Source organism: Andrographis paniculata, unplaced genomic scaffold (genome assembly GCF_009805555.1).
Source record: "Andrographis paniculata isolate CXL003 unplaced genomic scaffold, ASM980555v1 Contig49END, whole genome shotgun sequence".
Taxonomy (NCBI): domain Eukaryota; kingdom Viridiplantae; phylum Streptophyta; class Magnoliopsida; order Lamiales; family Acanthaceae; genus Andrographis; species Andrographis paniculata.
This window is the reverse complement of record NW_026137583.1, coordinates 4,372,023-4,659,240: the sequence shown is the minus strand read 5'-3', so window position 1 is coordinate 4,659,240 and position 287,218 is coordinate 4,372,023. Positions and strand designations below refer to the sequence as shown.

General features: G+C 31.0%; 36 protein-coding genes, 2 long non-coding RNA genes and 3 other non-coding genes across 59 annotated transcripts; 21 read left to right on the top strand and 20 right to left on the bottom strand.

Annotated features, from left to right (window-relative positions):
* Nucleotides 1-11,775: 11,775 nt before the first annotated feature.
* On the bottom strand, nt 11,776-17,623 carry LOC127253072 (uncharacterized). Its single transcript, XR_007839200.1, has 3 exons — nt 17,544-17,623; nt 17,095-17,181; nt 11,776-11,800 (listed from the first exon to the last, which is right to left on the bottom strand). It is a non-coding gene; the product is annotated as an uncharacterized LOC127253072 (long non-coding RNA).
* An 8,007-nt stretch (nt 17,624-25,630) lies between these two features.
* On the bottom strand, nt 25,631-27,568 carry LOC127253104 (myb-related protein 306-like). The gene is made up of 3 exons (XM_051277544.1): nt 27,203-27,568; nt 26,833-26,962; nt 25,631-26,659 (listed from the first exon to the last, which is right to left on the bottom strand). Exons 1-3 carry the CDS (start codon nt 27,333-27,335, stop codon nt 25,963-25,965), a joined length of 960 nt encoding a protein of 319 aa, XP_051133501.1. The 5' UTR covers nt 27,336-27,568; the 3' UTR covers nt 25,631-25,962.
* Nucleotides 27,569-41,320: 13,752 nt separating this feature from the next.
* Nucleotides 41,321-43,486, bottom strand: LOC127253074 (uncharacterized). The gene is made up of 3 exons (XM_051277501.1): nt 42,844-43,486; nt 42,065-42,224; nt 41,321-41,999 (listed from the first exon to the last, which is right to left on the bottom strand). The coding sequence occupies exons 1-3, from the start codon at nt 43,346-43,348 to the stop codon at nt 41,528-41,530; spliced, it is 1,137 nt and encodes a 378-aa protein (XP_051133458.1). The 5' UTR covers nt 43,349-43,486; the 3' UTR covers nt 41,321-41,527.
* LOC127253073 (putative pentatricopeptide repeat-containing protein At3g05240) lies at nt 43,393-45,718 on the bottom strand. Its single transcript, XM_051277500.1, has one exon. The coding sequence runs from the start codon at nt 45,712-45,714 to the stop codon at nt 43,702-43,704; it is 2,013 nt and encodes a 670-aa protein (XP_051133457.1). The 5' UTR covers nt 45,715-45,718; the 3' UTR covers nt 43,393-43,701.
* On the bottom strand, nt 43,496-43,575 carry TRNAL-CAG (transfer RNA leucine (anticodon CAG)). The gene has a single exon. It is a non-coding gene; the product is annotated as a tRNA-Leu (tRNA).
* A 2,477-nt stretch (nt 45,719-48,195) lies between the features above and the next one.
* On the top strand, nt 48,196-49,778 carry LOC127252795 (protein PHYTOCHROME KINASE SUBSTRATE 3-like). The gene has a single exon (XM_051277112.1). It carries the CDS (start codon nt 48,315-48,317, stop codon nt 49,560-49,562), a length of 1,248 nt encoding a protein of 415 aa, XP_051133069.1. The 5' UTR covers nt 48,196-48,314; the 3' UTR covers nt 49,563-49,778.
* A 14,173-nt stretch (nt 49,779-63,951) lies between these two features.
* Nucleotides 63,952-65,660, top strand: LOC127252790 (transcription factor TCP14-like). The gene has a single exon (XM_051277107.1). The coding sequence runs from the start codon at nt 64,039-64,041 to the stop codon at nt 65,266-65,268; it is 1,230 nt and encodes a 409-aa protein (XP_051133064.1). The 5' UTR covers nt 63,952-64,038; the 3' UTR covers nt 65,269-65,660.
* An 8,020-nt stretch (nt 65,661-73,680) lies between these two features.
* Nucleotides 73,681-75,545, top strand: LOC127252767 (transcription factor bHLH47-like). 3 transcript variants are annotated; one of them, XM_051277073.1, is made up of 5 exons: nt 73,681-73,785; nt 74,099-74,178; nt 74,641-74,747; nt 74,852-74,979; nt 75,069-75,545. In XM_051277073.1, exons 2-5 carry the CDS (start codon nt 74,153-74,155, stop codon nt 75,447-75,449), a joined length of 642 nt encoding a protein of 213 aa, XP_051133030.1. In that variant the 5' UTR covers nt 73,681-73,785; nt 74,099-74,152; the 3' UTR covers nt 75,450-75,545. The 3 variants fall into 3 exon arrangements, with proteins under 3 accessions (XP_051133030.1, XP_051133032.1, XP_051133031.1); XM_051277075.1 differs by having other exon boundaries at nt 73,785-73,846; XM_051277074.1 differs by lacking the exon at nt 73,681-73,785 and adding an exon at nt 73,789-73,861.
* A 1,948-nt stretch (nt 75,546-77,493) lies between these two features.
* On the bottom strand, nt 77,494-81,848 carry LOC127253037 (putative leucine-rich repeat receptor-like serine/threonine-protein kinase At2g19230). 2 transcript variants are annotated; one of them, XM_051277447.1, is made up of 8 exons: nt 81,733-81,848; nt 81,546-81,644; nt 80,841-80,967; nt 80,475-80,543; nt 80,290-80,361; nt 78,979-79,050; nt 78,567-78,865; nt 77,494-77,662 (listed from the first exon to the last, which is right to left on the bottom strand). In XM_051277447.1, exons 1-8 carry the CDS (start codon nt 81,791-81,793, stop codon nt 77,592-77,594), a joined length of 870 nt encoding a protein of 289 aa, XP_051133404.1. In that variant the 5' UTR covers nt 81,794-81,848; the 3' UTR covers nt 77,494-77,591. The 2 variants fall into 2 exon arrangements, with proteins under 2 accessions (XP_051133404.1, XP_051133405.1); XM_051277448.1 differs by lacking the exon at nt 78,979-79,050.
* Nucleotides 81,849-88,537: 6,689 nt separating this feature from the next.
* On the bottom strand, nt 88,538-89,687 carry LOC127253047 (transcription factor PRE6-like). Of its 2 annotated transcripts, none has more exons than XM_051277461.1 (2): nt 89,437-89,687; nt 88,538-88,855 (listed from the first exon to the last, which is right to left on the bottom strand). In XM_051277461.1, the coding sequence occupies exons 1-2, from the start codon at nt 89,587-89,589 to the stop codon at nt 88,676-88,678; spliced, it is 333 nt and encodes a 110-aa protein (XP_051133418.1). In that variant the 5' UTR covers nt 89,590-89,687; the 3' UTR covers nt 88,538-88,675. The 2 variants fall into 2 exon arrangements, with proteins under 2 accessions (XP_051133418.1, XP_051133419.1); XM_051277462.1 differs by having other exon boundaries at nt 88,538-88,852.
* A 29,939-nt stretch (nt 89,688-119,626) lies between these two features.
* On the top strand, nt 119,627-121,345 carry LOC127253010 (transcription factor PRE3-like). The gene is made up of 2 exons (XM_051277407.1): nt 119,627-119,954; nt 120,866-121,345. The coding sequence occupies exons 1-2, from the start codon at nt 119,829-119,831 to the stop codon at nt 121,016-121,018; spliced, it is 279 nt and encodes a 92-aa protein (XP_051133364.1). The 5' UTR covers nt 119,627-119,828; the 3' UTR covers nt 121,019-121,345.
* A 1,532-nt stretch (nt 121,346-122,877) lies between these two features.
* Nucleotides 122,878-125,661, bottom strand: LOC127252969 (pectate lyase-like). Its single transcript, XM_051277353.1, has 4 exons — nt 125,459-125,661; nt 124,691-125,372; nt 123,638-123,880; nt 122,878-123,099 (listed from the first exon to the last, which is right to left on the bottom strand). Exons 1-4 carry the CDS (start codon nt 125,659-125,661, stop codon nt 122,878-122,880), a joined length of 1,350 nt encoding a protein of 449 aa, XP_051133310.1.
* A 110-nt stretch (nt 125,662-125,771) lies between these two features.
* LOC127252981 (uncharacterized) lies at nt 125,772-126,655 on the bottom strand. The gene is made up of 2 exons (XM_051277377.1): nt 126,493-126,655; nt 125,772-126,384 (listed from the first exon to the last, which is right to left on the bottom strand). The coding sequence occupies exons 1-2, from the start codon at nt 126,620-126,622 to the stop codon at nt 126,002-126,004; spliced, it is 513 nt and encodes a 170-aa protein (XP_051133334.1). The 5' UTR covers nt 126,623-126,655; the 3' UTR covers nt 125,772-126,001.
* Nucleotides 126,656-126,968: 313 nt separating this feature from the next.
* LOC127253028 (uncharacterized) lies at nt 126,969-128,841 on the top strand. Its single transcript, XM_051277438.1, has 2 exons — nt 126,969-127,203; nt 128,319-128,841. The coding sequence occupies exons 1-2, from the start codon at nt 127,074-127,076 to the stop codon at nt 128,717-128,719; spliced, it is 531 nt and encodes a 176-aa protein (XP_051133395.1). The 5' UTR covers nt 126,969-127,073; the 3' UTR covers nt 128,720-128,841.
* A 1,228-nt stretch (nt 128,842-130,069) lies between these two features.
* LOC127252864 (uncharacterized) lies at nt 130,070-130,943 on the top strand. Its single transcript, XM_051277215.1, has 2 exons — nt 130,070-130,284; nt 130,421-130,943. The coding sequence occupies exons 1-2, from the start codon at nt 130,162-130,164 to the stop codon at nt 130,862-130,864; spliced, it is 567 nt and encodes a 188-aa protein (XP_051133172.1). The 5' UTR covers nt 130,070-130,161; the 3' UTR covers nt 130,865-130,943.
* A 93-nt stretch (nt 130,944-131,036) lies between these two features.
* Nucleotides 131,037-131,109, bottom strand: TRNAA-AGC (transfer RNA alanine (anticodon AGC)). Its single transcript has one exon. It is a non-coding gene; the product is annotated as a tRNA-Ala (tRNA).
* Nucleotides 131,110-131,935: 826 nt separating this feature from the next.
* On the bottom strand, nt 131,936-135,231 carry LOC127252863 (protein NRT1/ PTR FAMILY 4.6-like). Its single transcript, XM_051277214.1, has 5 exons — nt 134,979-135,231; nt 134,794-134,899; nt 134,459-134,676; nt 133,229-133,669; nt 131,936-133,148 (listed from the first exon to the last, which is right to left on the bottom strand). The coding sequence occupies exons 1-5, from the start codon at nt 134,979-134,981 to the stop codon at nt 132,156-132,158; spliced, it is 1,761 nt and encodes a 586-aa protein (XP_051133171.1). The 5' UTR covers nt 134,982-135,231; the 3' UTR covers nt 131,936-132,155.
* A 1,888-nt stretch (nt 135,232-137,119) lies between these two features.
* Nucleotides 137,120-148,681, top strand: LOC127252862 (protein NRT1/ PTR FAMILY 2.9-like). Its single transcript, XM_051277212.1, has 4 exons — nt 137,120-137,144; nt 145,748-145,876; nt 145,974-146,191; nt 146,978-148,681. Exons 1-4 carry the CDS (start codon nt 137,135-137,137, stop codon nt 148,463-148,465), a joined length of 1,845 nt encoding a protein of 614 aa, XP_051133169.1. The 5' UTR covers nt 137,120-137,134; the 3' UTR covers nt 148,466-148,681.
* A 5,411-nt stretch (nt 148,682-154,092) lies between these two features.
* Nucleotides 154,093-159,194, bottom strand: LOC127252903 (plasma membrane ATPase 3). Its single transcript, XM_051277288.1, has 21 exons — nt 158,932-159,194; nt 158,715-158,834; nt 158,466-158,564; nt 158,230-158,367; nt 158,014-158,148; nt 157,753-157,932; nt 157,462-157,668; nt 157,259-157,378; nt 157,064-157,183; nt 156,864-156,986; nt 156,675-156,779; nt 156,451-156,595; nt 156,205-156,369; nt 155,848-156,086; nt 155,742-155,774; nt 155,576-155,657; nt 155,342-155,502; nt 155,077-155,262; nt 154,799-154,981; nt 154,548-154,726; nt 154,093-154,444 (listed from the first exon to the last, which is right to left on the bottom strand). The coding sequence occupies exons 1-21, from the start codon at nt 158,983-158,985 to the stop codon at nt 154,348-154,350; spliced, it is 2,871 nt and encodes a 956-aa protein (XP_051133245.1). The 5' UTR covers nt 158,986-159,194; the 3' UTR covers nt 154,093-154,347.
* A 4,917-nt stretch (nt 159,195-164,111) lies between these two features.
* LOC127252968 (uncharacterized) lies at nt 164,112-165,176 on the bottom strand. Its single transcript, XM_051277352.1, has one exon. It carries the CDS (start codon nt 165,174-165,176, stop codon nt 164,112-164,114), a length of 1,065 nt encoding a protein of 354 aa, XP_051133309.1.
* Nucleotides 165,177-175,007: 9,831 nt separating this feature from the next.
* Nucleotides 175,008-178,309, top strand: LOC127252997 (calcium-dependent protein kinase 10-like). Its single transcript, XM_051277391.1, has 7 exons — nt 175,008-175,805; nt 175,982-176,125; nt 176,217-176,369; nt 176,916-177,031; nt 177,219-177,386; nt 177,479-177,709; nt 177,802-178,309. The coding sequence occupies exons 1-7, from the start codon at nt 175,160-175,162 to the stop codon at nt 177,973-177,975; spliced, it is 1,632 nt and encodes a 543-aa protein (XP_051133348.1). The 5' UTR covers nt 175,008-175,159; the 3' UTR covers nt 177,976-178,309.
* A 364-nt stretch (nt 178,310-178,673) lies between these two features.
* On the bottom strand, nt 178,674-182,762 carry LOC127252852 (uncharacterized). Of its 8 annotated transcripts, none has more exons than XM_051277189.1 (6): nt 182,614-182,759; nt 181,064-181,126; nt 180,747-180,960; nt 179,792-179,935; nt 179,466-179,671; nt 178,674-179,092 (listed from the first exon to the last, which is right to left on the bottom strand). In XM_051277189.1, the coding sequence occupies exons 1-6, from the start codon at nt 182,663-182,665 to the stop codon at nt 178,935-178,937; spliced, it is 837 nt and encodes a 278-aa protein (XP_051133146.1). In that variant the 5' UTR covers nt 182,666-182,759; the 3' UTR covers nt 178,674-178,934. The 8 variants fall into 8 exon arrangements, with proteins under 8 accessions (XP_051133146.1, XP_051133148.1, XP_051133145.1 ...); XM_051277188.1 differs by having other exon boundaries at nt 178,676-179,092; nt 180,747-180,993; XM_051277195.1 differs by lacking the exon at nt 181,064-181,126 and adding an exon at nt 181,417-181,502 and having other exon boundaries at nt 178,676-179,092; nt 180,747-180,993; nt 182,614-182,742.
* A 55-nt stretch (nt 182,763-182,817) lies between these two features.
* Nucleotides 182,818-184,188, top strand: LOC127252851 (LOB domain-containing protein 27-like). Its single transcript, XM_051277187.1, has 2 exons — nt 182,818-183,626; nt 183,740-184,188. The coding sequence occupies exons 1-2, from the start codon at nt 182,818-182,820 to the stop codon at nt 183,840-183,842; spliced, it is 912 nt and encodes a 303-aa protein (XP_051133144.1). The 3' UTR covers nt 183,843-184,188.
* Nucleotides 184,189-184,300: 112 nt separating this feature from the next.
* Nucleotides 184,301-187,309, bottom strand: LOC127252850 (protein NUCLEAR FUSION DEFECTIVE 4-like). The gene is made up of 2 exons (XM_051277185.1): nt 186,771-187,309; nt 184,301-185,593 (listed from the first exon to the last, which is right to left on the bottom strand). The coding sequence occupies exons 1-2, from the start codon at nt 187,236-187,238 to the stop codon at nt 184,430-184,432; spliced, it is 1,632 nt and encodes a 543-aa protein (XP_051133142.1). The 5' UTR covers nt 187,239-187,309; the 3' UTR covers nt 184,301-184,429.
* A 3,497-nt stretch (nt 187,310-190,806) lies between these two features.
* LOC127252986 (protein EARLY FLOWERING 5) lies at nt 190,807-196,611 on the top strand. The gene is made up of 9 exons (XM_051277384.1): nt 190,807-191,074; nt 191,440-191,533; nt 192,328-192,413; nt 193,509-193,558; nt 193,645-193,714; nt 193,797-193,878; nt 194,011-194,420; nt 194,612-195,151; nt 196,054-196,611. The coding sequence occupies exons 1-9, from the start codon at nt 190,991-190,993 to the stop codon at nt 196,270-196,272; spliced, it is 1,635 nt and encodes a 544-aa protein (XP_051133341.1). The 5' UTR covers nt 190,807-190,990; the 3' UTR covers nt 196,273-196,611.
* Nucleotides 196,612-197,313: 702 nt separating this feature from the next.
* On the top strand, nt 197,314-203,034 carry LOC127252907 (DDT domain-containing protein DDR4-like). Of its 2 annotated transcripts, XM_051277296.1 has the most exons (13): nt 197,314-198,331; nt 198,426-198,536; nt 198,818-198,904; nt 198,991-199,028; nt 199,121-199,202; nt 199,868-199,974; nt 200,110-200,266; nt 200,803-200,895; nt 201,076-201,199; nt 201,619-201,661; nt 201,758-201,946; nt 202,022-202,763; nt 202,845-203,034. In XM_051277296.1, the coding sequence occupies exons 1-12, from the start codon at nt 197,738-197,740 to the stop codon at nt 202,746-202,748; spliced, it is 2,352 nt and encodes a 783-aa protein (XP_051133253.1). In that variant the 5' UTR covers nt 197,314-197,737; the 3' UTR covers nt 202,749-202,763; nt 202,845-203,034. The 2 variants fall into 2 exon arrangements, with proteins under 2 accessions (XP_051133253.1, XP_051133252.1); XM_051277295.1 differs by having other exon boundaries at nt 197,315-198,331; nt 202,022-203,034.
* A 4,060-nt stretch (nt 203,035-207,094) lies between these two features.
* On the top strand, nt 207,095-208,998 carry LOC127253016 (transcription factor MYB1R1-like). 2 transcript variants are annotated; one of them, XM_051277415.1, is made up of 3 exons: nt 207,095-207,474; nt 207,710-207,903; nt 208,503-208,998. In XM_051277415.1, the coding sequence occupies exons 1-3, from the start codon at nt 207,180-207,182 to the stop codon at nt 208,761-208,763; spliced, it is 750 nt and encodes a 249-aa protein (XP_051133372.1). In that variant the 5' UTR covers nt 207,095-207,179; the 3' UTR covers nt 208,764-208,998. The 2 variants fall into 2 exon arrangements, with proteins under 2 accessions (XP_051133372.1, XP_051133371.1); XM_051277414.1 differs by having other exon boundaries at nt 207,099-207,474; nt 207,695-207,903.
* A 1,583-nt stretch (nt 208,999-210,581) lies between these two features.
* LOC127253129 (U12 minor spliceosomal RNA) lies at nt 210,582-210,743 on the top strand. Its single transcript, XR_007839222.1, has one exon. It is a non-coding gene; the product is annotated as a U12 minor spliceosomal RNA (small nuclear RNA).
* Nucleotides 210,744-210,899: 156 nt separating this feature from the next.
* LOC127253018 (uncharacterized) lies at nt 210,900-211,650 on the top strand. The gene is made up of 2 exons (XR_007839181.1): nt 210,900-211,022; nt 211,336-211,650. It is a non-coding gene; the product is annotated as an uncharacterized LOC127253018 (long non-coding RNA).
* Nucleotides 211,651-212,660: 1,010 nt separating this feature from the next.
* LOC127252978 (uncharacterized) lies at nt 212,661-219,988 on the bottom strand. 4 transcript variants are annotated; one of them, XM_051277372.1, is made up of 16 exons: nt 219,793-219,988; nt 218,342-218,883; nt 218,181-218,263; nt 217,746-217,900; nt 217,282-217,346; nt 216,963-217,157; nt 216,787-216,841; nt 216,317-216,487; nt 215,799-215,935; nt 215,370-215,559; nt 215,225-215,284; nt 214,898-215,152; nt 214,398-214,656; nt 214,110-214,315; nt 213,968-214,018; nt 212,661-213,315 (listed from the first exon to the last, which is right to left on the bottom strand). In XM_051277372.1, exons 2-16 carry the CDS (start codon nt 218,572-218,574, stop codon nt 213,025-213,027), a joined length of 2,406 nt encoding a protein of 801 aa, XP_051133329.1. In that variant the 5' UTR covers nt 218,575-218,883; nt 219,793-219,988; the 3' UTR covers nt 212,661-213,024. The 4 variants fall into 4 exon arrangements, with proteins under 4 accessions (XP_051133329.1, XP_051133331.1, XP_051133332.1 ...); XM_051277374.1 differs by having other exon boundaries at nt 215,448-215,559; XM_051277373.1 differs by having other exon boundaries at nt 212,663-213,315; nt 215,799-215,932.
* Nucleotides 219,989-221,317: 1,329 nt separating this feature from the next.
* On the top strand, nt 221,318-225,529 carry LOC127253109 (uncharacterized). Its single transcript, XM_051277549.1, has 4 exons — nt 221,318-221,441; nt 222,010-222,186; nt 223,222-224,349; nt 225,185-225,529. The coding sequence occupies exons 1-4, from the start codon at nt 221,427-221,429 to the stop codon at nt 225,218-225,220; spliced, it is 1,356 nt and encodes a 451-aa protein (XP_051133506.1). The 5' UTR covers nt 221,318-221,426; the 3' UTR covers nt 225,221-225,529.
* A 1,613-nt stretch (nt 225,530-227,142) lies between these two features.
* On the bottom strand, nt 227,143-230,228 carry LOC127252778 (TORTIFOLIA1-like protein 4). The gene is made up of 5 exons (XM_051277090.1): nt 229,212-230,228; nt 229,005-229,119; nt 228,096-228,604; nt 227,586-227,997; nt 227,143-227,507 (listed from the first exon to the last, which is right to left on the bottom strand). The coding sequence occupies exons 1-4, from the start codon at nt 230,025-230,027 to the stop codon at nt 227,599-227,601; spliced, it is 1,839 nt and encodes a 612-aa protein (XP_051133047.1). The 5' UTR covers nt 230,028-230,228; the 3' UTR covers nt 227,143-227,507; nt 227,586-227,598.
* A 7,019-nt stretch (nt 230,229-237,247) lies between these two features.
* Nucleotides 237,248-239,292, top strand: LOC127252781 (uncharacterized). The gene is made up of 3 exons (XM_051277094.1): nt 237,248-237,480; nt 237,831-237,897; nt 238,058-239,292. Exons 1-3 carry the CDS (start codon nt 237,403-237,405, stop codon nt 239,002-239,004), a joined length of 1,092 nt encoding a protein of 363 aa, XP_051133051.1. The 5' UTR covers nt 237,248-237,402; the 3' UTR covers nt 239,005-239,292.
* Nucleotides 239,293-242,366: 3,074 nt separating this feature from the next.
* On the bottom strand, nt 242,367-246,532 carry LOC127252780 (aminoaldehyde dehydrogenase 2, peroxisomal-like). Its single transcript, XM_051277093.1, has 15 exons — nt 246,219-246,532; nt 245,672-245,805; nt 245,159-245,239; nt 244,915-245,063; nt 244,681-244,773; nt 244,340-244,463; nt 244,200-244,265; nt 244,051-244,117; nt 243,820-243,896; nt 243,515-243,628; nt 243,314-243,391; nt 243,093-243,244; nt 242,941-243,001; nt 242,760-242,866; nt 242,367-242,668 (listed from the first exon to the last, which is right to left on the bottom strand). The coding sequence occupies exons 1-15, from the start codon at nt 246,325-246,327 to the stop codon at nt 242,578-242,580; spliced, it is 1,503 nt and encodes a 500-aa protein (XP_051133050.1). The 5' UTR covers nt 246,328-246,532; the 3' UTR covers nt 242,367-242,577.
* LOC127252779 (alpha-N-acetylglucosaminidase-like) lies at nt 246,347-254,108 on the bottom strand. 2 transcript variants are annotated; one of them, XM_051277092.1, is made up of 21 exons: nt 253,976-254,108; nt 253,601-253,855; nt 253,359-253,435; nt 252,883-253,094; nt 252,674-252,795; nt 252,336-252,421; nt 251,708-251,802; nt 251,446-251,527; nt 250,976-251,082; nt 250,800-250,830; nt 250,521-250,638; nt 250,184-250,231; nt 249,953-250,062; nt 249,441-249,543; nt 249,228-249,326; nt 249,015-249,125; nt 248,709-248,938; nt 248,250-248,487; nt 248,081-248,159; nt 247,700-247,975; nt 246,347-246,790 (listed from the first exon to the last, which is right to left on the bottom strand). In XM_051277092.1, the coding sequence occupies exons 2-20, from the start codon at nt 253,823-253,825 to the stop codon at nt 247,704-247,706; spliced, it is 2,445 nt and encodes an 814-aa protein (XP_051133049.1). In that variant the 5' UTR covers nt 253,826-253,855; nt 253,976-254,108; the 3' UTR covers nt 246,347-246,790; nt 247,700-247,703. The 2 variants fall into 2 exon arrangements, with proteins under 2 accessions (XP_051133049.1, XP_051133048.1); XM_051277091.1 differs by lacking the exon at nt 246,347-246,790 and adding an exon at nt 246,967-247,618.
* Nucleotides 254,109-257,045: 2,937 nt separating this feature from the next.
* On the top strand, nt 257,046-260,375 carry LOC127252967 (putative late blight resistance protein homolog R1A-4). The gene has a single exon (XM_051277351.1). The coding sequence runs from the start codon at nt 257,046-257,048 to the stop codon at nt 260,373-260,375; it is 3,330 nt and encodes a 1,109-aa protein (XP_051133308.1).
* A 1,728-nt stretch (nt 260,376-262,103) lies between these two features.
* Nucleotides 262,104-264,116, top strand: LOC127253098 (uncharacterized). 2 transcript variants are annotated; one of them, XM_051277535.1, is made up of 2 exons: nt 262,104-263,165; nt 263,283-264,116. In XM_051277535.1, the coding sequence occupies exons 1-2, from the start codon at nt 262,104-262,106 to the stop codon at nt 264,114-264,116; spliced, it is 1,896 nt and encodes a 631-aa protein (XP_051133492.1). The 2 variants fall into 2 exon arrangements, with proteins under 2 accessions (XP_051133492.1, XP_051133491.1); XM_051277534.1 differs by having other exon boundaries at nt 262,104-264,116.
* A 9,071-nt stretch (nt 264,117-273,187) lies between these two features.
* On the top strand, nt 273,188-276,598 carry LOC127252773 (calmodulin-binding protein 60 A). Its single transcript, XM_051277084.1, has 7 exons — nt 273,188-273,829; nt 274,069-274,147; nt 274,372-274,424; nt 274,507-274,997; nt 275,080-275,240; nt 275,313-275,522; nt 275,804-276,598. The coding sequence occupies exons 1-7, from the start codon at nt 273,750-273,752 to the stop codon at nt 276,359-276,361; spliced, it is 1,632 nt and encodes a 543-aa protein (XP_051133041.1). The 5' UTR covers nt 273,188-273,749; the 3' UTR covers nt 276,362-276,598.
* A 404-nt stretch (nt 276,599-277,002) lies between these two features.
* On the bottom strand, nt 277,003-279,122 carry LOC127252772 (uncharacterized protein At5g50100, chloroplastic). Its single transcript, XM_051277083.1, has 8 exons — nt 278,900-279,122; nt 278,567-278,697; nt 278,295-278,402; nt 278,061-278,117; nt 277,785-277,850; nt 277,608-277,668; nt 277,491-277,534; nt 277,003-277,292 (listed from the first exon to the last, which is right to left on the bottom strand). Exons 1-8 carry the CDS (start codon nt 279,042-279,044, stop codon nt 277,254-277,256), a joined length of 651 nt encoding a protein of 216 aa, XP_051133040.1. The 5' UTR covers nt 279,045-279,122; the 3' UTR covers nt 277,003-277,253.
* Nucleotides 279,123-279,560: 438 nt separating this feature from the next.
* Nucleotides 279,561-281,877, top strand: LOC127252771 (succinate dehydrogenase subunit 7A, mitochondrial-like). Its single transcript, XM_051277082.1, has 4 exons — nt 279,561-279,726; nt 279,859-279,927; nt 280,747-280,849; nt 281,530-281,877. Exons 1-4 carry the CDS (start codon nt 279,673-279,675, stop codon nt 281,601-281,603), a joined length of 300 nt encoding a protein of 99 aa, XP_051133039.1. The 5' UTR covers nt 279,561-279,672; the 3' UTR covers nt 281,604-281,877.
* Nucleotides 281,878-282,840: 963 nt separating this feature from the next.
* On the top strand, nt 282,841-286,261 carry LOC127252770 (uncharacterized). Its single transcript, XM_051277081.1, has 2 exons — nt 282,841-283,760; nt 285,929-286,261. The coding sequence occupies exon 1, from the start codon at nt 282,946-282,948 to the stop codon at nt 283,744-283,746; it is 801 nt and encodes a 266-aa protein (XP_051133038.1). The 5' UTR covers nt 282,841-282,945; the 3' UTR covers nt 283,747-283,760; nt 285,929-286,261.
* The last annotated feature ends 957 nt before the right edge of the window (nt 286,262-287,218 follow it).

The following is a 287,218-nucleotide window of genomic DNA, read 5'->3' as shown; positions in this document are numbered from 1 at the left end:
CAACTATTACAAATATAAATTTGTACCATCAACCTTTGGCATAAACAAAATAAAATCTATTATGATTAATTAATTTATTTATTTTTAATATGCCATGTATGTATGTAAGAAACTTAATATATTCTATAAGAGAGTATTTACTTTTAGTAACTAGATTGGATAAAATTATTATATCTCATTTAATATTAATAGTTGATATAATTTATTTTTTTTTTAAAAAAAATTATATATGAATAATACTGAAAAATAAATAGTAAGATTATGTTCTTCTTACAAATATTTAATTTTATTTTTCTTGCAAGGTATTATCAAATTCTTATATTAAAATATAAAATATAAAACACAAATGAAATATATCTCCAATAAAAATATTTGAGATTGAGAGCTTTATTTTATGTTTCTTATTAATTTTTTGGTTATCTTCTTAAACATTATATCAAATATTATTGCTTTATTTTATATCAGATTTAATAAGTATTTTATTTACAAAATAAAAATATATATATACACATCCATATAAACAAATTTAACTGTAAAATAAATAATACACATCCATGCAATTCATTTTAAATTTCTTTATTACGTAATTTATGTGACAAAAATACATTATTTTCTTTAACAAACCAACATATAACCGACTTTTTTTCTTTAAAAAAAAAAAAGGGTGTAAACACACAATAATTATATTAAAACTTAATGGCAATCTCTGAAATTGAGACTTTATATGCACATAATAATGATGTATATAATTGTAACAATAAAATAGCACCAAATTTGAATATTAAAATACCTATATGGTTTTCGCTTGATATATTTGTTGCTACATATATATATATATATATATTTGGCCACGGATATTTGTACTACATTCACGATTTTATTAGACTGAATATGAGTTAGTAGATTCAACTATTTCACATTTAGCTCATGTGTGAGTTATATATATTATATTTGGTCAAGTCGATATTTATTCTAAATCCACGAGTTTATTTTAAATGATTATGTTTGAGCATATTTGAATATTCTAGATTCAATCACGTGTGACTTACATTAACATATAATATAAATTGAATTTTGTGAATTACTCAATAAAATATCATTTTTTTTTTATTGCAATTACCTTTCTTGATTTTTATTTATTTATTTTGTTGTCATTAACTTTGTGTTTGAGAGCTATCAAAAAAAAATTCACAACATATAAATATCCAAAATAGAACAGAAAATAATTGAAATATATATAGGAACACAATTAAAATGAAACAACATACATTATAAAAATATTCGAAGTAAAAACGAAATAAGACTGAAATGCAATACAAAACATGACTGAACTACAAATTCAAATATTACTTCAATAGATTTTAATTGATCTCAGGATTTTCAAGAACTTCACGGATTATACGGAGGTGGAACCTACGCTCGCATCCGCATCCAGCACAAATAAACTCAAGTGTCGTGCCTTGACCACCTGCGGCCACAAACTCCATGCAACCATCGACTATATAGGATTCATTGTTCGGTGCATGATTCAGTAGGCATTCGCCATAACAAACAACGCGTACAATGCGTGGGCTCCAGTTCGCTGGAGGTAAAGCAGCAACCCTTCTTCTCCTCATTTGTTTTTAAATTATTAACTACCTTATAATGATGCAATAAAAATATATATAGATACATATATATATAGGGATGAAAAAGTTGTAGGATGTGTTAATACATGTGTTAAGGAATGATTTACATGCTTCCTCACACATGATAAAGCATTCTCTTTGGAAAATAAGTTAACTAAATTTGTTTTATTAGCAAATTTGTGTTTGTTTGTATGTTAACTGGGATGTGTTCTTCTAGAATATGATTATTATTATTATAATATTTTTATTTTTATTTTTAAAGATAATTTGAATTTAATTCTGTATAAGAAAAAATAATGTATTTTAACAGAGAATCGTAATAGTTGTATACTAAACAAATTGAAACTATCCTCTAAACTAAATAACGTAGCTTCATTTGTTTATTTTTAAAAATATTTTTTTTTATCATCAAATAATATTATATTCTAATACTTTCTTCTTTTAAAAAAAAAAAAAAAAAATCAATACATTATTATTTAAAATTAAATGGATTTTGGATTTTGCTTTTAGATCTGAAAATTTTTTGAATTGAAATTAAAGAAATGTTGTTTGGATGAATTTAGAAATATGAGATAATATATTTAATTAAAATTAATTGAAATTATATACTAAAAATATTGCCCAAATGATAATATATTCAGTATCTAACTCAGTTTAGAAAATTAAATCCTATATAATGCATATAATATATATATGTGCTTATCATACATCAATTTCCTAAAAAAAAATAAAAAATAGAATTATATATATATTATGTAGATCTATATAAAAAAAAAAAAAAAAAAAAAAAACTGTAAACAATCCCTATAAAAAGGAAAATTAAAATAAAATCAAGAAATTTAGGATAAATCTAGGGCAAATTACTTGAATGTCTAATTATTCGAGATTGGTTCCAAAAGGCCAAACAAGCACACTCAAACATTTTAAACTACAACCCGACAATTTTTACCTTTTTCGACTTCAATAAATTAATGTATTTCAACGTATATACAATTATTTGACCTTTTTCGAACTTTGTCATAGCACACGAATGTCTATGCACACCACGTGCCAATCATACTTCACAAGTATTTGTCGCATCCTTAGCTTTATGTTAATTGTTGTTATGTGTTAAGCATGATCTTTCTCAGAAATACATGGTCTTACTTGACGCTACTAACTTCGTTTTGGTCATGATCGGACACTCTCAGTACCATTACATTACAAGAAAAAATTATTTTTGTAACAAAATTTTTTTGTCTCTAAATCTACTTTTTCCGTTACTAATGACATTAGAGACGAAATTAGAAACGGAATTACGTTAGCTACGTGAACACTAGGGACGAAATTTCGTTACAAATATATTATTTTTTTGCAGTGTTAGGTCAAACATATGTTATTATTCTTAACCACTTAATTAATGATATGCAAATTATTCAAAAATAAATAAATTGTCATGATATTTTTTTTGGTTATATGCTATGTATGTATGTAAGAAATTTAAATTGATATATATATATATATATATATAATAAAAGTGTGTTTAGTTTGAGTGATTATATTGGTTAACAATATTATATCCCATCTTATCACTTGTCTACTTTGAGTATTAAAATTTGGGGTAATATAAAGTTGGATACAATAACACTACAATTCAATATAGTTAATGCTCCTTTAATATGGTGGAATTTAGTTATCCTAAGCTAATAATTGTGCTGTATATCTATTTTGGTCTTTATTACTAAGTAGGTTAGGACTAAAATTAAGAATATTTTAGGTAAAATTAGTAATAATGTGTAATAATCCATTGATGTAAACATTGCATTATTTTATCTTGTGATTATATATGTGATTCATTAGAATAATCTCATAGTTTATAATTCTATCATATAAACTAAACACACCTTTTTTTTTCCCGATATCAATAGTTTCACTATTCATCTCGCACTATTTCAAAACAAATATATTATTTATTCGCACAAAATATTATATTAAAATACTATTTAGACCAAAACTCATATCACCAACCCAACTTCGAATAAAAACCAAACAAACTTGACTCCTAGCTAGCATGTGTTGAGGTTTAGTAGATAAAATTTAATTATTTAGATGTGTTGAGGATTCTCATTTGCGAATAAATAATTAATGGTTGTGTTTCTCTAACATTTCGAATTTTTAAGTGAGACAGTCATTCTGCATTCGACAAGTTGATTTATAGTTTTAATTAATTATAAGACATATATTATATATTGTTCTATAAAAAGCAGGTGTGTTTGGATGTGTATTTGGGACTGAACTTTTATTATTCATTATTTTTTATTATTACAAACATCAAATCAAAAATATATTTTTATTTTCATATTAAATATTTTTTTTCTTCAAAACACCATATAAAATATTAATTTATATTACATTACAACTTATATAAAATTTTCTTATTCACAATATTTTCACTATTCACCGATTCCTCCCTCGCCCACACCCAAAAAGACAAAAACAAAAACATAATTTAAACTCATATTTTTACTTTTATATTATATTAAAATTAATTTTATATTCAAAATATCACATCAATATCTATCTATATTACATCAAATTAATCAAAATTGTACTATTGAAAATCTAAACAAAAAAATTTAAACCCTAACCAAACACACCCTTAAAACCTGATCCAAGTTGAGCTTTTTAGATGATTTTCAATTATTTTGTATCTAATTTATAAAAGATTAAATCAAATTTTAGTTTCTAATCCAACAAGAATTAATAAATAGTAAAACATATGTACACATTATAGTGTATATAATTTAAAAATAAAATAACACAAAGTACAATATAATCATATCTATATGGTTTTTTCTTGATCTATTGCCACACATCAAGTTTGAGTTATATCTAAGTTTCATTTGTTTTTTTTTTTTTTTTTTTTTAAGGTATGATATAATTTTATTTTTTATTTTTTATATTTGGCCAAGTCGGATATTTGTACTAAATTCACGACTTAATTTGATTGATAGTATGCGAGTATATTCAAATATTATTCTGAGTGCGTGTGAGTTATATTCCTTTTGATATTTGGCCAAAGTCAGATATTTATTCTAAGTACACGAGTTTATTAATTATATTGATCAGGTGTGAGTAAATTCAAATATTTTACGTTCCGATCACGTGTGACTTATAGTATAATACTCCCAAAAATTGACTTTTATGGATTACTTAATAAATTGACTTTTATGGATGACTTACTAAAGTATCGATTTTGTAATGGATTACTTAATAAAGTATCGATTTTGTAATGCAATTACAATTCATGGTTTTTATTTATTTATTTATGTTGATATCATTAACTTAGTGTTCACGCCGTTAAAAAACACTCACAATATATAAGCATCCAAAATAGAATAGAAAATAACTCAAATACATCAATAAGGAATATGATTGAAATGAAAGAACTTCCCATATAAAGATCTAAAATAAAACGAAACATGATTGAACTACAAATTTAGATATGAAAATATTATTTAAAGAGGTTTTAATTGTTATGATTATTTTCGGGAACTTCACGGATAATAGGCAGGTGGAACCTTCGCTCACAACCACATGCGGCACAAATAAACTCAAGTTCGGTGCCTTCACCCGCAGCCATAAATTCTTGACAGCCATCCACAGTATGAGGTCTATTGCTCGGCGCATGATTTTTTTGGCACTCGCCATAGTAAACTACGTGTACAAGGCGTGTGCCCCTGTCCGTTGGAGGTAAACCGACAACCCTTCTAATCCTCATTTTTCTTTTTTTTTTTTGAATTACGAACTACCTTATGATACAATTAAAAAAATATATATGTATATATAGGCATGAGAAAACCCTAGGTTGTGTTATTACATGTGTTGGGTAATTATTTTTATGCTTAACCAAAGCATGAGTTTCATTGACTCACATGATAAGCACACACCTTGGAAGAATAAGTTAAACTACATCTGTTTTTTTATTAGCAAATTTTTGTGTTTGTTTGTGTTTGATGGGTGTGTTCCTCTAGAATTTGATTTTTTTTTTTTTTTTAACAGTAGTTTTGAATTAGATGATGTTTTAGGAAAGAAAACATTGTATTTTAATAGAGAATCGTGATTAAAAAATACTGAACTCTACAATGAATAACATAGTTTCGTTCGTTTATTCATATTTTTTTAAATACTCAAATAATAATACTAGATTCTAATACATTTTTTATATTTAATACATTGTTATTCAAAATTGGTTGGGTTTTGGATTTTTTTTAAGATTAGAACTTTTTAGAATAGAAATTAATGAAATGTTGTTTGGATGAATTTTGAAATATGGGATAATATATTTCACTACAAAAAAAATTAGTATATTTATAACGGAATTTTGTCAAAAACGTTTTAGTAGTTACCATAATTTCATCCCTAATTTCGTTTTTAATGTCACTAGTAATGGAAAAAATAGATTTAAGGACGAAAAAATTTCGTTACAAAAATGATATTTTCTTGTAGTGTTTAATTATAATAAATTATAATATGTACTGAAGTATTGCCCAAATGAAGATATATTCAATATCTAAGTCATTTTAGAAAACAAAATTCTATATAAATGCATGTATATAAATGCATATGCTTATTATAAATCGATTTACTAAAACTAGTATTATATAAATATTAATGTATTATGTATTATGTAGATATATAAAATAAAAAATTGTAAAAAAAAAAAAAATTAGAGCAAAACTACTTGAATGTATGTTAATTTATTCGGTTTCAAAAAGCAAGACAAACATGCTCAAATATTTCAAAATACTAACTGACAATTTTACCTTTTTCGACTTCAATACATGTATCTTATTTTACAATGATTTGACTTTTTTGAACTTTAAGTCTCGGCCCACGAATTCGTATGTACACCATTTACAGATCATTCTCCACGAGTATTTGATGCATCCTTGACCATGTGTTAATTGTCGTCGTGTGTTGTGCATGATCTAGCTAGGAAATACATGGCGTTACTTGATGCTACTAACTCATTCAGCCCATGATTGGGATTTCTCAATATCAATAGTCAATTAAGCATGTGATATTATTCTCAACTACTTAATGCAAAATTATTCTTGAACAATCTTAAAGAACACTCGTATTTTGTATGAGAATCGTAGATCAACAATTACAAATATAAATTCGTACCATCAGCTTTGGGCTGAAAAAATTAATTCTGTAGTGATAAGTTTTTGTTATATGCAATGTATGTAGGTAAGAAAATTGATATGTATACGATAAGATTGTGTTACTTTGAGTGATTAGATAGAATAAGTTTATTAATTTCCACTTTAACCACTTAATTATTTAATTTAAGGATTAAAATTTGTGATATCTTAAAGTCCGATACTATAATACTATAATAAGTATAATCAATCCTGCTTTAAGAGGTGAGATTAAACTATCTTAAACTAATAATTGTGCTAAATATCTATTTTTTCGTTTATTAGTGAGTAGTTTAGCATTAAAATTAAGGATATACTTTCGATAAAATTAGTAAGGAAAAATTGTAATTTTTTTCTTTTTACGATGGGATTCAATATGAACATTAATTTTTTAGTTCTTTTATTTTTATTTATTTTTTAAATAAGACTATCTTCAAATGAATTGCTGTTATCATTCGATGCTGAAAAGCTTAACGTAAGCTAATGTAGATCTGCCGTTAATTACATGTATATGCACCACGAGGTTAATTTCGTGCGCAAGGGATAGAAATAACAATTTATTTGAAGATCTCTTATTTTCCGAAACTTAGCTTTGAAATTCCTACAAATTTTGAAATTGCAATTTAGTTCAATTTATATATATATATATATTTTTTTTTTTTTTTTATTGTCGGTCTCACTTAAAAATAATTATTTTCAAGTATTTTGGAACGAGTTAGTTGGCTTGCTTTTGTTTTATTTTTTATTTTTGTTTTGTATTATTAAAAATTAAATCAAATATTTATTATTTGTTTAAGTTATTATATAAAAAAATTATTTTTATTCAAAATATCAAAATTAACTTGAATTTTATTCGATTTTTTACAATTATTTAAAATTCAAAATATTTCTAAATCATTAAATGGAATGATAACAAAATAGATTGAGTGTATGAACTTGAGCCGATTAGTTGATCTATTCACGGTGAAGAATTTGAATTCAAGTTATTTCAAATACAATTATTAAATTTCAAAAAATTGTTTGAATAATGAAGGATTAAAAATTCACAAGGTATTTGAAAATCTTTTTTATGTTATTTCAAATCCATTCTAAAAGATTCATTTGAAATCCAACTTTGTTCCACTTCCTAATTTGCTCTTTTTTCATTTTCTTTTTTGTTAATATTGATTTGCTTGTATTGTTTTTCCAGACCATAGTAGAATATATGTTTTCAATATTTTGTAAAAATATAATACGATCCAAAAAATAAAATGAAATCGTAAAACTATATCTCATGATATCTCTCCAAATACAATAAATCCAAACAAGCAATTGGAATTTACAATGAACTTCAAATCTAAATTCTTCTATCCAAATGGGACCATAGATAATTTTCAATTATGTTATGTCTGATTTGTAAAATTTGAAATTAAATTTTTATTTCCGATAATATATGCACATAATTATAATGTATCATTTGAAAAATAAAATAACACCAAAGATTGAATAGTAAAATATCCATATGGTTTTTTCTCAACCCTGATTTCCACACCATTTTTAGTCATATCTAAATTTCATTAAAAAAAAAAAAAAAAAATTGATATATTTAATCAAGTCAGATAGCTGTTTTAAATACATGAACTTATAATTAGATCGATCGTGTGAAAGTAGATTCTAATATTTTAGATTCAGATCATGTTTTATAAATCTTCTTCAATGGATTTCTTATGAACTATCAATTTTGTATTGCAATTACCTTTCTTGATTTTTTACTTATTTATTTTGATCCATATCTTTGTATTACTTCATGTTTGCAAGGGATTAAAAAACTCACAATATATAAATATCCAAAATAGAACAAGAAATAACTGAAATACAATACTGCTCATGATTAAAATAGAACAACTTACATAATATGAATATCCAAACTAGAATGAAACATGACTCAAATGCAAACACACGAAACACAATCGAAATACAAACTTAAACATATAAATGCTATTTTCTAAAAAAAGATCTTAATTGTTATCAATATTTTCATGAACTTCACGGACGGTGCGCCTGTGGAAGCTACGATGACATCCGCAAGCAGTGCAAATAAACTCAAACTCCGTTCCTTCTTGACCATTGGAAATATATTCTTGACACCCATCTATGGTGCGAGTTCCATTTTCCGGGGTGTGATTTCTTTGGCATTCGCCATAATGAATCACGGGAACACGTCGCCTCATGTGCGTTGGAGGTAGCGGGTAGATCCTCATTCTCCTCATTTTGTTTTTTTTTTTTTTCAAATTCCTCACTACCTTATGCTACTATCAAGAGATGAATACACACATATTTATAGGGTTGAGAAAACCCTAAAGATGTGTATTTCATGTGACTAGGTAAATCTTCATGCTTAACCAAAGCATGAATGTGATTTACCATTCACATGACAAATACACACCTTGGAAGAACAATTTAAAGTACATTTGGTTCATTAGGAAGTTTGTGTTTGTTTGTTATAATTTGGATGTATTCTTCTAGAGTTTGATTTTTTATTTTTGATTTTTTTTTAATAGGAGTTTGGATGTGATATTTTATGAGAAGATATAGTGCATTTTACATGTTATTGAATAGTAGAAGAATTGAAACTAGACTATAAAAGTATGCGGCTTTATTATTGTATTCTTAAAACAAAATTTTTAATCCTCAAATAATATCTTAACATAATTTTTTTTTTATTCAATACATTGTTATTTAAAATTGAGAGAGCAAAATTACTTAAATTAATTTATAGTTAGCGGAGATTGCTTCCGAAAAGTCAGACAAATAGAGTCACATAATTCAAAATATAAACCGACAATTTTACCTTTTTCGACTTCAATAAATGTATGTCAACTTATTTCACAATGATTTGACATTTTCAAACTTTGTTTTGGCGCACGCGTATGCATACCATGTGTTGATTATGCTCTATGAGCATTTGACGCATCCTTGGACATATGTTAATTGTCGTCATATGTTGTGCATGATCTAGCTCAAAATTACATAGCCTTACCCGATGCTACTAACTCATTTTGATCAAGATCGAAGTTCTCAGCAACACTAGGTCAAGTGTGTTATTATTTTCAATTACTTAGTTAGTGACATGCAAATTGGTTTTGGACAATTTTAAACAACACTCAAAATTTTGAGAATTGATCAACTATTACAAATATATTTTCGTTCCATCAACCTTGGGCATAAACAAATTAAAATAGAATTTGTTACAATTGATTAATTTTTGCATTATGCAATGTGTGTATGTAAGAAAATTGATATATGCAATAAGGGTGTGTTTCGTATGAGTGATTAGATTTGATAAGATTATTATATCTCATTTAATCACTTATTTATTTACTTTAAAATATTAAATTAAAGTTTGATTATAGAATACTATAATTTATAATAAGTAATCCTCCTTTAACTAGGGGAATTAAACTATTCTAAGCTAATAATTGTGCTAAATACCTCTATTTTCTCATTTATTATTAAATAGTTTAGCACTAAAATTAAGAATATTTTAGGTAAAATTAGTAATCCATTGATGTAAATTATTATTTTATCTTGTAATTATTTAATCCATTAGAATAATCCTATATACTCACTCCTTCCGTGTCTGCTATGCTATACTGTATACATGTATTTTAGGAGGGGTGTAATTAGTAGATAATTAAGAATGTATTAGTGAAAATAATTATTCTATAATATAAATAATTATAAATTAAGATTAAGATAACTAATTAGTTTAATTAAAATTAAAAAAAATTAAAAATTTAAAATGAGATTAAAGTGTGTAATTATTTTCGAAAAAAAGAAAGTGACATGGAATGTGAGACGGATAGAAACGGCAACGTAGACATGGTATGTGGGACGGAGGGAGTATTAAAATTCTATCATATATGTTGAATATTATAAAGCGGGCCGTCGACTATAAAGAATTTTAATCGATCAAATTGAATCGATTTAGGCCAACCCAATATGGTTTTTATTAATGTTGGGTCTAGCCATCGAAATTGGCAAAACTTCCTGGAAGAAGTAGACAATATCTTCGTTCCAAATTATAAATATTGTTTTATAAAGACTATATGATATCTTGTTAATTATATATTTTCCAAATCAATTATAAGCTATATATCGTTACTTATATATGCTTATCAATGATTTTTTTTAGACATATATAAGTTAAGTTAATGATAATTGTTATATATAGTTCTGAAAATTGTTTTTGAACTTAAAGTCCATATGTTATTATTTTATGTGATGAAATTTATGCATATGATATCCATAATGTTTTTGTACAATTAATAGACTATTGCATCATCATTTAAGTATTTGTTCACTTTATGTTTTTTAATGTATTAGTATTTTATATTAGGTAAGTGAAAATATGGTATTAATATAAAATATATATATGTACTTTTGTGTAGAAATTGTTCCTTGTAAATATATTTTCTATGTTTCAAACTCAATATATTGTATGCTAAAATTATGACTATTTTAATATATAATACATTGTTGAGCAAACAAGATTTTATGCATTCTAAGATAAATTTATTTTTTGTTACAATTCTCTCAAAAGAATAAAATTCCGAATCATTACATTGTACAAAGTATAATAACAATACAATGTTGAAATTGCTGCTAAAAAAAAAAAAAAAAATTAAAGATAAAAATTTGTAAAAACTTTCTCCGATCAAAAGATTAATGATCGGAGGCTTGAGGAACCACATGCACTATCCGGCGATGGAAGTTTCGGTGACAACCACATGCTGCGCAAACAAGTCCAACCTCTGTCCCTTCCGGGCCCGAAGCCATAAATTCTCGACACCCATCAACGGCATATCCACCAATATCGGCTGCATGATTCTTTTGGCATTCTGCGTATTGAACCACAGTGACAATGTGCGCACTCGAGCTTGTCCGAGACTCCCCAATCAATCTCACTTTTTTCATTTTTGGTGAGTAATCCTCTCACAAAGCCACCTTATAATACTTTAAGCCATCTTAAAATACTTTTTCAAAAATATATATATATAAAAAATAAAATAAAAAAAAAAATATTACACATGTATGTGTATGTGAGTGTGTGTATTTTGTGTGACCCTAAAAAGGGTATGTTTAATAATACATGTGAAGGAGTGAAAATTTTCAAGTGTTAATCAACATTTGGTCACATGTAATGCCACAACTTATAAAAGGAATTAATTTAGGCATGTTTTACTACTAGAAAGTTTTTTTTGCTTCTATATATCTTTTCCCACTTTTGTAGATTTATTTTTGAAAACATGTCACAAGTATTTTCACCCTTCACTTTTTACTTTTTGTGCAAAACAAAGTACACCAAAAATATGGGCTTAATGAGACAATACAAAAAGGTAAAACAATATGGAAATAGGACAATTGGGTCATGATTTTTTTGTTTCAATTTTTTGTTATGCATATATCACGATTCACTGTAAAAATATATTATTTTTCTTTCAAAATATTACATTCAAACTATTATTCTATCAAAAAATCAAAACCAAAATCCAAGTAAACCCAACATCTATCTATCTTTGATTAAGTTTTTGAACTCATGCATTCGACTTTAGGCATAACAAAAAACATAAACAAAATGAAATAGATTGATATTGATTTTTGCAATAGCTTTCTCGTCTCACTATAAAGAGACGAGACTATTATGTGATCGTTGACTAATCCTAGCGAGAGATTAGATCAAGTGTTTTAAGTGTATTTTCTATTCGTTCGTGCGCATATTAGAATTTTATTTATGACGTCAATCATTCTCAAATTACTATAGAATATACACGCACTTAATTTTTCAAACTTGTTATTGATGCTTTTCCGAGCTAAAAATGTATATGCACATTTAGGGCTTAGTACTATTTTGTCACTTATCGGTCATAGCTCCTTATTCCTATTCTCGACATCACTCAACAACATCCGGACCATGCTCGACCATTCTCGAACATCACATAGGTTTTGTTTCTAAATTTTAAGGAGTCTAGGAAGGGAAAAAAAAAAAGGAAAAAAATCTTATAATTAAATAATCTATATTCTTATTCATAATAAATACGAGAAATACTATGCAAGTTTAACATTGATATTTTATATTGATTAAAATATAATGTTCTTACAAATATCTGAGTTTTTCAATAAATTTAATTTTTAAAATACATTTCAGCAAAATATTATAAGAAAAAAAAAAATTTGTTACATGTGATATTTTAAATGCAAGTAAAAAAAATAGATTAAATAGTAAATAGTATTAACAAAAATAGATTTAAATAAACAAAGGTTGCACATGCTTAAATCTTTTTTTAAAAAAAATAATAGATTAAATAATAAAATTATATACCATTAGTAAAATTATTTTTTTGAAATTAAATTAATATTAAAATAATTTATATAATAATAAAAGATTGTTGGTTCAATATATTAAATAATTTAAAATTTAAATTTATAAATAACTTAAAAATATTAAATATACACATATGTATAAATAATTTTGGTGGTAATGGGCCTCCATTTGACAATAGATCCAACCCCAAGCCTAATATTGTTGGAGTGTTTCATTTTAAGTTGGATTGAACTAAAAGTTTAAAGTTTCTATTAAAATAATATTTGATTTCAGAAAAAATATACTCCCTCTGTCATTTAAATCTATGTTCACTTTTTTTTTTTTAGTTGTCATTGAAAAATATTCTCGTTTCCTTTTTAAGTAAAAGATTATTATATTTTTGTACTTTTTTTACTATAAAAGGAAAAAGTAACTATTACTATTCACTTTTATTAAAACTCGTGCCCGATTAAATGAGTAAACATTTGCATGACGGATGGAGTATATTTTTTGTGTAAAGATATTAAAAAAATTAGGGCGAAAACAGTTTTTAAACAAGTAATATTAACCTCCCTTCAAGTCTCGATCATTTCAGTATATCGAGCAATCCATTTACAACTCCTTGCTAGCTACTCGAACTCAACCAAGCTACACTTCGACTAAGGGCGTGCTTAGGTTTTAGAATTAAATGTTTTATGTATTAATCGATTCATATATATAAATATACAATGATTGAGTAATCAAATCAAATCATCTTTATTGAACACACCCTACATTCAAGCAATACACGCGATGAACTATTTGCCACCAAAAAAAAAAAAAAAAACTACTTTGGCGCCGTGGCTCAGAAAATTCCCGGCCATGCTCGTTGCCCACGTTTAGGGGCCTAACAATCGGCAGCCATGGTTTGATGACATGATTTTATTGAATTTAATTTATGGTTAATAATTCACTATTATTGATTTGAGATGTTGAATTATGTCGGGGTATTATAAATAAATCCAACGTGTGGAAAGAAAATAAGGGCCTACTTGTTTTAAGTGATTCGAAAAATCTAATAAATTTCAAAATATTTCGTTAAATATAAGATGATAATGTTAATCCATCGAAACTAAGCAAATAGTGAATTTGAATTATGAAGCATTTCAAATATCATGTAATAAATTTAAAATTCACTTTCATATATATTCAAATAACTCATTTCTTATGATATCAATAACAAATAATGTTAATCCATCGTTTAGTTTGTTATTTATTTTATTTTATTTTATTCATTTCTTTGAGTTGATTTTTTTTAGAAATTTTTAATGATTAAAATTTTGCCAGCTAACTTAATTAGCAAATCATCTATGTGAATTTCCTTCTTCTAATTTTAATTTTTTTAACTATTGATTTGTTTAATTAATTCAGGTTTATCTTCTTGAAAGAATATAGATTTAAAATATATATATGTGTGTGTTTTCTTTTAGGCTTTGATTTTTTATTTTTTTATTTTTTTTGTATTTTTTAATTTAGTCAATAACTTAAATATAATGTCTTTTGAAAAATCTTTATATTTTGATAAATAATATTATATAATGAGAATTTGAAATTAAACTTAAAAAAAAAAACTATATAATTAAATAAAACAAAAAACAGGATAATAATAATATATATAGAGACTGGAGAGTTGACTTGGAAGAATAATTGGAAATGATTTTCCAACTGCCTTAAAAAGACAGAAAAGATTGTCCATTTCTTAAATAAGCATTTGCAATATTCTAAGTTGATGTGAAAAGCATGTTTTTCTGTCTTTTATTTGGTATTTATATAAAATACAATTATACGATTTCATTCATTAATATATTATTCTACCTGTAAAATGCTTTTTTCGTGTATTAAAATTAAAAAGTATATATGCTCATAAAACCTAAAAGTTAATTTTAATATACATATATAGTATTATATTTTATCGAAATTAGGATTTTGTAGGAAAGTGGATAAGTGTTATGATAAAGATAAGAATTTTTTTAAATATATAAATTGTGTCATTGTGATTGTGATGTATTTATAAATACATATAAGATTCAAGAATGTAAACTTGGAGAAAAAAATATATAAATGGAAATTATATAAGAATTTTTATATATAAATAGAAGGTGTATGTCTTTTTTAATAGATTTTTAAGAAAATGGGGAAAACAAATCACATACTCTTACTTTTTATATTTTTACATTACTTTTCATGGGTAAGATGGGTATTATATTATTTGGTCATACTATATATCTGTTAAAATACTAATTTATTTTTATCCATGTGCAAAAGTCAAATAAAAATTTAAGAATGGGTGGAGGAAGCATATTTTTATTAAAAAATTTCTATTTAAATGAATAATGGTGATTTGTGTTTTGAACTGTAATGAAACAAAACCTAATACAGAAATTAATGATTTTTATGATTTTTAACATAACTAAACATTAACCCCTGCAAATGCACGTTACTTATATTGGATATTTACACGCATTTTTAGGCAATTAGGTTTTTATTATAAAATAACAAATTTGTTCTTAATCTTATGTATAGAAAATGAAAGAGTAAATAAAATAAGGTTGTATTTGGTATAGAGAAATGCGGCCAGAGAAATGGAAATAGTATCATTTCTCTTGTTTGTTTGAGTCAAGAGAAATGGAACTTTGGGAAATAAATCATTTCCATTTCTCTGTTTTCATTTCTCTCCCATACGCAGAGAAATGAAGAGAAATTATGTTGCAGTATATATATTTTAAAATTTTTAAATTTTTTTGTACTATTTAATTTCTATAATTTTTTAAAAATTATATTATTTTAATTTTACAAAAAACAAACTTAATTTATTTTAAAAGTATTTAATTTTTTACGACATTTTAAGAAATTGTACTAAAATATAATCTTAAAAAATATCGTATATAATTTATAATTTTTTTAAAAAAAATTTACCAAAAATATTTTTGATGAATTCTCATTCGTTAAAACTCTCTTTTTATCGTGTTAATCGTTTATTTTTTTTGCTTATTCATATATCTGCATTTTTTTTTTAGATTTCTCAAATCAATTCTCTGTTTTATCAAACAAGAGAATTAATTCTCATTCTCTACTCAAATCCATTTCTCTCCAATTCTATTCTCCACTATCATTTCTCTGCAATTCCATTATCTGTACCAAACGCCCCCTAAGGGTAAAAGAGTAAATTTTGTGTATAAAAATAAAAAAATGACAATAATTGTTGGATATTCCAAATAGGAAAGTAGTACATTAGTTCGTGAACGGAGGGAGTATAATTTATTCAATATATGTCATGTTTTAATATAAATCTATGTACATTTTATAATATTAAATAAGTTTTATGCATGTCCGCAATTTTTATTTTGACAAAAAAAAAAGTTCTAATTGATATATAGATTATGTATAATTTTATTTACATGGTATAATAATCAGTAAAAAATATATGTATTAAATATAAATTATAACCATTAAGTTAAACAATATAACAGTATAAATTATTGATCAAAATACAACTGCATGCATATATTAATAGATTATTGGAGGTTAATTCAAGCAAAAGTTTTAAATTTAGGTCTAGGGTTTGTAAATTAATATTAATTTACTCCTATAAGATATGCTAATCTGATCAAATAAGTGCTGTTAAAAATTTTGGGAAAAAATAATGAGATTAAGCCTATGATCAAATCTAAATATAAATCTACTAAATTTAAAACTAAATATCTAAAATATCTCAACAAGTGCATCTATACAACAATGCATGTGTTAAACAAAAAGCTATGTTTTATATGTATTCAAAGGAAAAAAATTATTATGGTGCCGATTTGCCTCATTCGGTGTATATATATATATATATATATATATATATATTACTACGAAAAGCTTATAAATTATTATAATATAAATATTAACAACATACCTTTTTTTTAATTCAAAATGCTCAGTTCGATCCGCTATAGTCTAGCAGCTTCTTCACGTGCTGTTCTTTTATATAAATCCATGTACTCTAAAATCAATAAAAAATCATGAAATATATGCATACGGTAAGTGAATTTGATTCACAAATCTCAAACAACAAATTTCTTAATTATTTTCATAGAGAAAGCATAAACTGAAGATGAATGTTGTGATTGTGCAGTAACATCAATAATATTCCCATCGAATCAATTTCAGAAGAATGAATCCAAGTAAATATTCCGATCAGACCAATAATAAAATCTCAGCTATGATCGTGCGGAATTAATCATCTCCGAGATCGAATTCGAACAACAAAACATCATAATTCATACACTGTCAAAATTGCTGCAAATGCTTAAACGATTCTCAAACTTTTTGCTATTTTCAAAAGAAGAGAAGAAACGAACTTACATTTTTTTCGCACATTTGCACCGGAGAAGACGAAGCGCTCTGCAGAGAACTTTGGCGGTGTCGCCTGTGAGAGAGGAAACCGCTGAATAAACTAACTGAAGAAGAAGAAGAAGAAGATTAGGGCTGGGTTTTTATTTTGAATTATTATTGGGCTTCCAAAGAGGTGTTTGGCCCATCTCAATTATACAACAATTGTTAATGGATAATTGTTTTGCCATTTAGGTTATTTATTTGGTTTTTTTTTAAATAAAAATAAAAATAAAAATAAAAATAAAAAAATAAGTGAAATAGTAGTTTTATGTGTTGTTACTTGTTATGCATGAAGAAAATATGTAATAAAAAAAATTAAAAAAAAATGAATATGTTAATTTTAGAGATAAAATAAGATAATGAAAACAAAATTAGAAAATAAGAATACAAGAACATGAAGATTTCTATGATTTTCTTTAAAAAAAAAATTTAAGGGTTTGGATTTCGAGTTAGGATTTGAATAGTAAAAATTTTGAATTAGAATAGTTGTACAATGATAAATATGTATTGATATAATGTTTTGAATACAAAATTAATTTTTAGTATAATTTTAAAAATAAAAAATAGATATTCGATTTAATATTTTTTAGAAAAAAAAAATTAATGAACGGTAGGAATCCTACAAACGTCAAACACAAAACAAATTAATTTTAAATCATACATTATTTATAAATAGCACACCCATAATTTTTTTAAAAATTTTAGTATTAATTATTACAAATTATGAAAATATTATAAAACTATTAAATTTCATGAATATTCTAGTGGTGACAAATCTCAATATAGAAAATTCTTCCTTTAAATAAAGTTTGATCAAAGGATGTTCATCATTACTAGACTCCCTCCTTTCAATTTAATATACTATTTTTATTTGTCTCATTTAAAATTATCTAATTGTTATTATAGTAAAAAAAATAAAAAATCAATATACATATATTAAAATACTCCTAAATTTTACAAAAATAAACTTTTTTTTTTTTTTTTTTTTTCTGAAGTGGTTACAAATCAGATCAAGTGATTGAGCTCTCTCTTTATTTCCTACGAGTAGTTTATTTCAATATAATACAATATATATTACATAAATTAATAGCATATAACAATATCCCAAGACAATATATGTCATAATTAATTTTAGCAACGACAATTATATATCGTGTATATTATTACAATGTGCAATTGAAGACTAATGAGCATGATGGTAATAAATTTAAATCAACACTATAATAAATCCAATATACTCCCTCCGTCCTAATATAATAGTCTTGTTTATCATTTTTGTCCGTCTCAAAACAATAGTCTTACTTTCATAAATAATCATATCACTGTAAAACTACCCCTACATTTTCATTTTTATTATACAATTGCCACTATTTTTTACACTAATACATTCACAAGAGTAAAAAAAATCTTTTATTCATACTTTTACTCACTGCCAATATAATATTAATATTTCTTAAATCTCGTGTCCAACTCAATTAAAACTATATTTATGGACGGATAGAGTAAATAAATATATTGGATAATGAGTGTCACTTTTGTATAAATATTTTTACATTTAGATATAATAGTAAAATCACTAGAGTTTTCGGGAAATTCTAAATAAATAAATACAAATTGAAAAAGAAATTATAATGTAAGATATTATTATAATAATAATTATTATTATTATTATTATGCAAAGTCCAATATGATTAAGGATTGTTAAGAAAATAAAAATAAAAAAAATAAAAAACAACAAACAACAAACAAGAGAACAATATAGAGACTGAAGAGTTGACTCGGAAAAAATAATTGGAAATGATTTTTCAACTGCTTTAAAAAGACACAAAAGATTGTCCATTTTTTATAATGTAAATATTAGCAAATTATATATATGGTTTTTATTTATACAAAATTATTACATAATTCTTAACTTGTCCTCTTCGATTATATTTATTCATAAATATGTCATTATTATTTACACATTCAAATTAATTTTTCAAAAATCAAAGCATTTCATTAACCCATCCATATAATTTTCATAATATTCATACATTATATTACAATCATTTAATAGTATATTATATTCCCTCCGTCCAATTTCTACTGTCGTAAAGTGTATATGCACGGTTTTTTAGGTTATTGTCTTTTGTCATGAATTGACAAATTTGTCCTTAATTGTATGGTAGATATTAAAAGTAATAAATGAATGGAAGGTAAAAATGTAAAATTCATATTTAAAAAAAAAATAGAATAATAGTTGTTGGACGTCCTAAATAAAAAAATAGGACAATAATTTATGGACGGAGCGAGTATTTATTAAAATTATTGTTCAATACAACCAATATATATTTGCTTGACAGCTAGAGTACAACGTGTTAGAATGATGTTTTCAAATTTTATTATTATTATTTGGAGATGTAATATATTATGTTGGATTGCACGCATGCTCCAAACAACATACCATAGAATGGATTTTTCAACACAATCCTTGTCGGAATTGTTCATCGTTTTCAATAATATATACTCTCTCCGTTTCAATACAATAGTCTTGTTTATCATTTTTGCTTGTCCCAAAATAGTAGTCTTATTTTCATAAATAACTATATCATTATAAAATTATTTCATTATTATTACACAATTGCCACTACCTTTTACATTAATACACTTATAAAGGCAAAAAAATCTTTTACTCATATTTTTTATACACTACCAATATAATATTAATATTCTTTAAATCTCGTGTCAAACACAACTAAAAACTATAATTTTGAGACAGGAGGAATTATATATAAAGGCCAGTCGAAAATCTAGTAAATTAATCTATTTTAAAACTAAAACATTTTTTAAAATAATAATACTAATAATATATGTAAATAAAAAAATATTATCTCCGATACAACTTAATATATAATTTTTATCATTTTTATAGTCTCACTCAAAATTGGTATTTTTATTATAGTAAAAATAATTTATATACAAATATAAAAAATACCCCTAATTTTTAACCTAATATTTTGAAAGAAAAAAAAAAACATTTGGTGCAATTTTATTTTAGAAAAATTATAGTTCCTCGTCCCAAACACCCTGCAATATTTTTTTTTATTTGTGCCAAATTTACTGCAATATTTTCAAATTTAAAAATATTTAATAATATTTATATACATATATTAATACATATTTCACTTTATCTCATCGCATCTCTCAAATAAAAAAATAAATAATCAGTTCTCTCTCCAATTACATTACTTAATATCCAAATTATCTCAAATCATCATATTTAATACTCTCCACCTAAATTTTTGTGCCAAACACAAATGTTGTACGGTATTTGAGATGGAAGAAGTAATTCATAAATAATGTTGTATTAAAATTTTAAAAATTGTTTATATAGACAAAGCTTAATTAGTATAAATAAGAGAATTAAACACTTAGATTCATAATAATAAAAACAACTCAAAAATAAAGTTTCGTTTAGATAGAAAATTTTAAAATTTTAGAAATAATAAGGGTGTGTTTGTTCAGTTTTTTTGTTTGGATTTTTGAATAGTAATAGTTTAATTTAAATAATTATTTGATGTGATATAAATAAATATTGATCTGATATTTTGAATGTAAAATAAATTTATAGTATAATATAAAAAAAATAATAATTGTTTAATTTGATACTTTTTGAAAAAAAAAATTTAATAGTAAAAACTTTGTCTAAAATCCACAAGACACAACTTAAAAAGTTAATATTTAATAAAATAATATTATGTGAAAAAGAAAAATAATTAAATATTTTTTAAATAATGTAAATAAATATTATAAATTTTTTGAAAATATATATGTAAACAACCAAAAGGTACTTGAGTCAACTTGAATTGATTGACAAGTCCAAAGATAAGATACTTGGGTTGACTCGATGGATCAACAACTCTAACATTGGTTGGAGTTTGATTTTATTTTTTATTTTATTTTTTACTAAAAAAATATTCATTGTTATATATATATATATATATATATATATATTATACAAAACATTATATTTATTTATACTACTGTTCAGATTTAAAAAAATAATAATAAAAAAAATCATAAATCTAAATAAATACACTTGTGTGTATGTTTTTTTAAATTTTTATATTCTAGTAATTTCTATAAAAATACATTTTTTTTTCTTGTACATTTAAATTATTTTTTAAAATACAAAATAAATTCCAAATATATACACTTTGAGCATTTTATTTCGAAGTTTGATTCCAATATTTTTACTTTTCATCTATAGCAATTTTCTATACTGATTTTTTAATAAATTATTACATCTAAATTATTATAATAAAAAAATAGAATAAAATAAAATATATTTTTGTGGGCCTTAGATTGTGTGGTGAGTAATGTGGGCCGACAGCTAGATGAGGAATTCCGTACAAAAGGGCCAACCCATTATTGTCCGAACCCTATTTCTGAAGCCGCCATTTTAGAATAGGTTTTACTTGTACACCAGTAGGGGTGTGTTTAATCTTGTTTCTTATATTTATATACTTTCTTCCGCCCCAAAACTATAGTCTTTGTTTATACAAAATTTAAGAAATATTGATATTATATTGATAATGGATAAAAAGTATGGATAAATGATTTTTTTGCCCTTATGAGTGTAAACAGTAGTGGTAATTGTATAATAATAATTAAAAAATATGAGTACTTTTATAGTAATATAATTATTTATAGAAATAAGACTATTATTTTATGACGGACAAAAATAGTAAATAGGAATAGTGTATTGGGACGGAGGAAGTATTTTCTCTTCCCGTCATAAATTATCATTTTTTTTCTTTTTTCACAAAAATGATATTTTTTATTTTTAATAAATTTATCAATTTTAAATATACTTAATAAATATAATTCAATTTAATTAAATTTTTTAAATATGTAGGACTCGTTCAAATTCTTTTATTTTTTTTTACTTCTCAATTAACAAATATTTTTTATCTATTTCTAAATCTTCTATTTTAATGAAAATAATGTAGGGTAATGATAAATAAATAATTCTTAACTTGTATTAAAACTACCATTAAAAAAAAGAAAAAAAAAATTAGATTGATATTTTTTCGACAGTCATAATCATAAAATTTACAAATTGATTTCAGACGAAGAGTCAATCAAATTTTCAGAAAATTTATCACAATAAACACAGATTTTTCATATAATATATTATCAAAAATAATAATTTTACATTCAATATAATCTCTCCGTCCCAAAACTATAATTTGGTTTGCGTTTGACACGGAATGGGTAAAAAATACATATAAAAAAAAAAAATTCTCTTGTGAATGTATTAGTGTAAAGAATAGTGACAATTGTGTAATAATAATAAAAAAGTAAGGATAATTTTATAGTGATATAATTATTTACGAAAATGAGACTATTATTTTGAGACTTATTTGGACGGGAGAATATTATACTTCTTCGTATCAAATCATTTGGGTCTGAGCAATCAAAGAAGCAAATAGTATTGGGCTCATTAATTAGGGCCTAAGCCCATAAAAATGGGCCTATTCTGTTATGATGTATTACCTCATTTATTTTTTAACATGGCCCATTGTATTATGCCAATTTAACAAAAATTAAAATTTCATAAATAACAACAATAATGACAAATAATATGTTTTTTTTTTTTTTCTCATATTTCTTAAAAAATGTAACATTCAAACCATTTTTTTACTATTTAAAAATAATTTCAAATTCAAAACCACAATACTCATAATTTCGTACTAACACTAATGCGTTGCGTGCAATCCCACAATGCATTCTAGAATTTGAATGCTATAAACCTTTTTTTTAAAAATAAAAAATAAAAAATTATATTTAATAAAATAGGGAAGCTTCCAAAATAAATGTATGTGAAAAATTCGTAGCTTGAGGATTGGGGTTCGTTGACGGGGCGATGAATTAATTAATTGTGAAAACATGTACTTCATGTGATTTTATTACCTATTTTTTGATCGGGTCAAATTTCCACGTATATAAATAATAATAGAATTTTTATGTGAGGCAAATGTAATGCTCTGTCCGCTCGGTTCTAATGGTTATATTTACTTTTTGTATTTACATTTTAATATAATAATTAATATAGTAAATTATATAACAAAAATCCTATTATGTTTGAGTAAAAATGCACAAAATAAATCACCTTGTTTTAATGTAAAATTTATATAAAATACCATATTTCATTAAAACTGATATTTGGTTATAAATAAATACTTAAATTAAGCAAGTTTTATACAAATAAAAAGCGTAAAATATTTTAAATAATTTTTTTGAATAAAATAAATAATTGATTAATCATTTATGTTAATAGTTTTTTATAAAGATCAGATAACAATTTGTCTAAAAATACTTTAAAACGATATATATTGATGTATTCAACATTTAATATTGAAAAGATATATATATATATAATTAAACAAAATATTAATAAGATATTTATTATAATAATTTCTAAGAAAAATAAAATTGGGGTTGAATTGTAAAATTAAAATGACACTTTTTTTTTACTTTTTTTATTAGGTATGTTCTTCATATATATATATATATATATATTTGACATGTTCTTCAATTAATATTACAAAAAAATAAAATATATATGCATATTCATGCAATATATAATATATTTTATTTTTTTACAAAAAATTAGTAATTCAACACATATTATTAAATTGTATACTATCGATATATTTTTTTTAGATCTAACATAAAAATACTTCAAATTAAAATACAAAATAAACATACCTATAGAATGTGTTTCATATTCAAAAAATGTATATAAATGTAATTTCTTAAGTGATACTCTCTCTATCTCAAATCTATTTATTCATTTATTTTTGCACAAAATTTTAGAAATATTAGTATTATATTGGAACGTAATATAAATAAAGGTAAAAAAGACTAAAATACACTTATTAGTATTGTATGATATAAATGTAATGATATTTGTGTAATATATTGTAAATTGAAAAGGTATTTGTAATGTTAGATAAATTATACAGTTATTTAAAAAGAAAATGAATACTTTGTTTGTTATGAGAAGAACAAAATGAAAAAATAAATATATTGTTAAGAGACATAGAGAATATTATTTGATAAAATGGTCAATTTCCATCACTTTAACTCATCTATGTCATTTTTCGAAAGTACGTATGACAAATCACGTAAAAGCACATGATAGTTAGAGTAACGACAAATCAAATATAAAAATCATATCGAAACACAATAATCTATTTAAATTCCCAATTTTTTTTTTTTATGAGCTATTAGAATTTGATCATTAAAATTTAAATTATTCTCAATTTAATTTGGCCAAATTACTGAAAGTTATGATGCTTGAATCATACGAGAAACTATACTAAAATAGTGAACAATTTATATTTGAAAAATGTAAAATCTATTAAACATAAATAATTGGATACGCATATAATAAATAATAAACTTATGGTTAAATTTGAAAATCTCTATTGGAAGTAATAAATAAATATTATTATTATTATTATTATTATTATTATTATTATTATTATTATTATTATTATATACTTTAATTAGTTTGAGAATATGGCCACAAACTTTAATTTAATTAATTAATAGGAAATTAAATGTGCTGAGTTTGATTGATAAATACTATGTGCATTAATATAACAATAACTCGTTTGTAGACGTAGTTGTAATAATAATAATAATAATAATAATAATAAACGTCATAAAAAAATATATAAAAAAATAAAATAAATAATAATAATAATAATAATAATAATAATAATAATAATAATAATAATAATAATCCTGATGATGATGATGCATAAATATATAAATAGCCATTACTGAAGCTAGAAATAGATATGAATTAAATTAAATTAAATGGATAATAGCCACTGAATTAAATATTTTGGATTATAAGTAATAGTATTATTTTGTTTTTTTACATACCCTCATTAATTTGTAGTATTTTTTTTTAAAAAAAACACTTGATTAGGATTTAAATTGTTATATTTTAGAAATTAGTTACAATATAAAAGGGAGTGAAGAAAACCTTAGTACAAATGATTAAAAGTGTAATAAAACCCTAATGATAATTTCTCAGGGATGTACACCAAAAGATGCAGAGAGTACAAACATGAGACCACTCTAAAGTCTATAATTTACACTTAGTTTTTGTACGAAGAGGTAAAGATCGATTGGCTGTCTCTTTCTTGCAGATGGATTGGCGTCATATTAATGGCGGATCAGCGTTCGACAGTCTAAAACGGGAAGAAGAAGAACAAAAAAGAGAACAAAAAAAAAAAAACAGCAGAAAAATTAAAGGAAACGAGAATCGAACTGCCGAGTTGTTCTGAAGAAGAAGCTGAAGCAGACTTCGTCGCCATTAATGGCTTCTTCAGAACAAATCAGCAGTGATCTCTATGAAATCCCCATCTTGCCCCTGCCCAGAGGCTTCTTCCATCAGCCATTTCTCCAGCAAGCTCAGGGGCATTTGCGTCTCAGAATTCGACCTGGTTTCATCCTTACGCCGGAGATGGCCGCCGCCGGAGCTGATCTGATCCTCCGCCGCCGCGGCGGTGGTCGAAACCTCCGAATTCGAGCCGACGAACGCCGCGCTAACAATTGTCCCCTCGCTGGAGCTCTGCGCCGCCGCCGACTGGTTGTTCCGGGAAAAGCTCCGGCGGCTCTCCGACGAGCCGGCGGGGGAAAATTTTGGGGATTTCTTGTTCCAATTCTCTAAGAGGCGCGCGATGTTGTCGGCGCTGGACGCATATTCCGCCGGCGCCGGAATCGGCGCGTTTTCCGGCGGAGATTTCCGGCAGATCGCAGATTCCGACGACGGATTCTCGCCGGGCTTGTAGAGAAAGAGGGCCTCGCAGAGGGCCCGTCGGGCCGTGTGGATGTCCGTCTGCAGTCGTCTCTCCCACTGCCCTTTCGAATTCGAATCAGAAAAGCTTCCATTTTCATGGCAGATTTGTTCGTGCTCGCAGTGACCTTCCATCTTCCCCAGCTTCCTCTTCAGATGAGTGTTCCAGTAGTTCTTGATGTCGTTATCAGTTCTCTGAGGAAGGTACGAAGCTATGGCGGCCCATCTGCAACAATTCACGATTAATCAATCAATTGAATCCAATCATGAACAAATCCCCAAATTTCCAACCCTAATTCCCAAATCACTACCCTAATTAATTTGATTTTCCAAATCCCCAAATTCTCAAACCCTAATTCCCAAATCATTAGCCCTAATTAATTAATTCGATTTGGGTACCGATTGCCGAGAAGAGCCTGAAGGTGGACGATCATCTTCTCCTCGTGTTCGGTGAAGTTCCCGCGCTTGATCCCCGGCCGGAGATAGTTCGTCCACCGGAGCCGGCAGCTCTTGCTGCATCGGAGCAATCCTGCAGAAGGTAAAATAAGAAGCCGGAAAATAATTCCGATGATTAATTCCGGCGAGGAAGAAACAGTTAAGAGAGCAATAAATAGTTAGCAGCAATTAATGAAGGGGTAGCCATTAACGAACCAACAAGAATCCGAACTGAAGAAGACATACAAGTGATGGATGAGGATCGATTAGGGAAATTACAAAATCAGACAAAATCAGGAAGAAAGATGATCAATTGATGTAATGAAATACTTGCCGGTGTTGGTAGGAACAGCCCTCCAATTTCCAGGGCCATGTTCTTGAATGTAAGAGACGAGGATGATGTCTTCTTCGGGAGTCCATGGCCCTTTCTTCACGCCGATCTTGTTGCAGCAAGGAGGCCTTCCCATCGCCAAATCCAAAATAAAAAATCAATGTTTGATTTGATCGATCAATCGATCGAGAATTATTTAAATTAATCGATGATCCTCATGATCGATGAGTTCTTGATTATTAGTATTGGTGAAGATGAACTATAATTAAGGTGGAGGGGGTGGGGGTGAGGGTGAGGGATATATGGAGTGATGATAGAGTGAGAAACTGATATAGAGTGAGAAACCGATATGGAGAAGGGATGGTAATAAAAAGAGAGGCTGTGTGTGTGTATTTGTTAAGTTTTCTTACACCATTAAAGAGTCAAAACTGAACAGCACATTGCATTTACTCTTCTCTCTCAAAAGTCAGCTATCTCTATCTCTCTCATGTCAATATTTTTTTATTATATATATATATATATATGAACGGTGGTTGAGGCATATAGTACCGATTAAGATTTCAGAAAATACTAGGTCGGCTAGTTCACATAGCATATACTTTGTGAAACAAAAAATTATGTGTTATATTTACCCCGTTTGTGAAACTGGGCCTTGTTGGGCCTAGTTTGCAGGTATTAGATTCAAATTGGGATTTACTCAGTATATATTTTCAAATAACGGCTGCGGATTCTCATGTCATAAATAAAATATGTATATTTCAAATTCTTGATCAGTATTTTCTGAACTTTTGAATCTATATTATTTGGAGAAATCATCATGGTGTCATGCGTTCTATAAAAATGTCATGTACTCTTCATTTTTGTGCAATATTTGTATTATATTAATATGAATAATGTATTGTACAGTGCCAAACTAAGATATATAAGAGGTATTGATTTTTATTTTATTTTATGCTTAAAAATGAAGAATAAGAAAAAAAAAGTAAAAAAATACACAATTTTAATTAATACATCGCATATTAAGCTAGTTGAAATTAATTATATACTGAAAACTTATAAGAAGTGTTGTATAAACATATTCCATGTGGTAATATCAATGATAATATATATTGTATGAATTTAAATGTATATTGTTGTCGTTATATCTATTGTATACAATTTGTTATTTACCGATATTCCATGATCATTTTATTGAATTATAAAATTTAATATCGTAACAACCGTCATATATATATATATATATATATATATATGCAAGGTGTCAAATTTTATTTAATGTGATGACGAAGTATTGAATGTGTCACAGTGTGCATGTAGTTCGAAACAGCTCTCACATTTTACGTCATGCATGTATGTAACCACTTATTCATTTATATACAATATTTTTAAAAAAATTTAAATCTGCCCCTACATTTCTCTTAATACTTATCTACAATAATATTTAGCCTTATTTACAAATCCACCAAGCAAGTTCATACATATATATAATTTTGCGCCCGAATTACTTTTCAGTCGTTAATTTATTTACTTCAATATATATATATATATATATATCAAAAAATTCAATGGCATTTATTTATTTATTTATTTTTCTAAATCAAGTTTATTTCCCTCATACAAAAGCTTGTCACTGATTTTGTCTGTATTTAGTTCCAAGAAACGTGGTGCGCCTAAATTGATTTGTCATGTGACTATATATTATTTAATTTATAAAAGTTTTAATGTTGATAGTCACAGTATGTGGACACGTCCATAAATTAATGTCACTAGAATGATCTAATATATATATATATATATAGCTAATTAATTTCTTAAAATATTTTTTGCATGGCAACAGTTTGACAACTAATTCAACATACCCTACACTATTTATTATTATTATTATTATTATTATTATTATTATTATTATTATTATCATGTGTGATTCCACATTTTTTATGTGTACAATAATAAAATAAATTCGGTTTTAGATCCAAATCCAATCAGGCTAAAATAGCTTGCAATGTAATATTTTATTTTAATTTACTCTTTCTTAATTAATATAGATCATGCAATTATGTGTGTAATGGGATGTTCATTTTATTTATTTCATATAATTAAATTGAGATCTCATGAATTTGGACGTTCGAATTTTCAGGTTGGCAATCAACATCATCAATTATAGTGGCTGATGAAAATTTAATTTGATAATTGATTGTATTATAATATGGCTTTCAAATGTGTGCCCCCATGGTTTATTCTAAATTAATTTAGTTAATCATTACCTAATTGGTGTTACATACATACATATATATATATATATCATCAAAGGTTTTATGGACCCTAGAGTATGGAATTTATTTCATTTTATGTACTAGAAATAATTATTGTGTTAATTAGTTCCATAAGGGTTGTTAACCTAGCTACTCGATATGCTCGAAAGTTTTTCGGTAAAAATGATTTTTTTTTTGCCTTTTGTTATTACTATATATATACATATATATAAGATAAAGCTCACGTTCGAGTTTGACAAAAACAAATTTCAAATGAATCGAGTTCAAACTTAAGTTCAAATTTCTAATATATATATTTCAAACTATATAATATAAATATATTTCATTCTATCCATGAAAAATTTAATTTCTAATTTACATATATTAAATTAAATTAAATTTTTATTGCATAATATACTTGTTCTTTTAACATTTGTATAAAATTTTAATATGATAAGTATTTTTCAACTAATCAATGGTGTGTATATAGAATTTAATTTATAATAACAAACCTTATCTGGATTGTCTGAAATGAAATTTTAATTTAATGCTGAATTTCGTAATGTCATTGTAACGAGCGTACAAATAATAAATGAATAAATAGGACCAAATAAAGTCATTGCCAATTTAGGTATAAATTAGGTAATTTATTTAAATTTCTTGGTAAAATATTTTTTTTAACTCTCGACTCGGTCTACGGATTTTGATTTATTTCTTTTTTTTTTAATTTGGAAGAAAATCCCAAACTAAAATTAAAAATACTTATTTCGTATAATTTTTAATAAATATATTTATTACAAAAGATCCTATCAAAATACTGTTAAAAATATATTTTAATAGAATATCCATATATATCATGTAAATATACCGAGTGTTTATATACATATATAGTATTAAATAGTAAATATATATTTGAATTTTGTCGTATCCTAAAAGAAATTAAAATGAATAAAAATCGTGTATGTATATTAAATGCTTAGACATTTTATCGAACAAAAAATCTATTGAATCAACGTGCAATAAAAAATTAAACCACGATATTCATTATCCTAATAGTTCATTTCTCGTGTCACATCTAAAATCAAACAAAATTTCGTGGCTACATACGACATTAGAAGATCATTCTTTTCATATGTAGATGTTTAATTATAGTTAATGAATCCACTTAAAAGCATACGACAAAAGTCAAAAATAAAATGAAATTTATGGGAAATTAGGTCCTAACCAAATTGACAAATTTAATTCCAAAAATTACATATTAATTAGTTATTTAATTATTCTTTTTTTTTTCATATTACAAAATAGACAAGACGGCTAAGGAAAAGTTCGAAACCTCGGAAATATAGCATCTAGATATTTAAATAGTTTCCGTATATATTGGCATGTTTTCGACACTCTACAAAATAGGATAAGTCATCCAAATTATTAGTTATAATTAATAGGTGATTCAATTTTATAAAATAACAATAATTATATAAATACTTCTTCCGCGGTCTATTTCATACTCCCTCCGTCCCGCGAAAGATGGAGTCTTTTGTCAGGGATACGGTATTTTATGTAGTATAGGTTATTAAGTTATTAATAATAAGTTAAGATAATATTTTATTATTTTTTATATGTGTAGTGTTGTTGGTATTTTAAATATGTTTACAATTATATCTCAATAAAATATATGCAATATGGATATCATTTTATAGACAATCAAATTTTATGTAATACAAATGAATAAAAAAATTTATATATTTATTTATTTATCATTATCATAAATTAGTTTTATAAAAACTGAGGATTTTTAAAAGTAGATAAAAATATTTGTTAATTGAGGAGAGATATAGAAATAAAGGGGTTTTGAGGAGGTTCTAAATGTAAGATGGTAGAAGTTTAATTAAATTGATTCATATTTGTAAGTATATTTAAGATTGATAAACTTGTCAAAAATAAAAATGAGTTATCTTTTGTAGGACATACCAAATAAGAAATGAGGTCATCTGTGCGGAACGGAAGAGTATCTTTTTTCTTGTGTAAATTTACCAAAAAAAATAAAATAAAATAGATATAAAATTGACAATTGAAAAAGTACATTAAAATTAATAGTATAATTTAATGTGTATATTATATATATATATATATATAAATATATGTGGGTGTGCACAATTCTTCAATTGTATGCATGTCATCAAATTTACATAGCAATATATTTAAAGGTTGTGATTATTTACTTTCTTTGTCACGCAATTGAATATGATCCTACGAAAATTAAATATTTGTGTGTCCCAACAATTAAGGGCCAGTGGGCAAGGCAAAGAATTGTGGAATTTTCAAGTTATAGTAATTTAAAATGACATTTAGGTATTCCGATTTGAACTAATAAATCATTTAGGTATTCCGATTTGAACTAATAAATTTAGGTATTCAATATTGTTTAGTATGTCTGAAGCAATAATTTTTATTTTATTTATTTATTTATTTATTTTTAATGTGGGAATCTGCAGCTGCTACTCGAAAATACGTACGGAGTAAATCCCCAATCGAACCTAATAACCTGCAAATCAGGTCCGACAAGGCAATTATAATTTTTAATTCTTTATAATGTCTGAAAGTGCCCTTTTGCAAATTGTATAATACGATAGTTTTGTGAATCGAAATCCTTAATTTTTGCAAAAAAGATTTTTCAAAAGACAAAAGATATATTTGAGGAAATGTCAAAATATGGAAACTCAGGTCTTCCATTTCGGTGCAAAGAAAATTTAATGTGAGATTTTTTATTACAAGAATGTGAATGATTTATTTAACCGGATAGGGTTGAAGATTAGTGGTGAATGAGTTTGATAGTATGTTTTAGAAAGAAAAAAATTCAGGGAAGCTCTCATCATCTATCCATATTAATTCTCCTCTATTTGAATGAGTATTCGAAACTAAAATCTGCCGGAGAGTTCGACGGTAAACGAAGTTAAAGGAGTTCCAATCGGAAAGGATGATTAGACTTTGAGCAGCTCGACTATATGGTCGTTGTCAATACTCGTTTCTGACGATGTAAACATGTGGAAGTGTTTTCCAAGGTAAACCGTGATAGAAGTTTGGGGTTGAAGGAGTTGTGATTGTTCATGTTCTATAATCATCACTATTGATTAGTGGAATCTCTCCTGGATTGATATCTCCTAAATGTTGATTGGTTGATAATCGAATCGGATCAACAAATATGTTGTCTCATTTGTTATTTTGAATCGTATATTTTATTTGTTGTCAATATGTTGTTTTAACTGTTAACTTACCACGCTTCGGGAGTTGACCTTTTGTTGGTGTTCGAATTATATTTGCTCGATACATCTCTTCCCAACAGTTTTCCTATGAAATATATATAAATATTTATTTATTGAGTTTTCATAATTTTCTATGAAAATAAACTTATTTTCTAGCAAAAGGTCATATCAAATTCACTACTTTAAAAAAAACAAAAAAAAAAAACAAAAACAAAAGACCACATTTAGACATTATATAATTTTCCCAAGAAGCTATTTCCTTTAATAGAAATTAATTACCATATATATATACACATTATTTTATTATTATTTCTGTAATTATGCTCTAAATCCATTACTTAATAATTAATATTAAATATATTATAAAATGTGTACATTGCTTGTCAAATAAGAACCAACATTAAGAATTTGCCAATATATATATATATATATATATGTAAGAGTTTATTTTTATTTCTTTTTTTTATTTTTTGATAATTACGTAGGTCTTCACTTTATTATTAGTATATACATATATAATTTGGCTGGCATTTATTAGTGTGACAAATTTCTGAGATAATTCATTGTAGATCTAAAGCCTAAAGGTAAGAAAAAAACAAAACAAAAGAAGCAAAGTCAGAGTATAAAACATAAACATGGTGCTGACCAAACAAATCTTTGTTTGGATTCAATTTCTTTACTTAATATATTATCAAATATATATATATATATATATATAGCACATTTTTATTGATTTTGCAGAATATTTTTCTTTTTTAATTACTAATACCATCGATCCTATCTTATATTGAGCATTGCCCATCAAGATATTTTATAAATTCGATTATTTCTTTTATCATTTACAAAACAATTCAACTGATTTAAAATATATAGATACATACTTTCATGTCTAAGTATGTAGATGTTTATTATCTTTTAATTAAAAATATAGTTTTTACAAATTTTATAATTTTTTTTTTTTAAAAAAAAAAAAAACCTTAAATACCTTGTGCATGAGTTATTGATCATGTTCATCACGTATGTATGTCTGCAAATATTTATATATATATATGTTTTGATAGTAAAGAATGAAGAAGGGATGAATCTATGATATACTATAATTATTTCAATTTTTGGCCAAACTGGTCCTTTAATTTAATCATGGGCAAATAATTTTAAAAAAATAAATAAATTAAATTCAGGGCTTATTAATTTATGCAGATCCACAGCAGTAAATTAATTAATTAGTACACATGGAGAAATATATTGAATGTCAATTAATTAAAAGTGTGTGTCTTGTATTTATAGGCTCTTTTATTGTAGTTATGGATACAGAGTAATATATCTTTATTTTTTTTCTTTTTTTTCATTGCTTTAAATTTCAATGATTACAATATTTTACTTAAATAATTGTCTATTGTTCGTGCTTAAATTTGAAAAAACTACACAATCTTTTGTAATTATAATTATATATATTATCTGACTTAACAATTGTATGATACACATTCTCAGATAATATATATATATATATATATTTAAAAGAAAAAAAAAAAAAAAGAGAGAGAAGAGAAGAAGAAGAAAGATTAGGGTTTGTTTGATTTAAATTCTTTAATATTCTATGGTTTTGAAGCAATATTTTAAGTATTCTAATTATTAAATTTATCTTTTGAAAGGTACTTGAGGACCTATTATTAATTATTATAATGTAACATGTATATTATAGTAATTAATTGATTTGTTGAATTTGGTTCTCTCATACTAATAACATCAAATGTCATCCATAATTAAAGTTCGAATTACACTTAACTAAACACAAGGTCTACGTTTTATATATATATATATATATATATATATTGGGTAATTTTACACTATTTATTAATAGAAATATTTAATAATATATATATAGAAATAAATAAATAAACAATTCAATGTATTTGTTTGTGTGATTTGAGAGTTATATTTGTTGTTTTGAATAATAAAATTTTTAATTGAGATAGTTATTTAATTTTAAAAAATATATATTAATTTAATATTTTTAAAAATATAAAATTATTTTATAGTGTAATAAAAAATAAAAATAGTTAATTTGATTATTTAAAGGAAAATAATAATAATAAATAGTAAAATTTAAATTGAAAATCCACAAACAATATATCCTCACACATATATAATTCATTATCAATTTTTATAATTCAATTTTGTTCACAGTCGATCATTTCAATATAATAAATTAAATGTGTAGAAATTTCAAAATTATAGACTTTAACCATGAATTTTAACATATGTATAACAATAGTTGCTAATATATATTTTTAAATATATAAATAATTTATGAATTGTTTTTCATCATTAATGTTGGTGTGACATCAATTAATTAAATTAGGGCCATTTTTCTAAAGTGACACAACAAATTAAAACGAGAATACAAACAATTTTGTGAACGTCATTTAAATTTCTTCATCGCACTTTTTTTTTTTTTTTTCTATAATATATATATATATATATCCCAATAAAATGGATATGAACATTATTTGTTATTATAAATGTAAATAAATGAATAAAATAGTCCTAAATAAAAATTTACATTTTACCATATTGTAATTGCATGTAGGTCCATGGGGACCTTCTAAATTAAGAATTTGAATGTACAACACGGGAAGCATGCAGTACACCGACGTGTATGGGCGCATTGAATTAGATTTTGACAAGTCGGCAAGGAAACTACTTTGTTTATTGGGCCTTATTGGGCTATAAATATGGGCCCATAGTAAAGTATTATTCTATATTGGGCTTGTCTCATTGAAGTCCCAACATACAAGGTAAAATGTTTTAATTCTAATAAATATTAAATGATCATCTTATCTAAAATATAAAATTGGAATACAAGACATTCTGATTCTAATATTATACTAAATGATCATCCTATTTAAATATTTTCAAATTTTAAATGAAAGATCATTGAATAATTTTCATAATTTTTTTTTTCATTTAAATTTCAAAATACAATTTATAAAATAATATTAAACAGAAACTAGAGACAAAAAAATAAAAAAATAAAAAAATTATCCAAATTATACTCCTTCCGTTTTAAACAAGGTGCAACATTTACTTTTTGATACGGGTTTTTAGGTGGGTAGTATTAAGTAGGATAATTTAGAAATTAGGTGATGTGATGGAGAGAGAAACATATATATTTTTTTTATTTGGATGATGTGAGGAGATAAAGTGTGGGGTAGAAATTAAGTATAATTAATTATTTCCTATTTTGAAAATATTGCAGGATGTTTGGGACATGTCAAAAAAATATATATATTGTAGGGTGTTTGAGACGGAGAAAGTACTGTCTAATAAATTGTAAAAAGTAATCGTAAGGGTTAGGTTAGAAGAAGTAGCATATTATTATGGTAATTAAGTAAGAGTGAAAACTTTAAATACAAAATGAGAAATCTATATATAGTTTATTTGTTTACTGTTTTAGTTTAAAATATTTTTTTTATTTAAAGTATAGAAAATTATATTAATAATAAAAATATTGCATATTAAAAATTAATTTTTAATAAAAAATAAATTATACTTCCTCCGTTCCACGTTGCCTGTCCGTCCCACATACTATGTCACTTTTCTTTTTTGGAAAATGATTATACACTTTAATCTCATTTTAAATTTTTTAATTTTTTTTTAAAATTTTAATTAAACTAATTAGTTATCTTAATCTTAATTTATAATTATTTATATTATAGAATAATTATTTTCACTAATACATTCTTAATTATCTATTAATTACACTTCTCCTAAATACTGTATTTACGGTATAGCAGACACGGTACGTGAAACGAAAAGTAAAGAGTATATACTAAATATTAAAAATTGTGTCAGAAATTTTTATTGGGCAAATAAATTCATAATTGTAAAATACTTTTTTTTTTTACTTATTTTCCAGTCAAACATATTTTCATTTTTTTCTTTAAAAAAATATATATATATTTTTTATTATAAAAAAGCTTCTATTTTTATACACTTAATTTTACATTATTGAGAGAGTAAATAAATAACATGAAATGGGACCCACGTGGACAAATGATTGAACGCCGGGGCGGTGTTGACTTCTTCTTACCTCAACGCCACCGTGAAGGTCGTAGTAGTCTTCATCTGTTAGGTGCAAAAAGTCAAACCGTACTGGGGAGGCTGTCTCAACCCTAGAATTTAACGCCCAATCAGAATACGCCACGTGGCAGATCATGTGTGCATCAAATTTAAGGATCCATGCTAGTGTCCTCTTCTCCACGATACCGAGGTGTTTATTTTATTATTTTAATTGAATTATATATATTCTCTTTTATTAGAATAATAAAATACTTAGAACAATAATTGTATAATTTTATTTGCTCCTTAAATTTGTTAATGAAGGCGGTATTTATACCTGTAAAATTATTTTGAATTATTTATAATATTTATAAATACTAATTTTGTAAAAATAGTATTATATTAAATATCTATTTTATCTCAAAATATTATATGAAATATTTAATTTTTACATATTTAAAAAAAGTTTATATAAACAGAGTCTTAAGGTGGATTTGTTTCTTTTATTTAATTCCAAATAAACAATTCGTACTAGTATTATTTTAATCAACATAATTATCAATAAAATTACATTTTTTTTTCCATAAAATATACTATTTAAATAAAAACTTAAATACAAAATCTCACGCTCAAACTAAAACTCAATCTAATTATTATTATTATTATTATTATTGTGTGAAAGAAGAGTTGGAAGTCCAACTTATACAAAGTGCAATAATTGGGGAATGCGTTTATTAAATAAAGGGAAACAATGGATTTGTTCACTTAATTTTTGTAGATTATCAATTTTTCATAAATATTATTAAAAAAACTACTCCCTCGTCTTAATACAATAATCTTATTTATCATTTTTTTCTATTCCAAAATAATAATTTGGTTTCCATAAATAATCATATCATCATAAAACTACCCCTACCTTTTCATTTTTATTACACGATTGCCACTACTTTTTATACTAATACACTCGTAAAGGCAAAAAAGTCTTTTATCCATACTTTTTATCAATTACCAATATAATATCAATATTCTTTAAATCTCGCGTCCAACTCATTTAAGACTATATTTACGAGACATGAAGTATAATATATACATATATTAACTTAATATATAATATATATTTTAGCCACTTATTAAAGTTTCTTATTTAATACAAAACTCTCTGTCCCATAACAAAGTATCCATTTTTCTATTTTAGTCTGTCCTATAACAAAGTATCCATTTCATTTTTTTTAGTAATTGTACTGTCTACCTAACATTACAAATACTCTTACAAGTTATAATATATTAGACAAATGTCATTACCTTTATATCACACATACTAATAATGTTATTTTAGTCATTTCTACTTTATTTCTACTATATCCCAATATAATACTAATATTTCTAAAATTACGTGCAAAAAGCAAATGAATATTTCTTTATGGGACGGAGGGAGTATTATTGTTTATATTATCAACACAATTCTTATATCTAACATAAATATATATATATATACTCTATGCGTTTATGGATTCAAACATGAGACGTCTCTGAATCTTGTCTACTACCGCACATATTCATTTAGTGTGATTTGTCTTATTGGATTTAATTTGCATATTATTAAGTCCAGTCCGAAATTTATCCATAACTCACTCGAAAAATAGTAACAGCAAATTTTCCTATTATAAAAATAAATAAATAAATAAATTATTATTTAATATTATATCAAAGCTGAAAGTCTCATGTTTGAATCTCACCACTTCATTATCATTTAAATATAAGATTCGTATAGTCCAGTAAGACATGACCTAGTGGTGTAGGGGTTGAATTTGTAATCGTGAAGTCATGAATTTAAACCTCTGACATCTCAGGTAACCTGCCACACCTGATTTGCAGGATCTTAGATTCAGCCAAGAATTTTTTAAATAAAAGTCAATAATAACTGCCCATCTTTCACATTCAATAGATTATATTGCTATAAACTAAAATATTGTGTAACAAGAACTACAATATTAGAGAATACAAAATAAATATTTAATAGTATATATATTTGTTAAAAAAAAAAAAAAGAATTTTGTTGACCCAATCAAACTACTAGTCACCACAATAACTATGAACCAAATCTATATAAGAAAGCATGCATACGTGTCAGATTTTAGAATGTTTTAATTCCAAAATTTAAAATTTTTTAGTATAATCTTAAATATAAATATATATATATATACTTTAGATATAATATTCTAACTAGTTAGAAAAATCGATTTTAACGTTGAATAATAATACCTTGTTTAATTTGATTATTAATTAACTTATTATATAATATATATTTGTTCAAAATTAATTTGTATCTATTTTAAATATTTTAAAATACTTAAATAAGGTATATTAAATATAAATACTATTATTTTGTATTGAACAAATGTTATATAATATAAACAGATTTATTTATCTTAAAAAAATGTAAAAAATATATATATATATATTACAAATAATTTTTAGTCTACAAACTTTAATAAGAAATAGTTGAAATGTAAATTATTGAAAACATTATTAACTCTAAATTCTTACATCCGAAATTAAATTAAATTAAATATTGCCTCATCAACCAACAGCAGATTTAGTTGTGTGAGTGTTACATGCAATTATTAAATAAAAAGTCTACCCTAATTAATTAATATTAAATGTCATTTTCTATGAGAGATCGAATTTCTCCGAAACCTTAATTATTGTGTTGGTTAAGGAGTCAGTCAGTCGGATTTTTAGATTAATTAATTAATTAATTAAATGTGGTCACAATATATATATATATATATATATATATTGATATTAAAACCATAAAGTACGTTTGCATATTTCAACACTTAACTTTCAAAAATCAAAATCAAAATTAATTACCCTAATTATAGTACCTATATTTAGTTCTGTTTAAATAGTGATTTTTTTTATTATTATTTATTTCAATTTTTGAAAAATAAAATAATAAAAAGTTAAATTTTTATGTATCTTTTTTTTTTTTTAATAATTACTATAGAGAAAGTATCAATTTATTATTATTATTTTTTTTTTAAAAAAAAAGGACATCACACAATATATAATGAACTAGGTACATATATATAATACAATGTATATTATATATTTTATAATAAAATATTAATTACATTAAATTAATGTGTTAATTTGATCAAATCAAAACTTCCGAAAATAAATAAACTAAAAACAATTGAATATTATTATAATAAATCAAATATTCCCCCGTTTCGTGCAATATTATTCATTCGTATTTTATTTGTTTATTTATTTATTTTGGTCGGGCTCATATTAATGTAATTTTTTTTTTTTAATAACAATATGCGTATGGAATATATTGTAATTTTTTTTTTTATTGCTATATACTGTCATTTAAATTTATTACTCATTCCGTCCAATTTTTATTGTCCTAATATATATTTGTACGATTTTTTAGGTGATTGTCTTTTTGTTATGAATTGACAAATTTGCCATAAATTGTATGATAGAGATTAAAAGTAATAAATGAATAGAGGGTAAAAATGTAAAATTTATGTTTAAAAAATGAAATAGGACAATAGTTGTTGAACGTCCCATATAGAAAAGTAGGACATTAGTTTGTGGACGGAGGGAGTATTACTTTTCTTTTTTTATTGTCATTCAAATTTATTCTTTTTTTTTTTTTTGTAAACAAATACCATTTTTTATTTTTTCTTTACCTAAAAAGTAAAAATTTCTATTTTTACCTATTTCTGTTTGATCAAATGAGCACACAATTGTATGACATAGGAAGTATTATACTCCCTCCGTCCATAAAGTAATATCATATTTTTCTATTTGAGACGTCTAACCATTATTGTCCTATTTCTTTTGTTAAACACAAATTTTATATTTCTATTCTTCATTCATTTATTACTTTTAATCTCTACTATACAATTAAGGACAAATTTGTGAATTCACTACAAAAAGACAATCACCTAAAAAATATACTTTAGAACAATAGAAATTGAACGATGGAGTATTTTTTTTATGTGAATGCTTTCTGGACTGATTGACTATACCTTCTTTATTGGACTCTATTTTTAAAGCCCATTAAAGAAAGCCCATACTATAACAAATTTTTTTAGTATAGTTCAAAATATATATTGTTTAATAGTATTAATTAGTTATGAAATTATGTACTCTAAAATTATGTATAAATCATAATTATCCTATAAATATATTTAACACATATATGTTAAAATAAATTACTAAACATAATAATCAATTCAGGATCAATGCATCTATTTTTATCATTTAAATTATCTACAATCAATATATATTTAGTTCATGTTGATGTCTCTTGGTTGAAATATTACACTATTCACGTACTCCTGTATCCATCCGACTCTAAGGTTTTATTTGTGTCATTATATTTAAGATATCTTTATATTTGTATAATTTTTTGCACAAATATTACTATAATAGTATTGTTATACACTATTAGTATTTTGATCATTTTCTCTTAATTTGCACTACGTTTTCATATAATAATAAATATTCAAATATCAACACGCAGAAAGTATATAAAACTCCTAGAGTGGAACAAAAATAGTATAATATACACTACATATTACAATAAAACGCAGTACAAACATATATTAACACAATATATATATATATCTATAATAGAACAAATAACTTACAATTTATGTGGTGATGGTCTATATTAATACTCAAGCAAATGATCGGAATAGCTGTTCATACTGTATACCGTACCAAAATTTGTCTTAAAAACCTTCCGACCCAAAACATTCCGACAAAAACTTGCGAAGTTCATCGGCGACAACCTTCGGGTACTCTTCCTGCGGCAGGAGAGCGCCCGGCGCGTCGACGAATTTCGACACACCTTTTGCGTCCCTCAGGGCTTCCATTTCTGCTTTCGATCTTTTCGGCGCGCCCGAAGTCGACATCACAAGGACCGGGATTTTGCCGTCAATCCCAGCGAACAGCTCGACGAACTCCTCCCGGGAATTAACGGGATCAAGCAGTCCCGTCAGGAAAGCAGCTGGGGCGTAACGGGCGCCCTTCCGTTTCGTGAGATTGTATCTGCTCTCGACAATGCTGCGCGTCACGTTTGCGGGATCGGCGTAGACGTGGGACCTGTATTGCGATTCGATTGCCTTCTCGTTGCTGACGAGGGCGTTGTACATCATCCACCCCACTGCCGGCGCCCTCAGGGTTCCCCGGAGAATTCCGTACCTGCGAAATCGCTCGATGAGTAGGGTGACATAAGATCGGAGATTTTGAATTGAGTCGAGGTCTACCTGGTCTCCATACCGGAATCTCGACCGAAAACGATGGGGAGCGGACCAGCCCAGGTCGGTGCGACGGCGGCGATGGCCTTTGGTTTCAAAGACCCGGTTGTTGCAGCTCGAATCGCTAGGGTTGCGGCGTGCCCTCCTCCAAAGACGACAAACTCGTTATCTGCGGAACGATCGCCAATTAAAATTAAAATCTACGTCGTCGAGTTAACTATATTGTAACTAACATCCAAATAACGAAAAGCTACAACCTTTCGCGAATCTTAAATTGATTTTGATGTATTTAAAGTGCAAAACGACGCGATTAGCTAAGGAATCTACGATTATTACTAGCTAGCTACTTGTCAATAGATCTTCAAATTAATCACAAGATCAAGACTCTAACATTCATGCATTCGACACATTTGGCGAAACCGATAGCCCCTAAATCCTTATTGCCAAAAAAACAAGCATCAAAACACTACCATGAACTTCCCACACTAGGTCGAAGAATCAAAGTAGCAAAAGCCCTCAAACAGCAATTCGATTTTCGGCATACCCGAAACCCTAAACCCGAACACATATCCTATAAAATTATAAGCCCATAAGTTAAACAAACATCATAGCTACACAGTACAGTGCAAAGATCATATACCAATCTTAACTTTTCTATCCAACAACAAAAACAAATCAGCCAAACTAATACAATCTCCACATGTTCATAATCAAAATCAATCCCAATTCATGTAAAAACCAAAAGATTCAAAAATCAAGAAATCAGAATCAAGAACAGAATCACAAACCTGCAACGAATTCTGAGACAGGGCTATCGGGAGAGGACACAAAGTCGACCAGAAACCTCTCCATAACATCGGCATTGTAGTCGAGCTTGGGCCGGTCCGAGAACCCTAGACCGGGCCAATCCACAATCGTCGCGCTCCAATTGACCCCTCCGCCGTCCTTCCCGACGATCTCCTCCGCCACGACGCGCCACTCCTCGACGGTGCTGACGTCGGAGATCGTCGGAACCATCAGGATGTCCTTGCGCGGACCCACAACCTCGCCGCCCTTCTCCACCCTCTCAAAATGGATATTCACTGAATTTCCATCAAATTTCCATTTCCAGCTGCCGGAATCGGTACGGGTAAGGGGCGCCGATTTGGCCGGGGAAGAATACCCAACCGAGGCAGAAATTGTAGAAATTCGTTTCTTCGTTAAGCAAAAAGGTTGAGGGTGAAATGAACGGCCTGATTTGAAGGGAGCTGAGAAAGTGGACGGTGGGAGATGAAGAAACGCAGCGGACGCCATTGACGGAGAGTAGAGCTTCAATTAGGGCTGCGAGGTTTGACTGATTTAGGGTTACAGTGGAAGCAGGTGGGAAGATCGATCAAATCGTGGATCATTACCTGTCTTTGATTCCCGAAAACCTGAAACACACCAGAATTAAAAAAGAAATGTCAAGAGTGGGATTTGAACCCACGCCCTTTCGGACCAGTACCTGAAACTGGCGCCTTAGACCGCTCGGCCATCTTGACTTTGTTGAACAAAAGCTCCAACATAATTTATTAGTCCAATATTCAATCTTCTTAACTATTCGAACACCATAGATTACGACAGTGTAGACAAGGCAATGCCAGAACTGATCCTTAAGAACATCTTATTCATTCAGGCAATAAAAGGGAACTTTTTCCGGCGGCTTTGTAAGCCCGCCGATCAGCCATGTAGCTTCTCTGATCAAGCACGTCGCCCCATCTTCCAGCTTCGGCATACATATTCGACGAAGCTACAAAATCAGCAGACTCAGACTCAAACTCGCCGGAGGAGAAATCAAGCTCCGATAATCCGGTGACAAGATTCAATCCGCTGTCGACGCGGCCGTGCACCCTACAACCACTGACCAAGATTCGCCAAATCAGCGCATTCGGTGCCACCGGCATGTTCTTAACAAATCTCCGAGCCTCCTCGATTCTTCCGCCTCTCGCAAGCATGTCGACGATGCAACCGCAATGCTCGATCTGTGGCTCGATACGGTACACTTCCGACATAGTTTCGTACAATCTTATGCCTTCATCTATCAGACCGGCGTGATCGCAAGCCAATAGAACACCGACGAAGGTAACGGAATTGGGAGGAAGTTTCTCGGCGCGCATCTGCTCGAAAGTAGCGAGCGATTTCTTTCCTTCTCCGTTTACGGCGTAACCCACAATCATCGACGTCCATGAAACGATGTCTCTCTGGGGCATTCCGTCGAAAACAGCTCTAGCTCTTTCTAAGCTCCCGCATTTCGCATACATGTCGATAAGAGCATTCCCCAAAACTACACTTTTTTTAAAAATCGCATCTTTCTCCACAATAGAATGCGCGATAATACCCCGATGCAGTTGCCCCGTATCGCGACAGGCCATAACCAATCCCAAAAGAGTGACCTCATCGAATTCCAAACCTCGGACTTTCATCTGATCAAGAAGCTCCAATGCTTTCTGCGCAAATCCATGTTCGATATAGACATGTATCATAGCATTCCAATGTTCAATATCTTCCTTCGGTAGTTCGTCAAAAAGCTTCCTCGCAGACTCCACCTCCCTGCATTTCGCATACATATCAATCAATGAAGTTCCGACAGAAACATCAGACTCCATCCCGATAGCTTTTACATAACCGTGGATCATCCTCCCGACAGAAATTTCTTCACAGACGGACACCACACAACTGATCGATACTCTGTCAATCCGAATGCCCTCACCCCTCATTTTTGTAAAAAATGAGAATGTGCAAGAAACATCATTGCTATTCGCATATCCCCAAAGCATTGAATTCCACGAAATCAAATCTTTCTCCGGCATATCTTCCAACACCCTTTCAGCATCATCAATGCGTCGAAGTTTCGCATACAAATCAATAAGGGCATTGCTTACTTCACTATTACAATCCAATCCAGTTTTAAAACAAAAACAATGTAGAGAAATTCCAGTTCTTCCTTCCCTAAATTCAACACAAGCTGATATCAAAACCACAAAAGTAACATAATTAGGCTTCATAATCAAACCAAAAGAACCGTTCAACATTCCCCTAAAAAACTTTAAACTCGCATCAAAATTCCCGCTCCGAAGATGCCCGGATATGATAGTGTTAAAACTCACAACAGTTCTCTCAGGCATTTTATCGAACACCATGACTGCATAACTCAACAAATCCGCAGAGCTCATGTAAAAGCTAACGAGACTGTTTAGAACATTCACATTCCAATCGAGTCCAAACCTAATCACATGACAGTGCACCGATTTACCTTCCCGGATGGCCCGAGCCTTATTACAAGCTTTAATCGAAGAAGCACAAATGAAAGGATCAGTTCCGCCATTAACAGCAGCTCGTATTTCTCTGAACAGAGACAGCGCCTTTAGAGGAGCGTTGGCTGAAGCGTGTCGGATCATGAGATTCCATTTGGCGGGGTCTCGAACTTGGCGGAAAACAGCGGCGGCCTCCTGGGGGAGAGTCGCCGGATTTGAGAGGTAGAGGTTGAGGAGCGAGAGGGCTGCTGAAGGGGCGGCGAATTGGAGGCCCGATGTGATGAGTAGTGAGTGGAGCTGCAACAATTGAAGGCGGGAGAGGAATTTTGATGGAGTTTCATGGAGAAGAAGATCGTTAGCAACTCGAAACGGAAGCGGGGAATTCATTAAGTTCCGTGGTTTGTTTCTGATAGAGAGACTGAAGAACAAGAGTTTGAAGATCAACAAAACGACACCGTATTGAAATCTAGTCAAAATCTCTACTTTTGTTTTGACTACATGTATATTTGTATTTTGAATAATATTTATAAATTTTTTACAAGTTTTGAATTATTTTTAAAAGAGTAAAAATATAAATATTTGATTTCATATCTTATAAAAATATTTTATTTAATAAAAATAAAATATAAAAAATTACAACGGTGATTAGTAACAAAAATTCCATATAGCCTTATAATTAAATATTTTAATTTCTTTTTTATATGTTAATATATTTTAATTTTTTTTAACCGTATAATGTTGCAATTATTTATAAAAAATGTTTTGTTTACTTTATACATTTTTACTCATTTAGCAATATTTATTTTTTTTTTAAAAAATAACATTAAATACATTTTTTTTTTCAATAAAATATGACATAAAATACTAATTTTTTATAATTTTTTTTTCAATTTTCCAAAATACCAAGAACCTCGATCTAAACAAACAAATTTGTTTCCAAAATAAGTAGCATATTTTGTATTTAGATATTTATATTTACAAGAATTTAATATAAATGGGACAATCAATTGTTCCCTACTTTGTGGCCCATGGGCTCACATTGTAAGAATATTGCACTACATCTACATACAATACAATAGCATGTATTGAATAGACTCTACATCCAAGTGTTTTATCACTTCTTTTATTACTTTATCCGTCGACATAATCTGTCCATTCTTTTATTTTTATTGAATAAACTCTACATAATAATATAATTTTGACGGACAAAGAAAATATTGATATTTTTAATTTTAATACTATTATTTATCAATAATAATACTCCTTCCGTCCGTCTTAAGGATCACATTTATCTGTTGTTGAGTAAGGAAAACTAATGCATAGGATTTTCGAGAATGGATTTGCAAATAGGACCAGGGATTGGTTTATGATACGATGGGCCCGTCACTTGTGTTAAGGTTTTTGAAAATAGGCTTGTGTGTAGGCCCAAAGATTAAAGTGTTACCAAGAAATGGGCTTTTTCAAGAGGACTCCCGATCAGGCGGTCGGTTGATACGGAGGTCGGACAAAAGGAAGTCGGACGAAGGAAAAGGAGATGATGGATGTTTAAGACGGTTGATACGGAGGTCGGACAAGGAGAATTCGGGCGAAGGAAAAGGAGACGATGGATGTTTAGGACGGTTGATACGGAGGTCGGACAAGGAAAAGTCGGGCGAAGAAAAAATGAGCTGGCTAGGATTACAAGTCGGTTGATTAAGTGGTGCAGTTGAATCGCAGTTTTAGAGCGGTTAGAAGAAGTTACAACCAACGAGCGGTTGTGTGAGCACGATCTGATAACGACATTAGGGCGGTTGACATAGGTTTATAAGTAGGTCTTTTACGACCTGGACATCTTCAATTGACATCAAATTTAGTGAAATTTCTTTTGGAGATCATCCTTTTACTTTTCTAGTATTTAGTGTTCTTTTCAATTTTCTTATATATCGTACGGTGTCTAGAGATTCTCAATTTCAGACATCTTTTTAATCAAATTCGAAAATAATTCTTTTTCGAATTTTACTTTTTATTGTTGGAAATCTGCAACAACAATTGTATTTAACATTAAAAATATATTTATATTTGTAAAAAAAAAAATATACAAATGTTCTTCTATTAGTATTATAAGACCCTAATAGAAGTATTTTTGTAATTTCTTCTTAATTTATACTACGTTTTGATATAATAATTAATATTAAAAAATTAACACGTAAAAAATAAATAAGACCCTTAGAACCGGACGAAAGTAGTACTTTTTTCCTTCAAAATATTTTATAAGATATCCAATTTTTAGACACTTGATAATTAAACAAGAGTTTTTTATAATTGAAATTAGCCTAGTAAGAAATTGAAGTTTGGTTTGCGAATGACCGAATAGAGATATGGATTGAACTTTTATATTTCCCTCGAATCGTTAAACAATTTATGTGCTCATATTTGATTCGATTTGACTCGTTTAACTTAAAGAATGAATACTTAATGAACTTGAACGAGTTTATTCGAGTTAAGTTTGCAAAATGATTTATGTATTTTATAAATCTACAAGGTTGTATTTTTTCATGGATTTTACTAGACAATAATGATAGTATATTGTGTCTGAACCGACTATTCAATTTTATTTTTATATTATACTATAGCACTATATCAATTTTTATTTATATCAGATTGTATAAGTATTCAAATTCAATTTTTTACTATTTAAAAATAAAAAACCAAAAACAAACCTATTTTCAAAATTATCAAAAGCATAAAAACTTGTAAAATTCCTATTAAAAAGATAATGTAGAAATGTATAGTAGGGCCCACAGTCTTGCTGTTATGTGGGACCAATTGTTTGCTTTACAATTTCCATGGCTATTTATATGACAGCAGCTTCCTATGAATTCCATGTGCAAACTCCTCTTATGGAGTATCTTAATTCCCACAACCAAAACCTTATAATTATTACATATATAAATTAATTCCTTATATATATATATATATTCTTTCTCTGGTGTCGTTTCACTTCCGCCATGGATTCCGACGACTGCGCCACCAGTCTCCGAGTCGCCTCCTTCGCCTGCTACCTCGATACCGCCAAAGACACCACCGTCCAGGACACCCCACCATTCACCATCAAATTCTCCGGCGCCGGCAGCAGCCACCTCCGCGTCGACTCCTTCTCCTACAACCTCGCCGCCGCCGCCGTAGACAACAACTTCGTATTCGAAGTCCCGGGACCCATCCAAGACCCGACCGCCGCCTTCACCTTCTCCCACCACGACATCCCCAAAGACGGCGGCGAGATCAGCGTCTTCGGAGCCCACAAATACTTCAACACCATCCCCGGAAACCACCCCGATCGCGACCACCACCACCGCCGCCGCCGCATGACGGCGGCCAATCCCCTACCCGAAGTCCATCCGGGCAGCCCGAGCCGCCAGTCCGAGGCCAGCAGCTGGAACAGCCGCTCAGCCCTGATTGTCCCCGAAGCCGACGTAATAAAATCACGAAATCAATGTAATACTAATAAGCCGAGAAGAACATTCGGGAGACGAATCTTCACCGGCTTCGGCTGCAAAGGCCCCTGCTTCGCCAAGAAGTCCATCCACGTCAGCGAAGCCGCCGACGGCGCCAAGCCGGCTCAGATTCCCGACGACCCGCGCCAATCAATCGAAGTATTTGGCGGCGCCGCCGCCAAACCTACAAAATCAAAGGGCTTGTCCAAAAACATAGCCGCCAATATGGAGAGACAGTTGTCAATGCTGACGTGGGACGCCATCCCCACCACCACCCCCACCGTCGCCACCGCCGCCGCCGACGACATGGCGAGTGAAGCCAGTTCCGATCTCTTCGAGATCGAAAACATCTCCGGCGCCGCTGCCGCCGGAATTATGAGCCCGGCGTCGCAGTACGCGCCGAGCGAGGCGAGCATTCAGTGGAGCGTGGTGACGGCCAGCGCCGCCGATTACAGCACGGTGGTGTCCGATCACTACAACGGCGAAACTCCGGCGCCGGCGAATCTAATGAATAATAATAAAGAGAAGAATGGAGGAATGGTTGTAAGGAATAGGGGGGCAGAAAGGGGGAGAGGTGGGGGGCTTTTGGGGTGCAAGAATGTGAAATCGGTGGACGAGAAATCGCAAGAAATTAGAACCAAGACAAGTTTGTTGGATTTCGATTTGGATATAAATTTATTTGGGAAATCACATTTGCAGGGCATTAATAGGATGAAAATAGACCATATAGACATAAAGCCACCGTACACTAAACATCCTTAATTAGCTACTTACCACTTTTGGGAATTCGATCGATCATGCATTCTTGGGACCTATATATATATATATATATAGTTTTGTATATATAATCAAATTATATGAGTTTTCGTTCTATAGTTAGAATGTATTTGTTCAGTCTTTATGTTTAGTTTTAGGTGTATATAATGTAATGTACGAAAAATTATGAATATATTATAGAAGATAACATTTTACATGTTTTTATTGATTTTTGTTGTTACATGTCGGACATTATACATTTGGGGGGGGGGAGTAGTAGTATAAGACATTCTATATATATACGTATATACACATTGTAAAAAACCTAATATAATCTTAAATTTTCAAGATGTAAAACACACAAATACAATTTTCTCTTATCAAGCATCAAATTAAAATATATCTAACTTCAAACATTCTTCAAAACATATATAAACAATGCCAATTTTCTAAATATATATGAGTTTGTTCATCTAACAAATTTTTTGTAGCGCAAGCTTGTGGATTTGTTTTTGAACTTCTTCCAAAAGACTTCGTACTAATGAAGTTCACTTGGGACTTATAAGGTGTTGAATTTTCTTCATAACTGCCTATGTGAGACTTGGATTTGCACTCAAATCAGGACCAACAAATGGTCTTCCCTGCGCACCTTATATCGCCTATTACAAAGGGACCCGCTGTCTGACCAAGTACAACTGTCGGGACCAACCCAACGCTGCCAGGAGACTTTCGACATAAAACTCATCCGCAGGTCACGAGGGCGACCCCACCACCGTAGCCAATGCCCAATGTCACCCAGTCCACTTCACCATCTAACTGGGCTCTGATACATTGTTGGGATTGAGTCAATTCAACACTAGTATGATATTGTCCGTTTTGGGTTGAGCCCGCACGAATTTGTTTTTGGATTTTCTCCTAAAGGCTATAGAATTTTCTTCACAATTTCCGTTTGGGATTTGGATTTGCAACCCAACAATAATATATATAGAGAGATGGTTGAGGATGTTGTGGTTATCCTTGTAAGATGCAAGAAAAAGAAGTCCCCTTTTTTCATGCATGTGTGTATGGTGTGTATATAGTTTGTGTCATGCAAAGAGAGAACAAGATCAATAGGAATGTATGTAGAATGGGAATCAAAGAGGATACCCCATGTCTTGTCTCTTTTCTAAGAGATTCTTGTGTAATAGCATCCATCGATAAAAAGGTTTTTTACTACAGAAACTATACCTTGAACTTGGGTGCATATATGACTCAACTACACATGAGCGAAAAGATCAAAACTCGCTGCTCCCAGAAAAAAAAAAAAAAAAAAAAAAAACTCACTTATCATTCTAGGAAAGTTTTTCATATTATGATTATCGGGATTTAATTCTGCTTTGTTATGTGCAATTTGATCATTGAACTATGCTCTGAGCTTGACAAAGAAGGATTTGATGCTCTTTATATTTGGGGCAATTATTATTATTCTTTTTCAAATTTACTCCTTTAGCAAAGTCAATTTTTAACCTTTAACTATTACATTTAATTTAATATTTATTTACTATAATATTCAATATTTTTATTATATTTTTTTCTTAATCATTATTATCTACTAACTAAATTTTCTAAAATATCTTTAACTATATATTTTTTATTTTTTATTTTTGTGCCAAATTTAAATAGCTTATTCTTACCGGACGAAGGAAATATTATTTATTACTCCCTCCGTCCCACATACCATGTCCACGTTGCCGTTTCTGTTCGTCCCACATACCATGTCACTTTCCTTTTTTGGAAAATGATTACACACTTTAATCTTATTTTAAACTTTTTAATTTTTTTTTAAAATTTTAGTTAAACTAATTAGTTATCTTAATCTTAATTTATAATTATTTATATTATAGGATAATTATTTTCACTAATACATTCTTAATTATCTACTAATTACACTCCTTCTAAAATACCGTGTCTACAGTGTAGCAGACACGGTATGTGGGACGGAGGTAGTATTATTTAAGATATATGTATGTATATATAATGCCTTTTATTGTAAAGACATTGGTTTAGTTAAAAACCAACAAATGTTGTTTATCCCATGTTGCTATGTACATGTGTGTCTCTTAAAGTTGAAGGTCCCCCACAAATTTTAGATATTTAAATTCTTCTTTAGATAATGGTGCAAAGAGGTCCTAATCTACACAACAATGAAGTTTTTTGAAAACTAATATTAATATAATTGATTCATTGATTAATTATATATATATATATATTAATTTAAAAGTAAACATTACAAAAATCTATGTTATTGATAGAGATCTTTCTATGATCTTATAGGAATAATTAATTAAATACATAATTTCAAATGATATATATATGTATATAATCATGTAAAGTCACTTTAATTGTCTATGTAATTAATCATCTATATTTTTGTAAAATTAATTAAATTTTGTTTATACGATAGAATTAGCTATTCTATAAATATTGGCGGGAAATATATAAATCACAAGTTAGCATTACATAATTTATAATATAATACATATACAATAAATAAATTAATAGTATACTACTCTCTCCGTCTCACATATCATGTCTACATTGCCGCTTCTGTCCGTCTCACATTCCATGTCACTTTCTTTTTTTTTTTTAAAATGATTACACACTTTAATTTCATTTTAAACTTTTTAATTTATTATTTTTTTAAATTTTAATTAAACTAATTAGCTATCTTAATCTTAATTTATAATTATTTATATTATAGGATAATTATTTTCACTAATACATTCTTAATTATCTACTAATTACACCACTCCTAAAATACTGTGTTTACAGTGTAGCAGACACGATATGTGGAACGGAGGGAGTATAATAGTTCACTTAGCATATATTGTATATCTTCTATGTATTAATTAGTTCTAATTAGCGCTTTAATTCATTCGATTTATAGATTTCTTTAGTTTCTTTTGATAAATAATTATTACACATCGACTAAGATTGCATATCAATTGGAGGATCCATAACAAAGATAGTAGTAGATATATACGAATGGTTCTAAGTGTCGCAAGTTTAGGTTTGCGGCAATTTCACGAGATCTAAAAAGAAAAGATTTTTATTAATATCGTTATTTATTCAAAAATATATTCGTATTATTTATTCAAATTAAATTGAGGAAATGACACATTCATCACATATATTTTTGCATACTCGAATTTTATCGAACATTTGAGAAAAAAAAATAATAAAAATAAAAATTAGAAACTCCCATTATAATATAGTATAAGAAAAAAATGAAGCGTGTTTCATTTAATTTTTTTTAAAAAATTTTTATTATTCAAGTATTTTAATTTTTTATAAAAATATATTATTTCTTATTATTTGTGTAAAATATTTAATAAAATTGATAAATCAAATCGTTTTCACTATAAATGTATATGAGCCTAACCTAGCAATTTGAGTTGTCTGTGAAAATGAAATTAGAAATTTATTTATTCCTCTAGGTATGTCTTAGAGCAAGACAAATTCATTATACAAGATAATTAATTCATATAAATTTATACTATAATATTTAAAAAATTATTATTATTATTATTATTATTATTATTATTAAGTGACAAGTTACATTCACATGGTAAATTAAAATTAAAATTATTTAAATTTATATATGTAAAAATTGAAATATAAAATTGATTTGATTGTGCTTTTTATCAATATCTAATCCTTAAATACAGTTATTTGTCTTTTCATATATCGACCACATTTCATTTTAAATATTATTTTGTATGTTTATTTTTAAAAAAATATATATTGGCTAAAATACCCTTAAAATGTAACGAAGGGTATTGTAAAATCAAATAGTGTTATATTAGCACTTTTAAATGGAACTGGCAAAAACTGACCCGATATGACAACTCGACATAAAATAATTGAATTTGGGTCAAATATTTCAATTCGATTTTGTATACGGATTGACACGAACCCGACACGATAGTAAACGAGTCGGGTTAGGGTTGAGGCTCTCAACTCGAACCCGACACGACAACCCGATTATATTATATTAATATTGATTAATATATTCATTATATATGTAAAATAATTATAATTTAATAATTTTCTCATAAATTAATTTAAACTAAGTTCAATTTTAAATAATTCAACCTAATTTACGATCAAACCAATAAAAACTAATATAACACGACAACACAACAAAAAATTATTTAATTTGAATCAAGAAATTTGACTTAATTATGTATACGGGTCAACACGAGTCAACCCGACACGAATCGGGTTTATTATCGTGTCGGGTTCAGGTTGACTCGTTTAACTCGTTTAATTATGTATAGGGTTGAGTAATTTAACTCGTTTAAAGTATTTAACCCGACACGAATCGACCCATCGTCAGCTCTACTTTTAAATAGAATATAAGAATATTTTATCATTGTGTGAGACAGTATTTATCGAATTAAAAAGATATATTTTGTAAATAACTAATAATAATAAAAATAAAATAAATATAAAATAGTACTCCCTCCGTCTCTGTGCAACATTTGTGTTTGGCACGGAAATTTAGGTGGGGAGTATTAAGTATGGTAATTTGAGATAATTTGGATATTAAGTGATGTGATTGGAGAGAGAAATGATTATTTATTTTTTTATTTGAGTGATGTGATGGGATAAAGTAAAATATATATTAATATATGTATATAAATGTTATTAATTATTTCTAAATTTGAAAATGTTGCTGTGAATTTGTGACAAATAAAAAAAAATATTGCAGAGGTATTTGAGACGGAGGGAGTAGATATTTGTATTTAAATAAAATACCTAATGTAGCATTAATTAAGAATCGGAATGTCCAAATTTTGGTTGGATATCAGCATCATCACAGTGAATTAGTGGTTACATTTTATCAAAATAGGCAAAATATTAAATGAAATTATAAAATAAAATATATATATATATATAAATGGACCACTTTGATTATTGATTCTTCAATCAATTAATGTAGACATGTTGCTACGTGCTTCTTCATATGTCACAAAATTTTCATTTTATTTTTTTAATTGCAAGTAATTACTAAAATTAATATGAAGAAAATTATGTATAATATATCATCATTTCCCAATAAACTATGTATTAGATCAAATATATTATGTTTAATTTTTAATTTTTGGCTAAACTTTTTTTTTTTTTTTTTCCTAATGATTTTTCGATAAGATCAAAATATAGACAAAATTCTACTCAATTTATTTTTGTCAAATTGTTTAAACAACCCTTTAAACCGAAATGTCTATATAACCATTTGTCTATTCATTTGATTTGTTAAACTTATACATACTCTGGAATGTAAAACTATTTAATAATATTTTTTTAAAAAGTAACTTAAATAATAAAATTTTAAATATAAAAATTCAAATAAATTTTGTATACCTACATACATACATACATACATACATATATATATATACTACTCCCTCCGTCCACAAATTAACGTCCTACTTTCTTATTTGAAATGTCTAACAATTATTGTCCTCTTTCTATTTTTATACACAAAATTTACTATTTTATCCTTACTTTATTTACTTTCATTTTTTATACACAAGATTAAGGACAAATTTGTCATTTTATAACAAAAATTCTAATTACCTAAAAATACATATAAATATCAAATATGACATTAGAAAATGAATGGAGAGAATATATCTTAACAAATAGCTCTCCATATCTTAACAAATAAAAGCTATTAATAAAGTAAAAAGAAATGGCCCAAAGAAATATATTTAGAACAGCATAATGTCAGATGTCTGAGTAAAGAAAAACATCACAAAGTTTCATTATTGAAAAGAAGAAAAAGGTAAATAGTGAACATTGTTATCTCAAAATAATAAGATAAGAAAAATCAATCTACTAGAATCTCTTGTGCTTTTAGGCTTTAGAAATTAAAAATAATAATAATAATAATAATGCTCATTTCGTCCGTCCCAAATACCATGTCCACGTTGTCGTTTTTGACCGTCCCACATACTATGTTATTTTTCTTTTTTGAAAAATGATTACACACTTTAATCTCATTTTAAATTTTTTAATTTTATTTTTTTAATTTTAATTAAACTAATTAGTTATCTTAATCTTAATTTATAATTATTTATATTATAGGATAATTATTTTCACTAATACATTCTTAATTATCTATTAATTACACCCCTCCTAAAATACCGTATCTACAGTGTAACAGACACGGTATCTGAAACGAGGGAGTAATAAAATTTAAAATTAAATAATAATAATTATTATTATTTTTTAAAAAAAAAAATAGTAGAAGATGAATATTTGATAGTAGTATAAGATATATATTTTTAAATAATTATACAAATAACAAACAATGTCAAAAGTTCCAAATAAATCAATGTAAATAAAACCTAATATTCAATTCTTTCATAATATTTCTTGTTTGCAGTCACAATTTTATTAATTCAATTAAAATGTTTAGGTATTAATTAGTGTATTATTTATTTTTCAATAATAGTTAGTAAACCGGTTTGTCTCAATATATTTTTTTGTTATAACGTGAGAATCTGCCGCCGCTATCCGAAGTACGTACTGAATAAACCCCCGGTCGCTAATCTAATACCCTGCAAACTAAGTCCGTCAGAAACAAAATGTTCATTTTTATTTTTACTAAGTATGGATATATAATACATTATTTATATATATATATATATATTCAAAATAAAATTTATTTTTATCAATATCACCATTGAATCAAATAATTACACAAGGATATATAGAATTATTTTTACATAAAACAATATCAACAACCATCACTAATTATATATAATGGGTTTGTTCATTTTATATGTTTTTTATAAATATATATTTTTTTGTTAAATACAAAAATTGTGTTAGTGCTTAAAAAAAAAATTATATTATTTTTGTTGAATTATTAAATTTTTTATGAGTAGATAAAATATATATTATCTATTATATTAATGTATGTATATATTGTATTTGTTTTTAATACTCACTCTATCCGTCTTTAAGGTTACATTTAAATTTTGCGTCATTATACTTAAAAATATCCTTATGTTGATATAATTTGTTTGTTAAATGTCATTATATTAACTATAAGATACTAATAGAAGTATTTTTGTATTTTTCCTTAATTTGTATTATATTTTTATATAATAATAATTAATGTTCAAATATTAATACACAAAAAAATAAATATAGCTCTCAGAGCCGGATGAAAATAATAATATATATAAAAAATTATGTCATGCAAAAATATTAAATAAATAAATCCAATATATTAAATTCCACAAGAATTACTTAACAAGGAAAGAATATGAGACATAAAATATATTCCTTTTGTCTCATATCAAAATCTGCATTTGAATTTTTTTAATATATTAAATAATAATAATATTTTATTTATTATTGAAAGTATATAAATGATTTTGACATTTTACTTTATGTATTTTATGCATACATGTAATGTAATTGTATGTTTGATTTTTATGTAAAAGTTAAAAAAATATGTTAATATTGGCCATTTTTTTGGGGGGTTTTGAATTTTGAGTTGGAATTTGAATAATAAAAATTTTGAATTTGAATAGTTGTATGATGTGATATAAATAGGTATCGATGTGATTGTTTTAAATGTAAAATTGATTTTTAGTATAATATAAAAAATAAAAATAGGTGTTTGATTTGATTTTTTTTTGGAAAAATGGGATGAATAGTTTATATAAGGGTGTATTAGTTTGGGAGTTTGGATTTTGAGTTGGGATTTGAATAGTAAAAATCTTGAATTTGAATACTTGTATGATGTGATATAAATAGGCGTTGATGTGATGTTTTGAATGTAAAATTGATTTTTAGTATAATATAAAAAATGAAAAATAAGTGTTTGATTTCATATTTTTGGGGGAAAAAATAAGTTAAATAGTATAAATCCAATCCAATCCCCAAACAAACACACCCATTCTTTTGTTGTCGGATTACTTTTATTATAATAAAAAATTTTATATTTTTAATTTTTAAATGAGATGGAAAATAATAATAATAATAATAAATAATAATAATAATAATAATAATAATAATAATAATAATAATAAGTATTCTTTCAGTTAGTATGTAAGGAGTATAAATCAATTAAAATTATAAAATATTATCAAGATTATACTATTAATGATTAGAGTGTATTCTTTTAATTATGTATGCTTGAAAAAATTTTATTTATAGGCTGATTGAATCATATGGGCTATTTTTTATAATGGTTTTTTTTCCAGCCCATTAAATAAACCCTCTAATACTTTTCAGCCAATAAACTTTTGGGCCACATTATTTACTTCGGGCTTTTTTACATTGGGCCAACATGAGTTTGTTATTTTGGATGATTACAATTTTATACATTGGGCCTCTGTTGTCCAACGAAATAGTAAGTAATTAAGAAGTTTATTGGTGAAAATAATTATAATTTAATAAAAATAATTATAAATTAAAATAATTAAATAATTTAATTAAAATAATAAATTATAAATTATAAATTTTAAAATATGATTAAAGTGTAGAATTATATTTTCTTTTCGCTTTGGATTGAATTAGAAAGTTTAAAAATTTTATTTAAATATTCATTTGGCGTTATTCATTTTTTAATAAATATTACATCAAATACATTTTTTTTTTCTCGCAAAATATCAAATCAAATACTATTTTTTTTTACTTTTTCCAAACTTTTTAATTTTCAAAAACCTCCACAAAGCCCTATCTAAACAAGCACTAAACTTGTAGGAGTAAAGTGTAAATAGTAGATTATAATGAATGAAAATGAAATGTGAAATAAGATTAGGGGGGAGACAGTAATAATAAATGTGGAACAAAAGATGGGTGTTTGGAGCTGTCGCTGTGGTCTGAAAATAAGAAGCATTATTGGATGGGTCCACCTACACCCGTCACATGCTACCCAAACTCTCTTCTCCTAACCGCCGATATTACCTTACCTTTCCTACCTATATATATATATATATATAGTACTACTATTATTTAAAATATATATATTTTTTTAATTTTTAGTGAATGTAAAGTTACAAAAATAACATATATATATATATTAAATTATTTATTTTAATCAATATGGCAAGCATCAACACCGTAACCGTTTACGTAAATAAAAATAAATTTATAGTAGCCTAATACGCTGGATTCTATCAGAACTTCGAAATTAAATGTGTTTAAAAGAAAATAATAGTATATTAGAATGATGGACTTATGGGGAAGTCCTTATTTGCATTAAAGAAAAAAAATTAAAATAAATTGGAAGCTAAAAAAAGATATTTCATCCGTCTCAAAAGTATAGTTTTATTGCGTTGGACACGAAATTTAAAAAATATTGATATTATATTGATGATTGATAAAAAGTATAGATAAATGACTTTTTTGCCCTTGTGAGTATATTAATGTAAAAAGCAGTGACAATTGTGTAATAATAATGAAAAAATAAAGATAATTTTATGGTGATATAATTATTTATGAAATTGAGACTTTGTTTTGGGACCGGACAAAAATAATAAATAAAACTATTATATTTGGACGGAGGGGATATTAAAATGATGTTTTATATATAAAAAAATAATATATTTTTATTGAATAAACGTAAACTAAACATTTGAAATTAAGAACAAAAAAAATCCAAACAAACACTCTAACTAGATAGAAGCTATTTATTATTTTTCTTTAAAAAAAACCCCTAATTTTATTACATAATAGTGTCATTGGACTTAGAAATAATTAATTTTATTTATATTTTTGAAAAATGAAAATAATATTAATAAAAATAAATAGAGAGTAATGCTTGTGTCGGCGGGGCATTTGAAACTTGGGTTCAATAATTGTTAATTCACTCAACTGTCATTTTCCCTTCTGCACACATCGATCATTTCATTGTCATCCGTTACTTCCCACTACTCATTTAATTAAATACAAATATAAATATACTCCTTGAGAATTATGAATATACATTATTTAATCATTTTTAAAATTTAATAAAAATATGTAAATATTTAATAAAATATCAATATAATAAATTATATCGATATTTTATTATTCATAGTATATATATTTAATAATATTCCTCCGTCCAGTTAAAAAGTATATATATTTCTATTTTAGGACGTCCAATTACAAAGTAATTATTTTATTAAATACTCTATTTTTTCTATAAATACCTCTATTTTAAATCACATCATTACTTTTATACCAAAAAAGTAATAGCAAAAATGTCATTTTACTACTTTTACCTACTCCTTAATCTCCGCGCCAAAAATAATTGTATATTTTTAGCTTGGAGGGAGTATTTTTTATTATTATTAATATGATTCTAGATACATAATACTTTTAGTATATTTTATTTTTTTATAATAAAAAAATAATTTTCAATACAAATGAAGTATTTTTAATTTTATTTTTATATTAATGATACGATTACCGTACATTATATCAAAAATATTAATTCAAATTAAAATAGTAAATAAACACACTATTTTACACTATTCAAAATGTATTCTTACAATAAATTCATTATACACATACACTCTTATGGATATACTTTCCCCATTATTTAACAATTTATCCATTTTTTTTTATTTTAGTCTGTCCCATAATAAAATATTTATTTTTTTTTAGTGATTGTACTATCTACGTAACATTACAAATACCCTTTCAATTTACAATATATTACACAAATATCATTATATTTATATCATATAATACTAATAAGGTTAATTTAATCTTTTTATTTTATTTTAATATAATATTAATATTTTTAAAATTTCGTAAAAAAAAACAAAGGAATATATAAATATTGAAGTTGTATTTTTAGGATATGATACATACTGTGTGAGCACAGGCAAATTAAAGCTGCCATCTAAGATTTTCTCTTTTATTATTATTATTAATATTATTATGAAAAGATTATTTTATTTTATTTAATTTTAGGCAGAGATAATGCGTAGTCAGAGTGCAGAGGCACGCTTGGAGATACAAACAGGTTGACCTTTTTTTTTTTTTTTTTTCTGAAATTGTTTAATTAATTTTTAATAAGAAATTTTAAAGTATTTATATTTTAGTTCCTCCGTTTCAATATAATATTTTTGTTTATTATTTTTGTTCATTCTAAAACAATAGTCTTATTTTCGTAAATAATCATATCACCGTAAAACTACCTGTATTTTTTTTTATTAAACAATTATTACTATTTTTTACAATAATACACTCACAAGGACAAAAAAAAAAAACTCTTATATATACTTTTTACCAACTATCAATATAATATCAATATTTCTTAAATATTGATTCTTAAATTTTGTGTCCAACTCAATTAAGACTATAATTTTAAGACGTAGGAAGTATTTAAATGTAAATTTTTAATTTTAGTAATAGTGCAAATTGTGAATTTTAGGTGATATTTTATAAAAGTAAATTAATATATTATATATGATGTTAAATTATTTTTTTTAAAGTGTAAACTTTTTAAAATATGCATGTAAAACTAATGAGTGTTAGTATAAAATAAATATGGTGTGAAAATAATTTGAAAATCTTAAACAAAGGCTACTTTGTAATTAAATAAAAGTAAAAGAAAAGAAGAATTTTGGGTGTGTTTGGTTTGTGTTTCAAACGAAAATTCCAATAATTTAATTTGTATAATTTTTAATAAAAATAAATTATTATTATTATTATTTTTTTACCGAAATTCAAAATTTAAATAAAAACCAAATAAATTGTGTAAATGACACAAGTTAATACTAAATTCAAAAGGTTTGTTTGAAAAACTTTTAGGGAAGAAAATTTAAAAAATATATTGATAATTACGAAAATTTGTTACAGATTTTTTTTTAAAAAAAAAATTCTATTAATAAATTATATGATGATGCTTTGCAAGAAGAAAGAATGTTTGATGTTTTTTTTTTTTTAAAAAAAAAAAAATTACTATTAATAAATAGTATTTATAAAAATATATATGTAAAGTGAACAAAAACAAGTAAATTAATTATTAATTGAATATGCATGGTTGGACTTTAAATTAAATTAAAGAATGATATGAGGTATGAGAATGATGATGTCTCATCAATTACTACATTAATGTGACGTGGCACAAACAAGATAATATAAAGATTCAATTAGGTAAGTTTTTGTTTGTTCTTAATAGCTATACCCCATCTATTTATTTAAAATTAATTAATTAAGATATATTTGTAAGAAAGAAAAAAAATATATATATTAATAACATATTTCATTTACTTTTTACATTTTTATATGAAATTATAGGAATATTATTATTATATTGAAATATAGTAGAAGTAAAGGTAAAAAGATAAAATTTTCTTTATTAGTATTATATTATATAAAGTTAATAACATTTGTGTAATATATTCTAAATTTGAAGAATATTTGTAATGTTAAATTACTAAAAAAAATAAATAAATTGTTAAGGGACGGATAAAAATGGAAAAATAGATAGATTGTTAAGGGACGAAAATAGTACTCCCTCCGTCCCATAATAAAGTATCTATTTTTCCATTTTAGTATGTCCAATAAGAAAGTATCTATTTTATTTTTAGTAACTGTACTATCTACCTAATATTACAAATACCCGACAATTTACAATATATTATATAAATGGCATTACATTTATATTACACATACTAATAAGATTATTTTAGTAATTTCTACTTTATTCATACTATATCCCAATATAATACTAATATTTTTAAAACTACGTGAAAAAATAAATGGATATTCACCTACGGGACGAAGAGAGTACAATTTAACAGTATACATTAACAATTTATATGACATATTATCAATTATAGTATATGATGTATAGACTATTGTTATGTATTATTAATTTATATTATATTAGAATATATAATATTTACTGTAAATTTATATTTCATATGTTTTTAATATATATATATATAAAGAAATTGTTTATTTATTTATTTCAACAATCAATTCAGTAACTATAATTAGAAAAGTAAAATTACATTATTATTCTTGGAAATATCTCATTTTCATTTTTAAATAATCAATTAATACAATAACATGAGATCTATGTCTATAAATTAATTTGATTAGTTAATTAAGGAAAATAATGTATACCAAAGTTAGGGTATAGGCTCAACCAACAAAAGGCAAAAAGAAATGATTGCATCAAGGGATGGGTGGACCCCACACCCACTTTAATTTCTTATTAAATTAAAAAATTTAATTATACTTATTCAATCACAATTTTAACGAAATAAAATAATTTTTCTTCACTTTTACAATAATTTTCTTCATATGTATATATTTAAAATGTCATTATAATATAAATTTAAATAAAATTATATTACACCCCTTTTAATACTATCTAAAATATAGAATTAATAACTAAATTAAAAGAAAAAAATATTTTTTTTAATCAATTAATTAATTAATACTTCATCCGTTTAACGGCAAAGTATACATATTTCTATTTTTCGATTTTCAATTATAAAATAATTATTTAATTAAATATTTTATTTTTTTTTTACAAATACTCTTAGTTTATATCACATAATTAATTTTATATAAAAAATAAACGTAAAAATATCATTATATTACTTTTATCTACTGTCAAAAATAAATATATACTTATTGTTTGGACGGAGAGACCAATTTATTTGTAGGTCATCCTCAATATTTTTGACTTAGGAGGGTGGGTCCCACACCCCCACCATTGTCTTTATGGATTGAATCATATAAAGAGCACCTCACGTGGACTCTGAACCAAACCCTCTGTCCAACCAAAATAAATTTTAATTATAAAGCTTAAGGATCCAAACTACTATTGCAAATTTATTTTAATTTAATTATAAATCAAAATAAAAAAATATTATATACAAAATAGTATATATATATATTCATACATACACGTATATGCATAATGCATATGCCATTCTTCTTTTTCAAGAAAGGGAATTTTGTTAAAAAGAAATACGAAAAAAGAGAACCCAATATAAAGAATGTATTTTTATTTTTTTATTTATTTCTCTCTATCGTCCAATTTTATTTTATTTCTTTTTTTAAAGCTTGCCCCATATAATTCCCACTCATTATCTTTGTTGCTTAAAGCTTGTCTTCCTCTCTCTCTCTCTCTTATCCTTTTTTACTCTCTCACTCTAAAAATACAGAATGTGAAAGGTATTACAGAGCACAATTCCAAAAAGAAAGAGAAAAAGAGAAAGAGAAAGAGGGATTATAATTGCCACACTTTATTTTTATTTTTTAATTAAATACACAATAATATTTACCAAAATTTCTATTTATTTATTGGTTAAATAATTAATTAATTAAATAAATAAATACTACATATTATATATATATTTTTTTATTTTTCAAAAAATGGAAAGCAAGCTAGGTTTTTCAAGAAAGTAGGGTTTCGTATTATATATTTTTTTCAAAGGGAATTTCTTGTAATGTGATCATGGAAGGAGGTGATGATCATCTCCACCACCACCGCCGCCACCACCACCACCACCGCCCCAATTTCCCCTTCCAATTACTTGAAAAGAAGGAGGACGAATCCACCAGCGCCGCCGCCTATCCGTCGCTCGCCATCTCCGCCACCGTCGCAACTTCAAACCCTTACTCCGGCGGCGCCGCCGCCGGAGACACCACTCCCCGATCAAGCTCCTCCTCCGCCGTCCAGGCCGCTTACGCGGCGGAGCCGTCGAAAAAACCGCCGCCGAAGCGAACGTCGACGAAAGATCGGCACACTAAAGTCGACGGCCGGGGGCGGCGCATCCGTATGCCGGCGCTCTGCGCCGCCAGGGTCTTCCAGCTCACTCGAGAGCTTGGGCATAAGTCCGACGGCGAGACGATCGAGTGGCTCCTCCAGCAGGCGGAGCCGGCGGTCATCGCCGCCACCGGAACCGGCACGATCCCCGCCAATTTCACCTCCCTTAATATCTCCCTCCGGAGCTCCGGCTCGAGCATGTCGGTGCCGTCGCAGCTCCGATCCAGCTATTTCAATCCCAATTACTCAATTCCGCCGCGCCGGGGGCTTTTTCCGGGCATCGGATTGTCGCCGGAGAGTTCCTCCGCCACGCTATTGAATTTCCAGGCGGCGAATTTAAACCCTAATTTGATTCAAGCGAAGCCGGAAATTCGGGAGAGCTCCCTGGACTTAACTCCCGACGCCGCCGACGACAGCCTCGGCCGGAAGCGGAGGGCGGAGCAGGAGTTTCAGCCGTCGCAGCACCACCAGATTGGAAACTACCTTCTCCAATCGACCACCGGAGCTATGCCGGCGAGCCACGCCTCAATTCCGGCGAATTTCTGGATGGTCGCCAATTCCAATAACAATCAGGTCATGGCCGGCGCCGGCGCCGGCGATCCAATTTGGACATTTCCGTCGGTTAATCTCAACAACACCACCACAACCACCGCCGCCGCCGCCGCCGCTGCTTTGTATCGAGGAAGTATGTCCAGCGGTCTCCACTTCATGAATTTCCCGACCCCCGTCGCCCTGCTACCCAGTCAGCAATTAAGCGTCGGCGGCGGCAACGGTCTGGGAGAAGGGCAATTGGGAATGCTTACAGCTGGATTAAATCCGTACCGATCCGGCGGCGGAGTGCCGGAATCTCCGGCGAGTGGTTCTCACGGCGGCGGCGGCGGCGGCGCCGCCGACGACGTCACCAGCCACCATTCCTGAATCCGCCATGGATTTCGGTAAAAAAAAGTTGTGTGTAATTTGATGTGTAAAACACACGTGAGGTTTGATTAATTTGTTCTAAAATTGAGGTTTTTTTTTTTTTTTTTTTGCTTGAAGTTTGTCCTAATCTTTTTTTTTTGATTGTGTGATAATATGGAGAGATTAGGGTTTGAGGAAGACAATATTTATTAAAAATTGGGGATGATTTGGTTGGTCCCTAATTTTGTGACAAGAAAAAAAATGTTTAATATTTATTTATTTATTTATTATCATTTTGTGCATTCTCAATCCCAATTATTCCATTCCCTTTGTTACAAAGCAAGATTTGTAATAATTCTACGTAACACATATGATCATTTGTTCTATGTAGTGTAATAAAGAATTCACTTTCAGTTAAATTCATTTAAATTATTATTATTTTTTTTATATATATGTCATTAATCAGTGTCCTGAAAAATATGACCTAAAATGTAAGTAGGTAGTTAGGAGAGGTACTGCAATTGTATATCTCAATCAAATCCCAAGATGCCCAAATTATTATTTAAAAAAATAAATAAATAAATAAAAGAATTGTACTTTTCATCATCATCAATTTCCTACATCTTGGGGTAAATTTTCACTTTTGACCATGTAATCATATCTCTGAAGTTACCAGTTAAAAAATCGTCGATCAATCGTGGCTGGCTAAACAAATAAAATAAAATAATAATAATAAATAATGAAAAAACCAATTCCACTGTAGAAAATTTTGAATGAAACAGACACGACTGTCTCCAAATAGTTTTCGTGAAACCTGAGGTTGTTTTCTTCTTAATTAATTTTTTTTCTTTTTTTTTTTTTTTTACTGCATCCTATGATTGTGGGGTGGGGTGGGGGGTGGGGTGGCCCATACCTTATCAGTACACCAGGTGTTGGCTCAGGTGGTGGGACCCACATCCTGGCAAAAATTAACTCTGAAAAACCCTTAAAGAAAACAGACGACGGCGACGGCGACGGCGGAGACAGGTGGCCCTCCGCCGTGATCTCCGACCTGGGCCGCCGGAGATGGATACTCCGGCGGGTCCCACAAGACCCAGGGAATGATTAGGAATGAAGATGATTTTACGTAATCAGAAATGTGTAGAATCTTTCTTTTTTTTTTAAAATTAATTAATTAATTAATTAATTAGGGTTTCTTTAAATTTGAATTTTTTTGGCATAATTAAAATATGGTGGTTTTTTTTTTTTTTTTTTTTTTTTTTTATGGATATGATATGATGTTGAACACTTTTGTGGAGCAGAATTATGAGTGTCGAATTGAGAGTGAGAGTGGGACATGAGAATGAGAAAAGACTTATTAATAAACAAACATGCAGAGAAGGAAAGTGATAGCTATACATAAATAAATATAATAAATAAATAAACAAACAAATAAATAATTAAATATATATATATATATATATAAATCTTATATGGCCACGACACCAGTGACCACTCCCAATTAATTAATTCCAGGAAAAATAATTTGTCCAATTCCATTTATTGCTGCTGTCTTCTAATTTTCGATTTATTATTATTATTTGAAATTAATTGGAAGAGGGGGAATGAGTCAAGAAGCTATATATTTTTCTGGTAAAACGACTCCAGTCTTCTTACATGCTGACACACTGAATTTTCCTTTTTTAATTATACCGTAAATAAATAATAATTATATATAAAACAATATATTATTTAATTTGTATTACATTAATGTTATTGAAACAAAAAAAATACAAATTCAAACACAACTAATTATCAGTTTAAACTAAAAATAGTTTTGAAAATATTAAGCTTTAAAATATATCATTGACAGTGTCAATAATAATAATTTGTATTATTAATTTAACAAGTAAACTTATTATTCTTCATGATTTATTTATATATATATATTATAATTTTAAGATAATTATATTATTTATTAAATATATTGTATAATTATCAAATAAATTATTTTTCGAGCAATAATCATTTTCGTCTTGTAAAAATTTTTGAATTTTAGTTTAAATAATATTTCAATATTATATATATATATGTATATTTAAAAAATTATACAAAAGTAAATACTCCCTCCGTCTCATATCTATATATTTATTTGCTTTTTGTACGGAGTTTTAGAAATATTAGTATTATATTGAGATAAAATATAAATAAAAATAAAAAGACTAAATTAATCATATTAATATTGTATGATATAAATGTAATAACATTTGTGTAATATATTGTAAATTAGAAGAGTATTTGTAATGTTAATAGATAGTACAACTACTTAAAAAAAAAAAAAAATAAATAATTAAGAAACGAAGGTAGTAATAAACGCTCTTAATATTTATTTATTTATTTATTTCTTCTTTTGGTGCCAACACACATCCAACAAAAGCAGTTGGATAATTTTGATGCAACTAGCTGCAGGCTGGATCAGATTTTAAATATATTTATTTTTAATAGATATATTAAAAATAAATTTACTAAAATTATTTAAGAAAATATACAATTTATATGTGAAGTGTAATTCTTATATTAATTAGAACAAAATTATGTTGACAAGCAATTTCATTAAGCATTATGAAATTTATTTTATAATTAAATATTAATTTTCTAAATAAATTTTTTTAAAAATTATTTATTTTGATTAAGTCAACATTTTTTTTTTGGGGATATATTATTTTCCTACACAATATTTTTCTTATCGAATTTCATTATTGTCTACCGTCTCTTGAACTAACTTTGTTGTTATCTTCCGGCTTCAATTCTATTTTTTTTTCTATCGATTTTTCGGTTGTGTCGCTACTAATTAAAAAATGCATTAAAAATTAAACAAATAACACAAAAAATAAATAAAATAAAAATTAGAACACCACACATGTATCAACATTATAAGCCAGCTTAATATTATTTACTCAATTAATAGTGCTATTTTATTTTAAATAGCACAATAATATATATATATATAAATATATATGTATAAAATTAAATTTTGGTGGTATGTGTCATATGGTCGTACCAAAATGTCACATGGGCTGGAACCCTAAAGGGGTACAGCCTATTGGTCCCATTTTTATTACATGCAATAATAATAATTTATTATTATTATTATTATTATGTCTTTTGTCTTTCTCTCTGAAATTTGCTTGTGATTTTTTTAAGTCCAAATTTTGGGTTTAATTGAGAATTTGAAATTGTAAAAATTTGAAGGATAAATTATATAATAGCCCTATGTTTTAGTAAAAATATAAAAAATATTCTGTATTTTATTTATTGCGTGAAACTCCATTGTGTTAACGTAAAATTTGCATAAAATACCCTCTTTGTCCAAAAATAATATTTGATTCTAAATAAAAACTTAAATTACACAAGTTTTATACAAATAAAAAGTAAAAAATATCTCAAATAATTTTTTTGAATAGAATGAATAAATAATTGATTAATCCATGGTTTTATAATTTTTGGAGACAAATAATTATCTTATTTTTATTAAAATTATAAAAGGTAAATGATTGATCAATTATTAATTTATTTATTTTATTCAAAAAATTTATTTAAGATATTTTATGTTTTTTATTTGTATAAAATTTGCGATAATTTAGGTTTTTATTTAAAATCAAATATCAGTTTTGAACAAGATGGTGTTCCATGCAAACTAGCACAAGTAGTTTCATACAATAAATAAAATATAAGGCATTTTGTACTACAAAAATATAAAAAGGTATTATATAATTAACTCAAATTTGAATTGAAATAAAATTTGATATGTTATTATTTTAAATTGCATTGAGTAATTGTTTATATTTTATAAAATACTGTTTGAATTTTAAATTTTTATTATTTCAAATCTGAAATAAAAATTAAAATTTTAAAGAACACTAATTTTAAAAGTGAATAGTGGACATGTAATATATATATATATATATATATAATATCCAAATGAATTAAGGTTTGTTTTGTTTTGGGGCCTAAATATTATGATTTGAAAGTAGACATTAAATATTGCCAAATATGGTTTGCAATGCAAATAATCCAATTATGGCTTTAAGAATCTGATTATCATTCGATTATTTTTGTTGCTTATTTTTTTCTGTTTACGATTATGACATTGCCTCCCTCACCCTTTACACTCCACTTTACTATATAGTATATAATTTCTATTGATTTATATATATATATATATATCAAATCAATAGAAATTATATTGCTGCGGATGATGTGTTCATCCGGCTAAGTCATTATGGTGCTGATTTGATCGAATCAATATATATTATGCACATAATCCGCATATATTTACACATAGTACAACATATATTGAGTTATAATATAATATATATTGTATTGTAAATATGTTAATATATGTTGGGAAAGTGATTTATCGAACAAATACATTCGAACACTTTAAAGGGCCAACACTCTAAGCGTAGGCGGTTCACAGTTATAACAATATTTTAACAACGAATGACAATGCAGAACATAAAACAACAATGAGACAAGGTGTTTGTTGACCCGGTTCGATTATCAACCAATCTACATCCGGGGATACCAATCCAGGAGATATTCTACTAATCAGTGCTGATTAAGGACAAAAACAATCACAATCAACCCAAAAAGCTATCACGGTTAACTTAGGAAAATACCTCCACAGGTTCACGTTGTCACAAACGCGTACTGACAACGACCATACAGCAGAGCAGCTCAGAGTTTGATCATCCTCTCCGGTTGGAACTCAATTATCTCCGATCTTCGTTGACCTCTCCGGTAGGTTTCAGTGTTAAACAACAGTTCAAAACATGGAGAAAATGGGAAGAAGGGTGAGAGCACAGACAATAATTTCTCTCTCTAAATTTTGGCTCTCAAACCTCACTCACCACCAAACTTTCTCTCATTTGGTTGTATATATCATGCAATCGTGGAAAGAGCACACTTCACATTAATGTTCCTTAATGTCCTTCTGACCATTCCCAAACTATCACGTTTGACTCTTGTGGGCATTTAAGAGATTGGACACAATGAATAATGCCAAACCCACAAATTCATACTGCAGCACGATTGCAGTGACAACCTTATTGTAACATCAGACTACTTGAAAAGAAAAATTTGCAGCATAAAAATGAAAAACATATTTGTCCATATGCCAAAAATAACAAAGAGTTTTTTCATTTACACTATATATGTAAAAATATATGTTGTTTATATGTATAGCAATGTTGATTCGATCAAATCAGCACCATATTGACTTGACCGAATTAGCTGATCCATGTCCATATATATATATATTAAATGTTTGTTTGTTCCCTAGTTCTTTAATTTTCCTTTTTCATTTTCGTAATTTTGAATAAAGAGCGTTTTATTATTATTATTATTATTATTATTATTATTATTATTACATTAATGATTTGTGAGTAGTTAGCAAGTAAGCTAAACTTTATATGATATCAGCACACTGGCTAGCTATATTGGATTTATTTATTTTGTATTTATATATATAGCTTTAATTTTTTTTTATAAAAAATAATTATTTGATATAATAAATTATATATATTTTTATAAAAAAAATATGACGTTGTATAAGAAACAATATAAATAATACACTAAGGAATTCAAAGTATGAACATTGGCAATATATATATATATATATATATTGACTGAATATGTACATATTTGTGTTCGTAATCGAATTCAATTTGAAAGACATATACATAAGAATTTCGAGGAAAAATCAAGTAAATATAAAAAATGTACTAAACAAAGTCTTAATTAACTTTATTTACTTTTATTGTTTAATTTTTATATAATAATTATAATATGCGAATTTTTATTTATTCATTTATTTTGAAGGGGTTCGGTTTGTGTTTATCGCCTTTTGCCACATATTTGGCATCTGCAACAATATGTCCGTAGAAAATACTATTTTTAGTCACATAATTTATTGTAACAAATAGTTTTCGTCTGGTCAACTTTTGTATTTTATTTGTTACGGTAATTGGTTCGTAACTATTATAATTAGAACGAAATATCGTCCCAAATACACTTATTAAGCTGATTATTCTATAAAAAGTAGTGAAGTATTGATATTTTTTTACGACTGACATGATAGTTTACCATAATTTTATAGGAAACAAGTAAATTTATTCGAAACATTTTCCTTTGCCTTTCAAATTAAACGTATTGACATGTTGAGTTCATCATTATTTTTTTAGAAATTTTGGGGAAAAATAATGAGATTTTCTTATTGATCGTCAAAATAAGAAGTCTATATATATATAGACAATATATATAAAACAGACTCGATACACTCAAATCTAAGTAATCTAATCTATGGATAAGATCAAATCTAAATATAAATCTACTATATCTAAAACTGAATATCTAAAATATCTCTAACATACTTAATTATAAAAATACATTTTCATTTGGTAATCACATATGCATGTTTCAAATTTTATAGTTTTAAATATTGTAAGAAAAAACTTTACTACACACATTTGAGGGGTGTTGATCAAAATTATTTGTTACAAAAATTATTGACAACAAGAAATCGCTATGCAAGTACATATAAGTGAAAATATATAGAGCTTTAAATTGAACAGTTCTCTATAAAAATTATTAAAAAAAATTACAATATATATTTTAACACAATATATATATATATCTATATTATTCAGTTACAAAATGTCAACAATTTTAAAAAGTAAAAATAAAAATAAAATTCATATAAATTTAAATTATAGAAATAATTCTATTTAATACCAATTTCATTATTTAGTCTGATATGGTTTCGTCTTGGCCCATTAGTCTTAGCACACCCCAACTTGGACTTCTTTTTTTTTTTTTTTTTGAAATATTTGGTACATATAATAATATTGTAGAAAAATAATTATAGTAAATAAAAAATTACTGAAAAGAAGAATTACCAAACACACTTAAATGTAATTTTTTTTTTTTTATATATTATATCATTACATTTAAAACTTATTTTTTTTAATTAAATTATCATATTTAATACCCATTTTCGGTATATTATTATTAATGTTGACTTGACTCGTTGATTAATAATTGGAAGAAGATCAAAGTCAACATTATTGTATAAAATTAATTAAATTATTTATTAAAAAAAATGGAGTAGAGAAATTGCGGCATTAATTAGTTAAGGGCACGTAGCAATTATGGTCCAGCTGTGCCAGCCACGCGCCATAGTGTATATTATCATCCAAACGACGCCGTTTAGTCATTTCTAAAATTCACGATTTTATTTAGATTTTATTTGTATACTATTTAATTCGCAATAATATAATATCTAATTTTTATTTATTACTCATCAAATAACATTATAAAAAATAATTATTTTTCTACTGTTATTTTTTGTTATTAATTTATTTTTTTGTTAACTTAAAAAATCTTTACGAATTATAGTGTGTATATATATGGCTTTGACATATTTGTAAGTATAATGTTGGATGATGTAAATTAATAAGTGTAATTTGTTTTTTCATAAATAAAAAAAAAATTGCATTTTATGAAGATAAATAATTAAGAAAAGGACATAAATTTATAGACAAAAAAAGTATTATTCCATCTAACAAAATATTAAATTAAAATAACTATTTAACTAAAAATTCAAATAAAAAAAACAAAAAACAAAATACATTAAACGTCATTACATCCGTTTACTAAATGATTGTCTTATTATTATTATTATTATTATTATAAAAATATGCACTTATCACAAATAAATTTCAAACATTTTTTTAAATTTATATGTTTTAATATTATATTTATTTATAATTATACTATTACTACTAATTACACACCAAAAACTCTTTCTTATCTTATTATTTTATTTATATACTTTTATTTTATATTATATTATATCAATAAAATTGATATAATATAATATTTTTGTCCGTCTCTAGAAGTCATATTTACTTTCGGCATAATATATTTAAATATCAATGATTATATTAAATATAATATAAATTAAAAAAAATAAAAATAACTTATAATATTAATATAATGACATGAGTAAAAAATATTATATAAATATAATAATATTTTTAATATTAATTACAATGAGTATAAATTATAAAAAAAATAAGCGCAACTTTTAGAAACTGAGTGACGAAGGACGAAATACTATTTATTAAAATATGCAGCCATAAAATGAGTATAAATTTCTAGGAAAATATATTTATTTTAAATTTTCATAACAATAGAAATTATTTAACAGTGCTGACGTGGAGAGCCGGGGACATCCATGGCACGTGGCAGAAGCGAAGTCTGCACGTGAGCAGTGACACTAAACGACAAAAGACCATGCCAGCGTGGCAGTTTGCAGACGTGTCCCAATCCGATGTACCGGTTGCCCACCACACGCCGCCCTCACCACAGCCCCTTCTCTTCCAAGTCATTATCCATTGCGAGAAATTTCTTAATCGTTTCAAGGAAGTGCGATTCCACACGCCTGTTTCCAGCGACCAATTCGTTCATCATCATCTTCACGATTTCCACCATTTGGTGCGTCTTATTAATTTCCTGCTCAACTGCTTTTATTATTTTTTAATGGTCTCCGCAATCGGTATTCAATTTTAGGGTTTGTGTTCTGTTCTGTTGGTTGATTCACTCGAATTGAATGATGGAATTGGTTCTATTTTATGCGTATATATAATGGATTGTTAATTTGTGAATTATCTTCGAGAAAGGAAGATGAATAGTGATTGAATTTTTTTTGCGCGATTGATCCTGCAGCGGTTTTTTGTTTTAAAGTCGTTCGTTTGATGATTTTGAGATTTCCGTATCTAACAGAAGCACAAATTCGTCGTGTCTGCAGAGTTAGGGTAATTGTTTACTGCAATTTGATACTGCTTCCGTTGTCGAGTCTCAAATGGCGACGGACACATCGATTGCTATGTGAGTGTTAGAATTCACTGTCTTTATTCACAGATTTTCTTCGATTCTGAAGGTTTTTGTGATTCTGTTTACAACGGCAACATTTCACTTATCTTCTACTTTGAATTATTCAATGTTTGTTTCGATCGATCATAGAATGATCAATGCCTCTGTTAGAGTGATTTGGTAGCTAGATTGATTATTTGTTATAGGACTTTTATGATCCTTTGTAGATCTCATCGTAATTGACATTCTTAAGATGCAAACAAATCGTATCTACGATCCCAATATGCACGGATGGTTGATGATTCTGTAGCTAAATTATTCCTTCATAATTCGTTTAGTTAGAAGTTTTGGCGTTTTAGAAAATTTCGATTATATGATAGAAAAAAAGTATTCGATACAATGATTCTAGTTTTTTTTTGGGATTGAGTTTTTGCTAAGTCGGTGCTAAAAAGGTTTCTTTTCGATTTATCATTCTAGCAACAAGAATCATGGGAAGGTTCCGAAAAGAATTAATAAGTCCCAAAGGGAGAAGAAGAAGCGCGAGCATTTAAACGAGCTATTTCTTAATCTGGCGAATACTCTTGGTATATATCCAAATCTTCGTGCTATTCATGTTTTTGCCTTAACGTTTGATCCCGGTTTAGTTAATGCAACGATTTCACTCTCTGAACATAAATTACCGTTTCAGAATTATCCGAGCAGAGCAGCTGCAAGGCCTCTGTACTAATCGAAGCCACTCGTCTGGTGAGGGACACGGCTGCGCAGATCAAGAATCTCGAAAAAGAAAACGCTGCATTATTGTCTGAATCTGTCTATGTAAGCCCGTTATGATCGTATTGTAGCTGTTCCCTTACAACTTATGCGGCAATGAGTTTCTTACACCAATGTCATCCATTTGATCAAAGATAACGGTCGAGACAAATGAGCTTAAGGATGAAAATTCTGCGCTGGAGGCCGAGATTGGGAAGCTAAGAACGGAGATAAAGTCGCGGGTTTCTGATTTGCAGCTCGACTTGAACAAAGCCCCGGCTGAAAATCAGGTTCACGATCCGGTGGCATTGCAGCACACAGGCGATCCTCTTGTGTTCCAACAAGGACAATTTTTGAACCTCGTACATTTGTCTGAACAAGTTTTGCCGGGGCATGGGTTCGCCGTGAGAAAACCGCATGCTAGGTATCCTACGGCGGCGGATGGCTGGCCGTCGCAAGTTCTGGAAAAACAGCTGGCGCCGGAGCGGGGTAAAGGTGCTCGGGACGGCTACCGGGACGATAATTGCTGTGTGTAAACTGTATTGTTTAGGACAGCTTATGTATATCTTACTTGTCCTTTGTTATTTGTTGCTTTGCTCCCAATATTTTTCATTTCATATATTCTTCTTAAATGAATATATTAGTATTTATGTATATAGTTAAAAGTTTTAGTAATTATAAAAAATAATAAAGATATCTGTAATGAACAGTAAAAAATATACTAAAATATATATATATAGAACGACATAAAAGATAAAATATACTCCCTCCGTCTCAATACAATAGTTCTGTTTACTATTTTTGTCTGTCTTAAAATTACTATTATTTTTTCATTATTATCACACCATTGCTACAATTGCTACTACTACACTTGTAAAGACAAAAATATCTTTAGCTCGTATTTTTTACAATATAATATTAATATTTTTTAAATTTCGTGCAAAAATTATAAATTTTATTAATAGTGGAAATGTGTAATTTAAATAAAAATTAATTATATTTTAGTATTAAACGTATGATTATTTTTACTAAAATTAAAAATAACTTGAATTGAAATAGAAAAAAAAAATTATATTGTCCCATATTCGTCAAACACTAACATCGACAATAATGAATGCGTCTATGCAAGTCTAGCGTTGACTCCAAGTCAATTATCGAAATTTCAAAATCTCTCTCTAAAATAATAATATACATATATTTATATTATATGAAATAAAAAGCTACAATTTTTATGTCCACGTGAAACGCCGATCACTTAATTCGAACCTACTCGGGAAGAACATCTCCAACATCCGACCTGAATTCCCCAAAATACCCTCACACCGCCGTCGCCGGTCCTCCGGCCATGGAGTCTTTGACCGTCCGATTACGGCCGCCGCCGGAAGACCGACTCGCCGACATACGCAGAAAGAACAAACGCCTGATCATCGCCTTCTTCATCCTAATCTTCGCCGTCGCCGCCGTCACCGGCGGCATCATCGTCTTCCTCATCCACCAGAACCATCTAGAAGCCCAACCCGGATCCAAATCCTTTAAACCAAACCCGGCAATTCGCGAATTCTGCAATCTCGGATCCAGCTGCATCTCCCTCCTCTCTTACTCCATCAAGTCCACGCCGGAGTCAACGCCGGAGCATATTTTCCGGTTAACCCTCGCAACCGCCGTCCGACTGATATCCAACTTTCTTACTCTGACTGCCAATTCCGGTTCAGGTTCCGGTTCCGCTTCGATTTCCGGTTCAAGCATCAACCCGCCGGTCCGGCCGGCGGTCCGTAACTGCTCGAGTTGGTTACGCCACTCAGTGAGTCGACTCGCTAACTCTGTGGACTCAGTGGAATCGGATTCCGGCGAGGAAACGAGAGCGGCGGCGCTGAACGACGTCGCCGCGGCGTCGGAGTTTCTGAGCCGCTGCCTGGAGGCTCTGGAGACCGTCCTGCCGGCGGCGGCGGGGTTGGAGACGGAGGCGCTGTATTTAATTAGGGCGGAGGTGTACGACGCGAAATCAATGGTGGATTACGGCAGGGATTTCCTCCTCAATTTCGACATGGTGAATGAGAATTTCAGATATTCCGATCTGTGGAGCGACGACGAGAGGTCGAGCAGAATGGTTGAGGATCTGGTCACTGTGACTTTGTTCGGGCTGTACTATTTCGTTTTGCTGTTCTTGTTCTGTTTGCTATTGCGAATTCGCTGATGAATTTTATAGTTTGATTTGAAATTGGAAGAGATATTTGTAATTTGCAGTGACGCTTGAGCTGCATTTCCATGGCGGTGGGTCCCGACCCGCATCCGAAACGGGTCGGGTTCGCGGGTCGTATAGCTTGTTGGCTGATTCAAGTTCAACCGCGGGATTTCGTCTTCGGATTTATATTAGGAATATTATTAAGTTTGGTTTAATGTAAATACTATGTACAATATAATTAGTCAAATAATTAAGAATTATATTAGTCAAATTAATTAAAATTTAAAAATAATAAATTATAAATTTTAAAATATAATTAGATTGTATAATTCTATATATATTCTTAGATATTGAAAAATTATATAAAATAGACAAAATAAAAAAAAAAAAAGATTTTATGTGGTGGCATGTGTACAGAGCATTTTATATGTAAAAAGAATAAATGAAGAGAATGCATTAATTAATTAATTAATTAACATAAATTAAAAAAGAGGTATTATGGTGAAGTAATATTATTGCCAGCAGTAGTCTTAATGGGCATCTCCTCCGCTGGCATATTTTTCACTTCTGCAAACAATATAAGTATATATATTTGGTCAGCACAAATAAAATAGTCATATAATACATATTGTTTTATTTAATATACTATATTGGAGTATTAAATACTCCCTCCGCTCCCATCTAATACGAATGTATTATTACGGGAATTTAAGTAAAATATAATTAATAAGTAATTAAAAAGTGTATTAGTAAAAATAATTATTATTTAGTAAAAATAATTATAGATTAAGATTAAGATAAGTAAATAGTTTAATTAAAATTAAGAAAATTATAAAATTTAAAATTTAAAATGCGATTAAAGTACATAATTATATTTTCAAAAATAAAAAGGACAAGTTATGTGGGACGGACGAAAATAGAAAATAGGAACAAATTATGAGGGACGGAGGGAGTAAAAAAAAATACTCTCTTTTTCTCAATACAATAGTTTTGTTTACCATTTTTGTCTGTTCCAAAACAATAGTCTTATTTCCATAAATAACTATATCTATCATAAAACTACCTCTACTTTTTTATTTTTATTACATAATTACCACTATTTTTTACACTAATATACTCACAAAGATAAAAAAGTATTTTATCCATATTTTTTTAGCAACTATCGATATAATATCAATATTCCTTAAATCTCGTATCTAACATAATTAAGACTATATTTATAAGATGGAGGAAGTATATGATTATTCCATAACAGACCATTTAGTGGTATAGGGGTGGATTTCCGTCCCGCTCCCACGTTATGTCGTGATATAAATTTAGCAGCTATATTTTAATCTTATACTTCTAAAAATGCTTTTACTTTATTTTTTAATTTTTTCTTTTTATTCCGTTTGTTTGATTTGATTTTTTGCAAGGTATAAGATCAAAATACAGTTGAAAAAAAAAATAAAATAAGAATAATATTTTTTACCTGAATTGGCAGCAACCTCAGCAACGGCAACAGCAGATTTAGCCTTGTGGTGGCGTATGGCAAAGACTCCGACGGCGATCCATAATGCGACGAAGGCGGGGATTACCGTGCCGAGGATTATGGCGAGGCGGTTGTTTTTCTTTTTCGGCTTTGATCTTTTCGTCGGGACATCAAAGTCAACGCCGGCATTGTTGCTGCTATCGTTGTCTCTCCAAGGAGAGGGAACAACGTTGTTGTTGTTGTTGTTAGATGAAGTCGAGCATGAATTCGACTTGTCTAAGTCAGGATTACCTCTTAGGCTACCATCCGTACATCGGACAAAATTAAATTCAAGAAAATTTTAGATATATATAAAAATTAATTGAAATAAGAAATTATGTGTAATGTTTGAAATTAAATAAGAATGATTTACATCAAATTCAAGTCCTTTTTGCAAGAGAGTGAATTGGGCACTACTCCGGAGAAGCCGTTATCGGCTAAGTTCCTTCATCAATCAATCGAATATGAATAAAATTAAGTACTGTAGTGACAACACATAGCGTGTCAATAGACAATAATAATTAAAAACATTATATAATCTGAGTTAACATAATACAAATATAGTATACGTCATAACAATATATAATATAATTCCACATAGTACAATATATTTTTGGTTTAAGAATAAATGCATTTATCTGATATAGTAAAAATAAGATTACAATGTCTACTTCTATAAAATACAAAATATGTTGTGCTATGCAGAAACATACATAATTTGCGTTTATTATATGTTTTAATTGGATCAAATCGACATATATATATTAACATAGTATATAATCTATATATTTTAGTAATTTCGCATAAGTCAATAATTCAATATAAAATATTACTCCCTCCGTCCCATATATCATGTCCACGTTGCCGTTTATGTTCGTCCCACATACCATGTCATTTTCCTTTTTTGAAAAATGATTACACACTTTAATCTCATTTTAAACTTTTTAATTTATTTTTTTAATTTTAATTAAACTAATTAGTTATCTTAATCTTAATTTATAATTATTTATATTATAGGATAATTATTTTCACTAATGCATTCTTAATTATCTACTAATTACACCCCTCCTAAAATACCGTGCCTACAGTGTAGCCGACACGGTACGTGGGACAGAGGTAGTATTATTTTTATATTATCAATACAATTTCTCATATTTAACATAAAAAAATTCACTTAAAAAATACAAATTGAACAGCTATCTATTTATATTACATCAAATATTTATTTTTATTTATTTTTTTACTATTATGGAAACTCTCCAAATATATATTTAAACACAGCCCTAATTTTAGTTATGTAGTTTGCATAATTTATTATTTTTCTACACGAAAAATAGTCATTATCTAATTCGAAAAATTGATAAATGTGGGTTTGTATGAGGATCGTGCAATGCACGATTATTTGTATATATAAAAATTTATTTATCAACATCTATTATTTGATTATTTTTTTCGTATATATATACATATTTAAAAATTCATTAGTGAGAGGGGGAAAAGGGTAAATAATTTTTATTTTATTTTTTAAAATATTTTGTAATATTTGTTACTTATTGATTTATGTGAAATAATGATTATATTGAATGTGATATTTCAATTGAGAAATATAAAAATTATAATAAGAAAATAAATAAATAAAATAATAACCATCATTTAATTGCATAAATTAGTAGAGTTGACTAACAATATTTGAAGATCTGCAAAATTGCCGAGGAATAGAGGAATGCTTCCGATTAATGCATTTTCCGACAAGTCACTGAATCATTACAAAAATTGTCACAAATTAATTACACAAATAAACTAATTAATTAAATAATCACATAATTTTATTTTTAGATAAAAAAATAAATTAAATTTGGTTTAACTTACATGGTCTGAAGAGCAGTCATAATACTGAAGTCAGGGAGAATTCCAGCCAGCTTCTTGTCCCTAAGGTTCCTGTAATATTTATATAAAGGCAATAATAATTAATAAATAAAATAATATAATTGAAAAATGTAAATAAATAAATAAAATAGATAAATATTACTACATCCGTTTGGCTCTAAGGGTCTCATTTATATTTTGCATGTTGATATTTGAATATTAATTATACTTCTATTAGTGTCTTATAATACTATTATAATATTATTTGTGCAAAAAATTATATAAATTTAAAAATATTTTGAAAATTAAATACAATGATGCAAAAAATAAATAAAACCCTTATAGTCGAACGGAGAGAATGTTACATACAGCGCAATAACCCTGGGGTTGGGATCAGAATTGCATTCAATCCATGACAACTTTGGAGCAAAACAAGGATCATCAACTACCTCGTACAGTTGAAAAAATGTTCCCACCAATATCATCAACCCTACCACTGTTCATTCAAAATAATAATTTTAAAAATAAATAAATAAATAAAATCCTACCACTATTCATCATTAATCCATACCAAAATTAAACAACATTATTTAAATTATATATTGCAATATGTTAATTTAATGATCACTTTCCACATCTAATTAATTTCCTATTGTTGTATTTTAGTCACATAAGCAATTATATATATATATATATATATGCAACAAATTAACAATTGTGATATGTTTGATACTACAAAAAAAATAAAAATAAAATAAAATAAATATATTTGTAATGAAATTCCGTTCCTAAAATTTACGTAGCTAACGTAATTTCATCCCCAATTATGTCTCTAATATTATCAATAACAAAAAAATGAATTTAGAGACAAAAAAATTTCGTTACAAAAATGTTATTTTCTTATAATGAAGAGTATACTTATATCATTTTATTTGAAATAAAGTCTAAAAAAAAAAAATAATTATATTTTAAAATTGTGACCGGAAAAGGTTAAATATGTTAATTAATCTATAGGATAAAATATAACAACGTAAAATTACACGACCAATTCAAGAAAACAAAGTTGCAACAAACCATCATTCTGATTCGTCGCACCGGTGGCAAGTGAAGCTGCGGTAACATTGGAAGGATCAATCGCTTCGCCATTTAAATCTTTCGACAAGATTCTCCTTCCTGGATTCGATCAAATAAAATTAAAAAAGATTTAAGATTGAATCATCAAATTGAGAAATGAAATGAAATGTAATGAAAGTTTGATCACCATCAACAGATGAAATTAAGACAACAAAGAATGCAAAGACAAGAGAAGAATTCGTCGACATTGATTTTATTTTATTTAATTTTTTCGATAAGAATGATGAATCATAATTAGTATTGCCGTGCGATTACACATATATATTGTCGAGGAAGAGGGAAATGGAGTTCAAGTGGATGATATTTTTAGGGTTTTTGGAGTTGAAATTTGGCTGGCTGTGTAATAGATTTTAATTAAATCGAGGGCTGACCTTGACTTTATTTTGTAAGAATATATGCACGATGGTGGATTCAATATTTTTATATAATTTTATCTTTTTATCTTTAGTAGGGTTGTTACCATTCGATTGTTTGTCGAGGGTTGTTTTGTAATAAAAATAATCCAAACAATACATATTATCGTTGAATTCAACAAATAAAACATATAAAAACACACTGTCTTTAGTACAATATACTATAATTTTTCGTACTTAACATAAAAAATACATTCATATACTACAAAAAATAGTATATTTATAACAAAATTCCGTCCTTAAAGTTCACGCAGCTAACGTAATTCCGTCTCTAATGTTATTATTAATGAAAAAAATAAATTTAAAGAAAAAAAAAACTTCGTTACAAAAATAATATTTTCTATATAAAACTGTAACACAAATTGCACACACCCTAAAGTTTCGTAATAATATATATATATATATATTTTTATTAAATATGTTGAATGTAGGTTTATTTGGAATATTTAATTTTCATTGAATATATATATATATATATATATGATATGCATGTTATTGAAATTGGAACCAAAATAGGAATTATTTTTAGTTTGGTAGGTGAGACAGGGTGTGCATGGACATAGTCAATATTGACTTAATTATGATAATATTTATTAGGGACTCGGTCTGTTTGTTTGTAGCACTATTTTATTTTATTTTATAATTATAAAATTAAAGAATGATTTTTATTTAAAATATTATATGAAATATACATTTACATCATATTCATAACTCAGTTTCAATTCAAATATTTACTAGTTTAAAATCTCAAATTTATTTATTACTATATGGTTTTTTCTTCTTAATGTTTTTAATTTACATAAATCCTTATAGTTAATTTTAAAAATTGTATGTAAATTTTATTTTTATTTAAATGTTATATAAAAGATTTTGTAATAAAATCAAAAGTTATATTATTCCAAACCACAAAATGATCTTGGGCTTAATTCATTTGGGCCAAGATTGTGAACAATCTTTGAAGCCCATTGGATCTCCAAATATTAGGCCCATCTCTTTATCGACCCCAACTTTCTAAAGATCCTAAACAAATTATAGTGAATCATGACAAATTTGTGTCATGGCTTAAATTTGGATTTGATATTATTATTTACAATTCTTTTTTTTTTTCTTCAAGACATTAAATACATACCATCTTCATCCTAACGAAATTTACCATTTCTATTATTTTAATTTGCCTAATTCAACATTATACCATAATTTCATACTCCCTCCATCCCATAACTAAGTATGTATTTGCCTTTTGCACATAGTTTTAAAAATATTAGTATTATATTGAGATATTGTAGGAATAAAGTAGAAATGACTAAAATAACCTTATTAGTATTGTGGTAAAATGTAATGACATTTGTGTAATATATTGCAAATTGTAAGGGTATTTGTAATGTTAGTGGATAGTACAGTTACTAAAAAAAAAAAAATAGATACTTTGTTATGAGACGGACTAATATAAAAAAAAATAGATAGTTTGTTATGGGACGAAGAGAGTATTATTGTTCAAATATTCTTAATTTTTTACATAAATTAGAAAAATAATATTACACATATGCATAAAGTACAAAAGACAAAATTATCAAAAATAACTTTACTCAATCAAAGACTTCTCAAGGCTCATCCTTTCCGAAATCTCAGCCTAGAGCAAAGCATCGGCATATCTATACAGAGGAGTTGATCTAGCACTAACTCAACTCAACCCAACTCCGAGGGTATTACATCCACATCAATTTAAACATGCAATATTTACATTGATCCCTAAGTTAGGATCTGTCAACTGCTAGACCTCTCAATAGTTCGGTCAATGACTATAGGTTATCGTAGGTTGGTTCTGATATCAACTGTAACACCCCAGTCTACTAGCCGAGTGTGTCGGAATCATAGACTGGTTTCGCAGATTAGCACAAGTTCTTTCAGTGCTTTTTGTTATCACTCAAGCGCATTTTGGGAGACTTCACAAGAAATAGAGCAAACAAACTTAACTTTATAGTTCTTTCAAATGGACCATCGAAAAAGAATGCGAACATTATTGATATAAGTAACTTGATTAATCTATTTAGATTTTTTTTTACTCAATCAATTTGTTAGATGAAGTAAATGAACGTCTCACCTAAAAGCTAAGCTGTTAGGATACGTATCATTTATTTATTTACCTACAAACGGGAGTCCACCAACACGCCCCTCACCTGCAAGAAGGATAAACACCATTAAAGAAAATTGCACGTAGACGACAACAAACGAAAAACAGTAGGACTTGAACTCGAGACCTATAACTCTAATACCATATTAAAATACTTTTTGAAAAGAAAGTTATTAATTACATTAATAATAAAACCAAGACCTATTTATAGATATAGTCCAAAACGAATAAAAGCAAATAATAAAATAAACAAATAAATAAATATTTTAAGACAATCGAATGATCTAACACCAGCTCGATCGGTTCTGATTTGTAACGTGCCGAAAGCTGATATGCCCGGCGCCCAGACCCAAAAGTCCAAGCCAGCTGTCCCTTGTGCGCAACAAACCTAGATATACCATATAATGCTAGAGAAATAAGGCGGAACAAATACAAAAATGTCAGTTCGTGACACTCTCCCCCGCTCTAAGTCGCAAACGCCCTCGTGCGACGCCACTTGAGTGCACCGAAGTTTGCGACTTAGAGTGGGGGAAGTGTCACAAACTGACATTTATGCCCCAAATTCTCGAACATAATCCATCATACGTGTGCAAGTCTCTGGCAGAGTATTACACCTAGAGAGTTCTCATCAATCATCACAAATTTCTAATATTGAGGAAAAAAAAAAAAGAAAAGAGTAATAATCAAACATGTATATATAAAAATAAATTTCATATGTAGGTTTAATTTAAAAGGGCATATATAATCATATATTTTTTGAAATGAAGTTATTCGAGTTTATTTATGTAATGAAATGAATTCAAATTCAACTTTAAGTTTGAAAATAAAATATTCAATTGGCCTCAATTTAAATATATATATATATATATATATTTGTATGTATGTGTGATATTGGTTAGGCCGACAGATCTTGGAAACCTCAAGTAGGACATGCATTCTGTATATTAATTAATTAATTAAATCATAATCTCCAGTTGTAACACTTTATGGATTAATTAATAATATCCATTTTAAGTTTAATTACTTAAATATTTCAGTTCCACTGTCGGCCATCATAATCACTGCTCAACTTATCCAACAATTTTTTTATTCAAATGGAGTTTATTTTTTTTTTATTTTTTTTCTATATAATCATCATAATTTTTTATAAAAATAAATTATTTCATTTTATTATGATATTCAAATTACTATTTAAATAAAAAAAATATAACTAAACTTAAACTTTTCTCTACACATAATCTATATATATATACAGTCATTATTATGTAACAATAATAATAATGTATCTTAAAAAGAACTATCAAGAAATCATCAATTTATTTGGAAAAATTGATTTTTTGCAAAATTTTTAAGACAATGCAAGTTGCAATTCAATAATTTTCTTGCGTGGTTTGATAGTTCTATGTCATGATTCAATATATATATATATATATATTTTTCAAATATATACATATTAAAAATATTTAAAAAATAATTCAAAAAAAAAAAAAACAATTTTTCGACAGATGACGGTCATTTACATCATTAAGCAAATAACTTCGACTAAAATAGTAAAAAAAAAAAGAAAAAAAAAAAGCATTCAATAGTTCAATTTAAAACACATTCAATATATACAATAGATAAGCTAAGTAAGTAATGTGCCACTTTCCACAAATAATTAATTAATTAACTATTTTTAAAGGGATTGGAAAATTAATGATTTGAATTAAATTATTTGTATATATGTTTGGTGTTAGTTAACATCTTTGTTAAGGCCAAAAAATCCAATTAAAGGGTTGTCTCAAAGATATTGTACATGTATATCTACCAAGGGATCCACCTTCCATAACACTATTGACATAAATATATATATATATATATATCAATAACTTTCAACTTTGCAATATATAAAAGACATACTCCCTCCGTCCACAAACTAACGTCCTACTTTCCTATTTGGAATGTCCAATAATTATTGTCCTCTTTCTATTTTTATACACAAAATTTACTCTTTTACCCTTACTTTATTTACTCTTTCATTTTCTATACACAAGATTAAGGGCAAATTTGTCATTTTATAACAAAAACCTTAATATTTTATAATCAATAGAATGTGAACACATTTTACGGAAACAAAAAAATTATATTATATTAGTCATCAAAATAAATTGCATATATATACCTAAAATAAAACAGATTCGATAGACTCAAATTTAAATAATCTAATATATAGATAAGACCGAATTTAAATATAAATTTAGTAAATCTAAAACTCATTATCTAAAACATTTCAATACCTCACTTCAAACTCAAGTGGTATAACAAAAATCAATTTGAATTTGCAAAAAGAGATCGAAGATGACACAACCATAATCGTCTATCTTGCCGGAATCAGAAGTAGTATCTTCAACTGAATTAGAGTCAGGAAAACTCTCAGCAGAGCCGAAAAATACAGAATTGAAAAATACGAAACTCTCTCCGGAGCCTGGAAAATACAAAACTTTCACCGGAGTTAGAAAAACGACGGGTGTTTTCTCCACAAAGTTGGAAAAGAAAAGTCTCCGAACAGAGTCAAAAATAAGAAGAATCTCAATGCAGTCGGACACATAGCTCTGAATAAATATGACAGACCGATCGCAGACAAATAAGCAAACAGAACTCTCAAATCCAAACACAGACGAGAATCAAGATTATAAACAGAAAGATTAACGACAAAATTTCATTTATTTAGGAGACCTCCGAGTACATTCTAAGTTGAAATTACCAAGAGTACATTCAACCTGGAATGCATCCTGAGGTCTCCTAAATTTGATTATTTTTTATTTTTTATTTTGATTTGATGGTGTCAATGAAGATCTTCTGATTTTGAAATTAATCTGTAATTGGTTCATGTGTCAAGTTTATTTTTAAAATTTGCATCCGAGTTCGGTCTTTGATCGTTTGTCAAGGTTCAGTACAAAATGCTGCTTCCGATTGCTTTGAGAGTTCCACCAGTTTTTCGGCTCCCGTGAGAATTCAATGTTTTTCAGGCTTCAAAGAGAGTTTTGTATTCTCCAGTTCCATATTTCTGGTGAGAGTTTCGTGTTTCCTAATTCCGGGTTCTCTGGCTGTGGTGAGAATTTCATGTTTTGATTCATTCTCTCTGTAACTTGTACTCTGAAATTACTAGTGTAAATACATTGACTATTTCTAAACATAGATCATCTTGATCGAATTGTATCATCAAATTCTTATAAGTTTTTTTTTTATTTATTTTTATTAATTTTCTGATTTTTGCAACAAAGTCAATTCACTACAACAACTTAGCCACTTTGTAAAATTTTGGTTTGAATTTACTATTAAAATAATGTATAATAAAATATTTTATGAAAAAAAAAATGTATATTTTTAAAAAATTACAGAATTCAAATAATAAAAAGCTGGAATTTGGAGTGTAAAGAAAACACCTTTTATATTTTTTAAATCTTGTTTTACAGAATCCATGCTTTTACATAAATTGAATAATTTTAAAAGTGAAATAACATTGAATACAAAATAAATATATATTATTAATAAAAAATTGCATTAATAATCATAAAGTGATGTACGATTATCAATGCTTGTCTTGTCTTGTCATTAAATTCTTGAAAATCAAATAAATAAATAAAATAACTTTAGCGACATGTTTCTTTGTCATTTATGATATTTATTTGAAGTCTATTATAAATAAATAATGTAATTACTTTAATGTCATTGTTCCCGTAACTATTTATTAAAAGATTAATAAAAAAAAAGTACCAGGTAAATTAAAAAAATGAGTAAATTATTTTTTTAGTCCGTAATTGACCCATTTATCAATTTTAGTTTCGTAAGTGGAGTCTGTCGTAAATTAGTCATAAGTGAAAATTTTTTGATGTTTTAGTCCTCCGGCGCCGGAGCGCCCGCGTGGCTCGCCGGAGGTGACGTGTCCGTCAGGTGTCCCGCCAGGTCAGCGACATATCGCGGACACGTGGATTTATTTATTTTTTATTTTTTTTAATTAGACCAAATAAAAAAATAAAAAAATACAAATAAAATAAAAAATAAATTAAAAATAAGTTTTAAAAAAAATGAAATTAAAAATAAAAATATCCACGTGTCCGCCGGGTCAGCGACACCTGGCGGACACGTCACCTCCGGCGAGCCACACGGACATCTCCGGCGCCGGAGGACTAAAACAGCGAAAATTTTTCACTTATGGGACTAGTTTGCGACAGGCTTCACTTACGGGACTAAAATGATAAGGGGGTTACGGGACTAAAAAAATAGTTTCCCCTTAAAAAAAACAAAACAATAAATTAGTGACCAGCGTCTTCAATCATGAACTGAGCTGAGACCAAACTGATTGATTGATTCATAAAATCAAATCAGACAACAAGAAATACATCGACAGGACAGACAGGCCCAATCGAATGAACAGACCAAATCAAATCAAATCAGTTCATCAATTAAGTAATAAGTCTCAGGTGATCGATATATATATATATATATATATGAAGTTTAATTTAATTTAATTTCTAATGTATTAACTAATGTTGGTACAGTAGAAAAGCCCTAATTGCTTCAGCATCAAATTCAATGGCTTCCATAGCTCCAGAAGACAACAGCTCTCCCACTCTCTCACTAAGATCGTCGACTTCTTTGTGAAGCTTCTTCAGGTATTTGCATGTCTCCTTCACTATCTTTGATGCTGAAACCTTCTTCTGCTGCTGCAAATACATACATACATATATATATATATATGTAATTTTATTTTAATTTTTGGATGATTTTTCGAAATGTAATTTTCAACACCTTTTAATTTAATTTAATTTTTGTTGTTCTACCAAAGCATGCATGCAATTCAACAGAGTGTGAACAAATTAAAGCATGTTTGTTAACTAATTCGACGTGTAAAGTCGTAGACGACTTCTTTTAAATATTTGCTGTTGTTTATATATTAAATAGGTATTTGATTTGATATTTTAAATAAAAAAATTTATTTTGAATACGATGCTTTTTGAATTTCGAAAAATAACTTTTTTTTTTTTTTTTTTTTTTTTTTTTTTTCTGTCGACTTAATAGTACGGAAGAAAATAATGGAAAAAATATATACACACATTTAGTCTTTGAAATGGGGCCAATGGCAGCCAAAGTATTCTCATTACTTTAATATATATACAATGAATAAAACTTTTTTGTTATTATTATTTTTTTCAAAGAGTATTTCAATGGCACTAAATTCACAATAATCAAACATTTTCTCACAAAAAAGATCAAAATAATAATAATAATTTTTTTGTTTTGTTACCCTTGTATTGCACGATGTCGAGTTGGAATGACGAGGGAGAAGATGTTGTAGCTTGAGGATGAGATCGTCGATCTCATCTTCTGTGATTCTTGAAACTGACGACGACGACGACGACGATGACGATCGTGGTGATCTTCTTCGGGACATTTTCATCGAATTTAACAAATATTAGTAATAATAGAAAACAAAAAGTTGTTATTACAATATATATATATATAAGGTGTTTGCAAGAAATGAAGAATTGGGGTTTTGTTTAGTAGAGTTAGGAGTGAGTTTGAGGGTCTTAAAAAGGAAATGGGAGTGAGAGTTTTGGTTAAAAAAGGCCATGAAATGAAATGAAACAAAAAGTAGTTGCCATTAAATTAATAATAATAATAATAATAATAATAATAATAATGTGAGTATGTGAGGGCCCCTTTTGTTGTCAATCCTACACTACAATTTGGGGCCACAATTTTTTGGACCTTTTTGCCAAACATTGCATATAATTTTTCTGAAAATTTAATTATCATAATAATAAAATATTTACTGTAATATATATTTAAAATTTTCTTACTGATAAATATTAACAAATTTTTTTTTCTAAAAAAAAGGAAAAAAGTCATTCGAAGCAATTAACATGTGCATGTCCATGCATCTCTTATACTCTGTGTATTTACAACTGTCATATACTATATGTTATTTTTTATAACATCGGCATATTATTAGTGGATATATTAATTCATATATATTTAAAATATTTTGCAATACATTGGATAACATATTAAGTTTAAAAAGCATATAAAATAAGCTAAAATGCTTATAAGATGTCGAATGTAATCATATCTAATTTTGTATTTATTTAATTTTTTTATAGTTTTAACTATTTTTGTTGTAGATATGAAAAATTACAAAAATATTATAGAAAATTGATTTTTAGTGTTATGTGTATATGTATTATTAATTTCGTTCAAACTAAAAGTATTATTTTTATTATTTTCGTCTAATTACACTAAAAGATATCAATTTTTTATTATAGTAAAAGTAAATATTAATATCAAAATATTACTATTATATAAATTACAAACATATCTGTATATATGCATATATATACAGTAAAAAAATAAAATTATCAATATTATCTTGTATATTTTCACTTATTAATAAAATATTCTTATTTATTAATCTATTACAAACTCAAAAAATACACTCTCTGAAACCAAGGGAGTATAGTATATATATATATATATATATTTATAAACATATTTTTTAGAATATGATAAATTTGCATTGCTAGGCGATGAAGAGGGACTTGAACACGTGGAAGCATATGATTGGCAGTCGATGTCAAGGCCATACAGTACATTACAAGAGATGTATACGTTTCACCAGAAAGATACCTTTGTTTCATTGTCTGTTTTCATTGCCATTTCTGACCTAGGAAAATAAGTTTTTTTATTTTTAAAAATAATAATAACAATAACAATAAACAATAAATAATTAAAAATGAAATTCCAGATTAATTTTTAAGGGTCAGTGAGACACATTTTAGATTAATTATTATACTTAAGCATATGTAACAATTAATTGATTGGGATGCACATTAAGGTTTCAATTTGTCGACAAGTTCTTGTAATTTGATGCCAATTTTCCCAATCAGAATTTTCTTTTATAGGATAGTAGGTTATGGTTGAATATTTATTTATTTGTTTGTTCTTTCCTATAATTGGGACAAGGAAGTATTGAGGCCAATTAAAAAATTGTCTCAAACCAAAGCAACAACCTCTTATCTTTCTATGCATAAAATCAATAATTTCCTTGGGCAATTCCAAAAGTTTGGATTCATGGAACTTGTTCCCAGCCTTCTAGTCCCAACAAGCATGATATATATATATATATATACACACACACATAATTGTGTATATATATAAAAATAAATATAAATATTTTGTATCTATGAACATACAATCTTGGGGTTGGGATATAGGGATGAGATCGTCAGCCCCTTTCCTACCCAGCCTCTTCTAATACACTCAGTATGTATATATATATATATGATATATAAATATATAATAATATATAATATATAGTGTATATATATCACTTTGTGTGAGAGACATGTAACAGAAGGGGGCCGAGGATTCCATCCCGTATATATATATATATATATGTGTGTATCGTTCTTGATTTCATAAGTTCGACTTAGTTCACCAAACAATTTCGACAGCGAGACAATCTTGATTCAAATAATAGTCATGATGTGTGTGTGGGGTTTCTTATTTCATTAATGTTAAATTAATCTCTTAAAACAATTGTTTGACAATTAACCTAAATGTTGTTGTGCTTGACAACAGTAAATAATACTCCCTCCGTCCCAAAAATATAGTGTTATTGTGTTGGGCACGAGATTTAAAGAATATTGATATTATATTGTTAGTTGGTAAAAAGTAAGGATAAACGACTTTTTTGCCCTTGTGAGTATATTAGTGTAAAAAGTAGTGGCAATTGTATAATAATAATGAGAAAATAAGGATAGTTTTATGCTGATATAGTTATTTATGGAAATAAGACTATTGTTTTGGGACGAACAAAAATGATAAACAAGACTATTGTAGTGGAACGAAGGGAGTATATAATTGTTATATTGTGAAGTTCAAGTTGAAAGTGGAGAACTACTGAACATCCGAGTCCATAACTTTTTTGAGGCTGTCCGTGTAGATTTTCGACCGCATACTCATTAGGGTTTTACATAATAGCAAAAATCTCTCGATTAGCTGCCCCTAGATGTAAATTCGTGAAATTTGGTCACCAAACTTTTGTGTTTCATGTGTATATGTTATCTTGATTTCCATTACTTTCTTTCAATAACTTAAGATATATATGTTAATATGAATGTTCATCTAAATACTAGTGCAATGATCGATCTTTGTGTTAGAAGGGAAAATGCATAAATTCCTTATAGCTAAAGATTATCCACACATTTTCTTATTAATGGGAGAGTATTTATGCTAAAATACAAGTAATTCAAATATAATTTTACCTAAAAAAGGGAAATTATTTACCTTTACATCTTTATGCTTGTAATGCTATTTCATCGAAGATAATAATTGGCATCGTTTGTTTTCAATGTTTCGCATATTCTCAATGGTTTTCATCTTTCGAACCTATTGGTTGTTTGTCTTTATCCACTATAAGTGTAACTTAATGGTCATGTGAGTATATTTGTTGGATTGGTTCGAATGTTAGTTGTGCTTATGATGTAACGTGCAACTTGTGATTATATTTTAACAATTCTTGTAATTTGATGATTTGAGTAAACAATAGTTGTTTGCATCGGTTAGGATTTAGTTTGGGAGATTGAGATATAGATATTAAAAATGTGAACATGAATGGACAAGTTTGTCGCAAACTAAAGGAAGAAAAATAAAACCATTGAAAAAGAGATAGGATAACATCAAACCGAGCTTTGTGAAGTAGAGCAAAACACCTTCAATTATACATACATTATTCTCGACTAAAACTTGTGTACACTCTAGCCCCACTCCGGCCTCTCTACAGTGAATTAGGTCGGTTCCGTAATCATAAATTGACTCCATAGATTAACATAAGTAAAAAACTTACCAAGATGGTTAACTTTATACATAATATTGTTCGAGAACAAGCACACTTAATTATAAAGTATTATTGATAAAGTTATTGTTAATCTGAATCTTCGACTAAGTAAATGATGTTTAAATATACATATAAAGAAAGCTAAAAATTTCTCATTCATAATATTAATGTTTTCCGATAAAAGAAGACTTACTTATAGACAAATTAAGTTAATCCCAATTGAACTAATAATAATAATAACTAACGATTGCAATCTCATCCAAACTAAATAACTATTAAAAACACCAAAAAATAAAATAAAATAAAATAAGGGTTTGTTCGTTGATGTTTTTATTCTCAATTTTTTTTATTATTCAATCTTTTACTTTCCCTTCAAAAGTAAAGCTTTTAACACACGTTTTTTAATTATAGAAAGTATCTCATCAAAAAATTATATTTTATTTCAAAATTTTCAAAACAAAAATAAAAATACAAAAGAACACACTGTATAGAGATGGTGATATGGTGTACCCGACTTCAACACTTGTCGAATAGAAGTGTTATCAAATAGTTTTGGATAGTTATGTCGTATGTGAGTGTGATAGCAAACGATGTCTTTATAAGTAGTTCGAAGTACTCCAAAATGAGACATACCAACACAAGGGCCACCCATATAGGTGCATTTGTGTGGCATAAGATCATGTGGTAACAACATACAAGATAATCACGTATGCCCTTTGGACCCCCCGACGTGTATTGAAGCACCATTATTGTCTTCTAAAGTCAAGCTTTGGTTTGAATGATTGTTTGAATCGAATTCCATGTCATCACCCTTTCTTTGAGAAGATTGTTCCATCAATTGTACCTCGATTACCACTACCTTGATGTCTCTCGAAGATGGTAAGTCCTTTTCAACTAGATCAATAACCAAAGTCTCATTTCCCATTCGCATTTTATCAACTTTAATTGATTCATCAATTGGTGCTTTCGTCTCTTGGCTAGCCTAGGAATAATTTCGCTCGATCTATTGTTCACATGCCTATGTCTTTGATTATAGTGGTTAATCGAACCCTTCTCTATGTCCTCTCCTCCCCCACCCTCTATATTTTTTTTTTCTTGTATTATGTTTTTTACAGATTATATTTAATACGATAATCACAAGGCCTAAGTATGTTCAAATAAATCACTTATGTTTGAAAAAGACTCACTATGCAATAATAAATATGTTATTATTTGAAGTTATCAGTTGCAAACAAAGAGATCAACAAACATTAACACCCGGTAACATTGTGTCATGATTTAACAAACTTTTTCAAGGTTGCAAGCTAATTTTCGCTACTTTTGAGCGACCACTTTCGATATTGTTTGGAAGAGAGACTCAATCAAAGTATGATAGTGCCAAATCCAGCATATCACAATTATCAAGTTCATACACAAAGTTGTGATACCCTAAAAAAAAAAAAAAAAAAAAAAAAAAAAAAAAAAAAAAACTAAAAGAATTATAAACTCCGCACATCCAAAATGATATTTATAATATAAATATCAAAATACGGCTTGACTGGCTTAAATCAAAACAACGCATATTTGAGGCATTGTGAATAATGCGAAAACAAGTACCCCTAAGAGATGAAGGAGTTGGTGTGGTGGATGAAATTGTGACTGTGAAGTTACAGGTTTTCAAAACTAGCCGATGTCCTGTTAGTTTTTTCTGTCACACAGTGCGACACTTAGTAAGAAGCAACTACAAATTATCAAGTCATAAAATAATTATAAAAATGATATCTACACACATCTAAAATATATATTTATTTTTGAAAAATATAACACATATCAACTACTTGTAGTTCAAAGCATTGTATCTAAAACTTAACGATGTGTTTGAATAGATTTTGGAATTAAGATGATTTTTTTTTTTAGGGCTAATATTTCGATGTATTTAGAGGTATAATATGATATTTTGATTAAAAATCAACTTTAAATAAACTTAAAGTGCTCTGAGAATTATATATATCTCAATATTATATTTTATTTTATGAGAGTATTGTTGGTTGACTTTTGTTTATATATAAATAATAAATTATATATATCTTTAGAAATTTAAGTTTTCAAATGAAACGTAATTTAACATCATCTAATATGGTATTAAAGTCGAAAAATTCCGTGTTGGAGTCTCATTGTCCTTATTCGTCGTCGTATATCTCCTTGCACGTGAGTATAAATTATACTCTCTCCATCCCGTGATTAGATATTCATTTACTTTTTGCACGGTGTTTTATATATATTAGTATCATATTGATATAGAGTAGAAATAAAGTAAAAATGACTAAAATAACCTTATTAGTATTGTATAATATAAATGTAATGATATTTGTGTAATATATTGTAAGTTGTAAGGATATTTTTAATGTTAAATAGATAGTATAGTTATATTTTGTTATAAGATGAACCAAAATAAAAAAATAGAGAGTTTGTTATAAAATGGATGGAGTATATAATATCTTTATTTCTTTAGGACAAATATAAATATAAAAATTGTAAGTGGGTCTCATAATAAATATTCAAAAATATGTAAGATGATTAATTTTGAAACTAAGAAAGAAAAGTGCTTTTCATACAATTTCGACTTAATGTTTTTAAAAATAAAATACTCTTCCGTCATTTACCTTTTGCGTCAGTATACTTAACATTAAAAATATCTTTATATTTATATTTTTTTTTCTTACAAATGTCATTCTATTAGTGCGATAAAACACTAATAAAAATATTTTTGAATTTTTTTTAATTTGTACTAAATTTTGATATAATAATTAGCATTTAAAAATCAACACGCAAAAAGTAAATGAGACCCTTAGAGTCGGACGGACGGAAATAGTAATATATTTTTATAAAAAATAATGAATCTTATAAGAAAAAATATAAATCAAATTTTAAGCAAACAAAATTCTTGTTTTTCATACAAATATTTCAAAGAAAAAACCATTGGTCACTCTCTCTCTCTTCTCTCTCTCTCTCTCTATATATATACATATATATATGTATAGGTTTGAAAGCGAAGCATGCAGGATGCAGCAAGTGAGTGCAATTCATTGAATGAGTAAGTATGAGTATGAGCAGTAAAATGAGGAGGAAATTCAATTGGATTCAGTACAAATCAAATAAATACACTTACTACTACTGAATTGACCATTCTCGAAATTTCAATTCAGATTCTACAATACAATACTACAATACAATCAAAACCTCTGATTGTGATGGTGATTCGATTGTTCATCATCTTCGTCAGTCATCTCTGACTCTCTCTCTCTCTCTCTCTCTCTCTCTCTCTCTCTCTCTCTCTCTAGAATTAGCAGTAGCAGTGAAGTCACATCATCACTTCCACTCAATACCAAATTCCAATTACCAAAAATACTTGCATTTATTTCATCAAACTCAATCAGTGCATCGTGCATTTTGCATCGCAAAAATTATATAGTGTTAAAAAAAAAAAAAAAAAAAAGAAGAAAATTTTAATTTAAAAGCTAGGGTTTTTTCAAATATTAATAGAATCTCAATTGGGACATTTTTACACCTTCATAAACAATACATGAAAAATTTTAATGAAATTTTAAGCATTCAAGATGAAATACACATAAGAAATACAATAAATTGATAATCCAAGTCGATTAAATTGATTTACTAATGAGATGGCTAAATCAGATATTTTTAATAGTATTTTTTAATTTTAGTTTCAAGATACAATAAAAGTATACATAGATGCTATATTTGAAATATATATATATATATTATATTTACGGTAGTTGTTTTATTTTTAAAAATTGTAAACTATTCTAAATATGTGGATGTTCTTATTATTGAAATAGAAAATTTTAATTTCATATTCCAACATCGTATCAAAAACAAATTCTCTTATGGTATATCTATAACTCATTATATTTCATATATGTTTTGTGCCATTTTAGTTACTTCGATCTCCATTGACGACATAGTTTCTACTATTGATTCTAACTTTGTTGAAAATTATGTTTTCAACTCTAATTTTGTTGTGAGTGATCAAGTCTCATTTTCAACTCTAGATTTGTTGCGAGTAAATTTTTATTTTCGATTCTAACAGTGTTGAGAGTGTTGGAATTGGAATAATTCAAACAACAATTGCAAAGGAAAAGTATAATCAAAAGGATTTTCTTATTATACTGTACAATATACCACTGCCCAAAGAAATACAAATACCAAAGAACAGAGAAGAAACTGACACCTTTACAAACGAACGCAATTTAAAAACTATTGAATAACATCATAGAAATAATAATAATAATAATAATAATAATAATAATAATAATAATAATAATAATAAACACTTTGAATCAGGATTAATAATTTTTAACACTCCCCCTTGATTCAAAGTTGGTAACATAAAGGCGTGCGCGAAGTGCTTCGAATCTTGCAACAGGCAATGGTTTTGTGAATAGATCGGCAAGTTGGGCTGATGTGTTGCACAATATAAGATGCACACTTCCTGCAGTTACCAAATCACGAATGAAGTGATGTTTTATTTCTATATGCTTTGTCCGGCCATGCATTATTGGATTTTTGGAAATTGTCACAGCTGATGAACTATCACAATATATCACAGTTTGTTCTTTCTGCACGTAATTTAGATCTTCAAGGATTCTTCTTAACCAGACTGTTTGGCATGCAGTAGTTGCAGTGGCTACATACTCGGCCTCTGCAGATGACAAGGCAACAGGTGATTGTTTTTTAGAAAGCCATGACACTGGACCTGCTCCGAAACTGAAATAATTTCCGGAGGTACTTTTCCTGTCATCGGGGAATCCTGCCCAATCACTATCGGTGAATCCTTCAAGAATGAAATCTTTACTTTGAGTATACCATATCCCATAGTCTCGTGTACCAGCAAGATAACGTAAGATCCGTTTTGCTGCACCGTAGTGTTGTTTGCTTGGACGATGCATAAATCTGGAAACTAATCCAACTGGAAATGCAATGTCAGGTCGCGTGTGGGTTAAATAAATTAACCTTCCTACCAAGCTCCTGAATTTGCTTGCATCTGCCAAACCACTTTCATCATTACTACTCAATTTTTCATTTGGATTCATCGGAGTAGAAGCAGCGATACATTGGTCCATGTCAAGTAGCTTGAGCACATCAGACAAATATTTTCTTTGAGAAACAAACACACCTTCTGGAACTTGCTTGATTTTCAGCCCAAGAAAAAAATGTAATTTTCCCAAATCAGTCATCTCAAAATGATTCATCATAATTCTTTTGAATTCATCAACTGATGCTGTAGGAGTACCTGTATATATAATGTCATCAACATAAATGCTGATGATGACAATTTTCCCGAGACTTTCTTTCTTTATATACAACGTCGGTTCGCTCAAACTTCTTTCAAATCCATTTGATTGGAGAAATTCATCTATCTTGCTGTACCAAGCTCTTGGCGCTTGCTTGAGTCTATAAAGAGCTTTGTTCAAGCGATATACTTTATCTTTCTCCCCCTGCACAATAAATCCTTCGGGTTGTTGTACATAAACTTCTTCTTTTAGATCTCCATTGAGAAAGGCAGATTTTACATCAAATTGATATATCACCCACTGATGGTGAGCAGCCAAGGAAAGAAGAACCCGTATTGTATCAAATCTCACCACAGGAGCAAATGTTTCATCAAAATCAATGCCGTGCTCTTGAGTAAATCCTCTCGCCACTAGTCTTGCCTTGTGCTTCTGCACACTACCATCAGAATGATATTTAGTCTTAAATAGCCATTTCAAGTTGATTGGTTTTTTTTTTTTTATTGGAAAATCTACCAATTCCCATGTCTGGTTTCTCTCAATGGCAATTATTTCTTCTTCCATTGCCTTTTTCCAAACTTCATTATGCAAGGCTTCCTCTACGGTAGTAGGTTCTCCAACAAAGAGTGCAAACGTGGATGCATATATATCATTAAGAGACCTTTGTTTTTTTTCCAGGAAAACAGGTGATGAGGAATCGGATAATGAAGAAGGAGTAGAAGAGGGGTACACTGCTCGACCTGTCGTTGCTGCTATAGCTGTTGTCGGTGCTGCTAGCGTTGTTGTTGTATCTACTGCTGCTGCTGAGATTACATGATTTTCTTGAACTATAAATTCCTCATTTTCCTTATTGTTTTTGGATAGCTCTATCTCAGCCTCTTAACATAAACTTGGCTTCGATTTTTCTACCATTAAATCCCAAGTTTGTTTTTCATCGAACTTAACATCTCTACTAACAATTAATTTCTTGTCCTCAGGATCAAATAAGCGATAAGCCTTTGAGTGTGTGCAATATCCGACAAAGATACATTTTTTTGCTTTCTGTTCGAGCTTATGCCTCCCAGCAGCCACCAAAACATAACAAACACAACCGAAGACCCTTAGATTTGTATCCATACCATGCCTCGAAAGGTGTTTGATTCCATACGGCTTTAGTTGGAGATATGTTGGCCAAATAAACTGCTGTTGCAACTCCCTCAGCCCAAAAATAATCCGAGAGACCTTTCGATTTAATCATAGACCGAGCCATTTCAACAATAGTGCGATTTTTCCTTTCAGCGACGCCGTTCTGCTGTGGCGTGTATGGAGCTGTTAATTCATGTCTGATTCCATGCTTGTCACAAAATGCAGTGAATTCTTTAGAAAGAAATTCTCCACCTCGATCAGATCTTAATATTTTCAATTACAATCACTCTGTCTTTCAGCTAAGGCTTTGAATTTCTTAAAGCAATCAAATACTTCGGACTTTAGGTTCAGAAAATAAACCCAACTCATGCGCGAAAAGTCATCTGTAAATAACAAAAAATACTTACTTCCAGAATGAGATTCTGTTTTCATTGGCCCGCAGACATCTGCATGAACAAGCTCAAGTCGATTTGCTGCCCTTCTAGCCTTTCCGACAGGAAATGATTGTCTGCTTTGCTTGCCGAGAGCGCAGCCCTCGCAAACGTTGTTTGAATCATGAATACGCGGGAGTCCTTCCACCATATACTTATGTTCTAAGAGTTGAAGTCCTTTAATGTGAAGATGACCATATCTTTCATGCCATAATGTAGAGTTATCAACTTCACCATTCACTCGAGCTTGGACGCTAGAGAATTCAATAGGAAACATCCTATTATTTGACATATTGATTGAGAAAATTTCTGATGTTCCTTTTTTTATACAACATGATCCATTCTGAAACACAACTAAATATCCATCGTCTACAAGTTTTGCTTATCAAGTTGTGCGCAAGTCCAGGCACATAATGTACATCTTTAATTAATTTTTCCTTATCACCAACCTGCAACTTCACAACTCCTTTTCCTTCAACATGTAGAATTTTGTCATCACCAAGCCTAACTTGAGATCGAAATGATTCATCCAAATCCTTGAATTTTCCTTTCTCTCATGTTAAATGATTTGAGCACGCACTATCCAAATACCACACTTCCTCAGACAGTTTGTCCCCACTCACATAGGTCATAAATAAAAATTCATCTTGATAATTCTCTTCTTCAGCATACGTAGCCTGGCTATCTTTGCTCCAGCAATCATCCTCCTTATGTCCAATCTTTTTACAGAATGTACATTGTACAAAACTTCGTTGATTCCTACCGCGTCCACGACCTCGAAAGAAGCCTCTTCCTCTTGCACGATTTGGGAATGAACCATTGTGTGTTTCTTGAACTTGAAATGCATTATCTTCATCATCACCATTGCAACGGTTGATTCTCACTTCATGTGCTTGCAGTGAACCCATCAACTCATCGACCATGAAAGATTTAAGATCTTTCGACTCTTCTATGACTGCTACTACATGATCGAATTTAGGGGTAAGGCTTCTCAGAATTTTTGCAACAATTACTTCCTCTTTAATCTCCTCCCCATAGGAACGCATTTGACTCGTAATTGAGGAAACTCAAGTCATGTACTCTTGCACAGTTTCACTTCTCTTCATACTTGCGGTTTCAAACTCTCTTCTGAGTGATTGTAGTTTGACCGTAATGACCTTGGCAGAGCCTTGAAACTCTAATTTCAATATATCCCACGCCTGTTTCGCCGAGGTTACTGCTGCAATCCTTGGGAAAATCGATTCATCCATTGCCTGTTGAATAAAGAAAAGGGCTTTTGCATCTTTTCTTTTTTGTTTTCCTTTGTTTCTCCCTCGTTTGAACCTGATGCTGGTATGTCATGCTCGACAAAATCCCATAGATCTTGAAACTTGAACAATGTTTTCATTTTGATACTCCAATATTCATACGCTTCACCTTTAAATATTGAAATTTGAGGCTGCGAAGCACTGCTGGATCCGCTAGATTTCGCCATCACAAACCTGGCTCTGATACCACAATGTTGGAATTGGAATAATTCAAACAACAATTGCAAAGGAAAAGTAGAATCAAAAAGATTTTCTTATTATACTGTACAATATACCACCGCCCAAAGAAATACAAATACCAAATAACAGAGAAGAAACTGACACCTTTAAAAACGGACGCAATTTAAAAGCTATTGAATAACATCATAGAAATAATAATAATAATAATAATAATAATAATAATAATAATAATAATAATAATAATAAACACTTTGAATCAGGATTAATAATTTTTAACAGAGAATCCTATTTCTGATTTTAACGGCGTTGAAAGCCTCTTTTCTGGACCCTAATGGCATTGCGAGCCTTGATTTTAACTCTAACGGCGTTGAAAGCCTTGCTTCTGACTTTGATTCAGTGAATAATCTCGACTACATCACTTTTAATATTTTTATAGACAAACTCAAATTGATTCGATCCTAACTTGAGTTTGAAAAAGAGTGTTAAATATATCTAAAATATGTAATATATTTATGATAGTTGTTCTATTTAATAGAATTGTAAGCTATTGTAAATATATATGTTCTTACCTTTGAAATAAAAAAAAATATTAATTTCATATTCCAGTAATAGATATCATATCAAAAAATTCTAAAAATCCGTGACCCGAAAACTATATGCATGGTTACAGGGGACCTGAATGTATAGTACTAGTTGCATAATAATATGGACTAGTTGCATGATAATTTCCATCACCAAATAATTAATAACAGTGATTTTATTTTTTAGCATAAATATATATTATACTCTATCGGTAATTATATTTTATTCATTCATCATTTTATTATTATTATTTTAAAAAATAATAATCAATTTATTACTATTTTTATTTTATATTATTTTAATATTAAAATATTCTTATTTTTCAATCTCTATGTACAATCAATTTCACAATCAAATCTACATGATTTTACCGAAAAAAAAAAAAAAAAAAAAATCTACACTAGCATTTAGTATTGGAAACCACATTACTGGTCCACAGTCAGCATTGACAATGCCATACTAACATGTGAAACAATAATATTGTTGCAAATTATTTTGTAACAATTAGATATTGATACAAAACTATTTTTATACATGCTTCAATTGAAATGACTAAAATAACAAAGAAAACTGTTGGTATATTCAAAATTGTCAAACCTCTTTGTTTTTATTTTTGACATATAAGCAAGTATGCAGATGTTGTTGCAGTTTTTGTTTGACACTATTTTGAAAAATCTTTAACTGTGCGGAGTTGACCGAGGTACAAATTTTGGATGCATCTTGTGTCGTACACTTGATGGAATAAGACAAATTAATATACATTGGACAGAGGAAGTGCAGGAGAGGCTGTATGTATTGTCCTTTCATATTGCATGACATTAAATGACTTTGCTTGTCCTTTGTGTAGTGTGCATATATTTTGCATGGATATTTGTTTGTTTTCGGGTGAGCAACCAGAACTTAGAGAGTAAGTATTCTCTCCACTTGTTAGGGTATTGAGAGAGCTCATCCATGGATGATTGAAGATGAGAAAAAGGATTCTTGGAGTCGAAGCCGAAGAATATATTCATACGGTAAACAACTTTATTTTTAGCTTGGTCGTTGGCTTGCTGGAGTTGTTGCGGTGGAGTAACAGCCAGTCTATGAGAGTTTGTAAAACTAAACGGAGCTTGGATAGAAGATAGGTTGGGTAGTTGGGTTTGGTGTCTTATATGGTGTAAACCAAGTGTTTGGTTTAGTTAAGACTCTGCATTGGAATCCCCCGGACATAAGTTGGAAAACCGAACTGGGTAAACAAACTTGGTGTGCTTTTCTTCTTTTTGCACTTATTCAGCCATCGATTTGTGCATAAACACACACCTCTGTTATAACTACGTTGTAAAGCTGTGATTACGTCGAACGTTTCACAATTCTGATGTGCAAGGTACTCGGAGGCGTTGGACCTCTTACTCGCCCCTGTCCGCGACTTCCAACAAATACCTAATTATGAACTAAACAATATTAATCCTTTTTCTCTTTGTGCTTGAATTTTGAATCTCAAATAATTTAATTTAATTATATTCATGTTTGTTTTATGTTATTTCAACATTTTATATTCATTTTCCTAGATTGTAAAAATTGTTTCAAGTGCACTAGCAGGATCCAAAAAACAAATGTAGATTCACATTAATTTACTCTTTGAGTATTCTTTGATTAGTTTTCCACAAAATGTTAACTCTTTAATTAAAGAGTCACTTTGATCCTTACGCCAAGTTAAAAGTGAGGTATGTCTTCTAGTTAAACACCAAAGTTAGTTCGTTTAACACATGATTTTCGATATTTTTGTCATTTTTATATAAAATATTTGATCATATCAGTTAATGGTTTTTAATCTTACTTCAATTGTGTTAGTATATATCCTAACAAGTAAACCAAATATATAATGCTAGCATTATTTTTTTTATGACTAATAATAATAATAATGTATGAACTTCATATATACACTATGGTAGATGGATAGATAGATAAGGCATGGCAATGTAATAGTGATGCATCAATTAGAGCATGATTTTAGGAGATGGATAGCAATGATATGTTTAATTGATCAAGAAAAAAATAATTGAATCTTAATTGGCTATATTCACCAACCAAAATAATTTGATCTAAATTAGATTAGGGTGAACCATATCTCTTTTTGTTTTATTTTAATTTTCTCCATGTACATTTTAATTGGTACTACCATTGAAATATATATATATATATATATATACTTTCAACTTGCATTGTTGATGTTGTTACATGTTGGATCCATCTAGTTATGTGAAAAATGAATTTCTTCGGAATTTATCTTTTTTGAATTGTAGCTAATATATATATATATACACATACATACATACAATGCAAACGGTACTCTAAACTTGTGATAAATATATAACAAGTAATTGATATCGAATCCATAATTCGCTATTCACTAATTTACTTTGCTATCTGATGATCATCGTCACAATCTTCAACTTTCATTGTTGAATATTATCCCACATTGCTAAATGTGCGAAAACTCTGCTAATATGTAAGGGTGAAGGGCCACTCCACATATCACCAATTGGTTTTAGGTTGGATGCTCGGATCCCTTCTTAACATTCATGGTGTTGTGATCTTAATCCCTTGCCATTTCTACACTATTTAATATATGTAGACAAATATTTATTTAGTTAAATAATCACTCAAATTAATTATTAGATATTGATTATATATATTTTAACATTCACAAGCTATATATATATATATATCACAACTACAAAATGTCGCAATCAAAACACAATAGGGACCAAATTATTTTTCAAGTACATGATTGAAAAACTTCTGACAATTCCACTAACCAATTGTCATGGCCTCCCTACAAGGAATTTATTTAAATATAAACTTATTTGCAAGCAATTTGTCCTAAAAGATCACGACATTGTAGGTAGTAAATTATTGTAAGTATTTCTTTTCACAAAACTATATAATAATAATAATAATAATTTGGTGATTATATATATCTATAAAAAGTTTTTTTTTTTTTTTTTTTTTTTTCAATCTACAAGTTGTCTCTAATAAAAAATATATATATGCATATATCAGAAAATTTTCATACATGGGGCGTTTGTTTAGTGAGATTATTGGAAATAAAAAAATTTTATGCGAGATATGGAAACTGTGTAAGTAATATAAAAATAATGTCTGTAGTGTATTAATATTTTTGGAAAAACATGTGAAAAAAAAAAAAAAATTGTAGAAAGAACAAACCTATATTTCCACAACTATAACAAAAAACAAGCAAATCAATCATCGAAGTCATAAGTAAAGGAAAACAATCGTAAGGAAGAAAAATAGGGGTTAGGATGCTTGATTTATTATGTTTGAGATAATGATCTGCTTATTCATATTCACCATGCCATGCATGAAGGTCCTGATGCAATGGTTCGATCCAACGGCTAAGATTCAAGTTAGGTAGTAATGGGCCGGGCCAAAGTAAGTGGGCCACAAGATTTTGGGCCTAACATATATATATATATATAAAATTAATCGGGATTGCATGTTGTAATATTCATATGCCCAAATTTTATAAAAACCTCCCACCTAATTTTTAAAATCAATATTTCTTTGTCCGTAAAGGATGACCTAGTGGTGTAGGGGTTAGATTTGTGACCATGAGATCATGGGTTCAAACTCCCGACGCCTCAGGTCACCTACCGCACATGGTTCGCTTAGTGTAACTTTCCCGTCGGGTCAGGTTTGCAGGGTATTAGGTTCGGCCTAGGGTTTACCCAGTGCGCATTTTCGGGTAGCGGCTGCGGTTCCCACGTCATCCCCAAAAAAAATTTATAATTTCTTGGACAAATTTTAGGATCATATTGTCCATGTATTCCTTATATACATAAAATCAAAATTATCATAGTTTCACACAACTAGATTTGTTCTTTATGATTTTAACTTGAAACACTTCTTACAGTTTTTAATAAAAATATACTCCCTTCGTCCACTTAAAATGTTTACATTTATTTTTGGCGCGATGTTTAAGAAATAATAGTATTTTAATTATAGTGAGTAGTTAAAAGTAGTGTAATGACATTTTTGCCCTTACTTTTTTGTGTAAAAGTAATGATGTGATGTAAAGTAAGGGTATTTGTGGGAAAAAATAGGGTATTTAATGAAATGTTTACTTTGTAATTGGATGTCCCAAAATAAAAATATGTAAACATTGTAAGTGGACGGAGGGAGCATTATTTTTATCACAAAATATCACTTCAAAATATTATTTAAATAAAAACTCAAATTAACGCGTTCCGTAAGAGATGACCTGGCGGTGATAATTCTCTTCCAATAAATATGCTATCTTATATATATTGAAATTTTTTCAAAGATTTGCATCAACCAATCCCAAGTAGGTAGCTCCAAACTATTTACAATGTCAGCAACCAAATCAAGAGTACATCAACTTGACTTATTGAATTAATTAACTTAATTCACATACTATAATATTGCAACTTGAAAAATTATGGCTGTTTAGGAAGGCAATGGACAGATTTGGGATTAGTTTTACAAGTTTTATAATTTATTCTGTTAGAAATATATATAGGCTTCCCTTTAAACAAAAGATTTTTATAGTTTTGGATTTTAAGAATTTTAAAATAGTAGTAAAAAAGAAAATTTTAATATGATATTCTATAAATATATATATATATATATATCATTTTTTATATAATATTTTTGAAAACAAAATTAATAATACCAATATTCCCAAATATTTTTTAAACAAAACCATAGAGTTTGGAATTCATTATTTACCATCCTCATAGCACCCTCAAGAATTATTGTCTTGAATCTACTAGATGCAGACATATTATACGTATATAGTTTTTCTTTATAGTATTTATACTGTATATTTCATTCGTTACTTAATAATCTATCCATTTTATCATTTTGATATATCTCATAACAAAGTATCCATTTTTTTTATAGTAATTCTACTATCTACCTAACATTATAAATACATTTCCAATTTACAATATATTACACAAATGTTATTACTTTTATATCATATAATAGTAATAGGGTTAATTTAGTTTTTTTACCTTTATTTCTACTTTATTCCAATATAAAACTAATATTTCTAAAACTTCGTGAAAAAACAAATGGATATATAGATATGGGACGGAGTGAGTAATATTTATAATACTTCCTTTGTTCGATATAATTATGTCAATATTACCTTTTAAGTTTATTGTTAAACGTATAGATAATTCATTTATAATAAATAATTTCATCATTCATTATATTATTATGTTTATTTTAACAAATAATAATCAATTTTTTTTTTCTAATCTAACTTTTTTTTTTATCAATTATTTGATTTTTTTTTAATTTTTTTTTATAATATCTCTACTTTACTTTTTACATATTCCATTGTTATATTAAAATATCATTATATTGTAATATCTATATCTAAAGCAAAGTGGTATAATTAGCCCGGCGAAAAAAGTACTCCATCCGTCCCTTTTATGGTTATTTGGAGTTTTGTAATAGATTAAGAAATAATAGTATTTTATTAGTTAGTGGAGGTGTGTAAGAAGATTTGACATTTTTGTCATTTAACTTATGTAAAAAGTAAGTGTACGAGTAATGGTATATTTGTAATTTAAATAAAAGTTAAAGATATTTTGGTATTATTGTATGATTATTTTTATTAGAAAATGAAAGTGATACTTTTAAATATGACGGATAAAAATAATAAAAAAAATATTTTGAAATAAGACGGAAAGAGTATAAAATTTACGTATTATACATTAAACACCTCTAATTCGAAAAAGTATCAATAAATAAAAATATAGATATAAAAACTTGTCTCTAACATACTGAAAAATGCAAACCAAATCAATAGTTTGAAATTACATAACCTATTCAAAAATTCAAAATTTGGAAAATTTTCAATTACAACCCATCCAAAAATTGGAAAAAATCCAAACCAAATTTTGAATTGCATGATTTGAATAAAGTGTTTTAAAGCTTGTATAAAAATGTCAACAATCTTTAAAATATTAATATAAATATCAAAAAGCTTCAAAACATCTTATACATTTATAGCACAGTCAATAAAATATTAATACTCTCTTCGTCCCATAAAAAAGTATTCATTTGTTTTTTGCACGTAGTTTTATAAATATTAGTATTATATTGAGATATAGTATAATACTAAAAAAAAGAAATGAATATTTTGTTATGGGACTGACTAAAATAAAAAAATTAATATTTTGTTATAGGACAAAAAGAGTATTATTTTTTAATCAATTACAAATTTTCAAAAGACATTTTTTAAATGGGATAGAGTACTATATATAAAGAGTAGCTTAGCTATTACTTGCATGTGTGCCATGCATGCATGCATATGTAAATCTTCTAGTAACTTCCAAATTGTAGGAATTTTTCATTTGCACTTAAACTTTTAAATTAATATAGAAGTACTCGCTCTGTCCCAGTGATGAACCTTTTTATTAGGGACACGATTTTTTAAGGAGTGTAAATTAGTAAATTATTAATAATAAGTTATAATATTAGTTTATTATTTTTTATATGAATAATATTATTAGTATTCTAAATTTTTTCAAGATTATATCTCGAAAAAATATATGCAATATGAATATTATTTTGTAGATAGTAAAATTTTATATAATACAAATAAATAAATAAAGAAATTATCATTACCATAAATTAGTTTTATAAGAAATGAAAAGTTTTAAATATAGATAAATATGTTAATTGAGGAGAGAGATAGAAATAGAGGGGTTTTGAGTGGTCCTGCGTGTAATAAGCTACAAGTTTAATTAAATTGATTTATATTTGTTAAATATTTTTAAGATTGATAAAGTTACTAAAAATAGAAATAGGTCATTTTTGTGGGACGTACAAAAAAGAAAAATGGGTTATCTGTGGCAGGACGGAGAGAGTACTGCTTTTGGCATGATATTTTATTAATGATATAATTTAAATAGGTTTTTTTTTTTAATCTATTATATTCTTATTTTTATATTGGAATATCTTTCATTAATTATATTAAATTGATATAAAATAAAATGTGTATCAATAATTGAAAATTTTGCAAAAGTATATTTTTCCTATAATTTCAAATTTAAGATTTTTAATATAAATATGTATATATATATATTTACAATATATTACATTCATATTCTGTAATGATGGTCAGATTGGTATGATGTTTGGATGACGTAGAAACCCGCAATCGCTACTCGAAGGTGTGCACTGGGTAAATCCCCGACCGAATCTAATATCCTGCAAACCAAATTAGTATGATGTTTGAACTTATAATTTCAAGGTTATGAGTTAATGCCTTTTCAATTATAAGTAGTTACAAAAATATATATAATATATATATATATATAATAAAAATCAAACATATCACATGAGATAGGTGTGCAAAATTGCCTAGGATTCCCAAAATATGTACGAATTAATATAACTAATTTGTCTACTTGACTGTTTCATAGTATTTAATTGACATTATGATTCTATTTGTTTTATATTTTAAATAAAAATATTATTATTCAATTCGCATGATTATAATAAAATATATAACTTTTTCACAATATATCGTTTCAAATGTTGTTTAAATAAAATTATAAATCAACACTCCAGCTGAAATCAATTTTAAATTATAACCAAATAACTTTGGTCTCAAAGAATAATTATATATATATATATATATATTATTGTCCATATAAATTAATGTTGTTAAAGAATTAAATTATCATTAGTCTATAAAGTATAAACAGCTAAAAAAATGAGTTCAAGTGTTCAACATAATTCTTTTAGTTACTATATATATATATATTTTCATAATGATTTGAGATTTTTTTTACTTTGTTCGTTCAGTGTTTTTAAATGATACGATTTTCAATAAACATTATTTATAAATACAATATACATATTATTTTTTATTTTATCAAAATTATTTTTCATATCTAACCTAAAGTATATTCATCCAAAAAAATACAAAATAAACAAACCCAAAATTACCTTTTTTTTTTATTTCTAAATCTTTATTTAAAGATCAATATAAAAAATCACAAAAAATAAATATTTTTTCTACTAAAGGAAAATATACCCATTTTTTCGATGTCATCCAAAAATATTCTTACTCATCTTCTTATAAAAACTTATATATATATAATTTTTCTACTTTGATACTTTTTATTATAAAAGATAACAAGTATAATTATTATCTATTTCTATTAAAACATGTATTCAAAACTATAAAAATAATTTTGGATGATATCAAAAGTAGCATTAAAATTAATCGGAGCAAATTTTTATCTTTTTTGCTTATATGAAATTATTTTTAAAACAAAGTACTATATAAAAAAAAATAGTTTTACCTCTGTCCGTCTTTAAAGAGTCATATTTACCTTTAGTGTCTTTGTACTTAGCATTAAAAATATTTTTATATATAATTTGTATAATTTTTTTTGTACAAATATTTTTTTATCAGTATTATAAGATACTAATTAAAATATTTTTTTTGTAATTTTTTCTTAATTTATATTACGTTTTGATATACTCCCTCCGTCTCATATACCGTGTCTGCTACACTATAATCATATTAAACTTAAAAAAAATAAATTAAAAAATTTTAAGTAAGATTAAAGTGTGTAATCATTTTCCGAAAAAGAAAAGTGACATGGTATGTGGGACGGATAGAAATGGCAACGTGGACATGGTATATGGGACGGAGGGAGTAATAATTAAGATGCAATAAATGAGACTTTAAAGCCGGACGAAATTAGTATGATTTTTATTAAAAAAAATAATCATATTTTTATGACAACTTAAAAATAAAATAAAATAAAATTAGATAACAAACGGAATAATAATTATCTATTTAAATAAATTGTACTATAAAAATTATAAATTATTTAGAAGGCGTGATCGGTAACGACGGTTTACATATACAGTTAAAATTACTCGTATTTCGATGTAAAGTTTACTACAGTTTGTCTTTTCATCTTTAATTTAATTAATTAAGTATTTCCAAATTATAATAAAAATAAAAATAAAAATAATTTTACCAATTCAAAATAAATTAATGATAATCACTGTCTGGAAAATTAAATAGGCAAACCCAAACGAAAAAAATGTCCTTTCAAAAATTAAATATTAAAATATTTGATAGCATATGATGTGTGGAAGATATATAACAAAAAATTAAATAATATAAATACATATATTTACAAAAACTGTGGACTATTAATGATTAATTAAGAAATTGAAGTACCCATTGGATTTATTCCAAAAAATAATTTAAAAAAAAAAAAAAAAGGGTCCTGGCTGTCCATTGGATCCAAGTCATGTGCCCCGGGATGCACGCTGCACCATTTTATTTATATATATATATACATTTAAAAAATAAAAATTGAATTTATAAATTAATCCATCGATTTAATTAATATTAAATTCTGGTGATTAATATTGAATAGAGTTTAATTGTCTAATCATGATTGATTGAAATCGTGCTTATTTATTTATTGGAAAAAAATTATTTATGTTCCCAATATAAAAATTTTATCAATTTTGGTTTTAATATAACCAAAACTCATCATTTTTATCCAAATATAACTAAAATTCATTTTCTCAATATAATCAAATCTTATTTATTTAATTTTTTTTTTCATCGTCAACAAATTGACGGAAAATGCTGACGTGAAAAGAAATCAAACCTTATATTTATATTCGAAGAAATTGCACAATATTGCAAGTCCACATCAGCATTTTTTGTCGGTTTGTTGACGATGGGACTAAAAAATATAAAGTTTAATTATATTTGAACAAAAAATGATGAGTTTGAGTTATATTTGGACTAAAATTGATAAAAATTTTATATTTAAACCAAAGATGATGAGTTTTGGTTATATTGACACCAAAATTGATAAAATTTTTATATTTGAACCAAAATTGATGAATTTTTGGTATTCTGGGACCAAAAATCATTTTTTCCCTTATTTATTTTACTTTTATAATTTTTATTTATTTTTTTATTTTTGGCTATTTTGATTGCTGTTGATTTACTGTTTAATTAATTAATTAATTATGTATATTAATGATTATATGTAATTGAGTGATTCGATTAGGTTGAAAAGATTAATTAATTATTTTAATTAATTAAAGAAGATTTTGGGGTTGGTTTGGTGAATCAAAAAGTGATTATTTTCTTATTAAATTTGAGGTCAGTAGAAGATTAGAAATGGATATGGTCCATGAATGTTCCTTGTCATTAGTATTATTCAAAACTGTAACTTTTGTTCTGGAATAATTTCTTTTTTATTATATTATTATATGTAAATTATTTAAGATAAAAAGTATATCATACACCTTTGTATTATATATATATATAATAAAATGCGTAGAATATTTTGTATTTTATTTATGACATAAAATGAGAGAAATATGTAAAAAATATTTCATATGTATATCTTATTATTATTTTTGTCCTTATTTATTTTGTTGACAAAATATATCTTACATATTTGCAAAAGTTGTTATTTATATCATTTGGTCATACGTGATCGCGAGTTAGTGTGGTGAGAATGTCACGCGCGGTAAAAGGACAAAAATAGCGACTTTTGCAAACATTCGTGATATACTCCCTCCGTCTCATGTCTATATATCCATTTGCATTTTGCACGGAGTTTTAGAAATATTAGTATTATATTGGGATAAAGTAGAAATAAAAGTAAAAAGACTAAATTAACCCTATTAGTATTGTATGATATAAAAGTAATGATATTTGTGTAATATATTGTAAATTAGAAGAGTATATGTAATGTTAGGTAGATAGTACAATTACTAAAAAATGAAATTGATACTTTGTTATGGGACCGACCAAAATAAAAAAAATGAATAGATTGTTAAAGGACAAAGGGGAGCATTTTATCAAAGAGATAAATACCGGATAAAAATGATAATAAGGTATACATGTGAGATATTTTCTGCAATTTTCTCAATAAAATAATGTTGTATTAGCATAGTCGGCACACAATAATTTATCTTTTTTCTTTGTTTAAAAATAAAGATGATTAAGATTTATACGCTTATTTTATTGTCATTATTCACCCTATATAATTTTTAATAAAAAAATTATTAAATTAAAATATTATTTAAATAAAAATTTAAATAAAGACACAGAAGATTCATAATGCATTTTGTGAGTATTATTTATCATGCACAAATACACGATCATTTTTCTTTTATTTTGATTATTTAAATCAATTTTTTAAAATAGGTTAATAGCTCACTTGTTATCATTTTTTTTTCATTTTATACTCCCATAAAAAGAACTCAGTATTTTTATTTTTATATATTTAACATTTAAATTAATAAAAAATATATTCAATATTTATATATTTTTTAAATACAAAAATTTATGAATTATAAAAATATTATAAAACTAAAACATAATGGTATCTTTAATATTCCCTCTGTCCACTTGTAAAGTTGATATTTGTTTTTTACGTATTGATATTTGAATATTAATTATTATATCAAAATATAATATAAATTAAAGAAAAAATATAAAAATATTTATATTGGTGTCTTGTAATACTAATAGAATGACATTTATACAAAATATTATATAAATATATTGATATTTTTAATGTTAAATACAATAATACAAAATGTAAATATAAAGTTATTAATTAGCCAGATGAAAAATAAATTACAAAAAGTAACTTATATACATGTCATATAACCAAATATAATTGGACACATGTCATAAAATGGAATATCTCCAAGAGATGAGATGTTTCGGAGATAAATTGACTTTGTTCATTATTATTTTTTGGTATAACAATTCTTTATAAAAATTATTTTTTAAAAAAAAAAAAAAATACAACATACACATTTTAAAATAATATATATAATATATATTTTTTACTTACCGACAAAAAGTCAAACATTTCAACCCAACATATTATTTTTCATATAGCCAATGCAATTTCATATGCCTAATATAAATAATATATTCATTCAAAAATACAAATGTGAACAGATCGAATATATCCACTTTCTATATTTGTTACTCCCTCCGTCCCATTGAAAAGTTACAATTTTTTATTTTCGTCTGTCCCAAAACAAAGTTACTATTTTCTAATTTAGTAATTGTACTACCTACCTAATATAATAAATATTCTTTCAACTTACAATATATTACACAAATGTCATTACTTTTATATTACACCATACTAATAGGGGTATTTTTGTCTTTTTCACTACAATCCAATATAATACTAATATTAAAAAATGTACATGCAAAAACCAAATGTCACTCTTCTAATAAGACAGAATAAGTATTTATTTTCTTATGTGGCAGAAATCTCGGTGTCGCGGTTAACTTGAGGGGTGAACATACTTCGTCTAATCTAAGTTACTTTGTTAATCTAATATACCATTCTATTATGTTAAATTAAGAGTTTACTTAAAGCGTATTTAAAAAATAACTGTTGCAGATTTTCAAATTATAAAAAATAAATTACAAAACAAATTTCAAATTTATACCAATATACATGATTAAACGAAACATATTACCATAATATTAAAAATAATATTCTTTTCCTCCCATTGAAATGTTGTTATTTTCTATTTTCGTTCGTTCCAAAATAAGGTTAATATTCTCTAATATAATAATTGTACTATCTACCTAACATAATAAATATCCTTCCAACTTACACTATATTACACGAATATCATTACTTTTATATTACACAATACTAATAGGAGCATTTTTGTCCTTTTTACTACAACTCATTATAATACTAATATTTAAAAACCATGTGCAAAAAATAAACGGCAATATTGCACTGGGACTAAGGGAGTAATAATGATAATAATAGTAATAATTTTTATTCTTTATGATATTCTGATGATGATTACTGCATAAATGTCACATGACTTCAACAGTACGTGACACTTGCATGAGTAATTATGATTGAAATTTTAAATAATTAAAATATATTACTATTAGACAATATATATAACATAAATATTAAATGAACATACATATAATAAATTTAAGCACAAGAGAAAATAAAAATAAAAAATAAATAACTAAAAATTATTATTATTTTTTTTAAAAAAAAAAAAAAAAAACTTTCTTGTCTAGTAAATTATAAGTATAAATTTTGTAGTAAATGCATGCCACTATACAAGCAACACAATAGGTGATTCAATCCATGTGCCCTGTAAAAAAAAAATAAAAAATAAAAAAATAAATAGGCAATGATTAAAAATAAAAAATTATGAACAGTGCAGATATTGGGATTTGCATAGAATTATATATGTAAATGGTAGTTTTGACCAATCAGACTTTAATAATTAAATTAAATTGGTTAGATTTTTTAACTGTATAATAATACATATATAATAATAATAATCTGTCAAATTATTGGAATCTCATGTTGTCTGACTCTGACCAATATTGGACGATGCCTTCCATGCACGTGTATGCATGCATACTTGCCCTAAACCTTGTTTTTATATATATATAAAACAAATCAATTAAAAGTAGTATTTTTGTGAATTTCTTTTTAAAAAATAATAGTATATATTAAAAAAAAATAAAAAAATGTACAAGTTGAACAGTGAAAAATAAATTAGTTTGGAATACAAAACAAACTCGTTATCCTAATTTTATAGATTTATGTGACTAATTTTGAGCTTATTAGATAATAGTGTAATAATAATTAATATTCTGCTTATTTGTTTCAAATGTAATTAAAAAAAATTACAAATTAAGTACTAAACTCTGTATCAAAATCTTATTATTATGATAAAATAATAAGGCATTACTTGGCAACACATCATAGTAATATATATGCCAACTTAGAAAAATGATCAGTCTTATACATATCTATTTTTTAAAAAAAATAAAATAATAATAAAACAATATAAAATAATAATTAATTTCTGATAAATAGCAGATCCCATGTTAATTAACAATTAATCCGTGATGGGATTTCAATTAATATATATATATATATATTAGTACAGAAATAAATTAAATTAGTGATGTTTAGCGATCATAGGATTCCTTTTAGTTTCTTCCTATTGATCAGTCATTAATTTCTTGTCTATTCTTTAAATGTTAGTGTTTAAATTTGTGAATACAATCATCAGACTAAAAATTAGAGCCGGCAAAAACTGACCCGATACGAAATAATTGGGGTTTGGGTCAAAGATTTTAACCTGATTATGTATACGGGTTGACATGAACCCGACACGATAGTAAACGGGTCGGGTTAGGGTGAGGCTCTCAACTCGAACCCGACACGACAACTCGATTATAATATATTAATATTGATTAATATGCGTAAAATAATCATAATTAAATAATTTTCTCATAAATTAATTTAAACTAAGTTAAATTTTAAATTATTCAACATAATTTACTCTCAAACCAATAAAAACTAACATAACACGACAACATAACAAAAAATTATTTAATTTGAATCAAGAAATTCGACTTAATTATGTGTACGGGTCAATACGAGTCAACACGAATCCGACACGATAATAAACGGATCAACACGAACCTGATACGATCATAAACGGGTCGGATTAGGGTTGAATAATTTAACCAATTTAAAGGATTCAACCCGACAGAAATCGACCCATCGCCAGCTCTACTGAAAATAATAATTTAAATTATATATATATAAATAAAATTAATGTGTTAAAGAAAATAATCATAGATAGGGATGTAATATAGTATAATTAAGGAATAAATGAATCTTTAGTCTCGTATATGTAACAGTTACTATCATTTTAATCCATTGAGTATGTAAAATATGTAATCCAAATAGTTGTTTGGTTGTTGTTCGGAATTAATTTGAAATACGGTATTAATTTGAATTTTTTAAAAAATAGTATTTTGATATAGTATTTTGTGATAATAAATTTATTGAAAACTATGTATAGTAAATAATGTTGATTTCAATTTAAAATCAAAAAAAAAAAAAAAAAAGTTTATACTAAATTCTCTTTATACATTATAGTTTTATATATATATATATATATATTTCTAAATTGACTTCTCTATTTTATCAAATAAAAAAAATCAATTCTCATTCTCTAATAAACTCATTTTCTCTATACTTCCATTATCTACTATATGTGGAATTTCATTCTCTATACTAAACAAACCCTAAAGTTCATCATCACTCATGACAGATAAATTTAATTAATTAAAGAGATTAATTAATTAATTAATTAACTATATATATATATATATGCATGTTACAAAATCTTTTTCTTTGCAGCTCTTATATATACGTGTCGAATGAGTCGACTCCTACGTGCTTAATTAATTTCCTTTTACATTGCATTGATATTGATATTTTGACCACAACATTATATATATATATTATAATTATGGTTGCCGGACTTCTGTTTGTAGGTAAATAAGTAAATGATATTTATCCCTTAAATTTTAAATATTTTAGTGAAACAATCATTCCTATTATCTAACCATCATCATTAGCTTAATTAATCTATATGTCTCACATTTATATGTACGATGACATGTTGTTTAATTTACTTATTAGTGTAAGGTGTCTACACAACATAAAAATAATTTTTATTTTTTTTTGGATGACGTGGGAACCCGCAGCCGCTACTCAAAAGTGTGCACTGGGTAAACCCCCGGCCGAACTTAATACCCTGCAAACCAGGCCCGACGGGAAAATATAAAATTAAATTTTGAATAAATAAAATTAGGGTTCTTTACAATCTTATTTTGAGGTTTGCCAATTTAAACTCACTTCATATATCCCCTGACAATAAATATAACTATTTCCACATATATATATATATATATATATAATATTATTGTAATAATAAATAGTGTTTTTTTTTTTTTTTTAAAGTGTGTTAAAAACTAAAATACATACCTTTTTAACTTTCTTAAAATCAGCTATACATCAATCACTCGAATAAATTATTCTTGGGTGCAAAAAAATGTTCAATAATTTTGGAGATTTTACTATTATTCATTTTTTTTTAGGCTAAATTGTACAAAATTCACCCGTGGTTTCACGAAATTGCGTCAAATCCCCCGTATTTCTAAAACTGTGTCAAACTTACTTGTGGTTTCATAAACTCTGCATCTAACCCCTCGGTGGTCTTTATTTAACGGTATTTGACCTAAATCCGCTTAAATTCCGAATAAATTTTAGAATCTCAATTTCTAAAACCCTAAAATTACAAATATATTTATTTTTATTATGTTTAGCCTAAAAAAGCAGTAAAAATAAATTTTTAAAACTTGAGACATATAACTATTTCTTAGTATATCTACTATTTTTTACACTAAATATAAGACAAATGAATATATTTGTAATTTCAAGGGTTTAGAAATTGAGATTTTTAGATGAAATCTCGTTACATAAGGACCACCGAGAGGGTTAGATGCAGAGTTTATGAAATCATGAGGGAGTTTGAGGCAGTTTTAAAAATAAAGGGGATTTGGCGCAATTTCATAAAATTACATATAATTTTTTTGCAAAAAAAATTCACATCAAATATATATTTTTATTTTTAAAATATCATACTAAATAGTATTTTTTTTAATTATTTTATAAAATTTTTGAAAACTCAAACTCTCAAAAGTCTTTTATCTAAACGGAACTGAAATTCTGGCCTGAGGCCCACATTCGCCCGACATGATGGTTGGGGTTATCAAATAATTAATTTTTGATTTCTCCTAGGGATGTTCTGATCGATATTGTGCATACAATTGATAATTATTAGTTTAAGCTGAATATGCAAACTTCGAATATATACGAGGATAGATATTTCAAACTTCGAATTTTTTTGTAATTCCAATTTGAAATATACTATTTATTGGATTTAGATTTTTATTTTTTTTTTTACTTTAATAAAAACATATTATTATTTTATCTTATAAAACATCACATCAAAATAATATTAAAAAAAATCAAATTAATATTTTATTTCAAATTAATTACAAATCACAACAAAACAAACATTTAGTAGAGTATTATTTATGTTATATTGGTTGAATAAAGATAATAACACTTGTACATTATATTTTTAATATTATATATGTATAGTTACTAAGAAACAGATATTTTATTCAGAATGGAGGAAGTATATTCAAATTATTTTTTTGTACTATTTATTTATAGTGGTTTTTTTATATTTTTTCCTCCTGTCTACAAGAGTAACATATATTTTTGTGTATAATACTAATATAATAATATTTGTATAAAAAAATTATACAAATAGAAGAATATTTTGAATGCTAAATACAATGACGTAAAATATAAATGTAACTCTTACCGGCGGATGAAGATAGTATAACATAAAAAATACATGATTTCTTGATTTTAATTTGAATTTTAATTTAAATAGTATTTTAATAAGATATTTTATCAAATAAAACAATATATTTTATCAAAATTTGTAACAACCGAATATTATAAATTATAGTTTCAAACCAAAATGAAAAAAATAAAAAATAAAAAATAAAAAAATTACCTTTTCTATACAGAAATCTCCATCAAATACTTATTTATATAATATCAAATATCGTATTTTTTATTTGACATTTTACTATTCCTAGATCTCTTTCATGAACCCCAAAACAAAACCCTATTTAAAGCCCTAGACACTCTCCATTACACACTCCCATGTTGTAATAAACCTCTATTTGCACTATTCTTTCTTTATTACCTCTACTAAATTAAAGTCGATACTCTCTCTACAATACTTTAGCCATATTTATACCTCTTTCAACTTCTCAAACCTCTAACTTCTTGTATTAACCCTATCTTCCTTCTATAGTTATAGATTTTGCATATTCTTTAATATATAGTTTATCATTTGCCAAATATATAAAAATGTCTAGCCGTAGATCGCGATCAAGGCACTCATCGGGAGCTTCTAGAATCACCGATGACCAAATCAATGAGCTCGTCTCCAACCTGCAACAGCTTCTCCCCGAGATGCACAGACGCTCCGACAAGGTATTATTTTCAACGTATTTTCGAGATTTTTTTTAGGGTTTTTAAGTTAATTTATTTGTTGTGAGGATAAAAATTTTGAAATAAATAATTAGGGTTAGGGATGTTTTCAAATGGATTGATATAGTGACTGTAAATTTGGATTGAATATATACATATATATATATATATATAAATTGAATCTTTTTTTGTCATTTTGTTGGACATGTGCCTCCCCAATTAATTTAATCAAATCTCTTAAAACTATCACAACTTACCCAAACCCCAAAATATGCTTTAAAGATGACATTGGAACTGTGTGTGCACTTATAAAATAAACCTAAAGATTCCTTCTGCTACACATACAAAACTATGTTTTGATAAACACTTAATTTTTTAAGTTTTTGAGACTATTCATTATCATAACCTTTTCAAAAAAGAAAAATGTCACATGAAAAAAATACCTACTTTTTTTAAAATTAAAAATATATTTTTCATGCAAAATATTAGATCTAACACTTGTTTACATTACATCAAGGATCTATTTTTTATTTTATCTTTTTACTATTTCTAAACCTCTCCAAAATAGTCTAGTGTGTTTTCTTTCGGCCTAGATTGGATTTAATGTGATATTTTGTGAGATGAAATATTTTTACGGAGAACATAAAGTCTAAATAGTAAAAAATTGACTAGAAATTGCAAAAAAAAAAAACTTCAAACAAATCCTAAGGTTGTGTTAATTTGTTTTAATTTTTCATCTTATCGAATAACTACTTTTATGTACAATTCTCAATAGAAAAATAAAAAAAATATATGTTATTTCTCTCACAAAATGTCGCAATAAACTATTATTACACAAACTAAAACCACTCATACGAACCCAAAAATGTCGTAAAAAATTGGTTGCTGAATTCGAATATTTTGTGTGGTGACAGAGATCAGCAGCAAGAGTGCTGCAGGAGACATGTAACTACATAAGAAGCCTTCACAGAGAAGTGGATGACCTCAGTGAGAGGCTGTCTGAATTGCTGGCCAATTCAGACACAAATCAGGCTGCTCTTATCAGAAGCCTACTAATGCAGCAGTAGTTTATCACCATCATCGTTGTCGTCGTCATTATTATCTTATATATATATATATATAATATATATATCGATCACTATATGTATGTGACCCTTCTGATCTACCAATTTTTACCCATTTTCAATTTTACATTTACCCCCCAACAACACCCTCTTTAATGTTGTTGAAGTTTAAGTTTGATGTCCACTCGGTATCCTCAGCTGACTTTCATCGATCCATTGTAGACGTACGAGGGTTTTATGTAATAAGATGAAGTTTCGAACTAATCCCCAATTTTGTAGCATTTGGTTTTCCTTTGTTGTTTGTGATAATGACTATTATTTTTTTTTATGATATGAGAACCCGCAGCCGTTACTCATCCAGTGTGAGTAAATATGATCATGACTATTGTTCAATGGCGCAATTGATCATGTATTAGAACATTGCTTTAATCACAGGCATAAAGTTAGAGTGTGTTCACTAGTGTTTTCGATTTTTCGAAAATATTATAAAAAATATATATATAATGGATGTGTTAGTATAAAAAAATATATTAGTAATATAAAAAATAATATTTTATATTGAATTATTATTATTATTTTTTAATGGATAGAACACATTATAAAGTATATAGTTTATGTAAACATATGTATATATTGTATTAGTTGGGAAGCCTGTAAAGTAATATTAATTGAGTCGAATTGAGAAGAAGACAGGGCATTCTTCTGAGAAGGGCAAGGGCTAGATTTCCATGGAAGTGCAGCGACGGCGGGAGGGAGCCGGAATGAAGAGGAGGGTGAATTAGTGGTCCAGTCAGCATCCACGTGTGCTCCGTTGCATCACATCAGCATTTTTCGTTAAATTTTCGACGATGGGACAGAAAGTGATTAAAATTTGTTCTAATATAACTAAAATTGACAATTCTTTTATATTGGGATCAAAATTGATAATTTTTAATTGAATTGGGACTAATTTTGATTTTTTCCCAAAATTATTTATATTCAAATTTTATTTAAAGAACTAAAGTCTCCAACATCCGGGACTAAAATTATATTTATCCCCAATTAAATTGGCCTATTGATAATAGTTAAAACTACAAAAAAAAAAAAAATAATAATTCAACTTAAATTTGTTTGGGGGTTTGGATTTTGAGTTGAGATTTGAATAGTAAAATATTTGAATTTAAATAGTTGTATGATGTGATATAAATAGGTGTTGATGTGATGTTTTGAAAGTAAAATTGATTTTTAATATAATAGAAAAAAAAATAGGTATTTGATTTGATGTTTTTTTAAGAGAAAATTTGGATGAATAGTGGAAGTTCGGAAAAGTCTCCCAAACAAACACACATGTTCATTTTGCAAGTTTCTTTATTTTCAAATATATATATATACTCTCTCCGTCCTATTGGAAGGGTGACATTTATTTTTTCATGTAAATTTTTTAACATTCACAAAAATATCCCTATTAGTACGGTATAATATAAAAATAATAACCTTTATCTAATATATTGTAAGTTGAAAGAATATTTATTATTTTATGTATGTAATACAATAAGGTAATATTCGAAAATGATAACCTTTCAATGGAGGGAATAAGTATTATTTTTTCTTATAAAATATTAAATAAAACTACGGTGGAATAAAAACAACATGTACCTTTCTATAAGCCATTAAAAGTAACAAGAATATATTAATCACCATCATCGATCACCATACACACAAAATCAATATTTGTACAAAACATTACAAGTCAATGCTAAACCTCGGCATAAAATCGATCACGAGCATGCATTTGAACTTTCTCTACTAAATAATTTGTACATGAACTATACACACATACATAAAAAATACATATACATACACATATACATAAACATATATTGTCAACATGGCTTGTTCTCGAAGCATGTAAGAGGCCCTGCGTATTGCGAGAGCCTACTCGCCATTTCACCTCCTCTCGGCCCGATCGTCGCGGGTTCCATCGGGAACTTGTGATTAGGATCTCCCGATGGCACGAAGAATGCCCCGTTCATCAAAAGATCGCCCTCCGATTTCCACACCCAACTTTTCCATACACTCTCCGGCGTGTACTCTCTTTTCGTAATCTAGGGATATATACAGAAAATTAGAGCTGACAAAAGTATGGATGATCTGAAAATTCTATCCGAACTTAACACAAAAAAAAAAAAAAAAAAAAAAAGAAACAGAATAATCCTGTTTTGGCCTCCAAAATAGGCCTGAAATTTTCCGAGCTATGGTAGTTCGACATGCTAATGAACTGGGCCGTGTCCGACCATGAAGGTCGGATGTACCTGACCGGCCCGGTTTATTAATATTAATATTTAAAATTTAATATATATATATATGAACTAATGAAATACAGCCAAAAATTAAGATATAGTTTGATAGTAAAGTTTCGATTGTATGAACTTAATTTTTTAGGTCCGATTTGAAATCGGGCCGTGCTGGAATTGCCACATGCATTCAAATGCATAAGGAATGGCAACAATTTATCCTGTAGTAATCTCTTCCTAAAAGGAATGTTTACTTTAATGGATTTATCAAATTATATGTTGTAAAAATAGATTGATTCTTTTATGTAGAAAATATAATTTTTAGATGAGATAATCGTTTATAGCTTACCTCTTTGGCAAATGGATTTTGGGGGGCGTAGAAGCGATTTCCTTGACTAAGAATGGTGGGTTGTTGGCTTCCCCCGATCGCGTACATCTCCCACATCGTGTAGTCGTTATTCACTATGTGCACGTAACCCCATCGCAATCGAGGCATCCTTTGTATCAACCCTTTGCCGAAGTGATTAAAGGCGAGGGTCACTTGCATTATCTTGTCGGCCGAGTAGGTGTCACTCGCCCCGAACAATAACACCTACATGTAACGGGTTTTCATTTTACAATACATCTATGAAAAAAAATTGCAAATTTAGTCCTGTAAATAGGCTAAAGGCATATTGTAAACCTCTATAAATGTCAAAAACACTTGTCCTATAACCTTCAACACAAAAAAAAAAAAAATAATGAAATACGATAACTTTTATCTGAATAGTAATTCGAACTCAATACTCCCTCCGTCATTCAATTATATATTCATTTGACCGGGTACAGATTTTTAAGAAAAATATGTAAAAATAGAAATTTGTATTTTTTTGGGTAAATAAAAAACAGAAAAAGCGGTATTTTTTTACTAAAAAATAAACGAAAATAAATTTGGATGACAATAAAAAAAAGAAAAAGTAAAAATAAATTTGAACGACGAAGAGATTATTTCATAAAAAATATATATATTCTATAAAAACTTGCCAAGATATAAAAATACATTAAAAAAAGAAAAAATTTAACATAGATGTATTAATAAAAGGGTAAATTGATTTTTTAATCTAGCAGCTGAACTCTTTTATCATTTTAGTCCCGGAATCTGTCGTAAATTAGTTCAGCAAGTAGAAATTTTTCGCACTTTTAGTCCTCCGATGCCGGATATACCTACGTGGCACCTGCGTGGCTCACCGGATGACACGTGTTCGCTAAATATCGTTCACGTGGGGAACACGTATCCTCCGGCGAGCCACACGGGTACATTTTCGGCACCAAATCACTAAAATTATGAAAATTTCTACTTATAAAACTAATTTGCGATACCTCCTATTAAAAAACTAAAATAATAAATAGCAACTGCACTTACATCGTTATGATGAGTGAAGTGACAATTCGAAATGGTGACGGCGGTGGAGCCCTCGATAACGTCGATCAGTCCGTCGGCGCAATTGGAGAGTGACACGTGGTCGATCCATACGTCGGTGGACCCGAAAACGGAGATGCCGTCGCCGTCGCTCCTCGTCCGGAGGCCGAAGTGCGACGTCGAGTCCCTAATCATCCCGCCCTGCCCGACCTTAATGTCGTGCAATCGGATATTATGTATGATCACGTTGTGGATGTGCTGCAGCGTCAGCCCGGCGCCGTTTGTTATGTGGATCTGCGCGCCGCGGCCGTCGATCGTCTTGTCGCTGGTCATGATCAGCTCCTCCGACAGCCTGATCACCATGCTCCGGGCAAAGACGATCCACAGCGGCTCCAGCTGGATCACGGCGTGCCGGAGAGTGCCGATTTTAGGGTTCACCATGTCGGCGTCGGAGGGATCGGTCACCACGTAGATTTTTCCGGCCTTCCCGCCGGTGGCGCGCCGGCCGAACCCTAGCCCGCAGTCGGCGAGCCGGCGGCGGTTCTGCGCCCAATTTGGTTGGCACCGCCAGCATTGGTCGATCGGATTTGTGGCCTCGCAGCCGCCGCCGCCGCCGGGTGGCTTGCCCTTTAAGCTGCGCCGTGTCGTGGTGGTGGTGGTGGTGGTGTTGCCGCCGCGGATCGACCTACGTCAAACTTTTCGAAAATTAAGGAAATTATTCGGATTACATACGTAAATTTGATTTGGATTGATGATTGAATTGTTTATTACATGTGGACTTTCTTGTTGAGATGTTCGACGACTGAAAGGGGATTCGGCTCGTACGCCTCGAGAGCGCGCCGTTTGGCTTCTTCGGCGCGCCGCCTCCAAACGACGTCGTAATTAGGGTTAGAGTTAGGGTTAGGGTTAGCATTGCAGGAGCATATGGTGAAGACGACAGCAACAAACCAAGCTATCCTATTTATGGCATCCATTTATTTATTTAATTGTTTTATTATTATTTTATTTTATATTTTTACTTTATACAAAAGTTTGGCATTATGATCATCTGTATCCAGATGAGGTTTCAAGCATTAAGAGATGATTAAGAATGATACAAATATTATTTATACATGATTTTGGTGGGAAACCATTTTTATCTGTCCGAAGAAAAGCTTAGCACCTCACAATATGTTTGTTCTTTATTTTATTGGTTTGTATCAAATTAGAGAATATATTGTGTGGTTAAGATGAAATTGTGGGTTATTGTTCATTGGATCGATTGAGGATATAATAATTAGAAATACATACATATATAAAAATATATTTTAAAAATTATTCATGGCTAAATTTGAGAATTAAACCCACAACTAGAGCAAGAATTGGAAGAACAATGATGAAAGTAGCAAGCTTGTTCTTGAAGAATGATTTGTTTTGAGTTTGATCATATGGGTTGGGATGAACATCTCTTTGTTTCTTTTTTTCTTCCTTTTTGCGCCCGTTTTGTTGTTGTTGTTGTTGTTGTTTCTTCGGAATAGTGATGCAATAAACTTGATCATTTTCGAACACTCCACTAGCATTTTCGAGATCACCATTTTTTGGAACATCGAATGTCTCTTCGAAGCTTATGTACTTGTGCTCACTTATTTGTCTATCTCCACGAACCACCAGATGACCATACTTGTCCATGTGTATAGTGACATTATTTGTTTTAAATCCTTTGGATTCAAGAGTAAAATTAGATTAAATATAGATTTCATTAGATAAGAATTATAAACATGTATGTATATATAGATATAGATATATGTATTGGTTATGTATGTTACCGGGAAGAGTTATACGCAAATAGTGAAAGTGCGAATCCTCCTTCCATCCATGAGGAGGGGTCATTTGCATGAACAACAAACTCGAGTTTTTCTTATCCAAACGATGTCTACCTCCATTTGTCGATGCCATTGATAACTTAATATTTTTACTAAATTATCTCAATCTCCACAAAAAAAAAAAAAAAAAAAAAGTAAGAAGAAAATTACAATAGAAACCGCTTTTTATTTAGTTCAAAAGGTGGGCAATTTCCACAATGCTTTTGTAAGAAGAAAAATCTTTTTGAAGTTAAGAACTTGTTCTTTTCTTTGTCCTAAAAGGCCATCTTCAATACAAAGTAAAACAAAACCCTAAAGGGTGAAAAAAGAATTGATCCCTAGTTGCAAAAGTGTAGATTTTCTCTCTTCCAATGAAAGACATTGCACAAATTAATTAAATAGATCAACTAACTTTTTTTGTTTAACAATGAAAATTTGAACATATATACCGAGGATACAACAAATGAATGTCATTCATTTCTTCCAAAGTTCAATTTTCTTTCTAGGTATAGCAAAAGAAGATAATTTTCCGAAGATATTCATCAATGGCGACAACAAGTAGACATAAAGGAGTGCTCGATAGGAAAAACTCGAGCATCGTGTTCATACACATTAACCCTCCTCATGGATGGAAGGATGATTCTCAATTTCACTACTTGTATTTAACTCTTCCCGGTGAGTTGATTTACATTAATACTATAATATCAAGAAAAAAAATAATGCAAAGTTAACATTTTACATACAATCAAGTATCATTTTTATCATTTATATTTTTTAATTCGTATTTTAACCACCTAATTTACAAAAATAAAAATAGTAATATTTTCTCATCTTCACCCCTCATATATATATATATATATGTTTCTTGTAAAACTTGTGCTCCAGTTAGATTGTAATTAACGGGTTTATTGTAGTCTTGAAAAAATTTGATAATAGTAAAAGTTTTGATATTTTGATGTAATACTTTCTTTGTTCTAATTTAAATTATTTTTTTTACTATTTTCGTTTATCTCATTTCAAAATATTTTGTTTTCTATTTTAGAAAAAATAATCTTACCCTAATATCAAAATACCCTTAAATTTTACTTACATTACAAACATATCATTATTAATACAATTACTTCATATGTAAAGTCGTGGGGCAAAAATATCAAAAATTCTACACGCTTCCACTGACCGACAAAATACTATTATTTCTTACTTTATTACAAAACTCCAAAAGACTCGTTTGATTTGGGACAAGGAGGGTATTATTTTTAAGATATTGTTGTTGATAAAAATAGTACTAAAAGTTTTTTTAAAACAAAAAATACTCCCTTCGTCCCATAATTAGGTATTCATTTGTTTTTTCACATAATTTTAGAAATATTAGTATTATATTAGGATATAGTATGAATAAAGTAGAAATGACTAAATAACCTTATTAGTATGGTGTGATATAAAGGTAATGACATTTGTGTAATATATTGTAAGTTGTAAGGGTATTTGTAATGTTAGGTAGATAGTACCATTACTAAAAAAAAAAGAAAATTGATACTTTATTATGGGAAAGATTAAAATAAAAAAATAGATATTTTGTTACGGGGCGGAGGGAGTAATAATAATAACTATGTAATAGAGCTTGAATTTTTTGTAATACTATACCTTAAAATGACATTTATCACATATACAAAGTTACATTCTACGGTATTTATACAATTCTTACTTCCCAAAATAATTTGTCACACATATATACATATGTACTAATATTGCTATTTTCCAAAGCTTAACGTATATACACATGATTCAAGGATTCGAAACAAATAACATAACGATACACATGGACAAGTACGGATATTTAGTGGTGCGAGGCGACAGGCAAGTAAGCGAGCACAAATACATAAGCTTCGAGGAGACATTCGATATTCCAAACGATGCAGACCTTGAGGAAGCCAGCGGACAATTTGAAGACGATCAAATTTATTGTGTCACTATTCCTAAGAAAAAACAACAATTGGAGCAACAACAACAACATCAGCGGAAACAAAGACGTGAGCATCGGGAAAAACCCACCGTGCCTATTGAGAAAATGCGATCAAAAAGTTTCTCTCCCACGAGATACGACTCTCTCATCACCCATCCATCCCATCAAAAGAAATTTTCGCTTTATCGTTACATAACTTCTTGTTGTCGTCGTTGTGGATGCATGTAATTAAAGTAATTGACGCTTTATAATCTAGCTACTTGTAAAAAATTTGTTGTAAATTCATCGTGTCATAAAATTCAAATAAATATGAATATAATGGTTTTAGCGCTTAAATGAGAATGTCTAGCCACCTTATGTACGAAAAATTGACATTTTATATTTTAACCTTTTGAATTTGAGAATAAATTTAGATTGAGTATTCAATTTTTTATTATTATTTGTTTGTAATAAATAATTCATCTATTTACAATTTTATTATTCATATTTTAATAAAAATAATCAATTATGACACTATTTTTTTTTTATTTCTTCCATTATTTATTACTCTAAAATAAATTTTATATAATACAATCACCTTGGTTTTTACCTATCTATTTTAATATTAAAATATTATTATTTTTTAATTTTCATATCGAGTCAAAATTATGGGTTTTTTGTTTTATAAGTTTGAAAAAAAATTGGTTTGAATTTAATATTAAAATAATGTATGATGAGATGTTTTTTTTTGAAAAAACACATAGTTCAAAATAATAGAAACTAGAGTTTTTATTTAAAAGAAGCACACCGTATATATTATTGAACTATACACACTGAATAAAAAAAAAAAATTAATTAATTAATTTAAACCATAAATTAAACAAATTCAAATTTTGAAATAAACTAATTAAAACCTCATATCTTATACATTCAAAAATATTACTACCTCCCTCTTGGAAAATTATTACACACTTTAATGTCATTTTAAATTTTTTAATTTTTTTTTTAAATTTTAATTAAACTAATTAGTTATCTTAATCTTAATTTATAATTATTTATATCATAGGATAATTATTTTCACTAATACATTCTTAATTATCTACTAATTACATCCCTCCTAAAATACCGTGTCTACAGTGTAGCTGTGTCTACAGTGTAGCTGACACGATATGTGAGACGGAGGTAGTATTTGATTCCTCGCATAAGGTATGGTCTGATGATGTAGAGGTTAGAATTATGACCATCAAGTATTAGGTTCAGCCGGGGACAAATGCGCACTTTTATGTTATTAAAAAATATATATACTATCAAATTTAGTTTATAGGTTTACCGCACTCCAAAATAACAATATTTCATGTCAAAAAAAAAAAAAAAAAAAAACATAAAAGAAATACATATTCTTTTACACTTTGCGAAAAAATTTAATATCATATCTAAATTGTATTGTAAAATATATATATATAAATGGAAAGGGTAATTTAGTAATTTTTGCGCCTCCTCCAGCTCAGCGTCTTGTGATAGGATAAGCTGCCGCCTCATTGGCGAATTTGACGATTTTCTTGGGGTAAAAAAGAAAATATAAAAACATAATAATAAAAGTTCCGCAGTTTTCTAAAAGAATAGAGAGACATTTCCACCGTACAGAAGCTTCAAACTCTGCAAAAATTCGAATCTCTGAAAGCTAAATTCCCATGGCGGTGGCAACAACAAGCGCCGGCAGCTACCTGAAAGCAATTGAAGAGGTCTCGTCCTCCAGGCGACGCTTCAATTGCAGTTATGCCCCCAGATTCTCAGCCATGGCGCCAAGGAAGAAGGTACTCTGCCAATTGTTAGGGTTTTAGTTTTTGGATCTAATAAGAGACGACTACGCCCGTAGGATTGCAACCTGTGCAATTGAGGTGAAGAATTCGTGTTTGAATGTAAAAAATTCGATTGCATTCGTGTTGCCAGGTGAACAAGTACGATCCGAGCTGGAAAAAGGATTGGTACGGCCCCGGGATCTTCTACGAGGGCAGCGAAGACCAGGAAGTCGACGTGTTCAAGAATCTGGAGAAGCGGAAGGTGCTGAGCACCGTCGAGAAGTCCGGCCTGCTGTCGAAGGCGGAGGATTTGGGAGTCACTCTATCGTCCATCGAGAAATTAGGGCTTCTGTCGAAGGCGGAGGACCTCGGACTCCTCAGCTTGCTTGAGAAGACAGCTGGCTCCTCGCCTTCCGCCTTGGCCTCCGCTTCCCTCCCGGCGCTGGTGGCCGCGGTGGCCGTCATCGTGGTGATTCCGGATGACTCGCCGGCGCTGGTGGCGGCGCAGTTTCTAATCGCCGGGCTGCTCGCGGCTGGGGCAGTAGCGCTGTTCGTTGGGTCGATTGTGTTGGGAAGATTGCAGGAGAACGAATAGCAGGACTTTTGGTGGAAAATTAAGTACATGCTTCTTTCTCTGTTAGATTTATAATGATAATCAACGATGTGTGTTCATACATCATAGCTTATCGATTTATCACAATTGAAAAACATAGAACTTCATGTATGGATCGAAAATGGAAACAAAATTTGAAGAAAAAACTTGCATATGGAGATGCGGGGTATCGATCCCCGTACCTCTCGCATGCTAAGCGAGCGCTCTACCATCTGAGCTACATCCCCTTGTTAAAAATTAATCTAATTTAGTTTTTATCTAGAAACTTTAAAGAGCCAAGATCCAGAATGTGAAGGGTCGAAAAATTCATTCAAATGTTGTTTCAGAGCGCGGACGGTAAGGATGATTTACTTGTTTTATTACTTTAAATTTTGAGAAGGCTATCGATCGTTGTTTCCTGTTTGAATGATGGAATTGAATTACCGTACTATGTTTGCGTGTTTTAGTTACAATTTAGTGTGGTGGTAAATTGGTAATGGAAATGTTCGTATGTGGACTTTCGCGATCAGTGAAGTGGAATTTCAATATTATAATTAGTGAATTTTGGGATGAATTTTCTGTAGTTGTTGTTGGATTGCATGCATAGTATGCTACGAATGATTATTGATTCATTTACAACAAGCATCTGTAGTGATTTATGAATTTGGAATACTTAAAGAGTTTCAGATTTCTGATATGTACTAACCGTTAGTGTTGCGTAACTTCCCATGGAATAGATAAAAAGGTAGGGGTAGTGGCTACTATAAATTAACCCCTTTGGGTGACATGACAACAAGCTTTTTTCTTAGTAACCAGAGTAAGTGAAATTGAGATGGGTGAGATGTTGTGAAGATGGTTTTGCAATTTTATCGTGAATGTAGGTATGTTGTGAGACCGAGAGACCGAGCTACATTAAATTCTCGTTTCTTGTTATTTTGTTTTTCTCTTCTTCCCTTTTGTGTTCCAACAGTTAGCATTTATTTGAAACTGGAATTCTTGCTGTTATGTATGTTTATTTGGCACTTGTTTGGTATATGATATTTAGTAAATTGGATTTTATATATGGTTGATATGATGCACTACAATAAAAATTTTCGATAATGATTTTCACTCATAGAAATGACATAGAATGCATAGAATAAGCTATTTGCTATGTGTATGATACTCAAGATAGTATGGTGTACTTGACTAGCTACATCTTATTGTTCTCAGATCTCTCTAGTCCATCAAAAGGACAATTATGTTATGACTGTTTCATATAGATGAGAGTGGCAATGCTCAAACCTCTGGTCTCTTATTTTGGGTCTTGAGTTTCCTTCTGGTTTTCAGGGCTGGACACTTTGTAGTGGTAGCGCCGAGCCCAGAAGAGATAATGCAGGAAGTTCAGTCCACTTAAGACACACATGAACCAGTAAAATCTTTCCAGGTGATAATGGTTCAAGTTACTGCCATAGAGCCATGGCTTATGTTGGAAGGCGCCACTAATGCAGTTGACTATATCTACAAGTACTGAGCTGAGATAATATCCTATTGCCAATGATGTCCAGGATAGAGATGTTGCTAGTGACCGCATTCTAAAGGGTGCCTCAGTGAAGAAGAAATCCATCATACCTGCTAAGCTGAAAAGATCAGCTGAGCCCAGGAAGAGGTATTGCAATGCCACCCAAAGGAAAGTGATTGGTAGAGGTTCAGTTGAATTTACAAGGCCTGATTCTACTGCCACCCTCTTCCTTTTCATCTCTATTAATGCTGCAACTCCCATGGCTATGATAGAGAGAATTAGTCCGGTTCCGATTCTCTTTAGATGAGTGATTCCCACTTCTGTATTGGTCAGTTTTCGGGCAACTGGAAGCACGAAATGGTCGTAGACAGGGGCAAGTATCATTATGAAGAGTACTGGAAATACTGGTAGAGAAGCTGGAGGAATTCGAAATGATCCAAATTTAGTGTCCATGGTGGAAGCTTGTTGTACTGAAAAGGTAGAAAGTTGGGCGAGGCAGCAATTTAGCATAACGGTTGACATGAATATTGGAAGTATCTTGAGGACTGATTTTACATCCTCAACTTGTTTTTCTGTGCAATGAAGCCATGGTGCCGATGGAGTGATCTCCGATGCTTTGTTGAGGAATTTGAGGTCTTTGGTAAGTGACACAATTTCTGCACTTCCATTGGAATGTTTTTCATCCTCACCGGCCTCATTTTTAGTTGATGGTGATGTGCTCGTATTCTCAATAGCAGTACCACTCTTCCTTGAAATCCAATGTTTGTAAGTTGCAGCTGCCACAACCTACATGGAAAAAATAACACTGGTGATGATGAAATGGTTTAAGTTTAGGAACTGAGCTTTTAACGACTGAAAGTGTGTACCTTGAATATGGTGGTAATGGGACTGCCAGAGGGGATTTTGATCCTATAAACAGGTGATCCAAGGAGGAAAATTGGTATTGAAACTAATATTGCTGCAGTTGCTGCTCCGAAACCCCACTGCCAGCCCTTATTATCTTCAATCCAGACGGCAAATGTTACAGCTATCAGTGCTCCACAGGACAGGCAGAACACATAGTAATTGAAGAACGATGATCTCTGCTTCCTTCCTTGTGGTGTATACTCATTGAACTGCTCGGCACCATGTGGAGGAAGTGAACCTTTTATTCCTCCAACACCTAGTGCAACCAAATAAAGGCCTGAAAATAGAATTGCTGCCTTTCCCGTCTTCACTTCCTGGCACGAAATATTTCTGTTTACAGATGTGCAGACAGGAGGACTCAATGACCTGATGTGAGCTTGCACAGTGAGAATCAATAAACCCTGTCATAGATCTTCTATCAGCCAAATGTATTGATAAAGTATGCAGCTCAAGTATCGAATATTATTCGATGGTATAAAAGCTTCTCCTTATTGGAATGCAAGTTTTGTTGGTATATTTAGGATATAATTAGTCTTACTGAGTTACTGCTTTGTATTTTTTGGTTTCTGTCCTTAAGCTAAAGCACCAAGAGAATAGCAATAGTTAAACCTATAAAGGTTATAGTGAACTTGAGATCCAGTAAAAAATTTAGGTATCAAGCCCCACAAATGGGCAACTTTCTTCAGGTGTCATTAATATTTAATTTGTTAGTGGTCCATGCTATACTGAGTTGTTAGTTTCACAATAATTTTTTTGATGTGATGCTTATATTAGTTATTAATACAAGCAATAGTTTTCATTTCATTGATTTGTAATTGTACATGCATCTCCATGGTGTGCTAATCTTCCAGAAATTGCAATATTTACAAAATATCCCTATATCTTGCACGTGTACTTTTACCATACTTAGCTAGATTTCAAAGTTCTGGTCAATACATTTTTCCCCTTAACTAGTAGTTAAGCCACTGTAATTTACCTATGTGCAAACTTAATCCTTATTTTCATTTTGCTGTTGATGATACAGAGATTATATTAGCCTTAGATCATTATTGAGTTTCTTTTTAGTGTGTACTTTTAAGTCGTAGATTTACTTTGGCTAACCTTGTTATCTACGAAACTATACATGTACAGCAGTTTTAAAATTATCAAACATATTGCATGAAGTAGCAAGGTTTGGGTGGGAACCTTACCAGGAGTTCGACACTTGCACTTATTAGAAAAATGCAATAGGTAGTGAAATAGGAATCAGATAGTATTCCTCCAAGTAGAGCAAGAAGAAATGCAGTGCCCATGAAGTTCGTAACATGGTTGGCCGAAGAGGATGGGGAAAAATTCATGAACTTTGACAGATAGAGAACTAAGTTGCTTGCATTGGCCAGGTATGCTAGGTTCTCCAAGACTTCGACAACTAGAAAGTTGAGATAAAAACTCGAATTAGTACACTTTCTTTTCATTCACATGAACAATGGAGTGTTTTGTGGATAACATGTGCATAGTAACAAAAGTGGTTGTGTAGCATACTAACCAAGGACGAAAGATGCTGCACATGCACCACCATGACGATCTCTTAGGGCAGGTCTGTTTCTCCAGTCTACGTAGCCTTCCCACATGTTTGAGTTGCTTTTCTTTTCCTACAAAAAGATGAATAGATTGAAGAATATAGAAAAGAGAAACAAATTGTGAAAATACTTGTTAAGGACTGTGCCGAACCATTTGTCTGTTGCAGCCTTTGCAAATCTGTGGCTCTGTGAAAGCTTATCAAAGAATTTGAGTTGAGCAGCATCTTATGCAGGAATGTCATATTTATAATTGGAATATTAGGCTGTTAAATCTGATGGAAAAATCTGGATCCATTGACAGTGCCCCTTTTTCCCACATGGTGGCATAGTTGATATAACCCCTCATTGTGGAGGACCATTTTCTGCATTGTGGTATTGTTGGTTTCTCTCCATGTTGTTAGAGTCATAATGTAGCGCACACCCGACACACATTGATTTATATGTTCTTTTAATCATTATGTTTCTTCATGATCAGATAACTATGATGTCAACATTAGCCAATGAAACTCTATGCTAAGTCGATGGAAGTTTCTTGCGAAATCTGATGGCTTCGCACTTGAAGTATCCCAATGACAACGCGGTAAGATCTCCCGAGAAGGTAAACAAGAAAATAGTCTTGAGCACATAATTAATTGTGCATGCTTATTAAGAAAAAAGCATTTGATTTGTCAGTGGTGAGCCCACTGTCCTTCTATAGTAATCTTAGATTGATGGGAGGTTTGTTTTATTGCAATCCATGTCAACATAGGTTTTCTTATGCAGTAATTATTATCTAAGGCATGATTACTTCATTAGTGTAACAAATATTGATTATCATAAGATGGTTGTGCGCGAATATCCGATTTTTCATGAGCATGTTCAAGAGTTATTTCTTCCTTAAAATGACGGGCATGGGTCGTTGTCTTATTTATGAGGTCGCTGTTGTCTTTACCATATCCTTGTGTACCTTTCAATGCTTCGAATAGTTATTCTTGCTGCTACTAGAGTCATCTGTGAACAGCTTCGAATCTTGTGGTGCAAACTGATTTTCATCATCCCTCTTTTGGAGCCACTTGATTTTGATTGTAACGTATAAGAAATTTTCAGTTAAAAAATTGGATGGCTATAAGAATTTGTTTTGTTCTGATACATGTGTTTTAGGATTACAGCTACATTCCCAAGAAATGTGCAAAATATGAGTGAACAAAACCCATTTTTCATTAGCATTAACTAGTGTCTGCAAGTAAGATTTACAAAGAATTTTTGCATTTTTTATATAATGGCTCGAGTACAATGTTTGCAGACATGATTCTTTTCATTATACCTTCAGAATCTGAGGAATCTGTGGTAAAAATATGAAATGCTTGAATTGTACTAAGATATGTCTGTATCACAAAACATTGCTTTTCTCCAACTGCTGAATCTGTCAATCATGAATATGAAAGGTCAAGTAAGGGTGTCTTGTCTGTGGATATGGAGAGCTGACGTTGCTACCATGTAATCATCATTTTATTGCATTTTGCCAAACTTACAAAACTGTCTTTGATCGGATCTTCTTTTTTCAGTTGGGAAATTGATGCCAGAAAGCTCCAATGACCTTTCTTAGTGGAAAACATCCTTATGCTATGGTCCCCCTCCATCTCTGTCATAATCAAGCCCATATTTCATCTGTCTCCTTTATGCATCAGAGTTACCGTGCTCGATGGAGTTATAATGCTCGATTGATCGCCACTCTTGCCTCTTTGATGTAAGTAAAGGTAAAAACAAAGGTTCATGTATAAATCTTTCGTAGTATTATTTCTGAACAGTTGGTTTGTGTTTGTTTTTAAATAGTAATTTGATGTAATATTTTGAAAGAGAAACTAAAATAAATTTCAAAAAGCAGAGCCTTGGTATCATTATGATCGAATCTTGGAAAATGTAGTTTGTGGTTTAAAGGGTCTTTGTCAAGCCCCCTCTTCCTTCAGGCACAGGGCAGTTCTCGCAGTCGTTGTCTAAGACGACTATTGCATCAATGAAGACATTCCCGACACCCCGAGACATCCTTTTCAGGTTCATGACACTAATTACTACCACACTCTTTTTTACCCTGCAGTAAAATCTTGGGTTTGAAAAGCCATTCTCCATTATCATATGGAAGGAACTTAAATTTGATCTACTTTCATGTCTGCAGTAGGAGCTTGTGAGGACAGGACTCAATTTAAAATTCATCTGTACAATGATTAGTTGTCGTCTGGACACGGCACAGCTGTAGTAAGCCGGCGAGAGCACTCGACTGCCGCCAGAAGTCGCCGGTGATACTTTGGTGGACCACTCAGGTGCAACCGTATGTGGTCAGGTATGGCTCCTAACTAATATTTCCTTTTCTTTCTATTAATGTTATGTCTTTCTAATTTCAGTCATCTGGTAGGCACTTTTATATATATGTCATATAGGGCTCACCTAATAATTTGCAGGTTATTATGTTCATCTAGGAGTTTATTCAACCCGTATTTGAATAACGGTTAGGATCCAAATCTTTTATATGGATTTATAAATATTTATATACCCAGCAAATATATATATATATATAGTGCTGAATAGAGTGATTTTTTCTTGTTTTATGAAAATTGAATACATATGGATGTATTTATTTGTGTTTTGAAAATATTTTAATAGTATTTTGAATTATTTTGAAAATAGCAAAAAAAAAAAATTAAGTGAAAAACTAGGACTTTTTCAGATGGCTCACATTATAATTCGAGTCCATAAGTTGAGCTAGTCAATAATCTCATATAATAGGCCTCAGCCCAAATGCTTTTCATAGGGTTTTTATTTTTTATTTTATTATTATTTGTTTTTATGGATTGTGTGACATTGATGTGAAGTGTTAGAATTCTTCTAAAGAATTTGATATATATTTTATAAAATAAAATAAAATAATATTTTTTTATTGAAAATTATGAAATAATGATGATAGTTCCTCAGACTTGGTTGCCACTATCATATAAAATTATTTATACTTACGTGTAATTTAATCAACAAGTTTAAAGTACATATAAAATCCTTATAGAATACAACGTGCGAGGTAAATGTATTTTTAGGCGGTATATGATACTTTGTCATTTGCCTTTGAATTGAAATTATATAGAAATAGTTTTATATTTATGTAATCGTTGAAAAATATCTATTAATTTGCAATTGAGATATTGTTGCATGTGTTGATATGGTGTAATTTCACACTGTTGAGGTGAATATAATTATGTATATTTATTATATATATAAATGCACGAATATATTTATATTTGTGAATATATTATAAATATATATTTTAATAGAATATTTTTTTTAAAAAAATAAATATTTTATATGATATTTTTAAAAATAATAATAATAATAATAATTCATCAATGAATAATAACTTATAAATTAAAACATTTAAATTTTCGATCTGAACATAGCATAAGACTATGACATGAAAATAACTAATGTATGCGTAATTATGATAATGATTTCAATAATTAATTAATGAAACTAAATCTATACTTTGAAGTAAAAAAGTATACAATGAAATTGATATTTTATATATATAGTACAAAGAGAAACTGATGATGTTTAAATATATAAATATTTAGAATTTTTTTAGGGTTTTAAATTGGTTTAGAAATAACTAAAAAATTAATTAAAAAAATAAATGTTCAATAAGATATAAATATATATGGGATATATTCTTTTAAATAAAAAATGTATTTTTAAAATAATCATTTGAATAAAATTTGATTTTAATATATTTTTTATATAAATAATACGAATCAAAATTTGAAAAGATAAAAGTAAAGAGAGTGTTAATCATTGAATGACTACATCAACATGATTAGTATTTGAGTTTGAAGTCAACATTTGAACAATGGTAAATGGATAAACAATAATTGTTGTGAATGATCAAATTTAAAATATTAAATAATGGTAGAAATTTAGAAGGAAAAATTAAAATAAAAATGATAAAGTAAATCATGAAAAATTCAAGAATTATAACAATGTGTATAATTCGAGAATCATTGGGACTAGTTTATAATGTGTAAAAATAGTTCATTCTAATATGTTGTATTAAACTTGTATCAAAACATATTGTCTACATATATTTTAATGCTTGTATTTTAGTCAAAGTTTGAAGTGTTGATTCCTGTTTATGTTTTTCATTAATTGATTCGATATATTTGTGTTCTGATGAATATGTGTGAAGGGTAAAAAGATTACAATATACTAAGACCATTGAATTTTCAAAGGAGTTGATCGTATTCTTGTTGGCCTTTTTTCTAATCAGGAAAGCTAATTGTGAGAATATATACAAAATGATTGTTTATTTCATTGTTGGATCAAACAATAATATAGACAATCTTGTATGATTCATTATTATTTATTTCATTATTGATTTAATATTAATAATATATGTGTAAACTTCATCACCAACCATCATTATATCATATTTTAGTAAGATTTTCTTCAAGAATCATTGAGGCAATAGTTTATATTGAATGTAATACCAAGATCCATCAGATTATTAATCAATATATATATGTTGAAATAAAGTATGTTTTAATATTTTTTATTTCACAAAGTAAAACATGTGTTTGATGAGACAATTAAATAGTGTTAAGACCTCTTGAATTGAAAAAAAACTAAGCATATCCAAACTAAGTCCAAATATGAATACAAATCATCAACAACATGTAAATATTTTAAAAATCAATTCTTACTGATTATATTTTTGCAAACCAAGTAAAACTTAATTTCTATTTCTACCCCCAATTGCTTATAAATACATTGCAAAATATGTCTACTTCGATCAATTCATTCACATTGGTTTTGACGGCATCACCCGCAGCCGGATGGTGATTAATTAAAGATAATCGATACAACAATTGAAAATGAAAAATGAAAATAATATTACAAATCAGATTTGGACATTGCACCAGAACATACCATGTTATCTTCATATTTTTCAGTTTGGTCTGGCAGAATTATTTGGCTACTTGAATGTCTGAAGACTAGAAAACTAAACATGGACAACATCAAATACGATTAATTCATAATTTAATCAAACACAAACGTAGCATAACATAAAAAAAATATATATTTTTGTAATGAAGATGTTAACTCTCTATAAATGCTTAAGAGCTTATCTATCTAACATTCAACCTCATTTCAGCTTCACTTTTGCATTTCCTTCTCCCAACTTAATGTAAAACTATAAATATAGAGTAGCATATAGTTTCACAAGAACAATGCAAGTATGAGTGAGCTATTTTATAATCTCATGCTAAAAAGAACCTGGATAACTAAAATTGATCTTTAAACTATCAAGAGTAATTTGATGTCTACATAAATGTTCTATAAGTAAGAAAATAGATGTGAACTTCCTTTTATAACTCAATATGAATTTCAAAAAAAATTCAATGTTAATATTAATTACATGACTCTATAAATCAATATGAAATGCATTACTAAATCAATTGCAATTGCAATTGTAACTCAAATTTAAACATCAACATCGACACCATCATAATGAAAATCAAGTGCACAACAAGACCTGGAAAACTAAAAATATTAGCCAACCGACACTTGATAGGTTATTCATAAATTCTATTCCGTTAAAGGACTAAAAACAAATAGACAACAACCAACAAAAATTCAGCATGTCGTCATGTCCAATCCACCAATTTGAAACAACACATATGTCAACTATTGCATTGTCATTGACTCTCTCCGACATGATTCTACACAATGAAAATTTAAAAAGTAACAAACAATCAATAAAGAAAAATCAAGTTATTTTACAAAAAATAATCTGCAAATGAAAGAGCACACTACTACTACTACTAAAAAACAGCTTATCACACTAAGAAAAAACTCTTGCATTATTGTCTTGGTGGGTGTTTGCTTAATTACAGAAAAATTAACAATTTTGTGAATTTTTTATTTTAAAAAAATAAAAAATATTCATCACACCATCATACGAACATACATAATAGGTGCAATTGATTAAGAGAACATTGAGTATCGCTATCAACGAAAGCTACAAATTATTTGGAAAATTTTAAAAGACAATCTGAAAAACCTCATTTTCACGTACCTACATATTATGACTCAATTCATAATATGAAAACATAGACTTGAACTAAATCAAAATTCCAACAAAATTCCAATAACTTACGCAACGGATTTTACTTGTACTTAGAATTTGATAAATTCCGTTGCGGTAAAATTATGTAGATTTAATTGGACATGAAAACTAAAAAATAATAGTATTATAATATTAAAGTAAATAGTTAAATGTGATTATTACAGAAAATTCGTTAAATGAGTGATAAAAAAAATAGTACGATAATTAGGAAAGTTAGTGGCAAATTAATTGTTCTTTGTTAACGTGTGAATAATAAAATTATGGATGGATAAAATTATTTACTATAATAAATTGTGTATAAGTTTAACGAAATGTCAAAAAATGAATAATAATAAAATTTTACCTGATAAAAAAAAAAATATTGATTGTAAATTATTCAAAATAGTAAAATTGATACATTCATTATTGACAGAGAAAGTATTGTTGAAAATTTTGAATATTCAACCCAAAAGAGCCGTATACCAGTATTAGTATATACTTGACAATAAAAAAGTGATGGGTTATAGTGCTGATTAGTAATAATAAACATCGATTTATCTAATCAACACATTAAATATGGGCAAGCACATACTTTCAATTAACATATTATATGATGTTTTGACTGAAAGCATGCAATGACAATTGTAGTTATACTTGTGTTTTATAATATATTTATGTGCTAAAGAGATGTAGATTTTGGTTTCGTTCACGCAGTATGTTTGGAAGAAATGATTTTTAGTGTTATATAAAAAGTTGTTTCAAAAATATAAAATATATTATTTTAGATTGAATATTTGATTTTTTTTATTATTTTTTGTAATGATTTTTTTTTACTTTTATAATGATTATTTTGACTTTTTAATTTTTGTATAAAATATTTTATATTTTTTATTATTTTTTTAAAATAATAATTGAAAATTGATGTTTAAAACACAGAGCAAAATATTTTTAGAAGTTTGGATTTTATCTTGTATTCTTCATAAAATACATACATATATATACAAAATTATTAAATTAAATATGTAATTTTATTTAATATATTAGTAAGAATAATTTAATTTAAATATCATATTAAAGTTTGAATTTTATCTTGTATTCTTCATAAAATATATATATATATATTCAAAATTATTAAATTAAATATGTATTTTTCTTTAATATATTGTTAAAAATAATTTTATTTAAATATTATATTAAATATTATTCAAATTTATTTTATTATTATTCTCAAATTTTAAATTCAAATTCAAATCAACTTTAGCCACACATCATAAAGACTGGGACACAAAATGATTGAGATACCAAATCATAGTCCAAATTTCACTCGTCAAACACACGTGACAATAAATAGAAACTATATTAAAAATTATATAAACAAGAAGCAAACACGGAACAAATATACTTTTTTAATATTTTAAAAAAATTGTGAAATCTTCTGTTTTAGGTATTGAAAAATTATTTTAGAGAAATATAATATTATTTTAATATATAAATAATTTTATTATTATAAAAAATATTTTGTGAAAAAATATATATTTTTTATTAAAAATACAGATAAAATTATTTGAAATTATGGGTAATATAAATAAACCAAACTAGAATTTGCAATGCACGTGACTTTTAAAAACCAACAAATGCATTTTGTATTGCTTCCATACAGTGTACAATGTGATTATTTTGTTTTAGTAGTGTTGAAAAATAATTTTTTTTTTTTTTATGTGAGGCATAAAAAATTGCGTAAAAGATATAAAAATAGTAATGTGTATAACATATTAATTATTGTGAAAAACAGCGTATGCAAAAAAAATTAAAAAGAACAAAGTTTATTTATTTATTTATTTATTATAGACCAACAACATTATATATAATTTTTATTCAATTTTCACTATTTACAAAGCACTCCAAAAATACATTTAAACATGTCCTAATAATTTTATCACTTCAACATAAATAAAAATGAGCATTTTCTAGATTGGGCTGTCTGATTCGAATAGGTCCAACATAATAATAATAATAATAATAATAATAATAATAATAATAATATATTATTATTATTATTATTATTTAAAAGAAACTAATTCAAATTGTATGAAGATATTTCTCTATCAGTGTTTAGTTTTTGTTAAATAAATAATGGAGAGTAAAATTTAAATTTGACTTGTCAATACCTAAGAAAAAAAATATCTCAAAATACTTCTTCAGCTCGCGCTACAGTTTTACTGTAAATACGAAAATTTAGGTGGAATATCATTAGTAAATAATTAAAAATATACTAGTAAAATTAATTATTCTATTTAAAAATAATTTTATATGAAAATTAAAAGAACTAATTAGTTTAATTAAAATAAAAAAAATTATAAATTTAAAAAATTAAAATGTATAACTTGTTTCAAAAAAATAAAAATTATCGAATAAGTGAAACATATAAAAATAGAAAGGAGAATACAGTGGGAGCGTTCGAGTATCATTTTACTGGGGATTCTGCAATAAGATATTTGATTTGACCTCTCACACTTAAGTCAAATAAACATAAGTCAAATACTGTATTTTGGATTTTTCTTTTTGCAATATTTTTTAAAATTAAAATTTGTTAATATTTATTTTCTCAATTTTTTTAAAACAGGCATGATAATTGGATATATATATATATATATATATTAAGTGAGCGTATAAGTGTAACGTGTGTGTTTTTATTTTGAATTTTGATATCTTTATAATAAAAATAATTATTAAATTTACTATTTTATATAGAAAATAAGTATTGAAGACGACATACTATATTATCATTCATGTCAATTAAATCAATATATATATATTGAAGACTTTATTGAATTTTAATTTAATTATTATAATTATAGAGTGTGACTACAATATAATTGCAAGTATATCGCACTATAAAAAACCATATTATATTTGTAACGGAATTATATTCCTAAAATTTACGTAACTAACGTAATTCTATCTTTAATTCCGTCTCTAATTTTATTAGTAACAGAAAAAATAAATTTAGGAACGAAAAAACTTCGTTACAAAAATGATATTTTCTTATAGTATATATAAACATGAAAAGCACACCAAATAGAAGTATCATTTTGCAATAAATATGAGGCACAAAACAATTGTGTTTGGTCGTGTGAATGTAAAATTATGTCAAGATTGAAATCGACACTCCAACTACAATTGACTATTTTGTTATTATTTTCTTTAAGTTCGATTTCAACTTATTTAGTATATAACCATTGCAATTCTCTATAACATAGTTACATTATCATTTAAATAAATTTACATTATAATTTAACAATCCGCAACAAGTTTATTTCATACTACTAGGCCATCTAAAAAATTAAATTGATATTTCATGCTCTCTCTGTTCACAAATTAACGTTCTATTTTTCTATTTGGAATGTCTAATAATTATTGTCCTCTTTTTATTTTTATACACAAAATTTACTCTTTTACCATTATTTACTCTTTCATTTTCTATACACAAGATTAAGGACAAATTTGTTATTTTATAACAAAAATCCTAATTGCCTAAAAATACGTGTAAATGTAAAATAGGACATTAGAAAATGAACGGATGAAGTATTATACTATAATTTATTTTATGTGATTCAATATATTTTCTTGATATAATTTGTATATAATCAAACAAATTTGTCACATCACTTAATATATATTATATATATTATTCAACTTCAATAAACCCTTTAATACTAACTAATCATTGTGTACAAGTTTTACTTCAATCTATATTTTGTTTGCCCAAGTTGAATACACTATACACCAATCACATCAAAGTATAAAACTAAATAAATACTCCCTCTACGTTGTAGGCACGATATTTTAGAAGGAGTATAATTAGTAGATAATTAAGAATGTATTAATGAAAATAATTATCTTATAATATAATATAATTATAAATTAAGGTTAAGATAACTAATTAATTTAATTAAAATTTAAAAAAAAAATTTAAAAATTTAAAATGAGATTAAAATGTGTAAAGAAAAATAACATGAAATGTGGGACGGACAGAAACGACAACGTGAATATGATATGTGGGACGGAATGAGTAATAAGTTTGGCCATTTTTTGATATTATGAATTTAAAATATTTTAAATAAAAAAAAATACATAAAAATTCTGTGTTTAACATATATATTACGATAAAAATAAATAAATGATATAAAAATATATTTAAAACCCAATCAAAAATACTACAAAGTTCATTCCCAACTTTAGCAATTACAAGCCAAAAAATTCACAATGGTAATACTAGATTAATACAATAGTCCAACGAATAATAATAATAATAAAACAAAAAATTCGCAACAAAAGATAATCCCACCAAAATTTAACACGGCGCAATGCACTCCCCAAAATGGTCTCAAATACGATCATACTCGCACCCATCACCATTTCCTAGTTAAACTTGTTCCTTATCTATCGAACACGGACTAAACGCACATCGATCGACGCGCTCGGCGCCAGCCCATAATTCTTGTTGTATTTTTAGAAAAATAATAATAATTATAATAATTTCAAGAAAAACCAAAAAAATGTAGTCATAGATGAATGATAAGTTGTTCAAAGATTTTGTGCTAAAAAAATTTGTCCTCAAGTGCAAGTTGTATCCATATATAATTGTGGCCCTATTTTTACACCAACACTGTTGGCAATATGTCATTTCAATCACTTATAAAGAATCCCCAAATTATAGAACACTTAGAAATTGACTCACACACGTATTCACACACCCACATGTATGTGTGTGGGTATGTGTGTATATATATATATAGATATAGATATAGATGTTGAGACCATAGAGGATCTTGCACTAGACATGGACAAGAATTACGAGGTTTCGAATTCTTGCAAAAAGCAAGAACCCAATTACAAAGGGATTAGAGCCATGCCTTTTGTGATAGGTAATACTTTGGATTTAATTTATTTTAATTTTTTCGGGTTCTTACGATGTCGGGGTGTTCTGTACGGAATTATAACGAAAGACGGATTTGTGAACAGGGAACGAGACGTTTGAGAAATTGGGAACGATCGGGACATCGGCTAATCTTTTGGTGTACCTCACCTCCGTGTTCAATATGAAGAATATCACGGCTACTAACATCGTTAACATCTTCAATGGGACGTGTAATTTGGGAACTTTGCTCGGCGCCTTCCTCTCCGATACTTATGTTGGCCGCTACACAACACTCGGCATCGCCTCTATTTCTTCCTTTATGGTACTATTTCAACCCGGTGCCTTGCTTCTCGACAAATTTGCTTTGCTAGAATTCGAAATTTTTTATTTCAATTAAAGATTTTACACCAATATTTTTAAATTACATTAACTCTCATAATTTATTTAAAAATATACATATTGCTAACTCCGTCCGGCTCTAAGGGTTTCATTTATTTTTTGCGTATTGATCTTTGAATATCAATTATTATATCAAAACATAGTACAAATTATGAAAAATTTACTTCAATTAGTGTCTTATAATGCTAATAGAATGATATTTATAAAAAAATATATACAAATATAATAATATTTTTAATGTTAAGTACAATGAAGTAAAAAATAAATAAGTATTTTGTTTACCAAAATTCAAAACAAAATCACAAGCCTAATAAAATCCATGGATTTGTTCCTTTGGAATTTCTACATAATTTATTCTATATTTTTGTATATTTTTTTTATAAAATATCAAATCAAATATTCTCTCTGTCCTTAATTATTTACCTATTTTTTTATTTTAGTAACTGTATTATATTTTTAATAATACAAATACTCTTTCAATTTACTATTGTTACACAAATGTCGTTACCTTTATATTATACAATACTAACAAGAATAATTTAGTTTTTTTACCTTTATTTTTACTATATCTCCATATAATATTAATATTTTTAAAATTCTTAAAAAAAAATAAATGAATAGATAGATATGAATGGAGAGAGAACTATTTAATTCAAATTTAATACATACTGTACTCATGCTTAATATATACGGTCGTATCTTATTGCAGGGCATGCTGGTGCTAACGCTAACCGCAGCCTTTCCAAGCCTACATCCGTCCAAATGCGGACCGGAAGACGGCGATACATGCGCCGGCGCGTCGGCCGGTCAATTATTTTTTCTATACACGGGATTTGCCTTTCTGGTTGTCGGCGCGAGCGGGATTCGACCGTGCAATTTGGCCTTCGGCGCCGATCAATTCAACCCGAACACCGAGTCGGGGAAGCGCGGCATCAACAGCTTCTTCAACTGGTACTACTTCACCTTCACCTTCGCGATGATGGTGTCGCTTACCGTCATCGTCTACGTTCAGTCGAGCATCAGTTGGGCCGTCGGGCTCGCCATCCCAGCGTTCCTCATGTTCTTATCGTGCACGTTCTTTTTCGTTGGTTCGAGAATTTATGTCCGGGTCCGGCCTCAGGGCAGCCCGCTCACCGCCGTCATGCAAACGCTCGTCGTCGCGTTTAAAAAACGGAACTTGGAGTTGCCGGATCAGCCGCGGGAAGTTCTGTTTAACCACATCCCGGAGGATTCGATCAATTCGAAGCTACCATATACCGACGATTTCAGGTGTCTGAACAAGGCGGCGATTGCGACGGCGGAGGATGGAGGAGTTGCCGCCGACGGGTCGGCGGCGGAGCCGTGGCGGCGGCGCAGCCTGCAGCAGGTGGAGGAGATCAAATGTGTCGTTCGAGTAATACCGATTTGGTTGTCGGGAATCGTCTACTTCCTCGTGCTAACTCAAATGCAGACATACTTGGTCTTCCAGGCCGGCCAGGCCGACCGGCGGATCGCCGGCGGCGGCGGGTTCAAGATCCCGGCGGCGTCGTACTCCGTGTTCTCGATGATAAGCCTGACGCTGTGGATTCCGATTTACGATCGGCTTCTCGTCCCGATCCTCCGGCGGATCACTGGGAAGGACGAGGGGATCACGCTGCTGCAGAGGATCGGGATTGGGCTGGTCCTTGGGGTCGCGACGATGGCGGTTTCCGGCGCCGTGGAGACGCACCGGCGGCGCGTGGCGCACACGCGCCCCACGATTGGCGTGGTTCCGCACAAGGGGGCGATCTCCGCCATGTCCGGTGGGTGGTTCGTCCCGCCTCTGGCGCTGGCGGGGCTGTCGGAGGCGTTTGCGGTTATCGGGCAGGTGGAGTTTTATTACAAGCAGTTCCCGGAGAACATGAGGAGCTTCGGCGGGTCGTTTCTTTTCTGCGGGTTGGCGGCGGCGAGTTACCTCCACAGTTTGCTGATCACGGTGGTGCACAAGACGACGGCGGCGGCGGCCGGAGATGGCGGGAACTGGGTGGCGGAGGATCTGAACGAGGGGAGATTGGATTATTTGTATTATCTGATTGCGGGAATTCAGGTTTTGAATTTGTGGTACTTCGTGGTCTGCGCGAGATGGTACAAGTACAAGAACGCAGACGACGACGCCATGGAAGTCGCCATGGATGAAAAGCTTGGTGGTGATCGGAAACCGGCGGCGCTGCAGGCCTGATTGAATTATTGACTTGTGATTCGATTCTTACAATGCGGATTCGGATTCGGACACAGAAATTGGATGATCTGTATGTAATAATTAAATGAGGTTTTTGGTGCAGTGGCTTGGTTAAGGAACCCACCGGAGCCGTAGCGAAAGCGAGTCTTCATAGGGCAATTGTCACTGCTTATGTAATTGTGTGACTGATTATTGAACCAAGAATTGATCTCTAAAGTCGTCTAATGATCGTTGGGGAGATGATTCTATGGTTTAGCTTTAAGTCATCCGTACAATTATTCAAAGATATACATATTGATAGAGATTATGAGTTCAAACTCAGACACTCCGTCATGAACTGTCACACATGATTCATTTAATTATATCGAGTTTAATTTACAAGATATTCAATTTAGTTTCAAATAGCATTATAGAAGGTTGGTTATAAAAAATATATATATAGAAGATTGGGCGATTCGTTATGAATTATGGTAGGGGATATATATATATATATATTATGAGATTAATTATGTGTTCAAAACCTACTTAGATGGCCAAACAATACTTTTCCAGTGCTTGAGTCAGTGGTTTAGCCTGTGTATATTAATAGCAGTTATGGATTCTTATGTAATAAATAAATAAGTAATAAATTAATAACATCAATAAATAATAAGTAAGTCGAGTAATTTTTAACATACTCCCGTTATGGCTTGTCCTATACAGATCTACCGAACAGTCATGCATTATTTAAAATGTAATATATAATTTTTTTTAAAAAATAAAAAATCTAAAACATCAAAAAATATGATCTTATGTATCCGTTTGAGTTTTGACATATTTTTTGAGGTATTTGGAGTTTTGAAATTTTATAAAAAGTAAAAATTTAGTATTTATTTTTTAATATTTTGTGATATAAATTTCTAAAACTAATGTGTAAAACAAATTCAGTCTATATTTTTTCTTGTTTTACTAGGCCAAAAAAAAAATTGTTTGTTAAGAAGAATCATGGTTTTAAAACTCGTTTTTATCTGCTTGTTGTTCAAATAATGTTGTAAAAAATACCTTATTCATTAGCACTTAACAAACATTGTAGCAAATTTATAGATAATATGGGATGAAGAAAACTAGTTTTAATAATACACATAAGAGTATTTTTGTAACATCATTTCATACTCCCTCCGTTCCATAACAAAGTATTCATTTTTTCATTTTAGTCCGTCTCATAATAAAGTATCAATTTTCTTTCGTAGTAACTGTAATATCTACCTAACATTACAAATACCCTTACAACTTACAATATATTACACAAATGTCGTTACCTTTATATCACATATACTGATAAGGTTATTTTAGTTATTTTTACTTTATTCATATTATATCCCAATATAATATTAATATTTCTAAAACTACGTGCAAAAAGCAAATGGATATTTAGTTCCGGGACGGATGGAGTATTATTTATAAACTTGTAATAATAGTCACATTTTAAGAATAAATGTTACAATTTTCGTTAAGTACTAATGAATAAAGTATTTTTTATAATATTATATAAACCACAAGTAGATAAACGCATGTTTTAAAACTAAAAAATCTTTTCAGCAAATTTCGCAAACAATATAAGAAATTTTTGCTATTTTGTCATTGTATTATTACACAATCTCTCCGCACTTCAAAATATGTTCACAAAATATTAAGTAAAACTATTTTAGAGACTTAAAACATGTACAAATGCAAACACAAGCCAAACAAAATTAATTAACCAAGAAGTTAGTAATTATTTAAATCACGGTCAATTCCAATGGTGATCTGATCGATTTGTAATGTATTGTAGACCACCATCCTATATCCCTCACATGTCGTCACTTTAACTTAGTAGTCGATCTTGGTCACGATCACATACATATGATAAGATAATTACAGGCTTGTCGGTATTTGAACTCATAATGTTGTAATAACGAGTCTGCCTTCCACGCCAACTCAATCTCGACTCTTTCTCTCTAAATCTTATCTGAGAAGACCTTTAAATACCAACTTGTACATTTTGTAAGATTTCTAATTCATCGATCCAAAATTTCCAATAAAATCTCAGTTTATCCTTACTGAATATTTATTTTGCTTTACGTTACGTTACAAAAAACTATTTTTGTAATTCTTTTTAATTCTTCAAATCGACACTAAAGTACCAGTGTTGCTCTTTTCCAATCGAAATTATTTTTTTTTATTATTTTTATTCGTTTCACTTATTAAAAATATTAATTTTTTATTGTAATAAAAGTAATTAGACATTAATATTAAAATACTCTTTAAATTTTACATAAATTACAAATATACTATTATCCATACAATTAATTTATTCATAAAAGACATAAGTATCAAAACTATCTTACATAATTCACTAATAAAATATTTATTATTTATTAATTTATTAGAGGATCTCAAAATGATTCATTTGAATTGGAACGAAAATAATACTCCCTTCGTCTCAAACACCGTGCAACATTTGTGTTTGGCACGGAAATTTAGGTGGGGAGTATTAAGTATGGTAATTTGAAATAATTTGGATATTAAGTGATATGATTGGAGAGAGAAATGATTATTTATTTTTTTATTTGAGCGATGTGATGAGATAAATTGAAGTATATATTAATATACGTATATAAATATTATTAATTATTTCTAAATTTAAAAATGCTGCAGTGATTTTGGGACAAACAAAAACGAAAATATTGCATGGTGTTTGAAACGAATGGGAGAGAGTATTGTTTTTCAATAGTAACAGTGTATACCCTAATTTAATTTGTTTTTTGTGATTATTTTTCAAGTATCTACTATTCAATTTTTATGATTTCTTGTAAATATACAATATCCTCTTTCATCAAATATTATATTCAAATTACAATTGTTAAAAGAAAATCAAAATTAAAATCCAAAAAACCAACTACTTTAAACGATTGATTTTATATTTTGGCAATAAGAAAGTGCAATTGATACTTGCCCGTGTTAACATAAACACACATGTTACCCTTTGTCATCGATGATATATAAAATTATCGATGTCTTTATCCATAATTTCTGTAATTTTTTTCTATGGCATGGAAATTCGCAATTACTATTTTTCGGATGCACTCTAAGTAAATTTTCGGCTGAATTTAATAGCCTGCGAAGTAGGCTGACAAAACAAATCATACTAGGCGAACTATTGAAAATGTGTAGTTAATAATTCTTTTTTATATAGTGATTTAAATATAATATTTTACCAAAAAAAAAATGTTATATTTTTATATAGAAGAACAGGAGTATTAAATAGTAAAAAAAATTAATATTGTTAAGTGAACACTTCTGAAATTGCCATGAAATCGATGGTAGTTCAAATCTGGAGGATCATAACCATGTTCGTTCATGTGATTTCCTGGATCATATTGATATACATATCTGTTCTTGATTTTATATGCTGCCTAAATTTGCAATTTTAGGCAATAATTGCAAGTATTTTGGTAAAATTTTAATCTAAACAAGGATTGCACTCCCGGTATAATACTTACTCATTATTTATTAACTGTGTTAACAAATAATACTTCCTCTGTCGTCCAATTGTATATTCATTTGATCGGGCACGAATTAAAAAAAAAAAAAAAGTCGATGGGGGCAAATTAAATACTCCCTCCGTCCCAGATACCATGTCCACGTTGCCGTTCTGTCCGTCCCACGTACCATGTCACTTTCTTTTTTGGAAAATAATTACACTTTAATCTCATTTTAAATTTTTTAATTTTATTTTTTTAAATTTTAATTAAACTAATTAGTTATCTTAATCTTAATTTATAATTATTTATATTATAGAATAATTATTTTCACTAATACATTCTTAATTATTTACTAATTACCCCCTCTTAAAATACCTTATCTACAGTGTAGCAGACACGGTATTTAGGACGAAAGGGAGTAATAATGTAAGACACACAACGTGTGATATTTAAATACAATATCGAATTAGGGCACCATTCATGAATATAAATTAGGTTTTAGTGCTTTTAATTATTAATGGCTGCCATTTTCACGACACTAATTTGACGTAACCAAATTGTAGATACTTTAATATTTTGGGTATATAAATAGATAGTTCATGGAGTAGTATATATTTTAATTCGAAAATAAACTTTAAATTTCATATTTTAAATAAAAAAAAAAAAATCTTAGTTTTTTTTTTTTTTGGCAGAACAGTTTAAGTACAGCCTTAAAACAGTACACTAGGAGATGTTTGCGTCCTTAACTATATATTTTTGGTAAGGTTTTTTGGCTTTTTTTATTATTATTATTATTTATTGTTTTATATTTGGTAAATTAGTTATTGGGTAAAAAAAAAAAAAAATTATTAAAATTGATATATTTTTCACAAAAAAACACAAAAACGGAACCGCAATATTTCATGATAAAAAAAAAAAAAAAAAAAAAAAAAAAAAAGCAAATAAAATAGTTTTGTGTAATATTTTATGAAAATAAATTGTATAATTTTCTTGGAGATTGTAGAACAACAATGTAGAAAGAAAAAAAAAATGTTACAAAAATATAGTAGTGTTTCAAAAAATATATTTGTAAGATTTAAATTGAAAATTTTTTAAAATATCAAATCAAATACTATAATTATATTTTTATTGTTTGTATTATACTTTTTTCCGTTCCGGTCCAAATGGGTCATCTTGAGTTATAGTAAATTAAAAAAAAAATAACAATAGTAATATTTTACTAATCAGCAGAAGTATATAAAAAATTTTGATATTTTTATCATTTTATTTTATGTAAAAAATAATTGTATTTGTAATAACATATTTGTAATTTTGATAAAAATTATGAGTATTTTGATATTAGTGTACATAATGTTTACTAAATAGAAAAGAAGTACTTTTGATAAAAATTATGGGTATTTTGATATCAGTGTACGATAATGTTTACTAAATAGAAAAGAAATACTTTGGATTAAGACAGACGACAGTAGTAAAAATAATACTTTAAGTTAGGACGAAAGAAGTACTAAATATTTATTTTATGATCAGAACATCACATCAATATATATTTATACCATATCGAGAAATTACACGAATTCAACAAAAAGACAATGTTATGTAAGATCGAAAACCTGCCGGAAATGACAAGGGACAGCAGGAGAAGAAGATCGACAAATACATGGACTCAACCCATCAGTAAGAACCAAACATCAAACATCGAAGTTGTTTCGAAACTTTTGAGGAAGAACTAACTGTGCAATGCCTAGAGACAAACTCGAGATTTAACTATCCTTAAAGGGGCATGGATAAGCCGCTAATTCGGTCAAGTCAGCACATGGCTTATTTGACCAGATGACCGGTATATATTTATACATCATATATTATATTATAACTCAGCATATATTATCTTATAACAGAGCATATACATAAACATATACATGTTACTCATATGGATACATGTTACTCGTATGGCATATGTTGACCCGGTCAAATAGTACCATGTTATTTGGCAAGATCAGCATAGAATCTGCAACCATCCTAGAGCATAGTAAATCTATCGATAATACGAAAGCTTCTGTCGCGCAAAATTAAGATAATAAAGACATCGACAGCATCAATTACGGCAAGATAAATAGAAGAGAGCGCTCGACGCTAAAGGCTCTAAGCATATGTATATATATATATATATATGTATATAAACATCGACGTCTAGCACAACAAAAACAGAAGTTTTGAGGCGAAAACTTGAAAGGTAAACTGTCACATTTGAACATTTCTAAAGTACACTTTGCTCGGATACAACGAGCACAACCTAGCAGCCTCTCTAATCTAATAGCTTGTAATTTAAAGTTGATTTTTAATGCCGCACTAGTTTAAGAAACGGAAGAACGGTTACCTCGTTCATACGGTATAAGCTTGCTGAATTGTATCGATGTCGAGACCCTTGAGCCTCACCACAGATTCGACGTGACCTTTCAGTGTGTGCAGCTCGCGCAACCTGCTCGAACATCGATTTTTCGAAAAACCAGATTAAAAAATCGAAACTTTGACAAGGGACAATGCGAGAATAATACTAATAATAGCACGAATATGTTTCGGACCTTGCAATCTCGGCTCGTCTCTTTGCTTCCTCTGCCAATTGATTGAGTTCGGAAAAGTTGTTGGTTTCGTTAAATAATTTTGTATCGGGTACTTGTAAGCCATGAAGGGTCCTTTGAGCGTGCGCCCATTTCAGCTCGCGTTGCTCTTTTCCGAAATCCTTTTTCCTTGTGAAAGCAATCTGCGATTGAAACGAGATAAGTAAAATTAGAATTTAGAACCCATACGGGTAAACCGTAAATACGTATCTTACTCTTTGCTCGAGAACGAGATCCCATGCTCGACCACTCAGCGCGTATCGGATGAGGAACTTGATAATGTCGAGCGGGATATAGAAGATGATATTGTAAAGCCATATCACCCCTGCCCACCCCCACCCGATTCCTTCAATCGCTGCGAAGCTCCAATTTGCGTATACAGCGATCAAAGTAGCAACCTGAATCCATTTTTATGCAGCAAAGATCCAATTTTTTTTATCGAAAATAGAAACGAACGTATTCAAATGACACAACTCGGGCCTGAATTGCTAACCAGTTGGGCAATCACGAATGCTGCGACGAGCAACAAACCAGGACGCTCGATATACGACCAGTTTCGGGATCTCGTAACGAATATTAGAGCCTGACTTATAGTGCTCACTTGAAGATATATCGCCGAAGCAAGCTTTCTGAAGTCGTCGTGAGCAGTCTTCTCAAGAGTCGCCACTCCGAATACGCGCTGAAAAATTAGTAGCAAACAAATGAAATATTCCGAGCTAATCGACTGAGAGAAATAATTACGAAAAACAGCGGCTTACCGGAAAGAAATCTGTTTTGTACGCCGCCCAAAAGAATATGACGGTCATCATTGCCAAGTAACCGCCGAGGATAATTCCGGTGGCGAAAATCTCGGCGAGCTTCCAGCTGTCAGGGAGTGGCGACGGTTTTACTCGATCTTTCGATATGGTCATGATGGTACCTAATCATACAAAACGTAAGACAAATTCAAGAACGATCGAAACGGATAACCAAGAACGAGTCCGAGAGCCAACCATCGTTCAATATTGCGATGATAAGAACCATAAACGGCGGAAAGTCGAACTCCCATATCAAAGCCAAGAGCATAAAACCGAGCTGGCATCGGAAAATCAGTGCAAAGACATCAAACTATTGCATTTAGCGACAATAACGACAAAACTTAATTCGTAGAAAACTTACCACAATACGGATTGTGATCGAAACGGCGTAAATCTGAAACAATAAGCAATTAGCAAAATGTTCGAACTATGATGCAATAAGTAGAACAAAGTAAATAAAACTATACTGTGTAATTTTTCATTCTTTGGAAGATCGCTCGACTGGTTAAAACAGCGCTGATTATAACGCTGAGGCCCGGTTCCGTTAGGACAATGTCCGAAGCACTACGAGCTGCATCAGTTGCATCGGCAACGGCAATGCCAATGTCAGCCTTCTTCAAAGCAGGGGCATCGTTCACTCCATCACCGGTCATTCCACAAATGTGTTTTCTAGCTTGCAGTCGCTTTACTATTTCGTATTTATGCTCTAACCAAGAACGACGGGAATTTATAATTTTAGACAAAAATACTTTAGACGTAATCGAATCACCTACAAACGATAACATTATAAGTTCAAACGAGGAAATGCCAAAATGGATATGTACCCGGGAAAACGCCCGCAAAACCATCAGCTTTCTCGATAAGTTCGTCGATCGGAAGAGCGGCAATCGACTCATCCTTATTTTGTCCCAGCAAAGCCGACGAAGGATACATGTTAGTTCCCATTCCCAATCTCCGCCCCGTTTCTTTTCCTATTGCAAGCTGATCGCCTGTTCAAACCAACGGATTCAGCCTCTAAAGCTCGACAAAATATTCATTGAAAAATGACAGATTTTTTTGCAGGGTGGTACCCGTTATCATTTTCACATTTACTCCAAGATTCAACGCCCTTCGAATAGTTTCCGCGCTGTCATGTCGAGGCGGATCAAACAGAGGCATGAGACCAACGAACTGCCACGGCCCTCCCGGGCTCTCTTTAGTTCTTTCCGGAACTTCCTGCAAAGTTCACTCAATCTCTCAAAACTACAGTAATTTAATCGTACGATAAACTGACTTGTAAAAAAGAGATCGATACCTGATAGGCAACAGCGAGAGATCTCAAACCTCGCTCGGCAAACTTATCAATCACCGCATGAACCCTTCGCTCAATCTCCGACTTGTTATGCGAAAGGTTTAGAATCTGAAAAACGGTAGACGATGTTTTTAGTATTTCATTTCAAGAACTACAAAAAGAGCACAAAAATAAGAATACGATCGACCGTACCTGTTCGGGCGCGCCTTTACTGACCCTGTGCATCTTTCCTTCGCCGTCGAAGTAAGTCAACGCTGTTCGTTTATCCGTAGGGTTAAACGGGAGGAAATGCACCTCTCTAATTCCAGCCCGTGCCTAGTTGCATTACTATCGACGTCAAAACAACACTTCCTAGTTTCATCCACATATATATATATAATGTCGACGATTACCTCTTTTGGGTCAGCCAGCATTCCAACTATCGCAGCGTCAATGGCATCCTGGTTTTCCATTCGAGAGGCTCGAGCAGCCATCAGAACGACGGTATCCGCATCGACGCCTTTAGCGAAAACCTGCAACGGAAAAAATCAATTAAATTCGAGCATCAATGATCGATAAATTAACAGACACCGGCGCCAGACTCGGACCTCGATGAGATTCTTATCGACGGTGAGCTTGTTCAGCGTCAAAGTCCCCGTCTTGTCGCTGCAAAGCACATCCATGCCAGCCATTTCTTCGATTGCCGTCATTCTCTTCGTAATAGCTCCCTAATCGTACACGAATATTTCATTACACACCGGAAGCGCCGAGGTTCCTCGAAATCAACATACATTGTAAGAACCGACGTAACCTGTTGAGCCAAACGATGAGAGCCGATGGCCATCGTAACCGAAAGGACCGTCGGCATGGCGATCGGAATTCCTCCGATGAGAAGAACGAGAAGATTGTCGATCCCGGGGCGATACTTGCGGTGTTGAATAGGGTACATCACAATTATCTCTATAACCATCCCCACCACAATCGAGCAAATGCAGAAGTTCCCGATCGCAGTCAAAACCTAATTAACGCAACATCGAAACGAAATTAACAAATCGCAGCCAAAATCCGAAACATAAATAACTAACATTAATAAAAATTCGACCTTCTGAAAGTGTCCGACTTGATTAGTCGAATCGACGAGGTGCGCAGCTTTCCCGAAGAATGTATGAACACCCGTAGCGATAACGACAGCCTCGATTTCTCCCTGTTTACACGTCGAACCCGAGTAGACGCCGTCGCCCGGCCCCTTCGTCACCGGGAGCGACTCGCCGGTCAATGCAGACTACATACAAACAATCAAATAGCCAATCAACAACCAAAATTCGATCACGGAAACATAAAACAGCGACGAACGGACTAAAACCTGATCAATTTTCAGCGGATCGCCATCGAGCAAACGAGCATCGGCCGGAATTATATCTCCAAGCTTGATGCTAACTATATCTCCGGGCACCAAAATGGAAGCTTCTTCCTCATTCCACCTCCCGTCGCGAAGAACCTTAACAAACAAACAACATTCGTCAATCAAACAAGCACGATTACATCATAATCGATTTAATAACGTAATGTAATATCGAACTTTCGCTTTCGGCGCAAGCCGGGCCATTAGGGCAGCTGCAGCGTTGCCAGCATTGTTCTCCTCGATGAAACTAATCGTCGAATTGATTATAAGCAATGTGATGATACCAACAAAGTCCTGCCAATCAGGAGGCTTTCCCTGCCAAAATTCACAATCAGGAATCGATTTTTTTGGATCAATTTCCACAATTAGACAACAAGAATTCCTCAAACTAAACTAATTAATGTTGTTCTTACTCCTCCATTAGCAAGAGCAATAGCCATTATAGCTGCAGCTTCCATAACCCATGAAAGAGGGTTCCACATAAACCCTAGAAACTTCAAGAACTTGCTCTCCTAAACAATCCCAACAAACAATTTACCAAAAAGTTACACTTTAAACCACAATTTCTTGAGCCAAAAAAGGATGTTGTGATAAAAAAATTTAAAAAAAAAAAAACCCTAAAAGGTAATTAAAAAAAAAAAAAAAAAAGAAGAAAACTTTACCTTCTTTTCTTCAAGCTTGTTGTGACCAAAAATGGCTAACCTCTCTGTAGCAGCCTGGGAAGTAAGGCCCTCTCTGGTGCATCTGAGATTCTCAAACACTTCTTCAATTGGGATATTCTCCTACAAAATCAAAAAGAAGAATTAAAAATGAAATCACCAAACAAACCCCAGAAACAAAGAAACAATACAATCCCAAATGGGGCATCAGATCCATTACCAAATCCACAGTTTCCTTCAGCACAGCATCAAGAACTTCAGGCTTCTCCCCCATCTTCAAAACCCTCAAGCTTTTCTCCCCCAAACACAGATTTCAATTTCAGTTTCAATTAAACCTCACTGCAGAAACCACCATGGGCAAAATTCAAAAAAAAAAAAAAAAAAAAAGAGTTGCAGAACAGAGCAGCACAAAGAAATCAGTGAATTTTTCTGCAGAAGTTTGTAGAAGAAATTAAAATGGAGTTGAGGACAAAAATGGGGGCTACCCACCAACACTAAATCTACCAAAGAGCAGAGAAGAGCAGAGGGTAAGTAACAGCCGCAGCAGCACTGCAGTAGCTTTTGAAATTTCCCATTAAAAAAATATAAAAAGGTTTTCAAGATTATTTTTTTTATTTATTTATTTTTAACAAAAATTCAAAATCTAAAAGAAATTAAAAATAGTAGTAATAATAAAACATGAAAAAGATTCTTCCTTTTTTTGTTTGTTTCTGGGTTAGGACGGAAAAGGGTGTCATAAAAGAGGCTCCATTTTGCAAAAGCTGCCTGTTGTTGCAATCACCAGAGTTAAACTGATGTTTTTGTTTCATCCATTTTTTCCAATCCTCCGAAGAAATCATCGACAGGTTTCAGGTAAGAATTCCTGTTTTTTATGATTATTATTATTATTATTGCTGTTGTTATTTGGTGGGTATAATTATAAAGAAAGATAATTCGCACCTGCCATTATCGTTTCTGTTCTTTAAGTTTAGAAGATTTATGTTTTTTTTTTTTTTTTTTTTTTTTTTTTGGATCGGATTAGAAGATTAATGTTTCGCAGAAAGGGGATTGAGAGAGAGAAAGATAGAAACAGAGAGCCATAAAACTGCACATGGGAGCTCTTCAATTTGCTTTACCAGATCCACGTGCTACCCATTTTCTTCTTCTTCTTTTTTTTTTTCTCTATATTTTTTATATTATAATTTATATCTCTAAAGTAACAACTTATAAAATTTCATCATCAAATTTAAAATAATAATCATATTTATTATTATTTGTTATAAAATATATCAAATATAACTATAGTTATAAGATATAATATATATTTATAACTTAGATATATATATATATATGTATAAGTGTGTATATAATATAGAGAGAGAGATAGAGATTGAGAGAGAGAGTTGAGAGCCGAGAGATAGGGTGAAAAATGAAACAAAAATCAATCCCCTCATTTTATTAAATACATAGCCCTTTATATAGGCAATTAAGAAGAATGATTAATCATCCAATTTGCTACATGGCATTATTTTACAATGACACCTAGTTATGTAATCAAATGAGTCATAACACTCCCCCTTAGGTGTCATTTAACTACAATGAATACGCCTCGTTAAAACCTTACTAGGAAAAACCCAATGGGACAAAAATCCTACTTAAGGAAAAAGAGTACGTCATTCATGCATTAAGAATACTTCCCCTGATGTGGACATCACTTGAAATAACGCTCCCCCTGATGTGGACATCATTTGAAATCTTGCAACCGACGCATCCCAATGATCTTTACTAATTTCTCGAACGTTGCGGTCGGTAAAGCCTTGGTCAACAAGTCTGCTAAATTTTGGTCTGATCGAATCTGCTGTACATTTATTTCACCATTTTTCTGGAGATCATGAGTAAAGAAAAATTTTGGTGAAATATGTTTCGTTCTATCTCCTTTGATATATCCCTCTTTCAGTTGCGCTATACAAGCTGCATTATCTTCGTACAGAATAGTGGGAGGATTATCATTTTCAGATTTCAAACCACAATTCTGTAAAATGTGATGAATCATTGATCTTAGCCAAACACACTCTCTACTGGCTTCATGGATTGCTATTATTTCTGCATGATTTGAAGATGTGGCGGTTAATGTTTGTTTAGTGGATCTCCAAGATATCACTGTACCGCCACAAGTAAACATATGGCCAGTCTGAGATTTGGCTTTATGCGGATCAGAAAGATATCCAGCATCTGCATATCCAATCAATTCTTGTCGAGATCCTTTTGGATATAATAGACCAAGATCAATAGATCCTTGGAGATAACGAAAAATATGTTTGATTCCTTTCCAATGTCGTTGTGTTGGAATTGCACTAAATCTGGCTAATAAATTTACAGAAAATGCTATATCCGGTCTAGTACTGTTAGCCAGATACATTAGTGCACCAATAGCACTTAAATATGGTACTTCAGGACCAAGTGCTTCCTCATTCTCCTCTTTTGGTCTAAAAGGATCTTTAATAGGATCAAGAGTTCTAACGACCATTGGAGTACTTAATGAATGTGCTCTATCCATTGCAAATCGTTTCAATACCTTCTGGGTATATGCAGATTGATGTATCAAAATCCCATTTTCCAAATGTTCAATTTGTAGACCAAGACAAAATTTCGTTTTCCCGAAATCTTTAATTTCAAACTCCCTTTTCAAATATTCAATAGCTTCTTGGACCTCTTCAGGGGTTCCAATTAAATTCAAATCATCCACATAGACAGCTATTATTATAAAATTTCTCCCATATTTCTTTATAAAAATACACGGACAAATAGAATCATTGGCATATCCCTCTTTCAATAATGATTCACTGAGACGATTATACCACATGCGACCAGATTGTTTAAGCCCATACAAAGACTTTTGTAATTTAATAGAATAACATTCTTTTAGCTTTGATTTATATGCATCAGACATACTAAACCCTTCAGGGATTCTCATGTAAATATCACTATCTAACGAGCCATATAAATACGCAGTTACAACGTCCATCAGACGCATATCCAAATTTTCATGTACTGCCAAACTGACAAGATATCGAAATGTTATTCCATCCATTACTGGAGAATATGTTTCATTAAAATCAACTCCAGGTCTTTGTGAAAAACCTTGGGCAACAAGTCTTGCTTTATATCTGGCAATTTCATTATTCTCATTTCGCTTTCGAACAAATATCCATTTATAGCCAACAGGCTTAACACCTTCAGGTGTTTGAACAATTGGTCCAAAAACTTTTCGTTTTGCCAGTGAATTTAATTCAGACTGGATCGCATCTTTCCATTTTGGCCAATCTATTCTTTTCCGACATTCATCAACTGATCGAGGTTCTGGATCCTCCTCATTTTCCATTAGATCAAGTGCTACATTATATGCAAAAGCATTATCCATAATTGTATCACTTCGGTTCCAATGCTTTCCAGTAGTAACATAATTTATTGAATTTTCAATAATTTCATTCTCTTCAGAAGAAATTCTATTAGAATTAACATCATCATCAAGTTTATCAGGATCAATTTCTCTAGAAATCTGATCAATGTTACTATCTGTTTCTTGAGGGTTTTGATTAATATTCAAATCTTCAATCCTTTCATTTGTTCCTCTTTTCTTTCGAGGATTTTTATCTTTGGAACCTACAGGTCTGCCACGCTTTAAGCGTACATTTGATTCATTAGCACTTTGTATTTTGTCTCCAGGAATAACAATTTTAGCAGGTACATTTTCAGCAGCTATATAAGATCTAGTGACCCTGCTGGTGTCACAAAAAGCATCAGGCAACTGATTTGCTATTCGCTGCAAATGTAAAATTCTTTGTACCTCTAATTCACTTTGACTTGTACGAGGATCAAGAAAACTGAATGGTATTTTCCAAGTAATTTCCTTTTTCAGTTGATCAGTTTCTCCCCCTAATATCGGGAAATGTGACTCGTCAAAATGACAATCAGCAAAACGAGCCGTAAATGAATCACCAGTTAATGATTCAAGATATTTAATGATAGATGGTGATTCGTACCCGACATATATCCCCAATCTCCGTTGGGGGCCCATTTTTGTACGTTGGGGCGGTGTAATTGGCACATAAACCGCGCACCCAAAAGTTCTCAAATGTGAAATATTGGGCTTTTCTTTGTATACTAATTGTACTGGAGAGTAGCTATGATAGCTTGTCGGTCTTAATTTTATCAGTGTTGCTGCATGCATAATTGCATATCCCCAAGCAGAGACAGGAAGTTTGGATTTCATTAGCATAGGTCTTGCAATTAATTGCAACCTTTTTATAAGTGATTCAGCTAGACCATTTTGAGTATGTACATGAGGTACAGGATGTTCAATGTCAATTCCAATAGACATGCAATAATCATCAAAAGTCTTAGATGAAAATTCACCAGCATTATCAAGACGAATTTTCTTTATTTGGTGATCTGGAAACTGAGCTCGTAATCTAATTATTTGAGCAAGCAACCTCGCAAATGCCAAATTGCGGGTAGATAATAAACACACATGCGACCATCTAGTAGATGCATCGATAAGTACCATAAAATATCGAAATGGTCCGCATGGTGGATCTACAGGTCCACATATATCACCCTGAATTCGTTCTAAAAATGAAGGGGATTCAGTTCCCACTTTTGGCGGTGATGGTCTAGTTATTAACTTCCCTTTTGAACAAGCAACACATATAAACTCATTTGTATTTAATATCCTTTGATTTTTCAAGTTATGGCCATTGGTATTTTCAATAATTCGTCTCATCATAGTATTACCAGGATGCCCAAACCGGTCATGCCAAATCACAAAATCTGTAGACTTTTGGTCTACGAGATATGTTTCAACCACATTAATCTTTGTGCAATATAATCCGGAAGACAATGAAGGCAATTTTTCTAATATATATTTATGTCCATCAATGAATTTTGTAATTAACAAAAATTCATTATTTGTCATACTTGATGTCTCAATATGATATCCATTTCTGCGAATATCATTAAAACTCAACAAATTTCTTTGAGATTTACTAGAATATAGTGCATTTTGGATATCAAGTTTTACTCCTTCGGGGAGAAATATTATCGCTCTTCCAGAGCCCTCAATTAACTTCGCACAACCACTTATGGTATTCACCTCAATTTTTCCCAACTTCAGGTTGGTGAAATATTTCTTATATTTCAAAATGGTGTGCGTTGATGCACTATCAATGAGACATGAACTGTCTTCCATATTATTCATTATAACGTGCTCAGCATTCATATTTCTTCTTCTGGGAGAAATATAAGAATAAATATATCAAAATTTTGGAAAAAAAAAAATACATAGCTGTCATATCATTACAAAATGTCGGGAGCAAAAACTACATGTGTTACAAAAATATATATACACATATCTATATGCATTTATATCGCATCTCCGGGATTTTCATAGTACCCACCTTCAGGTTGTACTAGAAAATCAGATACATCTAATTGCGTATTATCATTACATTTATCACCCCCACTTCCACTGGCAACATTCTCTGAAAAATTAATTTCTGGGGGATTTACATTTTCCGGTGCTTGAACTTCTTCAGGCACTTTGTCTTTCTGTTTCAGGGAATTTTGGTACAGCTCAACAAAATAAGAATTGGAACGACAATTTCTGAACCAATGCCCTGCCATTCCGCAACGATAACACTTATCCTCGTTTTTCTTTGAACTCTGACCAATATCGTTCTGAGGCCGCTTCATAGGCCTATTTGATTCCTGCTCATCAAAATATCCCTGACGGTAATAAACAAACCTGCCACGACCTCGTCCACGGTCGGCTCCACGTCCACGACTCATTCCACGTCCACGACCAAATCCACGTCCACGACTAAATCCACGTCCACTGCCTTGTCCGCGACCTCGTCCGCGGTAGAATCTAGGCATATTATTTAAACACTGAATCGCATTCACTTCAGGGAATGGACTCGCACCAGTTGGCCTCGATTCGTGATTTTTTAACAATAATTCGTTATTCTGTTCAGCAACAAGTAGACAAGTAATAAGATCACAATATTTATTAAAACCCCTTTCTCGATATTGTTGCTGTAAAACTATATTAGAGGCATGAAACGTGGTAAATGTTTTTTCCAACATATCCCTATCAGAAATATTTTCTCCACAAAATCTTAATTGGGACGTGATTTTGAACATCATGGAATTATAATCAGCAACTGTTTTAAAATCTTGCAATCGCAAGTGTTGCCATGCATGTTTCGCTTTCGGTAATATAACAGATTTCAAGTGTCCAAATCGATCTTTCAAATTTGTCCATAATTCAAATGGATCTTTCACCATTAAATACTCCATTTTTAGGGCTTCGTCAATATGATGACGCAGGAAAATCATTGCCTTTGCACGTTCTTGATTTGTGCATTCATTTTTACTAATTATTGTTTTCGAAAGCCCCATGGATTCGAGATGCATTTCGACATCCATTACCCACGGCATATAATTATTTCCAGTAATTGCCAGTGGGGGAAATTCAAACTTTGCTATATTAGACATAATTAAAAGAAAATAAATACTTACCAGAATTTTCGCAACCTTCCGAGTAATATAACAAAAACAACAAAAAAAAATATATATACGCTATCTTTATATACACTTCCTCGGCAAAGCCTCGTGCTGATAACGTGTTATAAAATATATCAAATATAACTATAGTTATAAGATATAATATATATTTATAACTTAGATATATATATATATGTATAAGTGTGTATATAATATAGAGAGAGAGATAGAGATTGAGAGAGAGAGTTGAGAGCCGAGAGATAGGGTGAAAAATGAAACAAAAATCAATCCCCTCATTTTATTAAATACATAGCCCTTTATATAGGCAATTAAGAAGAATGATTAATCATCCAATTTGCTACATGGCATTATTTTACAATGACACCTAGTTATGTAATCAAATGAGTCATAACATTATTATTATTATCGAAATTCACTGTATTTTTGTGAATTTGTTTTTTTTTTATTTTAAATATATAAAATTATATTGAAAATAAAAATAAAAATAATATTAATATTTTATATTAAGTTATTAATTTTTATAAGTAAATAAAATATATAATACTCCCTCCGTCCCATGTACCATTGCCGTTTCTGCATGTCCCACATATTTGAAAATGATTACACACTTTAATTTCATTTTAAACTTTTTAATTTTTTTTTAAAATTTTAATTAAACTAATTAATTATCTTAATATTAATTTATAATTATTTATATTATAAGATAATATTTTTTACTAATATATTCTTAATTATCTACTAATTACATTTCTTTTAAAATACCGTGTCTACGGTGCAGCAATACTGTAAAATAAAAGAAGTATATTATATATTAAATTAATACGTGTATAAAATATATTTTTTAAATAATATTTATAGGAAATTATGTTATTCAAAACCACAAAGCGAATCAACCTAATATTTTTCCTGACAAACGTCAAATTAAAGTATTGTTTAAATATAGCATTTCTCAAATCAATTTTAAACATCAATCAAACAAACTTATTGAAATTGTATGTTTAGATTTTGGTTTAATATAAATTAATTATATTTAAATTAAAACTGTATTCTTCATAAAAAGTTTCATCATTTTTTTTCATAAGTATATCGAAGTAAATTATTATTTATTTTCAGAATTTGTTTTATCCTGTATATATTGTTTGGTTGTGATTTGAAATGAAGTATTGATTTAAATTTTCGTTTAAATCGTATTTTAATGTGATATTGTACGAAGAAAAAATTAATATATTTTTATCAAAAATTATATTAAAAGAATAATATTGATTTTTGTTGAATTGTAAAAAAATACACGGTATAAAATGGGGGTTGGCTAGTTAATACTCCCTCCGTTCTAAATTAAAGGGATATTTTGGAATTTTTATAGTATATTAAAAAATAATAATATTTTATTAGTAAGTAGAAGTATTTAAGAGTTTTTTATAATTGTATGTTTATAATATAAAATAAATTAAACATATTTTAATATTAATTTATATTACTTTCTCTAAATAGGAAAAGTATATTTTAAAGTGAAACCGAAAAAAGTTAAAATACTCTTTTAAATTAAGATAGGATGAAATATTTTATACCTATTTTTTTTATTGAAATCATTTTTGCAAAAGAATATTAATAAATATGTTTAAAAAAAGTATGATGGTTATACTACCTCCGTTCCAGAAGAAAAGTGACGTTTATTTTCTATACGTATATTTTTTAATATTAATATTATATTGGTTTATAATGAAAATGACAAAAATGCCCATATTAGATAATATGATATAAAATTAATGAAATTTGTATAATATATTAAAAGTTGTAAAAGTATTAATTATATTAGATATGTAGTATTATAAAAAAAATAACATTCTTGGTTTGGAACCCAAAAAAATAAAAAATATTATAATTCTTATGGACAAAGAATTATATTTTGTAAAAAAGTACGTGTAAAGTTATTGAGCATGTTTATATATGTTTCCTATGTCAGCTTAGAATGTGCATAAACAGTAGGTAAATATATCGTATTGATGAAATAGCTGTTTTGAATAAAATTTTAAAATCTAATTTTAATATATTTCTTATTAGATATAGCAATTACACTTTTAAAATTGTAAAGTAGTATCTCACTTAAAATTTAAAATAATTAAGAATACATATTATTTTATTTATTTATTTATAAATGAAGTAAAACTCGAGGCCTAGAATTATTTACTATGATTATTTACTAAGTATAGTGACGTTAAATAATACTCCATCCGTCCCTCCATCCGTCCCGTCACAGATGACCCCATTTCCTTCTTGTTACGTCCCACAAGAGATGATCATTTTCTATTTTTGGCAAGTTTATCAATATTATATATACGTAACAAATACTCCATCCGTCCCACGTACCGTGTCTGTAACATTGTATACACGGTATTTTAGGAGGGGTGTAATTAGTAGATAATTAAGAATATATTAGTGAAAATAATTATTTTATAATATAAATAATTATAAATTAAGATTAAGATAACTATTAAAATTTAAAAAAAATAAATTAAAAAGTTTAAAATGAGATTAAAGTGTGTAATCATTTTCTAAAAAATAAAAGTGACATGAAATATGGGACGAACAGAAACAGCAACGTAGACATGGTATGTTGGACGGAGGGAGTATAAATCAATTTAATTAAACTTGTAATATCTTATATGTAGGACCTACTCAAAACTCATTTATTTATATATCTCTCCTCAATTAATAAATATTTTTATTTATCTTTAAAATTTTTTATTTTTTTATAAAATTAATTTATAATAATGATAAATAAATAAATAATTTTTTTTATTCATTTATATTATATAAAATTTTATTATTTACAAAATAATATCTATATTACATATATATTATTGAGATATAATTATAAAAATATTTAAAATAATAATAATACTACACGTATAAAAAAATAATAAAATATTATCTTAATTTATTATTAATAATTTAATAACTTATATTATCTAAAATACCGTATTCATAAGAAAATGCTTCATCTTCCATGAGAGAGAGGGAGTAGTCCTTTACTACACCATGCAATCTTTGACTGCCCCGTCTACCAGATAATATGCCTTAAATTATTATTTTAATCGCTACAACATTTTTAAGCTTTAGATAATGCTTATGTTTTTTGTTTTTTGTTTTTATTTATTATTTTATTTATTTTTATGACGTAGGAACTCGAGTCGTTATTCGAAATTGTGCACTTGATAAACATAAATTTATTTTAAAAAAATTCATAAATGGTGTTCATCAAATAAATCATATTTAATTTCCTATTTTAAATAATATTCTATTTTTTAAAAAATAAAAAGAAAATCTAAATTACATAGTATATTTTTGGATTGTTATTGTGTTATCAATTCACATCATACAGTATTTTGTTGTCCTGTCAAATTATATTTTATGATTTTAGCTTATTATATTTATGCTATTATATTAGTCACTTATTATTATTATTATTATTATTATTATTATTATTATTATTATTATTATATATTCATTCATATAGAATATTGTATCAAACAATTGTGTAAATACAAATTCAAAGATCAAGAAATACATTTTTATATTTTTCTTATATATATTTGTGACATCAACAGTGTTAATTAAATAATGCACTAAAGTGTAGTTTGGTGACATAACCCTTTTTTTTCTTTTTCTTTTTTTTTTACTGTGTAAACATTTATTTTCCATATCTACTTTTGCTTTTTAAGATTCCATAAAACTAATATAGGAAAATTAGGAAACGTTTGAAAAGATGTAATAATTATTAGTATATTACTATGTATTTATAGGAAAATGATATTTTTGTTTTTTTTTTTTTTTTTTTTTTTTGTGTAAAAGTAACGACGTGATATAAAGTAATGATATTTGTGAAGAAAATGAAATATTTAATGAAATATTTACTTTATAACTAGACGTTCATTCAAAAATATAAATATGTATCCTTTTTAGTTGGACGGATGGAGTATAATTTATAGTTTTATTATTGCATGCAAAAGATTTAACTTTACTTGTGAAAATGGGTTTGATTTTTAATTTTTGATGTGTTTCAGATGTTACTTTTTTTCAATTTTTAATTAATCTTGCTTTTGTTTTTTTTTAGTAGATGTATTTTTAAAACTCATTTCGTCCCTTAGCAATTTAATTATTTTTTTATTTTTATTTATTTCATAATAAAATATTCATTTCTTCTTTTTAGTAATTGTACTATCTATCGAACATTACATATACTCTTCTAATTTACAATATATTACACAAATACCATTACTTTTATATCATACAATACTAATAGGGTAATTTAGTCTTTTTATCTTTATTTCTCTACTATGTTCCAATATAATATTAATATTTTTAAAACTCCGTGCAAAAAGTAAATAAATATATAGATATAGAACGAAGGGAGTATTAGGTATGAAAAATTGTATTGATAATATGAAAATTAATATTTTATATAAAATTATTAACTTTTTGCTAGTAAATAAAATGTATATTGTATACTATTATGTTAATATATTTATAAATCATATTTTTTTAAAATAGTATTAATATGAAATCGTTCTAATAAAAAATGTTAAATAAACAAACCCAAAATTTCAAAAGTTAATTTTAATTTCGATGCACATCTTTTAATTTGAAGCCCAAATATTTTGTGCTAGTACGGCCCAAACTCGCTCATAGGTGAAAACTTTTTTTTTCAAGTATTATTTATTATTTTCAATAAATATATTTTGATTGTTTGTTTTCTTATTTTAAACTTAATGTATAAATTTTTCTAAATATTTTTTAACGGTGGGACTGGCAACTCAACACTAGTATGATATTGTCCGCATTGAGCTTAGCCAGCACGGATTTATTTTTGGATATTCTCCAAAATACTCCATACTAGTGGAGTTAATTTAGGACTTACAAGGTGTGCAATTTTCTTTCACAATTTTTTATATGAGACTTGAGTTTGTACCCTAACATTTAAACTAAAAAAAAAAAACAAACAAACTGGGCTGACATATGTTATGGGTTAGGACATGATATGAACAAATTAGGACCACAATAATCTTTTGTCACAATAAAATAAAATAAGTCATAATAATTATTATTTGTTGACTTAAAAATGGACACAACATATACATATATATACATATGTATATATAACGTATTAGTTGGTGTGATTAATATCATGTCAACTACTCTTTCTACTTTCAATTTGATTCTCCTAACTTATTTATTTATTTATTTATAATTATTTATATAAATAGTTGATCACCTACACCATCTTAACACATACACCTCACCTGCTTTTTATTCATTTAAATCAAATTCAACAAATATCCAATTTTTGGTGTATACTTCTTTATTTAGATATTATTATAATATAAATATTAAATAATACATCAAAATAGAACATATACTTTAAGGGTTTGTTTACCCGGTGATTTTTTTAGACATTTTGATTTTTAATGTAAATATAATATTTTATAAAATAAAATAATATATTATATATAAAATCTTGAAAATTACATATTAAATAAATAGAAAAAACAAAAACATCACCGAGCATATGTATAATTAGCACTTGAAAATTATTTTTTTGGATTTTTTGAAAAAAATAATAAATTATGTTAAATATATGAACTAACGTTTTAGAATAATAATCCACATAATATTTGTCATGATTGATACGATCAGTACACAAGATATATATTAATACGACACAAATATATGATATAAAAATAATATATACTCCTTCTGTCCCTTAACAATCTATCAATTTTTCCATTTTGGTCTGTCCATAATAAAGTATCAATTTTCTTTTTTAGTAATTGTATTATCTACCTAACATTACAAATATCCTTTCAATTTACAATATATTACATATCATTACCTTTATATCATACCATACTAATAGGATTAATTTAATCATTTTACCTTTATTTTTACTTTATCCCAAAAAGTAAATGGATATATAAATATGGGACGGAGGGAGTATAATTTAATAATAAGATACATTTTAGTTTAATGTGTAATGAGCCAAACCTATATTTAATATTTTGGAGACAATATAATCAAATGTGGCTCAACTACATTTAATTATTATAATTTTTTTAATGATTGATTAATTCACTTTGGTCAATCTTAAGTTGAAAGTTTAACTCAATTTTGTGGTTCATTTTACTTTATTTTGTACCTTTTGACAAAATATGGATCATATTATTTTATTTTATTTTTTCTTGTCTATTTTCATATTTTATAATAAAATAATTTTCAAACCTAAAAGATTTTACTAGAGACTTATTGTATGAAAAAAATAAGAAACAACTATCTCTCTACTCTTAGAATTTGTTTGAGAGAAGTCATTTTTGTTATTTTTTTTATAGGTATTTTATGAAATAAAATAATACTATATGTTTGTTAAAATTTGTAATTAAAATTTTTTTTATTGAGAATAATAAAAGATTTGTTAACTTTTATTTTTCTCTATATAAAGTTTACTACTTAATTTCTCAACATATATATATATATATGAAAATTAATGTGTTTGGCTAGGTATAATTTCATATCGAAATTAACAATATTCATCATGTACCTTCTATAAAAGTTGGAGAAAAAGTAAGTATTCAAAATGTAATATAATGTTTTAAATACAAAATACTCTCTCCGTCCTAAACACCTTGCAAAATTTCTTTTTTGATATGTCCCAAACACCATGCAATATTTCCAAAATAGGAAATAATTAATTATACTTAATCTCTACCACACACTTTGTCCCCTCACATCATCCAAATAAAAAAATAAAATATATATTTTTCTTTCTATCACATCACCTAATTTCTAAAGTATCCTACTTAATACTACTCACCTAAAAACCAGTGTAAAAGTAAATGTTGCACCTTGTTTGGGACGGAGGGAGTAATATATATATATATATATTTTTTTCTTGTATCTTGAATTGTCGTATTAATTAAATAGTAAAAATTTAAATTGAAATTGTTATTTGATATGATATTTTGAGTATAAAATATATTTTAAATAAATATACTTATACTTTTATGATGTGAAAATTCATAGTCGTAGATTTTGCACTATTGTTTGGTGTGATTTGAAATAGATTGTTATTTAAATTTTTGTTTAAATAATATTTTAATATGATATTTTATAAGATAAAACAGTGAATTTTTATTGAAAACTATGCAAAATAAATAGTATTGATTTTGATTTGAAATACTAAAAGAACAAAGCATAAATTTTGGAGTTTTGAAACATTTTTTTAAATGATAAATAATTAAACACACTAAGTATTTTTGGAAGAAAAGTTTGTTTGTTTGTTTGTTTTTATTATTATTATTATCATTTTGAATAACTTTCTAGACTATTTATGTGGTATGATTTTCTAAAAAAAAAAAAAAATTGCAAATTAAGCTCGATAGCTTGAACCCTTAGCCATACAAGATCATCATCACAACACCAGATTATTCTTTACGAGACTTTGTTTTTCCATTTTGTTACCACGCGTTGAGTGAGCCACGCAATTAACAAGTATAAGTATATTTGTTTGGGAGATTGAATTTTAAATACACTATTCATCTCATTCCCCCCGCGTCAAATTAAACACCTATTTTTTATTTTTTATATTATACTAAAAATTAATATTCAAATTCAAAATTTTTATTATTTAAATCCCAACTCAAAATCCAATCACCCAAACAAACAGACCCTTAATGGCATGTGTGAGAGTAGGCAGCAAGATTAGGCGAAGTCGTGTTTTGAACCTAATTGCGCTTCTAATTGATTAGGTCGAAATTCATTAAATGCCGTCTTTCCAATAAAAAACGTTATTTATTTCTGCTTTTGGTTCAAACTTAAAAGACCTATTCAATTATTTCAATACAATTATGCCAAATTAATTTCAAATATAATAATAATAATAACATTGAATTTATGTAAGTATATGTGTTATACATGTCACTTAAGTTAGGGTATGCTTGCTTGTATTTGTTATTTATGGTGTAATTTATTTTCCTTGAAATTAATAATCCAATATCTATATATATATATATATATATTTGAAACTTTTTAGATAAAATATTTTAAAACAATTAAAACACAAACTTGTCTTTTTTTCTTTTCTTTTTTTTTTTTCTAAAAAAATGAAGAGAAGTTGATAAAATTATTTTCTCAAGTCCGCCAAGATTATGCACTAGTAAATTCATAAAATGCATTAATTACGAGTGGTAGTGATTAATTATAGTGATAAATAATTATTATTTATAGTACTTCCTCAGTCTCAATACAATAGTTCTGTTTACCATTTTTGTCCGTTTCAAAACAATAGTCTCATTTCTATAAATAATCATATCACTATAAAACTACATTTATTTTTTATTATTATTACACAATTACCACTACTTTTTATACTAATACACTCGCAAGGGCAAAAAAATCTTTTTTCGTACTTTTTACACACTTAAATCCAGTGCCAAACATGACCAGACTATAGTTCTAAGATGGAGTAAATATAATTTATTTTATAGAACTTAATTTGCATCCTATTAAATTTACCTAAAACCCATTTGAAAGATAGTAACTACATATTGTCACGTTATAATAAAAATAAATATATAAATCAAATAATGGAGTAATAATAACAGTTTGAGCAAATAAATAAATGAATTGATAGCTAATATATTCTCAGTGAGATAACAATCGTTACCATTTTTTTTATTAATTTTTAAATATTAATTAATATATTAAAATATAGTATGAATAATAAAAAAAAAAAAATTATTATTATATTATAATACAAATATAATAATATTTATAGAATATATAAATATAAAAATAAGTTTAATATTAAATACAGTTACCTAAAAAAGTAAATATAACTTTTAGTATGTTAATACAATCAATCCAACAAAAACTCCATTTTAGCCCCCCTTGAACAAATCATTATTAAAGCGCAGATTTTGCCTAATAAATAGTAATATAGCAGTAATGAAATAAATCTATAATCAACTGATCCATTGCCTACTGGATAACCCTATTAATATATTAAATGCATTGCTTTAAATAGCACATAATTAAATGTCAAAATTTAACACGTCACCGAAATAATTTTGAAAATATTCAGCCAAACGCATTCAATTTCGGCCATCATTTCTTTTTAAGTATAGAAGATTAATAACATTATGTAAATATAAGAAAAAATTATTAATATACGAAATAAAATGTAAAATTCAAAAATATAGAAATTATTATTTCCTTAGTTTAACTATTTTGTCTCATTTAGCTAAGACACGGAATTATATATATATTATATAATAATTAAATAAAAAAAATATATTAATAAAAATAATTTGAATTTAAAATGCTATAAAATGTATAATTATATATATATATATATTTTTAACAAAATAAATTATATGGGAGATGAACAAATTAAATGAGCGAAAGAGAGAGTAAAAATAAATAAATATATATATATATATATATATATATATATATATAAAAGGCCGCGTTTGGCAATTGGCTTCGAAGATTGCACGTAACCAACTACAAAATTAAATCCTGCCAAACACCTGCTGCCCTACGCTAACTCTAGAGTGGATGAGTTGGCTAAGTCAAAATACCATTAATGCCCACCAACTCAGTTTTAGATATATCTAAAAAGACAAATCTGCCCCTAAAAAATTTAATTAATATTAAATAAAAAAATAAATGCATCAAAATTTCCTACTAACGGTTACTGACACAGTCGCGGCCCGCGTTTTCTTTCTCCGGTCAGTTTTTTTTCTCCGCCACACCGAGCGCCGCCGCAGACGGAGGTTTAGCGAGCGGAGACGGTTTGTTCTTCCTGTTTTGGTAAGTTTCTGAAGTCGGCGATGGGGAACTGCAACGCGTGCCTAGGGTCTTCAGAAAAGGATCCACAAACTCCGACGACGCCGCAAACGCCGATAGGTCGGAATAAGGCTCGCGAGCGCTATGCGAACCCCTACGCTCGGTCGCCGGCGCCGATTCGCGTGCTCAAGGACTTTTTCCCGCGGACGAGGATCTCCGACAAGTACGTGCTCGGCCGGGAGCTCGGCCGCGGCGAGTTCGGTATAACCTATCTCTGCACCGACCGCGAGACTCGCGAGGCGCTTGCGTGCAAGTCGATCTCGAAGAAGAAGCTTCGTACGGCGGTGGACATCGAGGACGTCCGCCGTGAAGTTGCGATTATGTCGAGCTTGCCGGAGCATCCGAACATCGTGAAGCTACGCGCCACCTACGAGGACAACGAGGCGGTGCATTTGGTGATGGAGTTATGTGAAGGCGGGGAACTCTTCGATAGAATAGTGGCGCGTGGACATTACAGCGAGCGAGCTGCGGCTGGTGTTGCTAAAACGATTGCGGAGGTTGTGAGGATGTGCCATCAACACGGAGTTATGCATAGGGATTTGAAGCCTGAGAACTTCCTCTTCGCTAATAAGAAGGAGAATTCACCGCTTAAGGCTATAGATTTTGGATTATCAGTCTTCTTCAAGCCTGGTAACTTTAAACTTCCATTAATTCATATCATTTTAGATTGTTTTCCTTCGGAGATTGGTTTCGTTTCCATATTATCGATTCAGACTGCATCTGCATAGTTAGAACAATTTCTGTCAATTTCTGTCAATTTCTGCCGATTTAAGCAAAAAGAGATCATTCCCTTTGATCCTGATCAGGTGAAAGGTTCTCAGAGATTGTAGGAAGTCCATACTACATGGCTCCAGAAGTTCTGAAGCGAAATTACGGTCCAGAAGTTGATATATGGAGTGCTGGTGTGATTCTCTATATTCTGTTGTGTGGAGTTCCTCCTTTTTGGGCCGGTAATTTTTACACATTTTCATTCTGTATTTCTCCCCAAGCTTATTGTTATCAGGATGGATTGAGTTTATTCCAAAACAATTTATGGTGCAGAGAGTGAACAGGGTGTTGCATTAGCTATTTTAAGAGGAGTGCTCGATTTCCGGAGGGAGCCATGGCCACAGGTTTCTGAAAGTGCTAAAAGCCTCATCAGACAGATGCTCGACCCCGATCCCAGAAAGCGTTTGACAGCCGAACAAGTGCTCGGTAAGTTTGCTTAAACAGTTTTCAAATTTTCCAGGCATATGTTCGATTAAGTGAGTTATCATCCTAGCTGCATTTGTGTTGAAGATTCATCCACTTAGCCAAGAATTTAGCTTGAGTTCAATGGATATAGGTGTTGGTGTATGATTTTTCAACTGATTCAAATTACTTTTCCTAATTTCCTCATACCCACAGTTCAAGAATTACTAACAATCTGTTGTTCAAAGCATACAATTTGATATAGATCAGCAAATTTGGATTATAGGTTTCATATTTAGGATTTCATTACAATCTGCTTCTATTAATTCATGATGTATTGAAGTAGCCTCTCGTCTATGAAATTATGGAGAAACTGTTATATATGTCCACTAGGGGTGCACAATTGGTCCTAACAGAATTTGGATTATTCAATGTCTACAATATAAGAACATCCAAATATATGCTAATCTTGCAAACAAGATAAAGAATGTCGATCTCTTATTCTCTTATCATTTTGGATGGATGCAGACAGCTGTAACACTTTTTTTGTCTCCATTGTTGTTTGTTTAGATCACCCATGGATACAAAATGCCAAAAAAGCTCCCAATGTTCCATTGGGAGATATTGTGAGGGCAAGACTCAAGCAATTTTCCATCATGAACCGATTCAAGAAGAAAGCACTACGGGTTAGCAAACTAATCTTTCAGATTCGATTGTCTTTGTGGTAGTCGTTAATGTATACAGACCCATTGTCCCATAGGAGAAACTATTAGGGATAATTAGTTAAAGGAAGCTTAAAAAAGTTTACCAAGAGTCGTAAAAAAACAAGAACCGTATCTTATGTTTGCTGATTTAAATCAAACAACTGTGTAGGTAATCGCGGAGCACTTATCTGTCGAGGAGATAGAAATAATAAGAGAGATGTTCGCATTGATGGATACCGACAATGACGGGAAGGTAACATACGAGGAACTAAAAGCTGGGCTGCGGAAAGTTGGCTCTCAGCTCGCAGAGCCAGAGATAAAATTGCTTATGGACGTGGTAAATATCGAATCTTTAGGGTAGATTAGTCTGACATTTTTGATACTGTGTTTACTTTCTTAGTTCTTTAAGATGATGTGAATCTCTAACAGGCTGATGTAGATGGAAACGGGGTTTTGGAATACGGGGAGTTTGTCGCAGTAACAATCCACCTACAGAAGATGGAGAACGACGAGCATTTCCGCAAGGCGTTCATGTTCTTCGACAAAGATGGGAATGGGTACATCGAACTGGATGAGCTAACAGTAGCTCTAGCCGAAGAATCGGGCGAACCTGATCTCGATGTGCTCAACAACATCATGCAGGAAGTCGACACGGATAAGGTTTCGAGCAATGTCCCCTACACACTATCGTATCTTTTCTAACTAACTAACTTTTCTCTTCGGTTAAATCAATCGCTCGTTGGGTGCATCAGGATGGGAGAATCAGCTACGACGAATTTGTGGCTATGATGAAAACAGGGACGGACTGGAGAAAGGCGTCGCGACAATATTCGAGAGAACGGTTCAAGAGCTTGAGCCTTAATCTGATGAAAGATGGCTCCCTACAGCTCCAGGATGGACTTACTGGTACAAGTGTTGTAGTTTGAAAGTTACTACAAATGGTTAGTTTTCTGCCTTAGGATAGCCACATATAGTGTTTTCCAGTATGTGTGTGTTTTCTTCCACGAGAATATACATATATATCTATATATTGGCTAATGGATCTGGAAAATTCATTTATTCAGATGAGAAATTGCACAGTTTATAGTATAAATTCATTGGAGTGAAGCATTCACTCTGATAAAGCTTATGTGAGTTTTTGTTATAATCGAGGTGGACAAAAAAATCAACCTGTCAAGCTGTTGAACTGAATTCAATTTTCGGTTATTCGAACAAATTGGATTCGAATACAAATACTGCATATTTGATATTTGTTTAGTTCGATTTCGATTTTTTATATATATTTTTTTTATTCCGTTAAACATAATCGAATATATTTATATCTTTATATTATTATATTTTTTAATATTTATATTGATAATTATATTGAATTCAAATATTTAAAATATTTTAAAATATTTTTCTTTAATTAAAATTTTAATTATTTTATAATGTATTTTTTCTTAGTTTTAATTAGGTTCGAATTATTTGTAAATATTGCAAATATTTTCGATTAACCAAAATTTTCGGTTCGAATATGATTTGCGATTTTAGATATTTGTTCGATTCGATTGAATATTAAATACCTGCATATTTACAAATAGTGTGAATAGTGCCCACCCCTGTCTCTTAAGTGAATATGAAGGTTCAATTAGTTGCAGATTTTTTGAATAATTCTAAATTGACATATTCATTAAATCTGTTAGGCAAATGAAAAAGGCCTCTAATGTTTCACAACATATCTGAGAATACAGAAAAAATTTTGACCTGGAAGTTGGAGACAAAAACAATAAAACTGTATATAAAACAGAAACAGTGTACCTGCAAGGCCTGAATGACACAAATCAATACTCCAAGGTGCTACAGGGTTTCCGATGGCCGGAAAAGTTTCGAAAACAGGTAGAGATCAATCGCTCGAAGATCCGTCGTCGTTGTCTTCATGTTCTCTCACTACCCTCTCCAAGAACTTCTTCCTCACTCCATCAAGAACATCGTCTCTCGATTGCTCCCCACTGTGCCCGTTGTCAAGCACAGGGTCCGACTGACACAGAACTACGGCAACACCTAAATTTCAAACCACAACCTCATTTTATATCCCTTCACAAAAAAGAAAAAAAAAAAAAAAAAAAACACAAAACACAAAACACAAAACGGCTATAGTAAATTCCGAGGCAAATGGATAAGTAACACTTCAAGATTTCGAAAATGATTAAAAATGACTAACACATTGCAAAATTTAACCATTCCATTTACGTTTTTTTGCATTGCCATACAGAATACAGGCGGGGTTTGGGTTACTCATAGGATTAGCAGAATAAGGTAAAATCGAACATTTAAATTTTGAGAAGAGAGATTTCTAAAGAAGGCACAATAGAAAGATGTTAATCCTCCTTCAATTAAGGTAAGCAAAAAGATAGCTTGGTGAAGAGAGACGTACTTTCAGGAGTGCACCTTCGTCCAAAACTACGGATTCCCACATGAGTTGCCTTAACAGCGCTGTTATTGTAAACCAGAATCGTGGGAAGATTGAGGTCGGGATAGTTTGGAATACACTCTGTCGATATAATTTTGACAAACTTTGTTGCAGGGTACTTTTTAGCCAAATCTTCAAGACATTGGAGAAGCAATCTACACTCCGGGAATCTGTCAAATGAACCAAATATATACAAAAAAAAAATATATATATATATATATGTAAAAATGGAATGATACACAAAAACACAGGAAATGGCTATTGCTTGAATGCTAATTGTATTTATTTACCCATCTTTATATAGTAGCACTACAACCCAAACATCTTGAGGAGCTTGTGAAACTTCGCGCACGAAATCGGATCCTGAAATTGGAATTACCGAACCAAACTTTGCAACTTTGACGGCTTCCCGCAGCTCGGCCAACCTCTTTTTCCTATCACACTCAAATGAAAGAACATCCATCATAAATGATTGCAACATTCTAAATACTGTTGGTTGGCATATCCATATTCTTTTATCAAATTTTCCCGGATTTCTACTATTCACCCGATTTTTCTCCCTAAAAAACATCAAATCAAGCATTCACTTCTCATTTATTTTATTATACTAAAATCAATTTTACATTCAAAATATCACAAAAACATTTATTTATATCACATCGTTCAACTATTCTTATTCAAAAAAATTACTATTTAAATCACAACAAAAAATCCAAACACCCACACAAACACACCAAGTATTTCTGGCATATACTCAATCTCATTTTCCAAGTAAAACAAGTGTTTGTTTGGAGGATTCTCTCCAAATTTCACTATTCAACGAATTTTTCCACCCAAAAATATCAAATCAAACAACTATTTTTTATTTTCTATATTATACTAAAATCAATTTTACATTTAAAATATCACATCAACCTATTTATATCACATCGTAAAACTATTCCAATTCAAAATTTTTACTATTCAAATCCCAACTCAAAATTCAAAAGTCCGAACAAACACACATTAAATATAATATATATATATATATCTTTCAATTCAAAAACATCCAAACAAACCTTTTTCTGTAAATCCATTAAGACAGCAATTTCTGAATCATCTCAATTTTCGGATTAATTTCTTAATTATTCGGCAAAAGCTCAAACCTTTCAATGCTAATTTCCAACAGTTGATCCGATGCATCAGTAAAGCATCTCAAAAGTATAAAGTAAAATCAAATTAAATATTAAAAAAGTGAATCACTACCTGTACTCATCGAGGAATCGATCGTCGTCAAGATCATCTTCAAGATCTTCAAGCTCTTCCTCAGTTTTCTCGTCGATCCAACTCTTGTCTTTCGGCTTGGAATCCTTGTCTTCAGCTGGCGTGAAAGGAGAGGGCTTGAACGCCGGCGCTTTAGCGGGTAGATTTCCTAGTTTTCTCTGAATGTCGTCCCATTGCGTCGAAGCTCCTTCTATATCTTTGTAAACGAAATGATAATCCGCCATTAAAGCTGAAAATACAGCACTAAAGTTGAAAATGAAAGTCGTAGAGAGAATCTACGGCAGCAATTTGTATGATACCTAGAACTACGCGTCCACAACTCCAACGGCGAACAAAATTCAGAACATCAGATAGGAGGAAGACTGAAACAACTCAGAGGCGAAATTTGTTAAAATAAAATCTGAGTTTTTATGCACAGGGCTGCAACAGAATTACTCGAAACGCAATCAGACACCATGCTCCCATTCTATATCAAATACAAGAAATATTAATTAAAGAACTGAAAAAGAAAAAAAAATCCAAAATGTCTCAAAAACTTTGGAAATCACATAGTAGAAATTACAGAGAACAAAAAATGAAACATACTAAAAATCAATACCCAATCGACACACGAAGTAACAAAAAAAAATGAGAGAAAGAAAGAAATGCGTACACAGTGTGCGCGCGAACGCGACTGCTATGTGTGGAGGGCGGGCGGCGGCGATTTGCGAAGTCGATATATAGGTGGGGAAAGCGTCGCTGGCGACGATCTCAGAGAAATGATTGGAATCGATGGAGGATTTGTGATTGAGATTTGAGAATTGTTAAGGCGGGTTGCTATTAGGGTGCTTTTGTAAAGATAAATGATGATACTACAAAATGAGAATTCAAGAAGAAAATAACAATTGATTCTAAGTAAGAAGAAGGGTTTTGGTATGATTTTCTATACTCAATTTTTCAAAAAAAATTAATACACTATGGGTGTGTTTGTTTGAAGGATTTTGGAGGATTTCTACTATTCATCCAATTTTTTCCCCCCAAAAACATCACATCAAACACCTATTTTTCATTTTTTATATTATACTTAAAATCAATTTTACATTCAAAACATCACATCAAACCCTATTTATATCACATCATACAACTATTCAAATTCAAATTTTTTACTATTCAAATCCCAATCCAAAATCCAAACCCCCAAACAAACACACCCTATATATATTCATTATTTTTATATTCTCAATGAATTATATATATTTTAAAGTTAAACTATACGCTTATATTTGTATTATATTGAAATATAGTGTATCATCACGGGCTAACATTCCATAGTTTGTCCCATGTGTGGGAGCCTCTATCTTATACGGCCGACTAATGACTCATAGTTTGTCCCATGTGTGCGAGCCTCTGTCTTGACAGCCGACTAATGACTCATATATTGGTGCAAGTACGTGTTTCGTATGATTCTTTTATACTATATGGTATATCCCAGGACGTGTTACGCACAAGGGACGGATGGTCTAGGCCTCAGTGCGGACGTGGTCTAAGCGCCGAGCATGTCAGTTTCCGAAGACGTAACAATATACTTGTTTATGGTAACACCGGATGCTATTTATATTACACTGCTATTCAGCCAAGTGCTGAAGCCTATCGGGACGGCGGAGTACAATAAGTGTGACAAAACCTATCAAATTTCTATACAGTTAAAATTAATTATGTTAATTTATTTTATTAGATTAGTATACAATTAATATAATTATACCAAAAAAAAAAAAAAAAAAAAACAAAAACCAAGTATAGCAGGCAAGCAGAGGTGGAGTGAAACACAAAACTAACAAACTTGAGAGAAAACTATAGATGAACGACGTACCTGCAAAATAGGAGAGCCGCCACGCGTCAATCAACCAAGCCATCTCCACCATGTGTCATTTACCCCTTAACGTTTCTTGTTGTAATTCTCTTTTACTGAGTCTTTTCTCACAATCCTACTGCACCGCCATCTCCCTCTGTCCGTCTGCATTATTTCGTCCTCACAAAAACCACGTGATCCTACGAACAAGCTCCCCTGCTGCTAATGATGACCCTCAAGAGCGGCACCGGCCAGGCCTGCGCTGCCTGCAAGTACCAGCGCAGAAGGTGCACCCCCAAATGCCTCCTCGCCCCCTTCTTCCCTGCCGACCAACCTAAAATGTTCAGAAACGTCCACAGGCTATTCGGCGTTAAAAACATTCAGAACTTACTCAAGGACCTCAGCCCCGACCACAAAGCCATGGCTATGGCTATCAAGTCCATCAAGTTCCACGCCAATATGCGCGATAAGTATCCTGTCTTAGGATGTCTCGTCGAAATTCGACACCTCACTTACCAGATTCAGATGGTTGAGGAGGAGCTCCAGGCTGTTCTGCATCAGATCGCTTATTTCCGGCAGCAGTCGCAGACTGCTGCCGGAACCGATGATTACCTGTCGGAATTGCAGCTCGGCATGGCGCCTCCTGGAAATGGAACGAATCTGTCGGTTATACAGGAAGATCATAGCAACAATCCGCCGCAGTATAATGGCGCGATGATGACGAATGCTGCTCTGGCGGATTACGGGATGAATTGCCTGGATTTCAAGGAGAACAATGTGGTTAATTCACTGGCGATTGGTATAAATTATCTGGATTTCAAGGATAACAACGATGTCGATTCGTTGTGCCGACAGACTTACAGCAATAGCAATGATGATAATACGAATTCGACGGAGATGCGATTGCCGCCGCAGATGATTCTACCAGTTCATCAGGAAACAACAGGTCATGATTACAATGAAATACAGACGTTTTCTGATAATATTGATGATACACAGTCTTACATTGGTTCTAAGGAAGCTTATGAATCCAGGTACTGTGGTTTTGTTTCATCTATCTATCTATCTATCTATCTATCTATCAATCTATCTATCTATCAATCTATCTATTATATATATATGTGTGTGTGTGTATGTATGTATGCAGCTTAGAGTCACCATTGAAAGATCCAAGACAGCTCGTGGAGCAAATGGATGAAAATGAACTCAAGAGTGCTGCAGCATGTTTTAGCCTAACAAGTGTAAACTGATGAGAAGTGTTGAGGCCTAACAGGTGTAAACTGTGAAAAAATGTTGTGGGACGCAATCGTCCAATTTTTGTTTTCTTACGCAATTACATTGCATAAAATTGGCCTGTCAATCTTTATACTACTTGCTCTAATCTTCTATGTGCTCAAGGGAATCTATGGTTCGATTTCAACCTAAGGTGCTTCGTGTTTTTGGGTCGTGAAGATGGTTTAGATCTAGATCAAGATCAAGTTCAAGTTAAAAGAATCATAGCCACAGAAACAATCAACTTCAGCGCACAGAAGAAAATGCAATTAAGGCAATAGCATACAGCTAAAAGCCACGCTGCTCGACCGAGTAATAGAGGAAGGTAAAATTAGCCGATGAGCATGCATACATGTTGAGGCAATTTTGAGAAAGATTTTGCTATGAAATTCATAGAATGTGTTATAGAATGCATGTTTGTATGAATCATATCGAATGAAAATCAATCGTTCGAATAAAATCTTATAAGCATCAAACTCGTATACATCAACTGTATTGAAAAAATCGTGATATCCCAGCTTAAGATACGATTACAAGAAGCAATAATATATCAAAGCCGAAAGTATCAGGACCACATTCTTCTATGCACAATCCCAGCATATATTTCCCTAGTCTTCATTAGCAAAACTAAGGCGACGAAACACCCGAAAAGAGTAACAGATGCTAATATGAAAAAAGAAAGCATAAAACAATGGATGCCCAGGCAAGAATTCCCCAGCCCTCTCCCTTCCCTATCATATATATAACCGATCAATCTAACAGAAAACATGTATGATCCAAGAGGGCTAGCTATGGCGATGGTGTTAAATATTGTCCCCATGTGCGTAACACCGAATATTTCAGAAGTAATAGTGGGCATCAACGACCATTGCGAGCCATAACAAACGCCGACTAAAACTGAACCAATGTATAAGTTACCTGGAAAGCCAGAACCGATGACAATGTGACCTGCAGTCATGGCTGCTAGAGTGAGTGTCATGAACAATGGCCTTGCCCATCCTTGTCGATGCAAGAATATATCAGAGACGTATCCACCCCCGAACCTGCCAAGAAAGTTCCATATGCTCCATAAGGAAACCAATGTGCTTCGCTGCACTGCTGTGTAGCCAAGGGATTCTCCGATCTGGCTGATGTTATTGATCGTGGCTAGCCCTGATCCCATCCCGCATATCATAGCCACAAACAGCAGCCAGAAGTTGAGTGTCTGCATTGCTTGTATGAGATTGAGCTCGTGTCCATTAGGTGTGCTGTGCTTTCGCTGGCGTACTCCATCGTGATAATCAGTTGGATTCTCTGATACAGAAGAGCTTTCTTGTGATTCCGGTTCTTTATCCTTCATTAGAGGACTCTGTAATGAGGAATTTCCGTCTGTTAACCTCTCGGGACAGCCCTTTTGTGCTTTGATAGCAATGCAAATAGGCGAAGAGAGCAGAACAAGGAGGAGAGCTAATGTAATGGCACGCGCCCACTGGGGCACTTCAAAGATGTTGCCCAATATTATCAGAACCATGAGAAACGTTGCAACCATAATCGAAATCAATGAGAATCCATTTAAGTATTTCTTCTCATCGTGTGTCGATTGCACCCTATGCACTCTCACAAAAAACATCAGGACGAGAGTTATAAATGTTGGCAGTAATGCGAGCATTAGCAGGAAAGTACTCGGCTTCCCTGCGAATAATGTTTGATACACTTGTATGAGTATTGCTCCACTCAGTCCAAGGAAGCCCTGCCAAGAAAAAACACATATCATAAGAAAACTAGTTCACTCTTTGTCATGAATGTTTGCAGTTGTAATTAATTGAACTCTTAGAAGTTAAGACTTATAGAAAATATCGACAAGCTCCCACACATGAAATAGCTTCAAAGGTTGATGATTTGATATAAAGTATGTTTCAGGTCCGGTGCTAAAGTGCAATATTTTAGGATGCTGAATAATGCAACAGCATATTTGTACACATTTAACAGTTTATTTCTGTTTCTAACACCATGATCGAACATTTCACTAATTAACATCGCGGTTAAACAACTTTTTGTCATTCAATATATAAACGTCCATCAGAGTTCGACATATCATACTCTAGTTCAACAAATTTACATCACTGTTTCAACAGTCCAGTACCGAATTTTAATATCGTTCATGTAGTTCAACAACTTCTTTATACTATTCAACGGGCAAATCCTATCAATTAACAAACTCTTTGCCATATAAGCAATAGGCTGGATTATTCTTCCAATCCAAGCCACTTAACCGTAAAGAAACATCAAAGATTTTACCAAATAAACTGTTGTAGATTTTCATAAATACGATACTGTGCGATTGAAAACAGAGTAATGGATTCAAATCAAACTCTGAAGTAATATAGAGCCATTGAGATGATGATATATCTGGCAGTGCCAACTATATGCCCCAAAGGCCACATGCTAATTGCTAAGCATAAACAAGGCCAACGAAGGAATGAATCAACTATGTGTATAGCTGTATGCATCCACAAAAATCAATGGTGTGGATTTTAACATGACCTGAGGTCCACATACCTGCCAACTGTCTAAAGTTGACATAATTGGATGATCGTGCGACGCAATCAATCTGCGTGGCGTGCAGAATCAGAATAAAATGAAGAATACTTTACTCCAGGATAGTGGTTGGGCGAAGGAAAACTTGAATTGGAAAGGAAAAGAAACGGAAGGGTTAATTAGCTTTATGAATCGGTATATGAAATTTTTTTTATAGCACAACGTCAATCCTCCAAATTGCTCGATCTAATTGTTGATTGTTAAACAAACGATTGAATCACTTATCGAACGAACAGCATCTTGAATTCTAAAAGGTAATTGCAGTTCAGTTTCAAAAACCTTTCTCACACCGCACTGCGAAGATCACAAAGGAAGGCGGAGAAATTTACCTTCAGTATACCAACAATCGTCCCGCTGTATTCAGGAAAGTTCTCGACGCCGGCGACAACATTCGCCGTGTTGAAAAACGTCTGCGCGTGGGCGGCGAGGAACATGAACAAGCACATAACCACCACGTGCGGCCGCGGAATCGCGCCGGTGACCGCTAGCCACATGAATAAGTAACCGACGAAGCACTGAACCGCTCCCGCGGCGTGGACCACCCACGGTCCCCGCAGAAAAGACGCCGGCGCGTCTCTGCGGCTGCTCCTCCGGGAGACGGCGGAGTACAGCAATCCGGATAGAATACCGGCGTTGGCGCCGATGTCCTTGAAGACGGAGACGATGTCGAGCGTCGACTGATCATATCCCTGGCTCGATTTGAGGACCGGCGAGTAGATTCCGAAGGCGTACGACGCACCGCAGCTGCTCTGTATCCATATGCTCGCCGCCGCGGCGATCCATTTGCTGGCCTCCATAGCAAAGCTAGCTGGCTTTCTTCAGTCGGTTGAGACTGAGAATGATTACAGATAGATACAGAAATTTGTATGTATCGATTGCTCCCCTTATTAAGGAGACGTCTTTCGAAAGTTGAAGTGACAATTATACCCTCAATTTCTGAGGTTAGTTTGTAATTTACTTGTCATTATTTTGTCTTGTATTTAGGTAAGTACCCGTCAATTTATTCTCTTTCTGTTTTTTTTTTTTTTCTATTTTATTTTAATAATGTAGTTTTTGTTTTTTCCGAGTATTTTGTATTAAATTATTAATTTATTATAAACAAATGAAATGAAATAATATTTTATTGTGATAATATATAATATAAAATAATCTAATAAAATTTTGAGGGGACATTTATCTTCATAAAGAAGAAAAAAAAAATATAGTAGAGAAGACCGACAAAAAAAACATATTTCAATTAGTTTACAAGAAGTAGTTTAATATAGTGTGGTTTTTTATTTTTTTAATCAAAGTCAATATTTTTTTGTCATTGTTTAATGTGTGAGCGTTTAATTAGTTTTATATAATTTTATATATATATATATATATATAATTGAGCATATATGAAACCACATATCTAATTACTACTTAGTTTTCAAAAACAAATTAACACTTAAAATCTCATTTAGCATGTCAATGAATACATAATAGGACTAAAAGATAACTTTATTTGGTTTTGATTTAAAATTGAATATTTGATTTTGTTAGAAAATAGGTTTGAACAATCGAACTATTGAAGAAGACTAACTCCTTGAATAAATGTGTAATAGTGTAATAATTCACACTTGAAAAAAATAAGACGATTACAACAATGTATATTCACGTAATCGTAACTTTATGTTAACCAAATAAATGTAAATGTACTAAAATAATAAATGACACAAGAATTTGCTAATTTCAATTAAGTTATAATCCACTTACATTTGGGAATATCAATCCGAATAAGATTTTACTATGAACTACTCCCTCCGTCCCACATGGGGTGTATTGGTCACCATAAACACGAGAATTTAGAATAAATATAATTAGTAAATAATTAAAAATATATTAGTGAAAATAATTAACATGTAATATAAATGATTATAGATTAAGATAACTAATTAGTTTAATTAAAATTAAAAAAAATTAAATTAGAAAATTTAAAATAAGATTAAGATGGGTAATCATTTTTCAAAACAACGAAAGTGACATGAGAACGTGAGACGAACAAAAACGAAAACATGAACATGATAAGTGAGACGGAGTGAGAAATATTCATCAACCACAAACACTCGTTCAATCCTTAGCCTCTCATTTTGCTTACCTTGCCAATCTTGAACAAGTAACTGGCTGTTACCGAGGGGCATTTGACAAATAGCTTTTTAGAGCTTTTAGCTTATTGAACACTTTTTTTTAGCTGTTTGACCAGTCAAAAAAACTAATTTAGGTGTTTGGTAAATTAGTTTTTTGAAATAGCTTTTTGGACCCAAAAAGCTAATATCTGAAAAGCTAACTTACCCAACGTTTTGAAATAATATTTTCAGTAATTTTTTTTATTCTTTATATGTCTTTAAAAATTTATTACTACGCATTTTACACAAATAAATATATTTTGATTATTTATTAATTATATTAGAATATTTTATTATAATATAGTTTTACTTTTATAAATTTAAAATAATTAATTTTTATATAAAAATTATTTTAATTGTAAAATTTATAAATTTATTAAAATCAACATAAAATATAAAATATAAATATTAATAATTTATTTTTATATTAAAATTATATTATATAAATTTTATACTAAAAATAAGTTAAATAAATTAAATTTAAAATTTATTATTTTATATTTTACATCATTTTCAAGAAAAAAAAGTATTTATATATTTTAATAAAAATATATTATTTTTTAAAATTTAACTATAATAAAAATAAATACTTTTATAACACTTTTATAATTTTCAATAACTAATAACAAAAAATTTTAAACATTCTAAACTAAAAAAACATAATTGAATATATTAAAAACAAAAATAAAATAAAAATATATTCAATTGTCATTTTACGTATAAACAACTAATATTATACAATTGTTTTACCAAATATTATTTTACTACAAACAACTAATCGAATTAGCTAATCAAATCAACTAATTGAATCAGCTAACAACTATAAGATAATTGAATCAGCTAACATTTAAACACGGCTAATTATTAATAACAATTTATTTCACCAAAACAGCTCTCACAATGTCACCGTCTAAATAAGCATGTAGCATTCAGTGGTTTGTATGTGTAGTACAATTTTCATTAATGATGCACATAAAAAATAAAAAATAAAAAACAAAAAGTCACAAAATTCCAACACGCATGTGGATTCCTTCCGCCTTCTCCTTCGTTTTCTCTTTGTTCCTGTCAGGGATTTTAATTTCCACATCATACAATTATTTAAATTCAAAATTTTTAGTATTTAAATCCCAATTCAAAATCCAAAACCTAAATAAACACTCAGTGCCTTATCTTCTTCTTTCTTGATTTTCTTTTTAGGTGTAATCCTTGTAGTCTCGGGCCTTTCCCGTTGCATGATTGACCTTTTCTTAATACCATCATTTATTTCGATTGTTTCTTTCCTGCAAAAATTTTGTACTCTAGCAGTTTTCATGGCGCAATTTTTAGGGTGTGTATGTTGGAGGGATTGAATTTTTTTTCCACTATTTATTTAATTTTTTTTTTTCAAAAATATCAACTTAAACATATATTTTTTATTTTTTATATTATACTACTAAATTAATTTTACATTCAAAACATCACATCATTACCTATTTATATCAGGTCATACAACTATTCAAATTCCAACTCAAAATCTAATCCTCCAAACAAACACACCCTCAGTCTCCACTCACTTTTCTAGTTTTTAGCATCTTTTGCTTGTGTGACCGAGCTCTTCTGCAATGCTCTTGCAACCGACTATCATTTTTATTTATATCTTTCATCAATCAAACTTAAAGTGTGTTTGTTTGGACCTTTGAATTGTAAGTTGGAATTTAAATGATAATTTTTTTTTTTTTTAATGCGAATAATTGTATAATATAATATAAATAGATGCAGATATAATGCTTATAAAATTAATATTTTATAATATAAAAATAAAAAATTTATTTATATATATTTTTTAAAAAAAATTGATGAATAATAAAAATTAATAAAAATACCCCCAACAATTTTTAATTTCTTACACGTTTGGATTATTCAAAATCCTTTTATTTTTTTCATTATCTTCAATAAATAATTATTTATATTTAAAATTTTTTATATTTTAAGATAATTAATTTATGATTAACCCTACATACATCATTTTTCTTATTTAATTGTATTATATAAAATTTTATTATTTACACAATAATATCCATATTATATATTAAAAAAAATTATATTTATATTTTTAAATAAATAAATATTTTTGTTTACATCTATAATTTCCTTTATATTTTCTTATTATAGTACTATATTTTGGGCCGGTAATCAAGTAGATCCGAATAGAATCGATTAATTCAAATACAAGTATTTGTTGGGTAATAATATTTCGATCGGATCTCGGGTACTAAAAGCCCGCGTGCTTTCTTCGTCGCCCTGTCCTCCGTGAGGCCCTGCGAAACCCCAACTAATCGACGCCAGGTATTGCCGGAATCGGCGCCGTCTCGTGGTCTTCGCTAAAGAAATCGATTAGCGGATTACTGACAGTCGGCGCAATGGTGAAGACGACGAAGGGAGGTAAAACCATGAACCCTACCGATGCTTACCGCAAGGAGCTTCGCAAAAAGGAATTGAAGCGGGTAATTGTTTATCCATTTTTTTGTTTTTCGATTTTGGTATCCAAACGCTTTTTTATGTTACTATCATATTTTATGTTATTTTCCCCCAAAAAATTCTATGTACGAGATTGTGAACGGAGCATTCTAATGGTTTTTCGTTAGGGTTTAACTTTATATGATTAGAAACTCATGTTTAACAAAGTTATCTATTTAAATTTTGGGAACTGACAAAGTTTAAGCTTATTCCGTCTCTAAACTTATCTCCGGACAAAAATTTTGCTGTGCGAAAGTGTGGATTTCTGAATGCTATTTACGATAAAGCATTTGTCGTTTGCGAATTCTGGATATGTTATATCTTATAATTTGGTGGCAATGTCATTTTACAGAACAAAAAGGAGCGGAAGAAGGTGAGGGAAGTGGGACTCTTGAAAAAGGACCCTGATTCATTGAGACAGCAGATTCAGAAGCTGGAAGCAATGAGTAAGTTGAGAATTCCACAGTAAATTTCGAAATCATTGTGTACTCTTACTAGCTATTTAAGTTAAGTCTGTCTTTTGGATGCATGAGTTTGGGTAGATACCTGCTCTTCTATTATGCACCTTGAATGAATACACACATTAACTTTGAGTAAGTGGAAATTTATAATCGTGTATGTATCTACACTGTTATTTTTTAATAATTGTTAGTAGATGGAGAATTGTTTTTTTTTTAGTCATGAGGTGTATTTTTTCCTTTAATTGCATAGGTATATAATTGACGGAACTTTATAGATATAGTTTTGCATGCTTATGAGTGAGGAGGCAACAAATTTAATCCCCCCATTCTTATGCCTTTCTATTTTGATTTGTGAACATGACTAAATAGCTACCTTGTTGAGTTTGGATGTGAAACTCTGTTGGTGTTGTTGACTGCATTAGCATTCATTTGTAGTCAACTTCAGTTTCTACTGATTTTCTTATTTGAGAATCATAGTGGAAAATCTTAATTCTCACGATAGTTCCAAATTAATTGAGAAGCTAAATGATGGACAAGCACATGATTGGGTCTATTGTTCAGTAGATTTCTTGTTTCCTCAAATCCTGTTTAGTCTCTTACCTCATATAGTTTTGCATGCTTCTTTAGCTACACATAAAATTTGGTTCACTTTGAAATTTGAAACACCTCATGTTCGGTCAGATACAAGTTTAAAGTTAGTTTCATTGTGTTTGTCACATATGTATGTAAAATAGAGTCCTTCACATATTTTATATATTTTTGCTTGATGTTATCTGCAGAAGCTGAGGGTCCTTTAGATAAAGCAAGAAAGCACAAAAAGAGGCAACTTGAGGATACACTGAACCTTGTGATCAAGAAACGAAAGGTAATTCCTCTCTATTCAGCAAATTTATTCTGTATTATTGTAATAGTGGAGAGGAAGTTTCTTCTTTATCTTAAATTTTACATGCTGCTGAGACTCATATCTGATTTTATCAGTGAAACTAGTGAAACTTAGGCATTCTGAAAACACAAGCACCTTCTAGAAGGGCTGGTCAAGATTACATTTTTGTTTTGGCTTATGCTAGGATTTTGATTTATTTGACAGCTTCTGTACAGTAAGATTGTTTGTACTATTATCCATGTTCATGTGAAAGTTCTTTTGAAAGGTTGTGAATAGAGGATGCTAATCTTTTGTGAATAGCCACAAGCTATTCATGTGATTTTTCAAGAATAGACAACAATACCTAAAAAAGATGAATATCCGAGAGTTATGGAGATATATGTTTTGGGAAAAGATCTTGCTAGTTGGCTATTGCTTGTTAGTATTTAGTGAAGGAATGAAATACAGCATGCTGCATGTGAGTTGGAATTCTATATCACTTGACGTCCTCTTCCCAAATTTATCATTATAGCTGTATCCCCTTCATGTATGTGCTCAGTTTTAATCACGGTACCAAGCTTAAACAAATACTAATTCTATTTAAGAGACTGAATTGGACATTTTATTAGTACAGTGTAATATATTTTGTACAATCAGATTTACCTATGTTCGCGGAAGTTCATGGGACAATTATTACTTATCAATTTGCAATCAATTGAAGCAGGGTTCAAAGTCCAACCAGGAATGAAACATAATCTATTTAACAGAACACAACATTTCTGGTACAACAGCTCTCTCCAGACCTATATCAACTTGCAATTGTCAATTGATACTGCCAACTCAAATTCAACAAATTCTTCTCAAACTCTCTAAACCAAATAATTTAACAATACAAGCTGAATGATTCTCCTCTGAAATTTTTTGTACACCCCCTCCCTTATTTCTTACGATAGGACCAATCATCTAACTTTAACATAGTTCATTTCTCAATTTGTCTTCCTCTTGGAGATGCACCACCAATCAGTTTTTTCTGTGCTTGGTTGTCCCAAAGATTTTTTGTATTTGATGTTAACAATGTTCCTTCTATCTGCTGTATAGGAATATGAAGACAAAATGAAGGAAAAAGGTGAAGCACCAGTTATGTTCAGGTAAGTTATTGTGTTCTACGTTAAATATATATCATCTCTTTATGAAATTGCTTGTTCAAAGTTTGAGGATATTATTCTATCTGCAGCCATTTGGGACCTGTTCGAAGGCGTGCTAGCGCGGAAGAGGAAGAAAGAGTCAAACATCCTAGACCCGAAGTAAGTTTCTTTGTTTCCATGGTTTACGATATTGGTTTACCTGTGTATCCATCAACCAATATATGGCAATGCACTGGTGCAGGATTCAGTCTACTATCATCCAACCTTGAATCCTTCGGGAGCTCCTCCTCCTGGAAAGCCTCCAATGTTCAAGTCATCCATAGGTATCTTATGATGTTTTTTCATATTTCAGTGAATGTTACTTATTTGATTCTCTGGATCATTCTTTGCATTTTGTCCTGAGAATCCAAGATTATCTTTTGTATCTAAGGTTCTCCTATTTGCATCACATACAGGACCAAGGATACCTTTATCAGAAGCATCAACAAGTAATACTGCATCAGATTCTAAGACTGAAGAAGATGATGAAAATTTACCCATGCCTCCTTTGCCACCGCCTCCACCACCCCCTTTGCCTGGTGCAGCCTTAGATCCTGGAAGTAGCTCTGGTTTGCCTGTGTCATTGCCATTGCCTCCTCCACCACCTATGCCTCCAAAGCCAGCAGTCACTGACGCTACTGTATCATTACCACCACCACCACCACCTCCACCTGGTCCGCCTCCGAAAGAAATACTTTCTGTTCATCCTCCACTTCCTCCACCTTCATCAATTACCCAATCTACTCAACCAACCTCCCTGGGTACTGATGGAAGTGAGAAGCCTGCAAAATCAGAAGATGACTCAGCCTCAAGAGATTCAGTTCAGGTATGCATTTGAACCATTCAAAATGTTAGACATGAGCTTTTTGTATGATAAATTGCAGGACATGGTAGTGTTTGGTGCTGGGTGTCTTTTAGCAAGGGATCATGTATATAATTGATGAAATTTTTTATCCCACTATATGGTTTCTTGCAACTTTTAACTAACTGACATTATGTGCTGATTTTCTCTTATAGATGCCATTGCCAAATAATCTTCCCCCGCCACCACCTCCGACATCTATGCCTCCAGAGTTGAGCAGCAATCAGCCTGAGGGATTGTCTTCTAACTCTGACACAAAATTGCCAATTGATGCCCAAGATTTATTAAAACTGGCACCACCTCCTCCACCACTTCCAGTAAGGCAACAGCCACCCATGCCTGGAGTTGTGGTCGGTGCAAATGTAAGACCTGATGTATTGCCTCCAGGTATTTCTCACTTTCCTCCACCACCTCCTCCAATGGAAATGCGCCCTCCATTGCCTCCAACTGGAATTCCTGGGCAGCCTCTTCCTGCTGGAGTGATGGTACCACTATTACCAAGACCACCTTTTGGACCTCCACCTGGGCATCCTTCAATGATGAGACCACCACTCCCTCCTGGTCCTCCACCTATGTTACAAGACGACTTTACTGCTAGACCTACCGTTCCTCAGAAGCCATCTTATGTTAAATCTGCTGCATCAACTGTTGTAAAGAGGCCTCTGGCACAGCATACTCCTGAGCTAACAGCTATGGTACGTTGAGATACTTTTGGCTATAATCGATATTGAATTAAATCTGAACTCATTGTTGAAATTATTGTCTTATATATATATGCATAATTGACTTATTTGTACTATATCCAATGAGTAGCTATTTGAATATCGGATTATAGTTCAGCCTCCGAAATGGATTTATTATTATTATTATTTTCTACACATTTCTGTTAGGATAATTTATGTGCTGTCTAACCTCATTTTGTGGTTGTAGGTTTGCATTTCTTTGATTTCTTGGTTGTGGTTGTGGTTCTATGGTGAAGGCTAATTGGATTACAGGATATCTATTTTTGATGATCTGTACACTGTTCTTAACAAATAGTTATATTGACCTGATTCTCAAACCATTGTTTTGATGGATTGTTATCATTTTCTTTATGATCTTTTGTAAACTGTTGACCTCTTTTTTTTTTTTCTACTTTTATACGGTATAGCGTTAGTTAATGCCTAGTTTATTTATTCTCCAACTCATTCCTTCTTTTTGGCTTTCCCATGTTTTCCCTCCCTTTGTTGGCAACTATTTTGTTAAATGGTATCTATCTTCTTACTTCTGAATTTATAGAATTGCATAGCAAAAACTGATCTTGATTTTAGTTGCAATGCTCTTCAAAACATAGGAAACACCTTATGCTATGTTGCTTATGCAGTAGAGAAATTCGACATTGTGTGCTCCCATTCAAATTGCTCAATAAACCGTATTCTTTCGTTTGTTGGGATAAACTTAGAGAATTGAACACATCCCCTCTGTTTATGTTAAAGTTCATTTTCCATGCAATTATGTTGCATAAAACCCGTGTAGCGCAGGCAAAGCATCTCCATGCCTGTGGAGGTTTTGATTTTAGAATCCACTCTCCTGAAGTCATTCTCTCTGTTTTTTCCAGGTTCCTGCATCTGTCCGAGTCAAGAGAGAGTCTGCCCTCCCAAAACCAAAGCCCAAGACATCATCTGGTTTGCCTACCAACCCGCCTGCCCCACCCCGACCTGTTGCAAAGCAAGAATCCACCAGTTCATCATCCTCTGCACTCAAGCCCCAAAGCATTGATGACTCGTATACGGCATTTTTAGAGGACATGAAAGCTCTCGGTGCGCTCGACAGCTGAAAGGAAACAGCATGGTTCCATTAGAAAGTAGACAAAGTCATGCGCAAATCGCTTCGATTCACTCCGGCGCTGTTTTTTCTTGTAGAATCAGTATTCTCCTGCTGGTGCTGTTCTGAACAACCTGGAGTTGTTTTAATGGGGACTAACTCCAGAAAGGAATCCAATGTTAGTCTGGTGAAGTTTGAGTTGTATTTTAAATCTCATTTAAATCCTCACCCCCAAAAAAAGTCATGTTGATAAATTCCATGTTTTTAGAACCAAATTTTCTCAATGTCTTTACATAAATCATCTTTTGCAATGGCATTTAAAGCATGTTAGACACAACTCAATTTTGATTTGATTGATAATTTGATATACATGCATTTGATGCTTGTGAAAATTACCTATTAAAAAAGTTACCAAAGTTTTACTGTCGTAATTGCCTCTTTCCATCAAAAATCAAAAGGTTGGTTTTGAAAACCTCCACTCAAAATGGTCACTTCCACCACATCCATTTATTTCTATATTTTACTATTGAACAATAGTGTTGCTAATCTATGATTTGGTTTGCTTGAATTTCTAGTGTTACTACAAATAACTATGGGCTGAAATTTTATGTTACTTTTTTTGAAAGAGTGTTACCAATCATAATTATACAAAAAACATCAATAAAACCCCAATTACGGTATCAAATTGAGCATCTTCAATCGGCAAACAAGTCAAATTAGACGAACTATGCATCGCACATGTGACATGTAGGCGTCGATTTGAATCCATAACCTCGTGGTCGCTAATTTATCCTCCAAACCATCAAGTCATCTGGGACTATCTATCATCTGATGTTGGGGAAAGATTGAGTTGTTCATATGTGTTATTTGTCCCAATTAGCAATATGAGGCGATGAATTATAAAATTTATAATTCACCATTAAATGCAGTCGGAGCACGGTAATGAATGATAAAAATCCATAATTTAGTACAGTAAATGCAATACTGGTTATGATATCGGATGATTCGAAAGAGAATGGGATTCAGACAGCAGCACTAGTATCTCAAGTTCAACCCGATTTCCATTACACACTGATTGCAGTAAAGGTCGAGTCGCCGAAACCAGATAGAGAGAGAGAGATCATCACTATTATCTTCCCCCACCATAAATTCACACAAACAAACTGTATCTCCGCTGAATCTATTCCATTCTCTAATCTGCTTTCTTTATTCGATAAATCTTGGGTCCTAACTCTAACCCCATTCAGAAAAATCCTGACTTTGCCATCCTTCCTTCCTTTCTACCCCTCTCTCAACTCTCCTATAACTCAATCTCCATGTTTACCTGCCTAATTTTGATTCTAACGATTATCTGATTACACCCTCTTTTATTCCCCCCAATCTTGAGCTTAATTCTCCTGTTTCGCTTTGTGTTTTGTGCATTGAATGATTATCGACGAAAAACCCTTGCGTTGAATTACCTTCCCCCATCTGCTTCAATGCAAGCCCTTGATCTCCAGTGCAATCCAGCCCTAGATCCTCGCGCGCCCGATCCATTCGCCATGTCCGACCATTCCTCCCCAAATCATGGCTCCTCTCCAATCCCCGAAAACGGGGAAACCCGCGCCGAAAATATAATCAAGAGCGAGGCGAAGAAAGAGACCGATGTCAAGTCTGATACTGTTAATGGGAGCAGTAACAGTGTAGCTTTTAGGAGGGAGAGGCCAGCTAGGGCGTGCACGCAGCGTGCGGCGGCGAGGATGCAGGCCGCGGCCGAGGCGGAGGCTGCGGCGGCGGAGGCTGCTAGGAGGAGAAAGAATGCACGGAGGAAGGAGAGGCTAGCTGCCAGGTTCTTGAAGGAAGTATCCATGGAGGAGGAGGAGAAAGAAGAGGAAGATGAAGATGGGTTTGAGGTGGATACAAATGGTGGTGTGGAGGAGAATGGGGAGGGGGGTGAGTCTTCTTTAGCAATATCCAGGTTGCAGTACAGTAGAGTGGTTACGCCGCTGCTCGGAGAGCCTGAGCCGTCGCAGCTGCCGCGCTGGGGTATTCGGTCCATGTGGCAGTTGGCTTCAATTCTCAATTTTTTGAATGTATGTTGTGTGATTCTTAATGTGGTGTGTTGTGTGCTTTGGAGCTAATCTTGGTTGATTCTGTGTTTTTTCTTCTGTTGGATGAGCTGTGTAGGTGTTTAGAGGCTTGTTGAATATTAAAGTCGAGTTTTCCGTGGATGAGTTCGAGACGGCTTTGATTTCGCCAAATACTACTTTGGCTGATATTCACATTCCCTTGCTAAAGGTGAGAGTGAATATGCTTGGATTTGGTGTATGCTTTTTTCATGAAATCGTATGGTTTGTTGCGAAGCTTATTGTTGCATTTTCTTTATTGCATTGTGTAGTGTTGTCTATGGATATTTTTAATTTTGATTGGTTTAATGATATGAAGTTGTAGTGTATCTGAAACTGTAATACGTCGTTTTTTGATGAGTTATTTGTATGGATGTGGTTTTAAATGAGCTCCATGCTTGTAAGTTCTTTATTGAAGGTTGTTCTTGTGCCTTTTTTAATTTTTTTTCTTAGGCAATTCCTCCTGTTGCGAGAATGGCACTTGGGCATCCTACTTGGATTACTGTATTATGCCGGAAATTGAAAAATTGGTGGCATTGGGTAATTTTATTATCGATTGTTGAAAAGGAGTTTCATTTCTCTCTCTGAAATGCTGTTGAATTTACACATCTATGCTGTCTTTGCAGGTTGCAGAAGGTGATCTACCTATAATTGCATCACATGGGTTTGTTTCTCGATGAAATCCACTTATGTTAAGTGCAAGAGACAATAGTAGTGTGTCTTTAATTACAATATTTTGGGGTTGTGTTGGTTTAGGACTGAAGTTGAAGCTTACCATGCACTTGATCCTGGGGTGAGAGTGGTGATTCTCAAGGCTTTATGTGATATTCGCGTTGAGGTATACCTTTTCTAAATGTTTTTCTTCTCTCATATGTTGAAATTAATTGTTGGAGATATATTTAATTGGGGATGTGCAGTGATTTATCTAATCTTGTAACCGATTTCCTATGTATCTGTTTGCGTGACTTGATTTCCAATCTCAATGGTTTTTGCCAGCCATTCCGATAAAAATTGATGAAACTTTTCTCACTTTAGTTTCACTTTCAATCTGGGCTAGTGAAGAACAAGTACTGCTTTGATTTCTACTGATCCTTGATTGTATGTAGGGGCTTTTGTGTAGAATTTTTTGAAACATCAGACGAGGGATATGAATCCTTTGATCCTAGATGATTGAGGAATTGCTTATACCAAAAAGAAAATACAAGAAAGAAATCATGAGTCACTTTTTTTTTTGTGTGACAGACTTGACCGAGAAGACATCAATAGGATTTGAATTCATAGTCATGATCAGAAGATATAATAGAAAAATGCAACATTGTGTAGGAAAATTGACGAGGACTTTTCTGATTGAATTGTTTATAAGTTGCAAGATTTTACAAACTAAGCATCTGTAGGAAGGCATGAAGTATACTTAAAGTCTCTTTTGATATGCTAGTTTACATGTTCAAAACATATAGCTGTATTTGCCGATTTCACTATGGTTGTACTTATCCTTTTCTGCAGCAAGAAGACATACGGAGCTATATAGACGGTTCAATAAAGCATGGTATTCAGCTATCAACATTTCGGAAAGAACGACTTGGTGGTGATTCCCACGGCGTTTCATATTGGTAACTTACGTTCCTTTTAGGTGATATATTAGCATTTATAGCCTTCATGAACTTGGTGGTGATTCTAGTGGCGTCTCACACGTATGGAATCGTTTATTAAGTTTTCAATATTTTTATATGATCATTCTTATGCAGGTTCGAAGATGATCCCATCGTTGGTCATCGTCTATATCGGGAGATTAGGAAAGTTGAGGTGAAGAAAGGCAAGGGAAGAAATATTCCCCCAATTCCTCATTCCTCGTATCAATGGGAAACAATTGCCACTAACTTTGATGAATTCCTGACCGTTTCTGTAAGTTCTTGTTGTTGGCTTCTTCGCATTATGCTTGATTATGGGAAAATGTTCGTATTCCAATCGGTCAAATGGAAGCACAAGATCGATTCAGCGATTTCCATTATGCTGAGATCCAAGGAATGAAAAAGCAAACTTTAGAGTTGTAAAAATTTTCAAGAATTCTGCCGTCAAAGATTGTTCTTTGAGTGGGTTAATATCAGAATTAGAAATAGAAAACTGACTTGGAGATGAAACCACAGCAGGATAGATATAAATACTAACAGGGGAACAAGGCTATTCCTTAACACCTAATTTGCTCTAAACCACGTTGTTATCTGATTTACAGATGATGGTTGATATTTGTATGGTACAATAGTTGTGAATATATGTGTATATATATATATATGTCTACTTGATTCAGCTGCAATTGTGGTGAATATGCTTGCGGGTACTTTATTTTCTGTCTACAATTTAACTCTACGATTTTCTGGCTTGTGGTTTTTCCCTTTCCCCAATTGGTGCCATTTTCTATCTAATTTTATGCTTTTCTGCAGGAAAAGCTCTTTTCAAGTAAGAATCGAACTGAGGTTTCTGTTGGGAAGAAATTAAAAAATGACTTTCTTCCTGAAATCGAGAAGGTCCATAAGGTAATCTTCTGCATCTTCATTGAAAGATGATTAGAGCAACGCCACTTTTGTTAAATTCATTCGGCAGTAATTCTAGGTTCAGTTTGTATAGTCTCTTTTCGTCTAAGATATGGTCTCATTCTTTAGATTTACCTTTTCCTCTATTCGGTGAGGTTGGAGCTAATATGTAGTTATCTTCAGAAAAAGGAGAAACTTTTAAAGAAGCAACATCGACAAGCGCTTATGCTTGATAACATGATGAATGTTGACGGTCTGGCTACAGGACGGTCTCTCCGCGATAGAAAACCAGTCACTTATACTTTTGGTACGTGTACCATATCTTTCACATTGTAAATCTATTCACGAGCTTTTAGTTTTCGAATATGCGCCAAGGTTGTGCTTGTATTTGAGCTTCAAAATATTTCTAACTGGTTGGAAAATTGAAGGGCATTCTTACTACTATTTCCAATTTTTATTGCATGAGGTTTAACTGGAAGCACGTGTGTTTCCCCCGTCAAATAATTATTTATTTGCGTCTTAAGCTGTAGCAGAAGAACAGCAATTGAACCTTATTTGGTAGGTTTTAGGAATGTTTTTCTTAGTCGATGTGTCAAAAGGGGGTGTTATGACTTACTATGTCATTAGATTTCGGAATGTTTCCTTGTCTGATGAACAAGGTGCATTTTTCAGTACCCCAGCCAATTATCATACCTTGATATATTTTTGTTCTGAATGTTTGTCCAGACGATTACGACAGATCAATAAATGAGGCTATCAAGGTTACCAAGTAAGAATCTCTCTCTACCCATGCTGTCGTACATCTGAAAATGATTGTTTATGCGTGTATTTAAGACATTCGTCATTTTATTTCTGTGTACTCCAGGAAGAAACAGTCCTCTCCTGATGTCTTTAATGGAAGCGATCCTCTTGTAAAACCTTCGACTTCTGCAAATGGTAAGTGGGCTGGCCCTTCAGAGCATTCTCAGCACCTCTCGTTTAGTGCGCCGTCTCCAAACTCGTCCGAGGATGATGATTTATACGACTATCAGAAAACCGAGGATTTGGATCGCAGGTAACCCAATGTAATTCCTCTACAGTGTCGATTTTCCAAATAAACCGTTCTAATTCAACTATACGTATCATGTAGCAATCGTCGTAGGCAGAGGCCACAGCGGTATTCCGTTGCAGAGTTTGTTGAAGCTGTCTCCGACAACGATGCAGATTTCGACAGCGACGACGATATAGTCGGTGAAGTTGTTTATCATGAAGACTACCTCAGAAGACAGAAAAAGAGGAGGACGAGTAGCAGCTCAGAAGGCGATGAAGAGTACAACTGGAAAGAAGAAAATCCCGAAGAAGAGGAAGAGGAAGAGGAAGAAGACGACGACGACGACGATACAATGAGTACAAGCGAGGATAGCGGCGAGCCGCGGCGATCTAAAACAGTTGCAGGCCGCACGAGGCGGGAAACAAGGTCGAGATTCGTCAACGAGCTCCAATCCGGTCTCAGGCGCAGCAAAAGAGCAACTCGAAATCACATCAATTTCAAGCAGTACGACGTGTTTGAATCAGATACCGAATCGATGAAGCCCGAGAAATCGAACGAATCTAGCGAGGAGCACTCTTATGCAAGCGGTAACGCAGATTTCTCGACAGGTAGCGAAGATTCCGAGGAAAAAAACAACGAACCGGATATGCTTACCAATGCACCTACTGAAGAGCAGCTTCCCGACGCAGTAGATGGAGAGCAAACTGATCCACCGGAACAAGCCAATAACGTAGATCGAGAAGAAGAGGAAGAAAACGTACAAAAACGAGGTTTTCTTGATCTAAATGAACTTGCTCCCGGTTCTGGATTTGACGACGGTCCCTGAACTCTAAAAAAAAAAGTAAGGATCAAATTGCCTCCTCTTCCTCGAAATTTAAGCTTCGTTCGTCATTGTTGATTTAGTTTTATCGATGTTTTCCAGTGAGCAGCAGCTTTATGCTGAGAAAATTATGTAGGCGTAGGCGACTTTATGCAGTGTTGGCTTGATAGCGAAAGAGCTCGAATGATATATGGGAACTTATCTTGAAATGAGTTGTTACTCGACTGGTCGATTTATTGTACAATAACTTGTTAACTGATACTTGAAATGGAAGGTTTTGTTTAGATGATGATGATGATCCGGTTTCTTGGTACGTTGTTAGATAGTTTTCTTGATTTATTCGCAGAATTCATAGCAGCTTAACACACCGGATTTCATCAGAACTCCGAAGTTAAGCGCATTGCATTCAAAAAATAAAATATATTGTGCTAGTAGGAACATTGAGTTGGATATTATGGGAACATGTCTAGATGGCGAAACCGGTATGTGTCTCTTGTCTTTTATGTTCTTCTTCGATGGATTTGATGTTCTTTTTGCTCTTTGATTACTCTAAAGCGCGCCGTGACTTTGCAGGTTTGAGGTTTTCTGGATTGATCAAAGGATGTTCTTCGACTCGTGGGTGAATTTCTTGCGGTAAGAAAGCTCGATATGTTTATCTATGGAGTTGAGCAATCCAGGAAGGGTAGGTTTGCTCCCAACCTTTTCTTCCTTATCTTTTGAGTTAATTTCTTATATTTCTTCGTCTGAATGATTGATCTCCTCTTCTCAGGCGCGCTCCGTCGCCGGAGTCTCGAATTTGGCCGGATTTTAGTTGCCATGGCCATTGGTGTAGAGCTTCCTCTGCCTTCCTGTTCTGTATTTGAACTTCCCTCCCTATCTTAAGGACATGTTCAAGGTACATTGTTTGGAGTTTTAATAAGATTTGAAAATAGAAAAAGGTCGAATATAAAAATTATTACTAACACTATTACATTTATATTCATTTAAGGCTTGACAAAATATAATATCCAAGGTGGCCATTCGGGCCGGCCCGATTTTTCTGTATCAGGTCAACCTGATATGATTCGACCTGATATGATTCTCGACTTCAAACTGAGCTGATAAAATATAATATCTAGAGGTGGCCATTCAGGCTGGCCCGATTTTTTTGTGTCAGGTCAACCTGATATGATTCGATTTCAAACTGAGCTGGCCCAGTATAGGTTTTTTTAAGGGGTGTCAATTTGTATTTTTGGGTCGTGTTCGTGTTGGGTTGAGCCATAAAGATAACAAAATAACTATCAATCCGAACCCGAAATCTGACCTGAAATCCTAGACCTGAACACGACACGAATTCTTTCAGGTCGGGTTCAGGTTGACCTGAATTAGTTTCAGGTCACCTGAAACCCGAACAAATCCGATACAAACCGGATACGAAACAGACCCGAAAATTTTTAAAAAAATTAAATTGACCCGAAACCCGAACAAATCCGATACGAACCGGATACGAAACAGACCCGAAAATTTTTAAAAAAATTAAATTGACCCAAAAGATATCATTTTATTTTAATTTTTAAATTATTTTATATTTAAAATAATATAAATATTATAAATTAAAATAATAATAATAAAAATTTCAGGTCAATCCGAAACACGAAACTCAAAACCTAATCTGATTTTGATATTTCAGGTTATCAGGTCAACCCGAAACTAAACCTAATCTGATTTTGATATTTCAGGTTATCAGGTCAACCCGAAACACGACCCGAACACGACACGAATTTTTTTTTGTTTCAGGTTCGGGTCGACCCAATTTTTTTCAAACCCGAAATACCCAAACCCGAACCTAAAAAATTTCAGGTCGAACGGGTTCGATTTTTCAGGTCGGTTTTACTTTTGACACCCCTAGTTTTTTTTTTCTTAAACTTTTAATTAATTTAGAATGAAATATATTTTAGTAATAAAAGTGGGAAATTGAATCTATAATCAAATATATATAAACTAAAACTTTTACCATCAATGTTATAATTTTTATTTTTAATTTAAAAATATATATAAATTTATAAAATTTAAATATTAATTTTAAAAATCAGGTCAGGCCAAGCAAGATTCGACCTTCATGAACCCGAACACAACCCGATTCATTAGTGTGTCGGGTTAGGCACGGCTTGAAAATTTTCCAGCCTATTTTTAGAGGGCCAAATACAATTTTTTCGTACTGTTTCGGACCGAATTTTCGAGTCGTATTTATTTTTGCAGCCTTTAGTAAAATCTCCCCGTCCCATTAAAAAAAGAGAAAGAATTGAGCCTTTAGTAAAATCTCCCCGTCCCATTAAAAAAAGAGAAAGAATTGAGGTGTATTCTCTTTGTCAAAGATATATTATTTATTAAATTATATAAAAATGATACTCCCTCCGTCCACACACAAAGTATATTTTTTTTTTTTGCAGTGTTTAAGAAATAATAGTATTTTAACTATAGTATGTAGTTAAAAGTAGTGTAATGATATTTTTGCCCTTGCTTTCTGGTGTAAAAGTAATGATGTGATGTAAAGTAAAGATATTTGTAGAAAAAAATGGGATATTTAATAAAATATTTATTTTGTAATTGGACGTCCCAAAATAGAAACATGTATATTTTCTAGCTGCATGGAGGGAGTATAATATTTACTTTTTATATGCAATATACGGTTACGAGTTCAACTCACATAATCATGCCATCTTATACAGGTAGGGCTCGGCAAAAAAAATCAAATTGAACTGCCGAATTGTTGAATCGAATTAACTCATCAAATTTGATTCGAATACAAATATTGTATATTTGATATTTATTTGGTTCGTTCGGTTTCGGTTTGACAATTCAAAATATTTGCAAATATTTTAATTAATTGAAATTTTAATGTATTTTTTTTTTAAAAAAAATTGATTCAGTTCGAATTATTTGCAAATATTTTCGATTCGGAAAAAAATATAAAGAATCGAAACCAAATCGAACAAATATTTTGAAAACTAAACATGAATTTTAAAATATTTAGTAAAAAGATTAACTAATTAACAAAAATAATTCAAAATATTGTTTTAAAAAAATATCCATTTCACAAAAATTATGGAGTTTTTATTTGCCAAAATTATGTCATGTTTTTAAACTTATTCACGTTATAAAACACTTGAGAAATTTTGGAATAGTTTTACTATTTCAATTTTTTTTAAAAAAAATAAAAATTATCAAATAAATATTTAATTTTTATTTATTATATTATATTAAAATTGAAGTTTATATTTATAATATCATATTAATACATATTTATATCATATCGAATAATTATATTAATTAAAAATTTTACTATCCAAAACTAAAATTTCACAAATAAACACATATAAGTTTCTTGGCTCACCATTTTTCAATAAATAATTCTTCATAAATATTATTAAAAAAAATACCAATATACATATACATTATTCACTTATAAAAATCAACTATTCAACGTAAATTATAATATTATTTATATTACAAAATAATTTCACCCCATACAAAAAATTAAGTCATTAAAAATGCTGAGTGTCTAAATATTTCACGTAAATTTTTTTATTTTGTGTGTTGAATATCATAATTTTCATAAATATTATTAAAAAAATATATATAATAAATACATACATCAATACATATATAAAATATATATTTTTTCATAAATTAATAAATAAATTATATTTTTAAAAAATATAATAATTTATATTAATCACAATTTTATGTATATAACATAAAAACACATTTATCCACCAACACCAAGTCCAAGTGAAGACATCATTTATTTTTATTTTATATTTAATATTTAATATTTTTAACATTGAATTTTATATTAATATTTCTAATATTGAGTTTTACTTTTTAATATAATTATTTAATTGTATTTAAATTATTACAAACTAACTAATTTTTTAAAATAAATATTTAAATTATTATACTTAAAATATTAATATAACTATGACAAACTTAATAAATATTAATAATTAAAATATTTAAAGATTATTAAATTTATTCATACCATCAATATTAATAAAATAATAATTAATTATAATATATAAAAAATTACACTATCAGTGTGTTTGTTTGAAGGATTTGTAAAGATTTCTACTATTCATCTCATTTTTTCCCAAAAAAACGTCAAATCAAACACTTATTTTTCATTTTTTATATTATACTAAAAATCAAGTTTACATTCAAAACATCACATCAACACCTATTTATATCACATCATACAACTATTCAAATTCAAAATTTTTACTATTCAAATCCCAACTCAAAATCCAAACCCCCAAACAAACACACCCATAAATGTATATTTTAAATAAACTAAATACTAAAATAAAATATAAAGATTGGTGTTCCTACGCCTGATTATATTCCTTTCTTTTGCAATATATCTTCCAAATATTTTTGCCAAATTATAGAGATCATAAAATGTTCATCTCCGGTGATCGCTACTCTGCTGCGAAAATCGCCGGCTATGGAGCCTTGTCTGTCTGCGATGAAATTGTATTGTTTGGTGTGAGAGTGAAAGTAGATCCCATGCGGAAGTGCGTCAGTATGAATAATTTGACGGATTACGAATCCAGTAGCGGCAGTACCGAGAGTAACAATCTATGCGAGAAAAGTGGTGATGATTTGCCGAAGGCGCCGGCACCTGGTGGTGGAGCCGCTGGTTATGTGTCCGCCGACGACGGCGTTCTGTATCCGGCCACAGGAAGTAAGAGAGGTCAGATTTGTCCGAATTTAGAACATTTATTTTATACTGATTTTTTTTTGGTGTATAGCTTTTACTGTAGATTAGGGTTAGACAATCAGATTTAAAAAATGTTAGATTGCTTTTATTGTTTTCGAAATTAGTAATCTATATAAGAATTTATTGAATGGAATTTTTGTTCTTTACCATTTCAATTTCAGTTCCATTTGTTTGGATATGTTTTTTATTTTAGGAATTCCATGGACAGAGGAAGAGCACAAGCTATTCCTAATTGGTTTGCACAAGGTTGGAAAAAGAGATTGGAGAGGAATTTCCAAAAACTATGTCAAAACTCGAACGCCAACACAAGTTGCTAGCCACGCCCAAAAATACTTCATCCGCCACAATAATCTTAAGCGTAGGCGACGGCGCACCAGCGTATTCGACATGACCCCTGACTCGGTAATTGTTAATCATCATTTCTGTTTTTACAATTTATATGAAATAAATGACTGCACCCTGTGGTGTTCTTGCAATCAATTTGAAGTAACAATGAATTTACATTGTATATATTATTTGGTTGTGATAGTTTCCAAGTAATTTATCTAATATTTTGGCAGTGGTTCGAAATTAATTTGAGTTTTTGTTTAAATAATATTTCGATATGATTTTCTTATTAAAAAAAATAGTATATTTTTACGTAAAACCGTGAATGTTAGAATAATATTAATATTGATTTGAATTGAAATTGTAAAAGACCAAATATATAGTATTTGAGAATCTTTGTATTACTTTTTTATAATTTAGAAATTACATGAGACACATTCTTATTTTACAAGAACATTGCACAAAATCTCTAGAAATTACATGAGGATTACCGAAGTATATTAAAAAGTATTGTATAGAATTTCCTAAAAAATAAATTTTGTGTAGATTATAGTACACAATTTTCAAATCACAAGATAGTTATGGATAATTTTGCCTCTGCTTTTACTTTTACTGTTCTCACTGTCTGTTTAATATGGCGTATATACTAATGCGTTTTAATTTCTCGACATTAGATTGTTATGACAGAAGAAGTAGGAGAGTCGCAAGGCAATCCACCCCGGCCAGTCCCGCCACAGCCTATCGTATCTCCACCAATACCTTCCAATGCCAACGACTTTTCGGCTGCGCCTGTTTCAACGCCGGCCAGCCATGTCCAACCATCAATGCAGCATGAAAACGTCGATAATCCAATGCCACCGGTGTCTTTGACGTTGTCATTGTCTTCTTTGGGACAGGATCAGAAGAGATTCAACAATACCATCAAAGTTGCTTAAAGGAAAATGAAGCAAAAAACAATAAATAGGTCAGTTTATCTTAACTACAACCACTTAATTATGAAATTAGATAAAACATAGAATATGGCTATATATCTATCTGTTTTCTTGCAGGGAAAAAAAAATATATCTATGTTTTTGTGCTTGTCTTTTTTATGTCATGTATCTTAGTATCATATCTTTGTGGCCGAAAATAAAACAGGTAGAGCATTTATGAATACTCTTTTTTCTTTTATGTTTTTTTTTGTTGTCTTTGTAGTGCCCATGCTGAATATCCATCCATCTTTTGCTATAGAAAAATCTTGTGGGGTAGTGTTCTTTATGATTGTGGTCTTGCTGCTCTGGTGTTTTCAAAGATTTTTTTTTTTTTTTTAATTTTTTTTGTTGTCATTTTTTTTTCTGAATCCATTATTATGTGGATGGAATAGTGGGGTTTTGGATAGATATTCACTGGAGAATTGGACCATTGTGGAATTTTATTTCTTGGCCACTTAAATTATCCACATGTGATGGGATAAGCAGACACGGTTTTCTAGAGTATTCTCATTTAATGTTGGTAAACAACAGGGGTGTTTATTTGGGAAAACTGAATTTTAAATACACTATTTATTTTTTGTTTTTTGAAGAAAAATATAAAATCAAATATTTATGTTTTATTCTTTTATATTATAATAAAAATTAATTTTACATTCAAAATATTACATCAATATCCATTTATATTACATTATACAATTATTCAAATTCAAAATTTTTACTATTTAAATTCTTAACTCAAAATTCAAACTCCAAACAAACGCACCTTAATGGGAACGATGAAATTTAAAAAATAGGCTGACACAATTTTTTATAATTATTATAAAAATAGTATAATATATACCTACTAATTCAATACATATTATTGTCTACTCCCTCTATTCCTGGTCAAAAGAGCTTTTAAGTTTTGAGTAGATTAAAAAGAAAAATTGATATTTTTGTATTTTAAGTGTTTTTTTTATAAAATAATTATATATATATAATAATATATTTATAATTTTGATAAAAATTAATGAATATCTTTAAAATCGGTCGGACGAAAATAAAATAATAAAATTAATGGTTTGAATTAAAAAATATGAATCCACAATAATAGGTTATAAATTATAAACGTAATAAGAGTATTTGCATCCACAATTTATACACGTATGTATGATGTGTATAACTCTGTTCAATTTCTTTGAATAAATATCAATTAAAATGGAGTGTTTCTTCAAACAACAAAGGCTGGGTGTGCATGTTTTTTAATTTTATTTTTCACAGACACACTGACATACACATCCTTCTAGACACAATCACAGTGAATGATAAAAGGCTCATCAGTTTGTATTAATAATTATTTTTGTCAGTATTTATTTATAACATTATATTTTAAAAAAATTAATTTGCCCCTAGTTTGATTCTAAAATTAATTTTTATTTATTTAAACATATATAAATATAATTTATTAAAAAAAAGTTAAAATTGTTTACCTACTACTGAAACTTACAGCCGCGGCCACAAATCCATCTTCTTTCTTCTCCAATTTCCCCGGTTCACCTTCACCGAGCCGCCGTCACTGGTACGGGTTTGAACCGACTGAACCGCAACCGGCTCTGTTTGGCGACTGGGCCTGGGCCTGGGCCGGGGCCGAAGGATCGTTACTCACTAACAGCAAAGTCTCCCACATCGAAAAAAAATAAAAAAAAATAAAAGAGTCAGCAAGTCTCTCTCCCACATCGGATGGGAGAATTTATTCGGGCAGAGGTGAGTCTATAAAACGGGAAGGAGGGATAGGGTAGAAACTTGCCTTAAACTAATGAGTAAGGAAAACAAAGTGGACGGTGAGAACCGGCCGCAGCGTCCTGACTCCGGTCGTAGGAGGCGCAAGAATTTATGGAGGGGTAATAGGCTGGCCGGGCGTTGACGCTGCTTACTTTGCAGAACTCGCTTGCGCGGGCCTCCCGCTACCCACCCCTAATTTGAAGCGCAAGATTATCGATGATATTTATTTTTGGTATCCATTTAAAAATCATTATTTTACATGAATTGTTTGGTGATTGAACAAAGCAGCAAGTGTGTGAGGTTAAAGAAAGGAAGTACGGATTTTTGTAAGATTTTGTTTGGGATGTCTTTTGCATCTGGAGTTCATCCACATGCTGTAGCTTGAGAAATCTGGTTGGGATATCTTGGTGCATTTGGATGTTCACAGAGGTTTATATATAAATCGACACAAGATGCCAAAAGGTAGGTAAAGTAGCCAAGATAACAACTGTTAAAAGAGTGGGGGTACTTTTTGTCTCTCAAGAACTAGAGGTTGAGGCATTGTGAAACTATTCTTAGGACGATCACCACAACTTTTGATAATCGTTGTATTAATGAGCTGTTTTGTACTTTCTTGTTGTTGTCTCGAGTGATGGCTACGAAGATATAACTTGCTTCTACAGTGCTCATATCTTAGTGGATTAGCTTGGCTTGAAACCCCTAGACATTGGTTAAGTTGGAGGCCGAATTGAGGAAACAAATTTAATGTTGGATTTGAATTGTTGTTTCTGCGCAGTTTTATCATCCAAATAACTCACGAACAACCTATCTGAACAAGAAGAAACCTTTGGTGTTTGGTTGAATTGTTCCTTCGACATATACACGGATTTGAGACCCAACACCTACTTTGAAGTTATGTGTGTGAGAAGATATATAGAGAGAAATTTCGATTTCCTTGTTTGTTTGTTTGTCCAAAAAATGAAATATATGTGGGAATTATGAGAAAAACTAGTTGTCCATTTTTACATATCCAAGAATTCTCCTGTAATGTTTGTTATAGAATAGCTGAACTATTGTCTCATATAAGGAAAAGGTCACGATGCATTCTGGATTTTGCCTCTCTTCAAATTCAGCTTGGATCATATGCTGAATGCCTAAAATTAATTATATATATTTATATTATTTAATATCATAAATTAAAAATGATTAACTTCTAAGCATTCAGCAAACTGTTGAATTTTATTATATCAGCATATGATCCGAACTGGTTCGAATTTGCAATTTATTGATACAGTTTTTGAAGTTTTTATATGATATTTGAGGAGAGGACATGGTATTTGATGTAATATTTAAAAATAAAATAAATAGTGCAAAAATTTTCAAAAATGTATATATAATCTGAGCATTAGGTTTAGTATTTGTAGTGTAGTACAAACATAAGGTGAGTAATTTTCCATCTTAACAGACTGTAAAGTGTAAACAAAGGCTAAAAACTCTTGATTCGATGTAGTTAATGTATTGGAAAAAAATAAATAAAGTTCATAATTTGTTATTAATAAAAATTAAAAATCATAGAAAATATTACTCTAATGGAGTAAACAAATGAAATATTCCCTATGTGATAGAATTTCTTGTGTACTTTCGAAATTTAGTTTGAGTCTTTTATTACGTGATACACTTTGAAAATACAATTTTTTATTTAACAAAATAGTGTATGTAGATTACTTTCAAACAAACAAAAAAAATTCTCAAAACCCACTAATTGCATAACTTAGCACATAAGTGTGAATGTTTGGTGTGTTAAATTTAAAAAAATATATATATATATAATAATGTAACATTTATATCTACATTATGATTATTTTATATTTTCAGAATATATCCATATTGATTTTTAATTTTTAATTTTATTTTGAAATTGCAATCTACGTAATATAGAAGGTATTACAAATTTGTGTAAAACATTTAATGCAATACTACGTACTTACACAGGAGCCAGCGTCATTCTTAAAATCTTTATACTATATTTTCTATCTTATTTACACTAATATTTAAATACAAAATAGAATTTTAGTATATTTTAAATAAAAATAAGTTCGAATCTAATATTGTAGAACAATATTTTTCCATAAACATTTCAAAAATAAATTTAGCAATATATATAAACAAAATGCTCGAATTATAAGCTTAGCACCTGTTCATAACATCTGGCGTTCATCGTCTTCCCTCTATGTTAAATTTATAATACAGCTTAGCTCTTGCTCGAATAATAAACTTAGCACCTGTTTCGCTTCATTAAATACACTCGAATCCCGTCGAATTTTACACAGCAATAATCGAGCATTGTATGCACCGGCGCCCAGGGTGATTTCCAGATAGTTTTCACAGCTTTCCCGGTCCGCCATCCCCAGGATTCAACGGTAGTTATCCCCCCGAGCGAAAAGGTCGAGGTAGGATGGATGGGACATTCGGGAAATGAGAAAGATCAGCGGAATAGATCGGGGAAGGACCACATTATGAACTTGGCGAAGATGTCTGTCTCCAGGAACTCGATGTGGGCAGCCCGGCCGATGATGGTGTTCAGGCTCGTGCCTTGCGTGGAGATGTCGAAGTTGACGTCGCAGCGCATGAACATTCGATGCTCCGAGGATGGGGACTGTATTTGGTCCAAGAGGTTGTCGAGCATCTCCAGAAAGGCTCTGCCCTTTCTCGAATTGTCTCCTACAGACGCGGCGCATGACTCGATTCTTGCAGAATGGTAAGGCACGTACCCGTCCTGAAAACATATGTAATTGATTACTAAAACATTACTCGGGCCGAACTAAAAGGAAAGTGATTACGAGAGCGCTAAATCGATAAATATGTCTACACTCGAACAAAATTAACAAATAATGGACCACATTATAAACTATAGAGTGACTTCTAACCACAAGTCAAAGGGGTCTTTCTCTGGTTTTGATCTCGAACTATTTATAAAAAATATTTATCCACAAATCATCAAATCAAACACTTATTTTTCATTTATATACTCACTCTGTCATGTCCGACTCTAAGGTCACATCTACTTTTTCGTGGGTTAATCTCTAAATATTAATTATTATATTAAAACGTATACAAATCAAGGGAAAATGACATAATACTTATATTAGTGTCTTATAATTTGTACAAAAAATTATACAAATATAATGATATTTTTAATATTAAGTACAGTGACATAAAAAGTAAATGTAATCCTTAGAGGCCGACGGAAGAAGTATTACATAAAGAAATAATTTTTCACTCACGCCATTGCATCAAACATCTATATATATATATATATATATACAACAGACTATGAAAGAACCCTGTTAGGCATCCAGCATATAACTGAAAAAACATCTCTCGAAAATTTTAAAGACAAACAAACATAAAAAGTGCGAATATATCACCTGGGGTGAAGATAGCAGTATAATATTTTGGAAATGCTCCAATGTTCTTTCCTGAAAATAGATAGGTCAAAAAGACAATCAGAGAGCCGATAGGGATATAAAAGTACACTTTCAGCCAGCATTGGCTGAGCTCAATCGATACCTTAGACAGTTTGTATAAGAAAGTGTTTTGCAAATCAGAGTCATCGGTGAAAGTCAGCTGATGGATACACTGAGTGCCTCGGAACTTCTTCAAGACCCACAATCCACCATTGAACAAAGAGTTTGAGCTGTAAAGATAACCGAGGTGTGGGCCAGAGACCGAGAGATAAGTATAAAGATATCTCAGATACGGAATCATAGCAGTATCTGCAAGAGATGTCGTACAAATCAATAATGAGCATAGTTTTGGAGGGTAGCTAAGTGATTAAAATCTCTATAGACGAAAAACCTGTTAGTGCTGTTCGTAAGATGATATTCCCGATGGAATGTCCAACGAAGCTTAGCCGGATTGTTCTCAAGACCCCAGATCTCGATGCCTTGTCCATTTTCTTTTTCACAAAAGATACAACCTCTTGAGCTAGCCTTTGCCCCATTTCTCTAAAATCTCCGGATGTCTTCTCTTCATTAACCTCTGACATTAAAAATTCTGTCTTCGGGTCTAATAAAAGCCACTGGTTTCGAACAAGCCGGAGGTCGAGATGATGACCCTGCAAGTAGATCATGCCTAAGCATTTTAAAATATCTATTTATAACCTAAATAAGGGCGGCATGGGTCCACATCTACATTCAAAGCAATAGTCAGATTTTGGGTCGGGAGAGGGTTATGAGTTTGTGGTAGTTTCAGCCTCTTAACATCCCTAAACTAGAGTAGATTATTAATTATTATTTTCAGAGCTATCATCAAATGCAAAAAAAGTAAAATTTAAATCAACAGAGGACGTGACATGCCTGGAATCCATGTACAAAAACTACAATCTTCAGGATGCGGCCCTTTTGATGAGTTCCTGCAACAGATAGTGTGTTTGAGGGTTTAGGATCAGCCACGGCATTCAGGCTGTTTTTATCTTTCTCCTCCACTTGGCTGAAGTAAGAATTTCCACTAGTCGAGCTAATGGGAGCATGGACAACACGTTCGACAATCACAATGGGGATGCGGGATGGGTCTCCAAATATGTACATGTCTTGTACAGACCGGCTGTTGATCTGCAGCAAAGTGATACCTTTTCCAAGTTACTACTGATTTCATTTAAAAGGAGAACATTTAATCGAACGCACCCTCATTTGCGCAATACTTCGCCTATGGAGCTCAGCCCTCATAGCTGCCATTTGTGCAGGCTGCAGACATAGAAACACAAGCCATATAGTGTTTGTGGCAAAAGTTATTGAACAAAGAATGAATTAGAGTGTGATGGTACATTACATCTCTAGTTAACTTGCGCAGAGACAATGTTTTACCACGAGAACCATTACTAGAGCTGTCTTCGCTCATGCTACTTACATGCTGATGAGGCATCTCAACTTTAGTATGGACCATCCAGATTGACCATTCAGTTTGACGATCAACAGCCCACTCTTCACACAGAAATTCGAGAATCTTCTTTACATTTACCCTGGAAGGAAAAAGCCCTCAGTTGTGGGATATCATTTGCAGTTTACAGTAAAAAAGATGGCCCAGTTAGTCCAATAAAAAGATACAAGAGAATTCAATTTTAAATAAAATAATTTATTCAGCACCGAGAAGTTATGAATGAGCAATATGTATAAAAGATAGTTGTGTAATAATAAATAGCATTAGAATTCGGAATGTGATATATAAAAGCTGCAGAAAATTTAATGAGAAACGACAAACCTGTGAAAGTTTAGAAACATACTCCATAAATAGAACATTTGATTGCCAATCAAATCAAATGCTTTGAGCAGTTTATCTTCTGGCAAAGAATGAAGAATGCTATCACTCGAATAGTCAACTTCCCCATTTGGTTTCTGCTTAAGGAATACAATACTAGAATCTCAGGGTTTCAATTATAAGCAAAATAAAGCAAGAATGATGAAGGGAAAACACAAGGACAAACACAATAAGATGGTTGCATACAACAATGTTGTTCTTCCTTATTTAAAAAGCTAATCTAAACTTCTATGTGACAATTATTACTCTTGTTGTATTAATTGAATCAAATGAGTTATATGATCAATTAGACTTGACCTAAATCTGACAAATTTGTTACAATTGGTTTTGTCCCAATTCTCAAATCATCCTGACAAACCAAAACCTGGATCTATTATACTATATTTGCGTCAGATTATTACATCATGCCAATTATTCTCATGCTAAGAGAATCCACAACTTGGTTGAGAATTGCTAGATACCTGCTTTGGAACTTCAGCATCAGCCAGATCCAGATCTGCTTGAGTCAAACTGGTCAATTCTTTCAAAGTAAAATCCTTGATATCAATTGGCTTATCAATAGCCTTGCTGAGCTTTTGTAGCTCCTCCACAAGTATGTCACGAGCACTTGATAATGCTTTCACTGCAATAATCTGATCAGATAGATATTACATCAGCAAGACATTAAAGAGAGAATAAAGAATGAAATTTATTCTCCAAAGGGAAACGCAAAGGCAGTGTAATAATAAACAAGCACTTGATAATGCTTTCACTGCAATAATCTGATCAGAGAATTATTACATCAGCAAGACATTAAAAATCGAATAAAGAATGAAATTTATTCTCCAAAGGAAAACACAAATTCAGTGTAATAAACAAAGTAGTACTTCCAGATAACAATATACTATTACAATCACAGCAACAAGCAGAAACATGTGTTGTCACCATGTACCTGTGTTGCTCTATCATGCCATGTAGAAGCACCAGTTCCATTATCTTTAGTATCGCTGAAGGAAAGAAATTCATGAAATTACTTCAACCAAGTTTTAAACCAAACAAAAGGGTGATGGAAGACTGAAAAAGTACACCGTAATCATCCTTGAGCAAAGGATAAAGCTTTCAACAAACCTTGATACCTTCTGCGAGGTGGTGTAGACCCTACGTTTCAGAAGGCTGGCATGCACACATGTATCTACTAATACAGAATGAAAAGCATCAAAATAAACCGGACAATACACATGCAATCCCAACAGCGCTTTTGGGGGAAGGCGGAATTCGTGAACTGCAGCAGGGCTCGTGTCTAAACAAGTTTGAACAATGGACCTAGAAAAGTGCACGAAACATAGTTAAGCACAGGTCAACATAATTCAGGGCATCATTGATTGACTCTAAAAAATAACGACATAACATCCACATTTTACAAGAAGTTAAAGTACATGCTGCTAACCTGTTCTCCAACACAGGCGTGTACAACAGCTCAAACTTCAGAATAACAGCCGACTTGGATATTCCCTGGTATTTCAAATACCATGTAAGAATCCAAAAATAACCCAAACAGTATAACATTCAATGTTCAAGCATATTAAAAGGATAAGGATGTACTCAATTTTAGAGCTTGCTTACTTCCATAGATATGTCATCAAAATATACTTATTTTAGCTCTAGTAACATAGAACCATTTGTCCTCCCCCTAAAACTGCCGATTTTATATCACCTTCGATGTATGTATCAACTATAGTAGTATAAATTATAGCTTTATCTATCAGTTCATTGCTTCGCTATCTTTTTCATGATTCTCACCACATAAAGTAGCATACGTGTATAAAATGTCTATTTATAATAAAGTGCATATTGCATGCTCATAACACAAACAAAAGGAAAGAAAAAAAATATAAAAAATGAGAGCATTACCTCAAGTTTATACAGCGGTATGCTGAAAGAGACCATCATAGCCAAAAGTATATCCTGTCTCGCATATCTAATTCGAAAAGGTGGTGTAGAAAAACTATGATCTGTGTCGTCAATCCTCCATACTCCAATGATATCATTAGAACCCAAATCAGGAGCTGGACAGATAAAAAAAGCACATCAATCAATGTGGCTATTTAAATGGTCAAAGAGAAGATCATAAAACAATAAGTAAGCAGGCATGTGTAAATGTAAAGGGTAAATAAACATTAACTAAAGAAAGCAAGAGTCCTCAGAATGCTTCAGCTTTAGTAAAATTTAAGCAGACCAGCGACACATTAAAATAGTCATCTAGATGCATGAAAAACAAATATAGGTAGAAATAATAAGTATTAGTATAACAAAATAAACCCTTTATAAGGATACCAGGACAGATACCTTCATATTGAACAACTCTTGCCGGAATCCCCAGACCAGAGTCACCATCCTCCCACCTTAGCATAATCTTAAGTTGATACCATCTAAGATGACATTAAAATAAGAAACCAAAAAACACATGGTTCACCCAAAATATAAGTTAAATACATTGAACAACTCACCCTTGCTGAAACAAGTCAAGGTTGTGAAATCGATGGATGTATATCGAAATTTCATTTGAGACCTCCATCATTCGCTGTTTAAATGGATTACTATAGCTAGGCTTGAGAACATCAAGTTCATTCGGGCCAGTTAAAGGTTTCACATCAGGACAATCCAAACTCTTGGGGCTCACTGATGCTGATCGGTTAAACCCATTGATCATCCATTTGAGACGTTGCACAAAAAGTGACATCTATGCTGTGCTTGTGTGCTGGAAATTCGCATCCCTCCCAAACCTCAGACCCAAAAGCTAATTATATATGGTCATGTATTGTACTGATCTCAAAAATTAGCTTGTAGCAAGTCAGTTAACACAGCAGGTTCACACCAAAAATGGATGGAATACTTCTTACTGGGGGTAGATCTTGTGCTGAGAGGACTCTTCACAATACAACCCCCACAATCAGAGATACGATGTTTTACTTGCTATTGCAATTCGACCTATAGATGCATATTAACTTCAATGTTGCAATTCACAGCGCAGCAACACCACAGAAATGTCCTGACCATCACATATCAACAGAAAGAAGAAGGATTAGGAAACAAGTAGTATTTCTAAAATCTAATAGGTAATTTCGTTAGAAATTTATACAATAATACAACTATATAAAACAAGACAAAACGGATGTACGGACTATTAACTACAATCCGACAATCTCTTTAAAACAACGCTCCACGTGCATTAAATCTCCGGAAAAAAAGAGATCTTTTCAGGGAGATCCAATGCTAAGTGAATCAACTTTACAAAAAGGGTATCTTTTCTGGGAAAACCATTTAACCAAAAGTAGCTAATTACATTATTTGAAAGCTATTATCCTTTATAGTTATATTTCATGATCATAAATTCTTAACTGCTAGTCAAGCAGAAAAGTGCAAACAAAAATGACACTACAATACGTTAACACTAGTGGTTGTGTTTTTCACTTTACTTATCATAGGTGGTGCTGATCTAAGTGATAGTGATTTATCATAGTTATCTCAGGTGGTGATCACGGAAATTCTCCAAACATTAAATACACAAATGAAAATCTTAAGAAAAGGGCACATCTTTACACATTAAATGTAGAGCAAAACTCTTGAGTCAAGGGAAATTCTCCAAGCATTAAATAAAACATTGAACCCCAAACAAAACAATACCAACTTCAGGCAGCGCTAACACTCGAATCATACATAAAATTGAAAAACGAAAACACCACAAGAAAAGCAACAAGCAATTTTCCCCCAACCGCAAGAACAACAAATCACAAAAATGAAGATCACATGAACTTGAACAATAGAATAAACAAACAATCAAGCTATCGCGCTGCTAGACAAGTAGAAAATCACAAGAAGAGAGAACTTCACGGCATTGCATCCAAATCCTACTAATCTGATTGAGTGGGTTTTTAATAATGAGCAAACGCAAAATAACCTGGAAACGAAACTATTCCTCCCCAATTCCGGAAGGCACGATGGAAGTGGCAGTCGTGCACGCGGTCCGGCGGTGGAAGCGAAAACGCGGCGGTTGGCGGCGGCACAGGGAGGCGAAGAGTGTTGAAGAATTAAGAAAGAGTGAATTACGAGGAAACCTGGCAGACATCAAGCTCGACTCCACTTCACCTGGTTCTTTTCTGTTCATTGATTTTTTATTTTTTTTTTCAAAAAAAAAAGAATCTATTTTTAGGTCAAAGGGTATAGTTGGAATTTGATTGGAATCCACTTATGTATAATTTGTCCTCGTTTTTTTTGCTAATGATAATATTTTCCATTTAATATTTTGGACAAATACTCTAGATTTTTCTTTTTTTTTAAAAAAAACACATTTTTAAAGAAAAAAATTAATATAATAAATATATTTATTATTTTTATATTTTTCATACAATTTCTTTTTATTTTAAATTAAATAAAAATAAAAATTCTTCAAATCAAAATACAAAACAAACTCACTTTCCTCCGATTCTCATAATATCTTTTTAAAATTGTAATATTTCGACAATATGTCAATATTTTTCTGTAAATAATTTCTTGTAAATTGATGATGCATAATTATTATTCCGTCTACAAAATGTATGTTTATTTAAATCACATCAATTTTAACAAATATAATTGTATTATTTTGATACAATTATTTTCGATTTTATTTTCTTATTATTCGTTAAATTTATTTACAATTTATATATTTATTTTAATAAATAATAATTAATTTATTATTATTTTTATTTATCATATAATATTATTATCAATTTTTTAATAAAATATTTATATTGTACTTATTTTATTTCTTATCTATTCTGTTTTTATATTTAACATAATTAAATCAACCAAACAGTTTTCGTTAATTGTGAGGGAATATTTTGAAGAACATTAAATAAAATATATGAATAGATATAACATATACATAAGCAAATGTGATATTAAAAAGATATTTTGAATAGATAAATTATTTTATATAAAAAAAAATTAGTACTATAATGTTTAAAAACAAACATGAATTTAGTACATTGAGCGTATATATTCTATGATATATGCTTAATAATTTTATTGTACATATTTAACAATTTAATTATTTTCTTTTTATAGTATTACATGTATTATTATTTTTATTTGAACAAAATTTAAAATGCTAATATTTATTTTTATTATAGTGTATATATATTCAATTAAAATATATATTATTTTTAATTTTAATTATAGATTAATTTTTATGGAATAGAACAATAAAGGAAAAAAAAAAGGAAAAATCGATGAGAATAAGTGGAAATGGGAACACCTTTTTCCCTCCAAAAGACCATCTCCATGCACAGAGGCACGTGTCCTACCCACGTGGTCCAATAATAATTCGCCACGTCGCCCAATGTGGGACCACACGGTAGCAGAATTGTGAGCATGCAGGGCATTTTCGTCAACGGGTTAATCCGGCAGGGGCAAATTTGTACTTTCATTCCATAGAAGTTTCAGTTCATAACAGACAAAGCGCTGCTGAGCAAACCAAAATTAAAAACCAGCAAACCTTCGGCCCGGAGAAACCTCGGGCGAAAAAATCGACTCTGCGAAGGAATTCTGGCAATGGACGCCGATGAGGTAGGTTTTCTGCTTTCTTTCCAACTTTCTGATTGAAGCGGCCGCTGTGTTGTGGCGCCGGTGCCGATTTTTTGTTTTTATATATCTTCAACTGTACCGCCAACTACCTAACTGATTCCCCTAAACCCCCCTTAACCGTTCGCCTGCTGTTTCTTCTCTGCATTCGTGCTGTGCGTGTTTGGATTCTGATGATCTTCGATTGTTCTTATTTGACGCGATTTTTGTGGTTTTGGGGGAGTTGTATTTAGAGTGTGGTGTTGTTGAAATTGATTTGACTTGGTTTTGTTTGGTTATGTGTGAAATGGTGGTGTCTTCGATTTTCCTTTTGCTTTTATAGGATGATTGTGAAAGTTTATGCCGTTTTCTGAAGTTTTGTGCGTCTTCCCGTCGAAAGTTTGGTGTTTTATTTATTCTTTCGTAAAGATAGGGGTTAATTCTGATGGAACGTTGTTGGAATCTGTAGGTGAAACTTATGTAATTTGTTCTTGATTCAATTTATACAAACAGGAATGAACATATGTTTGGGTGTGGTGATTTTTCTTATAAAATGTTCTTTTCTGGAGCGCAGAAACTGACTTCTTTGAAGAAGGCATACGCTGATATAATATTGAGTATATCAAAGGAGGCAGCGGCAAGGGTAATGGCGTCAGAGAGGAAGTCAGCAAGATACCAACATGAGCTGAAGGTGGCAAAGGAGGAGGGCGTGCGGATACTGCTGCGCCTCAAGCAAATGATGGATTATCAGGTGGATCTTAAGATTTGAAGTTTATGTCTGATTTGTGTTTCCCTCACTGCCATTGATTATTTCCCCTCACTTCCATGGATTACTCATGGATTATTTTCCCCTCATTTCCATGGATTTCTTAAACTGGTGGCATTAGCCAAATGAACCCTTTTTTCTCTTCGGTGTTGGCAATTTATTAGCTGAATTTGTTGATGGACAATGATGTGTATGTTATATGTATGAAGGTATCTCTGATGTTTTTTGTGGGTTCTATGTTGCAGTAATATATACCTGGACTTGGCTTTTATTCCCTTGTACTAATATTCCTTTTGTAGCTGATCAATGCGTGTGACAGGGGTTTATTGCCATATCCGTAAGAAAAACATGTTGGTTTCAACTTTGCTTTGGCGTGTGCTTTTGTAACATGTCAACGTGTTTATTCTTCTAACGGCATGTATTGATCTTTTGGAATCTTTGAGATTCATAAAATATCTTGTTTGAGACTTTTTTGTTTCTTTAAACTTTGAGGAATTATACCAGAAATAAGTTTTAGCTTCCAAGGATATAGTTGTCTTCCTACATTGAATAGATCGTAGATTTCGTTAGTTGAAATTTTTTGTGGCACATGTTCTTTTATTAATCTCCATACATGATGACTTGATGGTATCATTTGTCTTTGTAGTTCTTACTACTACAAGTTTATGATGCCTGAATTACAATAGCCATGTTGTTGTTGATATGAAAAGATCTCAAAATGGTGGTGTTTGTGGAATCGCAAATCGCTTATGTATTAACTATTTTGTGTCTGAAATGAAAGCATGCATTTCTTAGTCAACGGCATGGAACAAACTCAGATATTTTGCATTTTGCTTTTCTCCCACCTTAACTATGTCTTATTTACTGTTAAATTTGAACAAACTTACTTGACTTTTCTGCTGTGTTTTTGGTTTTGATCGCCAGGTAATTATCAATACTATGTTTTCCTTTGAAAATATTTAGATTAATAACACGTGCCGGTATTATTTATTTCACCTAACTATTTGGTCAACCTCACAGGCTAGTGAAGCGGAGGTGGCATCATTGAATCAACAGAAGAAGATTGAAGAACTCGAAGCTCAGCTTCATGAAGCTGAAGATATTGTAAAAGATCTCCGAGAGGACTTGGAAAATGCGCAGACTGAACTAGGAAGGTTGAAAAAGGAGAAACTGCAGCATGCGAATGAACCTGGTTATGATTGCTCAAGAGAAAGACAATCCAGTGACTTCCTTCTTTGCAAAGAATCCTCTGTCCCTGCTTATGTGACAATGCCATGTCTGAGCCAGAGAAATGAATGCAGGAAGTGCCATAGCGAGTTAGCTTGCTATTGTAGTGCATCTGTTGGGTGTCAAGATTTGCCCTCTATAATATTGAGAGGTAAGGATCCTGGACAATACAGAAACGGATGTACCCATAGAATCCTTGCATGCGAGAGGAATCTTTTGGATAGAGATCTTTGTCTCTCAGAGGAAACTGATGAAATAAAGGACAACAACAATGATAGAGATCAAGAAGCAGGCAAGGACTCACCTGTTTCAGGGGCTGAAATTCTTTGTGAACTTGCCAACCTTGGCAGCTCTCAATCTTTTCTTCATAAAAGGAAGAGAGCTAATAGAAGAAAGACTGTATTTCCATCAAGTGATGATTATGGGCATACTTATGGGCGTTTTGACAGTGTAGGTCTTGGACCATTCCCACAGATAGCTGACTCACAAAATGAACTAGTAGGTTTTCTAAAATCTTCTGAGAAAGAAAGCAGTCTCGTGGAAATTTTCTGTGACAAGACAGCTTGCAAGGATGGAGTAGATGGAAGAATGGTATCTTTGGGAGAGGAAACTGGAGTTCCAGATTGCTTACGTAAACTGGATGCTGACAAAGTTGATTTGCCGTCAGCGGGCTTAGAATCAAATCAATCTGAATTGAAAAATGGGATTTCTGGACAACCTTCGAAGGAAAGAGTAATCAAATACACATTTCAACGCAAGCGGAAGAGACAAGAATTAAATGGTGCTGAAGTGAATCCGGCTGAGATTGAGAACAAGACAGTGAATGAGAAAATTATTGATCAGAAGATGGAGCAAGTCAAACCTAACTTGTCAATTGAGTCTTCAAGAGAAAGTAGGCGATTGGCACAGGTTGCTCGACAGGTAGTCTAATAAAATCTTCTATAATCAGTCTTAATTTATGGTCTTTTTCAATTTTTCTTGACTATATAGGAAGTATTTTATGCAAAAGGCATTGAGTCCATGTCAATGACTATCAATAAATGATGAAAGGGATAAAATAGTCCAAAATAAGAGCCCAGGAGTTGAGTATATCTTGTTTAATGCCTAGGCAAATACTGTAGGTTTATGCTCTATCTATTTGCTTAGCATCAATTTCGACAGAATATCAGTACTGAGTCTGAAAATAAAATCATTTTAGTCGTTGGCTGCACCATGAAGACTTACATAAACCAGCAATCTGACTCTGCTTTAAATGATATTAACAGTTCCGTAATTATTATTCTATATAGGGTACATTTTTTTTTTTTTTTTTTTGTGCAATTTTGTGACTATATGATATGACATGGTGGGTATCTTATTTTGATTTCATTTCATACCCAAAACCTGATTATCATGCTTTTTATTAATTTATTTTTAATCAGCTTACACAAAGGTTCTACCCCTTATCTGTTGGTTTTTATACAGAAACCTTCAATACGTGTAAATTTTCATTTCAATTTATCCATATATCTGATTCACTCGATGGTGCTCTAGCCTTCAACAGTTCAACTATCATGTTGTAGTTTGAACAATTATTTGTTAAGAATAATTAAGTACTTTCACTCTAGTTTAGTGTTGTTTTGAAAACAAAAGACAGCAGTCGTCCTTTTGCTTATATTTTTGGACGTGTGAATCATGATTATTCTCTTTTGTGCTCTTCCCATCATAAAATCTATTGTTGTTTTAACACTTATATTGGATAATCTTGCGGTTGCAGCTCATATCTTTATCGGAGAAGAAGTGGTGGCATTAAATGTGCAGTGGCTGACGGGAGGAATTGTTTTAATGTGCTGCTTCTGGTTAGGTGAGGCTTAAAAGAAGGTATCATCTAGAGAGATAGGAAGAGAGAGAAAGGGAGTTGTGGATGATAGACCAACGTAGAGAAAGACTTGTGAAGGTTTTTAATGAGTTGGATAAACAGGGAGACCATAAGTACCTTTTAAATTATTATTAGTATTATTATCATGATGTAGCATATGTTTATGTGCTCTTCTTCTTCAGTCACTTTCTTTATTAAGACAATTAATGATTCGTTATAGTAATTATGTGCACTTCTTTAGTATTTTTTATATCATTATGATTTTTATTTAACTATTCACTTTTAGGTTGTGTTCTGCATATTTGTCTCTATGTTTCATTATTTATTTACTTTTAGAATAAATTGTTATAGTTTAGTTTAAAATGTTTTTCTTGAATGATTTTAACCTATTTCGAAGATTTTTTTAGAAACCAAAAAAAATTGTTTACTCATGTTTCCAAATTTGTTTTGCTTCTTTATTTATTAAGAGTTGTTTTTTGAAAATTAAAATGTTGTATTGAAATTTTTTATTTTCTATATAAAATATCTAGTTACTTCAAAGAGGTTGTGTTTCTAGAAAATTAAAATGTTAGTATTGAAATATTTTATTTTCTATATAAAATATCAGCTACGTCAAGGAGATGTGTTTGGTTAATGATTTTAGTTTGAAGTGTTTTTATATTTTAATATAAATTAAAAAATATATTTTCTTTGTATACCGATATTATATTATATTAAGTTTTTTAAAAAGAAATTGTTTTTGTTTTTACTTTTTTTTAAAAAAAAAAAACCACAGGATTATAGGAGTAAAATAGTTATACATAACAAAATTTTCACCAATTATTATTAAAATATACTACTATTTATTAAATTCTCTGAAAAAAATAAATATGTATTTTGTAATCTAAAAGAATAAATATGTATTTTGTAAATTTTCGGAAGAAGTAATATTTCGTATTGGTAAATTAATAAAATAAATATATTTTACATACTTTATGAATATGTACATATAGTATCCCATTAACAATATTGCTACAATCTTTAGTTGGATGAAGTCGTCCATATTTTTTATACTCTTTTTGGTCCACACAGTAAAATATAATTTGTTTGGATTTAATTTAAAATTGTGAATTTATACATATAAATACTATTTTTAAACACATAATTTTCTATTGAGAATTGATAGATGATCAGTATAAGTTTTTATTTGAAAAAAAAAAAAAAAAAAAACAACAACACAAATATACCATATATATTTTGTCATTTATATGGCTACAAATACATAATTTTATTCCATAAATAGACATATAATATTATAAAATAGAATAATATTTTATAGTTTATTTGATAAATATAAATATATAATATTATTAAAATATAATATTACTTCATATAAAAGTATAATATTTTTATAAAATACTTTTTTAGACGTAAGCGTTATAATCTTTTTTTTTTTATATATATATAATTATTTTATTATTATGTTTGAAATATATGCCATTTAATTATTATCTAAATAAAAAAATAAAACTAAAATAATAAAAAGAGTACATAAGGTTTGGTTTGTTACAAAACATAGCATCAAACATGTTTGTGTTGCACTACAAATAGCAAACTTAAAATGCTGTTTACATACACATTTAAGTTTTTATATTATTTATTATAATATTTTCTTTTTCCAAACAAATATTATATTAAATACTCAATTTATACTATTTATAAAGTTTCCTAAAATTTTAGAAACTTCTATATATGAGAGAATTGAAAAGCAAGTTCAGCTGTTCCATAACAAACACTACAGGAGATTCTGAGAAATGTAAAAATGGACAACTAGTTTTTCTCATAATACCAACATTTCATTTTTTGGACAGACAAAGAAATCGAAATTTCATGTGTGGTCCTCTCTCTTGTATTTAGTCTCACACACATAACTTCAACGGCATCAAATAATCCGAGAGTCGACAGAAATGTTAATACAGAAAAACAGAATGCCTTTGAATTGGAACATATCTATAGTTTCTTGAACCATATGCATTCCATACTCATGCTAAGATATATATATATATCTTTTCCTACGTCGCTAATCTTTACTGATTTTTGTGCGAGGATTAAGACAATACAAACAGAATATCATATTAAAGTCGTTCACTGACCTTGATTTTTGGTTTGAGTGAACAAGTATGTACCCGAAATAAAGCTCAAACTACATTGAAGCTTTGCTGCTGTTCATGTTCCAGACATTCTGCAATATATATATATATATATAGGCGATTCTATAGTGAGTTTTCAAACAGAATTTATAAGAATTTATGTGATTTACCTCGAATAAATGATCAAATAGTAATAGTAGTCGCAATGGCGCTAGAGGAAACTTCCGGTGATCCAAAGGGGTGACCGGAGACCTTAGCCAGTGGATTCAGTATACTGCCACGACTGCCTTGGAGCCCATGCCTCCGATGATTTTCATGGCCAGCACCATTTTTGTAATGGAGACCGCTGATGGCAGCTGCAGATGGTCGGGGAGTTGAAAGAGATTCTGACTTCCTCCATAGCTTTGAGCTCAAGAACTCTGTATCGAGTAGCCTGCAACACAGAGATCCTGATGCCACATTTGGCGATAGCCTTCCGGTTGAAACACCTAAATCGAATGATATATCATCCAGTGCGAGTTCGAGACCATGAACACGTGCCTCAAGGGAATGCATGCTATTCTGTGAACTCCCTATAAACCTCTAAATTCAAAATTAAAACAGTTAATTGTTAGCATGTATGTATATATATATTATATATAAGAGTTGGTGATGAATTTTTCTGGGATTGGAAATGAAACCTGAAGGAGGTCAAATAGATTCGATTGTTGGTTTTCAATTTGAAGAAGTTGCTCCCGGATCTGAGACAGCTCTTCACAATCAATAACACTAGCGTCGCTACAGAGAGGGAGTCGAGAGCTACTTCCTCTAAACAAGCCCAGATTCAGATTCCCATTGTTATCACATTTGATCTCTGGTTTTCTGGTTTGTTCGACATTGTCGTCATCTTTATTTGAGGGGTTATCATCACAGACAAGAACACCACAAGAACTGCTTGGAGTTACTACTTCAACTTTCAAGTCTACAGGCTTCTTGTTATCCAACTTCTGGAACATTGCCCTGGCTTTCTTGTTGTTTTCATGGTACCGTGAACTTCTGCTTCTAGAAATGGAAGCCGGAGAGCCATTAGCAAACAGTTTCCTAGCAGCGGTGTTGTCTACGAGGCTTCTCATCTTTGCACGAAGTGTAGCGGACCCGACAGAAGAGAAAGCTTTAGAATCAGGTTGGTTATGGCTTTCACTGCAATTTTCTGTATGCAAAATAAGCAGAGCTTGAATTAAATTTTGTAGAGCAGTATGGATGTTGTTTAAAGTAAATGTATCAACAAAAAGCTTTCATAGACGATGAATTTTGAAATATGATCAAGGTTCTTATGGAACAAATGAAAGAACTCAACAGCAGCATTTGTGATTCAAACACATGGAAGGAATTCAAAATCCATTGAAGGGGAAAGAGCAAAGGCAATGAGGTAAAAAACAAGTGAATAAAGCAGAAGGCGTGGTGTGGTGAATGAATCAAAATGTAGAAGACACATGTTCAACAACTAATTACAGATCAATACATGAGGATCTGAAGGAACGGATATGGCAAAGTAGAACAACGACAAGTAATGATCAAGCGGACGAAGAACGCGTTTCAAGCTATGGTACCTTCATGTGAGGCCTCTAATTCAGGTAGTGGTGATGAAGCCTTATCATCAGGCAGATCTGGAATCTCCTTCCATGCCTCTATCATCTGATTCATCATTTCTCTCGTTGCCTTCACCTGAGCAAATTAATCAATCAATAAATCAGTCCACACGCGCATCAAGAACAAAATTACTGAAGAAATGGTAGGGGTTAATCAGTTGAACTTACTTTGTCAAATCTCTTTGCCTCAAACTTCTTCAAGCATGGGATCTTGTACTCCGACAGAGAGTGTCTCTCCATGGCAGCGATCTTCATCAGCGCCTCCGCCGCAGCTTTCCTCGCCGCCCAATCTTCGCTTATTAAGAAGCCGACCAACAATACGATCAGATTCCTAACTACATTCTTCGCACCGTCGATTAACACTCCTTTCACTTCCACAATAGTTCTTATCAGCGTCAATAACGCTGCCTTCGCTTTGAAACTCTCGGATTTTGCCAATTTCTCGAGCTTTGGCAGCAGTCTTCTCAAGCTCGCCGCATCAGGACTTTTCGATCCTTCAATTATCGCCGCCAGGCACAAGGCCGCTCCGGATTGGGTGTTGGAGTCCTGCTCAACAAAGAGAGATTCTAGAAACGGTTTGCTTATGGTGGTGAATGAAGAAGAGGTTATATGAGAAGAAAGCGCCAACGACGCAGTCACGCAGGCGGCGCGGACAGAAGAGTTGGCGTCACGGAGGCGGCGGACGACGGCGGACAGGAGCTTCGACAGGTACGGGGAGAGAGAGTTCCCATGTTGCTCCGAGAGAACGCATATCAGGCGGAGGCACTGCCGACGAACCGGCGATTTGTCGGAAGAGTCGGTGGCTACGATAGACGAGATGAAAAACGGAATAGAATCTCCATTAATGGTCCTGGCGATCGATTCGAGCTCCGATGCAGCCGCAGAGTGAGTATCTCTATCGGAGAGCTTGTAGAGGCAAACGAGGACACGATGCTTTAGGTCACGCGCCTTCTTCGCCTGTTTGCTGGAACCTAAGCCCGACATTATCACAATGACTAACGAATAGCTCGATCCATAGGCCGAATCTTAAGTTGCAGATATCGACGCCGGCGGAATCACCGGCGACATTCCGGTGGCAGGGATAAGAACTGATGACGTTGAGCTCTGTTCCCTATTTCGCTCTCATATTTGCAGTGATATTATAGTCATTACAGCAGGAGGCATTATGGGACGAAGTCGTTTTGGTCTGTGAATCTCTTCCAAATCTTGCCCGTTATTTTCAATAATGTTTTTTATTTTTAAATATTAATGTGAAATGACCTAAAAGTACACAACGGGGGCAATTCAGTAAAGCAGGAAAAGGCGCCACGTGGCAGTTGGACATGCCAGCTCATTTAGTTGAGCCATCGTATTCTCACATCGCATCCACCTTTAAATGACTTTCGGAAGCTCCCGGGACCTCAACACCGAAATTATCCACGGCGTTCGTTGCCTCCAATGAACGGTGTGGATCCGCCCCAAGAATCACGCATCCACCCAGTCACCAACCCCATTTATTTCAATGATATAGAGCTTAAAAATGATAAAAGAGAAACCGGAATCTTATACTCATGTGACTTGCTACACGTGGTTTAGTCTAATATAACTTATTTATTGGACTTGAAAACAAGGTTCACGGGGTTTACCCATTTTTAAAAAATAATAAAATGTACAAAATTTATATGTAATTTTATGAATACATTTTTAAAATTATATCAAATTTTTTCGTAATTTCATAAATTTTGAGTCTTACTTTCTTTATAGTTTTTATTGCGAATGAATTTCAAAATTTTTATTTTTAAATTTTTAAATATATTTATTTCTCTTATATTTAAATTAAAAAAAATTAATTAGAAAAAAATATGGCTTTTTATTTTTAATATATTTATTATTCCTTAAGATTAAATATAAAAATAATAAGTATATTTATAATTTAAAAGATTAAAAATCTACAGTTTGAATGTTTGCAAATCAAATACCATTAAGTACAGAGTTTATAAAATTTTAGGGACTTGAGTTAATTTTGTGAAATCACATGTTAATTTTAGACAATTTTGCTTTTAAAAAAGAAAAAAAAAAGTTTGATTGTTTATACACTTTTGATTGTTTTTACAATTTTGAATATTTTATAAGAATACTTTTTCCCCTTCATTATAATGATAATCAAAAGGGTAAAATAGGAACTATACCCGTAACAGAGAATAATAGTGGCAAAGCTAAGAGTTTATTTCATGGTTTTTGACTTGTCGGCTGAAAATACAGACAATCTGAGTCGTTGATCTTTAGCAATCTCAGCCCATTAGCAATTAAATGCATCCATTCCTCGTATCATATAAATTAATTTTAAAATAAATATTTTTGTTCGACTTTTCTCAAAATTTTAAAATAAATATTTTTGTTCGACTTTTCTCAAAATTAATAAGTCATTTAATTAGGGAACGCTTCGTTGTAATTCTTCATTCTTTTTTCTTTTTTTTTTTTTTTTTCGTACCAAATAATTAATATATGTTTCTTAATTATTATTATTATTTTTTGGATTCCCTAAAACCGTATAACATAATAATTATAATAATAATAATAATACACGTTAAGTTTAAGAATAGTTTGGTAGTGTAAGGATTGGATTTGTGATTGTAAAATCCCGACGTGTTAAATTACCTGTCACGCATGGTTTAAAAATAGAGGTTTTCGATGTTTGTGTATAGTTTTGTTTAAACAATTACTATGACTATTTTGTAAAAATAAATTTACCGGTATAATGAACCGGTTTTTATTAGGTTTTTCACTTGTAATACTATTTGGTACATAAGAAAAAATATAAGGATCATTCTCATTATTGGGTTTGGGTTCCTTCTGTGTGTAGGAGGCCTAACAATTCAAGTTAGTCCAAAAATAATTAAGAGTCAACTCTTGTCAATTGTTGCCCTAGCCGTCATAGTTGAGAGAAGAGTCAATTGAGTGTAGGGTTTGAGAGACACAATTGTTATCCACGCACGCGAATCGGCAAACAAAAGAGAATTTTTTCAAGTCGGTTCCAATCAACGATCTCGTCATCTTCGGATGTTCTTTTTTTTGGTATAATTGATTTTTCACTATTTGTTTGGATTCGATTTTGAATCTTATTGGTTGGAGATTGGAATGAGTTGTTAGTAGTTAAGAGATCTCTTGTTATTGGGGCTCGATTCTTATAATTGAGTGTGGAGTTTGATAGTCTTTTGGTTGTGATTATCTTTGATTGTACGAACCTTTTGAGATAGTGGATTTTGCCTTGGGTCGGGTGATAGACCTCGTGGTTTTTATCCTTCACTTGAAGAAGTTTTCAACGTTAAAAGTTTTGGTGTCTCATATTATTATTTTCGTTGTTTATTGGTGGTTATCATTCATCGTCTTTTGGTAAAAAAATAATTGATTGAAGACAAAGGTTTTGGTGGAACAATTTGAACACACTACTTAGGTGTAACCAGGATTAAGGAGTACATAAAATGTGATTTTGGTTTGCATTTTGGTCTTCTTCCGGTATTCTCCCAACATAAAGTGGTATCAGAGCAAGGTTGTTTGTGAGTGTTATGTACTATTGAAAGATGGATGTGAACTTTGGAAGAATGATTTGCTTAGATGAAACAAACTATCATGTTTGGAAAGAGAAGATAACTGATATATTATATATGAAGAAGTTACACGGCCAGTGTTTTATGCGGCAAAGCCTGATGATGAAACTAGTGATGCAGATTGGGAATTTGAGCATCGACAAGTATATGGTTTCATAAGGCAATGGGTAGAGGACAATGTTTTGAATCACATTATGAATGAGACCAATGTCAAAACATTGTGGGACAAGCTGAAAAGCTTATATGCTTCGAAGACTGGCAACAATAAGTTGTTTATACTCAAACAGGCTATGCGATTGAGTTATCATGAGAGCAAGTTCATTTCCGATCTCATAAATGAGTTTCAAGGATGTTTCGATCAGCTGTCAGGCATGGGAGTGAAGTTTGATGATAAGGTACTTGGTCTGTGGCTACTTAATACTCTTCCAGATTCATGGGAAGGTTTCAGAGTCTATTTGCCTAATTCTGCGCCTGATGGGATGGTTACTTTGGAGTTTATCAAAATTGCAATTTTGAATGAAGAGGTTTTGAGAGACACAATCGTTATCCACACATACGAGAGAATTGACAAGCAAGAGAAAATTTCTTCAACTCGGTTCCGATCAACGGTCTCGTCATCTTCAGATGTTCCTTTTTGGTATCATTGATTTATTACTATTTGTTTGGATTCGATTTTGAATCTTATTGGTTGGTGATTGAAATGGGTTGTTTGTAGTTGAGAGATCTCTTGTGATTGTGGTTCGATTCTTGTATTTGGGTGTGGAGTTTGATAGCCCTTTTGGTTGTGGTTATCTTTGATTGTACGAACCTTTTTTTTGATATAGTGGATTTTGCCTTGGGTCGGGTGATAGGCCTCGTATTTTTATCCTTCACTTTAAAGGAGTTTTCCACTTTAAAAGTTTTGGTGTCTCCTCTTATTATTTCCGTTGTTTATTGGTGGTTATCATTCATCGTATTTTGGCACAAAGGAGAATTGATTGAAGGGAAAAGTTTTGGTGAAACAGTTTGAACACCCTGCTTAGGCGTGACCACGCTTAAGGAGTACATCGAATCTGATTTTGGTTTGCATTTTGTTCTTCTTTAGATCTAAGGTTTGTAATTCATTATTAAAAAATAATTATATCGAACATATGTTAGGTTGGTTCAAGGTGTGAGAATCAGTCTCATGTAATTTGAATCGTCATTGAGTGAGAACAAAAGAATGAACTAGTTAAGAGTGTGATTAAATCACTTTCATAAATTGGTTAAAACTTCACTGGAAATATGAAAAACATAGAAAGGTGTAGGATTATACGAGATGTGACAAAACAATAAGTTGTATGTCTCTAAAATCTTGTAAATTATAGGACAATTTTATTAAAACCCAATAAAAATCATATTTTTCATCATGTCAACTTATGTAATTCCAATAAACATGCATTTGTTTTCTTCTATTTCTCTATTTAAAAGCACATGAAAGTACAATGAAGCAAATAGTGCATAAGAGCCACAATCATGTTTTTAAGATCAAAAAATTTCACCTAGTAGAACATAGACACACAGCGGCCCAATGCATGTTCAACACAATTGTCCAAAAATTTAAGTGATCCTGGTAAAAGAAGCATCGAACATAAATTAAATATAGTCATTAAACAAACTTTGAAATCCGATTATAAAGAAACAAACAAAAATTAAATGAAAGAATAACATGAATACATCATGAATACTAACAAACTCAAATTCTTATTGCTTTTGTATTACTCTAACCCATAGCCATCTGACAAAAAATAGTGACAAAGATGTCCCGTAAAGGATGACCTGGTGTTATGGAAGTTGGACTTGTGATCGTAAAGTCATAGGTTCAAACCATCGATACATCATGTCTCTTGCTATGCATAATTCGCTGAGTGTGACTCGTCTGTCAGACCTAGTTTGCAGGGTATTAGATTCGACTAAGATTTACCCAGGGCATACTTTCAAGTAGCGACTGCGGATTTCCACGTCATAAAAAAAAAAAAAAAAATAGTGACAAAGATCAACAACTTAAAATCTAAATGCAAACCTTAAAAACACATTAGAGATTTTCAACAAAGTTCATTTTATATAAGTGTTTAATGCCCCGGGCAAACATGCATACTATTTTCAATAAAGTTCATTTTATTTTTCAAGTAAGATGCATAAATAGATAGTTTTATTAATTTATACCCCACTTTTCTAAGTTATATATATCATTTTTATCATTTTCATTCATCTATACAATTGTATACTTTTTGTAAAAAAAATTTAATTTATATTAATATCAAAATTTCTTTAATTTTTACATAATTACAAATATATCTTTATTCACATTATTTTTTATATAATAAAAAGGTAAAATATTAAAGATATTTTATGTATTTTTTTACTAACTATTGAGTATTTGATATATTAATTTACGAGAAAAAAAGTATTTAATGTGATATATATTTTTAAAAAATTATTGTTGAAAATATTATAATATTAAAAAACACATATGTCAACGTAGCCATATTCTACTTACAAATTAAAAGTTTATTTTCGATTTTTAATATGAGATTAATTAGTCAATTAAAAAATAGTATATTTAATTAATATCTATAAACAAAATGGGCTTTATCCAACATAAAGCCCAATTATAATTTATTATTGTTTTTTCTCAGCTCAATATTCTCTTCCTAAACTTGATTTTTCTTTTTTTTTTTTTTTCTACATATTAGAGTTTATTATTTTAGTATTTCAAATTAAAATACACTATTAACTTCATATAGTTTTCAATAAATATCCAATTTTTATCGTTTTAAAATATATTTATACTATTTTTAAGTAATTATTTTTGTTATGAATTGACAATCTTATCATTTATAGTAAAATAAAAAATTAAAAGTGGTAAATGAATGAACGGTAAAAAAAAGTAAAATTTGTATTTAAAAGAAAAAATAAGACAATAGTTTTTTTTATGTCCCAAATAGAAAAATAGAATATTTTGTGTACGTATTATTTTTTTTAATAAAATATCATATCAAAATACTATTTAAATAAAAACTTAAATTAATATTCAATTTTAGAGCAATTTCAAATCATAATCAAATAAAAAGAAATATGTGGTCTTTGAATGTGTTTACTTTAGTATTATATATAATTTTACAAAAATATATAATATATATCTATAATAATATAAAATAATAAAAACATGTAAAAGTTAGCAAAAATACAAAAAATATTATTTTCAAAATATTTTCGCAACTGTTTCTTATTTTACAACACAAATACTTCAAATAAGAAACATTAAACAAGCACTTGTGTTTATTTTTATATTTTGTATTTAAATAATAATTTGATGTTATATTTAGGATGTGTATGGTTTGGACCCCTGGTTATAATAATTATTATGTTTTTTTTATTAAAAATACGCTAAGGGTGTGTTTGTCTGAGTGTTTGGATTTTGAGTTGGAATTTAAATAGTAAAAATTTTGAATTTGAATAGTTGTATGATGTGATATAAATAGGTGTTGATGTGATGTTTTGAAAGTAAAATTGATTTTTACTATAATATAAAAAATGAAAAATATGTGTTTGATTTGATGTTTTTTGGGAGAAAAAATTGGGATGAATAGTAGATTTAAAATCCAATTTCCCAAACAAACACACCCTAAATTTATATATTATTCACATCAAAATTCAAATAATAAATTTATACTTAAAACCAAACAAACTTATATTTATTACTCTCTCTGTCGTTCAAATCTATGCTCACTTAAAAATATTTTCGTTTTTTTTTAAATAAAAAATTATTATATTTTTGTATTTTTTTATTATAAAAAAAAATAATTATTATTATTTACTCTTATTAAAATTCGTACCCGATCAAATGAGCACACGTTTACACAACGGAGGAGTACAATATATAAAATATAATAATTATTTTGATAAATATAATATAAAAAATATTACTCCAATAGTATCTTTTCTTATAATGCAAATATTGTGATGTATCTCATTATGAAATATGAAGATTTTATTAAATTATAAACATCAAATCAAAGCATATTATTGTGGAGATACAAATAAGTAATTAATCAACGTGTAACCGAATCAATTCTTTATTTGGGGAATAAATGACTGAAATCAGATTAGATTTTTATTTTTTTAATTAAATAGAACATGTAATTCAGATAATAATTTCCAATATATATATATATATATAAATAGTATCCATGATTTTATTTGTTTTATGTATAAATAAGTAGTATAATATATATAATAGTTATACATGTAATAATGTAATTTTTAAAAGTCATATTATATAGAATATATAATAATTTAACTACTATTATTATATCAATTATATATTATTGGCAAAAAATATTTATTTTTTCTACACTTTTAAGAAACATTTCTGTCTGTAACAAAAAAAAAAATTATATAAATAACAATAAAAAGCTGGCAAGATATTTTGTGAAATAAAATATAAGTGGCCAGTTACGAAAATGCCCCCAAAGTTTGAAGAAATATTTGCGTGGTTAAGGCAGTGGCAGATTGTAATTAAGTAAAAGTAGGAGGGTAGAAATGTGAGTGAGGGTTCTATATATATCGGTAGAAGTAACGTGTTATTTTGTGTGTATAGTAGTACAAAGGAAAATTAAGGGTTAGAGCGGTTTCCGTTATCCACAATTTCTCTATAGCTCTCTCTCTATATCTATTGTTCTCTCTCTCTCTCTACGCTTATCTCCGAGCAATTTAGGGTTTTTCGGATTCGCGAGCAGATTGACGCAGCCATGATTTCTGATTCGATCCCCAACGCCTCCATCGCTATGGCTTCATCCAACTCAAAGGATTTCGCTAAGAAAAAGAGGGTAAGGTTTGGTTTGGTTTGGTTGCTGGATTGTCTTGGTTAGCGTGCATTGTAATTGTGGATTTATTTTGGTTCTATTTGTGTTTGTGTATGAAGTTTCAGTGTTGTTTGTTGTTTTTCTAGGGAAATTATTCTGGTACTTTGATTGGGGATTTTTAATTTTACAAGAGAAATGAAGAAATTGTTCTGATCTTTAACCGTGGGATGGATGTGTTTGGGAAGTGTTGGTGGTGGTTGTGTTGATTTCTTGAAGTTTCAATTGCCTTTTGGTTTGATTGATTGCTTGAACTTATTTTAGCCTTTTCTCCTTTTCTATTGAACCTTCTATCCTTTTCCGCTGTTAAAATTCAGGCCAACCGCTCGGCGAAATTGAAGCAGTGCAAACTTGATGCTCGTCGCGAGCAGTGGCTTTCTCAAGGTTTGTGGAAGATCTGGATTTGCTTTTTTATGCGCGTAGTTTCTTCTGTATTTTTGTTAACTTTATACATACTTGGATAACTACTTAAATGAATATTTTGTTTATCACGTTTATCTGATGGTGATTAATATTTGGTGATGGGCGATATTTATTCTTCCAGTGAAAAGTAAGGGTGGTCATAAGGAGGAAGTAAGCGACAGAGGATCGATGGTGCATTTCGGGAGTGAGAGGGGCCGGCAGATAGAGAAGCTGGATATTAAGCCGGGAATGGAGGAAGAAATTTATGGAGATGGATTGTTGGTGCATCAGTACAGCGACTCCGAGTCGCTGCCATCCAACAGCCCAACCAGCCACTCCAGTAGCATGTTGGGCAGCAATGATTCTGGGGTCAATTTTAGTACAAGCAGCAGAAGCAACAGCAGCAGCAGTGGTCGAAGCAGTAGCAGTAGCAGTAATGGTTTCTATTCAGGGAACATGAGTGAGGAAGATGAAGTGGATGTTGGTGATGATGGTTGCTTGGATGACTGGGAGGCTGTGGCTGATGCCTTGGCAGCTACCGAGAACAAGCAACCAAATGAAGAATATGGTTCATCTTCTTCAATGAAGAATGAAAAGGCTGTGGAATCTAGTTCTCAAGTTGACGCAACCATCAAGCCATTTGGAAGGGTGGATGCTTCAGAGATGAATGGGGGGAGTAGAGGAACTGATGGGCTGAGGGCTCCAGTAAATTGTTGTGCTTGGAAGCCGGATGATGCTTACCGTCCTCAGTGCTTACCCAATTTGTCAAAGCAATATAGTTTTCCGTTGAATTCAGAGCGGCACATAGTCCGAGGGTCTGTTTGGGGTCAAAAGAATCTTGGGTCAATCCCGACATCTTGTCCAATATGCTTTGAGGATTTTGATGGCACAGACTCGAGCTTTCTCCCTTGTCCTTGTGGTTTCAGGCTTTGTCTTTTCTGTCACAAAAGGATCCTCGAGGAAGATGGGCGCTGTCCTGGCTGCCGGAAGCAGTATGAGAGTGAGCCTATTGAAGGAGAGCCAACACTTGATGGGGGTAGCTTGACTGTTCGATTGGCTCGTTCTTGTAGCATGATAACGAGGTCTTAGAAGAGTCTCTGCCCCATAATCTTGTATGTTGGGTCCCCTCTTGTTTCTCAGTGTGACGTGTGTGTTGTTGCTTGCTGCTAGACCTTTTTTTGCGGCCTTAGATATTGTCATATAAATGTGATTGGAGCACAGGGGAATTTATTCAGTTTTTCTATGATTTTGGTCCATATAATCTGTAATGTGCTTTGCTAATGCTGGAGACTTGTCATGTGAATAGATAAGGGGATAAGAAATGGAACATATCTATATATCAATATATACATATATATATATATAACTTTCTGATTATGGTATGTTGTTATTATGTAGCCATTACCTATGAAAGCTTACGTGAGCACGCTTGTCGCAATCCATTTTGGATATATTTCATGAATGTCTTGTCTTGACAGTGAAGTTAATGATAAACTGTGTAAAATATATGTTTCCTTCTCTGCTATGTCTCCTCATTCTTGTGAGTTAAACTTGACACTGTTCTTATTGTTGAAAGTGTATATTTGTGCACTGATTATAAAGTTACAAAAGCTTCACAGAAATATGATTGTGTAAGCTTTCAGTTGATTTATGTTTGTTGGCCTGTTTGCTATTGTGTATCTGATTCTTCTGAGAGAGAACAAATAAATGTCTTTATGAATCAGCGTGATGACAGATTCTTTCTTATGTTGACTTTTTGCACAATGTTGTTAAGCGCGTTAGTGTCATACAATTATGTTGCTGACTTGCTGTATCTTAGGAATCTGAGTGTTATGAATTCTGAATATAGATACAAATATTGCTGATTATTATGGTTGACCAGCCAGTTTTGTTGGTATTTTCATGTCGATTTTCTTTATCATTGTTGCTGCAGCTGGTTGATTGTAATGGCATATCTCATCTCTAGTTTACTACTTTGGGTGCATTTTCTGTAGGACATTGAAGTCTATGCATATCTTGGTAAAACAGAAAGAGCCAAAATCAAGCATCTGTTTATATTTGAAGTGAGAATGATTTTGGGGGTATTTAGCTAGTGTTATACATATTGTTTAGTGGCAATGGATATGGGGTTTTCTTCATGATTTTCAGTGGATTTGGGCATCTTCTACTGGCTCGTCTCCTAATGTGAGCTGGTAGTTTTAGAATGACTAGCAAGCATAAATGGAACTAGGATATGGGAGGAGGGGTAAACAGAAGCTCTCATCTTCTTTGAACCTGTGCCTTTAGTGTGACTACCAAACATAGATAGGAACTGAAATTCTGGGAGGGAAACAGATGGTTATTTGTTTGACAGCTGAGTGAAAAACTGTTCAGTTATAGCCATACATACTGTGAAAAGGAAGACGAGAAGCTTAGGGCGACTTTTCTCAATCAAAAAAGGCTTGAGATTTCCGTAACTTGGTTTTATCTTCTGTTTTGGGGATTTGCACTTTTCATTCTTAATTGTCTTTTCTTGAATCATCAGTTGAAGATTGTAATGAGGCATGCTGAATGGTGTCTTGTTAGTCTAATTTAAGTTAATTGACTGTTTTGTATTCCAATCTGTTTGGAATTTCTTGAAACATCTTATATGTAGTCCTGAGTGTTTTACTTTCTTTAGCTTGAGGGGAAAAGTGATTAAACAGCTTTATATGCCTTCGTATTGCTTCAGTGTTGCTTAAGTTTCTTCTGCATATATAAATTCTATAATATTGTCTTGAATTTACCTTCTCTATCTTTCGTTGTGTGCAGATGGTTGCTAAATGAGCTGACATCTTTTTATTGCTTTTTGACTTGTTAAAAAACTGTATATACCTGAATCCATATTCTCCAAGCTCTTTCTGTAGTTGGGAGGATACAGAAATACAGAATAGCCGATATCTGTCTTATGTGTGAGCACAGCAGCGGTGTTTCATTTGAATAAATGTCCCTTTGCTTACCAGTGAATCAATTTTTCATTCTAATTGTTTTCTATCAGTGAGTTCCATATGTTTCCTGTTTTATCAAGACTTTCGAGTTGGGGGCGTTAGAAGAAGGTAAAGGCGTAGTGATGCTATTTAGCATGCATGTCTAAGAGATATGATCTTTGCAGGACAGGTAAGCAGGACAGGTAAAGTAAACCTTTCCACGTCCTCTTAATTTGTGTAAGATCTCTAACATTTTTTGTTTAGTGCAACTTTTTAACATTTTAGCAAGCATAGAAACTGCTTCTTTCCGGAGGCATATGGCCGTATGTATGTTTGCTCCTATATTGGACATAGAATGTAGAGAATAATTGAATGCCTGCATAGCCAAATGTGCATCATCTATATCTGTATGTCCTTTAGTTTATAGACTGTCGGATAAAAACATCCATTTAGATAGAAGTTTTGACGTTTTGAAAAATTTCAGAAATAGTAAAAAGTTGATATTTGATGCAATGTTTTTTTTTTTTTTGGAAAAAACTTGGTGGTGATTAATAGTGTATATGTTCCAAAAGTGTATGTAAACCAAGTTATTGCTTGGCAACAGTGATGGATTTGTGAAAATGTCCTCTAAACTGCATTACCACCACTATACTTTGTACTATTCACTTATTATGGTTTTAATATCTTGCTATGTTCTTCATGTATAAAGTTGTAGGATATTTTGACAATTTAAGGTAGTAGTTTTGTTTGCGTAGCATTTGTTTTGTGCAAAGGACATGCCGGGCCCTATATAACTTATAGGCTATCGGGTTTGGAATATGAAAATGTAGATAGAATAAAGTGATGCATTGTCAGTCCTCGATGAAGCATAAATGTCTTTTATAGCTGCTAGTGGAAACTTGCCAAACTGAAAGTCTTTTAAGAGTTAGTGTTGGCTGTTCTTGTTTTTCTTGCCCGGCATTGTTTTGATTTTGGCCTAAGGGCTGGCAATTTCTAACATATTCAATGACTAGGAAAAGATATGATAATGATACCTGTTTTGTACAGTTTCTAGACCATGATTTCCATGCCAAGACTTTCCACTATTCTCATTTAAGGTCATGTCTTTTTTTTGTTGCTATCCGAAAATATACATTGGATAAACTCCCGGTCGAACCAATACTCTGCAAATTAGGTCTGACAAGATAAGTCATACTAGGCGAACCATGTGTGACAGATGAACCCATAACGTCACGGTCACAAGTTCATTCTCCAAACCACCAGACCATTCCTTACGGGACAAGGTCATGTGTTTTTGTAAGATAGTAATGTGGTCATTAGTGAATAGTGGTCCTCCTAGCAGACTTCTTTTCCCTATTCATTTTGTATTATTGGGGTAGGGGTCTAAGGATGCTTCCATGGGGGGCAACAATGGAAACTAGTTTTACTTTCAAATATGTAGCAAATTAACAGTTATATCTTTCAAGCAAGTTTTATAATTAAGCCAAACAAATTTAAGATGTAATATTCCACTGCCCCAAAGGGACCTTAAGAAAGAAGTCTTTCATGATTATTGAAGCTGTTTTGTTGAATATTCACTCTCTTCTACATATGTTTCTGCAACAGATCTCAACAGCAGGCATAGCTGTAAGCCTATAACTACTACACATTATCCCAAGTGTCGAATAGTTCGTAACATTCTAACAAACCTGTGATCTGATGCAGGCAACTAAGATGCTCACAGCTTGGAAGGAGGCTTGTACCAACCCCACGGCTCGTTGGAGAAGTACTGTGTCACCTGCTTTATGTTCAAGTAGTTTTCAAGTCCCCTAAAAGAAAAGGAAAGCAGAGGCGCGAGGTAAGAGGTAAATGTGGAGAAAATGACAACAGAAATGAGAATCGGGAAATGATCAAGGTTACCATGGCCCAAGGTCACGCCCAAAACCGCTACGCTTTTTCCCTCCCCAAGGAGCTTGGCAGAAGCAGGGCTGCGAACAGTTTACCCAAACAATGCCCGTCTGTAATGCCTGCAAGAATCGAAAGAGAAGATAGGTTATTAACATTGGCACTGTAAGCTGTGTTGCGCAACGAATATACTCACCTTGGTCAACCGGTTGCACCTCTCCAGATTTTGTGACAACACAGCAGCAGCTAGACCATATCTGAACAAGGTAATCGACAAGTGAAAAATTTTAGGTCATGAATAACTATAAATGCTGGAAAGCCATATTGTGTAGATGTAAGACAGCTCACTGCGTATCATTCGCTAGTCGGATGGCTTCGTCTTCGGATGAAAATGTTTTGACACAAAGAACAGGTCCAAACACTTCTTCTCTCCAGATTTGCATTGATGTTTTCACGTCTGTGATTATAGTTGGTTGGACAAAGTAGCCTTTCTTTAAATGCTGCACGTCAACTGAATTGTTAGGCGAATACAACTATAATCTGGATCAACAAAAGACAAGGATTGGGACCTGAGGCTTTGCACCACCGTGCAGAATTGTGGCGCCTTCAGACTTAGCTGTTGAGATGAACGTCATCACTTTTTCATGCTGAAAAATTTACAGTACAAAGATTAAGACCCCGTTGCTTCTAATATTTGTTTCATTTTTGTGTTTTCTACTAATGCAAGCTCAAGAAGATGCCATTAATGGTGATTATCATGAAATGTTTACCTGCTCCTTACTGATAACAGGACCAAGCCGGCACCCTTCCTCAAAGGGGTCAGATATTTTGATGTTCTCACACCATTTGACGAGTTTCTTCAGGAATGCCGCAGCGATGCTTTCCTGAAAGCAACAGAGAAGTTACGAAGCTTCTCAACTAAAAAGAATGGTATGCCAATTGGTTACTTATATCCTTCTTAAAAGGTAACAAAGCTCTTGCCTTCGATTATTCAGGATTTAAAAGCACAGTCATTCTCTAGATCAGCAACTTATACATGATCTGCATAGTTTTAATAAAGCTTTGAAATTCTTACGTGCAGTATGAGCCGAGAAGTGGCGGTGCATATCTGACCATTTGTCCAAAAGCAGCCAAAGAGTGTCCATTCAACAGCTGAGATTCAATAATATCATTGGAAGACAGTGAGTTAATATTTAGCAAGTCTTCAACAACTCCGGGCAGTCCAAAGACACGTAAGATGCTCCTCAACTTGTTTATTTAACACTAATTTCGTAAAACCTGATTATCTAGCTTGGCGAGTTCTAACCTTTATCAAGATCGACATCTTCAAACACAACGATAGGGCTTTTTCCACCAAGCTCTAGTGTGACTGGCTGCAATAATAGTCATGGTGAGTTAAGCAACATATGTTGGATATAATAGTCATGGTGAGTTAAGCAATGACACTAAACATACTTTCACATGTTGGGCTGCAGAAGTCATGATTTTGCGCCCGGTAGCATTGCTCCCAGTGAATGCTATCTGTTGATTACGGATCAAATCATGGTAAGAAAAAGAACACAGAATGAGATGTTGATGAAGCTGAGGTGACCTACCTTGTCAACAAAAGGATGAGAAGCCAAAGGAGCCCCGGCTTCGTGTCCCAATCCAGTCAAAATGTTGAGGACGCCAGGTGGAAGGCCAACCTCCCGACACACGTCAGCCAACTCCAAACACGTTCTGCACCAAAAATAGGAGTGAGTTTCTAACATCCCGGCCTGTTAGCCAAGCAACCTCGACATATCCCTCAGGATCGTAGACTGTCACCCCACAAGTCAACACAAATTCCTAGAGTACACACACTTAATTCTAGAGCTCTTTAAAATAAATTCCTGAAAAAGAATGTGCATAGAATATGAGGCATTGTTATTGAGAATTGAGAAAGAGAGATAGTTACAGAGATGCTAATTCGGATGGCTTAAGTATAGCTGTACATCCGGCTGCGAGCGCAGGAGCTACTTTCCAAGTTGCCATTAGCATAGGGTAATTCCTATCCCCATCCAAATTACATAAACAAAATCAGCAATACTAGTAATGCTAATGCTATTTTGTTTTCGGAGATATTTTTGAAACTTCTGACACTATGCATCAACAGTACAACGAACAGTCAATAGATCCACTATTCACTCACCATGGTGTTATCAAAGCAACTACGCCGATGGGTTCCTTTAAAACATGACATTTGAATGTTTCCATTGGTAAGGAAACATGAGCCTTTTGCTCAGAATCCAACTTCTCAGCAAGATCCGCATAATATTCGAAACATCCAGCAACGTCGTCCTGGACAGTACAGTAACAACATTCACTCTCTAAACATACATAGATTAAAATTGTGACAAAGATGAAGTAGATTAAGGTAGATAGTGTAGAAGCACCATATCCCAAGCTGCCTCCTCCAATGGCTTCCCACAATCAATTGCTTCAAGTTTTGCAAGTTGTGTTTTCCTCTCCATAATCTAAATGGCCAAATATAACATCAACACCCAATGTTTAATGGCATCAAAACATAACAAGGAACAGACAAATAGACAATATTCAACAAAATGCTTAAAACTAATTGTCTTCTGTTGTCGTCACATAATTTTTACTATTCAAATCCCTTTTCCTCTTAAAAAAATGTCAAATCAAATAATTACTATTTTTTATATTATACTATAAATTTATTTTACATTCAAAAAACGTCTATTTAAATCACATCACACAACAATTTCCAAATTCAATCTTTTACTGTTAAAAAATCCAAAAACTCAAAAACCCAAACCCACAGACAAAACACACTCTAATTGTGAACCCAACCCACAAATATATAGTTTGTTCGTTTAATAGTTGAATAATAATAATAATAATAATAATGAAAGAAAAATTGAATAAACAAGAAATCAACAAACCTTTGCAGCAATGGCCCTTAGATACTTTGCACGATAGGCACCAGTTGTTGAGGACCATGTGTTGCTGAAAAATGCTTTTCGAGCAGCTTCAGCTGCAAAATGTACATCTTCAGCAGTAGCTGCTGGAATGTCTCCTGCAATCCACCAGAGGGCATCATCTCAGATCAGATCAGATCATTCAGAAAGAATGTTTGTATGTATGTATGTAGATTATCCATCACATTAGTTTAGTTTACAACTCAACACGAGTTCTCAGGCTCAATTAAAAATCATTATATGAAATGATTAGTAAATTATTGCTCACCCACCCCCTCAGTCAAACATTAATTAGTAAATTAATTAGATCAATAGTGATGTGGTCTCGGAGGATAAGAAGAGTAAGATCACACCACAAAATATATAAATATATATATATATATATATATTAAATTGAAACAAGTAACAGGAACAGCTGGTGCAGTGCAGGAAAGTTAAACTTAAAGTGGAGTAGAAGAGAGGGTGGGAAAAATGAAAATGAAAAAGTAAAAGAAAAAAGAAGAATTGAAACCTATGATGTGTTCGGTGGCGGGATTGATAACCGGAAGGCGTTTTCCGTGGAGCGGTTCTCGCCATTCGCCGCCGATGAAGAGTTGCCGCCTGGGGATCGCGATCGCCATGGATGGATCCGTATCTCTCTTTTGTCTCTGTCAATAACTAGGTCTGTCGATTCAGCTTAGCTGCTTTATTTTATCCCAAACAAAGTTATAGTTATCTCCTTTGAGCAGAGCAGGATTGACTGACTCACTCACTGATTACACACAACACAACACAACACATCGGCAACAGCCATAGCCAGCTAGAGCGAGAACTGGAAAGGGGAGGGGAAGAGGAATGATACTGGAATATTATTTATTTATTTATATCCATCTAATCAATTAGGTAAATAATTATAGCTGAGCAAGTGAGCATCAGATCAGCATGGGCCTCGTTCGTTCGGTCTTTTCACCGTACCCTACCATACCATACCAGACTGACTACCACCATTTCTCACGCGGTTCTTTCGAGCAATTTAACAATGGACTTACGGAGCTTTCGTTACCCCTGGTCCCCTGCTCCACTTGATTTATTCTCATAGCAACGCTGCACTGCCCCAACCGTTTCTTTAAATTAGAAATTGATTAATTAATTAATATATATATATATATATATATAATTATTTGAGCTATGCTAACTCCTAGTCAGCCTATTCCCCTTAAAAGAATCCTTCTTAAATTTTTTCTCTTTTTTCACTTCATAAATTTAAGGCCAGTTATCCATCTTCCCAGTTTTATTGAACTCCCACTGCCCTGGTAGTTTCCGAATGTCCGATGTGGAGTGGTACAGCCTTTTGTTCCGCTGCTTTCGCCGACGTCGGACAGGCGTTTGTTTCCGTATGATATTCAATTTATTTTTAATACTTTAATATATCTAAATATCATTTTTAAATAGTGATTTTTCAAAAATAATAATATAAAACATGAAATATTTTATAAAAAAGTCAAAAAATAAAAAATAAAAATTTATGGGGTGCTTGTTTGTGTGTTTGAATTTTGAAGAGTTGTGGACGGTGATATATTAAATATAAAATAAATTTATAATAGTTTACAAGAGAACAAAACCTCGACACTTAATTTTCAACTTAAAATACTATTATATATTTTATATTTTGACACAATTTTTGGCACTACACATAAAAAATAAAAATAATTTCATCTAAAAACCAAAGGAGCCTATATTCATTCAAATATATTTAACAAACAATATAAATTAATTTTATTAAAAGTGATGAATTTAAAATTTATAATTAACTACAAAATTTTGAAATCCATAAATATTGTCAAAAGAAACTACTACATAAAAATACCAAATACCCCATGAGATTATTATATTGAGGATCAAGTCGTCCAGCCTTCACAAATTGCATATACACTGCACCATGTATGTAACTACTGACTACTAAAACTTAGCATATAGTAGGATTTTTGGATTCAAATTATTGAGACCTGTTACCTGATTATTCATATTCAGATTCTGCCTCTAACTCTGGATCATTTCTCAAGTACTTGTTGTAGAGCTGCTTCGAAACTTCTAGCGGATCCCCGGTGCTTTTGGTTGGGAAAATATTGTTGCTGCTTTGCCATTTGGTTGTTAGTTTGATCCATTCTTTCCTCCATTCCATTAACTGGAAACTGTTGCCTGTCTCCAGGCTATGTATCAGATGTTTCAAGTATATAGCAGCTCGCGGACCGTAATAGTCCCCGACTAGACCACTCCAGTATTTGTTTCCTGCACCACAGCCACAATGAAGCAATGTAATGTGGTGTGGAATTCAAGCGAGGTTTCTGTTTGCACATGCATTGCATATATATATATATATGTGTGTATGTATACCGTAGTCGCGAAGGAGACTAGCTTCATCCTCTGTGTTGTCGAACCACATGGTGATTTGGGTTCTTGCATTCCACTCAAACTGCACAGTTTGTTCATGAGATCATATAATCATTGCCCTGGGATTGGAAACTGTTGACAAGATGATCAGCAGCAGCTGCTGAGTTCTGACCTGTTTCTTTTCTTGTTCGTTTTGGGCGAGTTGCTTTGCGCTCTCTAGCCAAGGTCCGAGTAGAAACCCGTCGTGGCATGCCAGGAGTGCATCGAGATCTTCAACCAGAGATTGGAATTTCTTGCTCAGTTGCCTGACTGCTTGCAGGTCATCTTGCTGATAGGCCTCTATGATGTCCAAGAAAAGTCGATTCGCATACTTGGCCAAGGCTTGTCTTGTTAGATCCACTAGGTCATACCTGCAAATGTAAAAACTCTGTTTATATAGACAGCTTTCAAAGTTCTAGCACTATTTATCGACACTAAACATCATGTTAAATTAACTTTTTACTATTTTTAAAATCTTTTAAAACTCCAAAAAATTTCTATTTAAACAGAACCTAAATGTAAATGTAGATGCTATTTCAGGAAAGATGTTATCTAGGAAGAAAAACATTGTAAGGGGGAGTGACATCTGAACCTGTAAGTGTTGCTTTCGGAGAGTTCGTCTCCACTCGTAATGAAAAGTTCCAAGGCGTGGTTAACTTCTTCAGTCGAATACCATAAATGAGGCTGGGAATAGGAGTCACTGGTCTGTTGTTGATATATAGCTGTTTGATGATGCTTTATGGGTAGTGACAGCAGAGATGAAGTAAGAATTGAATTAGGATGGACATCGGGAAAGTACACGATTGCATCTCTGTTTTTGTCCTGTGCAAGGAACACAAACATTCATTTTCTCTAATAGGATGGGATTTGGATGATACTCTATTTGGAGATTACTTACATATAATCCATCTGTGCAGTTGTATAATGTATGATACAATATGTTCCAGGCACGGCGCATTGATGGAACCGGTTTTCCATATCGTCTGTAGGCGTACACATCAATCCAATTCTGGATGAAAGAAGAGAACTCAATATCCTGGTCATGTTAAGAAAAGAAAATGCAAGATTGCTTCATTTTGAATCAATGTGATGAGGGAAGCTTTCTGATTACCTTAACATCCACTTTGTCCTGTCGAAATGCCATTTCAGACATGAGATCATAAACAATGGGATTCTGCTCAATAGCTTCCATGGACATCCCAACACCAACCTGTGCAGGCATGAAGTTGCATAAGATAAGAGAGGGTCCCAAAGCTACTGTATTATAGAAGTTGGATACATTTAGAATGGTGACTAAACAAGTAATTTGATTTAATGTGCTTGCCATGGTTGAGTTTGGGCTTAGACGAGCATCGATGGGTCCAGATCCTACTGAATCAATGATACCGTACATTTCAATGTTACCCGCGAAGTTGTGAAGCATACACCTGAAAGAAATGATAACTTCAGAGGAGGCAGACAGGAAAGTGAAAAGTAAACTTATCTATTTTTCATGTTAGCTCACAACTATATGCTCTGCACAAATTTGCAAGCCTTTGGGAATTACATTTATACATCAACAAAGAACAGATCCATCAATAGATAAAATGTTATGTGTGTTTTTTGGTTACAGATATATATATTTTGGGATTGATTTGTTACCTTATGTCCGCGCAAAAAGATGCATTCAAGTGAATAAGTGCACCCCATTTTCAGGAAATATCATGATAGAATGCTTGGTTTTAAGGACCAGTGATTAGAAAATCATGGCACATCCTGATTGTTATCTTAAATTGAAGGCAATTTAGTTAATTGAAAGGCGGCATTACGAACAGAAATCAAGAAGATTGGACGTACCAGATGTAAGGTACACCATAGAACTGTTCTGAGGTTTCCCAAACTGGACTCACTTCTGCATATAGATCGAGAACAACCATCTTTCCAACAGGTACTGAATGCAATAGTGCCTGAATATAGTTAAAATTTTAGATATGCTGAGAAATGCTGTCTTTAGTCACTGAAAAGGACATATGTGGAAGCAAGTATATTGTATGAGTAAAATTCTTATTCAGCAGAATTAGATTGCACCTTCATCTGTGAGGGTTTCCAAAATGGATCATCAGTAAAAAGCCATCCCTGTGCAAAACAAAAGAGCATAATCAGAATTTGGATAAAAAATGTAGGCCCAAATAACCAAACACATGCATGGAGACACCAGGAAATGGGGAATACTACATGGAGCAACTGAATTGGAGAAAAAATGTCAACGAGTGAATCACATATGTCATCTTAACTGAATAACTACATTAAGATCGAGGCAGAGACATTGACTTCATTAGCATATCTGTCCCTGTTAAATATGAATGGATCCTATGACTGGTTTCAAGTTGAAAGAAAGTTAAAATACTGAGTTTTCTATACAAACCTGCATCAGCCAAACAGCATTGCTGTCACTACTTTCCATGCCCCTAAAGATTGCAGCAGCTAATGAAGAGATATATTCTGGGTCGTCAGTTGGAGGCGTGTTCTCATCAAATGTATCACTGACATGTTAAAACGTGATAAAATGGATTACTCATGTGCCACTAATGCTCAAGAAAAAATGGTTGAAATGGAGTCAAGGATGTGCATTGCTGATAGTTATGAAAAGAAAATCGGAACTCTTGTTAGAACTTAGGAAAGTGGCAGATGAAACAGAGCTTACCAGTTGTAAATGTGGCTAGTCCTTCCATATTCTGAGAACAAATAGGAAAAATAAGAAACTTTCAGTAGGGAATAGGCAGTGAAACACAAACAAGATAACTTTAGCTTGTGTAGGCTCCTTCCACAATTGAATGCTTAGGTCTATATTCTTGAATGTATAAAAGTTAATTTGTCCACCTTTCAATTGCTGCAGAATAAAAGCCCTTCCAATTTCAATGAATAAGGGATCTGTAGCATCAAGAAGGTAGGTGCAACACCATCTAGGGTCACTCCCAACAGTGAACCTAAGGAAAAACCAGCAAAAAGACAACTGCTTTAAATGGGTGGTTAGATGCTCAAAGTGACAACCACAATCTTCTCATTTATCGCAAAGAATGTAAGAATTTATTCCTTATGAGGACTTGAGTGTTGCTTCTTATAGTGCTGGGACATACAAAATCTTATTGAATTGTGATGTATTTAGAGCATTGCTTATGTAAATTAGTTTAAACTTCTGATCTAGATTTCCGGAAACTGATTTGTGCATGCTAAATTCCAGAAATGACATATATTATCAGGAAAAGAACATGCATATTTTTCATAAATATATTAGATGAGTTCAATTATTTGAATGAAATACTACAAAACGCTTGTACTTTGATATGTACCAGTTCCCAAGGTGTGTTATTTTTGCTGTCGGGTATATACTTTTAAGTGCTGCCGGAACATTACCAGAGAAGGCTGGAAGAACTGTAATACAAGTTAAAAACACTATATCAAAAGCTTATATTTATAGCTATTGAAGGTGTATAGAGTAAATTGCAGTCAAAGATTTTTTAAAAAGTAAGCAGCATACATTCTGGCAAGTGGCAAGACTCAATCAACATTGTTGTAGCAAAAATAACAGAGCATATTTCAAAATTATGGTACCTGGATTCATTCCTAATTCATACATTCTGGCAAGAATTTTCTTCTGCAGTGACAATTGTTGGTTCATCCAACTTTGTTGCAATGGACCTCCCCACCTGCCATTGAAGTCAAATGAGACTAATAAAACGAAGTTGTGAAAGGGGAATATTCCTGAGATCTGACTGTACTTTATTCTATCAGGTAATTAGTAGTACAAGAGAACTGAAAATGCACCCCATGCATTAAGCTTGCAGTTCCTGTATGCTATTGAAATTAATTTTGTAGGTAATTCAAGCACGTCCCGATTAATAATTGTGCAAAGCAACGCAGAATTTAAATAGCAACAAGTTGCAATTATCTTTCCAAATCTACAGATCGTGTGTTGAAGTGACAGACAAAAGCAATCCTATTCTAATAATGCACGTACTGAAGGTACAGGTTGAGTTTTCTGTTATTCTAACTTGTATACTATAAAGATAACTTCATTTACATGGGGGATGTGAACATAAAACATAAAATAGCATCTTTGGAGTCATAATCTCCAATTATACATGGTGAACTCTAAAATTTTATGTATTGAAAAAGCAACTGTATGAAACATTCAATTATCAAGATTCAGACTATGATTCACAGCCTATAATCTTCTTACCCATGCAGGTTTCCCATGCGTGACCATGCAAGAAATGCAGGACCTCCAAAGAAATCTTCCAAATCAAGAGCACTTATATTGAATTTCTGCTCAAAGGTAGTTTGTAAAAGTTAACATCTGACTAAAATAACCAAGAAACTGCGGAAACAAGGGAAGTGATCTAATTCTTTAATGTATAACTATCTGCCTTATCTCTCTCATTTTGATGGTCTATCATAATGGATGACAAGAAGTAGCCAAAGTAGATAAATAAAACGTCAAAGCTGCATAGACACATAATAAATGGGCACTTTATGTAGCTTAATTGTAAATTATTTAAAGAATAATAAAAATACAACCTGGTAGACTTTTTGCCAGATTGCCTCTTGACCAGTAAATGCCAAAGGCAGATTGATTCCTTGGAGCGCCATCCAGTCAATTTCCTGCTCCCATCTTTCCCAGTTCCACCATGCAAATGCATCTTTAACAGAATATGATCATATATGAGTACTATCAGTGATGAAATCACATGAATGCAACAACATAGGACACAGAAACTTCAGCTCACAGCTAGATGTAACAGCATTCTGATAGTAGCTCCAAGGAGTAGGCCTCGTCATTGTAACCCCGACACTATTGATGCGAGGTAAAGATCCAGGATTTGGGACAGAAGAAAGCTGCATACCACCTGTTTTATTCCAAGAAATATGTGCTCCACACCAATACTTTAGATACCAGTGTAGACCTGACAGCAGCTCCACTCCAGTAGTTCCGCTTATTCTGTCGACAGCATGAGTAGGAGAAGATGAAAGAGCTTTCAAAAGCTCTGAAATAATTATTCTCACAAGGATATGAAACCATCAAAAGATATAGTTCTATGCAGTATCATGTTCCACAATTTCAGATAAAAGTAAATTGTTCTGATGTTGATAATTAAAATCACTCCGTTTTTCTGCATATGCTTTTAAAATGCTTCAACCAGAGTGCTTTTCCTCATATATACTAATTTTCCAGTATATGCAGAGTTGAAAGACTTATACATACAAAATTTTAGGAGAACCAGCAAGATGCATGGCAGGATGATTGCTTAATTTAAAGCAAGATTCCCCACCACAATGATCCTGGAAATGAAGGACAAAAGCAAAAATTAAAAATAAAAATGACAATTAACTCTAGAAGCTTAGCAGCATTAGTAGCAGTAAGAAAAATATCAACAGAGGAAAGAGAAAATAGCGACATTTAACAAGTGGAATCCATCAAAGGTACTTGCTATCAAATCCTGTTACCTTAGAGATGATTCTGAACTGGAAGCTTGTCGTATGAGAAGGAAAATTACGACCGAGGGCGGCATACGCCGCCGATAGCTGCAGAGACGACGGAGCTCGCTCGCGGTCCTGAATCTCCAGAAGCCGGGAAACATACTCCACCCCCAGTGTAGACGAATCAACCATTGACATGTTATTAATACCAAAAAATACTATCAACACAAGGAAGATGCTCAACGCCATCATCAGAATCGAAGATGGAAATTGCAGACTTCGCTGAAGTAGAAGAGGAAGCAGAAACGGTTAGCGTTGAGTCAAAGGGGATTAGTACATTAATTAACAAATGACGTGCTATAAATAAGAAAACAAGCATCGATTGAACATGTAAAGACAAACCTGCCGGCCGGAGAGAGAATTTACGCATTCGGCGAGGTCTGACGATCAACCGCCGGCGGAGCTCAGCTGCCTGGCGGGTGAATGTCAGTCCAACGGTAAGGCCATGTTTGGTTGCCCCACGGACGAAATTTAATATAACCTGATTTTTGTATTTTGTATAATATATGGTAAATTATAAAATATTTGTATTGTTAGTACTTTAAAAAATAATATATAAGATGATATTTTTTCATTATGAGACGGAGTATATTACTTAATATATATACTCTTAAATTCGTTAGTATAGAAAATTCCGTTTCAGTAAGCATCAAATCAATTAAAAGGTATTTTGTTAACCAAATATTGAATGACTTTATTTATTATACTACACTTTATTTTTATGTTATTCTATTTAATATTAAAAATATATTTATATTTACATAATAATTTTGTAAAAATATCATTATTATAATAATAATATATTAATAAAAATATTTTTGATTATTTTTTTAATAAATTTTTATATAATAATTAATATCAAATGATTAATATCATAAAAATCAATGAGAATAGTATTTATTCAAACGTTCTGTTTATCTTCCTTAAAAGACGCATTTATAAATAGTGAATTTTTTAAGATAAATAAAATAGTGGATGAAAGAAATATATAATAATTTTATAATATTACTAGGGTTTGCCTTTTGTTTGTTTGAAATTAAATTTTACTTTTAATTTAAATAATATTTTAATAATAGTATTTGGAATGAGTCATAATATTTTTGGAGTTAGAACCAAACAAATCCCATGAAATAAATAAATTTCAGTTGTCTTCTTCTTCAACATTATTTTCTTTGACAAGAATTTTATCTTTTCTTTTTAATTAATTAACCATATTTTTTATTATAATTTCATTAAAAATTAATTTTATATCAATTTTATATTTAGAGGGTCGTTTACTGTGTTTGTTTTGTGTTTTAATTTTGAAAAAAAAAATGTAATTGAAATTTTTTTAAACAAGAAACAAATCTTTAATGATTGAATTATAATTTTTAAATTATTTTAATAAATTATATCATTAATAGACTAATAGATTAATTTTTCTTACAGAAAATACCATTAATAATTTTAATAGATTATAGTAATATAGGTTATTTTATACATTTTTTTTCTTTCTAATTATCGCAATATAATACTATATATCAATATATTAAAATTTAATTGCTATATTTTCTTGATATAATATGTATATATAATTTGATATATTTTTTTTTATTTATTAAATATATTTAATTTTATCCCAAAATTCTAAATTAAGTTCTAATTATAATTTATATCATTCTTGTCACTTTATATTATTAATAAAAAATAAATAAATACATTAATAATTTGTTATTATATTCATATAAAATATTTCTATGTGTCTAAAGAAAAATAATTTACATATTTTATTAAGTATGATTAAATAATATTAAAGAGTTAAATTTTGTATTAATAATTGTATCATATAATAAATATTTTTTCAATTTATAATATATTATACAAACATCATTATTTTTATATTACACAATACTTATACTAATATGATATTTTTATTTAGGGAAAAAATTATTTTTAGTCTCAATATAAGCAAAATTCATCAATTTTGGTTCAAAAATAGAAATCTTATCAATTTTGGTCTGAATATAACCAAAGCTCATATTTTTTGTCCAAATATAATCAAAATTCATCATTTTTTGTCTCAATATAAATTTTTTTATCAATTTTAGTCCCAATATAACTCAAACTCATCATTTTTTTGTCCCAATATAATCAAAATTCATCATTTTTTTTCTAAATATAAATTTTTTTTATCAATTTTAGTCCCAATATAACTAAAACTCTATCATTTTTTGTCCAAATATAATCAAAATTCATTATTTTTTGTCTCAATATAATTTTTTTTTATCAATTTTAGTCCCAATATAACTAAAACTCATTATTTTTTTTGTCTCAATATAACTGAAACTCATCATTTTTTTTTGTCCCAATATAACCAAAAAAATGATAAATTTTGGTTATATTGAAACTAAAATTGATAAAAAATTTATATTACGACTAAAATTGATAAATTTTAATTATATTAAGACCAAAAGTAATTTTTTATCTTTTATTTATTTTTATTACATACGAATATAATATTAATATTCAAATATTAATATTCAAGTATATTTTTATATGGGAAGCAAGGACAACTACTATATCCTTTTGTATAAGATGTTTCGTTTACAGGTGCACGAAACAATGGCATTAATTAATTAATTTAGTTTGCTCTGTCATGGTCTTCGACAATGGCATTAATTAATTAATTAATTAATTTATTAATTAAATTTTCTCTGTCATGGTCTTCGATTCCATTAACCATTTGCATATAGTTTAATAAATAAAAGCAAGTTGAGATTATTGTATTGCAAATCACATCACAGCTGTTGTTCTTCATATTATATAAATAAAGGATAAACTATTTTATTAGTTTTTATCTAATTTTTTATTATTTTTAGTTTGTATATAATTTTTTTATTTTTTAAAATTTTAAATAAATTCTGTTTGAAAATATTTTTATAAATAATTTTTTTTATTAAAACGATCTTCCGAGTGCCAGTGCCAGACTTCAAGTGGGATATTGAAGGGAGTGAAAAAAGTAATTATATGTATAATGATATATTTATAATTTAGATAAAAATTAAAGGTGTATTTGTCTGTGAGTTTTAGGTTTTGAATTTGAATTTTTGAATAGTAAAAAATTAGAATTTGAACAATTGTTTGATGTAATATAAACATAGGTTTATATGACATTTTAAATATATAATAATTTTATAGTATAATATAAAAAAGGAAAGTAACTATTTGATGTGTTATTTTTTATGGGAGAAAAAAATCTGAAATTCACTAAATAATACAATTTAAGAGTATTTTGGTATCGATGCATATGATTAATTTGGAGTGAGACAAAAATGATAAAAATGGTAATTTGACCTCCAATGTATGTGGGAGTAATATTCCAACCGATCCTCCTTCTTCCTTTCTTTCTTTCTTTCAAAAATTTCAGAACAAAATGGCTGCCGTCGCCTCACTGGCTCCTCTCGGATATCATCTGCTACGCCTTCTCCACTCTCCTCGACTCTCTCTTCTTCCTACAACCAAACAAATCCTAATACACACTTTCATCAAAACCATCTCCTTACACGGACTTGTTCGAAAGTTCGACCAGGCTTCAAAATCGATCATCGATGACAGCTTCTGCGATCAGGCAAAGGCCTTAGATCACCGCATCAGAGACGCCGTCCATCGACTCGAAGACGCTCTCGACCATTATTTCTCGACTCAATATCTAAATTCTCCCTTCCAATTCACCATTGATCTCGACAAAAATGATTGCAGCATTGAAATTGCTTCATTCATGGCGTCTGTCGCCAAGATCAAGCGCGAGTATGCGAAGATCATCGACGAGTCTAGCAAAAAAAACGACGAAATTAAGGCTTTCGATCGGGTAATCAGAAATGAGCTTCATAGAGTCGAAGAATGCTTCGAGCTTTTTTGGTCGACTAAATATTGCTCAGAGAGTGAAGATTTTAGATCAGAGAACCTCTTGGAGGACATGATTGGTGTGGAGAAATCGAAGAAGGATATTTATTTGTTCTTAGCAGCTGTAAGGATCGCGAAACTTGAGTATGGTAAGAACTTGAAGTTTTTTAGAAACAATACAGAGGCGATGAAGGCCATGGATCTGCGAATCAGAGAGTCGATGCTACAGGAAGACGACAACGACGACGATTTCCATCTATATTTATGGCTTCAATATCTTTCGGAAACTGAAGAAAGCCTTTCATCATCGGAATCTCCGAGGGAATTCGTTATCGACGTCACGACAATGGAAGAAAATACCAGATCTTTCATGGCAGCTCTGGAGAAGATCAAGCAAGAGTTCATGATCGAGAACGCCATAGACGAGGATAAGGAAGAGATAGATTGGGAAAATTTAGTACTAGATTTCGAAAATGTAGAACTATGGGACAGTAGAGAGGATGATGATGATGAAAAGATAAGGCTCCGATCTAAGGAGGATGCGGAAGACAACGAGGACGAAGAAGAAGACACAGAGTCGGAAGAGAGTGACGAAGAAGACGACGAGGATGAGGATGAGGATGCAATAGCATACAATGACGAGGACTTTTTTTCGACAAGAAACTACAACATGGTTGGATTGCTCGACGAATTTTTCGAACTAAAAAAAGGTCTGCTTTTAAGGGGAAGTTGGTCGACGAAGATCATAAGCATCGTTGGAATGGCCGGCATTGGCAAGACAGCTCTTGCAAAGCAACTTTACAACGATCCGCTCATCGCGACGCATTTTCATCGCCGCGCATTTGTCTCGGTAGGACAGAAGTTTCAGCTGAAGCGACTAATGATCGATGTTTTGTCGCAAGTAGACAATCGCCGTCGTCGCATTGCTGATCTGCAGCGCGCATCGGTTTACAAGCTAGCCAAGTATTTGCAGTCGAGTTTCGCAAGCAAGCGATTCTTGTTAGTGTTGGACGACGTATGGAGCGAAGATCTCTTCTCCCACATCTGGTTTTTCTTGTTCTATCGGAGGAAAAGTCGAATACTTGTGACGACGAGGATATCGAGCTTGCAGTCGGCTTCGGAGATACCTTACGATAACTTCAACATGCCATTCCTTAATAAAGAGCAGAGCTGGAGACTACTCTGCGAGAAGGTGTTCGGAAAACACTCGTATTGTCCTCACGAGCTCGTCAAAGTCGGGAAAAAGATCGCCGAGAATTGCGAAGGGCTTCCTCTGGCGATTATCGCAGTCGCGAACATCCTCGCCAGACGCGAAATGAGTTTCGATAGCTGGGAGAAGATAGCTGAAGATCCAAATCCTCTTGGAATTGGTACCGATGATCAAGAGCCTTCGCTAGGAGTATTGTACTCGAGCTACGATCAACTTTCGCAGTTCTTGAAGACTCGTTTTCTATACACCGGAGTTTTCCCCCGGCGACGCGAGATTGTCGCTTCAAACTTCATCAGCCTGTGGATTTCCGAGGGGTTCATCGACATGTCTGAAGAATCTATCGACCACGAAGCGTTAGTCCTCGCCGGTAAGAAATGCTTAGAGGATCTCTCGTCGCAAAGTGTCATTTTGGTCACTAAATTGACGTCAAGAGGTCGGATCAAAACCTTCAAGCTCCATTCCGTTTTCTGGCATCTCTGCGTCAGCGAAGCGCGAAAGGATAATCTTTTCCGAGTAGTCGAGAAGTACTCCGGCAGCACCTTCACAGAAGCGATAAAAGGCCATCGCCGCCTCTGCATCCACAACAACACTCTGTTTGGCCTAAAAGAAGCGCACAAATCGATCTCTTCCGTTTCACATATGCGCTCTCTCCTCTGCACAGGTCCTCGCCACGACTATCCGGTGCCAATGTGTTTCGAGATGCGATTGCTTCGAGTACTCGATGCTCTCACCGTTCGCTTCTACAAATTCCCCGTCGAAGTCGCGAAGTTAGTGCAGCTCAGGTATCTAGCATTCACTTACGACGGAATTCTTTGCGCTTCAATATCGCAACTCTGGAATCTCGAGTTCTTGATCGTCTTGCCACGCCGGCGCATCATTTCGCCACAAGCTCCACCTTATTTGCCGCCGGAGATTTGGAAAATGCCGGCGCTCATGCATCTGCAAGTCACAGGAGCGCTGCTACCGCCCCCTTACCCTTCAGCTGTATTACCGAACCTCTCGACAATCCTCGACATAAATGCGCATAGTCTTACATTCGACGTCGCCAAAAGTCTTCCGAAACTACGAAAACTTAGCATCCAAATCGACGTGACATTACATAATCCCTTCGCTTTCACTAGCCACATCTCTCGCCATTCGAAACTCAAGTCGTTGACATGCACCGTCATCAATCCTAACCATCGAGCGGTTGCTCCGCCTCGTCCTCGCGAAATCTTCCCACAAAACCTCGAGAAGCTTAGCTTAAGCGGATTCGGATATCCATGGGAGTACATGAAGGAGATTTGTGAGCTGCGGAATCTCGAAGTGCTGAAGCTACGGAACTATGCGTTTCGAGGTGCCGAGTGGGAGGTAGAGTCTGTCGCAGATTTTTGTAACCTGAAGGTTGTGGTTATGGAGGATCTGGACCTGGTGCATTGGAGGATGGTGCAGCCATGGGGGGTTGCTCTGAAGGGGGTGGTGATCAGACATTGCTACAAGCTGGAAGAGATACCATTGATGGATCTTGAATGCTTGGAATGGATTGAGTTGGTTGAGGTTAAGCCTTGTGTTGTAGATTCTGCAAACAAGATTATCCAACATGGCAAGCAATCTGATGGAGGGATTATTCGACTTAATGTCGATTGTTGTTGGGAAAATAATGGTGACTAAATTTAGTTTTAATTGGATTGTGATTGCCCCGTGATGATTTGAAAAATTGATCATAGTGCAGAGGCGGAACTAGACCGAAATGAGAAGGAGGGGGCTAATTATCTAAATTTCAAAACAATCATCATCTATTTGTTATCTAATAATTTTATCAATAGAGTTATCATATTTCGAAAATTTTGCAAAATATCAATCTACAGTGACAATTGCATATTACCAGATGAATTTTTGTGTTATATGAAATTGATAAATAGTAAAAGTATTTATTAAAAAAAAATAGTTCTAAAAAATATCATCTCCTGTGTATTTAGTTGAAAATTTTTTGAAGATATTTTTTTTAATTATTATTTATTATTTTTTTGTTCATATGTATTTTTATAGTATCAAACAATTATTATGATATAAATTTTTTTATTATTCAAAATTTAAATTTTTTTTCACATAAATACTCTATTAATTTTTTAATTTGTTTATTATTTTTTATATTATATATTATAAAATAAAAACAAAAAATTAAAAATTAAAAGGGAGTGGGGGAGGGTCTTGCCCCAAATGCATCCGCCCCTACATACTACCGTGTATAACGGAGGCATGTTTTTTTTTGTTTTTTTTTTCATAATTATATTAACATATAAGAAGTTGTTTGTAATAATACCATCCATATAGTTCACGACGTATTTTTCAGCGTAGTAACAATAGCCTATTTCAATATTATATATAATTATGACATTAATTAATATGATATGTTGTTTGTTTGATTCAATATATAAAAACATAAATTTTAGTATAAATATAATACTTAGAAATAAATTAATCTCATCTATTTACCTAAGATTATTTATTCTTAATTACTGTATTATTATTATTGTAGACTTTAATCAATTTTAGATTTAAGTAACTATAATAAATATATAATTAAATTGATTAAAATAATTATTTATCTTAATTATTCAAGGTACTTAGCTATTCATTCAACAAATTTGATACTACAATAAAAAAGAAAAAGAAAAATTACTTATAGTTTTTAATAAAAAATTATTAATTTCTTAAATTTAAAAAAAATATATATATTTTATGAGACTCGTAATTTTCAATAACCGATAATAAAAAATTTCAAACTCAAAAAATACAGTCGAATATTTAAAAAAATAAAATATAAATATCTTCGATTATTATTTTATATATAAATAACTATTATTAAATTATTATTTACGGTTAAAAAAATATCAGCTAATTGTAAAATACGTTCTAAAATATTCAAAATTTAATTTATCTGAGGGTCTTTCAAAAAAAATTAATTTGAATATAAAAGGTATATATAACAAGGAAGAGAAGAGGCAATAGATATCGAACAGGATGTTATTAATTAGATTGCTGCATGCATGGAAATGCGAAATTACAAAAATGCCCTGCACCCAATGCAATACAATGACTAATCCCATAATCCCATCCCTATGAATAAGGCTGCAACGTTGAATCCCCTTCCTTCCCCAATAACACAACCCAATCTCCCTTCCCCAATCCCTCCGCCGCCTCGCAGCGGCCGTCGCCGCCGTCCGCCATGCTAGCTCCACCACCTCCTCCCATTGCTGCAACCATCGGAGACCACCGGAGATCATCGTTGTCATCATTGTTGCTATTATTATTATTCATCCCCAGTTTCGATCGAGACGAGCATTCGAACGGAAGATCCGATCGATTTGATCGATCGATCGATTGATCGATTCCTCCATGGGAGATTTGGTCAAGGAAATCCTCGTCAAGCCGATCCAATACGCCGACGAGGTCGTAAAATTAGCCGACGGCGCCATCTCCTTCCGGCAGGATTGCCTCGAGGTCAAGGCTAAAACAGAGAAGCTCGTCGGCCTCCTCCGGCAGGCCGCCCGCGCCAGCGGCGACCTCTACGAGCGGCCGACGCGGCGGATCATTGACGACACCGAACAAGTCCTCGACAAAGCCCTCACCCTCGTCCTCAAATGCCGCGCCAGCGGCATCCGCCGCATCTTCACCATCATCCCCGCCGCCGCCTTCCGCAAAATCTCCCAACAGCTCGAAAACTCCATCGGCGACGTCTCCTGGCTCCTCCGCGTCTCCACCCCCGCCGACGCCCGCGACGACGACTACCTTGGCCTCCCCCCGATCGCCGCGAACGAACCCATCCTCTGCCTCATTTGGGAGCAAATTGCCGTCCTCTGCTCCGGCGCCGTCGAGGAGCGCACCGATGCTGCCGCCTCCCTCGTCTCCCTCGCCCGAGACAACGATCGCTACGGCAAATTGATCATCGAGGAAGGCGGGTTGGGGCCGTTGCTGAAATTAGCGAAAGAAGGTAAAGCTGAAGGTCAGGAAAACGTCGCAAGAGCCATCGGCCTCCTCGGAAAAGACCCCGAAAGCGTCGAACAAATTGTCAACGCCGGCGTCTGCCAAGTTTTCGCGAAAATTCTCAAAGAAGGCCACATGAAGGTCCAGGTCGTCGTAGCTTGGGCGGTGTCGGAGATGGCGGCCAACCACCGGAAATGTCAGGATCACTTCCTCCAGAACAACACCATCCAGCTCCTCGTCAGCCATCTCGCCTTCGAAACCATCCCGGAGCACCACAAGTACGCCATTGCCAAAAGAAAGCACACCTCCATCCACCACGTCCTCGCCGCAAACTCCGAATCCGCCGCCGCCGACGTCACTCCCGCCGCCGCCGACGACAGCCTGAAAACACAAATCTCTCATCCAATGGGCGGCTTCGCCGCCCCAACCCAAATGCACAACATCGCCACAAACGCCATGGCAATGAAAGACACCATAACTCAAATAGGCGGCGCCACCACCACAACCACCTCCACCACCACCTCCGCCCCATCGCCGCCGTCCTCCGGCCATCGGAAATCCAGCGGCAAGCAAAATTCAAAGAAAAAACACCGCCAGCACCACCAGCAGCACCACCACCGGCACCACGCCCTCAGCGGCGACAGCATCAAAGGCCGGGAGCTCGAAGACCCCGCGACAAAAGCAGAGATGAAAATCATGGCAGCCCGAGCCCTCCGCTACCTCTGCGCCGGAAACGTCGCCGTCTGCCGGAGCATAACCGAATCCCGCGCCCTCCTCTGCTTCTCCGTTCTCCTCGAGAAAGGCGCCGAAGACGTAAGGTACCATTCCGCCATGGCATTAATGGAGATCACTGCCGTCGCCGAAAAGGAAGAAATTCTACGGCGCTCGGCTTTCAAGCCCACCGCGCTCGCTGCCAAAGCCGTCGTCGATCAGTTCCTAATCGTCATCCAAAAAGAAGATCCCGACCTCCTAATCCCGAGCATCCAATCCATCGGAAACTTGGCAAGAACTTTTCGCGCAAGCGACACGAGGTTCATAGGCCCATTGGTTGGCCTCCTCGACGATCGAGAGCCAGAAATCACATGCGAGGCAGCAGTCGCCCTGGGCAAATTCTCCGGCCCCGGAAACTTCCTCAACATCGTGCACAGCAAATCGATAATCAACGATGGCGGAATCAAGTTCCTCGTCCCGTTGGTTTATTTCGGCGAGCAAATGGTGCAAATCCCGTCGTTCATACTCTTGTGTTACCTGGCGATGAATGTCCCGGATAGCGAGGTTTTGGCGAAGGAGGATGTTTTGATCGTGATCGAGTGGGCGACGAAGCAGTCGAACTTGATGCAGGATAAGGACCTCGAAGCTTTGGCTTACGAGGGGAAGAAGAGATTGGAGCTGTACCAGTCGCGGGCTTCGAAAGGGTACTATTGATCTATCTAGTGATCGCGTGTTCTATTGTATAGCATTCGTATTTTTTTGGTAATATTCATCGGGCCAACTCCGGATTTCTTGATTAAGTGTAAATATAGAGTTAGTTCCATATCGAGATTGGAAGAGGATTAGGATTCATGTTGTAATGTACAATCTATCGAATGGATGGATCGATGTTGTAAGTTTTCGATGAATTCTTTCGACTTCCTCACGCTAATGCATAAAATTTTTGTGTTCGATTCAATACAGAATGACGTAGTCTCACATATCACACACCACATACTTAGTTATTTTAGCACACGATATATTCCTAAATAACACATATTTTAAGTATGAACAAATAGCACATTCTTTTTGTCCAGTAAAAGATGACTCAGGTCACCTGCCACACATGATTCGCCTAACCTGAAGGTTTATCCGGCATGCAATTTCTTTTATTTCACGTAACTTGTTGCGCCAATTTAAAATATGTATTATATGTATATTTTATTTATGCCGATTTTCCAAAATCAACACTGTAACTATTTCCTATTGTCACCTATAGTTGTTACAAATTGAAGTAACATATGTTACTTGCATTGATGGGAATACGAAAATTAATATCTTGTTACTATTTAAAATTCAAACTTTTGACCCAGCACAAGATTTACTATTTTCAAATTCCATCATTATTCACACATAAAAACATGAAATATGTTATATTTTTCAATGTAATACGAGTGTAAAGTTGAATTTTAATATTTTCTAAGTGCAATGTTTAACGTAGATATTAAATTTACTATTCTATCCGTTTGTTTGGGTTATTGGATTTTAAATATACTATTCATCTCATTTTTTCTCCAAAAAACATCAAATTAAATACCTATTTTTTATTTTTTTATATTATACTAAAAATCAATTTTACATTCAAAACATCACGTCAACACCTATTTATATCACATCATACAACTATTTAAATTCAAAATTTTTACTATTTAAATCTCAACTCAAAATCCAACCCCCGTACAAACACACTTTTATGAAAAGTTCTCACACTTAAATTTAAAGAGGTATTCTAATTTTGCAAAATCTAAAGTTCCAAACGATATTAGATTCCATTTAAATAGAAATTTTGAAAATTTACATTACATTAAATGTTCCTGATCTTCTTATTACATTTTAAATTTTCAAAAAATCTATAATTTTTTTTTTTTTATCTATAATTACTATGGTGTTAGGAAATCATGTTCAAATCACCATTTTGTTTGCGTGCATTGCCACTTGAAAATTGTGATGTATTCCCTAAACACGATCATCATCTTATTTGATTTTTGGCACAATTTACTTAATTTAAACAACTCTCAATTCGATTAAAGTTGCTAACTTACATGGATTTGTGAGAATATTTGAAAATTTCAACATTAAAATCAAATATTTATTTCATTCAAACAATTTAACCTTCGCTATTGTCCCAAATAAGTAGTCATTTAATCAATTATTTCAATCTATGGTCACAATGATGTGCAATGTATCCAAATTATTATTTCTATAAAATCATTTTGATTGCGTGCAATGTATTCCATTAGTCGAAAATCAACAACCCGCAAAGAAGATCGAGGAAGTATGCTGCAAAGAAACAAATGTTGTTCACATAATTGAGAGCAAGTATTTCACATCAATTAAATACGAATGAATTGCAAATTAACCAAGCTAGGATAAAGAAATAAACCACCGAAAGAAACAAAAAAAAAAAAAAAAAAGAAAGAATTTTGAATTCGACGAAGAAATGGACTATGGACTATCGAAAGACAGATAGAGTATTAAATTCGATACAAACAACCCTTCACAATTCAAGGGGTTCCATTTACCTTAGCATTTGTATACCATTTATCTTTAGATGCTTGGTGATTAGGACTACTAGTAACGACAAGGGGTCGATCGACCGACGAAGTCTAGAGAGCAATGGCGAGTGGCTCGTTGGCGAATTTTCTCGATTTCTTTATTTGAACATATTTTCTGCCAAAACTATTAGTAATATCGTCGTAAAGTGATCTTTTCTTAACAACAAATACCTAACATAATTAGTACTAAATTTTATGACAAGGCAAAAGTAAATGAAAGCTTTTTGTACTAAAATTTTGTTATTAGGACTTCTTGTTGTGCAATTTGAATGTTTTTATTCATTCTTTCAATTTTTGAATCTATTTATTTATTTCAGTATTTAAATTATATAGTTAAGAGATAGATTCAAAATTTTATATTTTTCTTATTATAGTTTTTTTTTAAAATGTTTATATTTTCATTATTGTGCTTTAATAAGTGAAATCAATCATACCAAGCAATTATTGAATCAAATTATTAAATTCAATTGATTAGCATTTCAATCTGTATCCATTTATTCAATCATAAATAATTGTGGAGCTCTTCTCTCTTTCTTCTTAGTCATACCAACAAACAAACAAGTGTGAATAAAAAATAAATACAGTAGAAAATATATGTGCCTATATATTTAATTTAATTTAATTTAATTATATTCCTTATTAATATCATTATTTTTAGTGACTAATTCATTTATGTTAATCTTCTAACTTAATTATTTAACAAGTTTACATTGAGTTTGAATGAGTCAAATTAATCATCACATTTAAAAATATATATATATATATATATACATAAATAAATAATAAAATTTGTGATGATATATCAGCTAAATCAAAATTCAAATATTTAAACACATACACACACAAACTTAAACACAAACCAAGGGAACCCTTGCCTTCAAAAATTAAAAAATAAATAAATAAATAAATAAAAATTACAATATACACACTGATATAATATATATATTTTACACACTTATAAAAATTCAACAATTCAATACAAAATATACTAACATATAACATTAAAAGTCGACAACACACAAAATATCGTGTTTTGGTTATGATTTTCAACATATTTCGATATTATCAGTTTTCAAGCAAAATATATACTACCTCCGCCCACCGCCAATCTATCTATTTGCATTTGGCGTTATTGTTTTTAACATTAAAAATATCTTTATATTTGTATAATTTTTTGTAAAAATATCGTTACATTAGTGTTATAAGACACTAATAGAATTATTTTTGTCGTTTTTTTAGATTTGTACTATATTTTGATATAATAATTAATATTCAAATATTAATATGCAAAAAGTAAATTGATAGATTCGCGGTGGACGGAGCTAGTAATATTTTTCTCATAAAATATGACATATATATTATTTGAATCAAAATTCAATCAAAATATTAAAGCATAAAGAAAATATTAAAGTTTAACTTATTAGGGTTTATCTCGTGGATCTGGCATGGTTCAGCATGGGAAAAAATAGTCTGGTTTATTTTTTTTTATTATTTTTTTTTCTAATTTCATTATTTTAATTAGAGAATTTGAACAAGAACAAAAAGTATTTGCAAGTTCCAATGATAAATATGAAATTCAAAGATATTATGAAGATATTCTAAAATACATCTTGTGGGACATTAATCAAAGAGTTTATTACAGGTGATAATTCACAAATATTAGGGTTTGGTTCTTTTAGTTTGCATCTCAAAGGTTTTTAGATTTATTTAAATCAATTTTATGAGAGAGAAGAAATATATTTTTTAAAATTATAGAGTTTAAATAGTAAAAAAATATGTAAGAATTGAAAATGAATACACCCTTATTATATAGTGATTTTATTTTTAGGGTTTGCTTTCTTTTTCTTTTTTTATTTAAATAATAGTTTCCTGTCATAAATTTTTATTTGGCTATCGAAAACTTGTTTCGGAAATAGAACTACTTCCGAGATGATTTTAAGGGTACTTTTAGAATTTGTATCGAAAACGCACCTAAAAAGTAAAAGTCATCGCCCTTCCAGTGGTCTCGAAAATTTTAAGGTTATTTTGAACTTTTCGAAACAATTTTAAATAGATTCAAATTTAAGCATCACACATGAGCTTATATTCCAAATTGTCTCATGATTTTCGAGACCTTTTCTTTTTTGTTTTGAAAATTTCAAGGCAATTATATGTTCATTTGAGTTGAATATATTTTAATGAATATATTATTTATATTGATTTGTTGTTATATAAAGTTCAAAAATATATTCATGAATTAATGAGGTGAAAGAAATTTTATTAAATCAAGTTTATAAATAGTTATGATATGTTTTGTAAATAAATACTATAATAATATTAAAATGTATAAATAAAAAAAAAATATTTAAATTTTTTTCCTATAAATAAAAAATGCATATAATTGATGAACAAGGTCTCTTAGGGTGTATGAATGATATTCATTTATATAATTTGTTTAGAATCTACCTTACAATTTAGGAATTAAGTACAATTTCATATATAAAAATCAAAGTATATGATCTCATCATATTAATTAATTGTTTACTTATCAATCCATGCTAGATTAAATATCACTTTCTTCCATTAAAAAAAATAATAATAAAAATGAATCGAACACAAATTTTTAATTACATTGAGGAATTCAAATTGATAAGATCTTTGCGTCCATGTCTTAATCGGGAAAAGAAGTTCACGACCTATGAGGATTCTATGTTCACACGCGAAATTGCTTCGACGGGCTTTTGCCCAAATGTTAGATACCGATTATTCGATTGGTAATTAAGATAGTAGTATTATATTAGTGAATGAATTTTTAAAAAAAGTAAGTTTTTTTAAAATACCCTTGAATTTAATAAGGTTAAAAACAAATAATGGACTTGTAATTGGGTAAATAAAGATAAAAATAAATGAACACACATATACTACAAATGGAAATATGTAGGACAATTTAAATGAAAACTAGATAACAAACGTGAAAATGAGAAAGTAATTATTTTCGTATAAAAAATATATTATGATCATAAAATATCATATTCAATTATCATTTAAATATAAAATATAAAAACAAAACACAATAAATAAATAAAAAATGAAGCATAATATAAAGAAGTCTATGTGGTATTTTACCCGAGAAAATAGTCTATTTAAAAAAATATTTCCTCCGTCCCTTAATAATCTATCAAATTTTTTTTATTTTGGTTCGTCCCATAATAAAGTATCTATTTCTTTTTTTTAGTAATTGTACTATCTACCTAACATTACAAATACCCTTCTAATTTACAATATATTACACAAATCTTGTTACTTTTATATCATACAATACTAATATGGTTAATTTAGTCTTTTTATATTTATTTCTACTTTATTCCAATATAATATTAATATTTTTAAAAATTCGTGCAAAAAATAAATAAATATATAAATATGAGACGGAAAGAGTATTATGGAACAATATAAAAATAAAAATATATATATATAAGTAAACAAAAATTGTCCCTCTCAAGTTAGGTCAATATTAAAGTTATTTCATTGTAGTCGGTTGGTTATGATGTAGACCACCATATAAAATATAATAAATAAATTTAAGTAAATAGTTCCTTTTGCTTGAAATTGTTAAGACACTGAATTGAAGTGAGATTTTTTATGACTAGTTCAAACTCAATTTATATTTATTTAATTTGTTAGATTATGTAAATGACAGTCTCACTTAAAATATACTTCCTCTGTCCCTTAACAATCTATCTATTTTTTTTTTATTTTGGTCCGTCCCATGACAAAGTATCAATTTCTTTTTTTTTTAGTAATTGTACGTAACATTACAAATACCATTCTAATTTACAATATATTATACAAATGTCGTTACATTTATATCATACAATATTAATAAAGGTAATTTAATTTTTTTATCTTTATTTCTACTTTATATATAATACTAATATTTATAAAATCCTGTAAAAAAATAAATTGATATATAAATATGGAAGAGAGAGTATATCATTTGTTTATTTATTTATATACAAAAGTCAATCAATATTGTTTAATAAGAGTAATTCAACTAGTTGGGGTGTGTGCTTTTGTGTATTTATTTTTAGTTTATATACTTAATTTGTTTTGGTATTTTTAAATAAGAAATTTATTAAGTGTGATATTTTGTTTGAAAATTAAGGACTATATTATGTATACAGTATACATACATATACACTTTTGTACTAAGAAATAGTGTTAGATATTATAATTTTTTTTTAGAGAAAAAAATCATATCTAAGAAGTATATATTTTCCTTTTTTTTAATGGAATATTGTGTTAATTTTTAACTGTTTTTATTATTTAAAAAAAAATTATTATTTTTTTTAAAAAGAAATTCAAAACTTAAAAAATCACTATCGATGAACTTGGGACAATTTGTTATTATTTTTTATTTCAAATACATTTCAATATGATTATATTTGTACAATTATTAATAAAAATATAATATTTTTTCATATAATATTATATCAAAATACCGTTTAAATTAAAAATTCAAATTCAAATATTATTTTCAAATCAAATCAACAAAAAATCATATAATTGGACAACTCATAATAGAGACGGTCTTACTTAATTAAAAAAAATAAAAATAATAAATAAATCACAAAACACAGACATAACAAAAAAAAAAAAAAAAAGAAGACACCAATGGTGTATTTAATATAATTAAAGAAGAAAATAGAAAAAAATATATATTTTCTCCGCCTACTCGTAAAATATACATGTATTATATTATGAATTGTTCAATTATTAAGTAACTATTTCAAAAATATTTTTTTTTTTCTAAAAATACATTTATTTTATCATCACATTATTACCTTTTATACTTAAAAAATATGTGAAAAATTATCTTTATACATTATAATTAAAATATTATTTATTTTTTAAATTTTAAGCCGAAAATAAATATATACTTTCAAATGAAACGAATATAGAATTTAATATAATTGCATAAATAATAATTAATCTCAAGAATGATTTTTTTTTAATTAAAATAAAAAATCTATAGATTTGAGAGAAGAAACAATAAAAATGAATTGTGTATGAAATGAAGTCATGGGAGATAAAATTATCAGTTAATCTGTACATTTTTATTATATTAACATAGTTTATATATGTGCTGTCTATTTATATACTTTCACCTGTCTCGTAACAAATTATTCATTTTTCATTTTAGTCCGTTCCATAACAAAGTATTCATTTCATTTTTTAATAATTGTACTATCTACTTAACATTACAAATACCCTTACAACTTACAATATATTACACAAATGTCATTACATTTATATCACACAATACTAATAAGATTATTTTAGTCATTTCTGTTTATTCCTACTACATCCCAACATAATACTAATATTTCTAAAACTCCGTGCAAAAAGCAAATGAATACATAGTTATGGGACGGAGACTCGGAGAGAGTATCATTGTTGTATTATATTATGTTAATATAAATTTATATATTGTCAATACTCATTTGTTTTTATATTTTTATGTGATATGAATATTGAAAATCATGTATAACTAACTAGTCATATTTATTATCGACTATGATATTTAATCGAATTCAATGTAAATAACCTTAACTCTTAAGAAAGTGTAATCATATCAAAGTTTCTTTTAAGGTTTGTATTGACTAAAAAACAAATAAAAATTAACAAAGGTAGAAGTAGATTGAATAAATCTTCTATATTTTCTTATGACTAACGAAACTCACACATAAATCATACTAATAATAACATATTGGGTGTGTTTGTTTGGATAATTGGATTTTGGGCTGAGATTTAAATAGTAACAAATTTGAATTTGAATAGCTGTACGATATGATATAAATATGTGTTGATGTGTTGTTTTGAATGTAAAATTAATTTTTTTGTATAATATATATATAAATAGGTGTTTAATTTAATAGTTTTAAGGAAAAAATTGATAAATAGTAAAAAAATTTCAAAATCTTGTAGAAGAACACACCCATAAAAAATAATATATATTGTGATATTTTTTTTGTCCACGGTCTTTTTTTTAATTTATTTTTATTAAGTCAATCTATTTTTTTAATAATTTAGATATATTTTATTTAAAGTTAAAAAGTATATATTTATTTTTTGTGCATAATTTAAAAAATAATAATTTTTTAATTATATTAGATAATTAAAAATAATGTATAGACAATTTCAATTTTTTTTTTATATAAAAAGTAAAAATATAATGATGAAATATAAGCATTTGTAAAAAAGTTTGGGTCATAGTTATTAATAAAAGTAAATTATTACCTTTTAATTTGACGACGTAATATATATTTAATATCATTATAACTGTATTTGTTTAAAAAATAATAATAATTGTGTAAATTAATAATAAAAATTAGTGATAATTTTATGGTGATTGATTATTTATGGATAAAAAAAATACTATATACTCCGGCGTCTCTTATCTATATATTATTTTGTTTTTTTTTTGCATAGAGTTTTAAGAATATTAGTATTATAGTAGGGTGCGGTATGAATAAGGTAAAAAAGATTAAAATAACTTTATTAGTACAGTGTAATATAAAAGTAATGATATTTGTATAATATATTGTAATTGTAATAGTACTTTTTATGATTTAATCGTAAAAAATACAATTACTAAAAAAAATACTTTGTTATAGATATAACAAAATAGAAAAATGAATAGATTATTGGAAATGAGATAATATTATTTTTAGATTGAAAGAATATATTAAAAAATAAATATTCTCTTCATTTGTAAAATGTTCCCGACTCCCATTTTCATTTACCTTGTGTATCATTAAATTTTTTTTTATATTTGTATAACTTTTTTACAAATATTATTATAATAGTATTATTAAATACTAATAAAAATATTTTTATTCTTTTCTCTTAATTTTTCATATAATTTTAATATTAAAGATTAACATTCAAAATATAAATGAGACAATTATAGAGAAAAGATATATATATGTTTATGTTTTTTAATATGTGTTTTGAGGCAAGTGTTATAATTTTACTGAATAACCACCACATGCAAAGAAGTAAACTGCTCATTATGTTAGTACTGATTGTGGCTTAGAGCGTGGAGGCGTAGTACGAAAGAAGTGTGTTAAATCATCATCATCATCATCATCAGAAGAAGACGAAGAAGATCAGCTCTAATGGCTGCCGGACGTACGTACGGACAAACAGTCGCTTGTCAGCAAAATCCTCATCCGCTTCAACTTCAACTTCAACTGAAACGAAGCTTCCACGAACCTTCGCCCCCCACCCCACATTACAATTTCAGTTCTTGGCTCATACCATCCACCCCTTTCATCCCAATTTCCTGAAACAATTCCAAATCCCTAATAATCCCTCAATCCCTCTACGACAACTCCAATCCAAACTCATCCATCGTCAATCAGTCTCCACTCTCAAAACAAACCAAATTACAGCTTATTCCTTCCTTCAATTTTCAATTAATTAATGCCATAAATTGATTTTGGGCGTCGTACCGTACGTAGGGCCAACCAACATTCGTCTCTTGGTTTACCCAAGGAGTGCCAACTTCATCGTCTTCCCTGGCCCTTACTTTACCATCCACCCTACCCGACCCTACCCGACACGACCCGCTTCCACTCCAGGTCAGGTCCTACTCAAATTCTCATATACTCCAACATTGCATACGCAACACACCCTTCTTTCTCTCTCTCGCATGTTTGTCCAAATCCTGTCTGGCGTCATATCGGAGAATTAAGGAACCTCGTCGGAGATGTCGCAGAAGCGGCCGCAACGGGAGGATGGCTCCGCCGCCGACGACAAGGATTCCAGGAAATCCCACTCTTTCAGAAGGTACCATACCAAACCTCACCCAACAAAAAACATAAAAAAGTAGCTTTTAGTTTTACTTTGATGCTTTTTCACCATGCATCTCTGTGGTTCTAGAATTCTCTATTCTTCTGTTAGAGGTGGCAAAATTAAAGTAATTCTGATTATTCGAAGCTGAATTTGGTGAATTCCACCAAGTATTTCAATTCTCCAGCCAAATTACCGATTGATTATCCTAATCGATTTGCCTCTTATTTTTGTAGAGTGGTTAGGGATGTGATGAACATCCAGAGACTGCAGAATCTCATGTATCCTGTCCTCGAGCCTCTCGTTCGACGAGTCGTAAGTTAATCCCAACTCCCAAGCATTTAATCCATGAATTCTTGATAGGATTACAGTTTTGGTGCTTCAAAAGGGTCAAATGAGTTATTGATTCATGAAATTAAGCTATCATTTTTTAGTTAGATTGCTTGATTTTGTGTTTGTTCTTCGTAGCATAGATTTCAGCTAGAGAAGTGTTCAATCGTATCCAATGTTATCTATTTTACTTCAATGTGATCTAACAGGTTAAGGAGGAAGTCGACTCTGCGTTAACGAAGTATATCATTAACATGAAAAGGTATGGATCATCGATTCTTCAATGGAAGACTGCAGCCATTGTTTCCTAATTTGTTCTGTCACTTCTCGATTCGAATTTCCAGAAATTGCGAGAAAGATGCCTCACCTTCCGAGTCGAAGACATTGCAGCTTCAGTTTGTGAATGCTTTATCTCTTCCGGTGTTTACTGGCACTCGTATCGAAGGAGAAGGTTCTAGTCCTATAGAAGTTGCTTTAGTTGATGATCTTTCAAGGGAAGTTATTTCTTGCAGTCCCTTATCCTCTGCAAGGATCGAAATCGTTGCTCTTGAAGGAGACTTTAATGGCGACGATGAAGAGAATTGGACACTCGACGAATTTGCGAGTAATATCGTGAGGGAACGAGAAGGGAAGAAGCCTCTTCTAACAGGGGATTTGATCTTGACACTTAAAGATGGGATAGGATTGTTAGGCGATCTTTCGTTTACGGACAATTCTAGCTGGACGAGGAGCCGCAAATTTAGGCTCGGGGCTCGGATGATTGATGACGTTGAAGGAGTCAGGATAAGAGAGGCGATATCGAAAGCATTTGTTGTGAGAGATCATCGCGGAGAGTGTGAGTTCTCTTTGTATTCGACGTGTTTATTTTAATTTTTCCATTGGTTCGACTAATTCTTGCGACATTTGTACTTTTGAAGTGTACAAGAAGCATCACCCTCCGCATCTGCAAGACGAAGTTTGGCGGCTGGAAAAAATCGGAAAAGACGGCGCTTTGCACAAGCGTCTGCGAAAGGAAGGCGTCAACACGGTGCAGGACTTCTTAATTTTACTTTCCTTGAACGCCCGGAGGCTTCGAGATGTAAACACACTAAAATCGAGCTTATTTTAACGATGGAGGCTTACATACTAACGGCATTCTGAAATCGTGCAGATTCTTGGGTCGGGAATGTCGTCGAAAAAGTGGGAAATCACCGTGGAGCATGCTCAGACATGCGTTCTCGACAAAACGTTGCACCTTTACGGAAGCTCGCCGACGTCTCCGCAAAACAACAGCGTTGTTTTCAACGCTATCGGACAAGTGATGGGGATGTTCTTGAATAACCAGTATGTCGCGACGGCTGAGCTGTCTGAAGTCGAAAAGGTAGGCTCCTTGTATTAATTACTATCTCCACTCTAAGGTCTCATTTACTTTTTACCGCGTGTTGATTTTTAAATATTAATTATTATATCAAAACGTATTACAAATTAAGAAAAAATTGCAAATATACTTCCATTAATATCTTATAATACTAATAGAAAGATATTAGTACAAAAGAATTATATAAATATAATGATATTTTTAATGATAATTACAATGACACAAAAGGTAAATTTGACCCTTCAAGGCAGCACTGACTCGTCACTTGTATCCATCTATTTCAGGCGAATGCTCGGGAGTTGGTTATATGCGCGTACGCAAATCGTGACAAAATGATCACTTTAGATGAGTCGATGTTGATCATGCCGGCATCGTCATCCTTCTCCTGCGGCCCGACATTTTTGGAGGGAAGTGATCCTCGTGGTTCGAGTTCTCATGAGATAACTACAAGCAACTATCCGCAGGTCGACGCACCTTCGGATGTGATGCAGCTCCCGATGTTCTCTGCCGGAGGCTCGGCCTCGGCCTCGGCTAGCTATGAGTATTGCTTAAACGACATGAGCTTCGCCGGTCAAGCTGCGGGCAATACCCCATTCTTCGATGCGTTGTTGTCTGCAAGTGATCCGATCAAGTGTTATGAGGAAGATTATATGCTGCGCACCGCTTTGGAGTTTTCGGCTGATCTGTGCAACCCTCCGGATGCGTCGTCGTCGGTCCCTTTTTCGGTCCATAAAGCTCGAAAGGATTGGGGGGTGTTGGTTTGGGTGTGGAGATGGCGATGCTCTATTAAAAGGATCATTGCGAAGAAATCTAGCCGTGTCGGAGCGATGCCGACGCCGTGAGATTTTTGTGGATTGAATGTGTGTGTTTTTTTTGAGATGTTTGAAATGTCTCCGGCGCCGGTGTCGACGACAATGCCAGCGGAGCCTTGTAGGTTGCAGTATTTCTTGTGTGGAATAAGCAGGATTGTCTGCGTTGTGTGCTATTGAATGTTACTGACAAAGAAACAGATACTTTGTTGTGAAGACTTCATTTGATATCAATTGATTTTAAATGAAAAATTCGAATCTCTTTTTTAACATTATTTGATTATAGTTGAATTTTTAAGATTATTATCTTAAGAGTGAATGGACTGTCATATTGCGGGGCTTAATATAAATGAAAGACTCATCAAATTATATATCTATAGTTATTATATATAGAACTTATTTGATTTACTACTTAAAATTAAAATGAAATATAATTTGATGATCTAAGTTTATTTTAATTTGATGATCTGAGTTTATTTTATAACAGTGATGTCATGGATTTTAATTCATAGCATTACAAAATTTTGGAATTTTTTTAGTATTATTTTTACATCTAAAAATATTAGAAAAAATATTATTTATATATATTTAGGCCCCTGTTTTTGTTTTGGCTCGGCTTTTCGAAAATCAGGACCAATCCTGAACATGTTCCATAGAGGTAAAAATATGGAAACTGCGGAAAGGTCTCTCCACTGATTTTAGTTTTAGGTTGAAAGCTCGAATTCTTTCTTATTACACTTTTGACATGATTGATCTAAAATTTTGCCATGGCAATGAGCACAACTTTCATGAACAATAATAAGTATAAAAAGGAAGACTTTGATGCAGCAAAACTCAGAATAATAACTAAACTACAGAGAGCATTATGGTACTTACATTGTTGAAGCTATTTATGCTCAACAATTCTTGTTCTTTTCAAATGTTTCTATACTTTACAATCACTGCTTTCTTTGCACATCTCTTTCTGCAAAACAGGCACCAACGGGCAAGTTAGCGCGCATTTCGTTTAACTCGCCATGTAAGAGGTGGTCAAAAAGAGTTGGTGGTGAAGAAATACGAGCAATTATTATAACCAATATGGAGAAGAACGAGCTAAACAAACAGGCCTAGTAGCTGTTTGAATGGGTACCCATCGACTACAAGTGCAAGTATAAATGCTGACCTTTTGCTTGCGCATCTCCAAAACTTGTTCCAGAGGTGGTCGTCCTGGTAAATGAAACATCTTCGTAACATAATATGAACATATGAATCAAATGAAGCAATCCTCAAAAAAACTCACCCGTAACTTGAAGACGGTATTTAGCCCATACACCATAAATGGAATCAGCAATACTCGCAATCTGCAAAAAATGTGCTCTCCATTGTTACTAGTTCAAAAGTATTAAAAATTAAAGAAGCTTCCACATGAGCACGAGACAAGCGCAGAATCGATACTCGGTATTCAAATTAGACTTACAGGCTCATATTTGGTTACAGCATACACCCATCCCAAGCCAACTGCTTCATAAAGTTTTCTAAATGCCTGCAAATATTAGTGTTATCTAGTTGAAAAAACCTCCGAGCATAAGAACATGAAGGAAATTAGTTGCATTTTAGCACTACACAAGGTTTCTAAATCATTCCGAGTCTAGTTTACTGACCTAAGAAAAGCAATCATCAACGAAATGCAAAGACTACTGAAAAATCAAAAGCGACAGATTTTCAAAGTCGATGTTAAACAAAGTGCACAAACCTCAACATCTGTAACAACAGTCCCGTCTGATAGAACTGCATGAATTCGACCCATTACCTGAGATTCAAACAATAACTTAACACAGATTGCATAACTAACCAAAAGAAAGGCCATCAAAAGTATAACTACACAATTGTACACCTATCGAAACCAAAAGTCTATTCCACAGGATAGCATTTAATGAATGAACATTTGCACACCAATAATTGATTGCAAGAACTTGATAAAACATACGGTTTCGTAATCAAGGCCTTGATTATCATCAGGACTATATGAATCCGAACTGATGTCTACAAATTTGATAGTTCCATATCTTTGGTTCCTCTCCCTCAGCATATTAACCTATCAAAAATTTGAAAGAATCATTCAAACCAGAGATGATTTTCATTCCAAACTCATCTGTATGCACATGACAGAAATCATGTTCATCTTTTATGGAAAAATCAAGAATAATCTCTCCATTCAACATTAAGTAATCCTGTTGTTTCTTGGAATTTTTAATCTACCTCACGCATACATAATGGACAGTCTCCATCATATAACATCTTAATCTCCCAACTTTCCGGCGGTGGCGCCTGAATTTCTTTCTTTGGCTCCGTAGCTGCTTCATTTATCGCCCTAACTGAAATTTTCGCCCCTAAAATCCAAATAATAATCTCATCAAACTGGAAAAGGAGAATCAAACTCTTTCAGCACTCCAATTATCAAAACCTTAATCCCAAGTCCCAACCAGAGTATATATATCGACGATCATTATTATTATTATTTCAAAGAATAAAATGAAATTCGACAAAAATTTCAACAATTTATGCATCGGAAAGACTGTAATTTACGTGTACCAGGCAGGAATCGACGAAGAGAGGGTGATTGATGAAAATGGCTTGAACCAGACACATAACGTGCCGATCGGATGCAAAGAAGACGTGAAAACGGGGAGGGGGCTCTCGCTTGTCTCCCCAAAGAAATTGCGCTCCTCAAAGCCATCAGAGTGCTTCAATTCTTCCATCGATTGAAGGTTGAAGCGGAATTCCTTTTGTAGCTAGCCGTTTGTGGTGTGAGTTTCTGCCGCTGTTTCGAATGGCTTTGCTTTACGTGGCGAGAATATGTTCAATTGTTTATGAGAACGGTCCAACGGTTTGGTCGCAAACCGGAAGCGGTCCAGCGCATTCCGGTCTGCATCAAGAACCGGTTGGCCATGTATCCATAGTTACACACAGACTGTGTTTACTTGTAAAACTTTTGATTATGATTTTATTATTTTAATAATTTTTTTTTTAAATATTAAATGAAATGTTTATTTTCTATTTATAATATTTTACTAAAATTTAATTTTATATTTAAAATATCACATTCATATATATTTATATCACATCATAATATATGACAATTCAAAATTAAAACCTAAAATTAAAATTTCACAGAAAAACAGGTGCACAGTTTTTGCATCAACTTTTGGGGCAGGAGGGAAGATACCGAAAATTATGTGGCTATATTGAAATTAAAATGTTTTTCTAATCATTTTATATCTAGGGGTCGAACGTAGGTAGCCGCGGACTTTCGATTCCATTCGGAGGTTTTCATCGCGCGTCGCCACTGATTGTGGACGAAGGAAATGGCCTTTTTACTCAACAGAACTGCTCGCTCTGCTCTGCGACTCAATTCTCAGGTATGTATGTCGATAAATGTTTCTGGAATCTTAATTCAGGTGAAATTATTAATTGTTGCAATTTAAATTGAGTATGATAAAATGTGGTAGGAAGATGTGAATACTGATGGATTTTGTTAAATTTTGGCGCAGAAAGGTGATGATTTGTTGACGCTCTCAACGCGTAGTTTTCATGTGGAACCTGGCCCTCGCGAGAAGGCTGTAAGTCTTTTTCTTTTAATTAATTTATTTAATAGATTGGATGAATCATTTTGTTTTGATTCTACGCTTCTGGATCGGAGGTATTGGATCTGAGTGCATCAGATCATTTATTGAATGTTGAATCAGAAGAAATTGGGATTTCTAGAATAATTAGGGATCGTATATGTTGTACACATGAAGAAATGCTGAATGTGCGTGAAAATGGTTATTTGAGATACCTTAAGAAAAAGAACAGCTAGAAATACATTGTAGAAGCAGTTTTTTCTATTATTGAATCAACTTTGTACAATATATTGTTCGGCTTTCAAATTGTTGGAAACATTGGGGTCAAAAGCAGCTAGGTTTTGAAAGAACTATTTTTCCCAGCCTTTCCTGCCTCTTTCATTTTGTACTAGTGGTGTTGTCTCATGCTGTAGACCTACCGGAAGAAAACACACATCAATGGATAAATCTGGTTTGAAGATTTAATATCATATGATGTTTCTAATCATAATTTTCATTTGTTCTATAATTGCTTCTAATTGTTGCATACCAAACCAAAAATGGTTTATGATGCTTAGAAAATTTGTGTTGCATAATTGTTATCTTTGCAGTGCATCCTATGGTTCCATCCTTGTAATGTTACTTTTACTCGGTGGTATGTCAATTTCAACTAGCTTATGAATTCTATGAACTTCTGATGGGTCTAAACATATGTCATAGTTATTGTGGAAATTAATTCCTGACATTTGGGAGCTGTGTGCCTTCTTTTTCCCACTTTTATGTTTTTTCTTCCTAGTTCTGTTATGCACTGTTTAGAATAATCAAATTGTGTTTCAGCTCCTGGCTGAGGATCCAGCACTACGACGCTTCAAGTCACATAAAAAAGGCCTTCGGCGTCTTAAAGCTGTAGGAGATGTTCTTACCATAGTTATTGTTGCTGGTATGCTTATTTATCTTTCAGCTAGAAGTTTATCTGCCGATTTCTCAGGCTTCATTGCTATTGTTGTGAGATATTGTTGAACTAGTATCTGATTAGCTTTGTTAATATGCCTCATTAAGTTGTCATTGTATTGCTCCATGACCTGAGTTAATGCAACAGAGAACTTGAGTGCTTTTCCTTTAAGCTCCATAGTACGTATAAATGGATTAAAAAATGTAAATCAAAACCCAAGTTGCATTATTTGCATAGATTGATAGTGAATGCTGATCATCTAGTGAAATGTGTCAACCTTTTAACTTCCATGGCGGATATTACTGGCTGTCAGCACAACAATAGTTTTGGTAGTCATTTCATGGCCGCCAGATTAATTGGAGGTCAAGTGATCATCGATTTGTCATCCATGTCTCATGCCTAGGAATCATTAATCAAACACAAACATTTTTCATAATCCTAGTCATTAAACAACAATTCAAGCGGCTATCATGATTATGCAAGCATGATTAATAATTCTTGTTATTTGACATGCTACTATTTCACTGTTTTATTCCAAATAACCCCAGATTTTCTATGATATGGTGAACTTTTTTCCATGAATTCACAAACTATCTGAGAATACGATGCCTAAATTCTGCCACATTTAAAACAATCTCAAATGATATTTTACTTTTTCTCGTGCTCAGGATGCTGCTACGAAATCTATGTTAAAGCAGTCATGCGTGAGGAAGCCCGTAAGCAGGCGAAAGGGAGCCAGTAGTGTTTCCATATGTTGCAATAATGCGTATCTAAGCCTCTCTTGTCAAAGAGAAATTGTCCTGTGGTAAGGGAATCGGCTTTTTGGAATTTATAGGGCAGTCTTGTGGGGTTTCAACTTACTCAATAGCATCGAAATAAAGTGGTTTATTTACTTTACCACCAGTGGCTTCCGGTTGTGCTCGTTCGGTTTTTATTGATCTCCAAGGTTGCTATGGTGTGTGAATTTCATGAGCTTTTGTGATCATGTGTTTCTAAAGTCACTGATTTCTCTTTTAGCATCCATATTTACAGTTTGAGTAATTGAATGTTATGCATGGAAACTGGATTTAGGTGAAGAAGATGAACTTGGTTTTGGCTGTCCACTATGAGAAAGGTTTTTGTTTGTTTGAAAATTGGGAACCATAAATTTTGAATTTAATAGGGTTTATTATATCATAATGTTTGATGAGAAGTTTTAAACAAATTTAAGATTTTTAATGTAATATTTTTTATATCTGATTCTCAAGTTTGATGAATATTGGGAGAGCTCTTTGAAATCTAAAATGAAAAAGTCATGTTATGTGATTTATATTGGTCAATTTGCCGTTTATATGATTAGAATTGGTTATATTTAATATTCTAACATACACTATTATTTTTTGATAAAATATTATATCAAAATAATATTTAAAACAAATTTTTTAAATAAAAAATTAAAACTTAGACTAAAATCAAACAAACTCAAGTTGTAATTTTCACTTTAAAGATATTAAATTAAATATTTATATATATATTTTTTATATTATCTAAATTTAATTATATATTTTTTACTTACGATGTTTAAACTCAAATTTTTTTGTTATTTAAAATACAAACTTAAAATTCAAATCCTCTTACAAATACTCATGAATTTATTTATTTTTACGGTTTATTGAATATTTTCCTTAAAAAATTAAATAAAATACTTGTTTTTATTTTTATATGATATTAAAAAAAAAAATTGCATTAACCTATTAAATAAGTATAAGAATTCAAAATTTTGCAGTTGAATATCCAAATTCAAAACACTTATCCTCAAATAAATTAACATAAGTAGACATTTTTGTTAATGTCTACTATTGGGCCGAAGATCATAGGTTCAAAAAATCTTGATCTAAAGCCCAATATCGCTACCTTCTAGCAAAAGCGTGGTTTGGAGGCGCGCCACCAAAGCAAAGTCGCGTTTCCTATTCCACGATGTGGTTTTGAAAAACCCTCTTCGACTTCCTTGGGTTGCCCTGCCCGCTCGAAGAAAGCGAAATTTGCAGAGAAAGAACAACAGAAGAAAAGGAGGCGGTAGGTTTTGGTGCTCTCCTTCCGCCAAAATGTCGATGTCCAAGAGTTCCAAGATGCTCCAATACATCAATTACCGGATGCGCGTCACCATCCAAGACGGCCGTCAGCTCATCGGCAAGTTTATGGCCTTCGACCGCCACATGAACCTCGTCCTCGGCGACTGCGAGGAGTTCCGCAAGCTCCCGCCGACGAAAGGATCCAAGGAAGAACGAGAAGACCGCCGCACTCTCGGCCTCGTCCTTCTCAGGGGCGAAGAGGTAATTTCCCTCACTGTCGAAGGCCCTCCCCCGCCCGACGAATCCCGCCTCAAAACCGCCTCCGCCACCGCCATCCCCGGTCCAGGAATTGGCCGCGCCGCCGGCCGAGGCGTCGTTACTGGACCGCCGACTATGGCCCAGCCCGGCCTCGCCGGCCCGGTCCGCGGAATTGGGGGCCCCGCTCCGGGTATGATGCAGCCCCAAATTTCCCGACCGCCGCAGATCTCCGTCCCGCCTGTTTCCTACCCGCCGCAGCCGCCGGTTGTTAGGCCGCCCAACGTCGCCCCGCCGCCGGGAGGGTTTCCTCCGCGTCCTGGAATGCCGATGCCGCCGCCGCCTCAGTTCAGGCCAGGGGTGCCGCCTCCTGGAGGGTTTGTTCCACCTCAGTACCCCCAGAGGCCGCCGATGGGACCTCCGCCGCAGATGATGAGAGGACCGCCGCCGTCCAATGCGCCGCCGATGCCTGGAATGCCTGGCCAGCAACCACCAAGACCTGGCATGCCTCCGCCTCCAAGTGGACAGTTTGGTCCGCCAAGGCCAGGAATGCCGCCTCCACCAAATCCTCAACAGTAGACATAATGGAATGGGTTAGTTGTTTCTCCTTGAGTGTTGCAAATTAATTCTTGCTATGATCAAATAGTTAAAATGTTAGGGTAATTTGCTTCTGATACATTATAATGTTTTGTTTGTTGGTATATGTGGCTTTGTGATGGTTTGATTTTCACACTTTCAAGCTTTGCAGTATGTTTTTGTCCTTTGATTTTTGTTAGCTCTGGAATATTGAGTTTATATTTCTATCGGGTAACCATTGAAGGGTTTTTCTTTTATATATGATGTATGTTTGGATCTAAGCTTACTTTATTCATATCATTTCAACTAGTTGTAAAAGCGCCAAATGGGAGTAGAACCTATGCCTCGGATATATTATTTTGTAATTGAATTACTATTAGTGTCCTTGGATGAGGATCTCTAAGTTTATAAGTAAAACGGTGTATTTGGTTGGTTTATTGTTATGATTATTATTTCTTCTTGGAGTTGGAGAAGGATGAGTCGTAAACTTGCTGATTGAACTTTGTATTGCAATAGATAGACTTCTTTCATTCCTGATCCATAAGTGATGTAGATATGTTTCTTTTGTAACTCAACTATGTTGTGAAAGATGCGTAAGTTAAGGGAGAAATATTATACTAGCGGAGTGACCTGGTGAAACTGATTTGTTTGTGCTCAGATGTGACTTAATTGGCTCCTGGAATGTATCTTGTGCTCTACTGCATGTTTAGTTATTTCTATGCAATACTTGAGAAATAGACAATATTTTTGACTTAATGTTCTTTTAATGAAATATTGAAGTTACTTTGAAAGATGTAATCACATTCATCTGGGATTTTATGAATTTTATGTGGATTGAATCCTGCAAAAATTACTGAGGAACAAATAAAATTTTCAGTTCGACCTATTCCAGTTTGTAGTATCACAGTGTATCTGTGTACTCGGGTTTTCTGATGGAATCTTTTGTGGTTTGTAGTAGTGAAATATGCCTCTGTTGCACAGCTTGTGTTGCTATAGTATTTGGTATTCATTTGGGATGTAGTATTTATCTGCATGAAAACGACAATTTTCGTCCGGGAGTTTTCTAAGACGGTTTTTAAGTGCTAGTTTGATTGATGTGATAGGATAAATGTTAAATTATTAAATACAAACTACTTTTTAAAAACCATGAAGTTCTGGATATTTAGTTTCTATTACGCAATGGTATGCCATAGCTCATATGGTGCATTGGGCCATGGTGTGCACCAATGCCCTTTGCCAAGGCCATTGAACACTTATTTGCCACTTGCCTAAGCATGTGGCCCATGCCATATGTACCATTATGAGGCTGGAATCCTTAGACATTTCACACATGTTTTTGTTAAATTCCCCCTTTCACCTGTTTTATATTTGTGTATTATATAATCATTAATTGGATTTAGATAGATATCAAGTATCAACACTGAGAATGAGGGGCATACAAATTAAACTTGATACTATGGTTAACGAATGAGTTAAGATGGAAAGTGGGAATAGATATAGCGATAGACACCCGGATCGAGGAGAGCATGAGGTTAACATTAAAGAGGAATAGGAGTCTGGGCCGTTGCTGATATACCGACGATGGGGATGGGTTTAGGCCTGCTGTTTGCAGGTCTAAATTGTCATTAGTCTGCTTTATTACTTGAGTTTGTCATCTCTTAGGTGGATTTACCTTTTGTTATGTCTTGGGTTATATTTTGGGTTGGGTGTGTTTCTTATTTATTGGATGGGCTTATTATAATTTTTGTAATTAAGGTTTAGTAGTAGTAATTAATCAAGAGTAGCTAGGGTTTGAGACTTATACCTATCTCGGAAACACATTAGCCTCCTGGAGGCTGTTGGACAAACGGTATATTGTTTTTATCCATTCATTTTGTTTGATCATACCGTCAATGGGCAAAACATATCCTTTAAATGATTAGATCACATATATATATGTGCATGTATGTACGTATAGAGCCATAAAATTGAATGCCTAGAAAACTTAACTCTTACATATTTGTCATAATCAAACAATCATAACTAATTTATATTGCTAATCTCACATGGGAGTAGAAGGGAATGGGAAAGTTTTCCGAATCCAATTTTTTTGTATATATGGAGAAAATTTTGTATCAATTATCCTCTCTCAATCTGGTGCTGATTGTTTCTCTACTAATTTGAGTACTGTTTCTGGTTTGTGCAGCTTGCTCGACAGTTTATGGTTGTCAGTGATGTTAGCTACATCACTTCACTGCACTTACTGGATTGCTGGATGTTCCCTTGAAGTTGAATCTCCCCAATTTTAGCTAATTTGCACATTTTATCCTATTTCAGTACTACCCCCCTCCCCCTCGTTTCCCATGTTCAATGTTTTTATTTTGTTCTTGAATCAGTGCATCCTGGGCTAACATTGTTGATGGGATATTTGAATTAGACTCAAATAGACATACATATATGCCTAAGCTTGAAGGGTCTGTGTATCTTATTACATTTACTATGTGAGGATTTTTGTTCTATATATTCGGTATTGATGTCATCTGCCCAAATGTGAATTACCTTTGCTATCCTATCCTATCCTATGTTCGGATATCCATGTTTCTTGTTCTGTTTTGAAAGATTTGGAGCAATTCTCATTCGGTATCTAAACATGATTCTGGATTTCTGTTTTCTATGTAACAATTGTAAATTTCATTTCTTTGGGAATTGCTGGGTTTTGGAGTAGCCTTAAATTTGAGATGTGTGATGTGTGTTAAGGGTGTTTTTGATGTGTTTGAAATGATTTGAATCAGATAATCAGGGATATTCTTTAGATTTAAGAGAAATAGAAAAGTTAGAACTATTTTAGTGGGATTAATTATATGAAACTAAATGATATTCTTTCAATCGAATTAAGAGTATAAATTTATTTATCGATGTAATAGCATTGTATTTTAAATTATTATTTCCGATGGAATATATGTATTTAGAGTGTGTTCATTTATGAGATTTTTTCAAAAATTTATTATTTATTTTTTCTTAATATAATACTTTCCTCCTTACCGATACAATAATTTTGTTTATTATTTTTGTCCGTTATAAAACAATAGCTTTATTTTCATAAATAATAACTATATCCCCATAAAATTATTCATACTTTTTTATTTTTATTACACGACTTTTTACACTAATACATACAGGGCAAAATCTTTTATTAATATTCCTTAAATTCTATATCCAACTCAATTGAAACTATACTTACGAGACGGATAGAGTAACATTTAAAACAATACGCCAACATATGACATCACTAAACTATTTAAATTCAAATTTTAACTCAAACTTTAAATCCTAACAACAAACACACCCAATTGCACCGAAGATTCTCTAAAATTCTATGTACTGTTTTTCCCTCTCACCTTTTCCGCACAAAGTAAAGCCGTTCACAAAAACAATAAAGAAGATATTTTCTTCTCCTTTTCCATATTTCTGCTTCTGCACTCTTACTTTAATTCGC

Excerpts from the sequence above, each read along its gene's own strand:
- LOC127252772 (XM_051277083.1), bottom strand. The coding sequence starts at position 279,044 with ATGGCTTTGAGGAGCGCAATTTCTTTGGGGAGACAAGCGAGAGCCCCC. Across the intron at positions 278,403-278,566 it reads GTCCATTATGTATGCGTGAG|GTTAATATGCTGAGGGAGAG; the intron begins GTAGATTAAAAA and ends AATTTTTGATAG. Across the intron at positions 277,535-277,607 it reads ATACCGTCTTCAAGTTACGG|GACGACCACCTCTGGAACAA; the intron begins GTGAGTTTTTTT and ends TTCATTTACCAG.
- LOC127252862 (XM_051277212.1), top strand. Across the intron at positions 145,877-145,973 it reads AGCCATGCCTTTTGTGATAG|GGAACGAGACGTTTGAGAAA; the intron begins GTAATACTTTGG and ends ATTTGTGAACAG. Across the intron at positions 146,192-146,977 it reads CCTCTATTTCTTCCTTTATG|GGCATGCTGGTGCTAACGCT; the intron begins GTACTATTTCAA and ends ATCTTATTGCAG.
- LOC127252852 (XM_051277188.1), bottom strand. The coding sequence starts at position 182,665 with ATGGTGGAGATGGCTTGGTTGATTGACGCGTGGCGGCTCTCCTATTTT. Across the intron at positions 179,936-180,746 it reads CGATTCCTCGATGAGTACAG|GAAAAAGAGGTTGGCCGAGC; the intron begins GTAGTGATTCAC and ends TGAGTGTGATAG. Across the intron at positions 179,672-179,791 it reads GTGCTACTATATAAAGATGG|ATTCCCGGAGTGTAGATTGC; the intron begins GTAAATAAATAC and ends TTCATTTGACAG.
- LOC127252978 (XM_051277372.1), bottom strand. The coding sequence starts at position 218,574 with ATGTCACTTTTTGTGCAACGTCTCAAATGGATGATCAATGGGTTTAAC. Across the intron at positions 215,936-216,316 it reads ATGCTGAAGTTCCAAAGCAG|CAGAAACCAAATGGGGAAGT; the intron begins GTATCTAGCAAT and ends GTATTCCTTAAG. Across the intron at positions 215,285-215,369 it reads TGCGCAAGTTAACTAGAGAT|CCTGCACAAATGGCAGCTAT; the intron begins GTAATGTACCAT and ends CTATGTCTGCAG.
- LOC127252864 (XM_051277215.1), top strand. The coding sequence starts at position 130,162 with ATGGCGGTGGCAACAACAAGCGCCGGCAGCTACCTGAAAGCAATTGAA. Across the intron at positions 130,285-130,420 it reads CCATGGCGCCAAGGAAGAAG|GTGAACAAGTACGATCCGAG; the intron begins GTACTCTGCCAA and ends TCGTGTTGCCAG.
- LOC127252863 (XM_051277214.1), bottom strand. Across the intron at positions 134,677-134,793 it reads TGCAGCATCTTTCGTCCTTG|TTGTCGAAGTCTTGGAGAAC; the intron begins GTTAGTATGCTA and ends TCAACTTTCTAG. Across the intron at positions 133,670-134,458 it reads GTGCAAGTGTCGAACTCCTG|GGTTTATTGATTCTCACTGT; the intron begins GTAAGGTTCCCA and ends GATCTATGACAG.
- LOC127252778 (XM_051277090.1), bottom strand. The coding sequence starts at position 230,027 with ATGTCGGGCTTAGGTTCCAGCAAACAGGCGAAGAAGGCGCGTGACCTA. Across the intron at positions 229,120-229,211 it reads AGGCAAAGAGATTTGACAAA|GTGAAGGCAACGAGAGAAAT; the intron begins GTAAGTTCAACT and ends TAATTTGCTCAG. Across the intron at positions 227,998-228,095 it reads ATCTATTTGACCTCCTTCAG|AGGTTTATAGGGAGTTCACA; the intron begins GTTTCATTTCCA and ends TTTTGAATTTAG.
- LOC127252981 (XM_051277377.1), bottom strand. The coding sequence starts at position 126,622 with ATGGCATCGACAAATGGAGGTAGACATCGTTTGGATAAGAAAAACTCG. Across the intron at positions 126,385-126,492 it reads TTTGCGTATAACTCTTCCCG|GATTTAAAACAAATAATGTC; the intron begins GTAACATACATA and ends TTGAATCCAAAG.
- LOC127252969 (XM_051277353.1), bottom strand. The coding sequence starts at position 125,661 with ATGGATGCCATAAATAGGATAGCTTGGTTTGTTGCTGTCGTCTTCACC. Across the intron at positions 125,373-125,458 it reads CTCAACAAGAAAGTCCACAT|GTCGATCCGCGGCGGCAACA; the intron begins GTAATAAACAAT and ends AGTTTGACGTAG. Across the intron at positions 123,100-123,637 it reads AAAATCCATTTGCCAAAGAG|ATTACGAAAAGAGAGTACAC; the intron begins GTAAGCTATAAA and ends ATATATCCCTAG.
- LOC127253037 (XM_051277447.1), bottom strand. The coding sequence starts at position 81,793 with ATGTCGACGAATTCTTCTCTTGTCTTTGCATTCTTTGTTGTCTTAATT. Across the intron at positions 80,968-81,545 it reads TGCGACGAATCAGAATGATG|TGGTAGGGTTGATGATATTG; the intron begins GTTTGTTGCAAC and ends TTGAATGAACAG. Across the intron at positions 78,866-78,978 it reads AAAAAGGACTTGAATTTGAT|CCTAAGAGGTAATCCTGACT; the intron begins GTAAATCATTCT and ends TACGGATGGTAG.
- LOC127253074 (XM_051277501.1), bottom strand. The coding sequence starts at position 43,348 with ATGGCGTCCGCTGCGTTTCTTCATCTCCCACCGTCCACTTTCTCAGCT. Across the intron at positions 42,225-42,843 it reads TGTCTCAGAATTCGTTGCAG|ATAACGAGTTTGTCGTCTTT; the intron begins GTTTGTGATTCT and ends ATCGTTCCGCAG. Across the intron at positions 42,000-42,064 it reads GATTCCGGTATGGAGACCAG|GTACGGAATTCTCCGGGGAA; the intron begins GTAGACCTCGAC and ends GCGATTTCGCAG.
- LOC127252790 (XM_051277107.1), top strand. The coding sequence starts at position 64,039 with ATGGAAGGAGGTGATGATCATCTCCACCACCACCGCCGCCACCACCAC.
- LOC127252997 (XM_051277391.1), top strand. The coding sequence starts at position 175,160 with ATGGGGAACTGCAACGCGTGCCTAGGGTCTTCAGAAAAGGATCCACAA. Across the intron at positions 176,126-176,216 it reads AGTTCCTCCTTTTTGGGCCG|AGAGTGAACAGGGTGTTGCA; the intron begins GTAATTTTTACA and ends TTTATGGTGCAG. Across the intron at positions 176,370-176,915 it reads GACAGCCGAACAAGTGCTCG|ATCACCCATGGATACAAAAT; the intron begins GTAAGTTTGCTT and ends TTGTTTGTTTAG.
- LOC127252767 (XM_051277073.1), top strand. The coding sequence starts at position 74,153 with ATGGCGACGGACACATCGATTGCTAT. Across the intron at positions 74,179-74,640 it reads ACGGACACATCGATTGCTAT|CAACAAGAATCATGGGAAGG; the intron begins GTGAGTGTTAGA and ends TTATCATTCTAG. Across the intron at positions 74,980-75,068 it reads TATTGTCTGAATCTGTCTAT|ATAACGGTCGAGACAAATGA; the intron begins GTAAGCCCGTTA and ends ATTTGATCAAAG.
- LOC127253010 (XM_051277407.1), top strand. The coding sequence starts at position 119,829 with ATGTCTAGCCGTAGATCGCGATCAAGGCACTCATCGGGAGCTTCTAGA. Across the intron at positions 119,955-120,865 it reads TGCACAGACGCTCCGACAAG|AGATCAGCAGCAAGAGTGCT; the intron begins GTATTATTTTCA and ends GTGTGGTGACAG.
- LOC127253098 (XM_051277534.1), top strand. The coding sequence starts at position 262,104 with ATGGGAGATTTGGTCAAGGAAATCCTCGTCAAGCCGATCCAATACGCC.
- LOC127252967 (XM_051277351.1), top strand. The coding sequence starts at position 257,046 with ATGGCTGCCGTCGCCTCACTGGCTCCTCTCGGATATCATCTGCTACGC.
- LOC127252986 (XM_051277384.1), top strand. The coding sequence starts at position 190,991 with ATGGTGAAGACGACGAAGGGAGGTAAAACCATGAACCCTACCGATGCT. Across the intron at positions 192,414-193,508 it reads TTGTGATCAAGAAACGAAAG|GAATATGAAGACAAAATGAA; the intron begins GTAATTCCTCTC and ends TCTGCTGTATAG. Across the intron at positions 194,421-194,611 it reads CCTCAAGAGATTCAGTTCAG|ATGCCATTGCCAAATAATCT; the intron begins GTATGCATTTGA and ends TTTCTCTTATAG.
- LOC127252850 (XM_051277185.1), bottom strand. The coding sequence starts at position 187,238 with ATGGAGGCCAGCAAATGGATCGCCGCGGCGGCGAGCATATGGATACAG. Across the intron at positions 185,594-186,770 it reads CGATTGTTGGTATACTGAAG|GGCTTCCTTGGACTGAGTGG; the intron begins GTAAATTTCTCC and ends TTTTCTTGGCAG.
- LOC127253016 (XM_051277414.1), top strand. The coding sequence starts at position 207,180 with ATGTTCATCTCCGGTGATCGCTACTCTGCTGCGAAAATCGCCGGCTAT. Across the intron at positions 207,475-207,694 it reads GGCCACAGGAAGTAAGAGAG|GAATTCCATGGACAGAGGAA; the intron begins GTCAGATTTGTC and ends TTTTTATTTTAG. Across the intron at positions 207,904-208,502 it reads TCGACATGACCCCTGACTCG|ATTGTTATGACAGAAGAAGT; the intron begins GTAATTGTTAAT and ends TCTCGACATTAG.
- LOC127252968 (XM_051277352.1), bottom strand. The coding sequence starts at position 165,176 with ATGGATGTCGAAATGCATCTCGAATCCATGGGGCTTTCGAAAACAATA.
- LOC127252780 (XM_051277093.1), bottom strand. The coding sequence starts at position 246,327 with ATGGCGATCGCGATCCCCAGGCGGCAACTCTTCATCGGCGGCGAATGG. Across the intron at positions 245,806-246,218 it reads CGCCACCGAACACATCATAG|GAGACATTCCAGCAGCTACT; the intron begins GTTTCAATTCTT and ends GGTGGATTGCAG. Across the intron at positions 244,118-244,199 it reads CTGCAGCCCAACATGTGAAA|CCAGTCACACTAGAGCTTGG; the intron begins GTATGTTTAGTG and ends CTATTATTGCAG.
- LOC127252770 (XM_051277081.1), top strand. The coding sequence starts at position 282,946 with ATGTCGATGTCCAAGAGTTCCAAGATGCTCCAATACATCAATTACCGG.
- LOC127252903 (XM_051277288.1), bottom strand. The coding sequence starts at position 158,985 with ATGGGGGAGAAGCCTGAAGTTCTTGATGCTGTGCTGAAGGAAACTGTG. Across the intron at positions 154,982-155,076 it reads CATTCGTGATTGCCCAACTG|GTTGCTACTTTGATCGCTGT; the intron begins GTTAGCAATTCA and ends AAATGGATTCAG. Across the intron at positions 154,727-154,798 it reads ATCTCGTTCTCGAGCAAAGA|ATTGCTTTCACAAGGAAAAA; the intron begins GTAAGATACGTA and ends TTTCAATCGCAG.
- LOC127253047 (XM_051277461.1), bottom strand. The coding sequence starts at position 89,589 with ATGAAAATGTCCCGAAGAAGATCACCACGATCGTCATCGTCGTCGTCG. Across the intron at positions 88,856-89,436 it reads CGACATCGTGCAATACAAGG|CAGCAGAAGAAGGTTTCAGC; the intron begins GTAACAAAACAA and ends ATGTATTTGCAG.
- LOC127252771 (XM_051277082.1), top strand. The coding sequence starts at position 279,673 with ATGGCCTTTTTACTCAACAGAACTGCTCGCTCTGCTCTGCGACTCAAT. Across the intron at positions 279,928-280,746 it reads CTGGCCCTCGCGAGAAGGCT|CTCCTGGCTGAGGATCCAGC; the intron begins GTAAGTCTTTTT and ends ATTGTGTTTCAG. Across the intron at positions 280,850-281,529 it reads TACCATAGTTATTGTTGCTG|GATGCTGCTACGAAATCTAT; the intron begins GTATGCTTATTT and ends TCTCGTGCTCAG.
- LOC127252851 (XM_051277187.1), top strand. The coding sequence starts at position 182,818 with ATGATGACCCTCAAGAGCGGCACCGGCCAGGCCTGCGCTGCCTGCAAG. Across the intron at positions 183,627-183,739 it reads AAGGAAGCTTATGAATCCAG|CTTAGAGTCACCATTGAAAG; the intron begins GTACTGTGGTTT and ends GTATGTATGCAG.
- LOC127253104 (XM_051277544.1), bottom strand. The coding sequence starts at position 27,335 with ATGGGAAGGCCTCCTTGCTGCAACAAGATCGGCGTGAAGAAAGGGCCA. Across the intron at positions 26,963-27,202 it reads GGCTGTTCCTACCAACACCG|GATTGCTCCGATGCAGCAAG; the intron begins GCAAGTATTTCA and ends TACCTTCTGCAG. Across the intron at positions 26,660-26,832 it reads CAGGCTCTTCTCGGCAATCG|ATGGGCCGCCATAGCTTCGT; the intron begins GTACCCAAATCG and ends GAATTGTTGCAG.
- LOC127252795 (XM_051277112.1), top strand. The coding sequence starts at position 48,315 with ATGGATTCCGACGACTGCGCCACCAGTCTCCGAGTCGCCTCCTTCGCC.
- LOC127253028 (XM_051277438.1), top strand. The coding sequence starts at position 127,074 with ATGGCGACAACAAGTAGACATAAAGGAGTGCTCGATAGGAAAAACTCG. Across the intron at positions 127,204-128,318 it reads CTTGTATTTAACTCTTCCCG|GATTCGAAACAAATAACATA; the intron begins GTGAGTTGATTT and ends ACATGATTCAAG.
- LOC127252907 (XM_051277296.1), top strand. The coding sequence starts at position 197,738 with ATGCAAGCCCTTGATCTCCAGTGCAATCCAGCCCTAGATCCTCGCGCG. Across the intron at positions 200,896-201,075 it reads AAATCGAGAAGGTCCATAAG|AAAAAGGAGAAACTTTTAAA; the intron begins GTAATCTTCTGC and ends AGTTATCTTCAG. Across the intron at positions 201,662-201,757 it reads GAGGCTATCAAGGTTACCAA|GAAGAAACAGTCCTCTCCTG; the intron begins GTAAGAATCTCT and ends TGTGTACTCCAG.
- LOC127252779 (XM_051277092.1), bottom strand. The coding sequence starts at position 253,825 with ATGATGGCGTTGAGCATCTTCCTTGTGTTGATAGTATTTTTTGGTATT. Across the intron at positions 250,063-250,183 it reads GGAAACCCTCACAGATGAAG|GCACTATTGCATTCAGTACC; the intron begins GTGCAATCTAAT and ends AACTATATTCAG. Across the intron at positions 248,488-248,708 it reads TCCGAAAGCAACACTTACAG|GTATGACCTAGTGGATCTAA; the intron begins GTTCAGATGTCA and ends TTACATTTGCAG.
- LOC127252773 (XM_051277084.1), top strand. The coding sequence starts at position 273,750 with ATGTCGCAGAAGCGGCCGCAACGGGAGGATGGCTCCGCCGCCGACGAC. Across the intron at positions 274,425-274,506 it reads TATATCATTAACATGAAAAG|AAATTGCGAGAAAGATGCCT; the intron begins GTATGGATCATC and ends TCGAATTTCCAG. Across the intron at positions 275,523-275,803 it reads AGCTGTCTGAAGTCGAAAAG|GCGAATGCTCGGGAGTTGGT; the intron begins GTAGGCTCCTTG and ends CATCTATTTCAG.
- LOC127252781 (XM_051277094.1), top strand. The coding sequence starts at position 237,403 with ATGATTTCTGATTCGATCCCCAACGCCTCCATCGCTATGGCTTCATCC. Across the intron at positions 237,481-237,830 it reads ATTTCGCTAAGAAAAAGAGG|GCCAACCGCTCGGCGAAATT; the intron begins GTAAGGTTTGGT and ends GTTAAAATTCAG. Across the intron at positions 237,898-238,057 it reads CGAGCAGTGGCTTTCTCAAG|TGAAAAGTAAGGGTGGTCAT; the intron begins GTTTGTGGAAGA and ends TTATTCTTCCAG.
- LOC127253073 (XM_051277500.1), bottom strand. The coding sequence starts at position 45,714 with ATGAATTCCCCGCTTCCGTTTCGAGTTGCTAACGATCTTCTTCTCCAT.
- LOC127253109 (XM_051277549.1), top strand. Across the intron at positions 222,187-223,221 it reads AGCAAATGATGGATTATCAG|GCTAGTGAAGCGGAGGTGGC; the intron begins GTGGATCTTAAG and ends TCAACCTCACAG. Across the intron at positions 224,350-225,184 it reads TGGCACAGGTTGCTCGACAG|CTCATATCTTTATCGGAGAA; the intron begins GTAGTCTAATAA and ends TTGCGGTTGCAG.